This window comes from Amblyomma maculatum, chromosome 3 (genome assembly GCF_055883805.1).
Source record: "Amblyomma maculatum isolate TAMU_Amacu chromosome 3, ASM5588380v1, whole genome shotgun sequence".
Lineage (NCBI taxonomy): Eukaryota > Metazoa > Arthropoda > Arachnida > Ixodida > Ixodidae > Amblyomma > Amblyomma maculatum.
In genome coordinates, this window is record NC_139346.1 from 28,179,594 (window position 1) to 28,467,951 (window position 288,358).

Below are 288,358 nucleotides of genomic sequence, written 5' to 3' on the forward strand. Positions count from 1 at the left end.
ATCTAACTCATTAGGTGCCCATTGAAGTCGCCTATTACTAACAGCTGCTTTCCTTCTGCCCAAGTGCGTGCATCTTGGCAGATGCATTCCACAAGCCTCACATTTGCATCACAGTTGTGGTAAACTGAAAGGTAAACCATACATATTGCAGTAGGCATGCCCAATAAGTCTCCTGACATCGTTACAAGCACTACAGTCCCATGCCTGCCAGCTCAAACACTGCTTCCAGAGGACACTAACTCCCCCAGCTTTGCGCATATTGTCCGTTCTATTCTTTCCCGCCCACATTCGTGATGGATGGGGGGCTCATCCCGCCCAGGTGGGTCTCGATCGACACATGCGAAAATCGACGCGTCATCAATTATCATCAACTGTCCTCATTATGCCATCTGCCATCTACCGCCTGCCAGAGCCATGCTAGTGATTTTTGCAGCGTCAGGTTTTTTTTTATGGCAAACAGGGCCTTTAACACTGTTGCAAACGTACAGGTCCTGCACTTTTCCTGATGCAACTTTTTCAGTTTCGGATTCAGTTGTATTAGCTCTATACAGTTTTGTGCCTAACCACTGGGACACCTAGCGGATAGAAATAGCAGAGAAGCAGGCCTAGAAGCAAGTGGAATTTCTCGGTTTCTCGCATATTTGCGCTGAAAGCCATCGTCTCGTGGCCAGCGAGTCTTCGTTGCTGGCCCATCTGCTCGATGCATGAATTCGTTGCTCGAATAAAATGGTTTCTTTACAAATGCGTTGTAGATAACTCGTATGTCGACAACGCGGCGTTTGTCGTCCATGTTTTCCTCACTAGCTGTGTACGCGCTGCTGGTGGTCAGAGGAAGGCGTTGCCTAATGCTCGATTTCTTTCATCCATCGGCAGTGTTTACATAGCAGTGCGAGATCGCATAACATGCATCATGACTATTAAAGTCTTCTTGGATGCGACTCCTCTCGTGGTGGATTTGGAATTTCCGGAGGGCATTGAGCCAGGTACGTTGTAAAGATTAGGCTTAGACGTTCACACTGTTGGAGCCATTGGCAAGTTGGAGCAAGACAAAACTTTTAAATTAATTTTACTTGCAGATTGTGCTGTAAGAACATATTTATATGCTTGAAATTGTTGTATCTGTTATGTATAATATGATCTGAGCAAAATTCATTACTTCAAGAATTGGCTAAACACTGTAACGCAGGGCTGAACGTGGCGCCATAAAATGTCGCTCTTATTTTGTAATGTTCGCCGGCCTTATTGCTGAAAAAGTTGCTGCATCTGCTGCTACCGTGTCTGGCGCTAATTAAGAACGTGGTGAAATGGGCTGTCGTGTTCCTGTGGTCACAAATAATTGGTGCGAAGCAGCAGATAGTTGTACGGCCAACGTCTACTAAATGAAATGCGGTGGCACATCGTGTTAAATCAGCATAGGTCAAATTGCCGTTAGATCGGTTAGATCGTAGGGCGGGTTGTTTCAAACGCGAAAGTTTGATGCATAATCACAATCGTTTTTGCATCGGATCTGGCCTGTAAGTGCTCGGAAAGCAACTTGTGGTCGCGTTGGTCCAGAACTTTCTCGTATATATTCGAAACTTTTTTTCTTTGCCCAGGTGGATATCTTACTATCATCCTGACTGCACCGGGACAGGTAACGGCAGCCTCTTCAGCAGTCCCAGTTCGTGTGAACGAATCGAGAGTGGTGGTGACGTGTGTCGTTCTGCTTTGCTCGTTTATTAACAGAAACTGGTCGGCGAGGAGAAGTCGGGAGTTCAATTCAGCCACGTGAATAGTAAGCACCGCAGTCGTTCATAGTGTTCTAGTAAATGATGGTAATGAAAAAGATGCCATTCCCACTGGTCTCACTTTTGTGCCACTTGCTCCGCGAGCAGTTGATGTTACCTGTTGAAGCCTCATAATGCACTCACCACTTTACATTTTCAACCTATGATCAGCATCTGAAGCCCACTTCTATGCGGGTTCGAATTTCGACCGCGGCGGCTACTTTTCGATGGAGGCGAAAAACAAGGCGTTAAAGAAACCCAGATGGTCGAATTTCTGCAGCCCTCCACTCCGGCGTCTCTCATTGCCTCAGTCGCTTTTGGGATGATGGAAAAATACAGCGCAGAGAAGGACGAGGACAAAATGAAGACACATAGGACACACGAGCGCTGACTTGCAACAGTTTATTTCGAGCCTCAGAGCCTTATTATACAGATGAAACCCCCAACATCATACATGCGCAGTAGGCGATACATTCATATCTTGTCTTAAGTATATCAACTCCTTACGAGTAAGAGCGATAGAAGGCTTGGCTACGCAAGACCCACCCAACCGATCTATCATTTCAGCTTCTATAATCTCACGAGTCAGTTGACATCGGTTTTTTTGCGATAACATGGCATTGTTGGTAGTCAGGATGGCACACGGACATTTCATCTGGATCGTGTTGGTTTACATTTTCGTCATTACAGTTTAGTTTACATTTCCTGCAGTGTACATCCAAAAACCCTCCTCGCTTTTCAGACACATTGTTACAATGTTCCCGGAGGCGGTCGTTCAAGCACCTACCGCTTTGCCCTACATAGCTTTTCCCACATTTCAAAGGGATGCTGTAGACCACTGAACACGAACATTCTACAAACTTTGTACGGTGGTTCTTCTTGCAATTAGGGTTTCTTGAACCACCGGGCCTTGTCAATCTGCACAACTTCTGCAGCTTATCGGGGGCAGAAAAGACAACTTTCACATTCCCCCGTTCACCTATCTTTTTCAGGCGATGAGACAGGCCATGAATGTACGGGATCACAGCAATCCGCTTGTTAGTAGGCGGCAGTGATTTACTACTTTCTTTTGAGAACAAGCGCTTAAGTAGGGTTTCGGCGACACTGATAATGACATGTGTGGGATATCCCGCAGCTCGGAGACGAAGGATCTGTTCATTGAAGCTGGCAGCCATAAGTTCAGGACAAGATTTACACAGGGAATTTCTTAAGCACAGTCCCGCAATACCCCTCTTTACAAGTTTGGAATGTGCAGACCCAAATGGGAGCAGTGGCTTATTGGAGCGAGGTTCATACTTCCAGTAAATCTGTTCGTTACGGAATAAAAGCCTGATATCCAGAAATCTAATGCTGTCGTCAGAAGGCATCTCATGTGTTAATTCTAGAGGCGAAAAACCTGCGCGTAAAAAGGTTAATGTGTTAGCAGCTAGTTCTTCAAATGAGTCCGAACTGCAGTCAAGGAAAATTAAGAAATCGTCAACATACCTAAGAATCTTGGTTATGTTAAAATTTGGTAGACGGCTACAAAGGGCTCTGTCAAGATCAGCTAAAAATAAATCACTAAGAACTGGGGCTATACAGGAACCAATGCAAATTCCTTCCTTCTGCAGATAAGGTTGCCCCTCCCATTGGATAAAAGTTGACCGGAGATAAAAACTAAGGAGTTCCAAGAAGCCACTGCTGGACATCCCGGTCTCATTCATAAAAGCTACATTTCCAAATGTGTCAATGCAGTCCTGGACACAAGAGAGCAAACTTGACTGAGGCAACGAGTAGAACAGATCCTTAATGTCTACTGAGAACGCTCTGAGATTTTTATGCGGAAAACACTCTAGATAATTCAAAACGGCGTCGGAATTCTTAACTAGGAAAGGGTCGTCAATGCGCAAAAGGTTGAGCTTTTTCTGAAGAAAAAGGGCAATGCATTTTTTCCAAGTGCCATCTTCTGAGACAATTGTCCTGAAGGGAGTGTCAGCCTTGTGCGTTTTGACGCTAAAAAAGACATCTAGATAATCTCGGTGACAAGCTTCTATGCTCTTAACAACGTTTTCTAGCTTCAGCCTTGTACAGAGCTTCTTTGCTTGAGTTTTTACCCTTGACATGCTTATGTTCTTGCGAGGAGTAAAAGAATTTGAAACAGCCTCTAAGGCTTTGACATTAAAAAACCCGTGAGTCAGCACAGCGAAGCCCCCCTCCTTGTCGGCAGGTAGAACGCAAAGAGCGCGATCTTTCAAAAAGGACAAAACGCGCTTAACAGGTACCTTCGGTACAGGCTGCTTGCAGTGATGCAACGCATCTATGCCGTCCGACACACAGCGCAGGGAATCCTCAGCGGAGGCACGCCGAGACACTTGCCGAACAAGGGTGACGAGCTCTGGGGCTGTCCTTCTCTCTTCGACTGCGAACTTCGGTCCCAGTGCGAGCACCTTCTGTACATCTTGAGGCAAGCTGAGTTGTTCAGGGACATGGACAGAACCATGTGACACTGAGCGCTTCTCAGGGAGCGCTCGACGAAGCTGCCTGAGTTCAAGCTGCCAAATGTGCTCAGTGGCTTGGTCGATCAGGACAGAAAACTCACGAAGCTGCCTCCCAGTGGTGGACGGGTCCCCCGCGGTGCTGAGTTGCACGACAAGAAGTCTCCTGTGGAGACTTCCAACACGCCAACACGCCCAGACTGCTACAGTATTGCGCTTTTGGGATGTTAAACCCCATAAACCAAACCAAACCAACCTCTGCACCATATATATGCACATAGTTCAAGCTATCAAGTTGACTGTCATTGTTGTGTATCTAGGAACTTGTTCACTGCTTATAGCAGTAAGCTCGGTAGGTCTTCACTACTCGGCTAGTAGCCAGAGACATACACAACGACACTGACATGCCAAAGTAGCTTGCTCGACTCTAATGATTAAAGCTAGCATTTTTTGCTCTTTTGTGTTCATTGTCATGAAGCATGTTTTACAAGATGCTTCAAGATTGCAACATATCCTGAGCATAGTCCTCTAGTCTTTTGAAAATATGTGGTTGAATGAGATTTTGTAGGGATTTACCTAGTCAGGATGCCATTGAGTAGAAAATAATTATTTCTCAAAGCCTAGTTTATGGCTCCAGAGAAGCTATGGTGGTATTTCTTTCCACTGTCCATCTGTTGAGGTTGAGTAGGCCAACTAGGAAGCTTTGGTGGCAAACTTGTGAATTTCAAGCTGTTTAGAGAAATTAAAAACATGCTGTTAAAACAGTGCGTGCTTATTTTTCTTGCACATCAGTACAGTTGTCCGTGCTGTGCTTATATAAGGGAATTTCACAAAGAGGAATAGGTTTTAAACTGGGCAAACATCATCAGTAACATTCTCCTGAAAACTTCCTAATGGCCAGTACTGCAAGCTGTGCTGCCTTTTCATAATATTCACATTAAAATAAAGTTCTTCGTGGTCTGAGGTGCCAACTTGTGGCCTGGGTGTCTTTCTCCTGTTTCAGTCTTTTTTTTTTTTTTTTTTCACCAAGTTTTGTTGGTTGCTTGCAAATTTCTGTAAGCACTGCTATATAAATGGGCTTGGTTAAGGACAAATCTTTCTGTCAGCAACAAGCCAAATATCTCGTAAGCATTGTTGGGTCAAGCTTACGAGGCAGGTAACTGAGCGAATCGAATTGGATACGATCGTCATGAAGAAACAAGAACTTTCAAGCAAGGACACTGAAGAGGACAATATCAAGTGCTACCCCATCATTGCTTGACCATGTTTTGCACACATCTCATATAAATGTAGAAATACTGTGGGTACAGATGGTAATGTTCACTGGTAGACACTAATAGAACGTATTGTGGTTGGGTAGATAGTTTCAAGAAGCAGCATTCGAAAGGCAGGTACAAACGAGAAGGTGGAAGCACTAGTCTATTTCTCTCAGTTGTGCTTATTTGTGTCTGTTCTCTTCTTCCTGAAGCTATGAATCACCTAGCTTATCTGCAAGTTCCGGTAACTACTTACTTATAATATTTCTCGTGTAGCTTTCACATGTGGATGTAGAAAATCAACTGGGGAATAAAGTGTGTGTGCAGTAGTGACATTGGTGCTCACTGCATGATTCTTTTATTGCTCAGAATAACCCATATTATACAATATTTTCTGACAAGCTCCGATTTGTGCCTAATTTTCAAGGGGCAACTTAAATACTCCGCCTAAAATTTGAAAGCTGAAAATAGTGGACCGCAATTATAAGCCTCTTAAGTTCTCAGGCCATGCAAGTATTGGATGAATGTTCTGACTTTGAGGCCTTTAGCTGCTCATGGTTCCAGTTGGTTATAGCACTGAAGTGAATTTGAAAACTTCAGTGCAAGATTAAAATCTCTGCGTAGAAATGCACCCATATAATCTGGCATATGTTATATCACTATCAATTGGAAATGTGAAGGGGCTCGTTGATTTCACATGTTGAAAATGTGCACTGAAGGGTCATTCCTTGCAGTGAGAGGTACTTGGCTGTGTAAGCATCCGTTCCAAGGTCATTAATACTTGATAGTTCAATATTTAGCCCACTTCACATAAGAGAGTGGCGCTACGGGTAGAACATCCGCCTCGCATGCAAGAGGACCGAGGCTCGAATCCCGGTGCCGCGCAATTCTCCACCGGATTAAAAAAAAGAAATCTCCGTGTCGATGGAATAGCATAAACAGGTTTGGGGCGCGACCTGATGCCGGTGAACACCTATGGTAACGCACTCCCTCACCAGAACAGGAGTTGGCTACCCTGGTGCAGTAATTGGCCGCAACTTCTCATGATTAGCTCTATAAAACCCTGGCCCTCAGTCACCAGTGGCTGCGGAACAACCGACCACAGCGGCGGTCAGACCTGTGACGCAGCAGGGGGTGCTAAGAATTTCTGGCTCTGCTGGACAGGCTGCCATTGGAAACTTACCCTGGCAACGTTTAATGCTAGAAGCCTAGCTAGTGAAGCTAGTTTAGCAGTGCTGTTAGAGGAACTAGAGGGTATGAAATGGGATATCATAGGGCTTAGTGAGGTTAGGAGGCCGAATGAGGCATATACTGTACTGAAAGATGGGCATGTACTGTGTTATCGAGGCTTACCAGAGAGGCGACAACTAGGAGTAGGTTTCCTTGTCAATAAGTATATAGCGGGTAATATTGATGAATTCTATAGTATTAATGAGAAGGTGGCAGGCATCGTTATTAGGCTTAATAAGCGGTATAAACTGAAGGTTGTACAGGCCTATGCACCTACATGTAGTTATGATGACCACACAGTTGAAAGCTTCTACAAGGATGTAGAATTGGCAATGCGAAAAGTAAAGACGCAGTATACTTTACTAACATGGAGAAAATTGAGCATGCTGTAAAGAACGGGGGAAGCCTTAAAGCGGTAAAGAAGAAATTGGGCATAGGCAAAAACCAGATGTATGCGATAAGGGACAAGGCGGGCAACGTCATCACTAATATGGACAAGATAGTCAAAGTAGCCGAGGAGTTCTATACAGATCTCTACAGTAGCCAAAGTAGTCAGGACCGTAATGAGATTGGCGGTAGGGAAAAACAGTCAGACGTTCCACCAGTGACGAAGGACGAGGTCAAGAAAGCACTAGAAACTATGAAAAGGGGGAAATCAGCTGGAGAGGATCAGATAACTACAGATTTGCTGAAGGACGGGGGGGATATCGTGCTAGAAAAACTGGCCACCCTGTATACGCAGTGCCTGGTGTCATCGACGGTACCGGAAGCATGGAAGAATGCAAACATTATCCTCATTCACAAGAAAGGGGACTCTAAGGACCTTAAAAATTACAGACCAATCAGCTTACTGTCTGTTACGTATAAGGTATTTACTAAGGTAATCGCTAATAGAATCAGGACAACCTTAGACTGCAATCAAGCAAAGGATCAAGCAGGGTTTCGGAAACGGTACTCTACTATCGATCACATCCATACCATCAATCAGGTGATAGAAAAATGCTCGGAATATAACCAGCCCTTATACATAGCATTCATTGATTACGAAAAAGCATTTGACTCAGTTGAAACCTCGGCGGTGATGCAGGCATTGCGAAATCGGGGGGTAGACGAGCCGTACGTGAAAGTGCTGGAAGATATATATAGTGGCTGCACAGCAACCATAGTTCTACATAAAGAAAGCAACAAAATTCCCATAAAGAAAGGTGTTAGGCAAGGAGACACAATCTCCCCAGTACTATTCACAGCTTGTTTAGAGGAAGTATTCAGAGACTTGGAATGGGAGCAGTTAGGGATTAGGGTAGATGGAGAATACCTCAGTAATCTGCGATTTGCTGATGACATTGCCTTGCTAAGCAACTCGGGAGATGAACTGCAAATAATGATTGATGACCTAGACAGGAAAAGTAGAAAGGTAGGCTTGAAAATCAATATGCAGAAGACTAAGGTAATGTTCAACAGCCTCGGGAAGGAACAGGAGTTTACATTAGCTAGCGAAATACTGGAAGTAGTAGGCGAATATATCTACTTAGGGCAGGTAGTAACCTCAGATCCGGATCATGAAAAGGAAATAACAAGAAGAATAAGATTGGGATGGAGCGCATTTGGCAAGCACTCGCAGATTATGACTAGCAGCTTACCGGTATCGCTCAAGAGGAAAGTATACAACAGTTGCATCTTGCCTGTACTCACCTATGGGGCTGAAACGTGGAGGCTAACCAAGAGAGTTCTACTTAAGTTGAGGACAACCCAGAGGGCTATGGAACGAAAAATGGTAGGGGTAACATTAAGAGATAGAAAGCGTGCAGAGTGGGTCAGAGAAATAACTCAAGTTAACGACATTCTAGTGGAAATTAAGAAGAAGAAATGGGCATGGGCAGGACATGTAGTGCGAAGAGAGGATAACCGATGGTCGCTGAGGGTAACAAACTGGATTCCAAGGGAAGGAAAGCGTAGCAGGGGGCGGCAGAAAGTTAGGTGGGCGGATGAGATTAAGAAGTTCGCAGGGGTCAAGTGGATGCAGCTAGCACAGAACCGGGTTCAGTGGAGAGATATGGGAGAGGCCTTCGCCCTGCAGTGGGTATAATCAGGCTGATGATGATGATGATGATACTGTACTAATGGGCAACTTCAATGCCAAGGTAGGGAAAAAGCAGGCAGGAGACCAGGCAGTAGGTGACTATGGCATTGGTTCTAGGAATAGCAGGGGGGAGTTACTAGTTGAGTTTGCAGAGCGTAATAACTTAAGAATCATGAATACCTTCTTCAGCAAACAGAAGAACCGGAAATGGACATGGAAAAACCCTAACGGGGCGACTAAAAATGAAATTGACTTCATACTGTTTTTCAACCCCCGCCATTATGCAAGATGTAGAGGTAATTGGGAAAGTGCGATACAGTGACCACAGGATGGTGAGCTCCCGAATGAGCCTAAATGTGAAGGAGGAACGCAAGAGATTAGTAAGAAAGAAACCCATCGATGAATTAGCTGTGCGGGGGAGGGCAGAAGAGTTTAGGATCTCGCTAAATAGATATTCAGCTCTAATCGAGAATGGTGACATTACCCTAGGAGCAATAAATAATAATTTTCGAGATATCATTACTGAGTGTGCTGTAGAAGTAAGCAGTAGAATAGTTAAAGAGGATACTGGTAAGCTGTCTAAGGAGACGAAAGATTTGATTAAGAAACGCCAGAGTATGAAAGCTTCCTATCCAACAGACCAGATAGAATTGGCTGAGATATCAAAGCTAATCATTAAGCGCGAAGTGGCCGATATAAGTAAGTATAACATCGAGAAAATTGAGCATGCTGTAAAAAACGGGGGAAGCCTTAAAGCGGTGAAGAAGAAATTGGGCATAGGCAAAAACCAAATTTATGCACTAAGGGACAAGGTGGGCAACGTCATCATGAATATGGGCAAGATAGTCAAAGTAGCCGAGGAGTTCTATAGTGATCTCTACAGTAGCCGAAGTAGTCAGGACCGTAATGAGATTGGCGGTAGGGAAAAACAGTCGGACGTTCCACCAGTGATGAAGGATGAGGTAAAGAAAGCAATAGAAACTATGAAAAGGGTGAAAGCAACTGGAGAGGATCAAATAACTGCAGATTTGTTGAAGGACGAGGGGGATATTGTGCTAGAAAAACTGGCCACCCTGTATACACAGTGTTTGGTGTCATCGACAGTACCGGAACCATGGAAGAATGCGAACATATCCTCATTCATAAGAAAGGGGACGCTAAGGATCTTAAAAATTACAGACCAATCAGCTTACTGTCTGTTACGTTTAAGGTATATACTAAGGTAATCGCTAATAGAATCAGGACAACCTTAGACTGCAATCAAGCAAAGGATCAAGCAGGTTTTCGGAAACGGTACTCTACTATCGATCATATCCATACCATCAACCAGGTGATAGAAAAATGCTCAGAATATAACCAGCCCTTATGTATAGCATTGATTGATTACGAAAAAGCATCTGACTCAGTAGAAATCTCAACGGTGATGCAAGCATTGCGAAATCGGGGTAGACGAGCCGTACGTGAAAGTGCTGGAAGATATATATAGAGAGTACACAGCAACCATAGTTCTGCATAAAGAAAGTAACAAAATTTCCCTAAAGAAAGGTGTTAGGCAAGGAGACACAATCTCCACAGTACTATTCACAGCTTGCTTAGAGGAAGTATTCAGAGACTTGGAATGGGAGCAGTTAGGGATAAGGGTAGATGGAGAATACCTCAGTAATCTGGGATTTGCTGATGACATTGCCTTGCTAAGTAACTCGAGGGATGAACTGCAAATAATGATTGATGACCTAGACAGGAAAAGTAGAAAGGGATGCTTGAAAATTAATATGCAGAAGACTAAGGTAATGTTCAACAGCTTCGGGAAGGAACAGCAGTTTACGTTGGGTAGCGAAGCACTGGAAGTAGTAGGCAAATATGTCTACTTAGGACAGGTAGTAACCACAGCTCCGGACCATGAAAAGGAAATAAGAAGAAGATTCGGATGGAGCACATTTTGCAAGCACTCGCAGATTATGACTAGCAGCTTACCGGTATCGCTCAAGGGGAAAATATACAACAGTTGCATCTTACCTGTACTCACCTATGGCGCTGAAATGTGGAGGCTAACCAAGGGAGTTCTACTTAAGTTGAGGACAACCCAGAGGGCTATGGAACGAAAAATGGTAGGGGTAACATTAGGAGATAGGAAGCGTGCAGAGTGAGTCAGAGAAATAACTCAAGTTATCGACATTCTAGCAGAAATTAGGAAGAAGAAATGGGCATGGGCAGGACATGTAGTGCGAAGAGAGGATAACCGATGGTTGCTGAGGGTAACAAACTGGATTCCAAGGGAAGGAAAGCGTAGCAAGGGGAGGCAGAAGGTTAGGTGGGCGGATGAGGTTAAGAAGTTCGCAGGGGTGAAGTGGATGCTGCTAGCACAGAACCGGGTTAATTGGAGAAATATAGGAGAGGCCTTCGCCCTGCAGTGGATATAGTCAGGGTGGTGATGATGACAGGAAACTTGGCATTTGCTGTTTGAGCTGCTTATGTAAGCTTGTGTCCTTGCTGATATTTTGACCGAGACGTGTGCTGCCTGTCAATAATACTGGGTTGCACGTAGAATGGTTGCACCGAACGGATGTACACAAAAGAGAACACAGCAGCACAGACGTGTCTTAGCCCTTTCCTGTTACACCTGTTTTATATAACCCACCTACACATAACCGATATCAACCAATTGGCAGTGATAGGGTTGATAGCATGAATCTCCTGCACTTAGTGCAGTTTTGGTCTCGCATTTACTGCGGGTCTTGTTTTAGTTGGATTTGAAAAAAATTGTCTGACATTAGGAGAGTTTTGTTGTTGCTGATCATGGATATTTTTGCATTGTGGTGGTTGTTCATGGCCAGCTTTAATTTTATAGTAACCATTTCTACTGCATGTTCTTCTAGCTAGCTTTCTTGCAGTGACCACATTCTGAGTTTGAAATGAGATATGTGCTTATAGGTAGTCCCTTTCTGTTCATTAAATGATAGAAAGTGGCTAATGAAAATTTATCGGTGCAAGCTGTCCCTTCCTAAAAGGAAGTGCATAGTTCTGACTTGAAAAATGGTGCAATGTATGGTATAATCCTCACAAACAAAATGAGTTGTGAAAAGATCAAACAGTCTACAGTGATATAAGAAATCGAGAAACTAATACAAATGGATCCTTTAAAATATGGCCGCACGTTTATAGTGGGAGCAGGACAACACATTCTGTGTCTGTTAGCACTCTGGAATTTCTGACAGCAGCTTTTTTTCTTATATTTTCAGGGCACCAGCATTTTACAGATATATGTCTACAGGACATGCATCTAACACATGTAGAAGAGTTAAAAAGTTTAATTTGTTTTCTTGTTATTTCAGTTTAATTTGTTTCTTTTGTATTTGCTCTTAATTTCTGTAATGTGGTTCAGCTTAGTTAGTTGAGTATTTAACATTTGGATAATCTAATTAAGACCTTGAGAGGTGCTGAGGAAACTCCAACTGCTTTGGAGTTCTGAAATTTTGAGGTTCTGAATCTTAAAAAAGAAATTGTCATGAATTCTGAGGGGGAAGTTAAATAGCCCAGTGTGCACCTTTATGGGGCTTCAACAAGGCAAGGTAGTAAAAAATGCCAGGCATAAGCTGCTCTGCAAAGCACCCACAATCATAGCAGGCCAGTAGATTTAACCAAGTACACCGCATCATGGTTCTCGATTCTCTTGCCAGTGCTGTACACCTCACACGTGGGTTTACGTTTTTCATTCATATAACATTGGCTATAGTATGTAGTGGTGTCCATCTTTGAATGGTAATGCCAATATTACCATGATGGTGCAGGGCAAAATCATCATGTCTTTTTAATCTCTCAAGAGTATGATTGCTGTCTTCTCCTTCCCTCGGCTGAGATTAGGTCCCTGTATGGGAGAGGCCTATCTGAGCTGACATAAGGGCGTCATTACAGGCCATGAATAGTAGGGTATTATTTGGGTTATTAGATTTATTACTTGCACTTGACAGAAAAAAAAGTTGACTTGCCTTCTCAAGAAATGCTTCGCAGATGATGGTAGTTTCATTAAAGGGCTCCTGACACAGTACTTACGCTAATATCTAATGCAAGATGTCCATAGAGGTGGTTTTTGTGAGCATTCGAGTCAAATTCAAAGGTTTTGCATGGCGTGTATAATTTTCAAAAAGTACTCCTGGCGACCACTGGCCAGCTATTAGGGTGACACCTTCCCACATGCTGCCTCCTTGATGATGTATTGGGGCTTGCTGGATGCATCCACTCATTAGACACTCCACAGTGACGGGGCGTGGTGAAGTGCCGTCGCGACTTGTTTTAATGTTTTCTTGCATGCTGGCATGAGCCGAGTTGAGGGGGGAGTGGAGAAGCATTATTATTGATCATCCAAAATGTTTAGTGCTAATGAAGCTAGGTTAAAATATTGCATTGCAGAGAAGATTGATGAAAGATCTATTCCTCGTGTGCATTTTCTAGTTTTAATAAATAGCTTTTCATGGGCTGTTTAAAGAACGGTAAAGGACTCAATGGATTTGGTAGCACTTGTGTGCAAATTATTACACTAAACTCGCTCAGTTAAATATCTCAGTTTTGCTAAACTAGAATAGCAAATGTTTTTTCTTTTCTTTTTTTTTGTTAATATGAAATAAGGGGCTGTAGGAAAGACAATGAATTAATAAATGAGCAGAAAGATAGACGTTGAAGTCTACAGTGCAGCATTATTGACAGTGCTTCCTTGGAATTTTCATTCAACGTTAATGGTGGCCCTTGCTGTCATAGCCTTACACTTAGGTGTGACTAGGATATTGCCAAGTATTTCATATTATTATGTTGCATTTGCATTGTCATCATATACTGTTGTAATGTATGTTGCTTAATCAGAAGTCTATGTAAATTAATTATGAGGCTGAGCACTGTGTTGTTATCTTTTAGATGAGGTCATCCCAATCATCCGTACGGTCACCATTGAAGATGACCTTGCCGTAAGTCCCACCTCTGTGCTGCCTTGTGTCGGAGAGACAAAGCGAACCACCAGTTTACTCTGTGCATGCACAAATTGGCCAGAACTTTTAAGACAAGTGTTTTCTACTGTGTGTCAGAAGCAATTGGGTTGGTCTTGCAAAGGCTGGTGTGTGGAAATTTTTATTCTATTGTTGGTGGACATTTAAAATGTTCGTCCTCACTCACCTCACTGGGCTTCCAGGGTTCTAGCTTGCATTTATTGTTGCAGTTCTTACACAGGCAAGCGTGTTTAGATGCACAAACTTAATCAGTCAGTCTTGTTGCTTCTTGAGAAAGCTGTGCTAGCTGGCTTCTGGTTATGCCTAACCATTAAGACATCTGACGAAGACTAACAAATGTAGCTGTGTATTGCTGTGAGCAATAATTGAGTGTTTCTTAATGCACTTGTTCAACAGTAGTAAACTACATTGCCTGAATAGAGAAATTTAGACAGAAGGGGTGCAAAAAAATTAGCAAGGTTTCAACTAAGGTTCGATCTAGTCAGACATGTGAAAGCACGGTTTAATTAAGTTTAGCAGTTGCTTGGTAATTTTTTTTTACTATAATTTTTTATTTGGTTATGCTCTAGGCATCGTCTCCTCTAGAAAGATGCCTGCGGCATCGCTCGCTTACCCATTGGAGCCGCTGTGCCTTCAGTTGCAGGCGGTCGTCAAGAGATGGCGCCAGATAGCCCCCTATCTCCGCAAATAGGGTGGGGTGGTGTGGTTTTGAAGCAGCAGCGGTAGTCCTGAACGCGCATGCGCAAATGCATGTTGCAGGTGGGCGCCGTAAGGATCGCGAGCTACCACCACAGGTGGAAAGGAGGAAATAGGGAAAGGTAAGGGCAGCGGGTTTTCGGCGCATGCAGCGTGCATCTTTCTAGAGGAGGCGATGCTCTAGGTTATACACACATTAGGCAACATGTTCACGTTTATGGCGTCTTCTCTCCCGTTCCAACTCAGCCCGCCGAACATGGTGTGCTTCTTCGGCCGAGACAGTAGAAGGACTCACTCGCCTAGTGTGGTCTGACATGACATAGCATGGCAGGCAGCAAGATGTTATTTATATATATTTGTTGATATGTTTAGTTATTATTTTATTCTTTTATCCCACTAATTATTATGGGTTATTGTTTTATTAGTATTTGTTATTACCCTTATTACTATTTATTGTTTTTACATACCTTACTAACACTGTCATTGGTAATTGGTTTACGGGAAAGGAAAGGCGCTGTATCTGTCAGGCTGTTTGTGGACACCTGAATAATATAATAATTGATTTACAGGAAATGAAAGGCGCAGTATCTGTGGGGCTGTCTGTGGACCTTCGCACAATCCTTGGGCCTCTCCCGTCGTTCTTGTCACCAAAAAAGACGGCTCCATCCACTTTTGCGTTGACTATCGGCGCTTGAACAAAATCACCCGTAAGGACGTCTATCCTTTGCCGCGTATCGACGACGCTCTTGACTGTTTACAAGGCGCAGAATTTTTCTCATCTTTGGACCTTCGTTCTGGATACTTGCAAGTCCCGCTTGCCGATACAGACCGTGCCAAGACAGCTTTCGTGACGCCAGACGGACTGTATGAATTCGTCTTGCCGTTCGGACTGTGTAATTCACCTGCCACGTTCGAGCGCATGATGGACAGCATATTGCGCGGCCTCAAGTGGAAGACCTGCTTGTGCTATTTGGATGACATTGTTGTTCTCTCGCCAGATTTCCCGACGCACCTTGCTCTATTGAAACGTTTTGGAATGCATTACTGCAGCTGGCCTCCAACTAAATTTATAGAAATGTCACTTTGCCGCACGGCAATTGACAATTTTGGGCCATGTTGTTTCTAAGGACGGTGTGCTCCCCGATTCAGCTAAACTTCATGTTGTCACTGCATTCCCAAAACCATCCACGATGAAGGAACTCTGAAGTTTCATAGGCCTCTGCTCTTATTTCTGACGGTTCATCCGCAATTTTGCTTCCATCATCGCGCCATTGGCAACCCTCCTTCTTGGAAGCAACGACCTCTCCGGTTGATGTTCTGCCTGTGACGAGGCGTTTAGTACGCTGCTCTGATTGCTTATCTCGCCACCCAATTTGCCGCATTTTGACCCTCATGCTCCTACTGAGATTCACACTGATGCAAGCGGCACAGGTATCGGTGCTATTCTAGCGCAACGAAAACCGGGTGTGCCGACTATGTTGTTGCCTACGCGAGTCGCACCTTGACGAAGCCGGAGCTAAACTACTCAGTTATGGAGAAGGAGTGCCTAGCCATAGTTTGGGCAATAGGAAAATTTCGCCCTTATGTGTACGGCCGACCCTTCAAAGTCGTTACGAACCATCATTTTCTGTGTTGGCTGTTCTCCCGTAAGGATCCAACTGGCTGCCTCGCTTGCTGGGCATTACGGCTTCAAGAATATGATATTCGTGTTGTGTATCGATCTGAAGGAAGCATAACGCCGACGCACTGTCTCGCTCTCCGCTACCCCCTGAAAGTGTTTCCGATTTCCCCATTGACTGCAGTTCCTTGTCTTTGACCAACATGGCCGTTGAGCAACCCAAAAATTTATGGATCGCCTTCCTTCTCGCTTTCCTTTCTACCTCTTCGCCCACTTCGACGCCTCGTGCAATTCGCCGCCAAGCTGTTCATTTTAAAATTCGCGATGGCCTGTTACGCCGGAATTATCTATCTTCCGGCCGCAAATGGCTGCTCGTCATTCCTTGACACTTGCGTTCCGAAATCTCACTTCATTTCACACTGACTTGCAAGCCGCTCAAGCTAGCACATTCAAGACTTATACTCGGCTTAACTTGCGTTTCTACTGGCACGGGATGTACACTTATGTCTGCAAGTTCGTTCGCTCCTGCCTTGATTGCCAACGCTGGAAGGTCGCCTATCGCCATTCCACCGGCCCCATGAAGCCTCTTACTTGCCTATCAAGACCTTTCGATCGAGTAGGCATTGACCTCTACGGCCCGCTTCCCTACACTGCAACCGAAAACTGCTGGGTCATTGTAGCGGTAGATCATCTCACCCGTTATGCTGAAACCACCACTCTACCTGCTGCTACAGCACGCGAAGTTGCCACCTTCACCTTACACCACTTCATCCTTCGTCACGGAGCGCCACGGGAACTGTTGAGCGACCGTGGTCGTGTATTCGTATCTGAAGTGGTTTCGTCCCTCCTGCAGCAATGTAATATCACCTATCGCAATACCTAGGGCCTACCACCCGCAGACTAATGGTCTGACTGAAAGATTCAACCAAACTCTAGGCGACATGTTGTCGATGTACGTAGCTGCCGACCATTCCAACTGGGACACATTGCTACCCTTCGGCACGTATGCATATAACACCGCTACACAGACCACTACGGGATTGTCGCCATTTTTCCTATTATATGAACATGAGCCATCTTCGCCACTCGACACTATACTTCTTTACCGGCTCGATTCTTCTGAAGCCACCACTGTGTCCGAAGCCTCGAGATAAGCTGAGAAGTGCAGGAAGCTCGCCCGTTCACTCACGTCTTCCGATCAGGGCCGACAGAAAAATCGTTTTTGACTTAGCCCACGCCGCCGATAGCTTTCTTCCGCAAGCCCATGTTTGGCTATGTGTGCCTTGTGCGTCACCTAGCCTCTCCTTCAAGCTACTGCTGAGATACCAAGGACCCTACCGCGTCCTTGAGCTCACCTCACCCGTAAATTACATTGTGGAGCCCATCACGCCTTTGCTAGGCCTTCGACGACGTGGGCGTGAGACCGTCCATGTTTCTCGGTTCAAACCGTGCTATGACCCAGACGTGTTGTTGTCCCCTTAAGTCGCCAGGATGGCTCCCTATTCTCCTGGGGGGGGGGGGGGGGGTTGATTGTAAAGAAGACCTGGCGCCAGCGCGCCGGCACGAGACGCGAGCACCAGTCGTTCGAGCCAGCGCCTACTTGCCAGCGCCTACCTGGAAGCCTCGACCTAACCCTAGCAAACGAGCTCGCCCTGCAATAAAGCTCGTTACAACCTGAATAATATAATAATAATTGATTTACAGGAAATGAAAGGTGCTGTATCTGTGGGGCTGCCTGTGGACACCTGCATATTATAGTAATAATTGGTTTACAGGAAAGGGAAGGCGCAGTATCTGTGGCGCACATTCTGAAGACCTGGGTAGACCTCATGAAATAGTGCATTCACACTAAAAGCTTTTCTGAACAGCTTGGAAAAGCTGCAGTCCATCAATATATATATATTTTAAGAGAGATGCATGACCTGTGGAAAGGAGAAAGAAGAGGAAATCAGAGACGTCGCGTGCCGAAGACGATAAAGAAGTGAAGACGACAAAGCGGATGAAGCTCAAGCTGTCGCTGTGAACGCTGGCCTTCGTAGCTGCTGCATAGGATAAATATATTGCTATGTGAACCATCTGAACCACTTCATTACAGCACATATATATATATATATATATATATATATATATATATATATATATATATATATATATATAAATATATCACTATACAATATTGTATAACTACTCGTGTAGGAAATAAATTCCACACTTAGCACATTGTTTGTGTCGGCGTGGCTGCCATGGACGTCACGTGGCCCGCCAAACGGCGGCTTGCAGGAATAAACAGACAGCTATACTCCACGACAGCCAAACGCAGACCCAACAAAAACGTTTCACAGCAGCGTTGTATATGGCCACGAGAAGAGAAATGATAGCCTAAATTGTTGCTTGTTCTTGTGCCTTGGTTAAGGTTCATGAGCATCTTGCTTTCGTGCTTCAATTTAACCCTATCTTAACACAAAGAAAAATTGTTTACAACAGATTTGTCTTGATCTGTCACTAGATCAACCCATTCTAGTCATGAAGGCATTGCTAACGAGAAATATGTTTCCTTTTAAGGTCTTTTTTTTTTTTTTACATCTACAGATATTTTATATTAGCGCTGAAAAATATCAAGATGAGGAAGGTGCAGATGGAAGATACCGGTGTCGTGTAGAAACTATCGTAGCGATTGCACCATGACCTCTTGTTCTGTGAAGTTGATGGGAAATATTCTGGATGGGGAAAATTTGAACATTTTGGTTGTTGAGACGTCTTTGCAGACCTGTTCATAATGTGACACAGCTATTTCAAGATTAATTTTCTTTCTCAGCTTTTGATTGTTGATAGCCAGATTCGTTGGGAAGGGTACAGGACCCAAGGTCGCATTTTTTATTGTAGAACTTCAGAGCAGGTCAACAGTAAACAGTTGATTATTCTCTTTCAGGCTTGCATCCAAACACTACAGAAGGTTAGAATTGAGGCACCACCTTCGGCCAGCGGTGAGACTGAACTTCCCACTACATGTGTATTTTGATGCTGTATTTGGGAGTGGAAGTAGTTAGGCTTGGTTTGGTTGTAGTTTTAATGTTGTGCATGTTGAGTGCTGCTTTGAGGAAGACGAGCTGTGCTGCAGCTCATTTCTTTCATTCAGTTATCACGACACCGAAGGGCAGATGAATGCTGCACAGAGGTATAGTAGATGACCACTGAAATGTGTTGTCTTGAAGAAATAACTTGGCGGCGCTCATGCCTCCCACAGCGAGGTAGCCAAAATGCATGCGAGCAGTGAAAATACCTGAAAAAATCCACTAACTTGTGTCACATATTTGAGCCGTTGGTTTGAAATTGACATGCGAATTTATGAGACACTTGTGGGTTGTGCCAAGTTGGGATATCATTTTCTGCACATTCCACCCCATGGTGTTAGAAAAGTTGGGTGTATGAACGAGCCTCTCCTGTGCAGCATACCGCTGATCGTAGTGTGCCCAGCCTCCGAAATATGGCGCAACTTTGTTATGGGCCGTCGACACCAGAGCGCAGCACTTGTAAACACGCGGGTAGACTCGCAGGGATTCGGGAAGAAACTCTACACTGTTAGAAGTTCGCTGAAAAAGAATATATTAGTTTAGGCCTTTTACAGTCTCCAAACACACCAAGAAATGGGTCGGCTATATTGCATTTTGCTTCTGCTTAAAAGCGACCAGTTTGGCCATGCTTTCAATCCATGAAATCACATTCACTTGAGAGGACATCTTGCGAGGAGGCTTTTAATACCTAGACACTGTGGGCAGCAAAATATAACTCATTGAAATCTTGAGGAAATGCAAAGTAGCCAATGCACGCGCATGCAGTCTTCACGTCATGCCAAGACTGCCGTTCGTTGAGCGAAGGTATCACTTCTGTTAGAGAAAGAGAAAGCAAATATTCTTTTCGAATCAATGTATCTGAACTGGAGGCGACGATGGTAAAAGAAAGACAAGAAGCTCAGACGGCGTGCTCGCCCTGTGGTGCGTGAGAGGCGCTGTTATATCATAGCTCACAAGAGCGCTGCCGCCAGGGCCGGCACGTGTTCTGGCTCTTCGCTGATTCTGCATGTAATTCGACGCTGCTGCGCCAGCAAGATGCAGTCTTTAGAATACGATGTATGTTTCTTGCGCAAGTCATATGCACTGTTCTGGTGGCTGAGGCGGCAGGCAGAGTTTTGAAAATCAATCCTGGAAAAGACGGCGGCTTGGCAAGCGTTCGAACGTTCGCCCGCCCTTTTCTGTGGTTTGTTTGAGGTTTCCAGTTCCTGCAGTCTCCAGCGGTAATACAAAACTGACCATATGTGGAAGCGCCTTATTGCAAACTAGATGGTTTGTGTTCGCTGATAGCTGAAACAGCTTCATCTGGCGCTACTCTGTAGTTTAATAGGCTAATGCACATGTGAAAAATGGGTCACGTGTGGGGCGTTATTCCACGCAGCACCACACTAGCACAGCCCGCATATGGCGTATTGCGCTTTAAAACACTCGAGAGGGATGTCTGACTGGTACTCTTCAGTCACCAAGAGGAGCAATTTAACATATTCGTTTGTATCATTCAACGTGGCCGGCACGTTGAATGCTTTACAGTGCTGATCGAGTTGTTCAAAAGCACAGATATGGCCCGCCCCCACGAGCCATCTGGGGCCGGGACATGAGCATTTTGGCGGGTCCTGGGTTGAGCTTAAAGTTGCGGGACAGGGCTGGATTCAAGTTGGGCTGATGTGCAGTTTTTATTCACTTTGCATTGTGAATTACACACCTGCAGTTTTGCAGCAGCAAAGCGGAAGAAATATTCAATTGTATGCGCTAAGAAAAAAAGTGAGGTCTTATTGACCTATTTATTCACTTATTACCGAACTGCAGTGGCTTAGTCATTAAGGCTCTCGATACTGATATGGGATACCCTAGTTTGATCCCAGCGACAGCATTTTGGTGGAGGCGGACAGCATGGAAGACATCTATTTAGTGATGTCAGTGCTCGGTGAAGAACACCAGGTAGTCGAAATGATCCTTGGCCATCTGCTAAGGCGTCCTCACAGCATGAGCCGCCTTGGGACCTTAAGGTTTGATGATCTTCGGTTTTTTCGGTTCCGAGGGCTGCCTTTCGGCGTGTCGCTTTTTATTTTTCGAAGCCTTCAAAGAGTAGACAGGGCAGGCAGGGAATATCGTGGGAACCGCATCCTTTGCTAGCAACGCGCGGCACGCTTTGCAGCACACGACCACTGTACTCCACCTCCCATGTTTTGGACACAAACCTGGGCTCCAAATTCCTCTCACAAACATAGTAGAGCTTGTAGAGATTGTAGAGCTCGGTCCTTCCCTGGTATTGCCCGCTGCCACAACTCAAGCCGCTCATCGTCTTTCGGTGTTGAAAAAAGCAAAAATTTTTCCTTGCAGGATTAGTAGCCCATATTGCATCGGGAAACAAACCACTTTTTTCCCCATCACCTGAACACAAAATATACCATGATCGAAGAACGGAATGGAATGTGGGTGTCAGCTTCATGCACCGTGTAATGAGCGAGGCAAACGAAACCCGCGGGCGATGCAAGTTGGGAACTGACTGCTATTTCTTGCGGCAAGCAGCGGACCCTCAGCCCCCAACAGTCAACGCCACCTCTCGGTAGCCTGCAGAAATTTGGGCGTCGGCGTTGCTACTTGCTCTTCGCTGCGGAGCAGCCCGTTCATACACCTCCTCTATTCTAATGCCGTGTTCTGCCCTTTGTCGGTGTTCTTACCGAACCAATGGTCAAGAAGGACTCCTTCCCTACTTCATCCCGTATTTGTTTCATTCTCCTGCCGATTTTCTCTAGGCTGTTTCGTCTTGCCTGTACTCTATCAAGGCATATAAATGCTGCCATTGGCTGGTCTCATTATGTAAGGGTAGAGGCGAGTCCTCTACAAGCGTGTTGTCAAGAAAAAGGTAATAAATGAAGGAGGCTGGTGGCTTCGAACACCAGTACTCAGACATCAGAAACATCGCATGTGTAGCAGTGGTCACTGCTTTAGCATATTAAACGGTGTGTAGGACCACACCATGCAGCAGGCTGAAAATGGGGAGAGAAGAAGCTTGAGAGGCAACAGATGGCCACTCTCTGAGGAGCTTGTTTTTGTGGCCCCCTTGCATTTACATCAGCTGTCTTTGTGAACTGACCACACTTAGTGACCACTAAGTTGTCACTGACCACAGTGTTCTCTCTCTCCTGCAGGCAAACTGCCCTGCATTGTCAGGCTGGCGCCCAAGGTTTATGCAGAAAAAGAGGTGGGACTCCCCTCCATTCACTGTTTCTATTGTATTCTTCTCTCAGTGTTTGCTTTCCTTATTGATACTGCCACATCTCAGGGAGTCTTCAGTGTAGAACCCCGCTATAGTAAACTCTAGTATAGTGAAAGCTCTGACTGATATAGTAAAGTGAAACTGAAGTCCCTGTTCACCTTCCATAGACTACTTTATATTTCCCCTGCTTTATAGTAAAAACATTTTTGATAAAAATTGAGTATAGTAAAGTGCGTCTGGCCGCGGCGACGCCTTCCCATGAAATGCCATCACCGCGCGCGTGCTACCTAGAATCATGAAATAATTAAAAAAAAGAAAAAAAGAAGCAACACAGAGTGGTCTTTTAAATGGCTTTACCACTCGTCTTAGTAGTAGTACTACTCAGCAGGAGAAGCCAACTTTACCTACGCCTTGGAGCTATGAGGGAAAGCATACAGCGCATAGGAAAAAAAGAAAAGTAAAGCTGTCTGCAAGCATGGAAAGAAGGCGGCACAATCCGTTAAGAAAGTAAAGGAGAGTAAAAGCGCAGCGAGAAATAGGGAAGGGAAGAAACAACCGAACATTCACAGCACTGTGCAGCACGAGGCAGCAGTAACAAGAACTGGAGGCGTGGCATATGCGTTTTTGCAGCACTTGACTGCAGTGCGCATCTATCATCTATTGCCTCCGCACCAACAGAAACAGCAGAAGATGACGCCACGCTTATTCAATGCTTTGGCTTTCACATGAAATCAAACTAAGTTGTATTCTTTACCACGTTGCCCTCTTCCACAAGATGTAAACAAGAAATCTTATAACTGAAACAAATGGGATGAAGAGACGATAAGAGAGAGAGATGGAAGGTATCTGAAAGTGCTTTCTTCATTAAGCAACAAGACGTGTTCAGTAAGTAGCCATTTATTTACCGAACGGCAACTTGAGGACCATGTTATCACCAACCACTGATGTAGTAAAGGCCCTGGTATAGTAAGGGTTTTTGCCGTCCTCGGTGACTTTGCTATAAAGGGGTTCTACTGGATATTGTGGTGGCATACTGGATGTGTTGAGCTTAAATGTGATGATAGTTTGATGTATTCGTAATTTACTATATAGAAAATGACAATGGGTAAAGTTATCTGTCATCTAGAAGCAAGAACGTACTGCACATACAAACGTGCGCCAGCAGAGCAGCCCTGGATAGGCATTGCTATGCCAAATAACAGCTTGAGGGGCTAGTTGTGGTGCTGCATAATACCCAGAAATGTGGCGCAACAAACATAAACACATGTGACTATGTGACTGTGTGGTGGACTTTGTGACTGTCCAGCGTGGTATTAGCTGCTGGGCAAAGCAGAGGTGTGGAGATGCACGTGAGTGTAGAATTGGTGACTGCCATGCTTGGACGATGTTTATGTTCTGCACGGAAGAGAGTGCCACTATCTCCTTGGCAAAGAAGAGGATGATGAGAAGATGTACTTGAGTGTAGAAGAAGAGGAGTGTTGAAGAGGAAGTGTGTTCAGATCCATATTACAGTTGGTAGTGTGCACGTGTGTTGTGCCTCTTCGCTTGTGCTTGTTGCGCCACATTTCTGGGCATTGCTATGTCTCAGCCGCTTTGTATTGAAGCTGCAGCATTATGACTCTTTGCAGTTAGCTGCGACATGCTTGAGATGTCTAATCTTGTTAGCTCTATGATAGAATAATCACCCATTAAAATTAAAGTGCACGTAACAGGTGTTCACAAGACATTCGGCAGTAAGCCATGTCAGGCAATGGCATTAGCTAGACTGGCTGCACCACGTGACAGCAGTGTGACACAGAAATTGGCCGAGAGAAATCAGAGGCCACCTTCAAGCACACCCCTGCTTCACTGGGCTAGAGCCATGTTTGAATAATAAGTTCAGTGGCTGGCATTAACGGGCAACCTGTGGCATGGGTCCACAAGAAAATGAACCAAAGGCAGTAACTACTTGGGCTGCACTAAGCACAAGTAACTTGCCAGCATGTTGCTGTTAATTCCTTGTGAAGGAATTTGGCAGTTGCTGTTTCAGCAGAGGAACTATAGAACTGCTATGGTTACTGGGGCCAAGAACCTTACTTAATAATATTTTTTTCTGTTGTCCAAGCAACACTGTTTTTACTGTTGACTGTATTTGGATACAACTCAAGAATGAAATGGCAAATGTCCCTCGAAGGAGGCTGTCCAGGCAGTGGGTTAACCAATTGCAGTGACGCTGTAGGTAATCCATGTTTAATCTTCTGCTGCAAGAAATTAACCACAAACTACCAAGAAAATTGTGACAGTCAGACAGTGCCAGTGACTGGAGGTTTGATATGATGGCTGTATTAAAACATGTACTTCAGTAATGGCAACCTTTTCCACCCCAGAACCCTTGTGGGGGTTTTCCTCCTTAAGGTCAACGCTGAGCCTTAAAATTAACCACATGCCTGCAGGTCAGCACGGACCAGGACCTCTCGTTCCCACCCATTGGCAAGGTTCTGGACTGCCTTCCCAGCAGCCCCACCATGTTCCCATCTGGTAGGTGTTGCCGGGCCGTGCAGGCATCTTACTGAATTCAACTCAGAAAAGTAGAATTGCTGCCTTGTGATGACACTTGATGGGTAAAGGGGGGTTGTGGAGTGTCATTCTGGATCACGGTCTAAATTAACTTTAGAAGTCATTGTAATGAAAGTTTCATGGTTAGCATAATTAAAAAAAATAAGAACACCTAGCTGCAGCGGTTGTTTCACATGTCATTTTCTGTACACCACGCTAGAAAAGGAAGCCTGCATTTGTTTAGTCAAAATGATGTGTGTGCCTGGCCATATTCATGTTTACCTAAGGGAAGATGCGAAAAAGATCCGGTATATAACATGTGATGTTTTTACAAACATTTTTTTTTTCATTCACTTTATCAATCGCTACACTTTTCAAACATGCATTGCTTAGCGGATCCATAGCCGAATGCTAGGGTCGGATGTATGCTCATAAATATGTTCATAAATATGAGTTAGGCGGTGGGCTGCACTCACAGATGCAAAAAAGAAAAAAATTATTGCACACTTCATGACATTATCACACTTACACAATAATAAATTGCTAAACTTTATATCATAGAAACATTGCATTCTTTGCATTTTTATGGAAAAGCAGTAGAGAAAGGAATATGATGAGTCATACAAATCCACTTTTAGCAACGTCAAGCGGAAGAAGAAGTCTACATCACACGTCTCGATTGACCTATAAGAATGGCACATAACACGTTACTGTGCATCGTGCCAATAATGTATTACATTTCAATACATATGCATGCACATATATACACATTGCTATATATAATTTACAACTTGCATGAAAGAATGAAAATTACAAATCTTTTGTCCAAAAATATTTTTTTGATGGTATTGTGTTTGGGGTGTAAAATGTAGGATATCTTGCGGAAGTGAGTTCCATGCTTTCACACCTGTACATATCAGGTGCTGCTGGCCATAGTCGTGAAAAATCAGCACTAAAAATTTTCCCTCGGAAGCAGTGCGTTATCTAATGCGGGAAGAAGTAAACATGGTTGAAGGAAAGGGTTTGAAGTTTGAAGTTTATTTTTATTTCAAGAAGAAATGAGGGACCCGAGACAAAAAGTGAACGTTAATTCACTTGACGGCGCTCGGGCCCCAATACATGGCAACAGCGAGGGGTTAGTAATTACAATATCGGTGCATCCAAAATTCAGATTGTGGTTTCAAACAAGAGTTACAAACATCTTCCTTTTCCACATAATTCAGTCTGCGGAAAAGCTTAATATAACTGCACAACATGAAATATCAACAGGGCCAGTGAATACCATCAAAATGAATGCAGCATGAAATCCAGAAAATACAAAAGAATGAAAGCAAACAGCAAAGCATATTTACATCTGTGACATAAAAAATAAATGTATTGTTCTCTTATTAACCTTTTCAATATCAACTTTATTTTGGAGAAGATAATTTAAGAGAGAGGGCGGCAGAAGATATGCGAGCATTTGCTGGCCAAATGTTCTCGCAAAAGGCACAATCCATGTATCTGTAGAACGTGAAGGGTATGTTCGTGTAAGTGCTCTTAAATTGGCTATGGAAAGTACTGTAGATTCAGAGGTAGCAATGTGCTGTTTGTAGCGAACGGCTAAGTTGTATGAATAGAGATGGGCCACTGGCATTATTCTAAAATTCTTGAAAAGCGGCATGATATGAGTGTAGTAGTCTGCTCCAGTTATATGGCGGACCGCCTTTTTCTGAAGTACATATAATCGATTTAAATTTGTGTAGTTTTACCCCATACAAGGAAACAGTAGTTTAGTTGAGACAAGAACAATGAATTGTATATATATGAAGCTTAATTTTGGCTGGTAGAAAGAAATGGAATTTTGCTAATATACCCACTACTTTTGACAGGCGTGAAATTGTTTCATTTACGTGCCTATCCCAGGAAATATTTTTTTGAAAATAAACACCGAGTGTTTCTACTTCATCAACGATTTCAATAGGAGCATGGCCAAAAATTATACTATTATTTAGAGACATTATTGGCAACGATGACTGTCTTACGGAAAATAACATTGCTTTTGTTTTGGTTACATTTATTTCTAATGAATTAAGTTCGCTCCATGTGCTCAAATGATTCAACGATTCATTTATGTTGTTTACAAGCTCGTTGTAGTCATTGTAATCACGCAAAGTAGGTAAAGTCATTATTTTCGATTCTGTGAACAGAGGTCATGACGGTGTGCCAGATGCTGCTAAGTTAATACATCGCAAAGCTCTCTTTTGTAATATTGTGAAGTTTTTTACATTGATGACTCCAGCTTAGCCTGGTGCGTTCACTGAACGTTGCCGAGCTTCCTCTTCCTCGTCTTTTCTTCTGCGAGCCCCTTTTTCACACTTCGTTGTTCTCGCCTCTGTGCTGCCTGACATTTCTCCCTTCGCAGACGAAGACCCTTGGGCTGTCAGTTAAAATGCCGAGGGTGGCAACGCTTCGTTCTGGTGACATGGACAACTTGTGTTTTCCTAGAGGGATGGCCTTGGAAACATTGGCGAGACACCACATAATTCAAGTCATTGATGCGTGTGAGCACAATAAAATGGGCCTGTATAGTGCGACAACAGCTTCTGGGACAAACCACGCTTGCGGAGAGGTGTCCAGAGCCACACTAAATCTCCGGGAATGTAGCAGACATTCTGATGTCGACAATCGTAGCGCTGCTTAGAACGATCCTGCAAGGCCAGAGTGCATAACCAGGCGAGCCAACGAGCCTTTTCAGCGCGGGAAAGGGTGCTTGAAACAGAAGGCTCGGTGTTGAGAGAGAATGGCGTCATGAGAATGTCGAAGCGGACGAGCATGCAGAAGGAAAAATGGACTATAAGCAGTTGTTTCGTGCTTTGAGGTGTTATAGGCGTATGTAATGAAGGGAAGCACGTCATCCCAATTCTTGTTCTGAGAGTCGACATGCATCGCTAGCATGTTCGTCAGTGTCCGGTTTTTACGTTCAACAAGGCCATTTGTCTGGGGGTAGTGTGGTGTAGAGTGATGCAGTTGGTAAGTACAAAAGTGCAGAAGCTGTTCCACAACATCTGCCGTAAACTGGCGGCCACGGTCACTAATATGACACGAGGAGGCCCATGACGGAGGACGGCAGCGTGAAGAAGAAAGGAGATGTCAGCGGCGGTGGCGGAAGGGATGGCAGCAGTTTCACAGTAACGCGTGAGATGGTCAACGCTTATGGTGACCTATAAATGATGATGATGATGTAGTGGATATTATAATGTGGTGGCAGGTGCTAGAACGATCACCAGGACCCTGCTCGACCTCGTTGGAGCTGATGACTTGGTGGACTTCCACCTTTGCCCTTAAGCATGCTACAGGAAGGTGACGCGCGGCTGCAAGGCGCAGCGGCAGCACTACCATGAGCCCCGGCCCTTTTCTGGCAAGGCTGGTAAAGCTGTGGATGAGTGGCTCACCAATTATCAGCGGGTGAGCAAATACAATCTCTGGGACGCCACAGTCAAGCTGGCAAACACTATTTTCTTCTTGGACGCCGCAGCCCTGACATGGTTTAAGAACCATGAAGCATCCGTAATGAGCTGGGATCACTTTGAAGAGGAGATTCTGAATTGTTTTGGGGATACCGCGGCAAAACGGAAATGTGCTGAGCAGACTTTTCTCCAATGAGCACAAGTGCTTGGTGGAATGTGCACAACGTACATTGAAGAGGTACTGAAACTCTGCAATGTGGTAATTGCCCGAATGTCTGAAGAAGGCAGAGTTGGCCACCTCTTAAAGGACATCGCGGAGGATATCTACAACTTTTTAATCATAAAACAAAACTTGGATTCTGCCATAGCCGTTATCAAACACTTTCGCACGTTCGAAGCTCTTTAGCTGCGAAAGATTACCCCGAAATTTAGTTGCTTGCCTAATGTCTCCACTGTCGCAAGTGTCGATTTTTATGACCCTCCGAATTTACCCGACATGATTCGACAGATTGTTCGTGATGAACTTGCTCAGAATCAACATATTGCGAGCCGCACTGCACTTCCCTGTGACAGCTGCTCCCTGCAGGCAGCGCCGATCCAGCACTCTTATTCTTGGGGCACTACCTCTCAATTATCCTGCCCGTGAGCACCGGAACAACTCCTACGATCCTGCTCCATTCATCATTATCATTAGCCTGACTATACCCACTGCAGGGCGAAGGCTTCTCCCATATTTCTCCAATTAACCCGGTTTTGTACTAGCTTCATCCACTTGACCCCTGCGAACTTCTTAACCTCATCTGCCCAACTAACTTTCTCCGCCCCCTGCTACGCTTTCCTTCCCTTGGAATCCAGATGTCCAGGCACGCGAAGCAAGTTATTGCAAACGTGTATGCTTGGAATAGAGCCCGTTTCCGCAGAAACCACGCGGCCACGAAACGAGCGCGTAGTGATATGTCTCTTTTTTTCTTGCAGACTACTTGTGTGGTTTTTGTTGCGTTGCACCTGATGCATTAGGCACTTCACTGGCTTGTCATTGTTGCTTTCAATTTCGCTGAAAATGGGTTTGTCACTGCCTCCTGGCTTGCGACGACAGCCACGTGTAGAGCGATACCAGTCCAGAGGTTCCTTTAGGGGCTAGCCTGAAATGTGCCAGCAGATATAAGTTGGTGTCGATCAGTGCGTACTTGGAATGTCCCCAGGCAGCTTTTAGGCACTTCACTGAATCGTCATTGTTGCTTTCGGTTTCGCTGAAAGTAGGCTTGTCACTGCCTCCTGGCTTGCGACGACAGCCACATGTTGAGCGACCAGTCCAAAGGTTCCTTTCGGGGGTAGCCTGAAATGTGCCAGTAGACATAAGTTGGTATCGATCCGTGCGTGCTTGGAATGTCCCCAGGCAGCTTTTAGGCACTTCACTGGCTCGTCATTGTTGCTTTTAGTTTCGCTGAAAATAGGTTTGTCACTGCCTTCTGGCTTGCGGTGACAGCCACGTGTTAAGCGACACCAGTCCAGAGGTTCCTTTCGGAGTAGCCTGAAATGTGCCAGCAGATATAAGTTGGTGTCAATCCGTGTGTGCTTGGAATGTCCCCAGGCAACTTTTGGTCACTGCACTGGCTTGTCATTGTTGCTTTCGGTTTCGCTGAATATAGGTTTGTCACTGCTTCCTGGCTTGCGATGACAGCCACGTGTTAAGCGACACCAGTCCAGAGGTTCCTTCCGGAGTAGCCTGAAATGTGCCAGCAGATATAAGTTGGTGTCGATCCCTGTGTGCCTGGAATGTCCCCAGGCAGCTTTTAGTCACTTCACTGGCTCGTCATTGTTGCTTTCGGTTTCGCTGAAGATAGGTTTGTCACTGCCTCCTGGCTTGCGACGACAGCCACGTGTTGAGTGACACCAGTCCAGAGGATCCTTTCGGGGGTAGCCTGAAATGTGCCAGCAGATATAAGTTGGTGTCGATCCGTGCGTGCCTGGAATGTATCCAGGCAGCTTTTAGGCACTTCACTGGCTCGTCATTGTTGTTTTCGGTTTCGCTGAAGATAGGTTTGTCACTGCCTCCTGGCTTGCGCCGACAACCACGTCTTAAGCGACACCAGTCCTGAGTATCCTTTCGGGGTAGTCTGAAATGTGCGAGCAGATATAAGTTGGGGTCGTTATGTGTGTGCCTGGACCGTCTTCAGCAATGCTGGTGCATCTCATATGCATACATTTTTTTTTTGTAGAACATTCCAAGGTGAAATCTATCATGAAACTCAAGTTGTAACGACTTACATGGCTGCAAAGCTTATGGCCGTTTTACAGGTCTCAAGCCTGTGAAGCCCAGGAAAATGCCTTCTTGCGCTATGATATGTTACAAGATGGTGACTTTTGTGCTTCCCACCTACCCACACTGCCAAGACAAGCCAGGACAAGCAGATTCACTTTTCTCGTTGCCATTTGCAACTGTGTTTGGTAGCTACTGCATGCGCTCTCCCCTTGCTGCACATACTGCGCCTGGAACCCGTGGGCCTGAGAACGATGACGATCAGAGCAGCAAGTCTGAGTGCAAAGAGCTTTGCTGTACTACTGTTAGAACTTTGCAAACTTTTCAGCAGCCTTGAGTCATCACTGTGATACCAAAGTTTTGTTTTTTCATCTTTGCCATTGGAAGATTTTGTCGCATTTTGATCCGTCCAGCTTGTTGGTAATGGGACATTCCGTAGAAGCTTTTGAGTCTCACATCCTCTGGGATTAGTCTCCATGATACAGTGACCCACCTGGACAACACTGTGGATACTCAATCAGTGGCATGGCATAATTGGGAAGCCGACCCTCCAGTCTGCACAGAATCTTGAACCCAAACTTTTTTTGTAACATTTTGTATGGGTAAAGTACAGATAAATATGGTGCCTGGCAACCTAATGTGGTAACCAGGAGTTCACGTCCCTCAGCGAGGTCACCAAGAACGCCGAGCCGGGCACTCATGAGAATGCCTTCCATCTGATCTGTGCGGCCATGGTTTTTAAAGTCAACCCTGAAATGACGATTCTCAGAAGTGGAAAGTTGGGGGTGCAGTTTCTGCTTTCAGTCTCACTTTTTCACCTTAGAGAAGGACACATTGAATGGGCTTTAAGCAAGCAAGGGTGGCCATAATATAATTTTATTAGTCTTTTATCATCATGACTGTTACAGAGGCTTGGTAGTGACGTTGTCAGCATAGCCGTTATTGCGATTGTGAGTGAAAGTGGTGTCAGATGAACCTTTCATGATTTCCAGTACTAGAGCTAAAGAAATGGAGGGGGATGCGTCAAGTCATTCCTATGACATGCACCTACCAAATTCCATGCCAACGTTCTACACCTGCAGGGTCCCCAGATGTGTCTGGAGCCAGCTGTGGTGAAGAAGAAGAAGATGATGATGATGGTTGTGGTGACCCAGGCATTCAGGTGAGCTTGTTTCACGCAGGAACTGCCAGAATAAGTAGTATGGACATTTCCGAACTGAAATGAAATATGAGGTGCCTTTTGATATCGCGTTGGTAGCCATACAAAATCCAGTTTTATTGATAGGGCTTATATCATTTCTAAAGGCTGGTTCACACTGGCGACTCGCGGAGGTTGCGCGGCTCGATTCGTCACGGAGGGGGAGACCGGCGACAATCGTCGATCAACAGGGAGTGTTCACACCGGAATGCAACTCGCTTCACGACAAACCCCTCTCCGAACGAGATTTGAACGAAGGCCCGGCTTTCGCGCCTTTACGGCTTCTGCTACCGCGCTCGGGGTAGATCAATTCGGACTCATTTCGGTTATGAATATGTGAAATTATCAGCGAAGAACTGGATCTTATGGTTATTCCGCCAACGCGCTATTGTTCGACGAAGACTGAAGCGGTGGTGTGTGCGCTGTTGTTAGCGTTCTCGCGAAATAGCAGATCACAAAATCGCCTCATGCCCGAGCGTCAAGCACATGACCAATGATACGATTGCAAACGTGAATTAGTACGCTTCACTCTCGCAGTGCTCCTTAACATGTGTGCCCAACAATTGCGGGCGCAGTAAGTCGATCATGCACACGCGCGCATGCACTCTTGAATTTTCCCGCCTTGGAAGGAGGCAGAAGCGCTGCGGATTGGCTCAGTAGCTTTGCGACTTCAAGTCGCGTCGCAAGAAATCGGTCAGCGAGCGACTCCATGGTGACTCCCTCAAACGGGTCGCTGGCGACTCGTTCGGGTCGCCCCCTCTGTGGCTAATCGCCCCCTCCGTGACGAATCGTGTCGCGCGACCTCTGCGAGTCGCCAATGTGAACCAGCCTTAAGATGGCATATAGATAGTAGGTGCAGAATGGGCCATAGATCTATGGCACCAAGCATTAAGGTACAAATTGTAATTGCAACTTGAATCCTTCTGTAATATGTAGCTTTTATTGTCAATAGTTCTGCACTGTGGGATAAGATACCATGGTTCCATAACTAGAAGGGCTCGAAACCTTTTTGTTTTCTTTTCGCAGGAAGATTTTTTAAGATGCAATTTTAATATCTCGCTAAGTGATGGTCATGCAATTATTAGTTTGTTAGTTCTTTTTGGTTGGACTGCCCTGTTGGCCCTGTGTGGCCGATATATAATAATGATACTCTAAAAATATCATGCATGCATAATATTGGCTATAGAGACCGGGCGCCCGTTGTATGGCGCCACCGTCGCCTCGGCGGAACAGCGCCGCCCGCAGTGGATTGCCGAAGCACCGGAGTGCCGAGGCAGCTGAGCGGCCCAGTCGTTTCCATTCTGTGAGGCATTTTTGAGCATGTCCCTACCCGTCGTTTTGCGGTGTGGCTTTGAGAGCTTTGAGCTGCTTTGAGTGATCGCAAGGAGTATTTTTTGACCAGGAAATTAGAAAAGGAAAAGGGCCGCCCTCAGCAGGGCGTGCATGTTTTTTTTTTTTTTTTTTGAAACCGCCCGGCGCATGGTATTTCTGTTATATACTCGAAAATGCCGCGCGCGTGATTTCACCATGCGCTAGGAACACCTTCGTTAGGCACTTGTTAAGACTACTTCGAAGACTGGAATTGCGCCTGCACTGTGCGTCCATCTTATATTAGGTCTAGTGGAAACCTGCCTGAAGATCAAATGCTGCCGAGCCGTATAGTCGTGGCGCCGTAGTAGTGGTAGTTGTAATGGTCAGCGTTCATGTAAAATGAAAAAGATACTGCACCTGTCTTTTTTGGTAATAACTAGGCTCAAATTATTCAGAGTAGAATAATGGCAAATGGCATTCCAATTTCAACCTTGCAACAAGAGCTGTAAAAGGAGAAAAATAAACAAGCAAGACAAAAGTAGGATCCTATTTATGGTTGGAAAAGCTAACACACATATACCTCCAAGACTTCCTGCACAATTACGCTACAGTAGCTCACTGAACCCAGCCTTGAGACAATCAAACTTAATCATAATACAAGCCAAATAAGTAATACTACCTCAGCATCATTTTTACATATACGACAATGCGCTTGTTGAACACGTCGGAGCTGCTACATATAATTGACTTAGAAAATGTTATACTATACATACCTTTCTCTCGACATGCTGCGAAGGTTGTGAAAAGAAAAAAATTAAATTTCCTGCTATCGGTGGCCCTATTTTTTCAGACGCCTGTTATGATAGAGAGATCTTGGTAGTATTTGGCTTTTGCTTATTTAGGCGTTCTCTCAGCGCAGGAAGTTCAATGCGATTGACCGCAGCTGCCTTGAACATCTGGAGGCAATAGTCCAATACTGTCAAACTTAAATACAATCGAAAAAAAAACACACACACAGTGTGATGTGTTGTTAGATAAGCCACCGACAACTGTGAGAGCGTTCTATTGTTAAATGAATCATTCTGGTGGCTCGTTCGCTAAGGTGTTCTACTTTCTCAGCATACCACGAACTTACAGGGCCGATACCTAGCTGACCTCGATACCTGATGAGTGTGAGGGGACATGACCATGTAGGTAGTTTTCTATCTGCACGTAAAGGAATTCAGATAACTGAAAGCCATTCCCTTTACAACTTTGTCACAGCAGCTTGCCGGACGGCTGCTAAATCTGTTTACATTGGCCATAGAAGCAATTTCTGAGAGAGGTAAAACGGTCTTGCCTTATTACGCCACAATCAGGAAATCTCACGTTCACTAAAACGCCGATGAGAAACACATGTATTTAGGCGGGCCAGGAAATGGGCGCTGCTAAGAAAATACGTAAAGCCGTGTCAGGTGCAACGCGAATGCGAAAAAAAAAAAATTCCTACACGGCCTTCGAAATTAAAAAAAAAAATGCTACGTTTATGCTCGTTTCCACAAATTAAATTGTATTCCTTGTCTTGTTCGACTTTTATATGAAGCCGATAGCAGGTTTTGTGACCATGCGGTATTGATTGAGCTGTGAAATGAGTGATTTTATTAGGCGAAATGGGCATGCCACAAACAAATGTTAACAAATTCTAAGAGTATCAACGCAGAGCTCTCGGCACATTTTCATTGGTTGACAAACGAAAAGAGGAAAAATGACATGATCATGGTAATAAAAATTGTTCATGGCTCCTATCTGCTCTTTCTGTTAAGAGAAAAAAGTAAATTATCTTTGACTATGTCAGCGAAAGTAGCTGCACAAACATTGTCTCTGCCCATCACTGAAGATCGTAACGCAGCCCAAACGACGATGGTGGAGCTGCCTTTTCATTTTCCGTGCTGTGGTTTTCTTGTACACAGGTCGGGAAATGCTAGCGTTGTAACTTACGCTGTTGGGTTACTTCGATTTCCAATTGTCAATAAAGTGACTACAGATGAAGGAGTGCAGCTTCGACTCCTAGACTCTCGTGCCGTCACTCCTGGGGAACAGAAGGCACAGAGCATCTGGTAGCAAGCGGAATTTTAAAAATTCGGCACTTTCCATGACCACACAGTTACCAAATACATAGATTCGTGCTTTTGCCTTTCAAAGAACCATGCTTAGGTCACCCGCCACTCATGCTTCTGTGGAAACCCGTAGAAATGAATCGACTTAAAAGCGTCCGACGAGTTTGCGTAGCTGCCAGTGGAGCCAACAACGCACCACGTTTTGCCAGCCTTGTTTGGCCATACTTCATTTCACTGGACATATTCACAAAACTAGCCCAACTTTCCATTCTCTTGAGGATATATTCATGCACAACGTTATCTAAACCTTAGGATTTCCAATTTCCACACAAACCAATGACAAACAGCATGCTCCAAATGCGCTGGCAATGCGCCGGCTGGAGACGGTGCATTCCAGCGATTGAGCGATGCGCCGAGAGGCGGCGCCACCCGTTCAGCTGTCCGGTCCCTATAGTTTTTGCCTAATGCCTCCTGTACTACATGCCTGCGACGTGAACCAATAATTGCGAGGGACTTCAGTGACTAAAGTAGTGAAAGGCGCAAGCCTGAGAAGTCTCAGTCTAACAATTCTGCCATCTACAATCCCACACTTGAATGCGTGCCAAGGAACGCCACGCGACAGGAGCGATGGCGTACCATCCAAGCGCACACTTGTCGGAGAAAGTGTGACAGATACTGCGCCTTTCCTCCAGAAGTCTCATCTTGTCTAGCGTTTATGCCATCTGCAATCCCACACTTGAATGCGCGCCAAGGAACCCCACGCGACAGGAGCGATGGCGTACCATCCAAGCGCACACTTGTCAGAGAAAGTGTGACATATACAGTGCCTTTCCTCCAGAAGTCTCATCTGGTCTAGCGTTTATGCCATCTGCAATCCCACACTTGAATGCGCGCCAAGGAACCCCACGCGACAGGAGCGGTGGCGTACCATCCAAGCGCACACTTGTCAGAGAAAGTGTGACAGATACAGTGCCTTTCTTCCAGAAGTCTCATCTTGTCTAGCGTTTATGCCATCTGCAATATCACACTTGAATGCGCGCCAAGGAACCCCACGCGACAGGAGCGATGGCGTACCATCCAAGCGCACACTTGTCAGAGAAAGTGGGACAGATACAGCGCCTTTCCTCCAGAAGTCTCATCTTGTCTAGCGTTTATGCCATCTGCAATCCAACACTTGAATTGGCGAGCGATGGCTTACCATCCAAGCGCATGAATGCGCGCCAAGGAACCCCACGCGACAGGAGCGATGGCGTACCATCCAAGCGCACACTTGTCAGAGAAAGTCTGACATATACAGTGCATTTGCTCCAGAAGTCTCATCTGGTCTAGCGTTTATGCCATCTGCAATCCCACACTTGAATGCGCGCCAAGGAACCCCACGCGACAGGAGCGGTGGCGTACCATCCAAGCGCACACTTGTCAGAGAAAGTGTGACAGATACAGCGCCTTTCTTCCAGAAGTCTCATCTTGTCTAGCGTTTATGCCATCTGCAATATCACACTTGAATGCGCGCCAAGGAACCCCACGCGACAGGAGCGATGGCGTACCATCCAAGCGCACACTTGTCAGAGAAAGTGGGACAGATACAGCGCCTTTCCTCCAGAAGTCTCATCTTGTCTAGCGTTTATGCCATCTGCAATCCAACACTTGAATTGGCGAGCGATGGCTTACCATCCAAGCGCATGAATGCGCGCCAAGGAACCCCACGCGACAGGAGCGATGGCGTACCATCCAAGCGCACACTTGTCAGAGAAAGTGTGACATATACAGTGCCTTTCCTCCAGAAGTCTCATCTGGTCTAGCGTTTATGCCATCTGCAATCCCACACTTGAATGCGCGCCAAGGAACCCCACGCGACAGGAGCGGTGGCGTACCATCCAAGCGCACACTTGTCAGAGAAAGTGTGACAGATACAGCGCCTTTCTTCCAGAAGTCTCATCTTGTCTAGCGTTTATGCCATCTGCAATATCACACTTGAATGCGCGCCAAGGAACCCCACGCGACAGGAGCGGTGGCGTACCATCCAAGCGCACACTTGTCAGAGAAAGTGTGACAGATACAGCGCCTTTCTTCCAGAAGTCTCATCTTGTCTAGCGTTTATGCCATCTGGAATCCCACACTTGAATGCGCGCCAAGGAACCCCACGCGACAGGAGCGATGGCGTACCATCCAAGCGCACACTTGTCAGAGAAAGTGTGACAGATACAGCGCCTTTCCTCCAGTTGTCTCATCTTGTCTAGCGTTTATGCCATCTGCAATCCCACACTTGAATGCGCGCCAAGGAACCCCACACGACAGGAGCGATGGCACACCATCCAAGCGCACACTTGTCAGAGAAAGTGTGACAGATACAGCACCTTTCCTCCAGAAGTCTCATCTTGTCTAGCGTTTATGGCTTCTGCAATCCCACACTTGAATGCGCGCCAAGGAACCCCACACGACAGGAGCGATGGCGTACCATCCAAGCACACACTTGTCAGAGAAAGTGTGACAGATACAGCGCCTTTCCTCCAGAAGTCTCATCTTGTCTAGCGTTTATGCCATCTGCAATCCCACACTTGAATGCGTGCCAAGGAACTTCACACGACAGGAGCGATGGCGTACCATCCAAGCACACACTTGTCAGAGAAAGTGTGACAGATACAGCGCCTTTCCTCCAGAAGTCTCATCTTGTCTAGCGTTTATGCCATCTGCAATATCACACTTGAATGTGCGCCAAGGAACCCCACGCGACAAGAGCGATGGCGTACCATCCAAGCGCACACTTGTCAGAGAAAGTGTGACAGATACAGCGCCTTTCCTCCAGAAGTCTCATTTTGTCTAGCGTTTATGCCATCTGCAATCCCACACTTGAATGCGCGCCAAGGAACCCCACACGACAGGAGCGATGGCGTACCATCCAAGCGCACACTTGTCAGAGAAAGTGGGACAGATACAGCGCCTTTCCTCCAGAAGTCTCATCTTGTCTAGCGTTTATGCCATCTGCAATCCCACACTTGAATGCGCGCCAAGGAATCCCACACGACAGGAGCGATGGCGTACCATCCAAGCGCACACTTGTCAGAGAAAGTGTGACAGATACTGCGCCTTTCCTCCAGAACTCTAATCTTGTCTAGCTTTTATGCCATCTGCAATCCCACACTTGAATGTGCGCCAGTGAACCCCGAGCGACAGGAGCAGTGGCGTACCCATCCAAGCACACACTTGTCAGAGAAATTGTGACAGATACAGCGCTTTTCCTCCAGAACTCTAATCTTGTCTAGCATTTATGCCATCTGCAATCCCACACTTGAATGCGCGCCAAGGAACCCCACGCGACAGGAGCGGTGGCGTACCATCCAAGCGCACACTTGTCAGAGAAAGTGTGACAGATACAGCGCCTTTCTTCCAGAAGTCTCATCTTGTCTAGCGTTTATGCCATCTGCAATATCACACTTGAATGCGCGCCAAGGAACCCCACGCGACAGGAGCGATGGCGTACCATCCAAGCGCACACTTGTCAGAGAAAGTGGGACAGATACAGCGCCTTTCCTCCAGAAGTCTCATCTTGTCTAGCGTTTATGCCATCTGCAATCCAACACTTGAATTGGCGAGCGATGGCTTACCATCCAAGCGCATGAATGCGCGCCAAGGAACCCCACGCGACAGGAGCGATGGCGTACCATCCAAGCGCACACTTGTCAGAGAAAGTGTGACATATACAGTGCCTTTCCTCCAGAAGTCTCATCTGGTCTAGCGTTTATGCCATCTGCAATCCCACACTTGAATGCGCGCCAAGGAACCCCACGCGACAGGAGCGGTGGCGTACGATCCAAGCGCACACTTGTCAGAGAAAGTGTGACAGATACAGCGCCTTTCTTCCAGAAGTCTCATCTTGTCTAGCGTTTATGCCATCTGCAATATCACACTTGAATGCGCGCCAAGGAACCCCACGCGACAGGAGCGATGGCGTACCATCCAAGCGCACACTTGTCAGAGAAAGTGGGACAGATACAGCGCCTTTCCTCCAGAAGTCTCATCTTGTCTAGCGTTTATGCCATCTGCAATCCAACACTTGAATTGGCGAGCGATGGCTTACCATCCAAGCGCATGAATGCGCGCCAAGGAACCCCACGCGACAGGAGCGATGGCGTACCATCCAAGCGCACACTTGTCAGAGAAAGTGTGACATATACAGTGCCTTTCCTCCAGAAGTCTCATCTGGTCTAGCGTTTATGCCATCTGCAATCCCACACTTGAATGCGCGCCAAGGAACCCCACGCGACAGGAGCGGTGGCGTACCATCCAAGCGCACACTTGTCAGAGAAAGTGGGACAGATACAGCGCCTTTCTTCCAGAAGTCTCATCTTGTCTAGCGTTTATGCCATCTGCAATATCACACTTGAATGCGCGCCAAGGAACCCCACGCGACAGGAGCGATGGCGTACCATCCAAGCGCACACTTGTCAGAGAAAGTGGGACAGATACAGCGCCTTTCCTCCAGAAGTCTCATCTTGTCTAGCGTTTATGCCATCTGCAATCCAACACTTGAATTGGCGAGCGATGGCTTACCATCCAAGCGCATGAATGCGCGCCAAGGAACCCCACGCGACAGGAGCGATGGCGTACCATCCAAGCGCACACTTGTCAGAGAAAGTGTGACATATACAGTGCCTTTCCTCCAGAAGTCTCATCTGGTCTAGCGTTTATGCCATCTGCAATCCCACACTTGAATGCGCGCCAAGGAACCCCACGCGACAGGAGCGGTGGCGTACCATCCAAGCGCACACTTGTCAGAGAAAGTGGGACAGATACAGCGCCTTTCCTCCAGAAGTCTCATCTTGTCTAGCGTTTATGCCATCTGCAATCCAACACTTGAATTGGCGAGCGATGGCTTACCATCCAAGCGCATGAATGCGCGCCAAGGAACCCCACGCGACAGGAGCGATGGCGTACCATCCAAGCGCACACTTGTCAGAGAAAGTGTGACATATACAGTGCCTTTCCTCCAGAAGTCTCATCTGGTCTAGCGTTTATGCCATCTGCAATCCCACACTTGAATGCGCGCCAAGGAACCCCACGCGACAGGAGCGGTGGCGTACCATCCAAGCGCACACTTGTCAGAGAAAGTGTGACAGATACAGCGCCTTTCTTCCAGAAGTCTCATCATGTCTAGCGTTTATGCCATCTGCAATATCACACTTGAATGCGCGCCAAGGAACCCCACGCGACAGGAGCGATGGCGTACCATCCAAGCGCACACTTGTCAGAGAAAGTGGGACAGATACAGCGCCTTTCCTCCAGAAGTCTCATCTTGTCTAGCGTTTATGCCATCTGCAATCCAACACTTGAATTGGCGAGCGATGGCTTACCATCCAAGCGCATGAATGCGTGCCAAGGAACCCCACGCGACAGGAGCGATGGCGTACCATCCAAGCGCACACTTGTCAGAGAAAGTGTGACATATACAGTGCCTTTCCTCCAGAAGTCTCATCTGGTCTAGCGTTTATGCCATCTGCAATCCCACACTTGAATGCGCGCCAAGGAACCCCACGCGACAGGAGCGGTGGCGTACCATCCAAGCGCACACTTGTCAGAGAAAGTGTGACAGATACAGCGCCTTTCTTCCAGAAGTCTCATCTTGTCTAGCGTTTATGCCATCTGCAATATCACACTTGAATGCGCGCCAAGGAACCCCACGCGACAGGAGCGGTGGCGTACCATCCAAGCGCACACTTGTCAGAGAAAGTGTGACAGATACAGCGCCTTTCTTCCAGAAGTCTCATGTTGTCTAGCGTTTATGCCATCTGCAATCCCACACTTGAATGCGCGCCAAGGAACCCCACGCGACAGGAGCGATGGCGTACCATCCAAGCGCACACTTGTCAGAGAAAGTGTGACAGATACAGCGCCTTTCCTCCAGTTGTCTCATCTTGTCTAGCGTTTATGCCATCTGCAATCCCACACTTGAATGCGCGCCAAGGAACCCCACACGACAGGAGCGATGGCATACCATCCAAGCGCACACTTGTCAGAGAAAGTGTGACAGATACAGCACCTTTCCTCCAGAAGTCTCATCTTGTCTAGCGTTTATGGCATCTGCAATCCCACACTTGAATGCGCGCCAAGGAACCCCACACGACAGGAGCGATGGCGTACCATCCAAGCACACACTTGTCAGAGAAAGTGTGACAGATACAGCGCCTTTCCTCCAGAAGTCTCATCTTGTCTAGCGTTTATGCCATCTGCAATATCACACTTGAATGTGCGCCAAGGAACCCCACGCGACAAGAGCGATGGCGTACCATCCAAGCGCACACTTGTCAGAGAAAGTGTGACAGATACAGCGCCTTTCCTCCAGAAGTCTCATTTTGTCTAGCGTTTATGCCATCTGCAATCCCACACTTGAATGCGCGCCAAGGAACCCCACACGACAGGAGCGATGGCGTACCATCCAAGCGCACACTTGTCAGAGAAAGTGGGACAGATACAGCGCCTTTCCTGCAGAAGTCTCATCTTGTCTAGCGTTTATGCCATCTGCAATCCCACACTTGAATGCGCGCCAAGGAATCCCACACGACAGGAGCGATGGCGTACCATCCAAGCGCACACTTGTCAGAGAAAGTGTGACAGATACTGCGCCTTTCCTCCAGAACTCTAATCTTGTCTAGCTTTTATGCCATCTGCAATCCCACACTTGAATGTGCGCCAGTGAACCCCGAGCGACAGGAGCAGTGGCGTACCCATCCAAGCACACACTTGTCAGAGAAATTGTGACAGATACAGCGCTTTTCCTCCAGAACTCTAATCTTGTCTAGCATTTATGCCATCTGCAATCCCACACTTGAATGCGCGCCAAGGAACCCCACGCGACAGGAGCAGTGGCGTACCAAGCGCACACTTGTCGGAGAATGTTTGACAGATACTATGTCTTTCCTTCAGAAGTCTCATCTTGTCTAGCGTTTCTGCCATCTGCAATCCAACACTTGAATTGGCGAGCGATGGCTTACCATCCAAGCGCATGAATGCGCGCCAAGGAACCCCACGCGACAGGAGCGGTGGCGTACCATCCAAGCGCACACTTGTCAGAGAAAGTGTGACAGATACAGCGCCTTTCTTCCAGAAGTCTCATCTTGTCTAGCGTTTATGCCATCTGCAATATCACACTTGAATGCGCGCCAAGGAACCCCACGCGACAGGAGCGATGGCGTACCATCCAAGCGCACACTTGTCAGAGAAAGTGGGACAGATACAGCGCCTTTCCTCCAGAAGTCTCATCTTGTCTAGCGTTTATGCCATCTGCAATCCAACACTTGAATTGGCGAGCGATGGCTTACCATCCAAGCGCATGAATGCGCGCCAAGGAACCCCACGCGACAGGAGCGATGGCGTACCATCCAAGCGCACACTTGTCAGAGAAAGTGTGACATATACAGTGCCTTTCCTCCAGAAGTCTCATCTGGTCTAGCGTTTATGCCATCTGCAATCCCACACTTGAATGCGCGCCAAGGAACCCCACGCGACAGGAGCGGTGGCGTACGATCCAAGCGCACACTTGTCAGTGAAAGTGTGACAGATACAGCGCCTTTCTTCCAGAAGTCTCATCTTGTCTAGCGTTTATGCCATCTGCAATATCACACTTGAATGCGCGCCAAGGAACCCCACGCGACAGGAGCGATGGCGTACCATCCAAGCGCACACTTGTCAGAGAAAGTGGGACAGATACAGCGCCTTTCCTCCAGAAGTCTCATCTTGTCTAGCGTTTATGCCATCTGCAATCCAACACTTGAATTGGCGAGCGATGGCTTACCATCCAAGCGCATGAATGCGCGCCAAGGAACCCCACGCGACAGGAGCGATGGCGTACCATCCAAGCGCACACTTGTCAGAGAAAGTGTGACATATACAGTGCCTTTCCTCCAGAAGTCTCATCTGGTCTAGCGTTTATGCCATCTGCAATCCCACACTTGAATGCGCGCCAAGGAACCCCACGCGACAGGAGCGGTGGCGTACCATCCAAGCGCACACTTGTCAGAGAAAGTGGGACAGATACAGCGCCTTTCCTCCAGAAGTCTCATCTTGTCTAGCGTTTATGCCATCTGCAATCCAACACTTGAATTGGCGAGCGATGGCTTACCATCCAAGCGCATGAATGCGCGCCAAGGAACCCCACGCGACAGGAGCGATGGCGTACCATCCAAGCGCACACTTGTCAGAGAAAGTGTGACATATACAGTGCCTTTCCTCCAGAAGTCTCATCTGGTCTAGCGTTTATGCCATCTGCAATCCCACACTTGAATGCGCGCCAAGGAACCCCACGCGACAGGAGCGGTGGCGTACCATCCAAGCGCACACTTGTCAGAGAAAGTGTGACAGATACAGCGCCTTTCTTCCAGAAGTCTCATCTTGTCTAGCGTTTATGCCATCTGCAATATCACACTTGAATGCGCGCCAAGGAACCCCACGCGACAGGAGCGATGGCGTACCATCCAAGCGCACACTTGTCAGAGAAAGTGGGACAGATACAGCGCCTTTCCTCCAGAAGTCTCATCTTGTCTAGCGTTTATGCCATCTGCAATCCAACACTTGAATTGGCGAGCGATGGCTTACCATCCAAGCGCATGAATGCGTGCCAAGGAACCCCACGCGACAGGAGCGATGGCGTACCATCCAAGCGCACACTTGTCAGAGAAAGTGTGACATATACAGTGCCTTTCCTCCAGAAGTCTCATCTGGTCTAGCGTTTATGCCATCTGCAATCCCACACTTGAATGCGCGCCAAGGAACCCCACGCGACAGGAGCGGTGGCGTACCATCCAAGCGCACACTTGTCAGAGAAAGTGTGACAGATACAGCGCCTTTCTTCCAGAAGTCTCATCTTGTCTAGCGTTTATGCCATCTGCAATATCACACTTGAATGCGCGCCAAGGAACCCCACGCGACAGGAGCGGTGGCGTACCATCCAAGCGCACACTTGTCAGAGAAAGTGTGACAGATACAGCGCCTTTCTTCCAGAAGTCTCATGTTGTCTAGCGTTTATGCCATCTGCAATCCCACACTTGAATGCGCGCCAAGGAACCCCACGCGACAGGAGCGATGGCGTACCATCCAAGCGCACACTTGTCAGAGAAAGTGTGACAGATACAGCGCCTTTCCTCCAGTTGTCTCATCTTGTCTAGCGTTTATGCCATCTGCAATCCCACACTTGAATGCGCGCCAAGGAACCCCACACGACAGGAGCGATGGCATACCATCCAAGCGCACACTTGTCAGAGAAAGTGTGACAGATACAGCACCTTTCCTCCAGAAGTCTCATCTTGTCTAGCGTTTATGGCATCTGCAATCCCACACTTGAATGCGCGCCAAGGAACCCCACACGACAGGAGCGATGGCGTACCATCCAAGCACGCACTTGTCAGAGAAAGTGTGACAGATACAGCGCCTTTCCTCCAGAAGTCTCATCTTGTCTAGCGTTTATGCCATCTGCAATATCACACTTGAATGTGCGCCAAGGAACCCCACGCGACAAGAGCGATGGCGTACCATCCAAGCGCACACTTGTCAGAGAAAGTGTGACAGATACAGCGCCTTTCCTCCAGAAGTCTCATTTTGTCTAGCGTTTATGCCATCTGCAATCCCACACTTGAATGCGCGCCAAGGAACCCCACACGACAGGAGCGATGGCGTACCATCCAAGCGCACACTTGTCAGAGAAAGTGGGACAGATACAGCGCCTTTCCTCCAGAAGTCTCATCTTGTCTAGCGTTTATGCCATCTGCAATCCCACACTTGAATGCGCGCCAAGGAATCCCACACGACAGGAGCGATGGCGTACCATCCAAGCGCACACTTGTCAGAGAAAGTGTGACAGATACTGCGCCTTTCCTCCAGAACTCTAATCTTGTCTAGCTTTTATGCCATCTGCAATCCCACACTTGAATGTGCGCCAGTGAACCCCGAGCGACAGGAGCAGTGGCGTACCCATCCAAGCACACACTTGTCAGAGAAATTGTGACAGATACAGCGCTTTTCCTCCAGAACTCTAATCTTGTCTAGCATTTATGCCATCTGCAATCCCACACTTGAATGCGCGCCAAGGAACCCCACGCGACAGGAGCAGTGGCGTACCAAGCGCACACTTGTCGGAGAATGTTTGACAGATACTATGTCTTTCCTTCAGAAGTCTCATCTTGTCTAGCGTTTCTGCCATCTGCAATCCCACACTTGAATTGGCGAGCGATGGCTTACCATCCAAGCGCACACTTGTCGGATAAAGTGTGACAGCTACTGCGCCTTTCCTCTAGAAGTCTCATCTTGTCTAGCTTTCCTGCCATCTGCAATCACGCACTTGAACGCAAGACACACTTTGTCCACGACAGTATGAGGGACTAAAGGCTTTCGCCTTAAATACTTCCTGCCAACCCCTATCGGTGGTTGCGAGTGGCATCTTGTTATAAATGATCGAACCTTAAAGCGGCGTCACAAGGCCTCATAATGCTGCTTTGAGGTTCGATCGTTTACTAGAAGTATTTTGCGCCTTTCTTTCCCCAAAACCTGATTTAAACGGAGAGGCAGCCCTGTGTTGTGTGATGGCATCGCTCATTAAAGACCTCCTGGTGGCCGAAATTACTCTCTAACCCTCCACATTGGGACCTCTCTGACTCTTTCGGCTTTCACTCCCACCTTCGTCCCTTCCTTAATGTCTGAAAGGTACTGTCTTTATGTTTTCTTATAAACTAATGTATAATATACAAGAAAAAAATATGAAAGCATGCCTTTGACCTGGTTAGGTGTAGGTGTTCATCATTCCGTAGTGTCCACCCAAAAGTATAATGCACCTTCCTTTCGCCAAAACCTAACTAAAGCCGCCGATTGAAAAGGCAGTGTTACAGAGACTGCCGCTGCAACACACACAGCTTTCGCTCTATTGCTAGGTTGAAGCGGCGCTTAAACTTTAACCCTACAGTTTTTATTTTTTTCTGTCCTTCGTTGTGGGTGCTGCATGCGGTTTGTGCACCGAACATGCATTACGCTGCTCTTGCCAGTCCTTTATATTTTACTGCATGTGTTATTATGTGAGAAAGTAGCTCGGGGCCTGAAGGCCTCTCCCTTTTCTCTAATTGCCAGGTTCCAGGTGGACTTGGCAGAATCAGCCGACAGCAAGGTGAGTGCCCTGCGCATGTTGTGAAACAACTTCAGGGAAGACAACATTAGTGGGAAAAATAATCAATTAATTTCATCGCTGTCTTTCCATGCATCCCGAAACATAGATGCATATGCAAACCACACACTCGTATTAGAGGTGCACTTAAAGGGTGCCCACCGAAACGCCCTTAAAGGATGCTCACCAATTGTAGGGAAAGCTGATGACACTGATATCAAATTTCCTATCATCCATCTCCAAAAATTTTCAATCTAGCATGTGTAGCAGCACAGATATTGGCAATTAAATAGTAGCCCCTCGTTTTAAGAAAAACATAATGAGAACAGACTGACACCACACTATTAATCATTTAAACAGCGCAAACAAGAAGACACAGGACAAGATAAAAGGAAGCCACAGTACAAGTGCTGTTTAAATTAATAATTGATGTTTATCAACTTGCCCAACAAAGTATCTTGGTGACACCACCCTCTTCTTCTGTCCGCTATGCCAGTACGATAAGTACGGGTGCAGTGGATAAAGAACTCAAGCTGCTTTCATCTGCAATCAGGTCCAACTGAGGCGCAATAAAGTTTGCAAGCTCAGAGGTTAACAAAAAGGGTTGAACTCAAATAATGGAGAAAGATGTGGAAAGAAAATTAGTAGGTGTAACATAAAGTGACAGAAAGACAGCAGAGCCAATCAAGGAATTTGCACGAGCTAGAGATCTTAATGAAAATCATGAAAAAATGGGCATGGGCAGGAAATGTAATGTAAAGGCAAGATAGGTAACCAATGGTCACCAAGGCTAACAAGTTGGAATTCAAAAGCAGGCAAGCGTAGCAGGGAGTGGCAGAATTTTAGGTGGGTGGATGAGGTTAGAAAGTGTGCGGGGATCAATTGATGTAGCTGGCATAGGACTGGGTTAACTAGGGGAGTATGGGAGAGATCTTTGCTTTGCAGTCGACTTAACTAGTGTAGTATTGATGAGCGTATGCTGCATGTCCATATGGCAGGGCTTTCCTTGTCCCTATTTACATCATAAACAATAAGAGGAGTTCAATGAGTCAGATTTTTTTTTTTTTTTCAGATCTTCCAGACCTCCCAGTTGTGCTGGTGAGTAGTGGCATCATTTGGGTGCTTGCTTTTTCCAAATCGAATGTGAGGAGGTAGTGTGTGAAGTAAGGGGACTCTTGGGCTTGGCAAGGCAGCTTAGGGGGTATTTGCATGGTCTCGCTTCGGTTAAATGTGGCCTGGAAAAGAAAGTAAGCTGGTCCACTCATGGTCTGAGCTCTGTGGCTACCTCGGGAAGCGAAGCTGACGCCTCAGCTGTGGGCTGTTCAGGAAGAACAGCTCACAGCTGAGGCGTCTTCTGTTCTGTGCTGATACAATATTGTCTGTACGGTTTCAAAAATGTCTCGTTAAGTGTTGAAGATCAGCAGCTCCGTGCGAGCTGTACAGGGACATTGTCATGAAGAATAAGAACAGTGCAGCCTGAATAAAATTGAATAGTAAGTACTACTTCCAAACTATTCGAAGCTTTGTGCTGCTAGCAACTTTGTTGGTCCAACCAACTTCACCAAAGCATACTCCCCTCTCATTTTTTTTTCTTTTTTATCCTTCCCACTGAAAAATTCTATTGGCTCTTCCAAGCCAGCATTTTTTTCTTTTTATATTCCTTCCTTTTTCTGGAGGAGAGATTTCATGACCTCTTGGATGGCTCACTTGAAGACTGCATATCTTTGATTTCTTTGTAGATGTATCTTTTCACTTTGATAAAAGAAAAAAATAACACTGTGAATAATTCGCCTGAATTCACCAATGGCTTTTGCACTACTCGCGTCAGTGTGGCAGCCACTGCTCTAGGTTTTAGAAAAATGTCAATTTGGGCTAGATGGCACATGCTGTTTGAGAGTGAAAAATAATAGCGCTAAGAAGTGACAAACACAAGAGAGAACGATGCAGGACTAGCACAAGAGAGAACGATGCAGGACTAGCACTCGTCCTGCCTTGTTCTCTCCTGTGTTTGTCACTTCTTAGTGCTATTATTTCCGATCTCGAGCACTGTTCTTGCACTACTGTTTATTTGCAGTTGCATTCTGTGTCTGCTTGCTTTTTTCACATCAACGGGCAACTCAACTTCTGCATAGATTTACTTTTTGTCTGGCTTGTTACCTATGCACAAAATGTTTTCCTTGCGTTCTTGCCATTATTGAATTGTGTAAAGGTGTTTGCAGACATGCACAAATCAGACCTGGACCAGCAAAAGTAAATAGTTTCCTCATGTAACCGCATTTGTGTCCACTCTGGCAGAACTAGCTAAGAGTTTCTGCGATTAATGTGCAGCCACTCTTTGAATAAACACTTCATGCAAACAAATGGGATCAGGCCTAACAGTTTCAGTAAAGCTGAATCACGGCCGCTCGATGGAAGCGCACTGGGTGCGGCCTGCTGCGTCGCGCCGCCGTCAATGGGCAAGCGCGTCCTTGGGGAGTTTACAGTTGCGCCCACTATTTCTGCTGAGGGCGCCACTGTTCGGGGACACGTCGCCGCCAGGGTCGCCGGCTCTGAGTGCGCGGTTTGCTTCCTTTCTGGACGCGTTCGCCTCGTGTCTGCGTGGTAAACGCGAACTTTTTTTGTGTGCGTGTGTGCAAGCACGTTAACGTTGAGATGGGATGCGTTTGTTTTTTAAGGTGAAAGCTGTTCTAGGCTCATGGAGCGAAAATCTGTGCGCAGAAGCTGTGGCTGTAATCTGTGCGTCGCATCTATGCACTGTTGTGCCAGTCGCAAAAGCGGGCTTGCAAGGACGGAGATTAAGAATGAAAATGATTGATGGTGATAGGTAATCAATAAAAATTATAAATAGACATTGATAGATGTAATGACTAATAATGGTTAATAATGACTAAAATGATTTGTAATGACCAGTCTATCAAACTATGACATGTAATGACCGCAATTGATTAGAAATGAGTACAAGTGCTTAGCGATGTGTGGTAATGACTGTAATAGCTAGGCATGACGCATCATTACTGCTAATGACTATGAAATGACCAATATGTGAAAGGATGACATGTAATGACCACTGCTGATTCTAAATGAATAACCTGCTTACTTATGAGTGGTAAGCGCTACAATGACTACGCAGGCAGACTCATCATGACTGGGAAACGACCAATATATCAAACGACGACTTGAAATGACGAACTGTGGCAAACGATGAGAGGCAAATGATAGGACAAGGGTACGCTTTCGCCGTCCTCCGTTTAAGAGACATCTAAGAGACCCTCAAATTTTATCTGCTGAGCTCGCTTCAGACAAAGGCAGTAGCGAGGAGTGGAAATGCACTCGCTTCCTCTGAAATGAAAGCGGCGCTGAGGTTAAAAAGTCCAGATGCTGAAGCATAATGCCCTATGAGCTGGCGTTGAATTTGCTACAAGGGACAGTAGATTGGACTTGTTAGTGATTAATTACAGGTTAACAGTGCAAACAACGTGATGGGAACACAGAGAAGAGGACGGCACAACCGCGTTAGTTGTGTCGTCGTCTTTTCCTGTATTCCCGTCACGTTGTTTAGCCTATTTAGTTACCAAGGAGCTGGCCAGTGAACTACGATTTTTAACGATGTGTTGTGAAGCAGATGAACATGATGAGGTAGCACCAGAAGCTTTTCTCGCAGGTTATGCTGCTAGGACATATCATAAAACAGTACGAACCGTTTTTTTTTTTTTTATACAAGCATACAATTTGTTCTAAATTTTGCCGCGCTAGTCTGAGTGGCCTTGTAAGCAAAGGAGCCTGTGCATACAACATTTGTTTATACTCTTGAGACTGTTTGAGCCGATTCGATAAACTGAAAAGCCACGTTCCACAGAAAATCGGGCGCCCACTCTGTCGGCGGAAAGTCGGAAAAATACCTCTCTGGTAAGAGGCACGTTCGTTGGTGATATGGCCAGACACCTTTGGCGCAATGAGAACACATGACATGCTCAATGTGGCAGGAGCTGCCAAATCAGAGAGAGTCAATAAGATGTAAGGGTGAAATGGGAATTATTGAAAGTGAGACCCTGAGATCCCAAGTCAGGCACACTATACTCCTATAGGGCACGTTTGTACGGCTTTGGTAAAGAGGGGCTTTATATAGCTATGTGTAGGGTGCTATTTCATATAATGCGGTGGCTTAAGGCTGTATTCTAATGATATGCGACAGAGGCAGCAATTACGGGGTACGGTGAATAAGCAAATAGCAAAAAGCAGGTACTCTAACGAGACTCTGCAAGGAGATTTAAGAACCCCAAGTTTTGTTTATCACTACCGAGTTGTTGCTTAATTTATGCGATATTTGGTAATGGTTTTGAGGCGACATGTCAGTCGTGCAAAAGCCTGTTGCAGGAAATATGAGTCAACTGGACCAGTTACAGGTTGATGAAAACCAAGGACAATGGAGGCTTGATGTACCCCGCAAAGGAAGTAATCAAGCTTTGTTAGCTTACGAGCACCTTCATTAGCAGGATGATGAAGTCTGAAGAAGTCCGGCGAAGTAGCAAGCTGTGGAAACGTTTGGTTTCAGCATTGTTTTCTCACTGTACACAGTACTTCAGCTAATCTATGAAAACAATGATCGTACTCATGCTAAGGCGCTATGCAAGATATCGTTAAGTTGCAGCACCCACTGATAGCGAGCTGGGCTGGAAATGTCAACTGAACAGTGGAGCGACATTTATGGCTATGGCATAAACCTCTCTCATGAAAGGTTTTCGATCTGCAATTGGTAATTTTCTTCCTTTTTTTGTGTGGCCATTTAATAAGCGTACTCGGCTGCTCGCTGAATCTCTGCTGCAGTTGCACTCCGAAGCGTGAACATTGTTGTGATCGCAGCTAAGAGTTTCACAACAGGAACACTTGATGCGCGCTCTTCGATTGAAAATTGCAAACCAGCAAAAATTGTACGGGTTTGCGAGCAGCCAATAAAAATAGTACTAAAAACTTTTGGCGCATATACGTAGCACCTTGAGGCCGACCGGCTCTATATGAAGCGCGCTTAGTTCCGGTCATGCAAAATGCGGGAAGCCATGACGGGTAGCCTTCTGGCGCAAAAAGTTTAAAGGTCTCCAACTGAGTCGAAAAACCCAGGTTATCGTGTAGATTTAACCTAATAAACATCTTCATATTGCCAACGTAACATTTGTCATAATGAGATAGAAAGGTTGGTTACATGTCGCATTTTCACAGAGGTTGCTCACAGTAAGACAATACTGGTATATTTTTATTGGATAGCGCTATCAGCTTAGAACAGGTTAACATCAATTTGTGTATAAAATCTGCATGCAGGAATGAGTAAATGGTATGAAAATGACACACGGAATTCGCGACATAGATAAGTGGTTATGTATTAGGCTACCATGGCAGCTGAACAGCTTCGAATTGTTCGCAGCCGGGTGACATTTTCGTGTAACAAACAACTTGATCCGAATGCAGCATCACAGTAATGCGAGCTCTCCAATTGAGTGGCCATGACCCACCGTCACATTAAGTTTTTCGGGGTACACTCCAGTATACATCGCTGCTGAGCAAGCGCTAAGTGCTGACATGGTCACACTAGACATGACAGTATATACTAATTCGTGTTGGCAAATTGTGTGAAGCGGAGCTCTTATATCCTTAAAATAAAAGGCTTCTACCACGCCGACGCCTCCCTGAAAGCGCAGCCAGGCGCAGCTCTCCGCGCGCGGCTGTCCCCGAACGGTGGCGTCGCGGCGGTGGCGACGGGAAGTAGGCGCCTCCCGCCGGTTTCGGGCGACGTAGCAGGCCGCACCTAGTGCGCTTCCATCTAGCGGCCGTGGCTGAATCATATTGTATCTGCTTGCTAAAATACAATCTGAAAAATGTTTTTACATGCTGCGGTAACATCTGTTCATTTTTTCCTTCTTTTTTCAGGACGACTCAGACAATGTGGACGACATCACTGCTGCAGGTACCCTTCCCTATATCGCCATCCTGATTCCCAGAGTGTAGGGCATTGCACAAGCTAGTACAGTCGAACCCGGATATATCGAACTCGAAGGGGATCGCGAAATAGTTCGATATATCGATAATTCGATATACAAAAATCGGCTTGTGACGGCCCTTACGATGCGAAAAAACGATACCGTATTTGTCACGTAATCAACCCATTCGCATAATGAACCCACCCTCCACTTTTGCACCCGAGAATTTGAAAAAAAAAAAAAAAAAAAGCGTTAAGGCCAGCTCGCTCACATGCAAGCGATTGAGCGATCTCAGCGATGAGCGGCAGCGACAGAGCGAAAAATTCAAACTTGTTGGAACTGCGTCCCTCCCGCCGCTCGAGCCACCGCAGCAGCTCAAAACAAGGTTTGTCGCCGTGGCAGAAATCGCGAGCGTTTTCACTTGTACGTCGATGGCGCGCGTCACTCCGTTTCGGTCGTCTCATCCACAGCTCATTGGCAGCGTGCCAAGATGCTGTGCAGCGATAACGTCGGGGCGCGTTTACCTTTTGATAGCTCCTGCGGTGGCGGGGAGTGAACTTGGCAGAGTGCCCGTGAAGGCTTGATTGCACAAGCCTCGTTCGATTTATCACGCCTCATGATCGCAGCAGCTGACGCGTGCTTTCGTTGATTCATACATGCAAGGATAAACAACTCCCGAAAAAAAAAACACCTGCCGCTTTTTAACGTCCGAACAGCACAACGATAAGAAAGAATGACTCGCGAAAAAAGAAAACAGAGCGAGAGCTGTCGCTTTTTAACGTCCGCAGGCGCCATAGCCACGTCAGCCGCCGCTCGCAGAGGGTTCGCAACAAACGCTGCAGAAAACATCCGACGCCTGTCTTAAAACGGGCTGAGCTGGCTTGGCGCGTGCGTAGCGCGTGCTGAAGGAGAGAGATAGCTCAGCAAAAGGATGGGCACACCCACGCACATGGCTTGCAAACGTCATGTGTTGATGCGCGGGAAATGATAATTGCAGATGCGCGCCTTTGGCGAATGGGCGCGGCGCTGCCCAGACCAGCCGTCGCCGAACTGTCCCCTCTCATTCCTTCTGTGCGTGGCTTAAAAACGTCACGGGGCAAACGGCCAAAAGTGATGCGATCGTCTTTGGGGAAGGCACATTTTCCAGTGCGTGGTGCGGAGTTCGATATATCGAACGACCGGTGAAATTAAGTTCGATATATGATACGGCTTTCCTATACTTTTACATGGGATTTTCAAGGGAATATTCCGTGAGTTCGATATAACCAAAATTTGATATATCCGGGTTCGACTGTACATGGCTTGTGCGAGACAGTATGGGTTGTTGGGGAGGCAGCATTCTTGTTCTGATGAAAACTAGCCTTTCTTCTACTCGAGTTGATATTAATTGCTACAGCGAAATATTGTGTATTAAATTTTGTTTCACCTCTTGCACCAACTTTCTAATTGCATGCTATCGAGCCCCCGACACGGATGCTTCTTTCCTTAGTGACCTTCACTCTGTTCTAGAGGACTTGCAGTCTCGTTTCTCTCATGCCAGCTTCATACTCTGCGGCGACTTCAATTTTCCCGACATCGATTGGGATAAATTGACTGCATCATCTCGTCCATCAAAATACTTTTTAGAACTGCTGCTTACCTTTAACCTTACTCAAGCAGTGTGTGGCCCAACTCGAGGCTCAAACATGCTAGACCTCATTCTTGTATCCAATCCAGAATTAGTCCAATCGCTTTCGTGTACTAGTGGTCAAAGTGATCACTGTATCATAACTTTCAACCTGTCAATTGAAATTCCTATATGCCAACCGTCTGTTAAATACATTCGTAATTATTCCAAGGCCGATTTCACAAGCATTAACTCCCACCTTGAATTTTTTTATAGTACTTTTCGAATTTCTATAGATGCCAGATCCGTGAATCACAACTGGTGTCTGTTTAAAGAGACAATTTTATCACTTATAGAAGGTCACGTCCCGCTTATCTGCATTCAAGGGGATGCCAATAAACCTTGGTACTCAAATGCGCTGAGGAAGCTGTCGCGAAAGAAAAAAACGCCTATTTCGTAATGCCAAGAAGTCAGGATGCGCTGCAAAAGGGGACAAATACATTGCAAGCCTGCATGAATACACGCAGTTATTACGATCTTCAAAACGAAAATTCTACTGTCACGATCTTATAGAGATATTGCGGGTAGACCCTAAGAAATTTTGGAACTTACTCACGCCCAATAAAAACAGTTCGCACAATATTTCCTTGAAAACACAAGACGGCTCCGACGTTCCAATATCCGAGCGCTCCGATGTAATGAACTCCTATTTCACCTCCGTGTTCACCCACGAAGCAACAGTAAGCACTTTTTCCGTGCCAAGTCTAAATTATGCACCTATGCCACCTATCACAATCTCAACAGAGGGAATTTCAAACCTCATTGATAATCTAAAGACATCCACTTCCCCTGGACCAGACAACATCCCTGCTAAGGTTTTCAAAGCGACTAAATATTTCACGAGCCAAATCTTGCAACTCATCTTCACCCAGTCTCTTAATACTAGTCAGATTCCAGACGACTGGAAATTGAGCAAGGTTACACCAGTCTTCAAAGCTGGAGATCGCTCCGACCCCTCAAATTATCGACCAATTTCACTGACATGTATCTCTTGTAAACTTTTCGAACATATAATATACCTGCATATCTCATCTCACCTTGACTACAATTATTTTTTCTTTCCCAATCAGCATGGTTTCAGGACAGGCTTTTCTTGCGAAACTCAACTATTTGAACTTACAACTGATCTTCACTTAAATCTAGATGCTTCTTTCCAAACCGATATCATTTACTTAGACTTCGCCAAGGCATTCGATTGCGTTCCTCACCAGCGTCTCTTTTCCAAACTCTCAGGTCTGTCACTTGACCCTCTTGTCTTATCCTGGATCCACTGTTTCTTAACTAACCGTTCGCAATTCATCGTCATCGCCAATCACGCATTCGAAACTACTAGAGTAATCTCCGGGGTCCCTCAAGGATCGGTTCTTGCTCCGTTACTCTTCTTAATTTTCATTAACAATTAGCCATCTGGTATTTTATCATCTGTCCGTCTCTTTGCGGGCGACTGCGTCATTTATCGCCTCATCATCAATAGCAGAGATCAGGAAATATTACAGGATGACCTAACCCGAATTCAGAAGTGGTGTTTCGACTGGGTAATGCTGCTCAATGTCTCGAAATGTAAATTCATGCACATCTTTTGTAAACGTTCCATTCTTCATTTCTCATACTCTCTGAGCTCCATAGCGCTCTCTCAAACAAATTCATACAGGTACCTCGGCATCGAAATAACAACCAACCTAACTGGGCTGACCACATCACCAAACTATGTGCTAGTGCTTCCAAATCACTCGGATTCATCAGGAGATCACTTTCCATGTCCACCGCAGCCACCAGACAACTTGCATATGAAACATACATTCGGACTAAACTAGAATACGCCTCAACAATATGGAATCCTCACCTGACCTACTTGATAGATTCACTCAAAGCCATTCAGAATCGGGCAGCACGCTTCATCACCTCATAGTATAAATCGCAGTTCAGCATCACAGTCTTGAAATCATCTCTCGGTCTCAAATCATTAGCTTTCCGCAGGAAAATTTCTATTCTTTGTCTTTTTCAGAAACTGTACTTTAACTTTCCAGCACTTCGAGAAAACCTTCTACGAGCTCCGGTACGATCATCTCGCCATTTATTTAACTCATTAAGCATACAGCGTTTGCACGGCTCCACCAATTCTTTCAATAAATCCTTCCTTCCCAGTGCGATAGAAAGCTGGAATAACCTCCCCGAATACATTGTCATTGAGGCTAATCCTTCTAGATTCAGGCAGCTCCTAATCGACTATCTCAATGAAAAATATTCTTCCTGTACCTTATGTCAGCTACCAAGCCCTGCAAACTGACCAGCCGGTTTTACTTCCATAGCTGTTATTTGAATTTGTTTTATATTTTTGCCACTCTGCCATGACTTATCTGAATTTGTTACTCTTGTCTTTTTTCACCTTGTTTTACCTGCTGTTTCGATTTTGTGTTTTTATCTTATCTTGTTATTTTCTATATATATATATATATTTTTTTTTTCGATACTTCTATATTACTTTTATATTGTTACGGGGATGCACTTAATGTAACAGCACTGCGATGGGCTGAACTCGGCGCTGAGACTTCAGTAGCCGTGCAGTGTCCACTCTGTGAGCGTCGTCCTCTTTCTCAACGCTTTGTCGTCGTCGTCTTCGTCAGTGAGCACATCACTTTGGTACCGCGTTTCCAGGTAACACTACCCCCCTCGGCAAAAAGCAACGTCCCGGTGCGTATTAGGCGCGCGATGTGGAGGGGGAGTAATATGGCTTTAGGCGGGCGACATGTACGATTTCGGAAGTGGGTGTAGCAGTCGGTGATTTTGGGTGGAGCGGTGAAATCTCATAGGTAACGTCGGTCACTGGGCGTAGTACACGGTAAGGACCTGTGTAGTGGGGCAGAAGTTTTTGACACAACCCCACACGACGGCACGGAAGCCAGAGCAACACCAGAGATCCGGGAGGGTAGTGCACATCGCGGTGGTGAGCGTCGTAGCGGCGTTTTTGAGTTTCTTGAGAGATGGTGAGATTCTGACGAGCAATCTGGCGAGCAGCGTCGGCTCGGGCGATGGTATCGCGGGCATAGGTTGTGACGGGGCTAGCGGCGGAGAGCAAAGTGTCGAAGGGCAGTAAGGGGTCTCTTCCAAAGAGAAGATAGAATGGAGAGTACCCAGCAGTGTCATGACGCGAAGAGTTATATGCAAAGGTGACAAATGGCAGACTAATATCCCAGTCGCGATGACTGTCGGATACGTACATTGCGAGCATGTCGGTGAGTGTGCGGTTAAGACGCTCCGTAAGGCCGTTCGTCTGAGGGTGATACGCAGTGGTGAACTTGTGCCGAACGGAGCAAGAACGAAGTATTTCCTCAACAACTCAGGAAAGGAAACAGCGGCCACGGTCGGTAAGGAGTTGACGGGGAGCACCATGGTGTAGTATGACGTCGTACAAAAGGAAGTCAGCAACGTCTGTGGCGCAGCTGGTTGGAATGGCGCGAGTGATCACGTACCGCGTGGCATAATCGGTGGCCACAGCGATCCATTTGTTTCCCGACAAGGACTCGGGGAAGGGCCCTAGGAGGTCAAGGCCAACACGAGAATATGGCTCAGTCGGGATAGCAATCGGCTGCAGGTGTCCAGGTGGTAGCACAGGGGGTTTCTTCCGGCGTTGACAGAGGTCGCAAGCGGCTACATAACGTTGGACAGAGCGGTAGAGTCCAGGCCAGAAGAAACGCCGGCGCACGCGGTCGTATGTGCGTGAGAGGCCAAGATGACCAGCTGTAGGAGCGTCGTGCATTTGTTCGAGAATGGCAGAGTGTAGGTGTTGGGGAACGACCAGCAAGTGCTCAGCACCATCAGGTCGCATGTTGCGGCGGTATAGCGTATTCCCATGAAGGAAGAACAGGGCGAGGGAAGAGTCACGGCTGTGTGTGCGGAGGCGGTCGATAAGAGAACTGAGGGTTGGGTCCTACCGCTGTTCGTCGGCTATGTGGGAAAAGTCCGATATAGAGAAGACCCAGGGGTCTGACTCATGGTCAGTAGAGGAAGGGGGATCGACGGGATAACGGGACAGATAGTCTGCATCCTGGTGAAGCCGACCGGATTTGTATACAACGGAAAAGGTATACTCCTGCAAGCGCAGTGCCCAGCGGCCGAGGCGGCCAGCAGGATCCTTCAGGGAAGAGAGCCAACATAAGGCGTGGTGATCGGTAATTACAGTGAAGGGTCGGCCAAACAAATAGGGTCTGAATTTTCCAACGGCCCAAACGAGAGCCAGGCACTCCCGTTCCGTAATAGAATAGTTCTGTTCTGCTGATGACAGGAGACGACTGGCGTAGGCAATAACGCAATGTTGGCCGCGTTGTCGCTGTGCAAGAATGGCACCAATCCCGTGGCCACTGGCGTCGGTGCGAAGTTCCGTCGGGGCAGACGGGTTGAAATGGGCCAACACAGGAGGATTGGTGAGAATAGCGATGAGGGTGGAGAATGCGTTAGCCTGTTCTGGTCCCCATGAGAAAGGAACGCCTTTCTTCAGCAGATTGGTGAGAGGACGAGCAACAGCGGCAAAGTTTGGGACGAACCGGCGAAAATAAGAACACAGTCCTATAAAGCTGCGGACATCACGGGGTGAACGGGGACATGGAAACGCACTGACAGCGCGAACTTTGTCGGGATCGGGTTGCACGCCGATGGCATTCACCAAATGGCCAAGCACTTTAAGTTCGCGGGGACCAAAACTGCACTTCTTTGAGTTCAGTTGAAGTCCGGCACGGCGGAAAAGTGCCAAGATGGAAGAAAGGCGACTAAGATGGCTTTCGAACGAGGGCGAGAAGACAATCACGTCATCCAAGTAACATAGACAAGTCGTCCATTTGAAGCCGCGGAGTAAGGAGTCCATCATGCGTTCAAACGTAGCAGGGGCGTTGCAAAGTCCAAAAGGCATAACCTTAAATTGGTAAAGTCCATCAGGTGTGACAAAAGCTGTCTTCTCGCGGTCTTGTTCGTCAACAGAGATCTGCCAGTAGCCGCTACAAAGGTCGATGGAGGAAAAGTAGCGGGCTCCATGTAAACAGTCCAAGGCATCGTCTATTCGCGGCAGCAGGTAAACATCTTTCCTTGTAATCTTGTTCAGATGTCGATAGTCGACACAAAAGCGCCAACTGTCGTCCTTCTTTCTAACGAGCACGACAGGAGATGCCCAGGGGCTGTTCGAAGGTTCGATGATATTGTTGCCCAACATCTTGTCGACCTCCTGCTGGATGACTTGGCGCTCAGAAAGGGACACACGATAAGGCCTCCGATGTACAGGCTTTGCATCGCCGGTGTCAATGCGGTGAGTCACAACTGATGTTTGGCCCAGAGAACCGGCAGCAAAGTCAAAAATGTCGGAGAAGGATAACAAAAGGTTGCGCAGGTCCTGAGCGTGTTCGGGGCTGAGGTCAGAGGCAATCATTGCGGAAATAGGGTCGGTAATTGTGGTGGAGAGTACGGGTGTTGGAAGGACGCTTGAATGTGGGCCAGGAGTGAGTGCCCAAATGGTGCAGTCTGTGAGAGGGGACAAGGTAGCAAGGGATATTCCTTCGGGAAGAACTTGGGGTGACAGACTGAAGTTCAGGATAGGAAGGTAGGTGCTGTTCTGTGTAACGCGTACGATGAGATGAGGAAGAACGACGTTGCGGTCAAGAAAGACCTCGGTGATAGGGCAAGCAAGATAGTCACCGTCAGGCACAGGCGGAAAAGGTGACAGAGGTAGGTAAACAGCAGAGTCAGGGGGCAGGCGAGCGAACTCAGTGGAGCGAAGGCGGGGTGCAGATGGAGGATGTTCTGAGCAGACAGGTAGGTCCAAACGAAGAAGGCCGCTGGAGCAGTCGATAAGGGCAGAGTGGGCCGTTAAAAAGTCAAGGCCGAGGATCACATTGTGAGGGCACTGGTTGAGGACACTGAACAAAACAGGGATGTGATGACCGGCAAGGGTGACTCGGGCAGTGCACTGCCCAGTGACGGCAGCAGTACTGCCATCGGCAACACGAACGGTGGGCGAAGCGGCGGGGGTCTGTACTTTCTTGAGGCGGCGGCAAAACGATGAGCTCATGATCGAGACTTGGGCACCAGTGTCAATGAGGGCAGAGACGGGAACACCATCCACGAACAGAGACAGGAGGTTACAGGGCGAAGAAATGGGCAGTAGAGGATTTCCAGGTCGGGGTACCAATGCAGCGTCACCTCCGGGAGCTGCATTGGCTAGTTTCCCGTGAAGCGGCCGGCAGAGGACGGCGAGGAACTGCGGCCAGGAAGAGGTGAACGGGAACGGCGGGCTGGCGGGGAAGGAGACCAACTGGACACAGGAGGAGGCGGAGTAGTATCGGTGCGGGGCGGCTCATAACGAGGCGTGAAACGGGGGTGACCGTAATTGGAGTAGCGGTCAACGTAAGGAAAACGTCGAGGTGGTGATGTCCAGCGGCTGCGGCAGTGGCGAGCGATGTGGCGAATACGCGAGCACGTGAAACAGATAGGCCTGTCGTCAGGGGTGCGCCACTCATCAGGATTGCGGTATCGGTAGCGTGGCGCGTAGGTGTTGCGGGGTGTAGCGGTGGCGACCATGGGAGGGACGGAGCTCGAACTGTGTTGTTCTACGGTGTGGCTACAGGGGACGCCCAAGTTGGCAACCTCTTGACGAACGACGGCTTGAATGAGGGATATCGTCGCTAGGTTGCTGTCCGAGGAGGGCGGGTTGGATGCAGCAGGGGCGAGCGCTTCTAGTTCACGACGCACAATGCGTGTCACATTTTCAGTGTTGGAAGGTTGCCTTAGGGTCGGCGGATCCTCGCACGTGGAGGTAGGGGCAGTGTTGGGGAGCCGATCGAAGCGATGTGCAATGCGTCTGTGTTTGGCCTGCTCGAAATGTCGACAAACCTGCAAAACGGAGTCAACCGTAGTACAGTCCTGACAGAGTAGAAGATTGAAGGCATCGTCGGCTATGCCTTTCAGGATGTGCCCCACCTTATCAGGTTCTGGCATGTCTTTATCAACTTTTCGGCAGAGGGCCAGAACGTCTTGTATATACGTAATATAAGGCTCGGTAGATGTCTGGGCACGTTTGGCGAGGTCCCTCTTAGCGGCGAGTTGACGGCCAACCGGTTTTCCGAACAGGTCACGGAGTTTTTGTTTGCAAATATCCCAGGAGGGTATTTCTGCTTCATGCGTTTCGAACCAAACGCGTGCCGTGCCAGTAAGGTAGAAGATGACATTGGCCAGCATTAGCGTGGCGTCCCACCTGTTGTGCTGGCTAACACGCTCATAAAGCGAAAGCCAGTCCTCGACGTCGACCTCATCTGTACCGCAGAATGAGCCAGGGTCACGGGGGTGGGCTACGACGACAGTTGGGGTTGCGGAGGTAGATGGAGCCGCGTCGGTTGTCATCGTGACGGTTCCGAGGTGACGGCCACTGCGGAGATCCAGCGTCAGATTGTGTCGAACCCGCGACCTCCACCAAGATGTTACGGGGATGCACTTAATGTAACAGCACTGCGATGGGCTGAACTCGGCGCTGAGACTTCAGTAGCCATGTATGATCATGTATGACTGCTGAACAACCCTGTACCCCCCCCCCCCGCCCCCCCCCCCCCCTTATGTAATGTCCCGAACGGGACCGGGACCTTTAAGGGTTAATAAATGATGATGATGATGATGATAGAGTGGTTTGCAGATAAGCTTTCGTTCTCGTCGCCCATTATGATGAGGCGTCCGTAAGTTTTGCCTTGTTGGTGCTCGTGATAGCAGTAGTGACAGTGAAGCCAGTGACTGCAGTTAAATGCCAGCTGTGCTCCCTACTAGACGCTTGTGGCTGACACTTGAGTCATGAGTCATCTTTGTGTTGCATAGATTACTTGTCATGGCAGCAACTAGATGACTGTGGTGCACTGTCAGACTGTACATGACACTGAGGCAAGCGCACATTTCCATCTTTGCAGCTTTCTTTACATTGTTTCACATCATAGTTTACTTGAAAGCTGGGATCTTAAGTGATGGACTTGTTGGGGCACTTTGACTGCTTTGCTCAGTGCTCGAGAGCAACTTTGGCACACACGTGCCCTCTGTAGTGGGAATGTAGCTTTTAACTTTATCAAAACACGAAATTCTGTTGTACTGCATTTTTTGAGGACTCTGAGCGCGACAGGGACAGGATAAAGAGAGACAAAGGGATCACAGACACTGCTGGCAACAAGAATACATTGTTTGTTTATGCCTGAAGCATGCACATCCTTGTCACACAACCATGTCATTGTTGCAGGGAAACTCTGTGAAATGGAAGTTTAACGGAGGTGACTGCTTTTTCACGTGGGAAATTTTTAGCAAGATCCTCGCCTTTTAGCAACCATATTTTATAGCAAGATTTTTAGCAAGATCGTATTATTGGCACTTGTACTGAAAATCTCTGTTGCATCGAATCATGCTCTGTGCAGGCTAGTGCTAGCACCAGTGTTCACTACAGGGTGGTGCATAATTATGCAGATTGTTTTTCCATTCGTTTTTAGCGATTACTACTCTTGTGGGCAGTTCTTTATGCAGCCTCCCATTCAATTCTGCATAGAACTTGTTGCAAGTGTGTGGAATACTGTAACCTACTTCTGCGGGAAAGCTAATGAAGGCGGTCTCATGCTTCTTTTTCGCAGCCCTGCTTGCAATTGCCTGAAGTGAGGGGAGAATTTTGAGAAGGTTTGCCATGGGCCAGAAAAAAAAAAAAAGAATTGGGCTCAGAAGAAAAATGGCTCATATTTTACCACCTTCTGATTTCAAGAGAAACTTGGCCTAACTAAGGCAGTGCTTGTGGCCTCATTATTGTGAGATCAGAAAAGATGCGTCCCCCATGCTTTGCCCTTGGGTTTTTTTTTTTCCAGGAGGGTTTTGGTGACTGCTTCTGTGATCACACTAGGGAAGGCAGTTGCTAAATGTAGGGGGACGGGATCTTGTCGAAGCTTTCCTCTAGTTTATGCGTGCATTACTTTCGAAGTGCACTTCTTTCAATAACTTGACCACAGAGCTATCCTGACTAGAATAGAGAGACTCAGCCAAACCAGTTTTTGAAGTACAACTCTGTGTAAAGAGATGTACTGCTTTCTTCCTTACCACCTTGTACTGTGCTGAATTGTAATTAATAATTCTTTGTTGGCATGAGGATCATAGATTCAACAGATCTGGCCCTTGCTGAACATCAAGTTCAGGTATAAAAACCACACTTCTTGATTGCCTGGAAGCTCAGAGTAAAAAAACCTAGGCATGATCAGAAGTATAAAAACTTGTCTAACAGACTGGTCATAGAAAAGGGTATGTATAGCCACACCTTAAAACTGATTGAAGAATTAATTAGCAGTGTGCCAATAATTGAAATATGAATCAAATGTTTCTTATTCGATTTGTATTCAAAGACTGATATTCAGAATTCTGCGAATATTCGAAAGTTGCTGAACACACTGATAATTTTCGAATTCACCGCAGTGCACGCTTCGCTGTAGTGCTTGACCACGCAGACATTGCAGTGAAGCATCTTTAAAATGCGACAGGTCCTTTTTGTGATGAGGTGTACGAAACCAGGGAAAAGCGTCCTCACTTGGATTTTATCTCAGATGCAGACAAACTTCATGCAGGTGTCGAAATAAGATTACTGTGGGGCAGGTGGTTGCTGGCCCATTCGATAATTCGAGCTTTCTGTTAATTCAATAATTTCTTCTGATCCTCTAAAGGCCAAATTAAGAAGCGTTTACTGTATTCATCAGCGATATAACTGCATGTGGAGTTGCACGAAGGTCCTTTCTGTACGAACAAAAACAGTGTACTGTGTAGAATTTAATATATGTGCAGGATTTTTCAGAAGGGTATACACTTCTGTGCAGTTCGTTTAATTTTGTGTGCAAATATCATGTCAATTCTGAAATAAACAAGATGAGCTATGTTTGCTATTTTTCGTTTTTCTTTTCACTGATCAGGTATTCGATCTGTATTCAGAAATATCAATCATTGCACATCCTAAAAAATATGCATTCTATTAAAATCCTTGCAACTTGACTACAGTTAAAAGACTGTGCCATTGTAGCACTGGCCATTTCAGAACATGTCCATCGTTCTTCTCTTGTTTCCAGATCCTTCCGCCAGTCCCAGTGTCCGAACGTGCACTGTGTGCGACTACGTGACTGAATCTGCGTGAGCAAGCTTCCCATTGAGCCTCTGCTTTACTTCAAGTCACTTGCTGAGTGATGGTCTGCATGCTGTGGCTGTGTCACATGGCTGTGACCTTAACATTATTAATGTTGCCTGTACAAGGTGCAATTTTCGTGAATATTGATGTCGTAAAATGAGCTGGAGCCTCAAACATTTTGCAATAATACAGTCTAGCCCGGTTATAGCAAAGCCACTTATAGCGAAATAGTGATTATAATGAAGGAAGTTCAATTTCCCATTCCAATTTTTGCATTTTCAATACAATTTGGGTCCAGTTTTATCGAAGTAAATAAGCGCACTTCAGTGGATGTGGCGAAGTGATTTTGTACCAAATGAAAAATAATGTATCAGTCAGGAGATTTTTACGCCTTCAGGCAAATTTTTGGGCTAAAATAAGGACAAAGTTTGGCTGACGGCCGCATTCACTGTGTCGTCTGCACTCCCGCGAAGCGAAAGGTTGCTTAAAACTGCATCACCTCGCTTGCCTTCATGATGCGGCGTTCCGTCGAGCTGATTGCGCGGGAGATAAAAAATAGTAAGAAAATAAAAGTCAATTTTTGATGACGCCATGAAGCAGCGTCGACTTAGCCAATCGCGGTTCTTGAATTTCTCTCCACTTGGTACTGGGTCTGGAAGAGAGAGAGAGAGAGGGGGAAATCGTGGCGGGAGTGAGAGAGGGCGAGCAAAGCGGGAGCGTTTCTGCCACTTTCGTGGATCTTTGTATGCACTTCTCTTGCTGACGCCAATACTTCTTCCTGCCTTGTTCCATTTCTTACCTCTGATATCTCGTGACCCTTGACTTCGTCAAGACAATTTTTAGACAACAGGCCTACTCAGTTATCCCCTTTCTTGAACCCAACCCTTCGATATCTCGGCAATGTCGAGTCTCGCGAGCCCCAGCTCCTCAACGGGCAAGAGTGTGTTGTCATTTAGGGGGTTCACGTGAGCTTGACAAAGTCGGGTCGGGTGGGCCTTCGGGCTCATGTATACGCTAGGGGGTCGAGCTACACGACCATTCTGTTGAGTCCCGCCAGCCCGACTGCAAGAGGTGGGTTGGCTCAACCCTACACGCTGGGCGGGGAGCATGTATAGACAAGCGTTAGCCCGTGATGTCAGTGGAGATGCGGCGGTGCTGCCGACAGCAGTGACTTTCGTGTTGTAGGTAAAAGCTCGGGTCGTCTGCATTGGATGTGCAGCGCTTGCTGTGTTTTCGGGCATAATTCCCAATACTCCTGCATGCTGGAGTGTGGTTGGCGGTGCCACGAAGCACAAAAGGAAAATAGCACCTGTTTTCACGTGTCTTGCGGTCGGACAAGTATAAGAGCGATGGGCAGCAGCGTTGAGCGAAACAAATAGACCTTTCGGCGTCGGATTGCCTTCGCGGCTAACGTGCGTTGCACGTGTGCACTGAAATTTGGTCAGTTTGTTTTCAACTGTTAATTGTCATGACTGGTTTTCGGTCTCACGATGAATAGCACAATAACAAATGCTTGCAGCTCGTGCACGTTTTGATGTATATAATATATAAAGTTAAGAAGCCGCACTGTGAGTTACATTCACTTGTACTCGTGCATATGCTCGTACAGAAAAGGTCACAAAAGTTGCTCGGAAGGCAACTGCTGTTAGTTTAAGCGCTCACTCCAGCGCGATATTGCCGAAACAGGTCTTGTGAAGTAGTTTTCCCTAATATCACTTTCGCTAGTTTCAACGAGTGACTCTTCATCACCGACCCTATAGAAAGCAAGTAAATATTGTTAGGATCTGGGCAAATTCACGCAGCGTCATTTCTCAACACTTTCTTTTTGAAGGTCATCAAGATTTTGACGAACAAATTAAATATCCACATACAACGTAGCTCTGATTAAGCAGGATATATTTAAGCATGCTATATATGGTACATGGAATTTAATGTCTCAAAGTGTAATCGGCTATGAGGGGTGCAAAATAAGCAGATAAGATGACGAACTTTTGAACAAACAGTTTCAGAGTATATTAAAAAAAATCTTAACAGATCATGCAAATTTTGCTGCAAGCGATCGTGGAGAATGTTGCATTTCCGTTCGTGCTCCTTTCCTAAAGACAAAAAAAACAAACAAATCAAAATGAGAACATTCTTACGGGCCTTCATGTACATTAACCTGTGAATGACCTTGGCTACATCTGTATGATAAAACAGACGTCAAGCGTCTTTTTATCGAGCAGGATAAAACATATTGGCAGCGCACATTATAGGCAAATATGCTACAAAGAATTAAAAGATTGCGTTCTTATTCAGTGAAATTCTGACTTAAGTTCATGTACACTGATCTAGAAATATGATTTCTAGTTCACGATAGTTGTCGGCAATATATTGTTTTTTAGTGTGTGGTGCTTGGAGTATCAGAAAGCCCAATAAGAGTTGTCATATGAAAAACACACTCATTCATTCGTCGTTGTCCTTGCATGCGCTACCAGTAGGCATGGAAGTTGAACAATGTTGGCTGTTAGTTTTTCATATACATTGCGCTTTCTAATTTACATTTAACTCAGTCACTACAGTCGCCCACCGTAGCCGCTCGCTGCTGAGGCCATGGAGAAGGAAGCCAATTCAGCGCTCTTTACCAGGTAATTTCAGAAGTAATCGGCTGATAAAGTGCTGAACTACTCTCCAGGCATAAACAAAAAATTTCTACGCACAAGCAAAGCTTACGCTTCAGAATATTCGCCGCGCGAACTGGTTTCGAAGGCAGCGTCGCTTGGCGCTGTGTAGGCCCGCTGCGTTTTTGCCTACACCCCATGTCGCTGTCTATCACAGCACCACCTTTGTTTACAAACATGACGCTTGCCTATACGCTGGCGCCTCTTGCCTACTTGCTGGTTGGGGACGGGACCGTCAGCTGTTGTCAGCGTCTGGTTCACTTGCTCGATTCAAGGTGTAGCAGCGATTGTTGCCCAACAGAAACGAGTTCACGTAAACCCAGACGGATCAGGCTGTACTCGACCCACTGGCGACGGGCTCGTGTACGAGGCTATTGAAGACAAAGCGCGCCATTCTGGACAAAGTGTGCAGAAACGTGAAGAGTGATATCGCACAGAAGTATGAAATCGCACTGTCCACACTCTCAACGATACTTAAGAACGGTAGTAAGATTGACGCCTTTGATGACGACGACGGCAGCGGGGACCGGAAGAGGATCCTTCGTGTCTTCTGATCGATGCTCGCTCTGCTGACAACGTAGCCAAGATGAAGGCCCCTTTGATAACGGCCACCTATTTTGCAAGCGGGGCCTGGAGTGAATCACTTGACTATCGCTCACTGCTTTACGAAAGCTGGTTTCTCCTGCTGAGGACGAAGCTGCCGCGGTTGACATTGCTGCAACGGCTGATGGTGCCGCCACGACAGCCTGCTTGGAGCAGCTATGGGAGTCTGCTAATGAGTTGGACCTTGTGCCTCCAGGTGTGTCCCACATGGACTTGCGTTTCCACCGACGACGGACTTGTTGATACAGAGGACTTCACGATGGATGAAGTTGCCGGCAACGTCACGGGACAGACACAGCGCCTCTGAGAGTGACTGCGACGATGCTGGTTGCGACCCCAAGCTGGTGACCTTTGCAGCGGCCATCACAGCTGTTGACACGCTACAGATGTGCCTTGGGAGTTCAGAGCAGAACTTCGGTTCGCATTTGGACGATATGGAGGCCGTGATCCCGATGACCGCACTTGCAAAACGTGTGCTGGGAACGCTGGACCACTTTGTCCAAATGATAAAAAAATTTACGCAAATTTGTCTCTTTTTTTTTGTAGTCCAGTTACAACGAAATAGTGGATATAGCAAGGCGATTTCCAATTCCCGCCGACTACATTATAACCGGATTAGACTGTACTAAGATATGGATTCAGGCATGCAAAATAAGCACATCATTATTTTAACAATTAACTGCACTTTAGGCCGAGAGATTCAATTTTTGCTTTTTTATTCTGTGAGCATAAATGGTTTGAAAAGCCTAAAGTATTTTTTCATATGGGAAGCATAACTCAGACTGACAATTATGTTCAGTCATGATGGGTGTATCTGATTCCCTGATGAAATTTAATCGTCAGGAAAGGTTGCAACATTTTTCTGTGTGATCCTGGATTGTTGCATGAAGTGTTAGAAATCATATGAGAATTTTCCTTCTATTGTATCTTTGTTCACTCCTTGCATTTCAGCCTTTGTGCCCAGTAAGCTGTCTTCGAGAGAGGGTGTAGCAGTTAATGCTATTTTTTCTATTTTTACATTAAATTTAGTAATTAAAACTGGTGTGCATTAGTGATCAGTTGTGGTGATATCAGGAAAAAAAATTCGTTTTCAGGTATTTTTTTATCTTTCCAGTTTGTTACAAGTACCACTTTATGTCTACTTAGGACAGGTAGTAACTGCAGATCTGGACCATAAAAGGGAGATAACTAGGAGATTAAGATTGGGATGGAGTGTGTTTGGCAAGTATTCGCAGATTATGACTAGCAGCTTACTAGTATCGCTCAAGAGGAAAGTATGTAACAGCTGCACCTTACTGTGCTCGCTTATGGGGCTGAAACGAGGAGGCTAACGAAAAGGGTTCTAATCAAGTTTAGGACAATGCAGAGGGCTAAAGTAACAAAAAATGGTAGGTGTAACGTTAAGAGATAGGAAGCATTTAGAGTGGGTCAGAGAAGTAACTCAAGGTTATCACATTCTAGTGGAAATCAAGAAGAAATGGGCATGAGCAGGGCATGTAGCACGAAGAGAGGATAACTGATAGTTGTTTAGGGCAACAAATTGGATTCGAAGGGAAGGAAAGCATAGCAGCGGAAGGCAGAAAGTCAGGTGGGCGAACGTGGTTAAGGTCGCAGGGGTCAAGCGGACACAGCTAGCACAGGACTGGGCTAATTAGAGGAATATGGGAGAGGCCTTCGCTCTGATCTGAGTATAGTCTGGCTGCTGCTGCTGCTGCTGCTGCTGATGATGATGATGATGATGAATTTATGCCAGACCTAGTTCAAACATAAATAGATAATAATTGAACTACATTCACAAATCTCTGCTCTGTACAGTAAAACTATTATATTTGTGCCTTCAACACCTATTCAAAAATTTTCTCTGGGTGCATTCGTGTCTGCAAAGACATAGGTTATAAAAATAACTGCTGCAGTTCAGATAAAATTGGAGAGGTTCATCATTGCACTTCCAAACTTCTCTATAGCAATTTGTAAGGGATTATAGTATTTTGTTAATACTTTGTTCTGTGATACCAAAAGGTTAAGTGACGCTGACTGCTTAAAACCCGAGTTCTTAGAAAAAGGGATGCTTCTTTGCTGTTGGCAGTGCTTGGTACACACTATGGCATGCATCAGCCAGACACATACTTCTAGTCCTTCAGTGTGGTACTGTGTTTATCATGACTTAAGTGGCAGACAGCAACGGCTGTTAGGCACCCACTGTAACATTCATTGCCTGGTTAGTGCTGGTCGTGTGCATTCTCACCTTTCAAATTTCCACATTCCACCTTAGAGGAAAATATGATGAGAACACCCACAAAGACCGTACCTATAATCTTGCCCTGTGATAGCATTTAGGTGCTGTTAGTAAACACAGAAGGAGGGAGGCATAAATTAAGAGGGGTTTGCAAGACAACTTCTATTTCATGTACTGAAAGGAGAAACGGAATTTTTTTTGGATAGGGTGCATGAAATTGATATTCGGCTGTTCTGTCCTTGGCTTGTCTTTGTACGGATCCTGTTGCAGGGACAACCTACGCTATCACATACGGTTGCACGCGGTGCAAGGGGAGCTGTGCTGCAAGCTATGCCAGCAGCAGTTCCACACCCTGGCAGAGTTCAAGGAGCACTGTGACAGCCATGCCCCTAAGCCACAACCATTCCCGCCTCCTCCCCGTCCCACGCAGGCCCGGAGGCCCGCTCTGCTCTCGTGTGGCACGTGTGGCAAGCTCTTCCGCTCACAGGTAACCCGTTCATCGTAGGAGTGCACTGCAGATAGGTTTGCCACATTAGAACCAGTGACGGTCATGTTACATTGAAATCTGAGACACATCTTACCACCAGGTCGGGAGGAGGCCAAAGGTTGTTGGGATTTCTGCAGAAGATGAATCTTGTAGCTTGAAACCTAGGTGGCCTCCTAATTATCCCTCCTATAGACACAGAGTGGATAAAGCTTGCGCTACTTGAAAAAGGGAGCAGACTCAGTGTGGTCTGGAAAGAGTTACAGACGGAGGATGCAGCAAATGCTGTATACGTTGTGTCACCCTGTTGGAACTTCACGGGCTGACACTCGGTCAGAGTTACTCTTGTACCGCTGCTAGCAGCCAAGCTTTTAATGCCTGATTGTGGTTGAGGGACTGAGCGAATCTGTGATGCTCCGAGACGGTTAGCAGTGGATCAAAGGTTTGCAGCTTTGGTGGAATAGCGTGGACCTTGAAGAGCTCCTAACATCAGTTTATTGCAAGCATGCATTACTGATATCACTGTGTGCCCACATCGTGACCATGTTACGTTCATGGCTAGGGTAGTAATAAGTACCTTTGATGGCAGCAAAATTGAGCCATGTCTGGATATTAGTGTACTAGTATATATCAGCAACTGGCTGTGTTAGTCTAAAATGCAAATTCAGCTGTGGTAACCCCAACTACAAGTTGAGCTGCTAGCATAGGGGTCTTCCAGCAGAATGCCTGAGCTGTCGCTTCAACCACTACTGTAAGATGCGTCTCCTCAGTGAGGAGCTTTTTGCTTTTTTTAAATCCTTAGCAGTCTTTCATGAATTTATAGTGTAAGCTGGTTCTTTTGACAACACTAGCAGGGCATGGGTAGGTCCAATACAAAAAGGGACATGATGGCTGAGTTGCGTTCCTTCTTGCCAAGCTTGCATGCTCAATGCTTTCGGAACTCACATTAGCTGTGGAGGGGTTAGCCAACCAATTGCTCTCATCATTTTGGTAGCACACGTGGGTAAAGGCAAGGATTAGTGAAAAGAAAGCTTCTCCCATTAAAAAAACTTGCCGTGTCACTGGCTGATGGAGTCATCTGCTTCCTGTTATCCCTCTTTTGTGCACACTTCTTTTTTTCTGTGGGGAGACCCTTTCTTGATTGTTATGTAGTGCCAGCAGCGCACGCTCATGCTTGTAAAGGCCTTTTGGTATTTATTTATTTTATTTATTAGATACTGCAGACCTTGCTCAGGTCCAAGCAGGGTGGTAAAGTACAACAATATTACAAGTGAACAATACATCAATCAATGGAAACAGGCAACAGCGAGTCATTCCAATCTGCAATTGTTCGGGGGAAAAACGAAAATTTGAAGACATCTGTCCTTGCAAAATAAGGTGTTAGTGAATTCGGATGATGGTGTCGAGTAAACCTAGATGTTGTAAGAGACAGATAAGATGAAGAGCCAAATGCTAAATTTCCTTTACAAAGCATGGAAAGTAACCGCAATCGTAAATCTTTCCTTCTGTGTTCAAGAAGTTCAATACCATTATCACGCATTATTTCTGAGGGAGAGTTGTATCGAGAGAATTTGAAATAGATAAATCGTACTGCTTTTCTCTGTACCCTTTCGAGACATTTAATATTTTGTTTTGTAAACGGGTCCCAAACTACACACGCATATTCAAGTTTAGGTCTAATTAAGGAATAATAGGCAAGCAATTTTACGTCAGGTGGAGCACTTTTAAGCTTGCGCTGCAAGAAATATAATTTACGCAGGGCCGAAGAACAGATATTATCAATGTGTAAATTCCATGATAAATTGTTAGCAATTGTGACACCTAAGTACTTATAATTGGTTTGTTCCTGCAAAGGCAACGAATCTAACGTGTTAGTAAAGGATAATGGAGCTTTTTGACGAGAGAAGCGAAGAAAGACAGTTTTTTCAGTGTTAAGCCTCATTCCCCAGAATTTGCACCAATCAGAAATGCCAGCAAGAGAAGCATTTAAATCAATTTGATCGTTTGGTGATATGATTTCGCAAAAGAGCACACAATCGTCCACAAACAAACCGATTTTCACAGTGGAATTGATTGCAGTGGTTATGTCATTTATGTAAATTAAAAAAAGCAATGGGCCTAGGACACTTCCTTGAGGGACTCCTGATTGCATGTTCCTGAGTGATGGTGGTCTGGATTTCATTGGCCATCAGACCCAATAGTATTACCTTTTCCAGAGCTCTGAAAAATTGTAATGGCCAGCTTTCCTTCCTGCCACTGCTCTGTTTTTATTCATTTTTTGTGGTTACCCATGTGAGTAGCTTAGCAGTATATTTGACCAAAGCTACACCAGGCGTGAAAAAATTTTTAGTAGTTGGTGGATGGTCTGCTATGGGGCCGTGGCAAGTGGACGCGTGTCACGTCTGTTCTGCCTTCCTGCAGTAATTTCTAGCAGCAAATGTTATTGGATCGACCAGAGCTGGATAAAATTGTAAATCAGAAGTTGAGAGGACTCTGCGGACATCATCATTTTGTCCATAAATGGATTTTTCGCCATTTTAGAACCAAGTCTGCCAGCCGCGGTGCCAACGCGTTAACTCGAACGCCGGCCGCAATACCTAACGAAGGCTAAGGCTTACCGAGGCCCCCGGTGCCGCCATGTCAGCCGTGCAGCAACCAACAGGAGGTATGAATATCACTATGCAAGGTCACAACACTAAAGAGGGCGAGATCGACGCCTAGGATTGTATCACAGTACTCAACAAATGCAACCTCGAGGAGAAATGGGCATGGAAAGCCAAGCTCGTCTCAGAAGAGGTGAAAGTGATAGACACCCCACCACCATCACCGAAGCGCGATTGAAACAGCAATCGGAGAAGCCGATCGCCTCGAATCAAGTGAAACTTCCCGAAATTGGCTGGAGAATCATTTTTCACCCCAAGAGAGGCATGGTAGTCAAACAGTACGATGGACCGACCCTGACCGAATCCATACATGTAACTACAAAAATTGAATGGAACAAAGCCTGCCAGCTCGTCAAGAACAAAAAGAAAGGAATTTTGTCTTCTTCACCCCCAGCACATAGGCAAGAGACAAGCTCCTACGCCACACACACCTGGACATTGAAGGGAAACATACGACATGACCGTTCACCTAGCAGTGCCCGACGATTTCTTTTTATTTATTTATTTATTTAGCAAATACTGCCAGCCTGTGTCACATTAGGCAGGAGTGGGTTATAAACATCCTGGTAAAAACAAGATGAACATTACAAGAGAAGCAGGAAACAATCAGAATCAAAACCAGAGCATGCCACACAAAACCGAGTGCAGAGGCAGATAGTTGACAAACGATGTCCAAGTTGACAACGAACAAAGGCATTCAACTTGGCCCAAAACGGGGAAACATAAGAGCCCTATGCTTCATTAAGAGCTTGTAAAAATAGAGTCACTGATTCGCAATTGACAATGTCTGCGGTTAAACCATTCCATTTAGTGATGGTATGGGGAAAGAAGGAGTATTTAAAAACATTTGTTTTACACGAAAACGTGGCGACTCTTTTAGAATGGTAGGAGCGTGCAGGGCGGCGAGATGTGTGCTCAACTAAAATTCCTGCCTCTATTTTTATTTTACTGTGATAAAATAAGTAGAACAACTTTAATTTTTCGCGATGACGACGCAAGGCCAGTTCTTCAAGGCCTGCGGTTTTCAGTAGGGCTGTTGGAGAAACTTTCCAACTGTAACAATTAAATATTGCCACCTGGTGTCTCCATGTTCTTGCTACACCTGGAAGAAGAGGACACTGAAATTGACTCGCGTGCTGTGCGCCGAACGTTTTGCCTGCTGGTACAGCTTCGTCTTGTCGTCTGTTACGTCTAGCCCTGTTGTCCGTGACATATTTTGGTGTCGGCGCAGGGTATCGATCCCAGTATATGTCCCGCACTCCTCCGCATACCCAGGATTCAGGTCCTGTGCCAATTGACACGCCTATTCACCGCGCTAGCCGGAGGAACCTAGGCCTACCACCTGAGCACGGGCCGTTGGAATTCACCACCGCAGCTGCCCCTCGACCCGTCATGCAAACGCCAACGTATTACACTTTCCAGAACCCACGACTGCCTAAGGTTTTCCACGGCTGTCAGACGGAAGACGTCGAAGACTGGCTCACCCAGTTTGAACGCGTCGTCGCATTTAATCAGTGGGACGACGCCGCAAAGCTCAGGAACGTCTTCTTCAGCCTGGAAGATGGCGCTCGTACATGGTACGAGAATCGCGAAGGCGCCCTAACATCGTGGCGCGAGTTCTGTCGCTGCATCCTGGACACCTACACCAGCCCGGATCGCCGAGAACGAGCGGAAAGGGCTTTACGCTCTCGCATACAGATGCCGAACAAGACCATAACCATGTACGTGGAGGACATGACTAGGCTGTTCCGACGATCTGACCCGGCCATGCCCGAAGAGAAAAAGGTACGCCATCTCATGCACGGCGTTAAGGAACAACTGTTCGCTGGGCTCGTGCGCAATCCGCCGAGCACAGTTGCAGAGTTTCTTTCGGAGGCAGTCACGATGGAAAGGATGCTCCAGCAGCGGTCTACGACCTACGACAGGCCGGTACTCGCCGCTTCGCTCACGGAGCCACATTCGGCCTTCGGGGCTAGTCCGGATCTTCTTCGCGACATCATCCGCTCCATTTTGCGTGAAGAGCTCCAGACGCTCTTCGGTGCTCCCCAGCCGACGATCGGCTCTGTCGCTAGTATTGTCCGAGAAGAGCTCCAACAAGCATTTCGGCCTTCGGTACCATCCGCTAATCCGCCATCCTTCTCCACCGAGCCCTGTCGGCCAACCTATGCGGACATCTTGCGACGTTCCCCAACCGATTCCACACAATTACCGCCACCCGACCAAGGCTCGCTGTATTCAGCCCACCCCGAGCCGTACATCAACAACCGCCGACCACCCCACCGAAAGGCAGACCTGTGGCGTGCCCCAAATCGGCAGCGCCTGTGCTTCCACTGCGGAGAACCTGGCCACCTGTATCGACAGTGCCCATATCGACAACTGGGACTGAAGGGTTCCCCCATCGACATGCGTAGCCCTCCTTTAGGCCAACGACCCCGGGATATTGAGGACTACGTATCCCAGCAGCGCATGGCGCCAACTTCTAGACGACAGTCACGATCTCCGTCTCCACGCCGACTATCCTCGCAGGCCAGCTCCTCCTGGATGGCGCAGCGACGGCCGTCTAGTCCGAACCGGGAAAACTAAAGACAGCGACCTCAGGGGGCGAGGCCGCTTCAAATCGACGTGACGAAGACCCCCCGACAACGCCACCTGTGAGCGACCGCGACTTGATGGCCCCGACGACAGTTCGCACACGTGAAGATAGACTCTCGCTGGATATACCCGTGGTCCTCGACGGCTATAAGGTTAGCGCATTGGTAGACACTGGTGCTGATTTTTCCATTTTAAGCGGGAAGCTAGCGGCGCTTCTAAAAAAAGTGATGACGCCATGGTCTGGCACGCAGATTCGAACCGCTGGCGGGCATGTCGTAACTCCGAGCGGTCAGTGCACGGCGAGACTCCAAATTCGCAACTCCACGTCTGTTGTAAGTTGCCTTGTAATACCTGACTGCTCCCGTGACTGTATCCTTGGTGTCGATTTTCTTCGGGAGTATGGGGCCATTATCGATCTCCGGAAGCGTACCGTGACCTTTTCAACTGAGAAAGCGAATGATACTGACACCGCAGACCGCCAAGGCCACGCCCCTCTTCGAATTACCGCCGAGAGCGTTTCTATTCCGCCACGGCCGTCTAGTCCGAACCGGGAAAACTAAAGACAGCGACCTCAGGGGGCGAGGCCGCTTCAAATCGACGTGACGAAGACCCCCCGACAACGCCACCTGTGAGCGACCGCGACTTGATGGCCCCGACGACAGTTCGCACACGTGAAGATAGACTCTCGCTGGATATACCCGTGGTCCTCGACGGCTATAAGGTTAGCGCATTGGTAGACACTGGTGCTGATTTTTCCATTTTAAGCGGTAAAAATGGGTACAAGCGTCCCCCGGCCTGGTGCTCGGCTTTTACAGGGGTGTGCGTTTGGGAGAAGCTCCGTAAACCCCGCTGCGCGCCCCTCCTCCGCAGTGGGCCCAAACCCAGTTTCGAACCTCGCAGCCTGCAAAGGTGGTTCTGTTTGTCTTGCAAAGGTACTTCCTTTGACCCTCACCTGAAGTGCTCCCTTAGAGCCTCAGCTGCAGCAGTCCTAAAAAAGGGCCACATAATGGGCTGTTGCCGCGCAAGGCGGACTTATTGTTGTCCGATGGCGGAACGAATCACTGCCACATCGGCGCAACTATTTGGGCCGTGACCCCTTTTCCCAAGCATTTCACCCCAGAAGAGCCGAGCACCAGGCCGGGGGAAAGCTTGTACCCATTTAAAAACCGGTGGGTACCCGGCGGCACCAGGGATCGAACCCGGTACCTCCCGATTGCGAGGCGGATGCTCTACCACAAGGCCACCGCTTTTTGTGACCGTTAACTGCGATGAACTGCGTGACGGAACAGCGGTCGCTGAGGGCAACCAGTCCCTTTTGCTCACCCACGGCATCACCTCGGCGCGGAGTCTCATCCATCTCCGTAACGGCCAATCTGAGCTCCTGGTGACTAACTTCACGAACGAGCCCCGCCATCTTTTCCGCGCTACCGCTATCGCATTCGCCGACGCCTTAGCGGACGTTTCTGAATGTTTTACGTTCGGAGAAGTTGAAAATGTGCCCCCATCCCTTGATCGTCTGGATATTAGTGCAGATCTCTCGGAAACACAGCAGCACGACCTACGTTCTCTCCTTTTAAAATACAGTGCTTGTTTCGCGACATCATCGAAAATTCGGCAGACGCCTCTTATGAAGCACCGTATAATTACTCCCGACGATGCCCGCCCTATACGCCAGCAGCCGTACCGCATCTCAACGACGGAACGTGAAGCGATTCACACACAGGTTCAGGAGATGCTTCGTGATGGTGTCATCCAGCCCTCCAACAGTCCGTGGTCGTCCCCTGTCGTGCTTGTGAAAAAAAAGGATGGCACCCTTCGCTTCTGTGTTGACTATCGAAAGTTGAACGACATCACTAAAAAAGACGTCTACCCGCTGCCCCGTATCGACGATTTGCTCGACAAGCTTCGTCGCGCCCAGTACTTCTCCTCCATTGACTTGAAGAGCGGGTACTGGCAGATTGAGGTTGATGAGCGGGACCGCGAAAAAACAGCTTTTGTTACCCCAGACGGACTGTATGAGTTTAAAGTGCTGCCATTCGGCCTATGTTCAGCGCCGGCTACTTTTCAGCGCATGATGGACACCGTTCTCGCTGGCCTCAAATGGCAAATCTGTTTAGTTTATCTCGACGACGTTGTCGTGTTCTCTGAAACCTTTGGAGAACACCTTGAACGCCTTCGAGCAGTATTAGATGCCCTCCGGTCAGCTGACTTGACGCTCAAGCCCGAAAAGTGCCACTTTGGCTACAAAGAGTTGAAGTTTCTTGGTCATCTTGTGAGTGCCGCAGGCGTTAGGCCAGACCCCGACAAAACTGCCGCTGTCGCAAAATTTCCCGTTCCTACCACGAAGAAGAGTTTAAAACGTTTCCTGGGTTTGTGTGCGTACTACCGCCGCTTCATCGCCGACTTTTCCAAGGTAGCCGCACCCCTGACCCGCCTCACACGGGATGATACACAGTTCGTGTGGGCCGCCGAGCAACAGGAGGCTTTTGCGGAGCTACGCAGACGACTGCAAACTACTCCTGTTCTTGCGCACTTTGATGAAGACGCTACCACCGAAATCCACACCGACGCCAGCAACATCGGCCTTGGCGCTGTACTCGTACAACACCAAACTGGCGTGGAAAGGGTCATTGCGTATGCCAGCCGCACGCTCTCCCGCGCTGAAACAAATTATTCCACTACTGAAAAGGAATGCCTCGCAGTTGTGTGGGCAACTATGAAATTTAGGCCTTACCTCTATGGACGCGCGTTTAAAGTCGTTACTGACCACCATTCTCTGTGCTGGCTGGCCAATCTCTGTGATCCATCAGGGCGCCTAGCACGATGGAGCCTTCGCCTTCAAGAATTTGATTACTCCATTGTGTACAAATCTGGTCAGAAGCACGAAGATGCTGACGCGCTGTCGCGGGCACCCGTTGGATTTGTCGATAACGCCACGGATGACAGAAGTTTTCTTGGACTACTGAATGCCTCAGATATAATGACCCGACAGCGAGCTGACCCAGACCTTCGACCTGTCATTGACCATCTGGAGGGTCGCGCTGCTGACGTCCCCCGCCAGTTTGGAAGGCACCTTTCTGCATTCTGTCTTCAGAATGGCGTTTTATTCAAGAAAAACTCCAGCACTGTTGATCGAGCGCACCTCCTTGTCGTGCCGGCCGACCTTCGCGACGACATCCTTTTTGCTTGCCACGATGAGCCCACCTCCGGCCACTTAGGCTTTGCACGCACACTCGCTCGAGTTCGTCAAGCCTATTATTGGCCTAAACTTTCTGACGCCGTCCATCGCTACGTCAGAGGCTGCCGCGAGTGTCAACGTCGTAAGGTACCACCTCTCAAACCCGCGGGTTTGCTCCAACCTATTATTCCACCTCGGACGCCGTTTGACCAAGTCGGCATCGACCTACTGGGCCCATTTCCGCTGTCATCGACGGGTAACAAATGGATTATAGTCGCGACCGACTATCTCATACGTTATACGGAAACCAAGGCAGTGCAGCGGGGCACATCAATTGAGATCGCTCAATTCTTCATGCAGCAAATCGTGTTGCGTCATGGCGCACCGTCCCTAGTCGTAACCGATCGAGGCACCGCCTTTACGGCACAGCTCATGCACGACGTGCTCGAGCTTAGTCATACCAGCCACCGAAAAACTACTGCATATCACCCGCAGACGAATGGCCTCACGGAGAGACTCAACAAAACCATCGCCGACATGATCGCAATGTACATAGACTCGCAGCACAAAAACTGGGATGAAATTCTCCCTTACATCACTTATGCCTACAACACGGCCACCCAAGAGACGACGCGTTTTACACCATTTCGCCTAGTCTACGGACGTGACGTTCAGACGATGTTGGATGCTATGCTTCCGAGCTGCACAGATGATCATCCACTCATGCCAGACGCCGAACAGTTTGCTCAGCGCGCTGAGGAAGCACGTCAACTTGCCCGAATTCACATTCAGCAACAGCAGGGCACGGATGCACGCCGCTACAACCTCCGTCATCGACACGTCGCCTACCATCCCGGAGAGAAAGTTTGGGTATGGACCCCGGTGCGTCGGCCCGGATTGTGTGATAAACTGATTTCCCGTTACTTCGGACCTTACGAAGTTCTGCGCCGAGTCACGGAAGTAACATACGAAGTTCTCCCAGTGGGTACTGTGCAGCCCTCGCGTCGGCAACCACGCTCCGAGGTCGTGCACGTCGTCCGCATGAAGCCCTATTTCACGCGGTAGTGCGCTATGCACTTGTTTCGTTGTCGCGTAGGACACCTTACCTCGCACTCCGTCCCTTATTTCTCTTTTTTTAAGAGGGGGAGTAATGCCACCTGGTGTCTCCATGTTCTTGCTACACCTGGAAGAAGAGGACACTGAAGTTGACTCGCGTGCTGTGCGCCGAACGTTTTGCCTGCTGGTACAGCTTCGTCTTGTCGTCTGTTACGTCTAGCCCTGTTGTCCGTGACAATATAAACCTGGCTGCTTTGCGTTGGACATTTTCTAATTTAAGTTTGTTAGTTTCGGTCCAAGGGTCCCACACTGCTGCAGCATATTCCAATATTGGCCTAACAAATGTTTTATAAGCTAAAAGCTTTATTTCTTGTGTGGATTGTGCCAGCATTCTTCTCAGATAGTGTAGTTGTCTTAAAGCTTTGTTTTCTATATACGATATGTGCTCGTTCAATCGAAGATCAGAGGTTATGTGGATTCCTAAGTACTTAAAAGTGCTTACAACTAAGAGGGGTTCATTGGCTATGCACCATGTAAAACTTAAAGGATTTTTTTTACGTGTCACAGTCATTGCTACAGTCTTCTTGGAATTGGAGTCATTTGCCACGTGGAGCACCATTTTTCTATTGCAGATAAAGAATCGTTTAAGAGGAGTTGGTCGTCAGGGCTACTAATTTCTTGATAAATTATGCAATCATCTGCGAATAGTCGTATTTTAACATGCACGTTTTGAACTATGTTATTAATAAATACTAAAAAGAAAAAGGGCCCCAAGACTGAGCCCTGCGGAATACCGGATTCTACTGGAACAGCATCGGAAAGGATACCATCAATAACCACACTTTGACGTCTCTGCGAAAGATAGGCTGCAATCCATGAGAGAAGACAATCGTGTTTGAGTATAGGTTTTAACTTCTGCAGTAATTTCTGATGAGACACACGGTCAAATGCCTTCTCGAAATCAAGAAAAACAATATCAACTTGATTATGCCTATCTAGTGCTGCCGCTAAATCGTGAACTGTTGCAATAAGCTGTGTTATTGTGGAGAGACCGCGGCGGAACCCGTGCTGATTATTATGAAGGACGTGGTTCTCCTCGAGAAAGTTATTCAAGTGCTTGCTGATATGTTCAAGCAGTTTTACAGAAGTGCACAAAAGGGAAATCGGCCGGAAGGAAGGAGGTTCTGATTTATTTTGTTCTTTAGGAATCGGAGTGAGTTTTGCAAGTTTCCAATCACACGGCAATTCAGAGCGTTCTAGTGATTTTCTAAACCATTCCGCTTATCGTACTGGAAAGGTGTTGGGTATTTCGTCAATCCCTGGCGACCTCTTTACGTCTAAGTTAAGCAAGAGAACTAGCACACCTTCCTCTGTTATACAAATGTCACTGATTGGAGACAAATCGTCAAAAGAAGAACATTGTGGGATGCAGCCGTCATCGTGCGTGAATACGGAGTGAATCTGCGTGAATCTGCGTGCGTGAATCTTTTGTCATCCATGGATTGCTACTGCGCAAAATTTTTCGTTTTCTTGGTACAAACTCGCGTATACATTGGTGAACTAAGTTTTTGAAGAAACACCACATGCGCTCAACTGAGGTGCCCTGTAGTCCGTACAAGCGGGAAAAAGAAGAGAATGAGCTGTCTAGTAGATCTAAGATATCGACATCGCTTCCACGTGAGAATATCGGGATAATTACTTCTCTCTGCAGAAGCTTTGATGTAGCGTGTAGTTCCAAAGTTAGATGTAGCATTTTGTGGTCTGATATCCCCTCAAAGACAGTCACACTAGGCGTTCGGCGTAGCAGGTTGCCAGAAACAAGAAAAAGATCCAGAATTGACTGTAAGTCATCTTGTACATGGGTAGGCTCGGTGACTAGCTGAGTCAAGTTATGAAAAAACACTACGTCGAGAAACAGTTGGGAGGCACCAGTAAGAGCCACTGGAGTATCAGGCAACCAATTTATTGATGGAAAGTTGAAATCACCTGTCAACAGCAAATTGGCTGAGCGGATTTCGTTCCGGCATAAGAAACCATTAAGCTTTTCTGGGAATATGTTATGAGAATTCGGGAGGCGGTAGAATCCCGCAATAATTAAATGAAATTTCTCAAGAAATACTTTGAGTATAATATTTTCTAGCCCGTCAATGTTTGGCAACCTTGACAACCGCAGTGACTCTTTGTACATAATGGCGACGCCACCACCGCGGCCATTTCTGTCGCTCCGGAAATTATTATAACCACATGGTGTTATTTCACAGTCGGCAATATTGGGGTGCAGCCACGTTTCCGTCACGACCACAATGTGGGGATTATGCGCAAGGACCATGCTTAGTTACTTTATTATTATTACTATCAGTTACTTTATTCAGTATGCTTCGTGCATTGACGTTGATACAACGGAACGTCTTTTTAGAGCAGTCATCTATTCATTGTGACTTTTTTGGACTGCGGCGTTCTTCAGTTACAGGAACCCTCTTCTTCAGAGTACTGTCCCACTGAAAGACATCGTCATTTATTTTAACCTTATCATATAGAAGTTTTACTTTCTTGCCTTCCTTTCCTGAGCTGTACTATCCCAAAGGTGCTTTCGAATAGTTCTTGTAGCAGTGGAGAAGTCTTCAGATACAGAGATGCTCTCTCCTTTGAATTTGTGGCAATTCTTAAATACAGTTGAATCCCGCTATAACGAAATTCACGGTGCACGAAAAAAAATTCGTTCTCGCGGAACTTCGTTACCGCAAAAATTTGACGTGAAACGCAGAAAGAATTGCCCAAGCAGCAGCAAAGGCGTTTAATGCCAAAAATCTGTAAGCTTGGTTTGCTTACGCTTCACGGCGAGCAACGCCGTCACGCGATTTTCGCACTCGGTCAGCAAACCCATTGCAACATCGTCGTCTCGGACAGCAACGAAATTCCTGATGACATCAAAAGCGTCCATCACCTGTACGGCGGTTGCCGCAGCCGGCGCTTCCTGTACGTCGTCGTCTTCTTCATCGGAAGAGTCCTTATCATTTCGGGCAGCTTTTATGATCTGCTCATCACTCACATCTTCGTGAACAACAACACAAGCGTCAGCGCCGATGTATTCGTCGAGCTCGAGATTAGGCGGCAAGGTTCCTATTTCTCCCAGCGTTTTCCAGGCGGCCGCGATCCCCGGAGCCGGTGACGCCTCTTCGTCGTCGTCTGTAACGCCTGGTGTTAGGCCAGCAGAGTGTACGGGTCGACCTTCGGCAAATCCGGCGTGCCTGAAACAGTTCACAATTACTGAGCGCCCCAGTGTGCTCCAGGCAGCAGACATAATCTGCAGTGCCACGTACTGTCACGATCACAATATTGCGGGACGGGGGAGAGCGTGGCAAAACTGCGTTCTGCGCCTTCTAACGGCACCCGTCCGCTCCAGTTACCCTCGCAGGCTTCTCTGTACCCTTACTCCTACCTTGCGCTCAGCAGACGCAGATCGAAACCGGCGCCAGGTGACGCTTTGATATCTAGCAATGAGTGAAGCGATATCTGCTTCACTCATCACAGCGGCTGGGGCACATGCTATCGCTAGATATCAAAGCGTCACCTGGCGCCGGTTTCGATCTGCGTCTGCTGAGCGCAAGGTAGGAGTAAGGGTACAGAGAAGCCTGCGAGGGTAACTGGAGCGGACGGGCGCCGTTAGAAGGCGCAGAACGCAGTTTTGCCGTGTGTGTGGCGTTGTCGAGCCGCACCGTTGCGCTAGCGGCGGTAGGTGCGCGTCTCGGGATATCGTGGTATGTGATGTGTTGTGAGGTGGGTTGTGCACATGCGTGAAGTGGCGATGTATTCGTGTGCGTGTGGATCCGTGGGCCTGTGCGCTGTGTGTGCTCTTGGCCGACAGTGAGCGTGCTTGGGGCTCATGCGGAGCACGTGCGCCCACGTGCGCTTCACTCTCGACGCAGCTAGCGCATGTCGTGTCTGACAACGGGTGTCGGCGACGCCGCATTTGGGTGTGCATTTCTGTGAAGCGTGTGCCGCCGCAAAAATCCCGAATGGTGCTCGTATACAGTGAATGAACGCTGAACCCGACATCGGCAGCGTGCAGGCCTACCTACGCTGGACGTGTGCCGCCACCTGGGTTCAAGGCGCCTAGATACAGGCTTCGTCTGGGAGACACTGGGTGGCGCTAGCTGCCAAAAGGTGCAAGCGTTGTGACAGTGTCGTTGACGGCTGCCAAAAGGTGCCGCTTCTAGTCGCCAGAAGTCAGCATGGCACGCAAAATGTTGACTCGTCGGAAGAGAGCCGAACATCCCGAGGTACAGTGCGACAAATGCGACAGATGGGTCTTCGTGGACGAAACGCCTTTCCCGGACGTCTCCACAGCAACGAAAGGAGGACCCTTCACGTGCAAAATATGCGAAAAACTGGCTGCTTTTAGCGCGCGACTACGTGTACTTGAGGGCCAACAAAATGATGCGCTAAGTAAACGAACGGAAAAGCTGGAAGTACTGGTCCAAGAGCTCACCACGAAACTCCACCAACAATGCCGTGCTGAAGGTGGCGCCGAACAGAACCGTGACGGGGAGCCAAGGACGCAGCCGTCCACGGAGGCAAGCCCGATAACAGAGGTGGCTGTTGAACAGACGGAGAACACGAACGAAGCACCCGCGCACGCGGATAGCCAGGAAAACCGGGACGAGCCACGGACAGCGCCACTCTCCGCAACACCTCCCATGGACAGTGCGACAGACACTGCAAGGCAGAGTGAAATGCCGTTGCATCTCACCGAGAACTCGGGCGAGCTGCAGGGATCCACGCCGAAACGTCAGAAGACTATGGGAAAAGAGCAGAGCACAGCTCATAGCAGAGGACAGGAAGACCCCAAGGGCTCGAGAGGGCGAGGCACGGGCAAGTGCAAGAAACAGGCTCCTGGCCGGAAACAAGACACCCCCGAACAACCAGCCAACAATGGCAACACCTGGGTCAGGCCTGGTCCCAAAGTCGCCAGAGAGTTAATCCTAGTCGGCGACAATAACGTCGGAAAGATCGCTGACGCGGTGAGGGCAGCAGCTCCCAACCCCAAAACCATAGGCTGTCTTTATAGCAAGAAAGCAAATGCAGCAAAGGCAGTGGCATATGTGACCAGCTACGAGAAGCAAGCCCGGTCAGTACAGCGCCGGTATGTAATTCACGTCGGACTAGCTGATGCACTCCGACACGACCCTAACGCTATCGTGAGGGCATTGAACAACGCTGGGGTGGACAGACCGACAAGGCTGACCGTGTGCTCGATCCCGGAGGTCACTAGCCGAGGCGGAGAGGTCCGTGCAGCCATAATCACTGCCAACGCGCAACTAAAGCGGTGGTGCAGAAAGAACAAGCACCGATTCATTGACCTGGCAAAGGGATGGAACCCGGAGATGTTGGAAAGTGACGGGCTGCAATATAGTCCAGAGGGTGTTCGCTTCGTGACAGAAAAGTTGAACATGTGCATACACGCTTTTTTAGGCCAGCAGGCTCGGCGGGAGGAGCCCAGAGGACCAAAGAGGGAACAGACGTCTCAACAGCATCCATATCAAGGTCAGCCGAGAGGTCAACACCAGTGCAAGGACGGTGTGATGCAAACAAGCAGTGGCAACATCGAACAGATACCCGAACCAATACCCATGCCAGGGCAACACCAACAGTGGTTCCTACCGGACTCCCGGCCAGCTGTCCACGCAACAGCACCATGGGGAATGACACCGGTCTTCCCATGGGGCCCACACCTAGCCCTCCCCAATATCTACAACCCAGTGGGGGAAATGATGCGCCAACACATCCTGCTGAACAATCGCACTCCGCAGTAGTGAGTAGGCGCAGGAGAAGACACCGACATCGCTACATACGCACAGCGACCATCATCAATGTGGGGTTTCTTAACCTACACGGAGCGAGAAAAGCATCCAAGTGGGCGGAACTGTTTACAGTGCTGAACAGCGAGGATATCAGTCTGTACGCTGTTGCGGAGACCCATCTACGTGACCTAGAAGAACCTCCGATTCATCCGGAATGGAACTGGGCAGGACGCAACCGCTCTGGTGCAAACCGCAAAGGTGGTGGTGTGGGTGTGCTGTGGCGAAAAAACTCCACATGGGTGCAAATGGCGGGGGTCTGTGATGAACATATCTGGGTATCCGGAAGCATTGTCGGCATCCCTGTGCTTGTAGGCGTCGTGTACCTTACGGTTGCGCATGGGCGACACGAAGCTAATGACCGTGTCCTGGAGTGCATTATCGAAGATGTCAAGCGATGGGCCCCACAACATGAAGTACTCTTGCTGGGAGACTTCAACGGACATATACAGCCCACCGACGGATACCAGGACCGGAATGGTGAGCTACTGATGGGATGTGCGCGGGAGCTGGGCCTGGAAATAGCCAACCTTAGAGCTGACTGTGAAGGTGAATTCACCTGGTGCGCTCGCAACAGCCACACCACAATAGACTATGCTCTAATGTCCCCGAAACTGGCAGCGCACGTAACGCAGGTCCATATCGACGAAGACGGACACTTCAGCCTAGGGAGCGACCACAACCGTATCCGTCTATCATTCTCATCCTCCTCTTGGCACAGAAGACGTACAGAACACCGCGACCCAGCCCGTCGATACCTGCCCACAACATCATACGAAGCTGTGGCCAAACAATTCGAACTGAGTGAGATGCGCACACAAGCCACAACGTACGATGCGTATGTCGCCGAGCTGAAACGCATCATGAGGTGCGCACCAGCTCGAGGGGCGGCACGCAAAGGAAGCCGTGGTGGGACCAAGAGGTGAAACAGGCACTGGGAGCGAGGCGATCCGCGAACAGGGCACACCGTAAGCAGCTCAAACTCTACCCAGCCGAAGATTGCCGCCCAGCATGGGAAGAATATCTCCGCTGCAAGCACTATATGCAAGAAGTTGTGCAAAGAAAAATCTCACAGTGCAACCATCAACAACTGCAAGCAATCACGAATGCGGGTCACGACAGTAGCCGGCGGTTTTGGAAGTATGTGCAAACGCTTGACCGCAAGCCACCACAGTATGACATCAGGGATGAGGCTACAGGATTGCCAGCTACGGACCTTTCCCAACTGCTGACGCGCCACCTGGAAAGGGTCTACGACCAGCCGACATATGAGCCATGCGATAACTGCACAGCGAAGAGCCCTGAACCCGTCAGTGCCTCGATGGAAGTGTCATGGCAGGTGACACCACAAGCCTTGACACGGGCTATTGCTCATATTGGGACACACACGGCACAAGGCCTCGACCACATTCCCGCGGGCTTGGTCAAATGTCTGGAAACACAGGCACGAGACCAACTCGCCAGAATCTATACTGGCATTATCGCAGGTGACGCCATACCCGCCGATTGGCTTCAAGGGCGAGTGTCACTCGTGCCAAAGAAGGGAGGCGACCGAGGCCTTCTGCGAGACCACAGGCCGATCACAGTGACAAGTGTGCTGTACCGCATCTTCGCCCACGTCCTGAAGAAATGGATGGTCGGCTGGGCTGAAACACAGGGTCACCTCACTGAACTACAGTCCGGATTTCGACACGGCCGACGACTGGACGACAATCTATTCACCCTGACCCAGTGCATCGAAATCGCACGGCAGGAATCACGGGGACTTGTTGGATGCTTCCTAGACGTGGCAAAGGCATACGACAGTGTCCCCCATGAACCTTTGCTACGCCGAATGAAGGAGTTGGGTATGCCGCAGGAGTGGACTAACCTGCTGGCACGCCTATACACAGACAACACAGTGGTGGCCAGCCTTCATGGCAGCACATCGCAACCAGTCGCCGTCCGACGGGGCCTAAAGCAGGGATGCCCCCTATCCCCACTCATGTACATGCTGTACACGTCCGAAGTAGAACTATTGCTACTCGATTGTGGTATAGGCTTCGCACTCCCCTTTCTGTGGGCAGGTCTCCCGGAAATGTGGACGTTGCCAGCACTGGCATTTGCGGACGATATTGTGTTGTTGGCTGAAACCGAGGCGCAGCTGCAGCGGCTGTTAACAGTGTGTGCAGAACATCTAGCTACACTAGGACTGTCCTTCAACCCCACCAAATCAGCTGTGCTCCGGTTCTCGGGCCCATCCGACGCCAACCCTGCAATACTACTGCCCAACGGAGACAACATACCGCAAGCAACCCAATATCGGTACCTGGTAGTACAGCTGTGCACGGAAGGTGACATATACATAGCACATGAAAAACACCTAAAGCTGAAATCCACCCGTGCAACTAGCATCCTACGCCGACAATGCCTGTGGGGCTGCAACCGATATGTGTTGGTGCGTGACCTGTGGAAGGGGGTGCATGTGCCGGGCCTGACCTTTGCCAACGCCATCGTGTGCCTCTCTGCCCCCACAGGAGATTGGCTCGAGCGCGGACAGCGCGAAGTGGGCCGGATAGCGCTTGGCTGTCACGGTCGAGTTGCTGTTGAGGCGATCCAAGGCGACATGGGATGGTCGACCTTTGAAGCCCGCGAAGCTCACAGCAAAATCTCATATGAGGCGCGCCTACGCACCATGAAGGACATCCGCTGGGCACGGAAGGTGTTCCGCTATGTACACCTAAAGGGCATCCGCACGCGATGGTGTACCCGTGTACAGTCCCTGCGCCGGAAATACGGCTTCTGGTCGAACGGTACAGCGGAGGCCGCTGAGTACAAAACTGCCGTACGGACGCAAGTACGCCAAGCGGAGACCACCATGTGGAATGCCTCAGCACAGAAGAAGACGACACTAACGCTGTACCTAGAGCACAAAGCAGCAATATCAACGGAGCCACTCTACGACAACAGCGTCGGTAGCACGCTCCTGTTCGAGGCACGGGCGGGGGCACTCCGCACTTTGACCTACCGCCGTCACTTTGACACCTCCCCAGAAGCGCAGGCGGCGATTTGCAGGGCATGTGGGAGCGCGGACGAGACGGCGGAGCACATCATTCTCCGTTGCGCGAAACTATTGCCCCAGCCGGCAGAGGACACCACGCTACCGCGCGCACTGGGTTTTGAATCGGCCGAACGCGGACAGCACAGTGGCGCCATCCGGACGACGAAAGCCCGGCTTCGTATGTGGTGGACAATAACTAGACGCTGACGGTGTTCATAGCAGCTTTACCCTATCCCTTCTCATTTCTCTCTCTCTCAGTTTTTCTATTTCACCCGGCTAGGGCACATTACTGAGCCCACCCGATACAAAGGGTGCAGCCACAACGCATCATCATCATCATCACCACGCTCTCCCACGTCCCGCAATATTGTGATCGTGACAGTACAAGTCCACCTTCGTGTCTCGGCCGGTTTCAGTGTTAAAAAGCAGCCGCTGAATTAACCTCCCGCGGTAAGCGCGCTTCAGGCTAAGAATCACGCCCTGATCGAGAGGCTGTAAGACAGACGTGCAATTGGGAGGGAAAAACCTCAGCTCCGTGTTAGTGAGCTTGACTTCGTAGGAGTGATGCGCTGAACAATTGTCCAAAAGCAAGCAAACTTTACGGCCCTGCCGCTTCATGTCGCGGTCGAATGCCATCATCCACTCGGTGAAAATAGCGCGGGTCATCCATGACTTGTTGTTCGCCTTGTACTGCACAGGTAGGCTACGAGTTCCCTTAAAACAGCGCGGCTTGGCACTTTTGCCTATGACTAACGGCGGACGCTTGTCCGAGCCATCCATGTTTGTGCAAAGCAGCACTGTGATGCGTTTTTTGCTGTGTTTGCCGCCGTGACAGCGCTGCCCCTTGAAGTCGAGCGTCCTAGCCGGCAACATCTCGTAGAATAGCCCGGTCTCGTCGGCGTTGTAAATGTCTGCAGGCGCGAAGTTGCTTAAAATTCCGGCCATGTTACTCGCCTTCCAAGCAGCTGCTCCGTCCACGTCTGCTGACATTGACTCGCCGCACAACACTTTTCCAACGATGTTATGGCGGGCCTTGAAACGGTTTAGCCAGCCAATGCTGGCTTTAAAATCATCAATGCCAAGTAGGCATGCATAGTTCAAGGCTTTCTGCTGGACGATGCTTCCGGACAGGGGGACGTTGCTGGCTCGTGCTTCCACAAACCACGCATGCACTGCTTTGTCCAACTCTTCATGGAGGGGCCGCGTCACCTTTTTGTGCTTCGAGGACGTGCCTGAAGCAAGTGCCATTCTCACGCTGTCCTTATTGCCTAGAATCGTTGACAGCGAACTTGCAGGAATTCCGAAGTCTTCAGCAATTGCCGCTTTCTTCCTTCCGCTTTCTGCTTGGGCGATTATTTGAGCTTTTTGCTCAAGGGAAAGGGTTTTGCGTTTTTTCACTTGCGTTGCCATCGTGTCCTGCGGATGAAAACTCGTCGTTGTCGAAGAGAAAGGCAGTATAGTGCCTAGAATATACTGGCTAGTGTGCCGTGCGGAGGGCTCTCTCAATGGGAGGAGGTGTCCGCGCCGGCGATGCCTTCCAACTTTGGCCGCCAGGGGCGCTGCTCATCGTAAAGGTGCCGTCGACGCCGTCGGCCGCCGGCGCGCCCTTGATTTGCCGCAGCTGCGCTGGCCGAGCCATCAGTGGGTTCGAGCGCTTTGGACGCGTCTACGCTGTTCTTTTGTTTTAGTCGTTCTGTTTCTTGCATTCATATGAGATAATTAAATTTGCAACGACTAATGATGCTAAAAATAAAGCATCAGGGCAGGGAAAAGACATGTTTCATGTCGCTTTGTCGGAGTGGGTACCGCTCGAATCAGGACTAGGTTTCTATGTTCGGTGTGCCATCGGACCCTGCGCAGCTTGCGTAGTGGAAGCGGCTGATTAAAAGACAGGACCGCAAGTTGACTTCAACGTGTGTTGTCTGCGAAAAATATTTTGAGGAGAGCTACATCGAGAGAACGTTCAAAGTGACAGTAAACGGCATCGTCAACGAGCTCGCTATAGAGATAGACCACGAATTAATCCTGAAACCGTGCCAATGCTATTCGACCATTATCCGAACTATCTTCTGCCTAAGAAGACATCTAAAAGAAAGTTGAGGAACCTCTGTGACCAACCGGCCGCTAAACGACAAAAAACGCAGTGCCGTAATGCCAGTGGTGCAGACGACAGCCATGCACGCACCGTCAAGGATGTTTGACAATGCTTCCAAGGAGTTGGCAGCAGCTAGAAGAGCCGAGCGAGAACTCATGCCCGCAGCAGCAGACGTGCAGCTTTGAGCATCGGGATCCGTTTGACTCAGTTTACATACCTGCAACTTGGACCAAATTAACCGAAGCACCTGCTGGATCTGTAGCCTACGCGCGTTATCGAGCCTTAAAAAAAAAAAAAAAAAAAGAACTTTGTCACTTTGTACATAGAAAAAGTGATAACTTTTGTAAGCCTGAACGCAGTTCTGTGGACACTACAGTGTATACTCTCGGAAAAGAAAAAAACAAGCGCGTACAATACAACAATATCTAAAGCTGAAGATAGAGCTATATAGGCAGAGTGCACTGGAGGGTCTTTGTTTCGAATGTGGCCTGCAACCAGCTGATTCAGGAAGCACATATCATTCATGGGAATATATTTTGCAGAAAAAGTGTCGCTTGACCGTCAACTCTGAAGGGGTTAGCTGCGCTTAGTGCAAATACCAGCGGAGGCTTACACAAGATGCGCAGAAAGAAGGAAAAAGCATGCAACTAGCCAAATAAATGCTGCAACATTTCTCGCGCTCTGAGAAGAGCTAAGAGAAAACTGGCATGGAGCGCAGAACAAGTGGCTGTATTGAAAGCGCAAAATGAGGGGCTAATAAGTGAGTCTGTGGTTAAAGCTTTTTGTTTTTTTTTTTTTTTTAAATCCCGCGCGTGACCTAGACAATTGTGACCGTACAACAACCGCTCGGCTGCTGAAACCGCGAAGCCGAAACTGGTGAAGAAAGTAAAATTAATTATAAATTACTTAGCGGTGGTAAGCGAGAAACCACGTGGAGAATTACAGGAATATCTAGCGCATCATTAGCAAGTGAAAAAAAAAAAATACCACCAAAAATTGGTATCAGACTACTTTAAAATTATTGCGGTGTCATATGTGCGGCCTTTCTCCAAAACCTTTAGCGGTTCATTTCTATATTTTTACTTGTTTATTGTTGCTGCGACTTTTTGCTCAAATTTTACTATATTGTAGACTTTGTAAAAAAAAAAAAGAATCAGTGATACAATCACCACTTTTGTTTCTTGTCTTTCCTTCTGTTACAAAAAAAAGCGCACCGCATAATAATCATTTATGTATGAAGCAACAATTAAGTGACTTCCTAATAAAACAAATGAATAAAGAGTAAGAACAGATTCAGACTGCTTGTGTTTATTGTCGAATGCGATCTTTGAAAACATAAAAAGCGCCCTTCTTTTCTGTAGCATATATGTGACGCTATAAAACGTCACTAACCTATCACCTATATCACCTTAGCAATAAGCATGACTGAATTGCAGAAACGTCGACGTAAACTATCCGAAAGCATGAGGCCCGTATTGACGTTCGTAGCACTTGACTGCGGCATCGCGATATACCATGGACCATAAGAAAAGACCGAAGAGTAAATAAAATTCAAAGTTGGATTAATGAACAGTGTAAAATATTAAGGGCATTTTCTGATACCTGTGTCACACGGACAATAACAGTCGTCGTCGATCCGTTCCGGGTTAGATCGCGACTGAGAATATAGTTGCCATAATTCGGGACAACCACCTGGATATGAGCTGACTGAGCGCTCACTCAGAAGGAAGATAGATACGATACGCAACATCCGCGATCGCGATGCGTGGATCGCAATCGAGTGGCTCTAGATCAAATAAAATCGTCATCGGAATATTTCATAGCAATATATTGAATCCGGCCCGGACTCGATCGTTTAATCAAAGACTAACAAACTATTGCAACCAACGTGTCAACTTTAGGTGGTTTTCTCAAATTTCTTCTCTCGCTGGATATCAGGAAGTCAATATGTGTTCTGCTTAAGACCTTATCCGGTTCAGCTGAATAAATAAAACAGATATATAGCAGACATGGACCAGACAGTATTTGTTAAACGCTTCCTCGAGCGCTATTTGAGCGTATAATTTTCTCCGCACAGTACTAGGACGGTATGAATGTCTTCCACCAAGACTGTTTTTAGACACAAAGTGCGCTTAAACGGTCGAGAGACAGGTTTCATAGTGAAAAGCGCAGCGCGCTATCCGGACCTATATGCCGCCTATGCTGCCGAGGCCGCGAACGCGGAGCGATAGCACCTTAGCTATTGGTAGCGCCGCCCCGCGGTGGTAGCGGGAAGGCATCACCACGGCGGACACGCCAGCGCGCGCCCTCGGCACACTAGCCAGTATATTCTAGGCACTATAAAGGCAGCGAGTGAACAACGCGACCACGACTATAGTGCCTAGAATATACTGGCTAGTGTGCCGACTGCGGCCTCCTGGGTGGCGCCGCCAGCGATGAATGCCGGCGGCCGCCGCCAGGGGCGCTGCAAACTGGGTGGGTACCTGTCACGACGCCCGCAGCCTACCGCGCTCTCGCAACACCGGCAAGAGGTCTAGGCGCGCGCTGCATTTCTTTGCTTTCGTCAAGTTGGTAACAGACCACAGTTCTACTGGAGGCAGCTGACTATCAGTTTAAAGGTTTGTTTTGAACTTAGACTAGAATTTTGCGGCATATTCAATCATCGCCGCTTCGGTGCAACTTCGAGTTTTGAACATCCCCGGTGCTCACAAAGTAAAAACGGAATATGTACCTGGGCGACGGTAGCACCATAGGCTTTTATTGGTGTAATGTCATTTTGGTAGCTTTTTCCTAACAAAATGTTAGGATCATATGCGTACATGTGTTCTACCTACACTAATTCAATTGAAATAGATTGGTGGTTCTCAATGTGTACTCTATATTTGCTGACAAGCAAATACGTGCAGTTTAGTCATAGCGTGTGCGTGCGTGCGCGCGTGTGTGTGTGAATAATGCAGGAAAGAACAATACAACACTTGTTTTTATTGCTGCAATAACAAGACGCAGACAGTTGCATGCAGAGCATGAAGGGGAGCATTTACTGGCAGCGGCGCTGTTTAAGAAACCTTTGTCGTTGCCTTCGAGCTTCCCTCTCTTTGTTTAGCCCCTTGACAAAAAAACGAAACCTTAAGAGAACATAAAATTTTACAACTGCAGTTAGAATTGCCTTTTCATGCTCTGGACAGCCAAGTTCAGGAAAAGACACCTGCTGTAGCTGGGTCAAGAATTCAACTAAACTTCCTTCATGGAGTTCGTTTTTACTAAAAAACGTTGTAAAGGCATCCTGCATGGCCTTTACAGCAGTTAACAAGCTCTGGCTAGGGTACACCAGGCCCCCATTATCAAAATGAGCAGTAAAGTATGAAGAAGCATCGGCACCAGCTTCTGCTTTGCTGACGCAAAGATAGTCTGCACACCGTGGACAGCAGCTCCTGGCAATCATCTTTCTTGCCACATAGCCTGTAGTATAATAAATTACAGCACTATTGCTCTTTTTTTCTGTGTATGATTCATGGTCACTGCTAGACACGATTACTTCAACAACGTCATGAGCTTCGCTGGGATTTCCGTGGTGAAGTAGGTCATCTATTTTCTCTGAGAGAAAACTGCTCGTTGTTTCACACAGCTCATTTGGGTTTAGCAGTGCTTTGGTCACCTCTGGAGTGCAATTTCCTCCTCTAGGCGGTTTCGCCAGGTTGTAGAACGCTAGTAGATTCACAGTCACGAGAAACTGTGAAACGGTGGGGTGGTCGTTGCATCCCGACGACTGCCTAATTATCCCAAAAAGGTTTTCAATTTTATCCTGGCTTACTCGGGACGTAAGCAGATATTTGAACCCCACAGCCGACGTCAGGAACGACAACAAGTCAAGTGTGCTCTTGACCGTCACTCTTAATCCTGCCAATGTGTTTTCCGTAAGGAAGCCACCGCGAGCTGGTTTCGCATGCTGCTCCCATTCCTGCAGATACTCTAAGAAGCCTTTGATATATTGTTCGTTCGGACTATTAGGCTTGAGTGCCTTCTCGCTTGTTCGCGAAGTCATTATACGAATCAGACGGTTCATATCTTGCACGAAATCTACTGTCGGTTGCACTATCCCATATGAAGACTGAATTTGTTCTTTGTAAATGAAAAGTCCTTTGATGACTTGGTCACCAAACAGCTGAAAAGCGATGTCAACTTTCATTTTTTCAAAGCTGTTCGGCTTGATGTGTGCAAAATTTGTTATGCTTGGCATCACCTTGAGGGTCACATTTTCCCGATCCACTTCGAAAGCTGCTTGTATGATGCCGCAGTGAACATGTCCAGCTGGTGTGAGGTATCCTTTTGCAACAAACCCGTTTCTGACATTCTTAATCAAATGTGGAAAGTCTGAGAAAAAATAGGGTTGAAGTACTGGCTACAACCAAAATTTATTAGGAGCTGACGCGTTTCGAGGCCACCTTCGTCTCTAGGAAGTGAACATATTCGATAGAAGTTTGGTTGAGAAAGCAAGAGTTTAAATCAAGTAAAAATGCGAATCAAGTATACCTTAGGCTGAAAAATCGTCAACCTAAAGAAAACACACCCAAGGCTCGGCGTCGTACCAATTGCTGAATTAAATGAAGAATTTTAAGAAAATAATGAAAAAGCCCAACCCTGTTAGGCTAACGTACCGCAACCGAAGCACGGTGCTAAGCAATAGAAGCACAAAATTGACTTTAATGGAGGTAGTTGTTGAAGTGTAGACTATCGAATCCTCGCAGGAGCTTCAATTGTGTCATATGACACATTCGAGACACGGGGAATGATAATCGCTCTGTGGAACCACTCGCGATTTTCACTTCACACACCCACGCTTTGCGTTCAGTGGCCCGGCGGTTAAATATACTCGCTGCAAATCACCCGAAGTCATATAACCGAATGGCGCGGACAAACAAGCTTTGAGACGTTTTTTTCAAGAAGTTGCTTGGAGGAGCCAGCGGCCTTGGTTCGCCGTTGTTGCAAAGTGACACAGGCCATTCACATATATGCAGAGGGGAGCCTTCTTGAAACTATAAATTGTAGTACACTATAGACCTTTGCATCGGCGGGCGGGAAGGATGACGCCTCTTTACTGGGTCGTTGGAAACCGGTTTTTCAAAAGTCCAGAGAGGAGGCTTTTCGAATCTCCCTCGCCCGATAAAAAGGTCTATACGATAACCTGGAAACACTGCAGATGACATCAGTGGGGAAAAGAAGAACATTTCCTGTTGGCGCCGCATCTGAAGAAACAAAACAACTCGGACGCGAAAACATGGGCTCTTAATTTTGGTTGGTGACAATATTTCAAAGCATTAAACACACCTTACCAGTAAATGGCTGAACCAGCAAAACCATGCCATGGTCTGCCAGCACATTCTTCTGGTCAGCAGGTGTATGATCGCCGAGGTCAACAAAGCCTTCGATGTCGCCTTAATTGAAAAAGAAACCCAGAAGGAACACTGCTTAATGTCCAAACATATTTCAACACAGATCAGAATATATATATATACTTTCTTTTATCACCTTTTTCGCGCCAGAACGAGCTCCAGGAATATTCCAGTGTATTCTTTTATCACTTCTCTAGATCTATGTTGGGGAGTGGCAAAATCGTTCCTACTTTTGTTAGCAGAAATTCAGCCTAGTTTTTGTTCAGTGAACTGACGTTTGTATCGCTCACGCACGCTGACCGCCCCTGAAATGCAGACATAAAAGCCTCCTTTCCGGCTGTTTGTGGGCGCATACCTGTAATCTGTGTAGACATGCTTAGCAAAACTCCTCATTTTCCGTATATGGCACAGAGCATTCCAAGAATCTAATAAAAACTTTACTCACCAACTGACTTCACGCTTAGGTTCTCCGATAGCTTTAATTCGTCAATGATGAGGCCACCATGACGACTGTAAACATCCATGGTCTTCGTCTTTTCGTTTAAGGCATTGAAGACTTTAGCGCTGAGGCCAAAACCACCTTTGAAACGCTTCAGGTACTTTTGAAGGCAAGTTCGCCCTGGTAGGACCATAATGGCTTCTCTTCGGAGGTGCTCATATAACTTCGGACTTCGCATCCTCATCAACATACATTCTAGAATCCATTCGTCGTCGTATCGCATGCCTTTATGCGACTTTCGTCGTGCAGCCAGGAAACAATTTTTTACAGCCAGCTGTTGCTTTGTGGGAAGGGACTTAATTTTGCTGTCAAATGTTTTTTCACAAAGAGCCTCATTTTGTTCTTTCATGTGAGCCACTTGCATCATTGCGCCTGCCAACTTTTTCTTAGTCCTTGATATAATTCGAGATATGTTCTTTGATTCTTTCTTTTCATCAGACTTCCTCGCAATTTCACTTTCCCTTCTCTTTTGTCTGCATGCTTGGTTTTGAGCCAGAATTCTCAGGTACTTGCAGAAAGCACAGGACTCTCCATCGGATTTTATTGATAGCAAACACTTCTCAGAAAAAATCATGCCCCTGCAGGAAATGTACTTTCCAGAAGCAGGCTTTATGCCGCATCCACCACAAAGAGCTGTCACTTCCTCGATCAAGGATTCGGCCTCTTCGCATGTCATGACAATTTGTTCTGACTTCTTTCTTCCCTTCAGGTAAACCGTTGCCACTGATTGTCCATCAGGTGAAGGTCTTTCAAACACTACCATTTTTTCCGTGGAAATGATGGCGAAATTATTTTCTTCGGCTTCACAGTAGGCGTAAGCCAATGATTCTGCGGGAAACGTTGTACTCTCATCCAAGTTATTGGAATAGATATGTTGAGGAATGGGTGCATGCTCTCGCTGGTAATTGGAGGGGGTTGTTCAGCAGCAGCAGCGCTTGCTACTTCAGGACTACAACGTTTGGAGCAATTTTCATTCCTTTCACCTCCATTGGCGGGCCGAGACTCTTCAAGGATCACTGGTTCGGCACTCCCAATGGCTGAACTCAACTCGGAGGTTTCTGGCTCACCACGCCTGCAACGCTTTGCTGGAGGCTCTTTCTCGCACAGATTTCTACTTTTCCTTTTTGCTGGCGATTTGCGCGCAAGATGTTTAGGGTAATCCGGGAATATAGTAGGTATGGCGTCGGGCTTCAGACGTGGTTTATCGCGGGGAAGCTCATTTGTAACGCCGTTCACGGTGACACGGAACACGCGCTCAATATAGTCGCTCTCAAAATGTTTCTCGCACACCACAGCCATTGATGATAACTTTCTGTCTTTTCTTTTGATGCGGCGTTCCCATTCTGCGAGCCGCGTAGCATCAGATGGTGCAGTAAACATTGAAACTCTCTCCTTGTTCGACCGGAGACCGCTTTTGCAGAAAGGCACAAAGCAAGCCTTCTCTTTGAACTGCCGCTTTGGTTTCGACATATTTCCGTGCAGACAAAACTACAATCAAGAACTCATTTTGTTCTTCGTAGATATGATGAAAAAAAAAAAAAAAATACAGCGCCCAAAGGCGCACACAGCGCCCACACAGCGCACGCACACAACGGATTCAGTCACACCGAAATTGCTACAAGAGCACACGGAACGACTTCCATATGCAGTTCCCCACTCACAAAAACAAACGCTGCACTTTCGTGAAAAAAAGAGCACCAGATTCAGCTTGAACCGAGTTGAAAACCCATATGCACGCACAACACCAACAGACTGGCTTCTGAAACGAAAAAACCGCGTCGTCTGCTCCTGTGGTACCCTCCCGACAAGCAGCGCCCTCTGCCGCTATGAACTGGCTTTCATTGCAAATTGCTCCACCCTCGCCCATAGGGAAGCGCTGCCGGACGGCACAGTAGCCAGTATATTCTAGGCACTATACCACGACACAAAGCCAAAATGGCGGAACTGCAATCACGTGATTTCATGCTTAATGTGGCTTTGGATTTGACTTGGACTTCTCGCCAATAAAACTAGTTTCGGTTTCGATTTTGAACGCGAAAATTTCGTTGAAGCGGAAACGCTCTGCAAAAATGGTTCGTTGTGCAGAGAAATTTAGGCCATTAATTCTTATAGGATACTCGCGGGGAATAAAAAATTATTCGTTGTCGCGGAAATTTCGTTGTGGCGGTATTCGTTGTGGCGGGATTCAACTGTATGCTCACTTTTTCTCAGTGGTCAAATAATTTAAGGATTACTGGTCGTAATTTGTTAGCTTGTTTACGCCCTGTTTAGTGAATTCTCTCTATCGAAGAGACCTCCACCCCTAGTTTTTCCTGAAATAAGTTGGTTACAGTCTCCGAGAGTGATTCAGAAGTCTCATCGTCCTTTTCGATCATGCCACATATGGTAACATTGTTGCGGCGACTTCTGTCCTCGAGATCAACCAGTTTCTTTTCTAGGCTTTGAATAGTGCTTTCTAAGTCAGTGATTTTGCTGCCTAATTCCTTTATTGTTGATACAGAGTCTTCTACCTGCTTTAGCTTCGCATCTATGCCATCCAACTGGTTATGGATAGTTTTCTGTCCTTCGAGTAACTGCTGAAGCAGCTCTGTTGTATTACCAGGCTCAGGATTACACTCGACATCACCGCAAAGCATGAGAAGAGCAACAAAAACATTGCGGATGCACGAAAATAATGTACACACACTGTGGGGGCACACCAGCTGGACGAAGCAATGATCACTCGTTCTAATAGAACCATATTTGTTACTGACCTGCATAAAAAGCAGAAAGGGATTCATGGTGATGTTGTCGGACGGCCAGCCGATGTGCCCACTAAAGGAATCCCAGATCGGATCGCTCCTTAAGTAGGGGCAAGACGATTACGTGCGAGGGGGCGGTGTCCAGTCGATGGCGTTGACTCGGCGCGACTTTTTGTGTGCGCAGGCTCCGTTCAGGCAAGTCGATAAGATTTGGTACACTGCTTCATCCGTCGAACTGTCCGTCACTGCAGTTCCAAACGTCAATACCTGCATAAAAAGCAGAAAGGGATTCATGGTGATGTTGTCGGACGGCCAGCCGATGTGCCCACTGTGGAGTCATCCATGGAATTGGACTCAGTACCTCATTGCAAAAGATCAAGCAGGGGATAGCAGAACACGAGGAGAACCCTAAGGTGCTGGAGATCAGACGACTAGAACAGAGCAAGACCATCATGCTTACATTCACCACCAAGAAGGTACCGAGGAAAATCAAATGCCTAGGTGCCATCCTGAACTGTTACTTGTACAAGAAAAAGTATGACATATGCTATCAGTGCGGAGAACTGGGACACTACGACGTACGCAAGAGCAAGGAGGAAAAGTGCAGGGGCTGTAGCATCCCCAGCCCAACCGAGGAACACGATTGCAACCCTACCTGCGAGCTGTGTGGTAAGGCGTACTCCATCAGTGACAAAACCTGCAAGGAGGTCTTCAGAACTCCATACATGGTTAAGAAACGAAAATGGGAAGAGAAGCTCCAGCAAGGGGAGGAGGAGGAGAAGAAACTACCAGAACATCACAGCAGGCGGGACGAGAGCAAGACGCGGGCCACGAGCAGAGAGCGACTGCGGTCCTCATCCTTCTCGAAGCTACCGCAGCTGGCCACCCCCACCCCACCCAAGAAGCAAGGGGCACCACCTTCTAAAAAGGTAGGCTGGGGAGCGATTCCCATTACTCAGACATAGTGAGGGAGCTCAAAGAGCAAATGAAACAACAACACGAAATGATGAAACAGCAACAGGTGCAATGGAAGCTTTACCAGGAGCAAACAAAAGCTCAGATGCAGGAGCTCTGTAATCATGTTATCGAGCTACAAAGGGAGAACAATGAGCTCAAAGCTCAACTCAGACAACCGGAAGAGCACCAGGAGGCCATGGACGATAAGCCGCCCGAAACCGATCTAGAGGCACCTGCACCGGAAAAGAAAAAGTGAGTTAAAAAGACCAAATCAGGCCTTGAGAAGGCCGAGGGCAGGGTAGACAAACTGGAGGTCGACATACAGCAACTCAAAGAAGTAGTACAACAGGCGGCCATTGCTACCCAGCGTAACGCGGAGAGGATAGACCAACTCTCAGCCCAGCTCAGCCAACTAGTCATCCCAATGGGAACTAGAATGGACCAACTGGCAGAACAGCAAAAACAAATCCTTCTGTGGTTGAATCATGGCCAGACTCAACACTAGGGCAAACACTATATGGCTTTGGAACTGTAGGGGCTTCACAAAAAAAAAAAAGAAACGTTCTCCAAGCCTACCTTGTGAAACGCAATGGTCCCGATATCATCGCGCAGCAAGAGTGTGGGAAAAACGCTAAACTGAAATATCACCGTCATGCAGCATGAGCTAGGATGCACGCAGATTGACTACGTGTTAACAGAGTTTATACCGCAGAGGCAGAAAGAATGTAGCCTGCTAGTCCTGAAAGTCTACAGTTCTCCTAAACTAAGGAAAGGTTGTGGCTTCAGGGAGCTTTTTGCCAAAGCGCGAGCACTGACACAAGGGCAGCAGCATCTTGTAATAGTAAGGGACTTTAATGCGTCACACCAAGCATGGGGATACACCCACTCCCAAGTAAAGGAGAGGGAATTATGGGATGCCGTGATATAGTACAATTTAACACTCCTTAACGATCCACTCGCGCCAACCAGGGAGGGGAACAGCGTGTCACACGACACCTCACCCGACCTGGCCATGATCGGAGCGGATGTTGAGGCTACATGACACAAAACGAGAGAGAACCTAGGTAGTGATCACAGAATCATAGAGGTTGTTGTCCAAAACGGGGTCAAAATCAAACGTGAGAAGAAAACCCTCAAATCCATCAATTGGCAGTCCTTCCGCAACAACAGAGGGGGTTGCGGGGAGATCACCGACATAGCTGAACGGACCAATGACCTCAAGCAGACGTGCAAAGAGGCTGAGGAGGAAATAGAATTAGATGAGGAACAAAACTGGGTTGATAGCTACGTGAGACAACTGTGGAAAAAGAAAAAAGGCAGAAACAGAGCTCGCGCAAAAAAGGGGCAACCGCAACCTGAGAAGGAGAATAGCAGCTCTCAACAACGAAATTGAGAGCCATGCCTTAGCACTAAATAGACAACACTGGAACGACACCTGCGATAGACTAGACAAGCAGCCAAGCTCCGTCACCACCTGGAAACTACTGAGACACCTCCTGGACCCAGACAACACCAGAACTGAGACCAGGAGAAAAATGCACAGACTAACACACAATTTCCAAGGATCGGAGGAGAATATGATCAACCAGGTAATAGAGAGGCACATAGGGGAAACAAACACCGAAACATTCCCAGACTATAGTGGCGAAAACAACGAGGAGCTAGACCAACCGATCACCATAAGAGAGGTCCAAGCTTCCTTAAACAAACTCAACGGAAAAACCGTGGCTGGCCCAGATGGGGTCAGCAATATGATGCAAAGAAACCTTGATGGCAACTACCTCCAGCAACTAACAGCATTCATTCAAAAGTGTTGGGAACAAGATACCCGGGGAGTAGAAGAAAGCAAATCTAGTCCTCATCCCTAAACCAGGAAAGAAACTCAAACTATAGAACCTTAGGCCAATATTGTTACCTTCCTGTGTTGGCAAGCTCATGGAGCATGTCATACAGAATCGGCTCAGCGGATACTTGGAAAGTAAGGAACTCTACCCAGACAACATGCTTGGATTCAGACAACTATATACAAACGACGTCATGCTACAAATCAAAGAACAAGTACTGGAAAGGAAGACTAGCGACTCGAGAGCCATAGTGGGACTGGACGTCAGCAAAGCATTTGACAGCGTCAAACACCAAGCGATCCTGTTACACATCAATCGTCTAAATGTAGAAAGCAAGCTATACAACTATATCAAAAGTTTCTTCAGGGACCAGATTGTGAATATAGAAATAGGGGGCACAACAAGAGATAGCATTAAGCTAGGCAGCAAAGGGACACCGTAGGGATCGGCTGTCCCCTACCCTTTTTAACATTGCAGTGATCGGGCTGCCAGAATGACTCAGAAAGATAGAGGGCCTCTGCCACACACTCTACGCTGACGACCTCACCCTTTGGGTCGGCAGAGGGGGGAGCGATGTCCAGATAGAAGACACCCTAAAAAGGGCAATCTTGGAAACGGAAAGCTGTCTGAGACCCATGGGGCTAAAATGCTCACCGGAAAAATCAGAGATGCTAATCATGAGCAAGCAGCAGGTTAATATCCAGCTCCTAGTCAGCAACATCCTGGTCCCAAGGATGGACAAGATCAGGATACTGGGTATGTGGATACAACAAAACGGAAGAAGCACAGAAACAATAAACAAACTAGAAGCGACGACCAACCGAACTTACAGGTTTCTCAAAAGGATAAACAAAAACGCAGGGATGAAGGAGGTGAGCCTACTTAGGCTTGTCCACTCTTTCGTCGTTAGCCGAATTACCTACGCTATGCCATACTTGAAGACAACTAAAGCAGAGATAGACTAGGTAGACATCCTCATCAGGAAAGGTGTCAAAAAAAGCCCTTGGTTTACCAGCGTGCACATCAACCGAGATGATCCTCAACCTAGGAGTGTCTAACCCCCTAGAGGAAAAAGCCAACTGATTCCGCCCGACGTCTAGGGGGAGATAGACGGTTAAAGGGGGAGCTGCATCTTACTCGATCATCCATACTCTCTGACGGGTGCAAATAATGTGTTTTCTCTGTCTTTCTAGTGGTTGGTTTTGCATTCTGGTTGCGTTTGGAACTTTCAGAGAGGAAGAACTGTGAACAAGTTTATTTCTACTACTAATTGATTCCAGATTGGTTTTCAGTTGATTGTATAGTAGTTGTTCTTTTCAAAGTTAGAAATGTATATTCCTTAAGGTGGCATGGCATACGACAATGATATTACAGAACTGGAAGCAGGCAGAACAGCAGTTAGCATGTTTAACTCATTGGGCATAGTAACCAGTGCCACCATGTGCTTACTGACCACTGCATAATACTACTACCAGCCTTTATAATAGTTTTTGCTGTGTATTTATTGTTTACTTGGCATCTTTTTATGACTTACTGGCTACTTTTTTCTGCAGTCCTACCTAGGTTGCGAACTACCAAATTCAAATGCTTGATTTCAAGACCGGAAAGAATTATGTGATGTCTATTTACAAGTGGAGAGTAGTAGTAGCAGTAGTATAGTATTTTTAAGGTCTTGCAAAGGGAGCTTGGACCACAGTGTGTCAGGCATAATGTGAAATGGATTAATTGTGGTTGATAACTAGAGTTTGAGACTTATTGCTTGAAATGTGCTCAGTTGATTTGGCTGTATTTGGAACATAATGACAACTGTGCAACCTATCTTGAGACATCTCTTAGGGAAAAAGGACATGTCATTGTAGTTTGTCTGTGCAAACAATTTGTATGGTACCTGTTATGTTTTATTTTCTTTTTCCTTTTTGTAGCTTTTAGAAACAGTTTTCTAAAAGCTACAAGCTTTTAGAAACAGATCACTGCTTAAACGCCCAGTTATTTTTGGCACAGTGAAAAGCTTCCTGTCTCGAGTGGTCGGTTCCAAAGCAGCTTTGTCAGAAATGCTCGCGAAAAATTTTATGAAGAGTTTTTCGAGCAGTGCATGTGTCCATTTTTATGTATTCTGATACTTGAGACCATGAGTAGCAAAACCAGTGACGATTGTGCGTTGAAAAAAAGTAGCGCCCATTTTAGTTTCTGCACCCAATGCTGTTATGGCACAGGAATGTATGTCTCACTGACGGAAGTTTCAGTAGGTTATGATTACCACTTAATCCAAGGAATTCAACACACTGTGGTGCCATCTAATGACAGATGCTAAAGGCACATCATAGGCAATGTGAAAGGAGGGTGGTTTTTGCAGATGGGCACATCGGAGAGAGTGCAAAATATAATAAAACAAGGCGAGTGCTCTTCAAAAAACAGAGAACGTTGGGCTATTACGGAAAGCAGGGACATTTTCAGAGATGTGGTCATTTGGGTTACTAAAATGATAATTAGTATTTTCATGAGATTTTCAGTGTCAAATTATAATTATTAATCTTCATTTTTTGGAGGCCATAGTGTTTGACCTATACTTTACGAGGCAACATCTTTTCTTTTCCATCGTAATTCTGTTGCATATTTTGGTCAGTGTCCTGTCCACTTAAAGAGGTCATTGATGCTAACCAAGTTGTACAACATGTCCTTCTCTTCTCACCGCTGGTGTGCAGGCTTGGCTCGAACGCCACATAGAGCAGCGCCACGGCGGTGTTGACGATGAGACCGAGTCGAATGACACCGAGGGTTCCACAGTGGGCAGGGGCCCCCCGACCTTGCAGTGCTGTGCCTGCTCGCGCACCTTTTCCTCGGCCTCCGCTCTGCAAGTGCACGAGCGGCTGCACTTTGAGGGGCAGCCACCGAGTGGGGAACATGCGTGCACCCAGTGTGACCGCTCCTTCACCAGCTTCCGAGGTCTGCGCATGCACCAACGCAAGCACACTCGCCAGGCTGGCCAGCAGGTGAGTGCCGGGCCAAGAGCTGAGCCTGCCATCCAGGTGACTCCCCGCACTCTATGGCTCACGGCTGGCTGGTCATGTTTTGTACAGTAACATGCGTGCGCATACTGTTCCCTGCATATTTCTTGCTTTAAAATTAGGGTTGTGCGAATATTAGAAAGTTTCTAATCGTTTCCAGGTAGTATTTTTTGTTTCATTTGATTTGCACCGCACCTTTACTGTTGGAAGTATTCGAACCTCTTAAATACTCGGAAATTATGAAATTCTACTTAAATCACAGCCAGATGTTGCAGTGTATCCAAATGGCACTTACTAGTTGGAGCCAGCATGGGGTAATGGCAAGTCTTGCATAGAACCAGTGCACCAATAGCCACTGACAGCCACTGACAGCCAGCGTGATGTGGTGGCACATAGAGATGGGTCGCTCAGGAGTGAGCCGGATCTTCTGAGCAACTCTTTCAAACGAGCGAGTGTTCCAACGATTCTTTTGGAGAGCAGGCTCTTTCTTGTTCCGTTTCATCGGAGTTCAGGGTCATCTGCTCGATGCAACTTCAGTGCTATCTATTAACGATGCGAGAAAGTAACTGCCCAACCAGCCGTTCCTCACAAGAGTCGCAGCCATCCCCTCGCCTTCAGCTGTCTTTTGAGCCGCCCTTTCAAAAGAGCGAGAGTGAGCCACGGCTCACTGAGCAGCGGTTCTTTTGGAGAGCCGTTGTTCAGTGAGCTGCATGGAGCCGTCAGCGGCGGCTCTTTTGAAGAGCCGTCGTTTATTGAGCCGCGAGAAACCATGAGCAGCAATTCTTTTGACTGCCTCGGCTGCCAATGCAGTCGGCTGCCTCGCCGCCATCGTGTGGCACCGCGCTGGCGACCCATCAGTGCTGTCGGTATGCTTCGGGTGGTCATCACCAGTTCATACCTGCCAACTCTTCCGAATTTTCCGTTAAATGTATGAATTTTGACCAGTCTTACAATTTTACGAGTCTTGCGGGAAATTTTACGGAAAATGTTTTATTTCCGAAAAAAAAAAGTGCGGACATCTATTAACATCATGGCCTCCGAGATAACACCACACGCGCGGAAGGGTAATCTCGGAGGCCATGTTAACACTATTATGGTACCTTTGGCGGCCACGAGAGGGCAACTCATATTTGTGATATCATCATCAGCAGCTGCAAACATAGTGACTTGTATTGTCTACTCGGGGGAACACGAATCCATATCCAAAACTCGATACCATGCTCGATACCTCCCCCGCCGAGAGGGTATTTTTGCAAGGGTGGAAGAACGGGCTAGTTGGTAATTCATCTTGGAAATCAAACTAGCACACTTCAAAACAAAGACACAGGAAGAGAACGACAACACAGCGCTGATTTCAACTGGTTTTTATTACAGAGTGACACAATATATATGTACGAAAAGTGGGCGTGAAAGAATTGATAACTGCTGAGTTTGCACGTGGTGTAAAACACTGAACGCAAAGTTAAAAGGCGCACGATAACAATATAGGTCAAAGCAAGGCAGAACGGCAGGGCTATAAAAAATAAAGAAGCGAAAAACGGGGAGGCATGTAGGTAAAAACAGTTAAAGATGGCACGATCCGAAGATACATAAACTAAAATCGAAAAAAGGCCAAAAGGGACATTAAGAGCGATAAAAGCCAATAGGGGCATTAAGAGCGATAAAAAACACAAAAGGGGCATTAAGAGCGATAAAAGAATCAAAAGGACAATTAAGAGCATTACAAGACCAAAAGGGCATTAAAAACAGAATACCTAAAACAACCAAGGCCAGGCCGCTAGAGGCTGAGGAGTGTACCCGGAATCGAAACATTAAAACTACTGTGCGTCTGCTTCAGATATTCTAACTCGCGTTTAGTCAGGGCTATTGAGGGTGTGCTAACACAATTTTGACCTAGCTTTAGAATGTGAGCGGCTTCAATATTTTCGCGTGTGAACTGATGTGCATTTCTCGCAATGACAGTGCAATTATGAAGGGATGGCTCACAGGGCTGAGAAGGACACTTTAGGCAGTGAACACCTAGGTTTCTTTTCGTAGTATTGTAAACACTGTTTGAGTGTTCCATAAGTCGTTCGTTTAGGCAACGCCCGGTTTGCCCCACGTAGGCCTTGCCACAGCTCAGGGCAATCTTATAGACGACACAAACTTGGCAGGGAACGAAAGGTGCCTGGTGCCTAACAGGACAGGCTGGCTTTCGCACAGCCAGGGCATTGACTCTGCGGCAAAGCTTGGAAAGCTTATCAGGCGCCGAGAACACAACACGGACGCCTGCCTTTTGCCCAATCCGTTTGAGCCTGTGGGAAATAGTATGGAGGTAAGGCACCACAGCAACCTTGTGTTGATGCTCCGGAGTAGCTCTCACTTGACCCCTTTTAAGCTTCTGCAAGAGGGAGCCTGCTACTGAGGTCAGCAAATGCTCAGGGTAGCCAGCATTGATCAGCCGCTGAGTTTGCTCATCGATGCTCCGGCCCATAGAGTGTACACAGGACTTCATTAAGGGGGGACACGGCTCTTTGGCACCGAAAATCGGCCTGAAAATCGGATTTTCAATTTTTTCTTTTTCGTATTCCTCGCACCATTCCGCATCTGCACGCAAATTTTCATCCTTATACCCCGCGTATTTATGAAGTTATAGCGATTAAAAAATGCAGTACCACACCCACTGCCCTTTAAATTGTGGACAAACGACACCCAATTTCGATCGCCCGGCGCATGAGAACTACGCGCTCCACCGCGGCGATTTTGGTCTCGTTCGAAAGCGCGCGCTTTCGGCTTATTTTTTCTTTCGGAAAGCAACCCTGTGCGCTCCGCCTTCCCCATAAAAAACAAACAAAAAGATAGCATGCAGCGCGCGCTACTATTGGCCGGTTAAGGCACGTGATTAAAATGGCGTCGTTTGGTTGGTTCCGGCAAGCTAGCCCTGAAATGCGGACTCCCAGTGACGCCATTTTGTCTTTCTGCCGACCACGCTAGTGTAACGCGAGAGTCATGCCAGGCGCGAAGAAGTACCGCTCTTTGCACAAGTTCGGGCGAAAGCAACCAAAGAAACGCGTTAAGAATGCGACTTCGTTGCATACTGTGCAAGAAGCAAGTGCCAGTGCTGCGGGATTGTGTGACGATCACGTTGCGGGCGGCGACGCTTCTCCGATTCCGCTGGACAACGGCGCCGTTCTTCGTGCCGACTGCAGTCGTGTACGTATTGATACCGCGCCTGTCACTAACAGTGACATAACTCAAGTGAGTGCCCGTGAGCAGGCTACGCTTGATAGACTGGTATCGACGCCGGCGACGGCACGAAAGACCGCGCTGTTCGCCGATGCAAGTGGTGCGTCCGCAGAGTCAGATGCGGACGGAACAGCCTCCTATGCGGTAATTGACCTCAGCATTGTGAATATCCTTCTGGATGCCGTGCGGTGCAAAACGTGTCGTGGATGCGTGCGTTTAATTACCAGCGACCGGAGCTATGGCCTCGCCGTAAAACTGATCGTGCTGTGCGACAACTGCGGTGAGATTGCGGCCGAGTGGAACTCGCGGAGGGTTGACGGCGAGAAAAGGTGCAATCCTTTTGAGCTGAATATTCTGGCTAGTCGAGCAATGCTGTCGACCGGTAACGGCCAGACAGCAATGAACGATATCTTTTCGGCGATGGGGTTGTCGCGGCGCGGGATGCACAACAAGACGTTTCAACGGCATCTGAAGAACACACTGCAACCCGCTGCTACCCGAGCCGCCACGACCGCTATGGCACAAGCCGCGCAGGCAGTGGCGAAGGTCTACGATGACTTGTGTTTTGGGCATAGGGGGAACATTGCCGTGTGCTACGACGGCACATGGATGACGCGCGGACACTCATCACATATAGGCGTCGGTGCCGTGGTGGAACTCTTCACTGGTTACGTGCTTGATTATGTGGTGTTGTCAAACTTTTGTCTGGGCTGCGAAATTGGTCCCAAGCCAAACACTGACGGCTACGAACTTTGGAAATCACGCCACCAGTGCCAAAAAAACACCAACTCCAAGGCTGGTCAAATGGAAGTAGAGGCTGGCAAAATTCTGTTTGAAAGATCTCTGCAGCGCCACAACATGCGCTACACAACCATGCTATGCGATGGGGACAGTCGCACGTTCAGTGCTCTTAAAGATGCTGCAATCTATGGCTACATTGAAATAGTCAAAGAGGACTGCATAAATCACGTGCACAAGCGTATGGGAGCAGCTTTGCGCAACCTCTTGCAGAGACACAAGGGTGCAGGGAAGCAAAGTCTTGGTGGCAGAGGAAGGCTGACAGCTGATCTAGTTGACAAGCTGGCAATATATTATGGCCGAGCGCTTCGATCAAATGTAGGTGATGTGGATGCCATGCAGCGAGCTGTGATGGCGACATATTACCACATCACATCTACTGATGACTGCCCCAAACACAGTTTGTGTCCTACCGGTGAGAAGTCATGGTGCCGCCACAACGCTGCAAAGGCAAAAGAGGAGCCTGCACCAAAGCACAATTACAGTCTGCCAAGAGATGTGGCTGATGCTCTTTTGCCTGTTTATAGTCGTTTATCAGAGAAGAGCCTGCTGCAGAGGTGCATTCGGGGGAAGACCCAGAACTCGAACGAAAGCTTCCACTCGGTCATCTGGACCTTGATCCACAAAGAGCGGCACTCATCACTGTTTGCTGTGGAAGCAGCCACAGCAGAAGCTGTTCTGCGCTTCAATGCCGGCTGCAAGCATACAGCAGCAGCAATTCTGCAAGAATGCAGTACAAATGTGACAGCAACTGGGTCCAGGAGAGCTGAAGAAAAGGACTTGCACCGTAGCGTACGTTCTGCAAAGAAGCGGGCGGCTTCGCTTGGCGTTGCTAAAACAGAAAAAAGAAAACACCGCGACAGCATGCACCCCGACTATGCTCCTGGTGCATTTTAATAGCATGAGGTCTTTGGGGTTGCCCTTCCTGATTAAATGCCGTGAGGCTTGAGTGCTTCCGACAATCCCCCAATTTTGGTAGTGTTGCATTTTTTAAAGATCAATATCTTTGGTCCTGTTCTTGCTATTGCTTTAAAAATTTTTTTTCTAGAAAGGGAATCCTGCGAGTCTCATGAAACCAAGGTAAATGCAGTGACGACAAAAGAAAATTTGCTGAGAAGGTTATGTTGTCTTCGGTACCCAAATGGAATTTTCCTTTCAAGCGTTTCCTATTGCGTAACTTTGGCTCAAATTGGCATAGGCCATTAATTTTCGCTTCAGATCACTTTCCACCTGTTTCTGATCTTGTTGACATATCAATCATTGACATAATTTACACCTACATGCTGTGAAGTGTTTTTCCTCGTTTTCTCAAAACTGCAATTTTGAGGGTGCTGCAATTTTGGAGGAGAGATATCTCTTAGTCTATTTGTGCTATAGCTCTCATTCTTGTCTTGTTAGAAAGAGAAAACCTTCGACAGTGCCGTAGGACAAAAATATGTACAGTTATTATGCGGCAACATTTACCGAATTAATTATCAATCTTAGGTACCAACCTGGGCTTTTATTCATAAAAGTTTGACTTATTGTAACTTTGGTTCAAATTCTTCTACCACGTTAATTCATGACTAGCGGCACTCTATGATCCTTCTAGATCACTCTGGCAGGGCTATTCTCCTCATGCCATAAAGTGTTTAGTAATTAACTCACCTCCAAACGAAGAACATGAATTAGGGATTATTTTGAAAGCTATTTCATCTACAAGAAAACTAATCAGATATTTGAAATCAGCATGCAAAAGTACATTAATGGTGCAAGTTTCAGTCAGATCCACCCATAAATAAGGAAAAAAGTTTTAAGAGGGGTGGGCATTTTTGAAACAAAGGTTCACAATGCCCCTCTTAACAATCTTAGAATGGGCTCAGTGTGACTCTGAAGTTTTAGTAGTAGCAGTTTCGCAATGGCGGGCTCAAAGCCGCGACAGTACTTCCAAGTATTTTTGAAGCCGTATGCGGCAGAATTTCCATGCTTCGTGCCGTCTAAGAAAGGAGAAAAGTTCGGATTTTGCACCACGTGTGCCTGTGATGTTAACATTTCACATGGTGGCAAGTCCGACATAAAGATCCACATCGCTTCGAAAAAGCACCAAGGATACGTGCGAGCCGCGGACAGCCAGCCGAGCCTGACAAGTTTTGTTTGACAGCGACCTCGGTGTGATTCGTGCAGAATGCCATTTCACGGCATTTTTAGTTGAACACAACATACCGCTCAGTGTCAGTGATCACGCTGGACCACTTTTCCGGAAAATGTTCCTCAAGTGCGAGGAAGCCAAACGCTACGCCTGTGGATGGACGAAGACGACGGCAATTGTTCGTGAAATGGCCGCGAACGCAGAGACTCCTTTGCTGGATGCCCTAAAAAAGCAGGTATTTTCGATTGCTGTGGACGGAAGTAACAATAGGGATACGCAGCTTTACCCTATTGTTGTGACATACTTCGTTAAAGCGACCAGTAGAGTTGAAAGCCGCCTCCTTTGCCTTGGTACAATCCAAAGGGAAGCAACGAGCCAGAAAATTGGAAACCGGATTCTGGACGAAATGAAGTCCCGAAGTTTGCCTCTTGAAAACCTGTTGGCATTGCCTTCAGACAAATGCCCATGTCATGATTGGCAAAAAAAACAGCGTTTCGACTGTATTGAGGGAGGCCCAATCAGCTTTGATCGGGGTTGGTTGCCCATGCCACCTCATCAACTTGGCCGCCCAAAAAGGAGCTGCATGTCTTCCTGTAAAGGTTGATGAGGCCTTGGTTGACATTTTTTTTTACTTAGAGAAAAGCTCAAAGCAGAAAGGTCGACTGAAAGACTTTCAAAGGTTGCCGTCAGGAAGAGGCTGAGGCATTCACCGACACGTTGGCTGTCTTTGGGGAAGTGTTTGAAGAGGCTGCTGGACCAGTGGAAACCACTACTTAGTTTTTTCTTGAATGAAGCAAAACAGTGCAATAAGCAGAGCTTGTTTTTGGAGTCTTACCAGATTCCCAAGACTTCTACAAATCGCCAAGAACCCTGCGCCGGCCTCAAATACTGCTGCACACCTTCACAAGGCTGCTGAAGGTGTTAGAAAAAAAAGCACCGACTGTGATGGACCTTCACTAAAAAGAAAAGGAGTTCATTCTGCCCTACAAGCAAAGAAACTAAAACTTCAATGCAAGGCATCTGCAGAAGCTAGCCACGTGACCTGTGAAGAGCGCCTATTTCCGTTTTTGTCATCGGAGCTAAGCAGGAAATGCTGTCTTTTTCTCCAAATGTTATACCTCTTTTTGAGAAGACAAACTGCCTACTTCAGTCACAGGCTCCTCAGATTCATGTGCTCAGGGGCCTCTTGAACCGCCTTCTCGAGGATCTCTTGACTCGATTTGTGCGGCCAGGTGTTCTCAAGGAATGCCATTCATTGCCTGAAGTTGCCTATCGAGCTGTAGAGAATCAAAAAGATGATAAAGACATCGTCATTGGCATGACAACCTCCTCTGTAGTTGAGACGCTGACCTCAAATGAGAAAGAGCAGTTCTTCTCGGCTGAACGTCTCTACTCCACTGCAGCATGTGATTATATTCGTCACAAGTTCCCGCTGGAAGATGTCAGCCTGAAGATGGCTGAAGTTGCCCAAGTGCAGGCTCTAGAAACTGCTTCATTCAGCAGTGTACTTCATTTCATTATGGCGTTTCCTGCTATTCTGCCCCAGCAGAGTGGGCAAACAAGAGAAGAAACAATTGATGCACTCGAAGTGGAGTTTGCCAACATACAAGCTTACCAGATTCCAGCAGACATACTGAATGAGCCAAGGTGCGACATGCAGTGTTCGCAATTGGGAAGCATTTGAGATGTCGGCGGATCGCCCAGGTTCCGCAGAATCTCAATGGTTATTCTGGGCATACTCTCCATTCCCTACAGTAACGCTGAATGTGAGAGAATATTCAGCTCTGTCAACAAAACTCGAACGGAGTTTCGCTCATCTGTTTCCGAGAAAACTTTAGAAAGTCTGCTGATGGTGAAAGGACACCAGAGTGGCACCTGCTTTGAGCAAGCCTACACAGATAAGTTTTTGAAGTAGGCGAAGTCAGCAACTGCAAAAGCGTTGCAAAAATAAATCGTGACACAATGGAGTTTTCGCTCATTACTCTACGGGACACGGATTTTGCTTTTGCTTGTGGGTGAGTGAGCAAGGGGGTCGCTAAAAATAAATTCTTGGAAAGTAAAAATGTAAAAAAGTAAAAAGCAGAATGGGCAAAGCTGTGTCTTGCATTGCTGCGGTTGTTTATTGATTGCAGCTGTCATCCTTCGTAGTTTATAACATAATAGCAATCTGGAAACTGCGTATATTTGGCTACTGCAGACAAAAGGAAGCTTGCGAGAAAAGCAACCTTGAATCCAGTTGGTGTGTTCAGCACAGCCCTCAAGCAGCTCAACTGAATCCACCCGAGTTACGCAGCTCGGTTTTGTTTTCATGCCTTCAGTTTGCGACACAGTTTGGGCACATCCCGAGTTTTCCAATCCAGCGAAAATTGAAGCTCTGGGGGATAAGTCGCATCATCTTGAACACTGCGTTTGGAGTGGTATTGCACACCCAGTGCTTAGTGTTCAGGTGTGCATGGGAGGACGGGAGGGATATCTTTTGTGTCCGTTTCACGAGCCGTGCTGTTGTGTTTTTCCACCAGTGCCCTGCAGCTAGCTTCCCTGATAATAGACTGCTGATGTCTCCGTAAGTGCACCATGACAGATTTAGTGAGATCTTTTGTCTTGTAACCATTGACTGCAAAATTTAAACAGCCAGTGAAATTAGTTCCAAAATGAGGTGTGCAAAGAATGGTCGTGAATGAGGCATAGAGTCAGGTGCACTCAAGGGAATCATAAAAGGTGTTTCAAGGAGCCTTTCTTGGGAACCTAGTGGCTGACTGCACTTCTGCTTTTGTTATGTCCCTGTCTTTTGTCATGCAAGGAGGCACATGGCCATTTACTGCACCAGGGTGGCCAAATCTTTTTCTGGTGGCTGTGTGCATTCACCAGCTGTAAAGACCGGGATCAGGCCTGGTTATGCAATTCCTTTGACGTGATTTTATTTATTTTTTTATCTGGGGGAGAAGTGCATTGGGATGTGAACCATGGTTCTTTTGCACATGAGACAGGTCCTCTGCCTTGATGCCACCTCTGCATAACAGATAATCACCACAGTTTACCTTGAAAGTTGTTCTTTCAGTTTTAAATTGAGCATGGCGGAGACCAGTGGAGATGCTGTTCCTGAACAATTGCCAAGCACACTCATTACAGATTGGTTTGGTTTATGAGGTTTAACGTCTGAAAGCGACTCAGGCTGTGAAAGATGCCGCTGTAAAGGGGTCCGGAAATTTTGACCGCCTGAGGTTTTTTAACGTGCACCGACATTGCACAGTACATAGGCGCTCTGGTGTTCACCTCCATCGAAAAGTGCCCACCGTGGCCGGGGTTCAATCCCGCATCCTTGGGCACAGTCGTCGAACGCCTTAACCACTCAACCGTCGCGGCGGTGTGCACGCTCATTACTATCATCACCACAGAGTTGCTCAGTTTTTTTTGAGTGAAAGTTTTGTTTAAAACCCTTCCACTGTCCGCCTGTTTGTCGGCCGGGTGACAGCATTATCCAGAAACAAGCTGACCAGAAAAAAAATGTGCTACTCTATGGGACATTTTTACCACCCACAGTTTTGAGTGTTAAAACGGAAAACTCACATGAAGGAGGGGTAACTCGTTGAGGTTCTATCATATTTCTTCGATGTTAAGCATTGTTGGCAGTTGGTCACATTTTATCGTGAGGAGCTCCATGGAAAATTTGCATACAGGTTGCCCGCTGTATGGCTGCTGTAACATCCTTCTGTTCCACTTCTTTCCTCATTGTGCCTTTGCAGACAGTGGCATCGGCGACGCCCTTTGTGGCAACTGTGGTGCCCGCCATGCCTGCTCCGACCCTTTTCTCGGATGAGCCCATGGCAGCACTTAAGGATGCGGAGGAAGGTGACGGAAACGCCAGAATGCCAACCGTGGTTGCTATCGCCCCTGAGTCTGGAACAGCGGCTGCAGACAAGGGCAATCTTGAGGGTAAGAGCTGGGCCCACCACGCTAAAGAAAGTTCATTGTGTCAGGGTAGAACAATATAGGGGTGTGCCAGGGCTCATATAGGATGACCACATAGCCGCAGGCCCCCATTTTTTTGCCATAGTTATAATGACTGGGCCTTTTTTTTTTGGCAACAGTGCTAAAAGGTGGGCATGCGGTGTGTGAAGTAAATGCAATCATTAATACCGCATGAAGTAAATGCAATCATTAATATTTGCTGGCCTTTCTATTGCAGTCCTTAGGCTTGACAGAATGGGCTTGAATACAGGATAAAAGGGAATTTTCATAGCACCTTGTTATGTCTCACTCATCCTTTCCCAGGCTTTCATGTGGTAAGAGGTCACACATGTCACATTAAAAAGTTTCCTGCATTAAGGTGTGTAATGTTCTCTGAAAAAAAAAAGAAAGTTCTAGTCTGTGTAATTTGCATGAGTTTCTGCTTTTCTAGACTTGAAAGCAAGAGATTTCTGCCTCAAGCCTCGTGTAAATTCTTTACGGGTTGTTTAATTCGTGAGCAAAAGCTAATGCCCAAAGGTTGTCATTGACCTTTGAAGGTACCAGTTGTGCTAGATTGTCTTATCCCTTCAGTGCTTGCAGCTGGATACTGTAGCTACAGTGAAGCATGCTTATAGCAATATTCAAGTGCCAAGCAAACGTCACTGTCATGACAGGGCGAGTGAAAAAAAATATGAGGCAAAGATTCAAGGATTTTATTCAGGCAGTAACTTGTTGCCTCTGTTTCAGGAAAAAGCCATATTCTGTCAGCTTCACTTGCGTCACTCAAAGCTGACTCACATTTTTCTTGAGAGCTTCTGCAGTGGAACTTTCATTGCCCTGTTCATGTGAGAAGCTACATTCTCATATAGCCTGTGCAGATAATGCATTGAATGTCTGGATTATGCATACTACCTTGAAGAGGCTAAGGGTGTACAAATGTTTATACACAACTCTTTATACGCAACCAGTGAAGATGCGACACAATACTCGGCAAGCTCCGGTAGGTGGCCGACCAGATGAGCCGCATGGTCCGCCGGGTTTCTAACAAGCGCGGTGAATTACGATGCAAGGACGCCTTGCGGCTGGTGAACGCATTCATGACCAGTCGAATCTTGTATTGGACTCCCTACCTCCACCTGCGGAAACAGGAGGAGGATACTCTCTAAGTTATCCTCCGTAAAATCATGAAACGAGCATTGGACCTCTCGGTCTTCACCTCTACGAGCCATCTCATGGCACTGGGTGTGGTGAATACTTTCAAGGAGCTTCGGGAGGCACACCTCACCAATCAGTACACGTGTCTGACAAAGACAGAGTCGGGCCGCCGCCTTCTTGCCCGACTTCCCATCCAACACACCCAACTCACAGAGGAGATATGTCGCATTCCCGGGAAATGGAGACGCACCCTCCACGTGCGGCCTCTCCCCGCCAACATGTATAAAGAAGACCATAATGGTCAGCGCCTAGCGCGGGCGGAAGCCTTGGACTGCCAACATGTATAAAGAAGACCATAATGGTCAGCGCCTAGCGCGGGCGGAAGCCTTGGACTGCCGTTATGGTAGCAAACCAGGAGTTTTCTACGTGGACGTCTCCAGCCCGAAACCTAGGGGGTGCTACACAGCCGCGGTCATCCACAAGGGCATAACAGTAGACGGCCTTACGTTCAAGGCCCAGTAACCAATCCACGCAGAAGAGGTTGCCATCGCCCTCGCAGCCTCGGACTCCTCCTCCAAATACATAATAACCAACTTACGAGGGGCTTGTCGGAACGTTCAGCAAGGGTGGACTGCTCCCCTAGCTTACCGTATCTACTAAAATTGTAGTCTAGATTCGGGTTCCGCGTACCAATCTCTCATTTGGGCTCCAGGTCACCACAGTCCCCAAGGGAATGAGACAGCCGACGCCTTCGCCCGCGCGCTCTCTCTCCGGATACTTTCCATGGGACCCGACGCCGACCAGGATTGTGATTTCAGCCCAGCTTATAAATTTAAAGAAATATGTGAATATTACAGATCCACTCATCAAACTCTTCCCACCCCGTGCAAAGGGCTGGGGAAGGCTGAAGAGCGGGTGCTCCTGCGACTGCTCACCAATACAATGTTTTGCCTGGCTATTCTTAAACATTTTGACCCACAATTTGACGGGCTGTGCTTGCACTGTAGTGAAGTGTCTGACACCTATCACATGGTGTGGGCCTGCCTGAAAAACCCATCCTTGCCCCCTATCCCCAACCCCACCCGAGAGAACTGGGAGGCGACCCTGTCCGGCTGCTGCACCCTCAAGGACCAAAAGGCCTTAACGCAGCGCGCCTGGGCTGCGGGCAAACGCCAATGGAGTGCCTGTCTAGGCATCTCACCTACTGTGTGCACCTCTCAGTAAATATAATAATAAATGTTTTCACCACCTTCACCATCCCTCAACAGTCAGAACATCAACTTGTGAAAAAAATGACAAGGGTTCAGCTCTGCTGAACCGAATATCGAGCGAAAGCATTAGCTTTGGGTGACCGAGCATTCTTCTTCTCTTTTTCTTCTTCCTCAGCCCACATATAAAGCCCCGCTTTACCAACCCATATGAGCGTGCCTTAATGGCCTATAGGGGTAACGTGAATGCCAGGGTCATGGCAGGCTGATTCTGGCATAACCGTCCCATGTGAAACGAGAGACCCAAATTGGCAGCTCCTGCCAGCTTGGGGTTGTCTAGGGGGGTCTTCTAAAGGTCAAAGGTCAATGGTGATCACCGCCGTTCCACGCTGAAGGCTCAAACTGCGAGCAGTATTGCTTTCGCAATAAAAAGAATTCTGGAGCGGTTATCTTCTTGTCTAATTTGATATAGTGCAGGACGATTGGCTGTGTGTGAGGACAGACAAAGTAAAGGTGGGTCTTGTTCATATGCGGTTCAAAAAGTTTTACCCTAAGTATGCTGCCAATCATCTCATAGTTTTGTGAATTAATCCAGCAAGACGAATTGAATGCCGCAGTGTTTCTTCAGAAACTGCAATATTATGTTCTTTATGCTCATTTAAAGTACAGGAAAAAAAAAAGCTTATTACTCCAAACGCTGTCATAATGCCATGCGCTAAATTTTTCGAAATAACGGCGCCTGTGAAAAATAGCATCGTTAACTGAACTGGCACAAAATTAAAGCTTTAACATGCTCAAATAATCAGTAATATATATTTACATTTATACCGATTGTCCACATTTACAGACAGTGCATTTACATTTTGTACATAATTTCCACTTTTAAAACTGAATGAAGCACTTTTGTATATGTCACATACTTTTGCAGCTTTCAGTTTTCAAAATAAATTTATATTTTATGAGATACGGTATGCTGCTCATTTCACCGAGACGCTGCCGCTGCTGTGGACGGTGGCTGTGTAAAATAGCTCCACCTTTGAGTTTCATACTTAAGCTCTACAGCGTTAATGGCTCCTGTAATAAAACGTGGTGCTGGGGGTTTTTCATACTTTGAAGAAGACAGCACACAAAAGGACAACCACAGACACAACACCCTTGCTCTTTTCCTCCTCTTCTCCTGTCCTCTTCTGCAGTCTTCCCTTTTTTTTTTTTTTTTTTTTTGCGTTGCCTTTGTTCTAAGTAATGGCGTTTGTTCTCTGGCTCCCCTTGCAGATCTTTCTTCGCGAACATGCACTTTGCTTTAAAATAGGGTGGACACTTGAGCCGTGCTATCGCGTCCACAAGGTGCCCTATTTTTTTTACATTTCCACAAAGAAAAAGTATTTTAAATATTTGACAGGAATTCAATTAAGGCAAAAGCCTTTCTAAGCTCACGCGCACCAAGTATGGTGGAAAGTGCGATTAGAAAAGGCCGATTCACAGACGGACCGACGGTCTGTCTGTGAATCGGCCTTTTCTAATTGCACTGTCTGTCCACGGACCGCGTATTACATGTTCACACGTCACTACAGTCGAACCCGAATATATCGAACTCGAAGGGGATCACGAAATAGCTCGAGATATCAATAATTCGATATACAAAAATCGGCTTCAGACACCACTTGCAGTCATGGAAAATGATACTGTATTTGTCGCGTAACCAACCCACTTGCATAATGAACCCACCCTCCACTTTTTCCCCTGAGAATTTGAAAAAAAAAAAAAAAAAAGCGTTCGGAGACATGTCCCTTCGTTTCGGCCCTTGCATCCACAGCTCATTTATTGGCAGCACGCGAAGATGCTACGCAGTGATAACGTCATGGTGTGTATCTTTTGACTATACTTTTGATAGATCCTGCGGTGGCAGGGAGCGAACTTGGCAGAGTGCCGGTGATGGCTTGATTGCACAAGCTTGGTTCGATTTATCACGCCATGCTTGGGGTGGGCTTAGTCCACTGCCACAAAATCATTGGAAGCGTGATAGCTGCAAATGTCGTTCGAAGCGGACAATGCTAAAAGTCAGTGTCATGATCGCAGCTGACCGTGTGCTATCGTTGATTCATAGATGTAAGAATGGACGACTCCCACAAAAAAAAAAGTATGTTGGTGATGGCTTAGCTTGGTTAAGCCTGGATATCAGAAATGAGAAGGTTCGGCGATGCCATGGCTTAGCTTGTGGTTCCTTGGCATAGTTGGCCTACTACACGCACTTTCAAATGGATTGTCTGGGAAGCGAGGCTGAAACTCACGAGTAGCATAGCTAAGCTCACTCACCCGAATGTCAATGTCCACTTTCCTTAAATGGTTAACCTCGTCGTCAATCCAGTGTTCTTCTCAGCAGTAAAACGCGCCCGTCTTGCTGCGTCACTTATACGTCTCTTTCCCAACCGCTCGGCACGCTGTTCTTCACTCTCCTCCGCCCGCCACCTCCTCTTGTTTTCAATCCACTGTGCAGCAGTGGCTTCGGCCTGAACAGCAGCACCCAACGCCTCGTCTCCTCTCATTCTTCTTCTTCTTTTTTCCGACATAAGTGTCACGGTGCCACGCCGACTGCTTGAAAACCTAGCGCCGTGCATCATTCCTCTTCTTCTTCTCCTGTGACATCACGTGGTTTGTGCATGCGCAGCTGTGGCTTTTTCTAACGACGGAGCACACGCGAGACTCGGAGTTGACTAGCCTAGTGAAGCATTTTGCTTAAAAAAATAAAGCCTGCCGCTTCTTAACGTCTGCAGCCGCTATGGCTTCCGCCAAGCACGACAAGCAAGAGTGACTCTCGCAAAAGAAAAAAATATAACGGCCAATTTGCATAGTTAATCAAATGCGAAGTAGGTGCGTATCACTACTTAACCGTTGTGCTTAGCACGTCAAGCACGCCGAACCTGCGCCGCAGTGCCGGATGGCCCAGCTTCATCCATTGCGATGCGAAGCAAACGCGCGGCTCAGCTGCGTCCTCAGCTTTTCTTACACCATCTTTAAAAATGAACAAAAACAGGTGCAATGTACCTCTTTACAATGTACTGCTTTGTGGCCGAAAAGTCTGGGGTGGTACATAGGGGGAGAGAAAGAGAGAGGGAAATGCGCTTGAAGGCTAGCGCCAGTTAAGGCGCAAAGGTAATTTACACATGGGGCATGCAACTCTTGCCACAGTCACTAACACCGCACCACGATTGCTAGAAGTGACCTAGATGATGGAGCATGGAAGGAAGTACAGAGTCGGAGGGCTCTCCTCTCTCTTCCTACCAGTGGGTGCAGTTGATTGATCTCAAGGCAGATACCTGTTTGGGCAGGTTTGTTCGTGACAGTGGTTGCAGATAAAAAACATTCATGTGTGAGAACATAGTGGGATGAGCACTCATCTTGTCCTCAGTTGTGAATGCTTTCTTTTTTTTTTTTTATGTGACCTATTTTGAAAAAAGGTGTCATGCAAAGCAAAGCAAAGCAAGCAAGATGTGCAATCTGCCATATAGTCTTGCTTTTTTGCCAGAATCTTGCTCATTTTATTTCTTTTTAAGCTGGCTGATGGTAGCTGTTTTAATCGCTACTACGGATATTGTGGCGATAAAACATGGCATAGCAAACCTCATGGTGCTGTGGTTCTTCATTAAAGCGATATTCTTTTGTATAATCAGTATTGCTATATATTAGCCCATCTGTTGTCCTGGAGTGTTAACTGTACGGCATTGGTAAATGAATTAATAGCTGTCGTAATAGAGCTCATAACACGATGTGTCCCACAAGCCATTGATGGCTGTTACTTCATCTGGACTCTCTGCATTTCCAGAGACGGTGATGGAAACTGCTCCAACGGCCGAGTATGCATGTCCCCTGTGTGGCAAGGTGTTTGAGCACGCCTTGAAGCGGGACCACCACGTGGTGCGCAAGCACACCAAGGCGTATCCGCTGCAATGCACCATGTGTCGCCGAGGGTTCATGTTCCAGAAGAACCTTGATCGGCACTTCCAGGACGCCCATCACAGTGAGTGACAGTGAGCATCGCCATCTGGCCAGCTGGTCAAAAAGCATGTGCGACCATTTTCTTGACTTCAACCATGTAGTGAGTGTAAATTTGAACTGAACTCGATAGGGTGGGCATTGTTTTCTCTTGACCTTGAAACTGTCATCGCAGTGTTCCACATGGGGGAGGGGTACACACAGTTGTGAATTGGAGATGTAGTCAGTTTACTCGCCACGCCTGAACTGTGGGTTGCTGTGCCTACTACAGAAAGGCGAGCGCTTTCAAACGGAGCTGACCTCTGGAGGTGTGGTGTATTTACATGTGGTGCTGTTCAGGATTTTCATAAAATACTTTCATTCTTTTTCAGGTCACTACATGGTCACGACTCCTGCACCAACATCCACGGGTGCACAGCATGAAGCTGTGAGTCCTTTCGATCAGTTCTGTTCAGGAATCAGTATGTGTCAAATAACACTTGTGAATGTAAAGCACACTGAAAACACGGATAAGAGAGGATGTATACAAAAAAAGTGGTATCACTTTCTGTGCCCTCTCTTGTGTGTGTGTTTACTATGTGGTTTCTTTTCAGTACGAATTGCCTACTAAAGGCCCACACTTTGCTGGTAAACACTGGCTTTTGTACTTGTCAGCATGTTTGCCCTGCTCGGTTAAAGTTGACTACAGGTCCTCAATGTGTTTCATCTTGCTTACCACAGCGGTGAACTCAGCACTGAAAAAAACAACCTGAGACTGCCAATGGCTGCCCCGTGAAACTGAACTGCTTGCAACTTTACAGTGGGTGATGAAGTTGCTCATTGCTACATCAGCAGTGATGTGCAGCACTCTTTCCTTCTTTCCTTCTCCAGGTGTAGGGTCTTTGCACTGTTTGTACCTTGTCTTTGTGGGGCACAAAGACACCTTGGTTATGTCGTTCCCTCTCACAGATGGCTTGATAAGAAAGCATTTAGAAGCTGTTGACATGCACGCCTAAATAACTTTCCTGTAAGTGCCATTGTGGGTTTCATATCATGGTTACCAGAAGCAAATCCTTTGTGCAGTGTTTTCATGTGTCTCATTAAACATATGAGATGTTGTCATGTTCTGCCTTCTAAGGTTTTTGCTAATATGGAGTCCATGAACTCAGAGGAACCAGAAAATTTGTTAGTCTGATCAGAAGCTCATCTTAGCAGATTTGTCCCTAAAAAATGTATGTGCGCATGCTAGCTTTTTTAAGATTGTAAGCAGGAACCACCAGGACAAAAAAGAATGATCTCGGTTTCCAAAGACACCTCAAAATATGCTGCAGTGCTTCGAAACAATGACTACAAACTGTGGTGAAGGCACAGTCGGGGTAGTGTTAGGAGGACTATGACTGGTGTGACAATCTTGTTCTGCTGCAGGCACCCAGCCAGCAGCCGCATTTCAAGTGCAACTACTGTGCCTACACCGGGGCTGCCCTGGAGGACATCCAGGGCCACCTTTCCTCTCACCCAGAGATCCGCTTCTATGCCTGCGACCAGTGCGACAAGGAGTTCTCGAGTGAGGTGAGGCCCAGCTTCAGATGTGTGTTTCAGTGTACTGTGAATACCTAAGTGAGCAAATTATTCTTCACTTAGCATGCTAGCAGCTGGAGAATTGGGGCACAAGTGCCACCAAGGTGCCCTCCATTTGTTATGTACCAGTGTTGAGCTTCACAGGCCTTGCCAGTCAGTTCTATCCCAGTCACGGTGGCCACATCTCATTAGAGGCAAAACGCTGGGCGCCTCTATACTATGCGAGGTCAATGCATGTTAAAGACGCCACGTGGCCAGAATTATCTGGAGCCCTCTGCATTAGTGTCCCTCATATCCTGAATTGATTTGGGACATTAAACCATTTTTTGCTGTTTGATGCTTCAGTAGCTTTTAGCGCAAACCGTGTTATAAGGTTTCATTGCAGTTTTACAGCCAGCTCTTCGTAGAACACAGTTGAACCCAGATATATCAAACTTGAAGGGGATCGCGAAATAGTTCGATATATTGATAGTGCGATATACAGAAATCGGCTTAAGATGCCGCTTGCAATCATGAAAATTGTCGCATAATCAACCCACTCGAATAATGAACCCGCAATCCACTTTTGCCACCGAAAATTGAAAAAGAAAAGTGTTAGTCGGTGGCGCGTTCCTCCATTTCATGCCATCACAGACCACAGGTCATTTATTGGCAGTGCGCCGAGGTGCTGCGCAGCGATAAGGTCACGGCGTGTTTATCTTTTGACTATATTTTTGGCGTTACCTCCTGCGGTGGTGGGGAGCAAACTTGGCAGAGTGCCCATGATGGCTTAATTACGCAAGCCTGGTTTGATTTATCACGCTGAGTTTGGGGCGGGCGGCGTCCGCTGCCACAAAATCATTGGAACGCATGATAGCAGCAATGCCACTTGAAGCGAATGATGCTAAAAGCTGGCGTCATGATCGCAGCTGACCGCATGCTTTTCGTTTATTTCGATGTGTGCTTTCGACGATGACGCACATCACCCGCCACCCACAGAGAGTTCAAAATGCACACTGGAGAAAGCGCCCGATGTTCTGTCTGCCACGTGCTGAGCTGGCTTGGCGGCGCATGCGTAGTGCATGCGAACGAAGACTGAAAAAGAGGGAGAAAGGGTAGAGAGAAAGCTAGTAGGTAGAATTTTTCTCTCCTCCATGCTCCCGCACACCTATGGAGGAAGGAAAGAATGGGCACACCCTTGCGCTTTGCTCTGTCGCGTCGTTTCCCCTCTCCCCAACGCCATGCTGCATTGGCTGTGTCTGCTTCATACCGGCCATTGCCAAACCGGTTCCTTCTTGTTCCCTCATGCACATACATGGCTTGCAAACGTCACGTGCTGCCACGTGGCAAACGATCACCGCAGATGTGCGCGCCTTTGGAGAAAGGGCACGACGCTGTTCTAGACCGGCCGTCGCCAAACCGGTTCTCTCTCATTCTTTCCGCACGTGGCTTGAAAACGTCACGCGGAAATCGGCAGAGGGTGATGAGATCATTTTTGCAGAAGGCGCACCTTTCAATGTGTGATGCGGAGTTCGATATATCAAACGACCAGTGGAATTGGAGTTCTATATATGACGCTACTTTCCTATACTTTTACATGGGTTTTTCAAGGGAATATTCCAGGAGTTCGATATGACCAAAATTCAAATTATCCGGGTTCGATATATCCAGATTTGGCTGTACTTCCGAGTCTGTGTGAGAATAACAGTGGTAGACTTTTAGGTCTTTACTTTTAAGTAAACCCTAGTTAACTCTAAGTTGTAAAATCTGGGAAAAATTTCGAGATAAGCGGAGTTTTAAGTTAAGCAAATTGCCGAATATTTCTGGCAACAACCCCTGGCGATTCGTCGCGCGACACCGGCGCCAACGCCTGTCGTTGCCGCTGGTGCACACCGCACAGAGCTACGGGACTCTGCTACAGAGGCACGTTTTCAGCGTTTCTTTGTTACCGCCCTGTCGTTGCTCAGTAAAGGGGAGTACAGTTACGCTATACCCCGTTTCTAACACAGGATCACACCGCACAGAGCTATGGGACTGCGACAGAGGCATGTTTTTAGCGTTGCTTTGTTGCTGCCCCATGGTCGTTCAATAAAGGGGAGTACAGTTACGCTATATCCCGTTTCTAACACAGCTTGAAATACCATAACACTGATTTAAAAAAAAAAAAAAAAAAAAAAGGTCGCAGTGCAGCGGTGTGCTGCTACACAGTGATGCATACTTGCATTGCAAGCAGTGGCTTTCTCCTGCTCCTTTCGAAAATGAACACTATCTAGCCACACTAGCCTTTTTATTTTCCTTTACTAGCTGTTACTGAATCGTCTCGATGCGCCCATATATGCACGGATTAGACAAAGTGAGCGTCTGCAGGTTGTTCACGCAAACCGGACTAGGAAAACAAACTTCGCTCGCAAAAAAAAAAAAAAAAAGGCCAGGACGGAAATTGAGTAGCTCAAAGCCTTCTGCGATTGGCTGTCTCGCGAGCTGCTTCAGGGTGAGACACAAAATTTTCTAAAAACTCAGAACCTGAGTGCTACAGCGGCGAGCAAAAATGCTTTGGCGGCCTTCGGCTTGCCGCGCCCGTCGATGCTCCACTGCACAAGGGGAGCTTTTGTTATAGACGCAAAAGAATTTTCAGGAAAAACTGAATTTTATTATTTTGGAAGACAGAACTGCTGCTTCGCGTTGGCATTCGGCCCGACAAAAGCGTCCTCGAGCTGTTGAACGCATCACATAAGCTGTTGGTCACCGCCGCTGCATTCAACTTTGTTGTGGAGCAAGCGTTGCGGACACCACATATACAACAAAAATCAATCAAAGCTTCATGCACTTAGCCTGACGAAACAGAACCACACAATCACTAAATCGCTCTTGCTGCTATTCACGTGCGAAGGGCAGCTGACCAGACCACGCTGAACTGGATGAACCGACTGCCCAATAAGACAAATCAGCCCCTGCGCGCGAGCGGCGCTCACTTGACTGCTCTCAAGGCGAAAAATGCCTGTGTCCGCGAGAATTTTGTATTCGCTCTTCGAACGTGACCACGTTCGGCACTTAGTATAAGAACAAAGCGCTCGCTCGGAGCCTCTATCACCTTTCGGTGATGACCTTTGCCTTCGGTTCTTTCAGTCAAAATTTCGAGATATCCGCATTACGGCCGAAAAATGCTTCGAGAAAAACGCGAGCTAATACATAGCATCTATGGGAGGTGAAGGCGCGGCGTGGAAACCTTTCGACTTAAATGTTTTTTAAAGATATGCGAGTTCGTATTAATGAGGTTTTACTGTATACATGAATGATCTTGAGCAGACGAAAAAAGGCATTAAAAAAGCAGATGTTAAAGTGCACAGACAAGGAGTCTGCTTGTTTACTGCAATGGTCCTTTAGACCTCCAGTCCCAGCTGGCATGCAACTATATAAGGCCACTCACCTTCTTTGTGTGTTTGGAGCAAGCAGACACATTGTTAAGCAGCCTAGATGCATGCGGCGCACTGCCACTGCAGACATGCGCTGTTAAGAAGATGCAAGTAACTGGAATAAGGTGTACTTTGTAGTCATCATTCCTCTTGCCACTTTGTGCACACACCGAATGCAGCGACTTGGAAGATGCAACCAGCCGCACAGAATGCTGGGCAATCAGCTATAGAAATATCCTTCTTTGGAAGGTGCAGAGTAAATCTCAGCTGTTCACTTGAGCAACAGTGGTCGTGACAAGGTAGCAGAGCGAATGGTGAACGTACACCAGGCGCAGCAGCTCCTTTCAGAACTGACCATGGATGCCCGTACAGGTTGTGATCATGACATTCTGCATTGGGATGCTAGGCCTCCTGAACCATTTCCCCAGAATGCTTGGGAGGACCTTCTTGAAAGATTTTAGCTGGGCTGCTACAGGCATCCTTGCTGCTTGGTGAAACTTGGCACAGAGGAGACTGTAGATGCACTCTTGTGCCAACAGATCCGGTACCAGCGACACGTGGAACGCGGTCGGTGCCAGCAGCGTCCGCAGTGCGACCAGTGTGGCAAGTGTCTGAGCAGTAAAACGGCACTGCGAAACCACCAGCTCTGCCATGGCCAGGACCGCAGCTTCAGCTGCGAACAATGTGGGGAGAGCTTCAAGACCAGCACCACACTCAAGTACCACCAGTGAGTCAACCCCCCCCCCCCCCCCCCCCCTCTTTCTATAGGGAAGAGAGTTCTGGGCCTGCAGATCAGGCTGGCAGTGGAGCCAGTCTGTCAGGGTTCACATCAAGCACTTAGATTATATCCACTTTGAGCACACCGAGATATGTTAGGTACCATGGCTGCTGTGTTGAAGCCGCTGCAGTAAACAATCTCCTCATTTTCTTTCACAGTGAGTAAGATGGTTCTGAAAAGCATTGCTTGTATTTAAAGAGCTTTTGCTTGCTAATGGGAAGTATCTGCTGGGCCATCCATTGCAGTTCTTAATCTTGGAGTGATAGCAACAGTGCTGCGAAGGCTTTTGTTGTTTTCAGCAGCTGCTGGCTTTATCACTGTGATTGCAGTGCACAAAATGATCTTGTGATCTTTGTTTATGCGCAGTGTGGGATGTAGCGTGAGATGTGCCGAGATTAGTCTGGAATGGTTGCAGGCAGGCATGTTCACTGCTATCGCCACTGCCGAGTTGCTTGGTTCTTTTGTGGTGCGAGTCAGCATAGTAAAGAGCTGATTTTAAGTGCTTAATGGTATCGTTCAGGAGGAAAGTATACAATACCTGCATCTTACCTGTACTCACCTATGGGGCTGAAACATGGAGGCTAATGAAAAGGGTTCCACTTAAGTTGAGGAAAACGCAGAGGGCTATGGAACGAAAAATGGTAGAAGTAACGTTAAGAGATAGGAACCTGCAGAGTGGGTCAGAGAAATAACTCAAGTTACTGACATTCTAGTGGAAATCAAGAAGAAATGGGCATAGGCAGGGGATGTAGTGCATAGAGAGGAAAATCGATGATTGCTTAGGGTAACAAATTGGATTCCAAGGGAAGGAAAGCGTGGCAGGGGGAAGCAGAACGTTAGGTGGGCGGATGAGGTTAAGAATTCCCGCAGAGGTCATGTGGATGCAGCTAGTACAGGACTGGGCTAATTGGAGGAATATGAGAGAGGCATTCGCCCTGAACTGGGTATAGTCTGGCTGATGTTGATGACGGTGTTACCACTCCTGTTTGCTCTTTTGTGCCTACGGCCTTGTCACTACCGCGCGACAATAGCTTTCACCGCTGCAACCAGCAATGAACCTGCACCACGGCAAGATGGAGATCCTGGCAACACATCAATGCTGTGCTGCCTTTGAAATAAGCTTGATGGGGGAATTCGAGACACTTAGCTTAAACAACATTGAGACGATCGCTGCTCATAGGATGAGCAGCCACCGAACAAGGTACTAGCTGTTCAGGCGAGTTGATCGGTTCATGACAAAACTTGTAGCGCTTGACTCACAAGGGTGGAATAAAGAGGACAACACATGTGCGTGTGCTTTGTACCCTTTGTTCCTTCCTGGTGCGTCAAGTGCTACAAGCTTCAGCATGAGCCAACCAAAGCTGAATGCTTTATGGTCTCGTAATGTTTTTTTTTTCTTTTTCAAAATGTCATGGGGAAGTAGGCTTTCTTTTTTACGTGTACATTGTAGTGTTGGAAAGAGTGGTATTGCTTTGACGTGCAGTGGCTACTCACGTTGCATTTTTATGCAAGAAATGGCTTTCTCCTTGACGACAGCTCCAGCAGAGCCAGTGTCTGTACTATGCAGAGATGGAAGCTCTGTCAGAGTATGAAATGGGTCCTGGTGTGTACTAGTGGTCCCTTTGATCCCTTGTGCAGGCAGGCCAAGCATGGCACCAGTCGGGCATTCAAGTGCGAGCACTGCTCCAAGGGCTTCAACTTCCTGGCTCAGAAAAAGCGCCATGTGAGCCGCGTCCACCTGCGCCAGACCAACCATGTGTGCTCCCTGTGCCCTATGCGCTTCATGACACGCCGAGAGCTCATGCTGCACCTGCTCTGTGGACACAAGTGTGCGTCATGTAGCACATCTGATCACCACCCGGGCTGGCGCCATGTTTTCGTGCTGTGCAAAATCCTCGTCCTCCCCAAACACGAAGGGGCATAGTTTTTAAAATATTCCTGGTTTTTCAAACAGTTTGGGTGTAATTATGTTCTGCAGAAAGCATGGCCAGTAACTGAAGGGTATGGGATAAGCGAAGGAGTTCTTTTTTTGTGGAAAAAAAAAAAAAAAGAGAATGCTGTGTGATGCTTTCAAATGGAACAGCTTTATGATTGACAACTGCGGAAAATGTGATTGCCATTTGTACATAGGTACAACAAGGTACCTTCTAAATGCTTCATTTTTTTTGCTGGCAAGCAAAGTGCTGTAGTACCTAGTAATGCTTGCAGTACAGTTCAAATGGTCACTCCTATGGAGAATGTCCAACCCTGTTTTTCTTATTTTGAAAGCTGTGATGAACTGTCACTTGTGATGTATCTTGGCATAAAAATCAGCTAGGTTCGCTTTGTTGCTTAGCCACATTACGATGAAGTGCCCCCTGTTAGAGAGATGAAGTGCTTCACCTTTCCTGTTTTTCTTTTTAGTCAGGATGCAACTAAGATATGTGCAGATTTGTGTAAACGTTTTGGTACAGTTGACTGATAATATGATTGTATCTTTCGTGTGCAGTCCAGCCAGAAACGTCGGAGAAAGGGGGTGCCCTGATGCCTGATGGAACGGTCAGTCTTCCTTCTGCTTCCTTCTGGTGTCTTAAGCTAGTGTTCCTCTGTTTTTACAACTTCAACTAACTGGGGTTTACTATAAATAATTTGCAAATGTGACTTTTAAAAGTCATAGTGGTATAACAAATGACAGGGACAAACAATGAGAGGACACACACACAGTGCTAAAAGGTCAGAACCAACAAGCCCATGTTTCCACATTATTTTGCTGAATGAGTTCACTTGTGTTGATGTTGTAATTTGATTTCGTTCCCACATTATCATTGCAAGCTTCCGTGTGAAAACTGCGTGTAATGAAAAATTGTGGACTTCTCTCAATTTCACGTTCAGGTTTACTCGTGAACTTTCTCTTTTCCTCTTTGTCCATTATTTTGCACAGTGTCTTTGCCTTAGTCCATTCTCCTGTGAAGCCATGCATGCCTCTCTCCCTTCATTTGTGCAGAGTGCACCCAACCTGAAGCTGTTCCGGTGCGAGCACTGCACATACGTGTCGTACAGCCGCAAGGGCTACCTGCGCCACCTAGTGGACCACACGGGCGTGTGGCCCTTTGCATGTGACCTCTGCAGCAAAGGGTTCATCGAGCGCAACCAGGCCGAACGCCACATCCGCACGGCACACACCAGCGAAAGCTACCCGTGCCCCCACTGCCCCCGTGTGTTCGTGCTGCCCTCCAGCTTCCAGGAACACCTGCAAGCCCACGAGGAGCAGCGGGGAAGCGCCTGTGCTCAGTGCGCTAAGTACTTTGAGACACAGGGCCTGTACGACCTGCATCTGCAGGTACTGCATGCACAAACCTCTCCTCCCGGCTCTCTGATGCTATGTAATGGGCTAAGCACAGTGATAGCTGCTAGCTGTGTGTTGTGGTGTAAAATGTCCATCTGGTCCTCGTCTTTGCCGTGTGCTGTTTTGAAGCTATATTGGTTGTTGAGCGTTGTGTGGTTCTCATCCTTTTTTGACCCCCCTAGCGGCTTCTCCGCACGATGTACTCTGCTGTCTAGCGTCCGTAGTGCTTCATTCTAACCCCACTGGTTCCCTTCTACAGCAGCTGCACCAAAGGCTCTGTGCACCTCCCCCCCTTTCTCTCTCATCGCTGTAGCTTCCACGGTGCTGGAGGACGTGAATGCTGGTTTTGAGGGATTTCATACTGGTGGCTGCTGTCGCTCTATAATAAAGGAACCAATCACGTGATCAAGCAAAGCAAATTGATTTACGCAGGATCGAGTGGAGGTGTAGATGCATTGATAGCCTGCCATTACACATTCAGTTTCATTTGGGCCTTGGGTTATGCATGGAAGGGGACAGCACTCTGCAAGGCCTCTGGAGCAATGAGGGTCACAACGTCCGGTTATTGGTCTCTGTGAAAATTCATCTTCTAGCTCTCTCGTTATGTTGGCATTGGCTTGGCAGCAGCAAACACATTGATAGGGGTGAAAATTGGCTCTAAATACTCTGGTTGATTCAAACTTGTGTCAGAAAGGACAGATGAACAGTTTAGCACAAGGTGAGTGCATCAGAAAGCATCTCGCAATCCTATTACCACCTCCCCCCTCCCCACGGATTTTTGCTTGGCTCTTCTGGGGTGAAATGCTTGGAAAAAGGGGCCATAGACCAAGAATGTTGGTTAAAAGAATTAAAAAAAAGTAAAGAGCTACATAATGGACTTTTGCTGTGCAAGGCGGACTTGTCCGATGGCGGAGCGGAACACTGTCCCATCGACGCAACTGTTTGGGACCTATGACCCCTTGCCGAAGCATTTCGCCGCAAAGAGCCGAGCACCAGGTCGGGGGAAAGCTTGTACCCATTGAAAAACCTGTGGGTACCCGGCAGCACTAGGGATCGAACCTGGTATCTCTTGAATGTGAGGCAGACGCTCTACCACAAGGCACTTGTCTGTTTGTCTGCACTTGACTTGCACTTACCCATTCGAAAGGTGGGTGCACTTGTTAACTGAAGCAATAAAATGTTTAGAGTTTTGAATTCAGATCAACTAATAATACTGTGGGTGTAGTGCTTAAGTTGCGAGGTGCTTGTGCCAGCTGCATATCGAGTCCAAGGGTCACAGTTTATATGCCTGGCTAGAGAATGCTCTTTATTTTTACACTTTTGTGCTACCTTTGCTTTGTGGTAGCTTTGCTGCGTTGTTTGCTTGCAACCAACCTGAGTGGTCTGTGCAGGCGCACTCGCGAGAGCTGCACTACCGGTGCCACACGTGTGGCCAGGGCTTCAACAAGATTGCCTCGCTCAACTTCCATGCCATCGTGCACAAGCATGAAAAGGCCGGCCCCAGCACGTGGAGCCACACGTGCGAGGTGTGCAAGAAGCGCTTCAAGTACCCGGGCAGCCTGGCAGCCCACCGCTACCGACACTCGCAGGACACCGTCTTCAAGTGCGACCTCTGCCAGGTCACCCTCCACTCGGAGGTATTTGGTGGTTTTCAGCATTCTGTCTCTGCAAGGATGTTTTCTAACCAGAACCTCTGGTTCACTTTGTGCTCTCCCCTTTTTGTGCTATGAGTATGCAAGGAATAAGGCGAAAGAGGTATTGGTAAGGGGAAGGCACCATTGTCACCTTTCAACAATTCTCCTTTACAGACAATCTCGATAGCTGATGGCAACTGTGCAGAGTTGAGGTTTACGTAGATTAAAGTCAGTCCCGGTTACATTGGTGGGCAATGAGTTCACCTCCCATTGCAGCGATTCCTTTTGTCAGCAAAGGAGGAAGTGAAAATGGGGTCTTCCAATTATGGTTTTCATTTGGAAAATATCTGCTGTAAATCAGCTTACATGAGCACAGTAGATGCCTCCTTTGATATTGCGGTGGATATTCTTTACGAAGCTAGCACATTCTGTGTTCTATGCTGGCCAGCCATGCTCTGCACAATGGCAGGTAACTCGTGTTTATTGCTGCTGAAGGCAGAACAATGGCTTTATTGGCACTAGAAGAGCTAAGAGTACCAATGCAAATAAGCTAGCTGTGACTATGCTGTATGTTATAAAAATATTACGAGAATGATTACAATACTCCTTAATGCAAAATTTGAGCTTAGCTATACAAGCATTTTTGCGAAATATTGAGGCAAAGAACTTGAGTGGTGCTTGTATGCTGTATGTCAAGTCATAAAGTACTCTATTTTTTCTATAAGCCACAGATGATTTCTCAGCAGAAGAGTCACGAGCATGTGGTACAGAGCTCGTGGCTTTTCTTTTGCTTCTTTTGAGAAAATCTCTTTGGTGTTGGCTCAGTTACACCAGCAATGGCACCAACGGCAATGCAGCTCAACCATCGAATGTGCACGTAAGAGCTATGCACTAAAATAGATCTGTAGGTAATATGCATGCAACTGGCACAACCTCATTGGCATAGAAGGGATGACCGAGCTTGCCTTGGATGCTGGACGGGGCGTGGTTGGGCTTCACAATCAAGTCCCTTTCTGTCTTCTCTCTATGTCGCAGGGTGTGTTCGAGGCTCACATGCGTCGCCACCGCGGCGAGAAGCCCTTCCGCTGCCCTTACTGTGACAAGGCATTCACGCTGGCCATGTCACGGCGACACCACATCACGCGCTTCCACACTGGTGACTACCACATCTTCTGCCCACTGTGCCACAAGGGTGTCGTCTCCAACAAGATGCTGCGCCGACATCTGTTTCACGTGCACAGTACCGTGTTGGGCAGCACGGGCAAGCGCGCCAAGGCAGCCGCTGCACTGCTGCTTGACGCTGCATCAGCGGGAGGAGGGGGCGACGCGGTGCTGGCTGACGAAGATGACGTGGTCGAGCTGCAACACCACCAGGTCATTGCGGGCACTGAGGCGGAAGATACACTGAGCGTAGCCGATGACGGCACACTCACCGTCACACTGACGGCCGAGGCACTCTCAGCTGATGCGTTGCTGCTGGGTGCCGTTGAGTCTGTGCAAGGTGTTGAGACTGTCGTCGAGACGGTCCAGTTCCAGTGATGCTCGATGTCTGAAGTTGGATAGGTGTCACTCAACATAGTTGTTGAGCCAGTATTTCGAACCATCGTTCAGCACAGGAGACGTCATCACAGGCATCCACAGAACTGTGCCGTGCATTGCCTCGTGCAACCTGAGCGCTTAGCTTCATGCGACAGTACAGAACCACTAGTGGTTGCTAGCACAGATTTTATGTACACCATGCATTTCCTACATTTTGTGTAATTGTACATTTTACCTGGAGAAAATGTATCTGCCTGCCTTGCATACCTGAGGGACATTATTTCAGTGTAGTAGTAGTTTGGGTGCATGCTGTAAATCAGCGGAAGAAAAGATACAGACTTGTCACATGCTCAGAAGAGATAGCGTGCATTGCAGGGTTACTCATATGAAACACATACCAGTTCTTTATTATTTAAGGACAATTTGCAGCACTTGAGAATACTTAAGCTGTTAATAGCTTTGGCCTTAGTCATAAAGTTTATAAACATTGCATATAGAAACTCTATGGCCTTAGTAGTCTAGGCATATCTGTGGACAGGTCAGGGATGCTGTCAAGGATATTTTTAAAGCTTTGATCTCCTTTGCTACATCTTATCTACAAATTCCCTTTCATGTGTTTATAATTTGAAATTTCTACCAGTGTGTAACCGTATCGAGTCCACTTGACACAGACTTTTGGAGGAGTACACGTGTCAACCTGTGAAGCTGCTTGCGTCGTTTCATAAGCATGCCAACAAAATCCAGCACAGCTATGTCAACAGTTGTGTGAGAAATGTTCAGATCCTTTACCAATGCTGGGAGTATCAGCACATGCATGTAGTCTGCAGTTACTAAGCACTTTGTTGCCAGTGTTTGACCAACTGCAGTAAGACTTTTTTGTTTTGGTTGTAACTGTGACCAGGTTAAATATATGCTTGGTCTGTTCATATCGCTGGCCTATCCCATGTTATTAATCGGTTATTTCTGACTACAACTGTGATGGTAATTGCCTGGACTTGTTTTAACAAAGACCTTCCAAGGTATGCCAGGTGAAGTTAGCAGTGAACACTGCAGCGTTAATAAGGTTTCATGAACAATTTCCTTAGTGCTTGTTAAAAGAGGCACCCATGCATGCGCATTTTCATCCAGAGACTGTTATGTGCGATTTGCTCACGACGAAACGCCAGATGACAGCTGCGCAAAGCCTATTTGCAGCTGGAAATAACGACAGAGGATAGTCTTCTAGCGATGTCCACCGTGCACCACTCAACAGGCCTTCAGTGTTGTACAAAGCATCAGTAAGATCACTAAGGCTATAGGTTGTTTTTACCTGCTTTTTCTGAACATTTTGAGGATCGCAGGCATTTTTATTTGCATTGTTACTTGACTGTGTGTACCAGCTCTGCTATTGTGCTGTGGTACCTTCTTTGCTTGTTCATGCAAAAAATACCGAGGAGATCTTCTAACATAAATTGCATGGCTTGTAAATCTGTTCTGCATAAAGGGGAAATTCACGAATACTGAACCAGGGTACTAGACTTTGAATTGAAACACAAGGTGCCCGTGTGCTGTGCGATATCAGTGCACATTATAGATTCCCAGGTGGCCAAAGTCATCCAGTGCCTTCCACTGCTGCTTCCCACATAGCCAGAGTCAGTTTAGGATGTTGAACCCCATAAAACCATACACTGAATGAGAAGATGGACTAGGCTGAAGGGATTGCCCATCAGGAACACTATAAACATATTTTCTCTGCACAATGGCTGCATTTCAGAAAATTGCAAATGGAGTTCCTGTTTTAATTCCCATGTTACACTCCGATGAAGTGCCAGTGGTGTTACATCATTGCTCCCATGATTGCTCCCATGGAAATGAAGAGGTACCCCTTATCATCGGTAAACATCCCTGCTAGAAAAGCACTTCACCCACTGTGTTTCCTACTGGGTGATGTGCAGTGCTGGTCACTTAGATTTGCACGTGGCTTGGAACTCTGGACATTAGCACATGGATGATTATGTAGACACAAAGAAGGATGCAAAGGGAGCACAAGTGCAGGCTTGCATTCTCTCTTCACATCCTTCTTTGAGCTTGCCCAGCTACCTACGTGATCATGAAAGACTGGCTGCTGCCTGTTGGTCGATATGCACCAGCCCATCAACCAGAAAGCGATAACTGTCCCAGCATAGTACTATTCAATGAGGCATAATTTTACGCATCTTTTCTATACTTTCAATTTATAAAGTTACAAGTAAACACCATAATGGTCTTTTTTAGTGTCCCCCTAGCACCACCCATGAGAACATGCAAACACCACTGAAGAATTGGGAGAGAGTTGACAATTTTGCAAGGAAACCTCTCTCGAAGAGTCGAATTGGTAGCTTTAAAATTTCCAAACAGCTAGCAAGCAACCATTCAACTGAAGTGGGTAGCAAAGAATCACTACTTTGCAGCATGGAAACATATCTGCCTGACTTCCATTAAATTGCAGTCTCAACAGTGATGCTCTGGGGAAAAAAAAAAAAACCCTTGGTCATGTAATTACAATAGCAGTTCAGAATTTTATGGCATTAAAGTCTGTAGTCAGCTCTGGCTGGAGCCGCTGATGCTCCGTCTTCAGCCACACACTTCTATACTAGCCCTGCCTGCTCACGGGGATTTTCCACTGTGGTAGACATAAGTGGCATTGATTCCGGCTCCATTTCAACCCAACACACAATCAAGGCCGCCTAGACAAGTCTGCACGAATGCCTAACAGCTGCCAACTGACTCAAAGCTCACCAACGACCTTATCACATGTTATTACGATGTTGTATACACTATTGGCGAATCAGTGATTTTTATGATGTACAACACAGGACGTTTCATGTTTTTCTCTGATGGTGGTTTTAATGTGATGGCAATGAAAATCTGGTGAGGACATTCAGCGTTTTACATAATTTCACATGCAAGGCCCTGCAGTCCACAGCTGCAAGGCAGAAAGAATGTCTGTGCACAGAGGTGCTGATTATCTCTGGTTAATTAATCTCTTCTGAGCTGCTGCACACTACTCAGAGTGGCCACCCTATGGGGTCGCACTAGCCATGGGGGCTCATATTTGGTGGATTTGTCCAGTAGGAAGTTAAGCCAAGCAGATATTTTACAAAATGCACCCTAATGAAATTCATGTTAAGGAGAGTTCACTGTTGACTGCACATAGGACCACAGATGAGTCAGCAGGTGCCATCATTTCTGCAAATGTTGCAGATGTGCTTTGTGACAAAAGGCAAAACTTCTTTGCTGCGTGGCTTGTGTGTCAAGTGTCTGCCTTGGAGTCAGTTGCACGCCTGGTCATCAATATTTTTGTGCATTCCATGCTTCTACCATTGCTTTTAAAAGGCACCTACCTGGCAGAAGGCCTTCTGCATATCAGCAAAAAAGCAGGCCCCATAGTATATTTATGCTGTTGACACCACAGGTACAAACCAGACCTAACACTTTCCGAGGAAATAGCGCTTCAAACGGCAATATGATACCGCATGTTGTGAAATGTGCTGCTATACTCACAGCAGTAATTGCAGACGGAAGAGTAGGCATGGGTTATGCAGGCTGACCTAGGAAATGTTTTTTAATGTTCGAACCGGTCTAGCCCGAGCATTCCTCTCAAGCGACTAGCCACATCATTGTTGCGGCCTAGTGTGGAGGCAATACCTTATACATTCACCTCAAGATGGCACTATGAGGAAGACTAAGGATTTTCACTCTAATTACCTCTTCGTAGAAACACCCCAAGATATTTTGGAGTGCTTACATCTAATTAGAGAACAAGCCTTCCTTCTTTGTCCAATATGAGAGGGCCTATATCGTACAGTCATAAAACATGCACCATAAATTGGTACATCATATGGAAGCAAATGCAGGACACCGTTTTTGATCTCATAATCTTGCAGCAGCCTGAAGGCTCATGGCCAAAGATGACAGTACCATATTTCAGATATTGCACTCGACCAAGGTACAAAACAAAACTTTGAAATTGAAATTCCTAAATTTCTTCTGCAAACTCTCACTACTCAACATTTTAGCATGATGTTCTGCACAATATGCTGCTCTATACAATATTCTTGAAATTCTGAACTGAACTACTGAGGCAACACCACTTCCATATTTCTTAAATAGATGAAATGTGGTACAAAGAACATGGTTGCCAATCTCACTGCATACTAGTTGAGCATTTCTCTAGCAGTAGGATGTCTTGTTCGCAACATGCATGGCAACACATCCAAACTGCAGCTAACATGGCTACTATGCAATCCCTTAGTCTGCCTCGGGTTTTCTTGGTAGGGAAATGGAAGCCATGAAGCCGAAATGTTCTCCCTTCTATGCTGTGGAGCATTGCACCTGCTAGCAGTTAGTTTTTACTTGAAAAGCATATATTGTCAACATTCATTACTGAAGGTGTACTTCTAACCCGACTGAACACTATGTTCAAGAACAAATCAGAAACTTTTCTCGATTTAATTTGCTAGGCGCGTCTAGTTACAACAAGCTTCTAAAGGTGGCATCAGCTTCTCCAGTGATGGCATGAATGTACTGCAGACAGCAATGCACTGGACATCCATTTGGGCAAACTGTATGGCAGAATGACGCTGTAGTGGACAAACTGCCCCGTAACCCTTCCAACTGATCGATAGGCAAACATTTTCAATACTACTTTAGGTTTCGAGCTTTCAGCATAGCATGGCGGTAGCCACGTATGTCTTACCCACGTGACGCTGTGACATCACACCCCACGTGACACTAGGGCGATAGCTGGGCTACCAACTCAAGCGGTCGGCAGGAGCTGCCAACTCAGGTCTCTCGTTTCACATGGGACGCTTGTGTCAGAATCAGCCTGCTAGGACCCTGGCATTCACGTTACCCCCATAGGCCACCAAGGCACATTCGTACGGCTTGGTTAAAGCGGGGATTCATATGTGGGCTGAGGAAGAGAAAGAGAAGAAGAACGCTTGGTCGCCCGCAGCTAATGCTTTCGCTCAATATTTGGCTCAGCAGCATTAAACCCTTGTAATTTTTTATGGAGCTTTTTTTGCATTTATAGGCAAAGAAATATCTGTACCACCTTCACTCAAATTTAAGTTTTGCACAAATTTCTGACTTGTGTAACTTGCAAGCGCATTTAATAAGCTTCATTTTTGCGTTCGTGAAATTTAAATCTGTTTTTGCATTTAAAAAAGAAAATCCAAAAAAGTTCAGTTTCTCCCAAGGTAGGGAAAGAAATCCTAAACTCACTGCAGAGGCACAAGCACGCAGTGTATATATAGTACGGCATTTCAGTGCAAGCCTTCAAGAGTCGAGCAGACACTAATGGCTGCCTGAAAGTTTGTGCCAGCACACACAACCAGCATACACAAAAGTTCCATGCAATGCTGTCACACAGCATTTTAGCATCAAGGGAATGAGTGACAGATTAGTGATGATAACCAGCCAGAGGAAAACGACAAGACAAGGTAGACAGATATTTTTAATTAAAGAGCACTTATGAAGAGCACTTAAATGGCGGTGCATTGGATTCCTTGGGAGCCAGATAAGAAACCACCATCCACATGTTAAAATTTAGTGCCGGGAACAACATTAATACCAAAGGGAATAAAATCTCTACAGCACAGCATCACTGCAATAATAAGTGGGAAAACTTGAAACTCAAGAAGGCACTTCGTGATAAAAGTATGTGTGTGGTCCGCAGAGCTGACTTGACTGCATTAACCACACCTTCCGCCAAAGCACCACTGTTTTTCATGTGTACAGTTTGACTAAAAATACTATCCCGCAAGAAAGATCTATGTACACGGTATAAAACTTTAAAACCGTAGCTGTCCCAAGTGACACTACGATTCATTGATATGCACACTGACTTTATAAACACAAGCACTCTTCCAATGCACACTGACTTGATAAACACAAGCACTCTTCCAAATACTCGATTAATTCCTAGTGTGTCATGTCTTGGCAATAAGGAAAAAAAAAAAAAACTAGAGCAACCTATATACAGCTCTCGGGCAGATTCGCATGACTTGGAACAGTGCACGACAGCTCTGCTTGCCTGGCACTCTCGGAGGCCTGGAATGCAATGAGCCAAACTGCACTGTACATATGCAGCGGAACGAGGAGTGCAAAATGTACAAAAAAAGAAAAAACTTTTCTCAACCATTTGGCAGGGAGCTCAGAATGCAACAGCTAAAAGATGAGAGTTCCTACTCCCACGGATTTGGATAATGAGAGAATACCAGATTCTCCAATGTGACATGGAATTGTAGTCATGGGGAGATTAGTGTACAGGTACTTCAAATAAAAATGGGAAAAAGTCGCAAAACAACACTAGTGGCTGAGTGGACTGGACAGTCTATTTTAGGATTTTCTTGACTGAACATCAGATAATTAAATTTGGGGTTACCTTTGACAGCAGGAAAGTGCAGCGTGGCAAATGCTCTCACAGAACAGATCCTGCTCTTGGCTAGCAAGCGAAGAAAACAGAGGAACTGGAGACTGAACAAGAACAGCCCTGCTGCTGCCCGAGTAAGTTTGCATCTATGGGTGAGGAATAAAACCCACTGTGGCAGAAGCATACCTATAACACTGCATACAAGTGAGCACTGCACACATTTGACAGAACTTACTATCGCACAGTGGCGTCTGCCACACAACATCAACCTTGAGAACCATCCACCTCCAAACTTAACACTAGCAGGCACTGGGTGCTTCCATGAGCGCTCATAACAGTCACGGAGGAACTCTTCCATGGGCATCCTTTCTAAAGTGAGGAGGAACATGGCAATGCACCGAAGGTCTCGCTGGCACAACACTCAGTCTTTGTGATAAACGAGACAGAGGGATAGCCACCAGGAATTGACCAGGCCTTGGAAGTGCGTTACTTTGAGACACTAATGTCTCGCGCATTACTAGCAAGTGAACAGGTAAGCCGATGCTAAGCATCAAGCACCGGCAAACAATTGCGCCTGACCTCTCAGTACGGAAAAAGCTCTTGCAGCTCAGACGAGCACCTAAGCTTTCTAAATTTGAACGGTAATTTGGCCTCTGAGCAGTTCCCAATTCAGTGTGCCTTCAGAAGGCCAAACGGTGATCTCCACACGAGTTGCAGTGATTTGGTGCCCGGAGCACTAGAGTAGGTCCGCTGCTGCATGTCCCCAGCCAAAAGGTGCCATCCTCTGCGCACACCTCAGGGGCCCGGTACATCCGCGGTAGAAGATGGCTGTGACGGTCCGCGCTCTTCTTGCACCAGCCCGCTGAGGTCGTCCTGCGGTTGGCTCTCCTTAAGGCAGCCCTTGCGCAGCAGGAATGGCCGCACGATGACGTCATTGTAGAGGAACATGCCCAGGATGAGCACCAGGAAGCCAACAATCTGAGTCCAGTTGAAGCTCTGCCAGCTGACGGCCAGCGAGAAGAGCCAGATGACCAGCGTACGCACGCTGTCCAGGACCATGCGCGTGGTGGCACTCAGCTCCTTGGTCACACTGATGCCGGCAAAGTTGAAGAAGGATATGCTCAGCACCGTACCTGCACATGCACAGAGGACAGGGAAAGAAAATGGTGCCTGCAACTGCTGCTGGTGGGCATAAGAACGAGATGGCATGCAAGAGGTCTAAAAGATTCTTAGAATACTGCAACTGCTCTACCAACAACAAACATTACCTTTTAACGCCCCCTGTATACACATAAAAAAGGTATGGTAAGCCCAAGCCCAGGGAAATCAACTGAGAGCTCTTCAGGGTTGCCTAACCTAAACTGCAGTTTTAATAACAAGTAAACAAGTAACAAGTAATTTTAATAACAAGTAAAGGCTAATTAGCTAACTTTATAATTATTGGCCTGAGGAACTAAGTATCAATGTTAAAAGATAGCATCTCAAAAAATGGCAAGCTACACTGTGTCCATCAAGCTTGCCTTTATGTGAAGTATTAGTATTCATTAGTATTCTTTTTTTACCAGGCGTGCACAGTGAATAGTGCCCAAGTTTTCTCTCTTTGGCACAGAGCGATACCAAAGTGATTGCTGCAGCCCTCTCCTGAGGAGGCCCACTGCCAAATCTATTCTGCATTTGGAATGGCCTGCTTTTTAATGGTGAAAGTACAAATCCGGATCACACAGTCAATGCTCATGTGTGGCACTAGGTGCTACAAATGTGCTAGGCTCACAATTAACAACTGCTACCCTCACTGTGAGCTGTGGAAAATCTGAAACGCCCAACTGCCAACTTCTCATTGCCCTTATTGTAAAAGCACAAGCAGCCTGCTGGCAGAAAGGCCACTGGTATGAATTCACCAGTGAGTACGAACACATAAATAGGGGCCTCTCTCATGAGAAAAAAAAATGCCTGCACTAAGAACAAACTCAGATGCACGTAGCATCAATCCCAAACAATGAAATTCTAATTCCCAGCCAGAGCTACGTACCCTCAATCAGTAGCAGATATATGACTGGCCCAAAGCACCTGGCCAGGAAAATCCCTCCTGGGAAAAGAACCAGTGGACTCACCGATAACGCCAGCGCAGACTTGCCAGCTGTTGCCGATCTGGATGAAGCCATCGATGGCATCCTCCAACTGACCGCCGGGGTTCTGGAAGATGGTGTTGCCGGCCGGGATGAAGTACATGGGCACCAGCAGAACACCCAGCACCACAAAACCAAAGAAGCCTGCACGGAGAGAGAGGCCCATGAAATGGTGCATGTCAAAACTATGCATCCGCGAGAAAACAAGGCTCGCACTACGAAGCAGCAAAATTGTGCTCAGGAAAGGAGTCTGCCGTCACTGACTGGCTTCACTAAGGCGGCCGAGAGAGAAATGGCCAAGCGAAATAAGAGGGGCTCATATGCAAGAGAAACAGCTCTCTGTGCTGGCCGCCTGTGGCAGTTTTAAAGTTTTCCCAACTGTTAGCCTAATAAAAAGAATTCGGCTGCACAAAGCTCACTTCAAAGGGAAACCAATGTATGGCTGTCGGCAAAATTTTATGGAACATGCACTGGTGTTTGGGCGCCCTATACGGTGCAGTGCAAATATGCATTGTGATTTTGCACCTGCTGCCAAGCTCAGATTTGTGCACCTTGGAACATGTCCTTCCATCTAGGGTGCAGTTTGGCATTTAAACATTTGGCTTCAGCCTACACCGGTGGCAACTGAGCGAGCAAAACATGGTGTACAAACAAATTGGCAACAATCGCGCAATTCAGCCGCTTCAACTGCGCAATTTTGTTTTTATGCTATCAGCAGCAAAGACTCAGAAGGCTGCTTTGGGGGCTCCAATTTCAGCTTGGTCAGTGATACAGGCGCACACCGATCCAGACCATCGACTACTGGCCAATATTATGTCAAGCAAGCTCGCACTCCACCACCCTTTGCAAAACATTGCGCCACAAAGAGAAAGAAGAAGAAGAAGAACACAAACACTGCAAGCTGTGCAGCAACAGAAGAAAATCCGGGTCCAAACTTGTGTTTGTAACAAGTGTTTCAATGCTTCCAAGAACTGCTGCCACGAGTGGCACAAGCACTGGGCCCAGACCTGAGCAATGTGTACTGGTGGGATAGAGCACAAAAAGAGCAAGTATGAAAGAGCACTGAATAAGGGAGCCTCAGTTCACAGGTCGAGTCACCATTTCAACACATGGACTTGTCTGGGCAGCACAATTATCACTGGCAAAAAGAGCAAGTTAGATAAGCCGGACGATTTTTTTTGTGTGTGGAAGTTAGAAAGAATTTGGCATATTTTTTTACATTCTGGGATATTTAATGCTATATTCAAGCACTTCTTAACATACTTTTTTAATCAATTTTTTAAAAATAAAATTACATATCCGAGACAACTTTAAAGCTGGGCATTTCAATTTCTGCCCTTTAAAGGCCAATCAGCTGTACTTCGATATAGTTCAGAGCCATGATGAACTAAAAAAAATATATTTTCTTACACGTCCAAAATTGCTTCTTTCCATGTTCCAGAAAGAGCTTTGACACCAGAGAAAGGAACTTGCGAGTTGTGCTTGCCCAGTCCTGTCTTCCCTTGTGACTTTTTTGTGCACTACCTCCCCATCCTGATGAACAAACTTGCCCAACAACATATCCCGCTGAGGTACCAATTTTCACAACTAGGCGAAGAGGCACTGCAGAATATATTGCATGCGCTGATATATTTTCCTTTATTTTGTCATATACATGCCCTTTACAATCTTCTCTGTTATATTTTTTCCACTAAGTTCACACAGCGATTTATTTTTTCTTTGCATGTAATGCACAAAGTTCAAGTAGAATAACATCTACGGGACATAACAACAACAATTACATAAGGGACAAGGCGGGCAACGTCATCACTAATATGGACAAGATAGTCAAAGTAGCCGAGGAGTTCTATACAGATCTCTACAGTAGCCAAAGTAGTCAGGACCGTAATGAGATTAGCGGTAGGGAAAAACAGTCAGACGTTCCACCAGTGACGAAGGACGAGGTCAAGAAAGCACTAGAAACTATGAAAAGGGGGAAATCAGTTGGAGGATCAGATAACTACAGATTTGCTGAAGGACGGGGGGGATATCGTGCTAGAAAAACTGGCCACCCTGTATACGCAGTGCCTGGTGTCATCGACGGTACCGGAGAGAAAAAAAGATACATTTTGGCAAATGTTATAGGGAGATACCACAAATATTTCATTTAATCAAATGTTTTTCTAACACTCGAAAGTATAGCCTTCTTTTTTTTTCAATGGAAGCAAACGGGTTACACTTTCTCATGCACCCTGGAGCAGTTAACGAAAATTCTACATCAACCGTAGTCTCATTTTTGCTGAAACCGTGCGCGAAGCTAGCGTATTTGTGTCCTCTTCGTCTCATGCCAAGTCTGACAACAATACTATGTGAAACCAGAATTGTCTGCAATGGGATCAAGGGATCAAAAACTGCCCCCATTCAAAGTGCCCGGGCATTTTCCTCTAGGCAGAAACTTGACGGCGTTGGCGGTTTTCAGTCCCTCAGTGTCGTCGCAGATAGTTCTGGCTTTGCATCATGCGTGGCCGACCCATGCAATTGTTGGATTTGGTACTATACTTGACAGAGGACAAGCTTTGTTCATAGTTTCAATGCAAACTAATAATTGGTTGGCATGGAGTAATGTTTCAAAATTCAGGTGACAAAATAGAGTTCAATCATGTAAAAAGTTTACCTCCCCCATCAAATGCTCCCAGGCTGCAGGGTCTGCCCATAAACCATAATGTGGGGCATCTAAGACAGGCGAAAGCATCTGCTGGTATGAGAGAAAAGCTGTGCTCACCGCAAAACAGGGACACCCAAGGCAACTACTAAGGCAACATTGAGTCAATGCGTTAAGTAGCGAGATGCTTAAACTACTATGTGATTTGAATGAACGCTCACGCATTAATGCCCCTGACCCAAGATGGACCACAACACATATACATACCTGCCAACCTAGCAACATGAAAATTCGGGAGACCGCCGTGGCAGTGGTGGTGGTGGTGGTGGGTGGGGGGGGGGGGGGGGGCACTTTTTTTTTCTTTAGTGTAGCAATTTCGAAATTATTGAGGCTGACAACATTGACAAGAGGTGAGAGTGGCAGCCCACTAGTTTATTTTGAACTGATCTCTCTGTTGTTGCATCGGCAGAAACTCTTCCAAGTACCATATTTACACGGTTGTAAGCCAACCCCTTTTTTAGAATTCGAAGATCAGAAATGTGGGGGGAAAGGGGGGGAAGGGGACTTAAGATCGAAAACAAAGCATTGCATCCTTAATAAAAGCAAGATAAAAACTGATACGCGGTCCAGAATCAGTGATAAGCCTGTATGCCGGCGACTGTTAAAAAACAACAAATACAGTTTTGAAGGTTTCGCGGCAATATCAGCAAAGATACGGCGAATTTATTTGCTCTATGGCTTCAAGTGCAAAATTATGTTAACGTGCATGCTTCTCGGGGAGAATTTTTCTTTTCAAACTTTTATTGCGCAGCACAAACTGCACCTTTGGGAGTGTCGACTGTTTATGCAAGAGCCACTTTTAAAATAGCGGCGACGCTCGCTTTTTGCACGTCAGTCGAGTCGGGTCACGTGACACGGCGGCACTTCCAGGGAGTATTGATGGTTGATGGAAGAGCAGACACCGATCGTTCATTGAGTTTGTGCGTGGTTCACATGTTCGCACTTTTGACTTTATGACCAGGCACATGCTTTGTCATAAGCTCTTCAGTCAAAAAGCATTCGGTGCTAGTTCCGTGCAGCGTTCAAGGAGGCAGCTATCATTTATATCGAAGAAAGATCTGTGTTGTGGGCAGCAAGTTCGAAGGTTCTAACCAGGTTATGCGGGAATGGTGGTGAGAGTTGTGGGGATTCACAATCCCCTTCCTCCATTGTAACGCCCGCGCGTAATTAACACGCGTGATTACGCGCGCTGGCAGAGAGGTTGGCGGAGGAGAGGGCATGCTGGCCACCCCCCGCCGCCTCCCGGGCCCTGCGGCGACGCTGCCGCGGGCTTCCCTCTTTCCTGCCGGCGTAACCGGGAGACCTCCTCTCCCGTTCAGAGTTGAGGAGCGCGACTGTAGCAACTCGCTCGGGGGGTCTTCGGCGAATGGGCACGCACGCGCGCGGTTCATGATTTCCGCCGAGGAGACCACCGCCGTCACCGAGAATCGCCCGCTGACCGTAGGCTCTTACCGCAACGGGATGTGAGCGAGAAGCTGTGTCAGGTGAGCAGACACTTCCTCTCACCTACTTGACGCGCTTCCCTATTAGGTGGTTGTTATTTCACCCCCGTACGCGGCGTTCGCTCGCTACACGGTGGTTGTTATTAATTGCTATTCCTTTGCCGTGTACTCGAGCAGTGCAATAAACTCTGTTCGAGTACGTAACTCTGTGTTTGTCCCCTCTGGCCCGAACCCGCCGCAGTGGCGATTTCTCGCACCGCGGGTTGGGGGTCACAGCTCTGTCTGCTAGGGCTGGCACGTCGGGGCTAGAAGGTGACTGTAGCGTCTAGCCCCCCCCGTGGCGCATTCTCTCTTACGAGAATTAACCCCCATAGAGTGAGACAAATTTTCAACGCCAAGTGAAGAGGCTTCCTAGGGATACGGTTGGTATACCATCCAGAACTTGAGGCTAAGCATGCCGCCTACATCGCCGAAATACGTACGAGATTTGAAGTGGAGACGAATAGTATAGACAGGCATTATTTTCTCCGAAGTGGCTAGGTTGGGCTAGTTGGTTGAACATTATGTTAAAACAGCGCTAGAACATGCGATACAAAGAAAAAAAATTGTGTGTGTTGCTATCTGTCCATGTTTCAGTGGTTTCCGGAACATGCGATTTGGGGGGCCGACTTACATTCCAGTCGACTTAGTTGTGTAAATGTGGTATATAGGCTCGTGAAAGCGTTAAACTCCTCGTGCTGGTCCATGGCAGCACACGTCAGTTGCTCGTGTTCGTGATGGTGCCGTCTATTCAAGCTGCATACTGCTGACTCCTGCACTGCTTTCCGGCATGGTTATATTATAGCACGTTATGGGATTACAGCTATAGCACAGGTAAAAACGAATTGAAAAAAAATTAGAAAAAAACTGCCAGGTTGTGGCAGTCTCTTTTCGGGAGATTTGAAGTCGCGTCCATACAATTAGGATGTAATCAAAATTTGGGAGACTCCCAGACAATTCGGGAGAGTTGCCAGGTATGCTTACAAAATGAGTGATGATTTAGTGTGGTTAGGCCAAATGAAAATTAGGTGCACTCTGGGCGTCACTTTATTTTCAGTTTTGGTTCGCGGATCAATTTTCAAGGTCAATCAAGCTTCAGACAAAAATCTAAAATCAGTGAGCAATGGTCTTAGTGGTAGCAACTTTAAAAATTTCAGGCCACTTAATGCACCTCAAGCAGGCAGCATGATAGTTTTGCGTTCTAGATCTATTGCACATCAGATGAAAGTTGATGAAGACAATGACATGCCAAGCACCGCGCAAGGACTGGCATTTTAAAACTAAGAATGTTCGGCAGCAGCGATTTGATGAAGGCAATGACATGCGAAGCAAAGCGAGAGAGACTGGCATTTTAAAGCTAAGAATGTTAAGCAGCAGCGATTGCGTAGTGGTCTAACCCAGTGGCCAGTGAAGCCAATCTTTTCAGACAGGGTTCGAAAGCTACTTGCAACCAGAAAGAGTTTATTTTAGCCTGAAGCAATTGCTTCACCAACTACCACCTGCAAGGACTGGATAAAAATCTGCGTAATCAATGAATGTGGGCTCCAGAGGTAGCGCACGAAAAAGGCACAGTTCACAAGTGGCCCGCACCCAAACTTTCAGACTGACTGGGGACAGCAGAAGCATGGGACTGCTTGCCGGCAACAGTGAAAAAACAAGCCCCAAAAGCAGAATTCTGAGCCGATCCCAGTCACAACAAACCCATCTTGGAAAAAAAGAACTGGGATCTGTTATGACAGCGATACATGAGAAAATGCTCTTGGAGTTGGAAGTTTTGCGGAAGTTTGTCAGATTGCGTTGCTGCTCTGCATGTAAAAAAGAAGGTGCAGAGTCAGCAGTGGCAGCACTTGCCTTCCCAGCCAACTGCCTGCAGGGGTGCCACCTTGTACTTGGTGACAAACTTCTCCTCTATGACCATCTGCGAAGAGGTGATCACCTGGGCCAGGACAATCAGCAGATCACCTGGCAGAGAGAAGTCACCCGGTCTAAAGGTCAGGGCAGCACGTCAAGGTGGGCCACAGTCACTAAATGTCAGCTGTCTGCTTTCTGTGTATAATATTACTCTGCGCTGACCACCATATGGCCACTGGAATTGAGCTGAAAATGCATGAGAAGAAATGCAAGCATAAATTATTTACTGAGCGTATGGCTAATTCCCGTGACGACCCATGAATGCTCATGCATTACACAATACAAAAATCTCGTTGATAGGATACCCCATTGAATAAGTCTTTTGGCATAATACCTTTTTTTTTGTTACCAAGCGACAACCTAAAGAGGGAATGCATTTTTGTAAACCTAATACGATCGCATTTCCATGTGGGTTTGGACAATATGATCTCGAAGATGTATGCGTAGTTTTGAATGTTCACTTCAAGAGGCAGCGAAGTCCTAGCGGGGCAGTAGTAGCCTCAGTAACTATAGTGCTCAAGGCGGACGTTTTAGTATTTGCTCACATTAACAACTTTACTACATAACCTGTATTTATTAAAAAAAGACTTCATAAAAACAAAAGAAAAATCTACAGTCACTTATGGAGGACGAATAGGTACGTCAGTTTCACTTTACTATATCTCAGTTCACAATAGCGGAGTTCTACCGTATTTGTCAAAGTGCACCCTAACGCATCATGTCACATGTCAAACTGACTCAGGCTGCTGTCCAGTAGTCTGGAATCCAGACAACAAATTTATATACATCGCCTGGATATAGCAGCTAACACTCATGGGCATGTCTACATTGCAGTGGCGCAGGAACTTAAAATTAGGGCTAACATAAGTTGCACCTTCGAGGGTGCCAGAGTTGGCAGCTCCAGACACAGTCATGTCATGTGGTCATGACGCACACGATTCGCTCACTGATCAATGCACAGCTATACTGCCTGGCATGGTCGAGGCATGCTCGCAATTTTTCGCTATCAACGCCAGCACTGGACTTTTTAAAAATAAGACCTTAATACTCTCGCAATAAAAACAAAGCAAGAACACTAATGCACCTGTAAAGAGGAGCCGCATAGTAAACCTAGGTGATATGCCACAACTAGTACCCACCAGTGATGATGCTGTTGGGTCCCTTGGTGGCATGGCTGTCGGGAAAGAGGATGTCCGACATGCCAACCACCACCAGGCCAATCATGACTGTGAAGATGCCAAGCCATTCATATGTGCGCAGGCGTCGACCAAGGAACGCCACTGACAGCAGGCCCGTGAAGATGATCACCGCACCTGTGGGGGTGGGGCGAGATTTGTGCAGTGTGCATGAAGTACTTCTGGCAGTTATGGCTCGGAGCAGTAATTAGTACAGTGTTGCCTTCAAAAAAAAAAAGGGGCTTTCTGGGGGTACCACCAGCACATTTTTCCAGCTTGAACGAGTTGTCATCTTGCATTACAAATTACATTTATAAATCATTGAATCTAAGGAACAGATCAGCCTGGAGTAATAAATATTGGTAAATTTCACAACCAGAATGGCAAACTACATTTGCTAATGGGTATCGATTTACAGGAAGTGGTTAGGGAGGGCATCTGTCAAATACAAAAGGTGAACAGTAGCTGACTGACATCTAAAACAAAGGTGCAACCACCTTGCAGGCTAATGATAAATCTTGGAAGCACAGTGTAGCAAACCATCAAAGACTAAGCTATAAACACAACATTCTCAGAGAAAAAGTTCCATGCATTTGTGGACCCAGCTAAGCATGCTAGGAAAAGCCCTCACCAACAACAGGTCTGTCAAAATGAGCCCCCCTCCAGTTTACAAGGCAGCCAAGAAAGATGCCTTGCAAAACATATGAAGAATGACAGCTTCAAACACAATGCAAGATACATAGAAGGACCCGAGTGATATTTCCTCATGACAGTTAAAAACTGCGTGCAAGAACATATTCCGCCGCCATCTGTCTGAAGCACTTGCATGACAATGGAAAGGCAATCAACCTGTGTCGCTCTGCTGCTACAAAATGCACCTCGGGCAGTGCATGTTTTGCACTTATGGCTTTATGGTCTTGCCTAACATTCTTCCGAGTCATTAAATACTCATTTAGGCACAAAGCACTCGAGTGAAAAGACTTTTGTAGAACAGCGCAAAAAAACAACAGGGACGAAGGAAGACAACAAGACGAGCGCTAACTTTCAACTGACAAGTTTACTGCATGCCTGCATCCATATATATATATACGAACACGATTACACAATAAAGGAAACAAGAACAAATAAACAATACACCAGAAAACGTAAGATATGCAAGAGAAACATGTGCCATACAGGATTTCACACCGCATCATTTTCCCGTGTTCATAATTCTTACTTCATGTTCAGATAATGCTATGGACGGGCTGCAGATACAAGTGCCCTTTATCCTGTTGATTTCTTTAGCTTCTAAAATTTCCCGAACTGTCTGGTCATTATGCCTATTGATTATTTTTGCTTCTTCTAGAAAGGGCTGGCAAGTGTCGCTTTTACAGTCCCTGCAGTGTATCCCCATAGCTTCTTTTACTGTACCAAAAACATTATTGTGATGCTCCATTAGTCTTTCGTTAATACAACGTCCCGTCTGTCTGACATAGGTAATGTTTTCCCACAAGACAGTGGAACAGAGTACACCACCCCTCCTGGCAAACCACATAAGGGTCTTTGTGTTTTATGGTACAGCCCTGACCAATGCCTCTCGTACCATTCACGTTTTTGCACATTTTTCCTTATTTATCGGGAGCCGAAAGCACAACTTTCACACCTGCCCAATTTTTTATATGTTTTAGCCTATGCGAGAGGTGATGAATGTACGGAATGACCGCTATCTTTTATTTTGTCCGCTGGTTAATGGATGAGCTCTCCATGCTCGCCTGAGAAGACTTCATACCTGACAAAATAGTCCCCGCTACCGATACCAGCAGCTGCTTGGGATATAAAAGACTGAGAAAGAAAGAGTGAAAAGAAAATGGAGAGTTTTATCGGTCGCTAGAACAAGGAAGCAACAATCATTCTGCAGCTATCATTTGGTGTATATTATGTTGCTGCTGTTATGAACAACATGAAGCAGCTATGCCAACGGTCTGGGGTGAGTGGTCACTGGGCCACTAAATCCTACCCACCCCCCCAAAATTGCAGAGGTTTAAAGTGGCTAAACCTGGTACTACAACATGCAAAAGCATTAGACTGGCATAGTTTATGCTGGAAACTACAGATGACTGCCACTGTCTTTCCTACTAGGTGTTCAACAGCTCTAATTGGTCAGTTCCCCTTACAGATCATCGTTCACATACATGCACATCCTTACTAAATCTTTCAATTTCTGCCTCTATTATACCACACATTGTGATTAGCATACAGTCGCATTGCGAAAGACCACCTGACGTAGTTATAAACCCCACTTTAACCAAACCATACGAATATGCCTGCATGGCCCAGAGGCGCCATGTCTAACTGTGGATCCAAAGGGACACTGCAATCTGATGTCACCCTGCCATCTCAATGAAGCTTGAGCTGGTGGCACCTGCCAAAACAACAGGCCCTCAAAGGTCAAAGATTGAGGCTTCGCACATACTACCTCCAGTTTTTCGTAGTGACTTTCGCAGCTATGCAGAATGCCAAGTTGTGCCAATGCAATATCAAATGTGCATCAGTTATGTTCAGCTTGTGCTGGAGGATTCGGCGCCATTGGACTGCTTTGTTGAACTATTCCAAAGTAGGCAAGTGCGGCAGCAGAAACAATACCAGATCTTGGACAATACAGCAACTTTGAAAGCAGTTTGCTGACAACTCCAAGACAGTGATTTCGCTGCCTGAAATACTCACTGCGCGTACAACAGTGTCCATTCTCAACATAAATAACCGCGATTCTGGCAGCTTCCCACAAATGGATCCAGATCAAGGCTTACACAGATCTGTCACATATGCTCGACATTGCGGCACTGATGAACCGCCTGGAGAAAAGCACAAATAATGTGCTGCTATTGTCACGACGATCACATTACCACGACCTTAATGTGGACAGCGGGAACTCTATGGCTGGGAAATAGTTAACAGAATATGTGACTTATTTAACTTGCATAAATCCTTTCCAGCATCCTCTGCTCAGGCAGCAAGAGAAGTCATGTGATTGCATTTGTGGAGCATCATAAAAGCTGGCACCATTCGCTAGTGGTGAAAGATACCTAACAAGACGCTTAATTGCAAGCTGCTGAACTGCATATTACCCACTGCACAGTATGAATCTCAAAGTGCTCTCTTGAAGTTTGCAGCATGCTTGGCCCCAGGCGTCAATTTTCCTGCACTGTAAGCCCCATGATGATAAAGTTGCTACCACCTCGCTGCAATTCACAACTAAGTGGCATTTTCTTCTCTACTCATGCCTGCTTTGCAGCACTATCTTTTGCTCTACTACTTCACCCATGCTTGACGAGCAAGGTGTCTAATAGAGGAGATGCAGTGACAGAAATGTCTTTTACATAGTAAATCTACATCATTGAAGGCTTGCTTCAGTCGCTAGGCAAGGCTGTTTCAATGTCTGGTTATCTGTGATGGTTATGATGAACTATTATTACTTTAGCCATCCAATTCATGGGCATCAGAGGTCACAATGTCAGTTGCAATGAGTGCTTCTGAATTGTGAACTGCCACTATGTTTGGAAAAAGCCAGCAACAGTAATCAAGAGGGAAACACTGAAATGTGCTCAGATTTTTTTCTCCTACAGTACCAAAGACAATGACCGCATTCCAGGCCCTGTGTCGACCCTGCCTATCTTACGACAGTGGCCTCTTTCTGATAAGGGTCACAGCGTGACCCACTCAGTCTGCACAGCCACGTGACAACGGTCTTGCTGAAGACATCACCGCTGCAACACCTGCTGATAGGGGACTACTCTAGGGCTCAAACAATGCTGGGAGAAAACCAGCTCGCCCTAGAATGCTTTCCAGCGAGAATGCCCTAGCCCCTGTTTTCTGCCTGCTCTATCACTTTTACAGACGTTGCCTTTGTGTCAGTATGTGAGGCCACTTTACCTTTGTCTGGACGCAGTGTAGTTAAAGGGCAAAAAAGACACCACTGATCTTTCTGCTCAGGCACTGAATGAACAGCAGACGGATTATGTGGCCTGCAGTTCAACTAAAGAAAGCACTGCTCAGCCACCAAAGGCAGAAACAGACTGCTAAAACAGTGTACTGTTGTTGTTACTCTTTCCAAACTATCATTATGGTAACATAAACCACCTTTTATTTAAATAGAAGTATAAGCAGCAATTGACAAAAATGCTGGAGTTGTCTGTGCGAAACCTGAATTAGTGAAACCTCCATCTCTAGAGAAGTGCCGCCAGCGTCAACTACACCCGACCGAACCTACCTACCTCCAAAATGCCTGCACCGGCTAGGACACATTTTGGCAATGATTAAGCTCTGCCTCCAAGGGTATGAAGAGACTGTATTAATGGCTCCTATCTGCGACTCTGCTTGTGGACCCTTTTGAACATATTACTGGGGACAAACGCTTCCAGGACACGAGAAAAGCAAATCTGACATACTTGCGCCACATTATTTGGCAATCTCTTGATTTCACCAGGTGGTGTGACAACATGAGAGTCAGACTTTCAGACAATTAAGCCTGGTCTCCATACACCGGCTAACAACTGCGCCATTGGCTACGGTTTCTGATGATGCATCCTGGAAACTTTCTCTCAGATATGTGCACTTTTCAACTCGCTTAATCAATAAACCTCAATTTTTGCTTCTATTATCCTGCGTACATTGATTAGTTACAGTCGTAAATGACCACATTATGCGATAGACCTCCCTATAAAATATGAACTCACGCTTTAACTGCCCAAGCCTAAGGGTAGAATGATTCGGGATCCCCGGGTTCAATTCCCATCTCGTCCTTTGTGAACAGCTCCCGTCAGCTCGGCCACGTCATGTGGTCTTGTGACGTTATACAGCCCGCCAATCAGTCAGTGCCTGGCCACGTGACCTGCCAACTAACACCTGCCAGATGCATGTTTGATTCCCTGCTCAAAATGCCAACACCGGATTTTTTCATAATGGGACCTATGAAAATGTCTCGCTAAAAAGTGGCGGCACAATGAAATTCAAGAAATCAGTTCAAAAGGCAATCTCTTCAGAGGCACCAGCGCCACTCCAGTCCACAGATGGAAGGCTGTTCGCCTACCTACCATCATCTGATTCCCCTCACATCTTCAGCTTTAGATAGAAACCTGCCACAAAATATGTAACACCTCGGCTTAGAGTAAAAGCATCAACACAGACTTTGAGGGTAAGTCTTACTGCAGACCGAAGATTTCTCACGTCAAGCTTGGTAACTGTCCTGTCCTTGTTTCTTTTGGAATATTAAATCGTGCTTGCGTCGTGTGTTGCATTAAAGAAAAAGATAAAAGGCTGAAAGAATGTGGCGAAGCAGCGCATGAACCAGGAATTGCTATGGGACAAGCCGAAGCCTACAACACAATGAAAGCATTTCACTATGCCACAGATGAGAGAGCAGCAAGAGACAGGCTGAGATCCCGCAACCTTGTGCCCTATGGAATATAGCCACTGAGGCACAAGAGTCAATAAGGAAAAGTTGACAATAAATTGTTTATCATTGGTGAACTTCTCTATTTGAAAAAACAGCTGCGATTCCCAAACAACAATGTGCGAAACTAAGCCATAAATGATTTACACACGTAAAATAAAGTAACAAGTGAATCAAACAAGGTGCGCTAAAACAGCTGCAATCACAGGCAGGAGCTGGCACTCGTTCCAGCTCAATGCTAAGAGCACAAAGCATAAGCCGGATGTCAGATCATGACTCACCCCTCAGCATCTGGAAGCTGGAGGCATAGGTGAGGTTGAGGCCGACGTACATGATGGAGGTGCCGACCAGATCGCACATGGCGGGGGGTAGGAAGATCAATGGGTTGAAGTCTCGACTGCCGCTGGCACTGGGCGGCAGCTCAACCGGCTCCCCTGCCTTGGCCTTGCGCGAGTAGTACCAGAAGACTAACCGGAAGGCTAGCAGGCACGACAGCTCACCCAGGAACATGCCCACCGCCTGTGGTAGCCAAAGCCATAATGCAGTCCACGCTAAAAAGGCGATCAGAGTGCATCTTCCACCAGAGGCTGCCAAGGAATGGCAGTGGCGACAATGTCAAGGCCACATCCTCAGTGCAAATCAGAAAAAAGGAAATCCGACCATGCACCCATGGAGAATGTTCTCCAGTAAAAGCCCCTACTTCCGTACAAATACTGTACTGAAGCTCCAGCCACTATACCCACTCCAGAAGTTTTGGATGCATCTAATTTAAACAATGGCCTAATATTTGATGTTCTTGAAAATGTTCAAGCTATTATTACCTCAAGCAACACGGGTTAGCACAGATTTGTCAACTGCCCATAAGTATAACATGTGGTGTTTTGTCCCATCGCCTGCATTAGACAATGCTGACGCATACACAATGCATATAATATGCAGGTACGGCATCAGTGAAACTTTCCTTTTGTTTTTCTCATACTACCGCCGACATAGCAAAGAGCAAGTCTGGAACCCCTAGAACGTCAAAGTTCACCCCTTTGAACTTCTAATTATGGGATATTGCCAAATTATGTCAGATAAAGAAAAAAGGCAGCGCACGATTAATTCAGTGAACTAGTCCAGCATTTTTGCACGTTGCCTCAACAGGCTGGCCTTCGAGCCTGCCTCCTTGGCCTCAGCACCTGGATGCTACAACCATCGCAGCTTGTCAGAACGTGCGAACTGAACAGACCAAAAATTGCAGAAGAGTGCAAGGTTGGGCACCCTGAAAGATTCACAATGTTCCAGAATGGATGCTGAGCGGCGAGGTCCACAAGCTTAGACTGCACTGTAGTTCTTTCCCTTTTCATTCATGACACCAAGTTACACTGAATGTAAGAGGATATCAGTGCAGTTGCCAAACGCAAGCTACAGGCCGAAAAATGATGGGAAGACAAGTGTCCCAGCAATGAAGACTGGTGAATGATTCACTCTACGCATCTCGTTCTCACGTTTGAAACCTGTTGATGTGTTGTCATTAAACACAGGAAGCAACGAGGGCTTGATACAAGATTCCAGGTGCTGATATAAATGTGGTAAGAAATAGGGGTTGATACAAGAAACCTGTTCCAACACCCTTTGCATGCTTTTGTCTACTCCCAATTTTTTCCACTGTGAAAGCAAATAAAACGTCCCAATAGTGCCATATAAGTGCCTGTTGCAAGGCAATTGCAATCATAAAGAGGTAAATGCTGTTTGATAAACAGATTCTCACAGGCAAAAGCTTCAAAATGGCTATGAGAGATGTGCACTGGATGAATTTCAACAACCTATGGTCCTCCTATGTGCATACTCATGGCACAGCACTGTCAATTTTGCACGTTGCCTCCACTGAGACAGAGCTGGCCTGCATCCTTAGCCTCTGAATGCTACGGCCACCACAGCTTGTCAGAATAGATTAACTGAACAGACTAAAAATTGCATACGAGTGCAATACTGGGCAATATGGAAGAGTTGCAATGTTCTACAAGCTGGCAAAGAGCCTGCTTTGCTTTCTTGATGCCCTGAAAGTAGCGCGACTAGAAGGACTAAGAAAAGAAAACTGAAACGAAGCACTTGTATTTTGTACATTCTTCCTTCTGTTCCTGTAGTCGCACAGCTCTTGCCATGTTTAGTAGTGCAAAGGTGATAAGCTAAAACTCGCTTGCTTTGAAGGCAAACCTATCAGTAGAAAAGCATTCGCCTTATCTCCTGTGTGTGCACTGCTACAATGTGGAGAGATAAATGCAAGCAAACATGAAGTGCACCTTGTAAGCAAAAACTGATAAAAAGTGAGGACTTGAATGCAACAATGAATGCCACATTGCTCTGCAATCTGCAAGCAGATTCTCTGTTAGACGCAAAAGGTCTCTCAAATCATTACCAGGATAATGCAGCATCCAAAATAAAGAAAGCATAGTCTAAACATAGTCTAAACACGCCTAGTGTGCACAACATCAAGACTGGTTCAGTGCACATCTTTTCTTGTAGTTTTGAAGCACTGGTGATGTTTTCATACAACATCGCACATATAATACTGAAGACTAGAGAGAAAGATGTATGCACAGCTTTGTCTACCTTAAGCTGCAACCAACACTCCAAATAATACTGCCATGTAAAGAGATAGAGAAGCCATATTTTGTGCAGGCTGTTCTGGCTGAGGAATAATCTATAAGACATTCAAAAACATGTATCATAGTGTGGAGCAATGGTTGCAAAATTTCAAGCAACAAATTAATATTTCATTCCTTCTCTGGTAGTTTGAGTAGCTGAAGAGTGCTTGCAATGCCACAAGTAGACATGACATGCAAAGCATGCCAAAGCAGAAATATAATCAACATTTTGTTGCTTTAATTTGCTGGGGTTAAACTGCCACAGAAGCCAGAATGACACTGGGAGAACAAAGAGCTCCCATACTGTGTTTTTTGTGTTCTGGACAAAAACTGCACGCATGAAGAAATTCTATAGAATACTTATTTAGCAAAGCTGAATTCTGACCATTGATCCTTGTTTAAAATGTCTCGTGCATCATTTGACACCAAAAATGCACGAAAAATTTGATGTCTCCTCCTTTTAAAGCTACAAAAAGATTGATGCTCGTTGGGCTAGTTGGTTAATCATGACTTCAATAACAGCGCAGGTAGAAACAAGGGACGAGAATGCACAAGTTATAAAAAGATTGCCAGTGTGAATGCATGATAAGGCAGCTTGAGGGAAGCCATAGAAACCAAGGCGAAGGACACACACGCATGCCCAAGAGAAGGCTAAGTGCAACATTTTGTGCTCGGTCATGCCGCAGAAACATGCTCACTTTATGGTGTGCTGCCTCATGCAAGCATGTCATCATCTCAAGCGATAGCGTGCTGCCTATCGCCCGCTGCGTCACTACGAGAGCCTATAAATGATGGTCGTGAAATAAAGATTGATCATTTTCTTTGCGTTACTGAGATGGTTCAATCCAAACACAACAGTGTGGACTGGCCACAGTTCGCGTGTTGGAAGGTAACCGCGTTGGTGGCCCAATGAAACTGGGTTCTGTGGAAACCTTCAGTTCCTTGGAGTACTTATTATTCAAGTGCTGATGTTAAAGGTCCCATTATTTAGAAAATCCGGTATCAGCAACGGTGTGGGCAAAAAACTATGGGCATGGTGCTGGCAGGCAGCAGACATGGCTGGACACTGATTCTTTGATGGTTTGTGCAACTTAATGAGATTCCATGATATCAAAGTTGGAAGGAACTGCCAACTCATAAGAATCCAATGCTCTTGGGTGTTCAGTAAGACAACCTACTCCTAAGCCACGCAGGCACGTTCATAAGAATTGGTTAAAGCGGGGCTTTATATGTCAAGTGGTAGCCCACACTATCGAGTCATACCCTCAATGGCAGAGCGTGTGTCCCCTATAATTTTTGGTTTAAGTTCAGGTTCCTTTGAACACTTAAATCCACGGACGATTCATCCATTGCCTTTTCCTTTGCCAGCTTCATTATGGCACTACCCATACTGAAACTGCTGGCAACTGGGGTTTCGACTAAGTGATTTTTGTTTTGAAAATTTAGCACACCTTTATTTTTCGGTGTTTGTTTAGCAATGCAGCGCTAAAATTTTTGTAAGCAAATATTATTAGCTTCATTAAAATAGACATGCTTTAGTTATGCAATACAGTACCGCTATACAGTGAAGTCAGTTGAATTTGTTTTAACCTTTCTGTAAGTGCAAGCAATGGATTTACCATAAAATAATGTACAAATGGTTGTAATTAGAGGTGAGCTTGTCAAAGGAAGAGTTCACAAGATTTAAACCATATGTATGTTAATAGTGACTGAGCCAACAGAAAAACACAAGAGGAAGCATACTTCTAAAATATCTGATACCATGCTACCACCAAGTTGTTGCACTAGGCTCAATGACATGATACATGTCACAGCATACATGCCACACATGGCATGTATGCTAATGGCTGCAAAAGCAACTGCTGCTGAAGTGTTGTGGCAGGTACAACACGGCACTTTTTCAGGACAATAATGTGTATTTCTCGTCGCAACAATCAAGTAATCTGACGAAAAAAGTGGCAAAGCAATGAAGAAATGGTGATTGTCTACTGGACTCTGCAAGTTTATGGACCTTTTCCATTATGACCTAAAATGTTCCGCCTTGACTGTTTCATTAAGCAGAGTTGTTTGAATTTTTGCTTATTTTGAGGTGTCATGCGTGCATACGCAGAATCTGCTTTTATTTAAACGTATGGCAGACCAGAAGGAATGGAAGCGAAAACATGCAGACTCTCCAGCACTTCCTGCAAGCTATTAGAGTTCCCAAGAGTCAAAAAGGCTACGACAACCTGGCTTGTTTTTGTCATCCATCCCACATGCGGGAGGGTACAAAAACCTCTAGCAACACCTGCCAGACCTCTAAAGGCTTCTTTACTGGACTCTGCTTCTCTTGAGTGAAGAGATTGGGAAACTGGCATATGAGCTAAACTTGAGCAGACCAATTAAGTCAGACATGACACTCTTGGCCAGGCTAACCTCGTGCCATTAAAATTTAACTGTCATCGAGCGACGCCTACGCCAAGAACAAGGAACGTTGGGACAAAGTTTTAAAAAGTGCTTCCCTGCACGATCAGCTTCGGGCTGTCCAGGAGGCCCGCGCGGCGGCGGAGAGCTTCGGGCTCTCTGTGCCGACGTGGGAGCTGCCCTCTACACCTGGCGCCTAGCCGAGTGTCCTCCAGGACCCCTACTGTGGGAAATAGTTTTACCAAACCAAACCTTATCAATGAGAGCAACAGTACAAGAAAACTGAGCGGATATCTTGGACACTTGGTGTTGCACCCCTATAAAGTCTTCCACTGATAAGCTGTGTGATTTCAGTTTTAAAAATCTTCCCTTTGGTGTCACCGCAGTTTGACAGGATGTGCGATACAGCAGTAATTGTGCAATGACATAACAAATCAAGCCCCTATTGTACAAGGAAGGTCAGCACACTCTCACTGAGTGGCTCTACGAGAACAAAAGGGCTTATCACATTCCACGAGACTACTGTGACGGATGTATCAGCACAGACACCAATGGGATTTGCTCACTGACACTGCGAATGCTCTGATGTAATTAACAAAGAAAAGAACTGTCAGTTCATGTCTGTTTGGTTTGTAGCGTTTAATACGGCAAAGTGACACTGGCTGATGGTGCCATCAGGCTCCAGACATTTCGACCGACCTGGAGTTTTTTAACAAGCACCGACATCACACAGTACACCAGCACCTTGCATTTTGCCTCCACCAAAATGCTGCCACTGTGGTTGAAATCAAACCTATGTCCTTGAAATCGACAGTTGAGCGTTCTAGCTAATCAGGACAAGTTCCCGCCCTGGCTAAGAGCATATGTCTGTTTTGATCTGCGGGGAATGGTTGCAGCTCGTAACGCAGCTGAGATTACCTTAGTTAAAACTGTACTTGCCACCGCATCAGTGACTGCAGAGAACTTGTGCCATGAACATTCACAATAGTTACCAGGGCATTTGAAAGCATGAACGGGTAACTGTGCTTGATTTGAAGGCAATGGAAGCTTCTAGGCAACTAATGAGATGACATCATTAATTTATGCCACTTTCTGTACAGAATGCCTATCAGTGGACGTTTCCAATTATGCAGAGCAGATACCTAAACAGAGAATGCTCTTTTTGTGTTGTCTGTAAGCTGCACATTACCCGAGGCATTCAGCAGAATGCAGCAACAAATGCTGCAGCTGCAACCTGTATGCATCTAATGTGACAGAAGACTTTTCTGGCAGTGAAGTCATGTCCATAAAGACTGCCTTCCCTTTAGGAGTACCTACCCAACGGCTTCACAGATTGTTTCATTGCCTCCAGGACTATTTTCTGATCAACCATCAAACTCAATATGCCTTTTAAGACCAAAGTTAGCTAAATTAAGTCATATGCAATGGCTAGAAAATGACTTCCTTTAGTCGCACCGAGACAGGTGCAAACTGGCTGCTCCTCCAAGCTGGCCACACAATGAAAATTCATCAATATTAGTCTGTGGTCACCTTGTATTAAGACACCCAAATTGAGGCTTATGAAGTTCAGAGCATGGTACCTACCCAAGTTCAGTTCAGTGCAAAATGCAAAGCGAAATTTCAAGAAAACGCGCAACTACAGACTGCACGCTGTTAAAGACCCTAGCCAGTGCGGGTGCCCATTCGTGGACCTTGTCCCAATTAGATGCATTCAAGCCCTCCTTGGGCATAACTTGCGGCACCAGTTCTCGATGAGGAGGTGCTAAAAACGTAGATGCACTAATTGCTGGCTAAGCACTTTGTGACACAGGTGGCCACAATCAAGATTTATGACTCAGGCTGCGTTTCACGCTGCGTGCGCCCAGCTGCTACAGAGACTAAACACTATTCAGGAAAATCAAAGCATGCAGTTGACCCGGTAGGAAGTTGAGCCTTTACTAACATAAAACTCTCCAACCTTTATCAATGTTATCTGCTGCTAGATAGAACTAATTAACCTGCAGAAAATTAACATTCCTGTCTGGCGTTCTTAGGAAATAACTCCTGTGACTGCATGCAGACTGAGCAAAACTGCACACACCCAGATGCCTGTTCTGTTCAGAAATCTGCCTCCAAGCATTTCCAGTGAATATAATGTAAAACCGCAGACTCACTGCACAGTACTCTTACAAACAATAAGAGGAAATAATGCATGTGAATACGGGCAAAGGGACCAACGACATTTATATGCTACGTATGTGAACATTCTGCTAAGCAGCTTGTTTTTGCAGTAGGCATGTATGACCCGCAAGACTTTTCATAACCACTGTGACGATAAAGAATCTTTTGGTCTTGGTCCTAAAAAAAAAAAAAAAAAATTAAAAAATTAAAAAAAAATAAAATTTGGTAACGGTGGTTATGATGAAGGGCAATAAAAGTGCGTCACAAGAGCCCGCCGGCACACCGTCAATCGCCGATATGGTCCTTTAAAAAATTTACCTTATTTAGCAAACGATAACAAGTTCTTTCTTCTAGAGCCAAACCAGTCATGGCACGCACGCCCCCCACACGGCGCATGTCAACTCGGCGAATGGTGATTCACACGCGTTTGTGTTCGAATACACCGCAAGTTGCGCAAGTATGGAAGAAGCTGCACAGCTCGCGGAAGAAAAGGGCCTATCATTCATCAAGTGCATTATGACTCAAAGAGGCACTGAGTTAGGTCACGAACGCACGTGACTGTCGAGTCAACCGCATCGCCACACGTCAGCGGCAGGCGAGAACGCTGAAGATGCGCTTCGCGTTGTGGTTACAAAGCGAAAACAAGGCAAACGATGTGCGACGTGACCGCGCGCTCTCGACCCAGTAGCAATCACAGGTTCAAAAGCCAGCACGGCTGATACAATCAAGTGCGCCAATACAATCATACGCACAAACTATGTATTGTACTCACTTTTCGAAAGCAAAACAACTGACCTGCAAGAAAGGATGGTCGAAAAGCCTCAGCTTGCCGTCCCGACCGATGGAATAGGAGTTGTCCGCCCATCTGAAATCAAACACAAATGAAATTGGGTTCTCTCAAGCCAGGAATGTCTTTCACGCCATGTGTGCCAACTGTTTACCATACAAAATGAACAGCTCCGTACAGCTGAAGAGCGAAAGTTTAGGTCAGCTCCAACTTACTTTGTCGCCAGCGTGTTGATGGAGCCCGTGAAAACGAGCATGAGGGCGAGGAACACTTGGTATTTGGTCCAAGCCATCGTAGAGCAGTACTAGCGGCAGTGCAAAGCAGGCCGTGGTCGATAGGCAAGTCCAGTCAGCGGCAAAAGGGAATGTGGCGTGCTCGGTCCGCGCGGTAGATCTGACAGCGGCGCGAATCCGCCCCCCGTCACGAGGCCGGCGACCCTATCAGTCTCTCGGCGATTGCGAACCTTATCGCCTGCCGAAAAAGAAAGGGCCGCGAGGAAAACGCACAGAGATTATCAACACCGTTTCTCACTGAGGCCCGACAGCGCACAGGACGAGCCACTTTCCAGTGGCGCAAGGGTGTCAGCGCACCACTCACGCAAGGCAGTGCAACAACGTGGAGGAAGGTGGACAAGGTGGCTAGTGTCTTGCCACTGGCTCAATAAGCGGAGGGATGGAGGAGGGTTATGCTACGAGCACGAAACCTACAGTTCACTACACCGAGAAATCCAAGAAGCGTGCAATGCAGCTGATACAGCTGCGAGCATGGGTGGCTGCGAGCACCAAAATTTATTATTCGATGGCAGCGTCATCTGGAGCGCAGAAATGAACACGCGCATATTATAGTGCTTTTTTAAAGCAACAGATAGCGCGAGCTAACAGCGTCGAGCAAAAAGCGCGACGTTTAATTTCTCTATTCCGGAACGACAGAAATTACAGCTAATCCAATCCTCATTTTGCCGCTCTTTGGCCTTAGTCGCCCTTGCGCCGTTAAACTGCCAACTAGTAATAATAAAATAATAACTCAATTCAAGAAAGAGCGGAAAATCTTACCAGAGGCCAGTTAGATCTTCGAGTAAAGCACAAGTCAGCTGCAGATCGTTCCTAGAGGAGTGCAGCCCGTGATTAGGTAGTTCACCCAATTAATTGTAAGAATATCCTGCAATGAATAAATCAATCAATCACGCAGTGCGTACTCTCATGAATCTATTTATGCTTTACAACAGGCTGACGTACAGGAGAGCAAAAACAAAATTAAAAACATGAATATATGCTCTTCGAATCATATATGTATGGCTGTGGCTAAAGGTACGTCCGACGGACCCGATCAATGGTCTTAAAGGTACGTCCGACGGACCCGGTGCGTTTTTCTTCGGGATCCGTCCGACGGATCCGGGAAATATTTTTCAGAGGTACGGCGGACGGACCCGATCGGTAAGGATCTTCCGACGGACCCAACGCATTTTTCTCCGATATGGGCCTTGGGATCCGTCGGGAAAGCCGGACGGATCCGAGATCCCCAGATGTGGTTGTAGCAACAACATGGTAGCCATATGTAGCCAAATCGGAGTTGGTATGAGGTGTGTACGTGCGAGGTGCAAGAAGTATGTACTACATACTGCATGCGTGAAATGTGAAATTACAAAGAATAGTACAGTGGCAAGAATAGTGCCTAGAATGGGTGATATACTACGTGATGGCATGATGATAGGTTTACGTGAGTTGGACCGCGGCAGGGTGGCAAGCACGACCAGAGCGCAAGCGCATGTAATCGCGGTGTTGACGGCCAGCCCGCGGCCCGCACGCCCGCTCATTTGGTCCTCGTTATTATGTGGATTAACGTCTTCGACGGTCGTTAAGTAATTATGTAGTTTTGATTCTTCAAAGTTTCCTCACTTCCATCTGTGATGAGATGCGTCACGTAACGCATCGCTTTCTGCTCGCATTGAGGTTTGGTGCTGCAAGTTCTACGTAGTACAAGCGGCGCTGAAAAAGCTGGGCACCGCCGGCGTGTCTCTAGCCCAAGCATCGCGTCATTCGTGTTTGTTGTACAACTGGAGGTGTGGTTTGTGCTTACCGTGAGATGCTGTGATTACGGATTACGTCCTACTAGACTGCTGTGTGAGACTACGATGAGTGCTGTGATGAGTGCGCCGATGTCCGGACGGACATCAGTGTGTCCGTTTATGATCGGCGATGTTGCACGTGCATGTCAGTGTTTATTAGGTGCAGTGGTAATTTATTTACACGCGCTGTGCAACAATCAGACGAAAATAAGTCATCGACAATTTGTTAGCCTGTACTACAGAGCTCAAAACTCGGAAAATGGGAATGCACATGATGCAGTTTTCGCATGTTGGAGTGGACCGAAAAATAAGTCCCAGCCCACACCGCCGGGATGCGCATTACTACAGGTGAAATGGTTCAGGTTTCTGTAAAATAGCTGCCTGGCACAGCACCTTTCTAAATGTTCAGGCTTTGTACTATTGTTGAAGGCCACTTTATCATTAATAAAGGAACGAATATGCTTTATGTGTTAATGACTAGTGCTTTTTCAACATATTATGTTCATTTTCTTTTTCGTTTTTCCTTAGTTTCCTTTGTTTTTCATGCTAGACAAACACAAATAGTACACTTTTAAACTTGTCAGTCCAAAGCTGAACATGAATATCTGCCATGCATGTGACAGCTTTAATGCTAGAAAGGTTGACGTGTATAGCATGCACGTAGACGCTGCGACATCTTAGTGGCACGTTCCGCTACTTGCCCCAAGGTCGTGATGTTTAATACCAGTGATGGCAGTCGCACTTTGGTGCAGGTGAAATGCAAATGCTTCTTGTTGGTTTCACCGCGCTAACACATTGAACGACAGAAAAGACAAACACCACGGAGCGCGACTGGTCTTTTCTGTCGTTCAATGTGTTAGCGCGGTGAAACCAACATGAATAACCAACTAGGCCCAATTCTCGCCATTTTAGCAAATGCTTCTGTTTTCTGCAACATGTCAATGCAAAGTACAAAGCCCGGGCAGTCAAATTAGTCTGGAGCTCTCCACTACGGTATTCTTCATAGCTACATATGTCACTTTAGGATGTGAAACCCTACATGCCACAGGTAGGCTGCATTGTTTTTTAGATTTTGTAACCTCTCATCTATGTTTTGCAACATTTGGCTAATTTTAGTTCCCAAACAGTTGCTAAAGATGAAACCGAAGCAGTTCTTGGCATGGTTTGCTGCTTAGATTAATTTGCTAATTGCAGTTCTTTGAAACTTGCATCAATGCTGGACAGTTCAGATAGCAAGTAGTTGAATTACAGAAATGATGTGGATCATGCATTTCAGTTCTGACAAGTGGAAAGTAACGGTCCCCTCCTTGCATGCATAGGTGCCTTTAGACAAATACATACTCGGGTGTGTGATTGTGACGCATATCATGGGTCAACAGAAGGCCATGTGGAGCCAGTGTGATATTCTTCATGAAGGCTAAAGTAAAATTGTACAACAGCTGCTGTACCATGCAGAAAAAAATTGATCATTTAGTGTATGATTAACTGACCATGAATAGCATCTTACTCAGAGTATGATGTGATATATATCTGGTTTAGCATACCAAAATAACTACGGCTATGAGGAACACAATAGTTGAGGGCTCCGGTATAATTTCGACCATCCGGGGTCCTTTTACATGCACTGACACCTCACGGTGCATGACGGCCTATTGTTTCGCCTCTATTGAAATGCCCCTGCTGTGGCTGGAACCGAATCTGCATCTTTGGGTTTAGCAGCCAAGCACTGTAACTACTGAGCCAGCACAACGGGGCCAAGTATCAAAATTTATGCCATTACATTTCTTTCTAGCCTGTGGTTTTCTTCACAGAACTAATGTATACAAGGAAAAGTAAACAGCAAGAAAACACTAGTTTTATTGCACATTATATTCACATTTCAGCAAACATTCTCTAGGAAAAAATTTCTCATAATGTTTTCATGGAAACCATGAACAAAACAAAACAATGCACTTACTTCACTCGAATTATTAATGGGCAAGGTTGTATCTATGCTACTACACTGCACTTATCACAAAACCACAAGCCCCATCTGCTTTGGCCAATCACTTGATGAAACTAACGGAGACAGATGTCGCACACCACAGACTGGTCGTCTCGCAACATATCTCTGCATATGTTGCATTTCAATTTCATGCCTTTCCACTTAGTTTCAACTGTTGCCAGCATTACTAGTCACCCATCTTTTCTGAAATTCCTTTTTACGCTGTTGGGATCAGCATCCTTGTTAACGATGGTCTCTGGCATTTTGGATGCTATCATTTTCACATCTTCCTCATCTGGAAGAACGAAGGAAATGACAAGCTTTGAGCAGACAAAAAATTAGGGAGACGCCTAATCTCCACCTGTAAGGGTATGGTGTGCCAGCGTTAATGGTTCTTGTCTGCAGATCCTACTGTGGATTCTCGTTAATTTACATGCCCTTTGCTACAAACATTATTACTAATTCCTTAATTCATGTCTCTGTTATCTCAGATATACTCATTAGCATACGGTCGTAGGCTGCCCTGTTAGGTGATAGACAACCTGGCATAGACCTCTGTAAGCCTCAACCTTTCTTAATTGGAGCTGAAACGTTGAAGCTGAAATATTTCAAATATAACTTTGTAAGCTTGGCTTAACAGCTCCTGCCATGTCGTGTGGCCTCGTGACATTTGGCTCGTGGCACTTTTGGCTTGTGCACAGGGGTCATCTGTTAAATACTGGTTAACATGCATGAAAAATACATTTTCGCACAAACTGGTGGCAAATGGTCAAGTGGTGCACTGCAGATTCTGAAATGTATACCTATATTCATGCAAGGATCGCATCATCACATAACATGGTCAAGAGTTCTATCAGTACCTGTAGTTACATAGCATTTCAATGCCCATTAAAGGACCACCTCAGACAATGGTTGTTGTTATCTGAAGACCTGTTCTAACAGCATACTGACGCCATTCCACTGAGCGATGGACATGTATATGCATACCCTAGATAGCTCATGATTGTGGATCTCATTTATTTCTATGACTTCCAAGGAGTTCCTGTCGTCAGAAACTTTATGAAATCGGGACAGTAGTCTTGAAAGGTGATGAAAAGAAATAACCAGGTTACCTTGACGCAATGCTAAATTACAGAGGGTGAATATGCTGCATGAAGATACCAAGAAGCTTGTACAAAGAAAAGTGAGAGTGAAATGGCAGGATTTTTGAAACATTGAAATAAACTACAAACTATACTTGTCAAACCTGTCATTAAGGAATGGAAATCATGCAGTAATCAAAAACACAATATGGAGGACATTTTAGGTCATCTTCACAAAACACATACCCAAACCTCACACACAGCTTCATACTTATGAAAGAGGACAAACCAATATGCAAGGAGTGTGGAGATGAACTAACAATAAACCATATCTTACACGTGCGCCAGAGTCGAGAAAAGAGGAAACATTTTGTACAATTTGCAACAGATCCCTTTCCATCCCAGCATGATCCTAGGAGAGACGTGCAAATTTCCTGCATTTTTGGTTTCCTAAAATGTTCCTAAACAAGCTACATCCTAAAGAACATATGTCATTACACACAAAATAAATACATTAAACCTGTAAGGTATACCTTGGTTAGCTATGTTATATGAGACAAGCTTTCGGCCTGGTGTGGTCCTTATTCACGTGACAGCGCTGTCATGAGGGTCTATGTCGTAGCGATCGGAAAGTGACCTATTCCAATAATTTTACAAACTGAAGGTGATTGTACAGATTTCTAAAGACTGGAGTGCTCAACTGTTTTATCAACGTCCGCCTGCTTTGACAGCCTGGAGTGAAACTGTTGAAGAGAATACATTTTTGAACATTTAACGCGTTTCTGAAGGCGTTGCTTTCAATTACGGGGCCAACAAAAAGCAGGTGAATGTCAAACGCCGCCTAGGTAGGCTTTCTGGCAAGACAGCGGTGTAGCGTGGAAAATCGCTCCGCCGATCCATCGCTGGCGCCGCTGACTTGAAAGGCGAACTGTTCAAACTTATATAGCTACTGACCACACCTGAAACACTGAATTGCGCATGATCAAGGCAGAATTTATCTAACACTGAGCACTGGTAGCTATCGATTTCACGCCCAATATTGTGAAAATCTGTCCTCTCTTCGATCATTGATACGCCCACGGTTGAACATTTATGCGCCTCGGGGTAGGCCAGCCGTGGGAACATGGATGCGTGGTTGTAGCAACGATCACTTGCATGGCACACTCTGCAAAATTCCAAGAGTCAGCTTCTTCAACGAAATGTGCAGCGCACATTTTCTACCGCGTACCTAAGTCCGGCGATGCATGCATATCCATCCCGATCGTTTCAAAGCTGCGCGGCCGTTCAGTCGGGTCACGCTAACCTCGAGCATGCGGGGGTTTAAACTACATGTACGCAAACTTCAACGACAAGAAAAAGATGCAGCCTAAGCACTTTAGTCTAGTCTTCCCCAATATACCAAAGAACATTGCTGTTCACATGGAATTCGGATCATTCACGCTTCCGGCTTTCCGGTTGTGCACTCTTGCGGTGCGGTGCAGTAGGTCTTCGCCTCGACGAGTCGATGTGCAGGCCTCTAGTAGATTCGGCATGTCTTCTGTCACGGCTCTGAGGTAGAATTTAAACGAAGAATTTAGCTAAAAACATCCTGTTTCCTCGGTCTGCATGTGAGGAACGAGCATAATGCCATTTCACATACATACCTACATACTTTGGACTGCCGAATGTTCAGTTGCACGGCGAGGCGTGTGTGTGTTGTGCCGGCGCTAGATCTTCGGAGGTCGATGCAGGACCTAAGACAGCGTAAATGCTAGGAATAGCTCGCTCGCATTACGGGCAGATCGAGGTGATAGTTTAGTGCGAAGCGAAAGCTGCTCGTGAATGTGCGTATCTCGATGCCAGCTGGTGGAGCTGGTGCAGTACGTAGCATATCGCCTGCGGCTATGTGCTTGACAGCGATGTTTGCCGTACACAACCCTAAGTGAAGACCGTGATCTATGTTAGAACGGATGCACTCTTCGTAGCACCTCATCGAGAGTCGCGGCTAGCTGATATCATAGAGGATGAGATCCATTCACGCGTAGCAAGCGGAATGTGGCCGCGTTCGACGTGCATATAGCCATGAGCCTGTATATCGACGTCCGCCGTATCTTTACGAGAATCGAATGGATACGTCGGACGTACCTTTAGACACTTCGTATATGTATACGTTCCCTGTGCAGTAGAAATATTACATCAATGGTACGTTTCTATAAATTTAACCCAATTTGCTCGCCGGCGTCGCAAAAAAAAAAAAAGAAAACAACAACAACAAAAAAAAAAAACCGTCTGGTTGACGACAGCAACCGCAAGAATATGCGACGCAAGTGATGCGGTTGTGGTGCACGTATACGTATGAGAAATATACGTATCACCCGTAACGGTCCATATACATGATCGTATGCGCAGAAAAGGAAACAAAAACATTTACACAACCCAAAAATATAACACGCATGCATGAACGAACACAATCTACAGTGCCCATTCTAGCCACTGTACACAAACTGCGAGAGGTAGCTCGGACTTCGGCTAGTTGGTGCAAAGTATAGTGTACTACTAGTGCAAAGTACACCATATGGCTAATATGGCAAAACAGATCGACTTGTCTTCTTCGTTGGGTACAGGAATCCGGCTCGTTTCGATGTATGCAAAACACGTTCATGTGCTGTGCGGTGTCAGCACAATTATTGAAGAAAGCTCACTATTTATATGCTACGTTTCGTGGTTGACTATAATTTGGAGCCCGTCACTGCATGAGGCACTTCACAAGTCGACCATTCTCATATATGTGTCGCAAATTTAGGAGTCTACACTTTCTTTTTCCTTTATATATATATATATATATATATATATATATATATATATATATATATATATATATATATATATATATATATATATATATATATATATTACGTACATCGAGCGATGGTTTCGTGACTCAAACATATTTTGTCCTATATATACGTAGGACCAATTATCAGCTGGTTCCTGGAAAAACTTTCAGAGCTAATTAAGTACCTGTCCAAAAAATAAAAAGAAAGATGCAAGTGAATTATATATGGCACTTTGTTATATATGTTATAGTTGAATATATTCTTCGCACGATAAATAAATATGCAGCTTTTATTCTTGCTTGTGCGGCGCGCGCTCAGTCATGCCTTTTACTGGAGCCTCGCGTTCTCTCGCTCTCTCCATTATGATGATTTTTTTTTTTTTTTTGAACCAATATAACCTTGCTGGAGAACCCGATAGTTGCGAATCAGCAAAAGTTTTTCCCAGTTTTGTTTTTTATGTAGACGTCGACGACGGCCAAAAAGAAGCTCCGCGGGCTAATTGGCCGCAACCCCCGCCACTGTCACGGCCACGCCCATATTTTTTTTTTTTTTTTTTTTTAACGCGCTTACTGATCGCTATTTGCTAGCGTAATCAGAGTTTGGCGATGGTTCTTTTCCAGAACTGCAGGCGACGGTGTGCGCGCCTCGCGAAGGTGTCACATCGCGGAGGCACCGTGGCGCTGGGAGGGAGGGGGAGTCGATCTGCACCCAGGATTCGCACAGGACAGGGTGCGTGGGGCATTTCGCTTCCTCACTGAGGAGATGCCGTTGCGTTAGGAGCATTGAGGGCATCGCGGCATTTAGCCGAGGGTAACCACCTTTAGCAGGCTGCGACATTCGAAACTGGGGTTGTGGCCCGCGAGGACACAGCGGGGTTTACGGAGCTTCCCCCAAGCGCAGTCCCCCAGAGGAGCCGGGCGCCAGGCCGGGGAACGCTTGTACCCGATTTTAACCGGTGGGTGTCCGGCGGTGGGTTTCGAACTAACCACCTCCCGCAGCCGAGACCGGCGCCCTAACCACTAGGCCACGGCTGCGGTGAGGGCACTAATGCCCGCAATCGCATTATAAGTGCACAGGCGTGATTTACTGGTTGTAATTTCAGCCGGTAAATCATTGGTTTCATTCTAGATGGGTACAGCCCGATATAAATGCATTTAGCAGCCAAGTTGTCCCAAATATAACCGGCTACCGTGAAGGGCGTCTGGTGGCACGCAACGGCTTGTTCAGCATGATTGCGGTTGCTTCGAAGTTGTTACAATGCTCAGTTCTTACTATTGTGAGACGCGATGGTTAGCTGGCGTATTATTTTGCATTATGTGTCACACTATTTTATCTCACTGCTAGCTTGATGCACCAATAGTGGAAATAGCTGTTTCTGCTATTTCACCCTACTGTTTGCGAGACTTCGGCGCGTAATAATTCTGGAGTGGGTCGAGGGAAGGCGGCGGGCTGAAGCTGTTTGCGCCGACGCCGACAGATGGCGCTGCCGCTCCCTTCACCTGGCAAGCAAGCGTTCGCTCGCAGCAGCTCGGCGAGTACCTGGTGATCAGGCAGGTACTCTCCTGAAGTTATTCGGGCTCTAAGAGGTTTAATCTTACATCAAACATTTATGGAAGAAAGGCAGATAGTCCTCTCTTGTAAAGTCATAAACGTTCCGTGTGACGTATGGCTGGCGTGCGTTCACTGCATGTAGCTCCCATTAGACATGTGAAAAGTCTGATTGCGTTGGAAATATATACAAAATGGCTTTATTTGCAATAATAAGCAAAATATTTCCGAGAAAATGCAAAGCAGCATTGGTGGAACTGACTGCCGCGAATTTTACACACTCTTGCTCAGCTTAGCAAGTTTAGCTCTTTTTCGCTTTGCGCTATTTTCGCTGTTCAGTCCTTTGACGAGAAAGTGCAAGCGAGTAAGGACATAGAAAGAGACCACCTTCATGCTAATCTCTTCCTTGTGTACACTGCACCCAACAGCATTAGAATGAATGAATGTTTGCCTCACAAGCGATATCACGTCGGAGATGCTGTTGGCGTGCAATTCTCCAGTGCTGAAGCATTCTGTAAATAAATTTTCCAATTCAGCGACGAAGCAGTACAAATCTTTTGAGGGGTATAAAAGTCCACCCCAGTCACAATGTTTTGTATACTCGGATGGGAGATGGTGCACTGCTGCCTCATTTGGTTCCACGAGAAGAATGTCTTTGCAAGACGCACAGTTAAGTTTCAAGACACATTTTCTGGCCACGTACCCTGCCATATAATAAATAAGTCTTGAGTCACTCTTTTCTACCACTAATGGCAAGTGTTGGTCATTTGCAGGTGGCACCTTAACGAGAGAAGTCTCAGCCTGGTCTAGTTTACCTTGAGCAAGAAGCTCATCGACTGTCTTTGGGGTTTTAGTTTGCTCCTTGTCATTTACGTTCAGGAGGGCACTTATCGCTTCTGGAGTGGTGTTGGCCCCGTCAACGCTTCGAGCAAGGTTATAAAATGATAGGCAGTTCACTGTGATGAGGAACTGCTCTGGAGAAGGATGGGAATTGCATCCACTGGACTGCCGGATTATTCCAAACAAGTGCTCCACAGGGTCTGTACTCAAACGCGAAATCATTAGGTACTTAAATCGAAGCGCCTCTGTCAAGTACTGCAGCAATGATAGCGTGCTAGCAAGGGTAACTCTAAGTCCAGTCGCTGTGGAATCGCTTAGAAAGCCTCATTTTCCAGAGGTGCCAGCTTCCCACTTGTCAAGATAGTCCAGAAAGTCCACAAGAATGGCAGCTGTTGGAGATGCTGGCCTGAGTGCTTCGGCAGGAAACCTTGACGTCATGGCCGTTATCAGTTTGTTTATCTTCCTGAAAAGAAGACAAAAATAAACACAAATCAAACGTTGTATGCAAGGCTAATGCCGACTGACAAATCAGTAATTCATGGGTATCCCAAGCATCCTTGGCCGACCATTTACGTTGGCCGACGTTCGGAAAATGGTCGGCAGCCTACTTAGTCGGCTAGTAAACCACGGCAAGCGGTCGGCCCGGAGGTAGCCGCTAGCCATTTCGGCAAGTAGTTCGCAGCGGGCTTTGGCCCGACTTTTTGGGTGGACTAAATGCCGGGCACGGCGCCAGGTTAATGGCAAGAGTGCGGCAATGCGTCGGCCCGACTGTTGAGGCGGTACATTGAAAAAAAGTTATGAAGAGCACGACTGCTACTTTTTTTTAAATTTGCCTGTTACTTGGCTTTGGTTTTTCGCGATGTTATGTAATTTGCGCTTAGTATGGAACAAAATGATACATGCTATTTAGTGTAAATGTTTTGTTACATTAATTAATGCTATTGTTTGTTTAACTTGTCGCTCACATTTTTAGTGAACCTTATAGCTGTTAGTAAAATTATTTACCGAGTTCTGATAAACAGCAAGCCACAAGGTGACCGCGATTTCATGTGTAGATCATGTCATTATACATTATACTCTTTGCTTATTACGAAGCGCAGCTGTAGGTGATGTAACATCAGTTATATTTTTGGCGCACAAGCTCCCGTACACCCCATTTAGCCCGTATCACTCACTGAAATTCGTCCGCTATATGGCAGCTGGGCACTTGAGTAGACGCAACTTCGCATTGGGAGGAGAAGGCTATTGTGTAAAATAAAGAGCGGACAGAAGAGAAAAAGCACACGGGGGCAGAAATTATGCGTAGGACACTGGCAAGCCTTGGCCGCGGCGAACGCTCCAGCAGGCAAGCAAAGAGACAAATTCTAAAAACACTACTTCGCAGCAGGAGAAGAGAAATGCGTACACGGAGGGAGACCCGGACTACCCGGACGAAACAAACCGACCTCGTGCTCGGACGTTTCCAAGGAAGGGCGGAAAGGGCGGGAAGGGCGGGGCAACTGTGTCACCCCCGCAGCTCGAAAGTTGGTGGCGAGCGTTCCTGACTGGGCGAGAGAAGAGGTGTGTACACGCCGACTTTGAAGAGAGCATGCAGTTTTGTGGTATTTGTATACTATTTTTGAAGGAGCTCTTTTCGAACAAAGTAATTGTCTTACGATCAAATACATGAAGAAAAAAAAACGAAGGAACATGATTATTGTGCAGGTTATTAATCGCATACTTTTTTTCTCAAAACAGTCTGGTAAAGCTAAGAGCCGCGAGAAAACGGGCCAGCGTCCTTGTCATTTGGTTTTGTTTCTTTGCGTGTGGCCCATTCATCCTCTTTTACGACCTGCCGGGGTGGGACGGGCGGCTCTTTTCATTTTTTTTTTTTCGGAAGTCGGAGGGGCGCATTTTCGCAGCGAGCGGTCCGATTCTGCAATGGACCGGAAACTACCCCCCTCTCCTCCCCCGCTTCTTGTCAACAGTTCTTGGAAGACTCGGCAGCTTGTGCTCGTGGGTGCGTGCGTGCTTTCAAGTTCATTGCAGAAGTGTAGAGCGCGACCAAGAGACGATCTTGAGCGCGCGAGGACGCTGTACGTGCGAACGAAATGTTGGAAATGTAAGCGCGTTTTCCAAAGTTGTGCTTATTAGTTAAAATTACAAGACAGTCAACTTTGTTACCTTCAATAACTAGACGCTGGACAACCAGACCTCTTTTTCATTCGCATTTATATATTGTCAGGACAAGTGACTGTAATAGTTTTCAACCGCTGTATCCTTTCAGTACCTCCGCCAAGCCATCCTGAAGTAACGCGCTCCTCCGGCGCGTTTGGACACAAAAAATCGAAGATGCTCCGCTTTTTCTGTTTTTCTGTTTTTTTTTTCTTTTTTTCTTTTTGCTCAAATAATGGGAGTGTGGTTTCATAGGAACGATACAGTTGATTTTTATTTATTTTATTAGTATTTCGCTTTTGTTTTACAGATTGTTTTGAATTATGGCTTCTATATTTTCTTGCTTGTTACTGTCCACTCCTGATCCGCGAGAGACATATTTTCTCAACGCATCCTGCATATCAATATGAGTTTGAGACCCCTATGTTATACAGAGTGATTGAAAATTAATAATATTTATTGAGAACTACACGAGGTACGCGCAATAAAAGAAGCTAATTGAAAAGAATTCTTTCCTGAAGCAGCTGCCGCAATTTCGGGTTTTTGTTGTGGCTTCAGACTAATAATATGGAGAACTTTTAGTTTTAAGGCGTGAACATGTATCGAAAGGGATTAAAGCGAATTATCTGTCGTACGTACTAAGCCGAAAGGTCGCTTGTAGAATAGCCCTGCATATGGAAGGAATGCTGCATAGGTCCAGAAACTTAGGACTTCTGCTTGAAAAGTACCGGGATAAGAGAGTAGAAACGATCATGACGTCATAGGCGTGAACTTCAACCATTTACATAGCAGGGAACCAAAGAAATCTTATTGATAAACATGGAAATAGCAAAGCACACTGGGACAATAAGTAATGTTTCAGTAAAACAGCAAACAGTACCGAACATATAAGATAGCGGCAAGAAATATATAATGCAGTGAGTTTCTGGTCACACGTTGTATATCGATAATGCGCAGCTGCAACAGGACTCCCTCGGGAGCTCTGACCACCTAACAAATTTCCAGACAGTCGATTGCTCGATCCTTTGTGCTCACACATATACGCGTGAGCCGCAGGCTTGCGTCTTTCAAGACAAGAACCGAGTTCAAATCACTTCGATGTACAAGTGACCTTCCTGAGTTGGATGTGCCGCGTCAACAACCTCCGGATAAAGCTTTGCTCTCCAAGAACTAACAGCTGGCTATATCTAGGTGAGACGCACTAGCATGGGGAACAGTAGACAACGGGGTCACCGAAAGAATACGATCGACCGCGTTCCTATTCTGCCAAATGATCAATCCCATGGACTTCGCTACAGGTTGTTCGAACGCTTCGCGCGGCCTTCCACTGTGCGACGAAAACGCTCACGGCGCTAGGCAGCGGAATGTCCAAGCTGCGAAGCAGTGCTTAAGGACACGTGTGTGAGACTCGACCTGACCAAAGTTGATACAGTTCAGATCAATATGCCAGCTGTAAAGCCTGTTTAATTTGGTGGGGATCGAATACGCCACACTCAGTGCGCCACCGAAAGTCTCTTACAGCATGCGGGAGATTGGGTGCAACAGGCGTCTCCCACTTCGCATACCTTTGGCACATATGTCTAGGGGCGCAGAATAGCAGAGCGCTTCGCAGAGATTAGATACTGCTATGGCTATCCATGCTCCGTCTACGAACAGCTCCTCTAACTATGCGAACACGTGCGCCTGTTTCCCCTGACCATACACTACAAACATATGCCTTCTACTTCCAAGCCAGTATAAAAGTTAAGGCCGCCCAACGTAATCTATGTGATCCACTAACTCGGATACCCAATAGCGCACAACAAAGGGCATAATGAAGACAAGGCGGAACCCAAATAGGCGCCACCACCTAGCTATAGTGAAAATATAATCAAAGTAGATTGACTTTGCAAGAGGAATACACAAGAAAACACGTGCTAAGCCATGCAGGGTCGTATCATTGGGAGGCTGGATCAATAAACAATCAAGGAACACAGATGTGGGAAAGTTGGCACCTGTGTGCCAACTTTATGAGAAGTATCGCGCATACGTTAATTAGCTATAACTTTAGGATGAACAAGATGTCCGAGATTATTGAGTTAATAGTCTATCCCTAGTGTGACTATTGTGACGCATGCACGTACGCACGCACGCACTTACGCACGTCTGCAGTCGCACAGAGTAAATTGTTCCACGACCTTACACAGTGGTACGATGGAATAGTTAATAATAATTGAAAGAAGGAAATAAAAATTAGGGGACGCTCAAGCTTCCCCTTAACATTTGACGGGATACAACGCCTTCTCATTCTTCTCTCTATCTCTCTATTTCGGTGGACAACCGCAGTTAATTGCAAATTGGTTATGGAAAGTAAAGGCTCAGCATCTGTCACAGATCCCGGTGGGAACCTGGACCGCATCTGCATATTTACCACCACATTCCGAATATTTCAGACAAAACTCGACGATACTCAAGCGAAAACCAGGTTAGCGAGGTGGCTTTTGGACCAAATGAGCTGTAGCGCTTCGCATATATACATATATGCTGCACTCTCGATAGACGAAACTCGAGTATATTGCCGACATGAGGATAAATGGAACAGCTTGGGACAAATATTTGCCCGCCTCAGTTAAAACACGGGGATTAGGAAAGCTTTATTCCTTATATATCAATATGCCGAGGCCGACTGTCTTTATCCAGAACACAAATGTGGTCCTGATAGTTTTCAAATAAAAATGAAAGGGACGCAAAGAGCCGATCGCCCGGACGATTCGCCTGTCGAACGTAACTTCCTGCGAACACAAGCATTGTGCAAGAAGTAACCTTTGGTTCTTTTGAGAAAATTCAAAGGGATTGCGTTTTGAGAATCCCGCGCAACATGACGAGGATCGATCGGCTCCTGCACCAGTGGCGGTCTACATTGTGTTAAATTCTTCAACGTCAGCCTCACACGCAGAAATATGGTATGAAATGCCAGAATATATATAAAGTTCCTTGAATCCCCTTTTCCCCAGCCGCGTATTCACTGCTGCTATAATATATCATTAAATAACATTGTGCATATCAAAGTAAAGTATCCTGCAATACCGCAGGTTTCCCCTCTACGTTCCATGAGGCAGTCGGCTTAGCAGGAGAAAAGTGGAAAATTCGTATCATTGAAACAGCTATTTTTATGCAACATTGAGTTATACCGCGTGAATGATATATATTGACACTATATCATTTGAGCCTGCTGATAGAATTATACATTGCGCAACAGAAGGTGAAATTAACTGTTATTTATACATATTTTGAAATAACGCTTTAACCGCGCGCTAATTGAGCCGCGGCGGGTATGGTACACTCTGTAGTTGATCGCGAGTTGTCATGAACTTATGCTTGAATTTGTGAACTGGTAGGCGCTGATTGTCTGTTTGAAGCATACTTAGTATTAAGTGCCTAAGATTTGCGCGGTAACTGCTATGAACCTACGAATGTAATTGTCCATTTTTTTATGGTTAAATGGTAACCTCTGAATTTAAACAATGTCATCATAAAGTTAACCTATAACATAACCCTAAGCAAACCCACGGTAAACCGAAGAGATCACGTGCCTTTAAGATGTTAACCGTCAATTACTTTTGCCAGTGCCCTCGAAACCTATCAATCCTAAACGCCCTTAAATTAGTTTCGCAGCCTCCGTGAGTTTACATTTCGTACGGGGTCAAGAAAAGAGGCGGTGAGCTTTTATGAGCTTTCATCCGGATCCGGTGCACTTTGCCCTGCGACCTTCTACTGATTTTCATGCATCCCTAGAACAAATGGACAAAATATATTTTTGTCAGAAACTTGCAGCAGTTACTATGTGGTTCAATCGGTATTTACCAGCTTGAGCTCGAAGTCACGGGCTTTAGTCGAGCTGCAGAAGCCGCATTATGATGGAAACCAAACGCGAAAACGGAAATGTGGTTTGCGATTAGTATGACAGCCCGAGGGGCTCTAAATAACCCACGTACTGCTTTGGGAAGTATAAATCCGCATGGAGTATGTAATCTCTGCAAAAGCACTCATAATATACAGTGTTCTGCAACTTAACTGTCTTGGAAAAAGACGGTTCCGATAAAGTTGCAGAACACTATATACGTAGCTAGGTCTTGCTATTTTGGCTAAATGAAGCTGCAGGTGTTCTACTGCCCCACACTTGGTTTATGTGGAAGATATTCGGTTAAAAGAACATTACATACATTCACTCCAAGCCATATTTTTTTCATGCAAAGAACTACAGCTGCTGGTATCAAGACGAGGGCTCTACAGAAGCCGCAGAAAAAAGAAAAGAAAAGAAAAGAAAAGAAAAGAAACTACCTCGACGCTTCTTGAACGACGAGGGAGGGGGGGGGGGGCGAGGGGGAGGGAGCGTACGTGAAAAAGAAAGAAAACTGCTTCTCGCTGCTCGGGACCCGCTGCCCCCCATCGGTCCATCTCTTTTCCCTGCGGCAAAGCGGAAAGAACCACGGGGAGGCGAAAGGCATCGAAGCACCCTACCGCGGGGGGCGACAGGAATGCCGAAGCAGAGAGAGAGAGCGGCGAAAAAAAAAAAAAAAAGAATTGCATGCACCGCACACAGGGAGATTCTCGCTGCTTTTTGCAGCTTCTCTCCCCCCCCCCCCCCTCCTCCCTTATTGAGGTCACGTGTCCAAATGGCGGGAAAACACATCCCGCGCGAGCTAAGATGCGCGGCGTCACTCAGTCGACGGCCAGCCTCCGTGTGGGCGCGAAGCGTACTGCCTAATCTTATCGTCCGCTTTTATTTCGCGCAAATTCAATCTGTCTCAACCTCCTGGTGCAGTCAGCGTTTGAAAAGAACAGCCCATATATGCAGCTGATGATTGCAGCCGCTCTGTACAGATTCTTCGTGCCGAAGTTCACCAAAACATGCGTAAGTACATGATCTTTCGGTCTTGATCAGAGGAGCTTTTTGCTAGATTCGATATTATACTGAACATAATAATGTATTGTCTTGGAGCATATGTTCGTCTTGTTATATACTCCTTGCATCTTTCTTCATATATATATATATATAATTGGCTGATCGCGCAGGAAGACTTGCTGAGCCGTTTGGAAACAAGGCTGCGGCTGGCTGCGGTGGCAGAATTGGCTCATTTTGCAGTCTGGGTCCTTCGGTATCTCCTGCCCCAAAATGCTCGCCTTTTAACATGGAGGGACACTCACTATACCGATCAGGTAAGTCCAATTATCACATATTTTGTTCGATACGACAATATACTGCCACTGTTTCTGGAGCGCGTATATATATGCGCATCTTGTTACTGCGTGCATTTTTTTTTATATATATATAATCGATGTGTGCGCATTTCGCTCTGATTGCGCAGGAAAACGTGCTGAGCCGACTTGGAAACGATGCTGTGGCGGTGGAATTAGCTCTTTTCGCTGCAGTCCGAGGTCCGATCTCCTCTGCCCAAAAACGCCCGTCTTTCACTTCTTCATATCGAAGTGCATGCACTGACATGTATACCCATCAGGTAAGTCAAATTAGCGCTGATTTTCTTCTATACGATAATGAACTGCAACTAATTATGTATTGTTTTGAGACTTATGCGCATCTTGTTACTCTAAATGCATATTTTGTAATTGGTGTGCGCGCCTTGCGCTGATCGTGCAGGGAGGCGATATCAGCTGATCTGGAAACTGGCTGCGACAGTGGAAGCTCGTTTCGCCGAAGCCCGAAGTCCTTGGTCTCCTCTACACTAAAACGCTGGCCTTTCACTTCTTTATGGCGGTGCACTTGCCGGACAGGTATTAGCGCTGATTTTGTTCGGAAAATTCGATTATCCGACTCACATCGATGGGACGCATGCAACCCAGTTAAATGTCAAATGCTATCACTGATATAAATATTGCAGCACCCCTCGCCATAGGAGCGATCAGAAGCTGTACAAGCATCATCGCTGCTGCCAAGCAAGCTCGTGCCAGGACTGAGTACAAGGTTTATGCCGTGTTTATTATTATTATTATTATTATTTTGCTGCTGTAATGATGTCTATACGTGAAAATTGATGATTGAGTGATGCGGTATGCTGGCAAGGTAAGTGAGCCAGTGCGTTCGTATTGTGGATTTTGGAATCATATGTGATGCACACAGATCTGAGCTGTTTCACATTGATTTTGCTCTGTGCGCCTGCTTTCTGGGCAAGCAGTTGTATTTTCATCGTGCGGATTATTTCCTGGTGCTTACATGCTCATGAGGTGTTCAGCTAACCTGTTTCAAGCTTTAAAAATTTACAACGGGTTTTATAAGCTTCTAGGAGTTGGGCTGTCTAAATAGCCGTCTTGGCTGATGAGAAAATTTTTAAAATAATGCTCGGTTGTTAAATAACGAAAATAAATAAGATGACTTATCGTTAAATATCCGGTCGCTTTTGCTGTAAAAGTTCCATCTAGTTTGAGAAAATTAAGCTGTATTCTACGGAATAAACTTATTGTAGGTTTCATGTAAATATCGCGGAAACTGTTTGCTCAGCCGCGTTGGAATCCCTCATACGCGCTCTATGACAAGCGCGGACACTTGGTTTTGCTAGAATTATTAAATTGCAGCATTAGCATTCAAGAACGCGCTTCGGGAGGATAAGGTTTGACTGCGCTACGGTTTCAAATTGCAACATCATGACTCCAGCAAAACGAAGTGATCGCGCCTTTCTCGCGGATTCACGGATCCTGATTACGTATTGCGGCTTTGCGCTAATGCGTTTTCAGTAGGGTCGCATGAAGTCAAGCGCATAAAATATATTGATGTGATAGTGCAGTTGGTGGCAGTGAGCAGACATTATGTTTTCTACCTTTCACCCTATATTTGCCTGCAATGTAAAAGTCTAGGCGAAAAGGAAATATTTAATTAAAACACTTGTCTTCGTACAGCTGACCAAGATGGAACCTGCCGCAGATCCGACCAGTCGCAGACATCAAGTGATCGACAGGCTGCCAAAAGAAGGAGACCAAGCCTCAAGCCCATCTTCCATATGTGGCACACGCGCAGTCATATATCCACGCTTATTAAAAAGCAAATCGCGAGCTTTTTCTGAACGCTGTTGACAAATAAATTTTTCACCAAATACTGCAGCTTTTGTTTCTTCATGGCATCAGAAAAGCTACTGCTTTTCTTGATGCATTTGTATGTGCTACCCCGTTATATATGCATGGCCCACGATATATTAAATGCATGGCATGATACCTGCACGAGGGGCGATGCCGGCCACTAACCGGCGTCGGGAAGCAACCGGCCGACGTACGGTCTTTCGTCAGCAAAATGCTAGGGCAGACGAGCGGCCGACCATTCAGTAACGCTGGCAGACGGCAGGCCCACGTGCGGCAGGTGGTCGGTCACGTCGGGCCAAAAGGTCGGGCCGTAGTCGATTGCCTAAAATCGGCCAACGTTAGGTCAGTGTCAATCCCCGACGCCGGCCCTCATTCGGGTGCCGAAGGTCGGCCGGCCACTTTTTGGTCGGCGAGAAAGGTCGGCCCTGTCTTTTGCCACACACTTTTTTTTGCTTGGGATAGTATATCTCACGTGAAGAATTCTTGCGTAGCTTCGATGGAGCCGCATTTCCTTTCAATATCTTTCTTGTAAAATGCCATTCCTCTCAGGACGTTTGTCCCGAAAAGTTGGAAGGCGTACGAAACCCTCATTTTCTCAAAACAGTTGGGATCTGTATGCGCTTCAGTGAGTCCAGGCATGACTTTCAGTGTCCGCACGCTGCAGTCGCGTCGGAATGCTTCTCGAACAGGCCACATTGAAACCTAGAGAAATGCAAAAACAACATTGCAGTTTTCCTCAATTACAAACAGCGATACGTAGTTTCAAGTGTGCCGAATTACCTTTCCTTCAGGGGCGATAAAGTCAGCCCTCTGGAGTCCATTTCGTAAGCACTTAATCAGATGAGGGAAGTCCGAAACGAAATGCAACTTCCTCTCTCTGTCAACGGGATGATCCACTTTGCACGTAACACTCTTTGCTGATGCACCAACCCCTGCAAGCCTCCACATTTTTCGGTTCCAGGCCGCCCCATCGCACGTTATGTAATCTACGAAAAGTCCGGCGTTCTCAACAATAATAACAGCTTCGATCAACATCTTCAATAAAATATCGCCCTTTACATTTCCTTTTGTCGCGAAGACACCGACAATTTGGCTCCATTTTCCTACAAGGGGCACAAACATACTTACCATACCATGATCGCACGGTTGGTGTTTATCCTGTGGTTTTGTAAAAGTACCAAGGTCGACGAAGCCTTGAACTTCTCCTGACGAGGTCACGCTGAAGTGCTCAGACAGCTTGATCTCGTCGACTAGTAGACCCCCATGCCTTTGGAAATTTGACATGCTCGATGTCTTCTTCTTTAGAATATTCATTGTCGTCGCACTAAAGCCCAACGATGACCGGTATGACCTCATATATTTTTTTATAGCAGTCTTGCTTGGTAGCACAAGGATATCATGCTTTCGTATGTGTTCGTACAAACGGGGACTTTTGAGCTTCATCAGAATGCACTCTAGGATCCATTCCTGGTTGTAGCGCATACCCCTCCTGCTTGACGTTTTTGTTGCTTGAAAACATTGCCGCACACTAGCCTGCTGTTTTCGTGGAAGGCAACTGATGCTTTTCTCAAGCACATCTTCTTCGATCACTGCATTCTTGGCCCTCATTTCCTCCAGGCGTGCTGTTAGACCTTGAAGCTTGGTTGAAATGCGGCGATTTTTCTGGCTCAGAAGTCGAAATTTTGTGGTCTTTGTGGCAGCTGTGCACTTTTGTACCCTCCGCTTCAAATGGCTTTTTCGTGTCAATAGGGCCTTCCGCAGGTACTTGCATGGAATGCATGTTGAGCCTGTAGATAGATTCAAGAGAAAAATATATTTCTACGCGTTGCTTGGCAACACCGGCCGCTATCAATTGCTTTTTTTAAGTTGATCCTTCTATTGTATTTTAATGGCATGCAGCTGCAATAGTGCGATATGCCGCACATGCAATAAGATCATATCAATGAACTGTAAAGGCTACTTCAGCGAAGGTGAACCAGAATTTTCAAAAATAGGCTTTTCTAGATACAGCGATAACTGCTTGACATTGTGACACCTGCGTTTGTTTATATCAACAAACAGATAAACCATATTGACTTTAAACCTCATTAACTAATTTTTTAACATATGCATCAGTTAAACTCTGTTGCTCATTAAGAATTTGGCTAGACCAGTAAAAAATGTGCATTGACGCAAGGGCTCACCCAAGCAAAAAAAAGTGTGTGGCAAAAGGTACGGCCGACCTTTCTCGCCGACCAAAAAGTGGCCGGCCGACCTTCGGCACCCGAATGAGGGCCGGCGTCGGGGATTGACACTGACCTAACGTCGGCCGATTTTCGGCAATCGCCTACGGCCCGACCTTTTGGCCCGACGTGACCGACCACCTGCCGCACGTGGGCCTGCCGTCTGCCAGCGTTACTGAATGGTCGGCCGCTCGTCTGCCCTAGCATTTTGCTGACGAAAGACCGTACGTCGGCCGGTTGCTTCCCGACGCCGGTTAGTGGCCGGCATCACCCCTCGTGCAGGTATCATGCCATGCAATTAATATATCGTGGCCCATGCATATTTAACGGGGTAGCATATACAAATGCATCAAGAAAAGCAGTAGCTTTTCTGATGCCATGAAGAAATAAAAGCTACAGTATATGGTGAAAAATTTATTTGTCAACAGCGTTCAGAAAAAGCTCGCGATTTGCTTTTTAATAAGCGTGGATATACGCGTGTGCCACATGTGGAAGATGTGCTTGAGGCTTGGTCTCCTTCTTTTGGCAGCCTGTCGATCACTTGATGTCTGCGACTGGTCGGATCTGCGGCAGGTTCCATCTTGGTCAGCTGTACGAAGACAAGTGTTTTAATTAAATATTTCCTTTTCGCCTAGACTCTTACATTGCAGGCAAATAGAGGGTGGAAAGGTAGAAAAAATAATGTCTGCTCAATGCCACCAACTGCACTATCACATCAATATATTTTATGCGCTTGACTTCATGCGACCCTACTGAAAACGCATTAGCACAAAGCCGCAATAGGTAATCAGGATCCGTGAATCCGCGAGAAAGGCGCGATCACTTCGTTTTGCTGGAGTCATGACGTAGCAATTTGCAACCGTAACGCACTCAAACCTTATCCTCCCGAAGCGCGTTCTTGCATGTTAATGCTGCAATTTAATAATTCTAGCAAAACCAAGTGTCCGCACTTGTCATAGAGCGCGTATGAGGGATTCCAACACGGCAGAACAAACACTTGCCGCGATATTTACATGAAACCTACAATACGTTTATTCCGTAGAATACAGCTTAATTTTCTCAAACTAGATGGAACTTTTACAGCAAAAGCGACCGGATATTTAACGATACGTCATCTGATTTATTTTCGTTATTTAACAACGGAGCATTATTTTAAAAATTGTCTCATCAGCAAAGACGGCTATTTAGACAGCCCAACTCTTAGAAGCTTATAGAACCCTTGTAAATTTTTAAAGCTTGAAACAAGTGAGCTGAACACCTCATGAGCATGTAAGCATCAGGAAATAATCCGCACGATGAAAATACAACTGCTTGCCCAGAGAGCAAGCGCACAGAGCAAAATCCATGTGAAACGGCTCAGATCTGTGTGCATCACATATATAATTCCAAAATCCACAAAATGAACGCACTGGCTCACTTACCTTGCCAGCATACCGCATCACTCAATTTTCACGTATAGACATCATTACAGCAGCAAATAATAATAATAATAATAATAATAATAATAATAATAATAATAATAATAATAATAAACACGGCATAAATCTTGTACTCAGTCCTGGCACGAGCTTGCTTGGCAGCAGAGATGGTGCTTGTACAGCTTCTGATCGCTCCTATGGCGAGGGGTGCTGCAATGTTTATATCAGTGATAGCATTTGACATTTAACTGGGTTGCATGCGTCCCATCGATGTGAGTCGAATAATCGAATTTTCCGAACAAAATCAGCGCTAATACCTGTCCGGCAAGTGCACCGCCATAAAGAAGTGAAAGGCCAGCGTTTTAGTGTAGAGGAGACCAAGGACTTCGGGCTTCGGCGAAACGAGCTTCCACTGTCGAAGCCAGTTTTCAGATCAGCTGATATCGCCTCCCTGTACGATCAGCGCAAGGCGCGCATACCAATTACAAAATATGCATTTACAGTAACAAGATGCGCATAAGTCTCAAGACAATATATAATTAGTTGCAGTACATTATCGTATAGAGGAAAATCAACGCTAATTTGACTTACCTGATCGGTATATATGTCAGTGCATGCACTTCGATATGAAGAAGTGAAAGACGGGCGTTTTGGGGCAGAGGAGATCGGACCTCGGACTGCAGCGAAAAGAGCTAATTCCACCGCCGCAGCATCGTTTCCAAGTCGGCTCAGCACGTCCTCCTGCGCAATCAGAGCGAAATGCGCACACATCGATTATTAAAAAAAAAAAAAAAATACGTAGTAACAAGATGCGCATATATATACGCGCTCCAGAAACAGTTGCAGTATATTGTCGTATCGAACAAAATATGTGCTAATTGGACTTACCTGATCGGTATAGTGAGTGTCCCTCCATATTAAAAGGCGAGCATTTTGGAGCAGGAGATGCCCAAGGACCCAGACTGCAGCAAAATGAGTAAAATTTGTCGGGCTAGTTGGTTCATAGTTCAATGCAATAAAAAGCTGCGCTAATCAGACACGGACGAAGGAAAGGTAGGACGCACACAAACGCGTTTGTGTGCGTCCTACCTTTCCTTCGTCCGTGTCTGATTAGCGCAGCTTTTTATTGCATTGAGCAAAATGAGCCAATCCTGCCACCGCAGCCAGCCGCAGCCTTGTTTCCAAACGGCTCAGCAAGTCTTCCTGCGCGATCAGCGCCCACACCAATTATATATATATATATATATATATATATATATATATATATATATATATATATGTGAAGAAAGATGCAAGGAGTATATAACAAGACGAACATATGCTCCAAAACAATGCATTATTATGTTCAGTATAATATCGAATCTAGCAAAAAGCTCCTCTGATCAAGACCAAAAGATCATGTACTTACGCATGTTTTGGTGAACTTCGGCACGAAGAATCTGTACAGAGCGGCTGCAATCATCAGCTGCATATATGGGCTGTTCTTTTCAAACGCTGACTGCTGCAGGAGGTTGAGACAGATTGAATTTGCGCGAAATAAAAGCGGACGATAAAATTAGGCAGTAGGCATCGCGCCCACACGGAGGCTGGCCGTCGACTGAGTGGCGCCGCGCATCTTAGCTCGCGCGGGATGTGTTTTCCCGCCATTTGGCCACGTGACCTCACGAAGGGAGGAGGCGGGGGCGGAGAGAATCTGCAAAAGCAGCTAGAATCTCCCTGTGTGCGGTGCATGCAATTCTTTTTTTTTTTTTTTTTTTCGCCGCTATTTCTCTCTGCTTCGGCATTCCTGTCGCCCCCCGCGGTAGGATGCCTCGATGCCTTTCGCCTCCCCGTGGTTCTTTCCGCTTTGCCGCAGGGAGAAGAGATGGACCGATGGCGGGCAGGGGGTCCCGCGCAGCGAGAAGCAGTTTTCTTTCTTCTTCACGCCCCCCCCCCCCCCCCCTCCCTCGTCGTTCAAGAAGCGTCGAGATAGCTTCTTTTCTTTTCTTTTTTCTGCGGCTTCTGTAGAGCCCTCGTCTTGATACCAGCAGCTGTAGTTCTTTGCATGAAAAAAATATGGCTTGGAGTGAATGTATGTAATGTTCTTTTAACCGAATATCTTCCACATAAACCAAGTGTGGGGCAGTAGAACACCTGCAGCTTCATTTAGCCAAAATAGCAAGACCTAGCTACGTATATAGTGTTCAGCAACTTTATCGGAACCGTCTTGGAAAATTTTCCAAGATAAGTTGCAGAACACTGCATATTATGAGTGCTTTTGCAGAGATTACATAGTCCATGCGGATTTATACTTCCCGAAGCAGTACGTGGGTTATTTAGAGCCCCTCGAGCTGTCATATTAATCGCAAACCACATTTCCGTTTTCGCGTTTAGTTTCCATCATAATGCGGCTTCTGCAGCTCGACTAAAGCCCGTGACCTCGAGCTCAAGCTGGTAAATACCGATTGAACCACATAGTAACTGCTGCAAGTTTCTGACAAAAATATATTTTGTCCATTTGTTTTAGGGATGCATGAAAATCAGTAGAAGGTCGCAGGGCAAAGTGCACCGGATCCGGATGAAAGCTCATAAAAGCTCACCGCCTCTTTTCTTGACCCCGTACGAAATGTAAACTCACGGAGGCTGCGAAACAAATTTAAGGGCGTTCAGGATTGATAGGTTTCGAGGGCACTGGCAAAAGTAATTGACGGTTAACATATAAACCTTAAAGGCACGTAATCTCTTCGGTTTACCGTGGGTTTGCTTAGGGTTATGTTATAGGTTAACTTTATGATGAGGTTGTTTAAATTCAGAGGTTACCATTTAACCATAAAAAAAGGGCAATTACATTCGTAGGTTCATTGCAGTTACCGCGCAAATCTTAGGCACTTAATACTAAGTATGCTTCAAACAGACAATCAGCGCCTACCTGTTCACAAATTCAAGCATAAGTTCATGACAACTCGCGATCAACTACAGAGTGTACCATACCCGCCGCGGCTCAATTAGCGCGCGGTTAAAGCTTTATTTCAAAATATGTACAAATAACAGTTAATTTCACCTTCTGTTGCGCAACGTATAATTCTATCAGCAGGCTCAAATGATATAGTGTCAATATATATCATGCACGCGGTATAACTCAATGTTGCATAAAAATAGCTGTTTCAATGATACGAATTTTCCACTTTTCTCCTGCTAAGCCGACTGCCTCATGGAACGTAGAGGGGAAACCTGCGGTATTGCAGGATACTTTACTTTGATATGCACAATGTTATTTAATGATATATTATAGCAGCAGTGAATACGCGGGTGGGGAAAAGGGGATTCGAGGAACTTTATATATATTCTGGCATTTCATACCATATTTCTGCGTGTGAGGCTGACGTTGAAGAATTTAACACAATGTAGACCGCCACCGGTGCAGGAGCCGATCGATCCTCGTCATGTTGCGCGGGATTCTCAAAACGCAATTCCTTTGAATTTTCTCAAGAGAATCAAAGGTTACTTCTTGCACAATGCTTGTGTTCGCAGGAAGTTACGTTCGACAGGCGAATCGTCCGGGCGATCGGCTCTTTGCGTGCCTTTCATTTTTATTTGAAAGCTATCAGGACCACATTTGTGTTCTGGATAAAGACAGTCGGTCTCGGCATATTGATATATCAGGAATAAAGCTTTCCTAATCCCCGTGTTTTAACTGAGGCGGGCAAATATTTGTCCCAAGCTGTTCCATTTATCATCATGTCGGCAATATACCCGAGTTTCGTCTATCGAGAGTGCAGCATATATGTATATATGCGAAGCGTTACAGCTCATTTGGTCCAAAAGCCACCTCGCTAACCCGGTTTTCGCTTGAGTATCGTCGAGTTTTGTCTGAAATGTTCGGAATGTGGTAGTAAATATGGAGATGCGGTCCAAGTTCCCACCGGGATCTGTGACAGATGCTGCGCCTTTACTTTCCTATAACCAATTTACAATTAACTGCGGTTGTCCACCGAAATAGAGAGATAGAGAGAAGGATGAGAAGGCGTTGTATCCCGTCGAATGTTAAGGGGAAGCTTGAGCGTCCCCCTAATTTTTATTTCCTTCTTTCAATTATTATTAACTATTCCATCGTACCAATGTGTAAGGTCGTGGAACAATATACTCTGTGCGACTGCAGACGTGCGTAAGTGCGTGCGTGCGTACGTGCATGCGTCACACACGGCTTCGTGCCGATGTCGGGATAGACTATTAACTCCATAATCTCGGACATCTTGTTCATCCTAAAGTTATAGCTAATTAACGTATGCGCGAAACTTCTGATAAAGCCTAGTGCACACAGGGGCCAACTTTCCCACATCTGTGTTCTTGATTGTTTATTGATCCAGCCTCCCAATGATACGACCCTGCATGGCTTAGCACGTGTTTTCTTGTGGCTCTTGCAAAGTCAATCTACTTTGATTATATTTTCACTATAGCTAGGTGGTGGCGCCTATCTGGGTTCCGCCTTGTCTTCATTAAGCCCTTTGTTGTGCGCTATTGGGCATCCGAGTTAGTGGATCACATAGGTTACGTTGGGCGGCCTTAACTTTTATACTGGCTTTGAAGTAGAAGGCAGATGTTTGTAGTGCATGGTCAGGGGAAACAGGCGCACGTGTTCGCATAGTTAGAGATGTTTGTAGACGGAGCATGGATAGCCATAGCAGTATCTAATCTCTGCGAAGCGCTCTGCTATTATGCGCCCCTATACATATGTGTCAAAGGTATGCGAAGTGGGAGACGCCTGTTGCACGCAATCTCCCGCATGCTGTAAGATACTTTCGGTGGCGCACTGAGAGTGGCGTATTGGATCCCCACCAAATTAAGACAGGCTTTACAGATGGCATATTGATCCGCACTGTATCAACTTTGGTCAGGTCGAGTCTCACACATGTGTCCTTAAGGACTGCGTCGCAGCTTGGACATTCCGTTGCCTAGCGCCGTGAGCTTTTTCGTCGCACAGTGGAAGGCCGCGCGAAGCGTTCGAACAACGTGTAGTGAAGTCCGTGGGATTGATCATTTGGCAGAACAGGAACGCGGTCGATCGTATTCTTTCGGTGACCCCGTTGTCTACTGTTCCCCATGCTAGTGCGTCTCACCTAGATATAGCCAGCTGTTAGCTCTTGGAGAGCAAAGCTTTATCCGGTGGTTGTTGACGCGGCACATCCACCTCAGGAAGGTCACTTGTACATCGAAGTGATTTGAGCTCGGTTCTTGTCTTGAAAGACGCAAGCCTGCGGCTCACGCGTATATGTGTGAGCACAAATATCGAGCAATCGACTGTCTGGAAATTTGTTAGGAGGTCAGAGCTCCCGAGGGATTCCTGTTGCAGCTGCGCATTATTGATATACAACGTGTGACCAGAAACCCGCTGCATTATATATTTCTTGCCGCTACCTTATATGTTCGGTAGTCTTTGCTGTTTTACTGAAACATTATTTATTGTCCCAGTGTGCTTTGCTATTTCCATTTTTATCAATAAGATTTCTTTGGTTCCCTGCTATGCAAATGGTTGAAGTTCACGCCTATGACGTCATGATCGTTTCTACTTTCTTATCCCGGTACTTTTCAAGCAGAAGTCTTCTGGACCTATGCAGCATTCCTTCCATATGCAGGGCTATTCTACAAGTGATCTCTCGGCTTAGTACGTACGACAGATAATTCGCTTTAATCACTTCCGATACATGTTCACGCCTTAAAACTAAAAGTTCTCCATATTATTAGTCTGCAAGCCACAACAAAAACCCGAAATTGCGGCAGCTGCTTCAGGAAAGAATTCTTTTCAATTAGCTCCTTTTATTGCGCGTACCTCGTCTAGCTCTCAATAAATATTCTTAATTTTCAATCACTCTGTATAACATAGGGGTCTCAAACTCATATTGATATGCAGGATGCGTTGAGAAAATATGTCTCTCGCGGACCAGGAGTGGACAGTAACAAGCAAGAAAATATAGAAGCCATACTAATTCAAAACAATCATAAAACAAAAGCGAAATACTAATAAAATAAATAAAAAACAACTGTTTCGTTCTTATGAAACCACACTCCCATTATTTGAGCAAAAAGAAAAAAGAAAAAAAAAAACAGGAAAAGCAGAGCATCTTCGATTTTTTGTGTCCAAACGCGCCGGAGGAGCGCGTTACTTCAGGATGGCTTGGCGGAGTTACTGAAAGGATACAGCGGTGAAAAATACTACAATAACTTGTCCTGACAATATATAAATGCGAATGAAAAAGTGGTCTGGTTGTCCAGCGCCTAGTTATTGAAGGTAACAAAGTTGACTGTCTTGTAATTTTGCTAATAACGCGCAACTTTGGAAAACGCGCTTACATTTCCAACATTTCGTTCGCACGTACAGCGTCCTCGCGGGCTCTTCTGCAACGAACTTGAAAGCACGCACCCACGGGCACAAGCTGCCGAGTCTTCCAAGAACTGTTGACAAGAAGCGGGGGAGGAGAGGGGGTTAGTTTCCGGTCCATTGTAGAATCGGACCGCTCGCTGCGAAAATGCTCCCCTCCGACTTCCGAAAAAAAAAAAAAATGAAAAGAGCCGCCCGTCCCACCCCGGCAGGTCGTAAAAGAGGATGAATGGGCCACACGCAAAGAAACAAAACCAAATGACAAGGACGCTGGCCCGTTTTCTCGCGGCTCTTAGCTTTACCAGACTCTTTTGAGAAAAAAAGTATGCGATTAATAACCTGGACAATAATCATTTTTCTTCGTTTTTTTTCTTCATGTATTTGATCGTAAGACAACTTGTTCGAAAAGAGCTTCAAAAATAGTATACAAATACCACAAAACTGCATGCTCTCTTCAAAGTCTGCGTGTACACATATCTTCTCTCGCCCAGTCAGGAACGCTCGCTACCAACTTTCGAGCTGCGGGGGTGGCACAATTGCCCCGCCCTTCCCACAATTTCCCCCCTCTTTTCCGCCCTTCCTTCGAAACGTCCGAGCGTGAGGTCGGTGTGTTTCGTCCGGGTCTCCCTCCGTGTACGCATTTCGCTTCTCCTGCTGCGAAGTAGTGTTTTTAGAATTTGTATGGAGTTTTAGAATAGGGGGACCCAAGGCTTGGGGCCCCCAAGAAAATAGCGTGCGGCGGCGCAACGTGCCAGTCGAGCGGCGAGTTTTAGAATAGGGGTTTTCCCGACGCAGCGGAGCCGGGCTTGCGTTCGTCGATTGCAGCGCCACGACGGTAAACCAAGAAAAAGCATTTAAATATATAAGAGCCAACAACGCTATTTTGTTCATCAGAAAGTGCTACTATTGCACAAAAATATATTGAAACTACCAGTTATATAAACTGTTTTTGTCATACAAGACGAAATCGGCCAATTGTCAATCCAGGCCGAGGCCGGGAAAACTCATTTGAACCTTCCGCGCTTTCCGCCGTCTGGTCCCCATGGCAACCAAACGAGGCGAACTCGCTAGGCCTAGCAGCTCGGTAAATCCGGAAGCAATCAGAAAATATAGGGCGTTTTATCGCTAAAATTTGGTTGTGCGGGCATCATGAGACATAGCATAAGCTTCGTTGGCCTTTCGTTTGCCATGAACGCGTGACACCATTGAGCGGTGACGACGAATGTGTGCCGAAGCGAGCGGCCGCCGCTTGGCCGAGCGCCGCCATGTTGCCGTAACCCAAGCGACCCAACGGCGGCTTGGGGCGAACGCTATTTTGGAAAAATAGGGGCCGCCCCAAGCGTTAACCCAAGACCCCAAGCGCGCCTTACGTTCTGCGCATGCGCATTTCGACGCCCCAAGCTCCTTGGGGGCCCCAAAGCTTGGGGCCCCCTATTCTAAAACTCTCTAATCTCTTTGCTTGCCTGCCGGAGCGTTCGCCGCGGCCAAGGCTTGCCAGTGCCCTACGCATAATTTCTGCCCCCGTGTGCTTTTTCTCTTCTGTCCGCTTCTTTTATTTTGCACAATAGCCTTCTCCTCCCTTACAATGCGAAGTTGCGTCTACTCAAGTGCCCTGCCATATAGCGGACGAATTTCAATGAGTGATACGGGCTAAATGGGGTGTACGGGAGCTTGTGCGCCAAAATATAACTGATGTTACATCACCTACAGCTGCGCTTCGTAATAAGCAAACAGTATAATGACATGATCTACACATGAAATCGCGGTCACCTTGTGGCTTGCTGTTTATCAGAACTCGGTAAATAATTTTACTAACAGCTATAAGGTTCACTAAAAATGTGAGCGACAAGTTAAACAAACAATAGCATTAATTAATGTAACAAAACATTTCCACTAAATAGCATGTATCATTTTGTTCCATACTAAGCGCAAATTACATAACATCGCGAAAAACCAAAGCCAAGTAACAGGCAAATATAAAAAAAGTAGCAGTCGTGCTCTTCATAACGTTTTTTCAATGTACTGCCTCAACAGTCGGGCCGACGCATTGCCGCACTCTTGCCATTAACCTGGCGCCGTGCCCGGTATTTAGTCCGCCCAAAAAGTCGGGCCAAAGCCCGCTGCGAACTACTTGCCGAAATGGCTGGCGGCTACCTCCGGGCCGACCGCTTGCCGTGGTTTACTAGCCGACTAAGTAGGCTGCCGACCATTTTCCGAACGTCGGCCACACGTAAATGGTCGGCCAAGGATGCTTGGGTACCTTTGTCATGTACAGTTCCGTTGCATTTGGTGCTCACAAGAAGGCCATCTACATCCCATATCTGCTGCTTGAGTCTTTCTGTGAGCGGCACACCGACCAACTCTTCTGATCTACCCACGCCTTTACAAATTTGCAAATAATCTGCTTCTTGTAGCACTTGCTCCCCTTCGCTCAGTGAGCTTAAAACCTTTTCGGAAATCATTGTCTTGCGAACAAACGTGCGGCAAAGCACTGTACTTGGGCTGTCTCCATAGTTCATGAACACAGGTTTCTCTATGCTGATAGCGTGTGTTTCACAGTTGAGGGAGCCGTGGACGAAAGCAACACCATCGTAGTTCCAAAGCTTGTGCAGTGCCCAGAGCTCAGATGGTTTAGGGACTTCGCTTAGCTGAAACGCATAACTCTCGCGAGGCTCACATAACTCCGCTGTTTCGTCATTCTGGGACGTAGTAATCGGTGATATATCCCCTTGTGTGCATTGCCTCTTGGCCGACAGGTCGCTAGGCACTTGCGAAGACGTTCTTTTTCTTGTTGGCCTCTCGCGCGAAGGCTTTTTGGAGAGATACGCGGGAAGGTTGGGCAGAATTGTTGGTTCTGCATCTGGTGAAAGAGATGGCTTGCCACGTGGTATGCGCACCTCTTTGCCGTTGATGATATGCACATAGTCTCTTAATATATACTTCTCTTCAAAATGCAGCTCACACACGGCATCCGTCATTTCCAGGGGCTTGTCCGCACGGTGCAAGTTGCGCTGCCATGTGCGGCGCCTTGCTTCGTCTTCAGGAACCCCGAATAATGATAACTTCGGAGTATCCTTCACTCCACTGTAGCCGGTCCTACATCCAGGAGCAAAACAATAGTTTCTCCGCCGAGGTTTGCTCATCTCGTAATTTCATGGGCTGCTCAGCGCAGCAGAGATGAAATCAAGACGCATATGAATTAACGTACGGAAAAAGGCTTGCCCACAACGATCTTGTTGAAACCAGCGCGCGTACCCTACGCAGATGCGTGCACGTGCTAAGATTGCCGCACAAAGTGTTCCGTTTCTCGTACGGTCAGTGGATGGCCTCTACCTGTTTCCTGGAGAAAGTCACGGGGTACACTGAATTGTCTTCTGACAATGGGATTTGGGGAATTACGCCTATGTTAAACAGCATAACAGGGGACGACACACTGAAAAAGCACGCCAAGGCAGAGCGCACTCCCCGTGTAACAAGCCGCCGCCTATCGCAGCGAGCTCCGGAGTATGAGGAGGCTGCCAAGTGAAAGGCGCAGCAGCGCCGCCGCGCGGTGGCCCGAGATTTCCGCGCCGCCTGCTTCACGCGCTCCGCTGGCGCGGCGCTTCCCTCGCCCCACTACACCTATTCTAGTTCACTATAATTCTGGCTGGAAATGGATCGCAACGGTGGCCGTCGCGAGAACTAGCGGCGCTGCCGTCAGCTCTTGCTCCGGGCGCGTCGTCTGCTACACGCGGCGCGGAAGCGTGGAGCGGTCGGCACACATGTGGCTTTTGCGTGTTGCCGTTGCACTGTACAAGGCTACAGTATAATTATAGCTACATTATGACAATTTGGCTTCGAAGCCACGCATTACCTCGGAGAACGCGTTCGTGTTATGCGAAATTCACTGGTTAACGTTGAGAAACAAGTGTGGCAGCGCCGTCGTCTTGCTCACAACCGCCCCTGACCTGTTATCTAGTGAAGCAGCGTAACGGCACAAGGCCAAGGTAAGAAAGGGACAAAAGAGCGCTGAACTGATAAAAAATGTTTATTCCAGATGCTATAAGCACATATTGTAGGGGTGTGTTTATTCGGTAAACCCAGATGGATCCAGCCGCTCAGGAGGAACTCGCAGCGGAGCGTCAGGCGTGGCGAATGAGCAAGGCAGCGACCAGCGATCATCCTTGAAAGCGGCAGCACGCGACGCATGTCGCACTACAGTTCCCCTCCCGGGCAGAGATGGAGCCATCCTGGCGACTCATGGAGCCGAAAGGACAGACGGATCGTAGTAGGGCTTGATTCGGTCCACATGAACTATTTCGCGTCCACGGCGACGCAAGTCCGCAGAGGGCGTAACGGGCTCAGCTACGTAGTTGACAGGAGATGTTTTCTGAAGGGCTCGGTATGGACCGTGATACCGAGCAAGAAGCTTCTTAGGCCGGCGGTTGTGGCAGGAACCCAGAGCCACACCAGAGAGTTGGGTGCATATGAAAGCGCCTTGCCAGTGTCACGATGGTGTTTTTGTTGCCACGGTTTTCCTTTGTAAGCGAACGAGCGAGCTGACGGCATTCTTCTGCGTACATGGGCGGCGTTCGAGAGTGGCGTCGATTCAGAAACATCAGGGCGGTAGGGAAAAAGCGCGTCCATTGTGCAGGTTGGCTCGCGCCCGTAAAGAAGAAAGAAGGGAGAGAATCCAGTGGTGATCTGTATCGCAGTGTTGTACGCGTAGGTTACGAAGGGAAGAACGTGGTCCCAGTTGGAATGAGCGTCGTTGACGTACAGGCGCCCAAATCTTTAACTGGCGTGCGCGAGCGGCGACTTTTCTGTGCGTCAGCGCCATATGACGGAGCGAAGTTGGAAACAGGATGAGGCTAAGCGCATGCTCACAAAGCACTCTCAGCTGGACGGAACAACCTGGCAGACGACGCGTCCAGCTGAGCGTGCTTTGTGAGCATGCGCTTAGCCTCATCCTGTTTCCAACTTCGCTCCGTCATAGGGCGCTGACGCACAGAAAAGTCGCCGCTCGCGCACGCCAGTTAAAGATTTGGGCGCCTGTACATGGCCAGCATGTCACTCAGAGTACGGTTGAAGCGTTCTGTCAGGCCATTCGTCTGAGGGTGGTAAGAAGTAGCGGTGCGATGAATGATGCGGCATTCTTTCAGTAGGGCCTCGAGAGTGTCGGACAAGAAAACGCGTCCGCGGTCACTGAGCAGTTCCTTCGGAGTCCCGTGGCGAAGAATCAAGTTGTTGAGAATGAACAAAGCGATGTCTCTTGCGGAGGCAGATGGTAACGGTGATGTTTCAGTGTAGCGAGAGAGAGAGAGAGAGAACTTTTAATGAGCATAATAATCAGTAAGAATTCACAGGAGCTGGGTGCTCGGTGCCCCTAGTCCAGGGCTCCGCTGGCAGCAGCTGACTTGCGGACTAGCTGGATAATCCAGGCTTGCTGGTCCAGGTTGTCGCTGGTCAGGGCCGCCTCCCACTGCTCGTGTGTCGGGCATGGCACTAGTAACGTTGGGTAGGTTTGTCCTGGCATTCCCAAGAGATGTGATAGAGTGTGGGGCTTGCACCGCACCAAGGACAGTAACTCGTGTATTTTGTTGGGCTTATCTTATTTAAAATGTGAAGATTAGGGAATGTGTTTGTTTGTATTTTTCTCCAGTCTATAGCGTCCGAGGAAGGAAGTTGTTCGTGTGGTGGTGAGAAAATTCTTCTTTCTAACCGTAGGTGTTCCAGCCTGTCGCCGTAGGGTCCTAGGAGAGGGGTGGGGTAGGGATGGGGATCCGCCCGGTTTGTGAGAGCTCGGGCTAGATAATTCGCTACCTCATTTCCTTCTAGGCCTTCGTGTCCAGGTGTCCATGTAATTGTGTGCGTCTGGAAGATGGAACGTAATATTGCACACGCTCTTCTGTGAGGTTTTCCGGCCAGGTAGTCCCTGCAGGCTGGTTGGGAGTCCGTCACTACGTGTGATGACCTCTTTTGGTGGTCTTGTGTTTTTATGGTGACGGATATTGCCAGTGAATCCGCTTCCGCAGGATCCTTGGCATAGATCGAAGCCTGAATAATTGGCCTCTTCTTGTGGTCAACTGCAGCTATTGTGAACTTGCAAGGCTCGCCATAAGCCCCTATGTCCACGTAGACAACTTCCGCGTCTTTAGACAGTTGTTTTTCCAATGATTTGACTCTGGCTTTCCTTCGACCCTTCTGTAACTCATGGTGCATGTGCTTGGGTATCGGGTTCACATAGATGTTTCTTGTGGATGTCGGAATTTGTGATTTGATCTCGGAAGTTCTTAGTGCCTGCCATAGCCCTAGTTTTGACAGGATTTCACTACCCGCCTGCGTTGTTGTTAGGCGTTGTTTCTGACTCTCTAGAACCGCCTCCTTGAGCTCCTCGAAGTTGTTGTGCACTCCGAGTGCCCAAAGACGTTCCGTTGATGTTGTCGGCGGGAGGTTTAGGGCCGTTTTATAGGCTCCTCTTATGATAGTGTCAATGGCCCTTTTATCAGTGATTCTAATTTCGTGATATGGAAGCCCGTAGGTAATCCTGCTAACGACTAGGGCTTGTTTAAGGCGGAGGGTGTCCTCCTCCCTCATCCCTTTCCGGTGCCAGGTCACCCTTCTAACCATTCTGGAAATTTGGTTGACTGTGGTTTTGAGTGTTTTGATTGTATAATCCACTCTCAAATTGCTTTGCAACCACAGCCCCAAAACTCTGATCTTGTCCTTCTCTTGAATTGTCTGGTATCCTAGAGAGAGCTGAATGTCTCCTGGGGACTTGTAATTTCTTCTGTGTAGCCTGATAAGTTCGGATTTTTGTGGGGAGCATTGAAGACCGCTCTCTCCGGCAAATTCCTCGACTAGGTCTATAGCGGCTTGCAGAGCTTCTTCTTTTTGCGCCAAGGATCCCTGAGTAGCCCAGATGGTGATGTCGTCCGCGTATAAAGTGAAGCCGATATCATTGCGGGTCAACAGTTTTTTTTTGCTAAATTTATCATTGCTATGTTAAATAGCATTGGAGAGATTATAGAACCCTGCGGTGTACCTTTGTTCGGCATGGGTACTTTTGGTGATCGGATCTCTCCAATTTCTATGGTGGCTGTGCGATCTGAGAGGAAAGCCTTCACGTATTTGAAGATTTTCTCCCCGCAGTTGATATTGTTTAATTCGTGCAATATGGTTTGGTGGCCAATGTTGTCGAATGTTCCTTTGAGATCTAGTGCCAGAATGAAATTTTCGCCTTTTCGGGGTATGGTGTTGATGACTTCTTCCCTTATCCGGAGGAAAGCATCTTGCGTGCAGAGTCTCTTGCGGAAGCCCAGCATGCAGGAAGGAAAGATGTTGTTTTCGTCGATGTAATTTTGGAGCCTGAGGTGGACTACTTTTTCATAGAGTTTTCCGAGGCAAGAAGTGAGGGAGATAGGACGGAGACTCTCCACAGCCGGTGGCTTTCCAGCCTTTGTTATGGTGATGATATCCGCGTGTCTCCAAGCTGATGGGACCTGTCCCTAATTCTCCCACAGTTCTTCGTTGATGTACTTCGTTAGTTCTTGCAGATGTTCGGTGATTAAGTTCCTAATCATGGCGTAGGTGACTTTGTCTCCTCCAGGGCCAGTGTTTCTTGTAAATGTATGGGCGGCTGAGTAGACCTCCGCCAGTGTTATGGGGGAGTCAAGGGAGGGGTTTGGTTGACCCGCATATGAAGTTTGGCAAGCCGGAGTAGGGTCTCCTATGTATTTCTTGTGCATGGCGGTTATCAACTCTGCATCTGTGCCCGGGTATTTATGGGCTATGGTGTGGAGGGTTCTTCTTCTGGCCGTTTTGGTTTTTGAGGGGTCTATCATTCTTCTTAATATTGACCATGCTTTAGCCGTGCTTAGGGTACCTTTCAGCGAATTGCAGAAATCTGCCCAGGTTTGCTTGGCAAGCTTTATAGCATACTCTTGTGCTTCAGCCGTAACCTGTGCTATCTTCATTTTAAGTTTTCTATTTAATTTTTGCATATCGCACGACCTTCCCTTCAGTGTAGCGAGTAAGATGGTCTACTGCCACAATAATCCACCGGTTTCCAGCAGGAATAGTAGGAAGCGGGCCATAGAGATCTATGCCAACGCGGTCAAACGGACGAGCAGGGCAGGGTAACGGATGCAACGAAACAGGGGACTTCTGAGGAGTTTTTCGACGTTGACAAGATTCGCAAGCGCGCACGAAATGTCGTACGAAGCGGTACATTCCACGCCAGTAAACTCGCAGACGTAGGCGCGTGTAGGTTTTCAATCCGCCACCGTGAGCACATTGTGGGTCACCATGGTACGCAGCACAAATGTAGGCACGGAGATGACGCGGGATGACTAGAAGCCACTACCGTCCATCAAGCAAATAATTGCGGCGATATAGAAGACCGTCACGAATGGAGAAGTGGCGGGCTTGGCGGACGAGCGCTTTGGATGAATGACTGGGAGTATGACTTGAGAGAAAATCCAGAAGTGCATTGATCCAGGGGTCATTCCGCTGCTCGGTAACCATGTCGATAGTGGCAAGAGTCGACAAATCGTAGGCACAGACGTGGTCAGACGATGTATCTCTAGGCAATGGCGAGCGGGAAAGAGCATCCGCGTCCGTATGCTTCAGGCCTGATCGATAAATGACATGAATGTCAAACTCCTGAAGACGAAGAGCCCAGCGAGCAAGGCGACCGGATGGGTCTTTCAGAGAGGCAAGCCAGCACAAAGCGTGGTGATCGGTCACAACGTAAAACGGTCGGCCATACACATAGGGACGAAATTTTCCAATGGCCCAAATAAAGGCCGAACATTCCCTTTCTGTGACTGAATAATTAGATTCTGCTCTCGTCAATGTTCGGCTGGTTTATGCCACAACATACTCGCTGTAATCAGGCTTACGTTGGGTAAGGACGGCACCAAGCCCAATATCGATGGCATCAGTGTGGATCTCCGTAGGCGCAGTCGGATCAAAGTGGCGTAGAATGGGAGGCGAAACCAAAAGGCGGCGTAAAGTGTCGAAGGCTTTATCGCAGGCTTGAATCCAGGCGGAAAGGTCGGAGCTGCCGGCAAGGAGCTGGGTCAGAGGAGCGATGATAGAAGCGAAGTTCAAGATGAAACGTCGAAAGTAGGAGTAGAGGCCGATAAAGCTCCGGAGCTGCTTCAGGGAGGTTGGCTTCGGAAACTCTGCAACTGCGCGAAGCTTGGTGGGGTCGGGAAGAATGCCATCCTTAGAGACTGTGTCCTAAAATTGTGAGTCTTCGAGCTGCAAAGTGCCACGTCATCAAATTCAACTGAAGCCCAGCATCGGCGAGACATGTGAGGACTTGCTTTAGGCGGAGAAGGTGAGAAGAGAAGTCGGTAGAAAAAACTACGATGTCATCAAGGTAACAAAGACAGGTCTGCCACTTGAGTCCTAGAAGAACAGTGTCCATCAGGCGCTCGAAAGTAGCTGGGGCATTGCAGAGGCCAAAGAGCATAACGTTGAACTCGTATAAGCCGTCCGGTGTTATAAAGGCAGTTTTCGAGCGGTCATCATCAGCGCGGTACCTGCCAGCAGCCAGAGCGCAAATCCAAAGAGGAGAAATACCCGGCTCCCTGTAAACAGTCCAAGGCGTCGTCGATTTACAGCAGAGGATAGACATCTATGCGCGTGATTTTGTTAAGCCTACGGTAATCAACGCAAAACCGGATGTAACCGTCTTTCTTGGTGACCAAAACAACCGGAGAAGCCCATGGACTGTTAGATGGCTGTATGACGCCCCGGCGAAGCATGTCGTTCACGTTGTCAGCAATGACTTGGCGCTCAGAGGCCGACACGCGATAAGAACGCTGTCGTAAAGGTGCGTTTGTACCAGTGTCGATTGTGTGCGTAACGACAGACGTGCGACCCAGAGCAGTGTGAGGAATGTCGAAGGCAGAAGTGAAGTTCTGTAGAAGAACAGCGAGTTGATCGCGTTGTGCGGGTGGAATATCTGCGTCAATAGCTTGTTGAAGAACATCTGGTGGTGTCGAAGTGGTCGCTATATCGCAAGAGCTGAGCACATTAACGTCTAATGAAGTAGGCGTGGCAGGAAGAGGATTTACAAGCGCGGGATTAAGTTCTTCAATACGACAAAGACACTCTCCGCGTAGCAGGACGGGCGGGCACGAAAATGAATTTGAGACGTAAGTTGCTCTAAGGCCATCTTCGAACTTGAGAACAGCAAATGGAAGCAGGAGGCAGGGATGGCGTGAAGCGGTGTCGGAAGGTGTGAAGAAGACAGTCGAATCAGTAGCGCTTGCACAGGAGAGTGGAACGAGGGCAGCAGGAAAGGGAGAAATGTTTGTGTCATTGGCCACAAGGAGTTTTTGCACACCGGGTAGGGACGTCACACAAGACGGTATCACAGAGAGGTAAAAAGGAAACTTCCGCGCGGGCACAGTCAATAACGGCACGATGAGTGGAAAGGAAATCGTAGCCCAGGATGATGTGTGTGAGCAGTGAGATAGTACAATAAACTCGATGGTGTATACGACGTCTTCGATGAGAACACGGGCCTTGCACGCCGCTGAGGGATGAATGCGCTGTGATGAGGTGGTGCGAAGCGAAAAGTCGAAAAGCGCGGTGGTCACCTTACGAAGACGACGGCAAAGAGTTTCACTGATGACGGATACGGCAGCGCCCGTGTCGACAAGAGCGAGAACTGCGATGCCGTCGACAAATACTTGTATTACGTTAACGGGAGAACACGGAGGACTTGAAGAGTTCGAACTAAGCGTAATTGTTGCCCCGGGAACTGCGACTGTTAGTTTCCCTCAACAGCGCCGGTAGAACGTCGGGGAAGCGGGGACGGGGAACGGCGACGAGGGGACGATGATTGGCGAGTTGTATACGTTTGATTGTCACGAAAGCCTGAACCGGGCGGAGTTCTCGGCGAGGGCTGGTCTGTATTGTAGGAGTAGTTCCAGAAGTCAGGTCAAGAAGGTGGAAGGCGTTGGCGGCAAAGGCGTGCGACATGGCCTGGCAGCCCGCAAGAGTAGCAGATTGGCCGGTTGTCCGCGGTAGGCCAAGGGCGTTGGCGTACCCTTGGAATAGGGACATGGAATGCAGACCCAGGCAAAGGCGAAGGAAGGTTGGAAGGAGCGGCCTGGTAGGAAAGGGATGCTGATGGCATGAGCGGCCTGGCCGCAACTTTGGCGTAAGTCAGTGGTGCCGTTACTTGCGCCGGCACGGGGCTGGGCGGAAGGACATCAGCGATGTGATCTTGCACGGCACGCCGTATGGTAGGGGCCAAAGACGGAGCCATGTCAGGAGCAAGGCGGCCAGTATCCTGTAACTGAGGGACCAGCGATAGCTGGTGGGCGACCTCTTCTCGAACGAAGGCTTTGATTTGTTGAAGTAAAGGGCTGTCCTCTGATGGGGTAGAACCACCCAGCGCTAGTGTAGAGATGGCGTCGTCTCTAACACCGGACCGCCGGGTTCGCTTCTTACGAAGCACGTCGTAGCTCTGGCAAAGCTTGATCACGTCACTGACCGTGGCAGGATTTTTCACCCAGAGCATCTGGCACGCGTCGTCAGAGATGCCTTTCATGATGTTTTCGATCTTATCTTTTTTTTGTACGCAAGCTTGCCATAAGGCATATTATATAAACTCATGTAAATGGTTTTCCGTGAGGAACCGGAGCAGGCTCCCGCTCTTAGTGTTGTCGGTGAGCCATTTAGAAAAGTCCTCTTCCTTTGTTGTGGTTAGTCCCACTTCGCGCAGAACCTGTGCAGAACACGTTTGCATAGGTCCACGATGTCTTCGATATAACTAGTGAACGACTCTTCGACTTGCTGAGTGCGCTCACGCAAGCGTTGTTCTTCCCGGAGCTTGTGAACTGCAGGGCGGCCGAACACTTCCGCAAAATTCTTTTTAAATGCAGACCAAGATGTCAGGTCTGCCTCATGGTTGCGAAACCAGAGGTTCGCCACGTCAGTCAAATAAAAGATTACGTTACTTAGCTTGATAACGTCGTCCAATCTGCAGTTGTAGCTACTGACGCGCTCATATGCCGACAACCAATCGTCGTCGTCTTGGTCGGCTGTGCCACTGAAGAGGCACGGATCACGCTGCCGTAGAGCTCCAGAACACAGCACGGTGGTTGGGAGGGGCGACGATGTCGAGGCAGTGTCGTCCGGCATGCTGGAAGCAGGGGGTAATGTGCGGCTTCTTAGTTCCAGGGTGGACGGGAACGTACCCAGCACCTCCACCAATTGTAGGGGTGTGTTTATTCGGTAAACCCAGACGAATCCAGCCGCTCAGGAAGAACTCGCAGCGGAGCGTCAGGCGTGGCGAATGAGCAAGGCAGCGACCAACTTCTTCGTCCTTGAGAGCGGCAGCACGCGACGCATGTCAGTGGCTATAACGATGAAGATTACCACACTACAATATATACTTTAGCACCTTAGAAAACAACAACAACAGAAACAGAGAGGAGCGGAAAGTTTCAAACCCAGTCACTATGCGTATGCAGCTGTATCGCGTGTACATATCAGATGTGCTCTTTCAACGAGATGGTTACGGAAGGGGTGCTGATATAATTCGCACCCAGCGTCATGATTTCAGATGCTTCGATAATTTCTCGTGTAAGTTTATTCTTGCGTTTGGTAAATACTGTTTTTGAATACTGGAAACCAAGCAATCACGACAGTGAATACCTGTGTGGCGGGCCACGTTCTTAACGTTGTTTCCATGCTCCCCAAGTCTTTCAGTTATACAAAGGCCAGTTTCGCCATGTATATGATCCACCACACGTCACCGGGACTGAATAAACCAGGTTATATCTTGGCATGGCAGATACTTCATCTTTTCTTGGTTTTTCTTGCATTCATGACCGGAATTCGATACTTTATGCGAGACATTTACTATCGCGCACAAGCCCCTCACTCAGATCATAAGTGCAGAGAAAACATAAGCATCCAGCGCTTTTACCTATTCTCTTGAAATTGTGGGACACAACATGAACATATAGGGTATTACTGCACGATTTCTTTGTTTGGAATGAGGGACAGCGTTGCCGCGCCCCATTCAGCTTTTTCAAAATCCCTTCTACTACTTACGCCAGAATATGAAGGGGGCATTTTGCATCTCTTAGTCTAGCAATTTGATTGGAGAAGCTATAATCAATCTTGTGTGCACAGGATTTTTTCATAGCATTTTGAAAGCATGAATTAATCCACAATGCCTCTTTTCACTAGCTTCGAATGGGCTGAGCTATGCGGAAGTAAGAGCTTTTTACTCCTAGGTTGAAATGCCCAGCATACATGGAAATCACTAAAATATAAGGTCAGATCAAGGAACTTAATGCGATCGTTCCCAGTCACTTCATGCGTAATTTCCAGCGGCGAAAGCACTTCAGAGAATATAGCGCACAGGACAAACACTTCCGAAGCGAAACTAGCTGGGTCACACTCTAGTAAGATAAGGTAATAATCTATATATCGGAACACTCTTGCAACTGTAGAGCTTATGAGCAATTATTCGAGTACCCTGTCAAGCTTACCAAGAAAGATGTCACTCAGCAATGGAGCGATGCAAGATCCTATGCAGATCCCATTCTTTTGAATAAAGCTATGGTTAATCCTGGATATCTCGAAGCGAAAAGCTTCGGTGATGCTTATGGTTTAGCTTATGCTATGCTTTATGATTTAGCCTATGGATATCCTTACGGTTTAGCTTATGGTTATGTTTTATGATTTAGGCTATAGATATGCTTACGGTTTAACTTATAGATATGCTTACGGTTTAGCTTATGGTTATGCTTTAGACGTTTCAGACTCGGCTTTGCTGCTTCGTTTAGCGAGACGTTCTTCTCGTTGTTCGGGGTTCTCGGGCGTTCGTTGAGCTTTCAGCCTTTAATTTCTTCGCTCCTTTTCAGCCAACTCCCGTGGTAGCCCTTCTGTATCGGTAGTATCAGTCTCTTCTCCTTCCATGTTGAATGCGCACGCCTCTTCTCTGGCAAGCGGTCGGCTCCCAAAGCATCGCTGGGCGGCGCTGCGGCTCCTGATGGGCAACGACATCTGTGGCAGAAAAACACACACTGGGGCGCCGCCGGCCACGCGCCACGTGCGCCGCGCGCTTTCTCTCGAACGAGCACGCGATGCCCCCGCAGGCGCATCACGACATGCCGCCTGCATTCCGTCTTGATGATTGGACAACCTTCCGTGTATTTTCATGGCGGAAACGTAATTATAGGCGAGAAAATTTTTATTCACGTCTGCACTGTAGAGCAGATGACAGACGGCGATGAGTAAATATTGATTGTGAATGCGTTTCCCACGTTAGAGAAAACGTAGGAAGTTTATCTCGAGGTAAGTCAGCTATGTAACTATATTGTCGTATATCATAATAATAATAATAATAATAATAATAATAATAATAATAATAATAATAATAATAATAATAATAATAATAATAATAATAATAATAATAATAATAATAATAATAATAATAATAATAATAATAATCATCAGCCTGATTATACCCACTGCAGGGCGAAGGCCTCTCCCATATTTCTCCACTTAACCCGGTTCTGTGCTAGCTGCATCCACTTGACCCCTGCGAATTTCTTAATCTCATCCGCCCACCTAACTTTCTGCCGCCCCCTGCTACGCTTTCCTTCCCTTGGAATCCAGTTTTTTACCCTCAGCGACCATCGGTTATCCTCTCTTCGCACTACATGTCCTGCCCATGTCCATTTCTTCTTCTTAATTTCTACTAGAATGTCGGTAACTTGAGTTATTTCTCTGACCCACTCTGCACGCTTTCTATCTCTTAATGTTACCCCTACCATTTTTCGTTCCATAGCCCTCTGGGTTGTCCTCAACTTAAGTAGGACTCTCTTGGTTAGCCTCCACGTTTCAGCCCCATAGGTGAGTACAGGCAAGATGCAACTGTTGTATACTTTCCTCTTGAGCGATACCGGTAAGCTGCTAGTCATAATCTGCGAGTGCTTGCCAAATGCGCTCCATCCCAATCGTATTCTTCTTGTTATTTCCTTTTCGTGGTCCGGATCTGCGGTTACTACCTGTCCTAAGTAGACATATTTGCCTACTACTTCCAGTATTTCGCTACCTAATGCAAACTGCTCTTCCTTCCCGAGGCTGTTGAACATTACCTTAGTCTTCTGCATATTGATTTTCAAGCCTACCTTTCTACTTTTTCTGTCTAGGTCATCAATCATTATTTGCAGTTCATACCCCGAGTTGCTTAGCAAGGCAATGTCATCAGCAAATCGCAGATTACTGAGGTATTCTCCATCTACCCTTATACCTAACTGCTCCCATTCCAAGTCTCTGAATACTTCCTCTAAACAAGCTGTGAATAGTACTGGGGAGATTGTGTCTCCTTGCCTAACACCTTTCTTTATGGGAATTTTGTTAGTTTCTTTATGCAGAACTATGGTTGCTGTACAGCCACTATATATATCTTCCAGCACTTTCACGTACGGCTCGTCTACCCCCTGATTTCGCAATGCCTGCATCACCGCCGAGGTTTCAACTGAGTCAAATGCTTTTTCGTAATCAATGAATGCTATGTATAAGGGCTGGTTATATTCCGCGCAATTTTTTATCACGTGATTGATGGTATGGATATGATCGATAGTAGAGTACCGTTTCCGATACCCTGCTTGATCCTTTGTTTGATTGCAGTCTAAGGTTGTCCTGATTCTATTAGCAATTACCTTAGTAAATACCTTATACGTAACAGACAGTAAGCTGATTGGTCTGTAATTTTTAAGGTCCTTAGAGTCCCCTTTCTTGTGAATGAGGGTAATGTTTGCATTCTTCCATGGTTCCGGTACCGCCGATGACACCAGGCACTGCGTATACAGGGTGGCCAGTTTTTCTAGCACGATATCCCCCCCGTCCTTCAGCAAATCTGTAGTTATCTGATCCTCTCCAGCTGATTTCCCCCTTTTCATAGTTTCAAGTGCTTTCTTGACCTCGTCCTTCGTCACTGGTGGAACGTCTGACTGCTTTTCCCTACCGCCAATCTCATTACGGTCCTGACTACTTTGGCTACTGTAGAGATCTGTATAGAACTCCTCGGCTACTTTCACTATTTTTTCCATATTAGTGATGACGTTGCCCGCCTTGTCCCTTATTGCATACATCTGGTTTTTGCCTATGCCCAATTTCTTCTTTACCGCTTTAAGGCTTCCCCCGTTCTTTACAGCATGCTCAGTTTTCTCCATGTTATACTTCCTTATATCGGCCACCTGGCGCTTATTGATTAGCTTTGATATCTCGGCCAATTCGATCTGGTCTGTTGGATTGGAAGCTTTCATACTCTGGCGTTTCTTAATCAAATCTTTCGTCTCCTTAGACAGCTTGCCGGTATCCTCTCTAACTATCCTACCGCCTACTTCTACCGCGCACTCAGTAATGATATCTCTGAAATTATTGTTCCTTGCCTCTAGGGTAATGTCGCCATCCTCAGTTAGAGCTGAAAACCTATTCTGTAGCGAGATCCTGAACTCTTCTGCCCTCCCCCTCACCGCTAATTCATTGATGGGTTTCTTTCTTACTAATCTGTTGCGTCCCTTCTTCAGATTTAGGCTAATTCGGGACCTCACCATCCTGTGGTCACTGCATCGCACTTTCCCGATTACCTCTACATCTTGCATAATGGCGGGGGTTGAACACATTATGAAGTCGATTTCATTTTTAGTCTCTCCGTTAGGACTTTTCCATGTCCATTTCCGGTTCTTCTGTTTGCTGAAGAAGGTATTCATGATTCGTAAGTTATTGCGCTCTGCAAACTCAACTAGTAACTCCCCCCTGCTATTCCTGGAACCAATGCCATAGTCACCTACTGCCTTGTCTCCTGCCTGTTTTTTCCCTACCTTGGCATTGAAATCGCCCATTAGTACAGTATACTGCGTCTTTACTTTTCGCATTGCCGATTTTACATCTTCATAGAAGTTTTCAACTGCCTGGTCATCATAACTACATGTAGGTGCATAGGCCTGTACAACCTTCAGTTTATACCGCTTATTAAGCCTAATTACGATGCCTGCAACCCTCTCATTAATACTATGGAATTCATCTATATTACCCGCTATATACTTATTGACAAGGAAACCTACTCCTAGTTGTCGCCTCTCTGGTAAGCCTCGATAACACAGTACATGCCCATCTTTCAGTACAGTATATGCCTCATTCGGCCTCCTAACCTCACTAAGCCCTATGACATCCCATTTCATGCCCTCTTTCGTATATAATATGTTTAAAAACTACGGAGGTATTATCAGTACGCTGAAATAAAGCTGCTCGCTTGTTGATCATCGTTTTGGCCTGTAGCATGGGATCTATATACGGTTTTGTTTTTATTATTAGGACGTTACTAAAGCAAATCTTGCAGTAGAAGAATAAGCTATAGTCCGGTGGTGGTGGTAACAACTTTTATTGCCACGAAATGAAAGGAATTATTTCGGGCTGGGGCGAGTCTAGGGTGGCCTCCAGTCGGGAGCGACCTCTTGAGCTCGCGTGACGAGGGCCAGTTGCGTAGTTTTCCTTGGGCTGGCCAACAGCTTGTCCCATTCCTCCGCTGAGGGAGCTGGCAAGAGTGTCTTTGGAGGGGGATTGCTGGCGCATTCCCACAGTATATGGTCTTGAGTCCGAAGGAGATGTTTCTTCAAAGGCACGAGCGCTAGCAGTCTTAAAAGCACATACGTGCTCCGCGCGCTGCACGCGACATAACCGGCTCGCTGGCTCAGAACCAAGGTGAAATCCAAGCTTGTACTACAATCGCGTTTTATTACGGTTCTTATTAAATGGTTGTGCTTCATGTATATTTGGTTTGCATTGACGAAACCTGTGACGCGAATAGGGTGCTCCGTGCGAGTAGTGTCAATCGAGCCACAACTAGGATCGCTTTTGTATTCCACTTCCAACACATTTTTGTTATGAATAATAATAATGTTGGTTCATTTATTGGCCAATTTGCGGAAATCAATAAAAACGGCTCAGCCAAGCATGTTTCCCCCCTCCCCCCCCCCAAAAAAAAAATGCCTCGTTCCTAGATATTTTCTTGGTCGTAGGGCACATTCACACATCATTGTCGTTCGCGGACGTCGCACTCTGGATATTTGTTGATTTGGTTGCTACTCGCAAAGCAGGGAGAGAGCACAGGAAATCGGCAAAGCAAGACACGCGTGGAGCGAAGAGCAGGGTAGTCCTCCACCCCCTTCACTTCGTATACATGATGTTAAACCATTGTACTCTTTAGATGCCTCTCTAAGACGTCTTTGTCAACTGTCGAACATTTCTGAGTTTATGGAGAAGGGGAAAATTGGCCCTTTTCGTTTCCAAAAAGAACGCGAGACTTCTCAGAATGCTGTCATGCGGTTGGAAAAGAAGTCTTGTGGAAACGCTTCCAATGAAATCTGCAAAGCTCCACACGTGAGCCTCGTCTTTTGGCGCTTCGCCTACTACTGTGGCTACCCATGACACAATGCTACTTAGTACCTCCGTTTCGCATCAGTGGAAGCGTTTCTGTATGGCCAAATAACCGCCAGGCGCAACTTGATCGCCGCACGTGCACAGGAAGCTAGCGGAGCGTCTGCTCCGGCGACGTCCCATCGGTTCACATTTCGCCACCATACCAGGAATGCGGCGCTGCCATCGCGCGGCTAAACTTGAGCCGGTCTCCGCGATAAACACGCGCTTGCAGCGTGGTAAGAATGCTAGACAAAAACTAATCACACTACTGTGCCGGAATACCCGGGTTCGAACACGACCGCGGCGGCTGCGTTTCGATGGAGGCGAAACTAAGAGGCGTCCGTGTGCTGTGAGATGTCAGCGCACGTTGATCCCCAGGGAGTCGAAATTACTCCTCAGCCCTCCACTACGGCTCCTCTTTCTCTCTTTCTACTTTCACTCCCACCTTCCTCCCTTACCTTACGGCGCGGTTCAGGTGTCCACAGAAACAAGTGTGACAGACACGACCTACAGTAGGTCGTGGTGACAGAAACTGCGCCTTTCCCTTCCTGTTCCTGTTGGTTGGTTGGTTGCACATTGGATTGGTAAAATGTTTATTCGGGGCCTGCAGTAGAACGCGCGCTCGCGCGCGCGCGCTCCGGACGGGGCCTACGTCGTCCTCCAGGCACCCGGCCGCGCGGCCTGGGACCCGCTCGCCGTGGCCGGCTCGCTGGTTCCCAGCCGGGCCAGCGCCTTGATGACCTGCTGGACGGCCCAGAGTTGTTGCTCTTGATTCTCGCTCCCTGCGGCTGCTTCCAGTCGCGGCGGGATCCTCCCAGACTTAGCTTCTTCCTGGTACTTGGTACAAGTCCACAGCATGTGTGCGAAGCCGGCCGTCTCCGTTCGGCAGACTCTGCATTTGTCTGTCGGGTGCGTCTCGGGATACATTTTATGCATCAGCGACGGGCTGGGGAGTGAGCCCGTCTGTAGCTGTCTGAATAAAACGGCTTGCTCTCGACTGAGCCCCGAGAAAGGGGGTGGAAGAGTTCTGCGAGCTAGGCGGAACACCTTGGTTATTTTGTTGTAGTCAGTCATTCGGTCTTTGGTGCTGAACCACAGCGGCCAGTCGACCGAGGCGCGGTCAGTTAGCGCGCGCACCTCGGCGTGTGCCGTCTCGTTGTGGTTGGCGTTGCGGTCTGACGCCTCGCCCGCGTGCGCCGGGAACCACTTGATTCTCACTTGTATGCTGCCGTCGTCATTTTTGGTTGCCTGCAGTATGCGCACAGCTTCTTTCGCTGTCCTGCCTTTGGCATAATTCTGACCGCCTGCCTCGAGTCGCGGCAGTCGAGTGTGGCAGTCGCGGTTGGCGAGGGCCAGGGCGATGGCCACCTCCTCCGCTTGCTCTGCCTTGGTGCATCTCGTGCTGGCGGTCGTGCGAACGGTGCCGGTCGCGTCGACGACGACCGTCGTGAACCCGTGTATCTTGGCATACTCAGCCGCGTCAACGTGCGTGTGTGTCGGCCGCGTGCTGGTCTATCAGCGCCTTGGCTCTCGCTGCTCTCCTCCCTTTGTTATACTCCGGGTGCATGTTCTTCGGTACCGAGTCCACTCTGATGTTGCGCCTGATCTCACCGGGGACGGGGATCTGCGTCTGCTCCCTGCCTTGATATCGAATTTCCAGGTTGTCCAGGATTTTCCGGCCGGCCTCGGTCGTAGACAGTCTTTCGAGCTGTGCGGCCCGTTGGGCCTCCGCTATCTCCTCCAGTGTGTTGTGCACCCCTAGCTGCAAGAGGCGTTTGGTGCTCGTTGTTTTGAACAGTCCCAGTGCCGTCTTGTAGGCTCTGCGGATGAACATATCTATCTTGTTTCTCTCGCTCTTCTTCCACTTGTGGTAGGCCGCCACGTACGCTACGTGACATATGACGAACGAGTGGATCCGTCTGATCAGGCTCGCTTCCCTCATTCCACTTTTCTTGTTCGTGACTCGTTTGAGTAGTCTCGTGGCGTTCGCCGCTTTCGCAATGATCCGGGTGACGGCCTCGCCGTTTCTGCCGTGCGTCTCGATCGTCATCCCCAACACTCTGATCTTGTTGACTCTTGGGATCGCGTTTCCCTCTCTGGTCTTGACTTTGATTGCCTCGTACTCTCTCGAGCTGCTCTTGGGTTTGCGGTGCTTGACGGGCGGGTAGACGAGGAGCTCCGACTTGCTCGTCGAGCATCTGAGCCCCGTTCCATCGAGTTGGTCTTCGATCGCATCAACGGCCGCCTGTAGGGTGGATTCGATGTAGGCATCGCTGCCCCCTTCCACCCACAGCGTTATGCCGTCCGCGTTTATCGTATGTCGGACTTCCTTGATGTTCCTGAGCCTTTCGGCCACTCCTATATCACGAGATTGAAACGCACCGGCGAGATGACCGATCCCTGAGGTGTGCCTGTGCTTCCCAGCTTCTTCTCCTGTGCTTGGAGGTCCCCCGCTCTGAGCTCGGCTGTTCTGTCCGTGAGGAAGTCTTTGATGTAATTGTATGATCTCTCTCCCATGTTGAGTTTCGAGACTTGGGATAGGATCGCTGAGTGCTTCACCTTGTAGAAGGCGCTCTGCAGGTCGAGTCCCAGTACTGCTTTGTTATCGCCAGTGTTGCCGTCGATGATCTGGTGCTTGAGTTGTATCATGGCGTCTTGGGTACCTAGATGCTGCCTGAAGCCAATGATCGTTTCCGGGTAGAGATCTCCTTTCTCGAGATATTCTTGCCACCTGTTGAGCAGGACGTGCTCCAACACCTTGCCCACGCAAGATGTGAGCGATATGGGTCGGAGGTTATCCGTGTCGGATGGCTTGCCCGGCTTGGGGATCAGGATGATCTTGGCCTTCTTCCACTGCGTCGGCAGCGTTCCCGTTTTCCAGCATTTGTTGTAATAGCTCGTGAGGCTTTCTATGGATTTGTCGTCGAGGTTCTTAAGCGCCTTGTTGGTGATGCGGTCCAGCCCGGCCGCCGACCTGCTGTTGAGGTCCTGCAGAGCCGTGCGAACTTCTTCTACGTCTATATCTCTGTCGAGACGGGCGTTGGGCAGCCCCCCGTACGGCCCATGGCACTCCGTGGGCGAAGTCGGCAGGTATCTGTCGCTGATGCGTTTCTTCACCTTATCGGCGCCGTGTTTAGTGACTTCTCGATGGATGAGTTTCGCCAGTCTATCCATTCTGTTCGTTTCGAGGTCTGTTACTATGTCCATGGTTGAGTTTCGAACATCTTGGAGGATCTTGTTGGCCCATGCGTCGATGTCGGCGATTTCGGTCTCTTCCGCTTCCTGATTTCTGTTATCTCTGAAAGCGGACCAATCGATCCACGTATGTTTCCTGACTTTAGTACTGCTCTGCTCCGGTATGACGATTTCTAGTATCATGTGGTCGCTACCGAGGTCCACCCCCGTGTTCCTCCACGTGATCGTGATCGGTTCGTTGTTCTTGACGAACGTGAGGTCGGGGCTGGTATCTCGGGATACAGAGTTGCCAATTCTCGTTGGGTAAGCCGGGTCGGTTATGAGGGTATAGTCGAGTTCCGCCGCGTCTTGGGATAGGTTTCTACCTTTCGCATTGCTCTTGACGTAGCCCCACGCCGGATCCATCGCATTAAAGTCGCCGCATGCGATCAGCGTGCTCTGGCCGGCCGTCGTGCTTGCCTTGTTAAGAATGGCTTTGAACCTCTGGAGTCTCCGCGATGTGTTACTGTAGATGTTCAAAATGAAGATGCTGTTTTTTCTTTGCTTGGTCGGTATGAGTTCGGTGAGCATGTGTTCAATCCTGACATTGCTTAGCCGGTGTTCGACGAAGGTGAGTCCCTTCTTGACCAGGGTGCACAAGCCTCTGCTGTCGGGCGGGCCCGCGTGCACCCTGTAGCTGGGGAGGGACGGCTTGCCCGTTAGTGTTTCTTGGAGGAGGAGCACGTCGGGCTTGCGAGCCGTGTGCTCGATGTACTGCTGGACGACTGCCCTCTTCTTGACGAAGCCGCGGCAGTACCACTGCCACACTGTTATGCCTGTGGAGTTGGAGGCCATGATTGGTTGCACAACTTTTATTTCCATCGGAAATGGGCGTTCCCTTCCGCGCCCCAGGCACGCGTGCCGGGGTATACGGGGAGTCGTACGCCCGCGGATTAGAGGCTGACAGGTAGCCCTTGGCTTATTGCGGCCTCTTCCGCCAGATGGATGGTGCGGTGCTGGATCGCAGGGTCCGCGCTTCACAGTAGGGTATCCCAGGCTACTCTACTTGTAATATTTTGTCCTGGAGATTGTGGGCACTCCCAAATTATGTGGTCGAGAGTCCCTCTCGCCCCACAGCATTTGCACAGATCATTGTCCCTAAGGGCTGGTAGCGCGTGAAACGCCCAGACCGGGTTCATGAACGTATTAGTTTGTAGCCGCTTCCACGTGACAGCTTCTCTATTATTTAGGCTAACATCTGGCGGGGGTACCAGTCTACGTTCCAATTTATAATGGTGGATGATTTCCCCGTAATTTTGCAGACGCTCGTCGTATGCCCAGTGTTCGGGGGGCTCGACGGCTACCCGGAAGTAGAGAGCTCGGGCTAGCCCGTGAGCCACCTCATTACCAGGGACGCAGCGTCAGCGGGTGTCCAAATTAATAGAGTCGAACGTTGAGCTAGTTGGTCACACATCTCTTGGAAGAAGGCCGCAGAGCAGGTAACAACACAAAGCATAAATAAGAAGCACACACAAAGAAACACAAGGAAAATGCTGCACTGCTAACTATATTGACAAGAACCTGCACATCTTGTTGTTGTTGTTGTTCTCTAATTTGGTGGTCTCCCGTCACTTCAGGCTTGCAGCCAACTTCTTCCTTGTCTTTAACATCCTGCCGGTTTGCGCAGAAATTCTAATTCAGAAGGGTAGATACTTGGGCTTGTTGGTACATGATTCCTTCTAATTCCTTCTTCAATAAAACCAGAGAAGGCATACTGACACATTGGTCTCCCTAGTCACAGATTGCATAAGCTTCATAAATTTTCCTTGCTAATTAACTTATCCTTCGTTCTTTTCATAACCTTAACATTGTGAAGGTCAGCTGGACATTTTTGGTCTCTACAACCAACGCAGTCTTTGCAGTGCTCCGCGAGATTAGTGCCAGACTTGTCCGATATTGCCATGGCGTGCTCTCTAATCCTGTCATTGAGACATCGTCCTGTCTGTCCAATATACTTCTTTCCACAATGTAAGGAAATCTGATAAACAACCCCCTGAATACACTTAGAGTACCTAGTCCGGTGCGAAGTTTTGCATCCAGAGTTGAAGTCCTGGTTATTAACCCGCACACACATCCCTTTAGCTCTGTTTGGTGCCGTTGGGAAAACCCGGATGCCATGTCTTTGACCAATCTTCATTAAATTATGGGTGAAGCCATGCATATATGGTACTGCTGACCACTTATTTCTTTGAGTAGACAGACAGACAGGAATATGTCTCAATGACAGGATTAGAGAGCACGCCATGGCAATATCGGACAAGTCTGGCACTAATCTTGCGGTGCGCTGCAAAGACTGCGTTGGTTGTAGAGACCAAAAATGTCCAGCTGACCTTCACAATGTTAAGGTTATGAAAAGAATGAAGGATAAGTTAATTAGCAAGGGAAATTTATGAAGCGTATGCAATCTGTGACTCGGGAGACCAATGTGTCAGTATGCCTTCTGTGGTTTTATTGAAGAAGGAATTAGAATTTCTGCGCAAACCGGCAGGATGTTAAAGACAAGGAAGAAGTTAGCTGCAGGCGTGAAGTGAAGGGAGATGATGTGCGGGTTCTTGTCAATATAGTTGTCGGTGCAGCGTTGTCCTTGTGTTTCTTTGTGTGCGCTTCTTATGCTTTGCGTTGTTACCTGCTCTGCTGCCTTCTTCCAAGAGGTGTCCAAACTAATTGAATTTCCTATTCAGCGTTCTTCGGGTGAGGATTTTGGCCGCCTCCGGCGATATCCTTCCCTATCCAAAATTTTGAATGGTAGTTTTGCTGTCGCTAATTATGAACTTGGCTTCCGTTCCTATGCAAGCTATAGCTATCGCAACTTCCTCCGCAGTCTCTATGTTGCGGCCTCATATAGCTGCCGCGGATACCGGCGCCCCTCGAAAATCGACTACCGAAACTACCGCCGCACATGTTCTGCCACTTGCCGCATCAACATAGACTACTTCCTTCGCTCCCATGTTCTTGAACCGTCGCTCTAGAGCTTCGGTTCGTTTGACTCTTCTTTCGGCAATAAATTCTGGATGCATGTTTCAGGGAAGGGGGGAGGGGATACCAACGCGTTCCTGCTCCTCCGTCTGGGTTGAGGCCTACATTTGCAAGGATTACCTTGCCCGTCTAGGTCGTGCTAGTCTCTCTAATTGGGAGACTCGCACTGCCTCCGCCAATTCTGCCCACGTGTTATGCACCCCGAGTTCGAGCAGTCGTTCGCTCGAGGTACCCATGGGCAGTCCTAGCGTCTTCTTAACGCATCTTTGGATCAGGCAGTCTAATTTCTCTTTTTCGCCGGCCTTGATGCCCTCATGCGTAGGGAAGTTGCTAGAGCACGTAATCCAGACGAGATTAATGTGCTTCATAGAGCAGTACGACTTGTGGCCGCACGAAATGGTCGGTTTCCGACCACACTTGTGCACGCAGGACGTAATTCTCCGACTAAAGCATGATATCATAGACTCGCGATCGAGAGACGCCAAAGGGATCCTGAGCCTAGACCTCACCAAGGCCTTCGACAATGTCAGGCACGAGGCTATCCTCGAAGGGCTCGAAGTGCTCGGAGTAGCGGAGAGAACGTACAACTACTTAAAAAACTTCTTATCGGGCAGAAAAGCCTGCATGATATTTCAAAATTTAGAATCTCCTACGATAGAGTTAGGAAGCAGAGGCACGACGCAGGGCTCAATGCTATCGCCTTTCCTATTCAACGTGGCGATGAGAGGCCTCCCGGGTAAACTTAACCAAATCAAGGTGCTAAATTTTAGCATGTATGCGGACGATATCAACCACTGGATTAACCAGGGGAGCGATGCGAGTACGGAGGAACGCCTGCAGGCAGCGACCGACATCATTGTCGATTACGCGGCTGAAAGGGGACTTTCGTGTTCCCCGCAAAAATCTGAGTTGTTTGTATATAACCCAAAGTACCTCCGCTGCAAGAATAGCGGGGAATTTCATATTCAGGTAGAGGGCAAACCGGTGCCAAAAGTAGATAAGATCAGGATTCTGGGGATGGTCACCCAATCTCACGGCCATAATGTTTCGAGAAATCATGAGAAATTAAAAAAGTTACGAAATGCAAACCCTCTGGCTCTTGAGGACGGTCGCCGCTAAAAGAAGAGGCCTCAAGGAGAGAAATTTACTAAAAATAATCCAGGTGTACGTAATAAGCAGAATCGGTTAGGTACGCCACGCCCTTCCTGCTCCTGTGCTCCGTGCGTGACGTCACTCGTGCTCCGACAAATGCCGGCTCACGCGAAGCGCGGTGTTGACTAGCGTAGTGAAGCTTTTCGCTTCAAAACAGTGCCTTTCCGTTCTGCATAGGTTGGCTGAAGGCACACTAGCAGCAGGTCTAAAAAGCTTTCTACAGAAATGCCACGAGCATTCTGAAATGCAACCACTCCGTAGCCGTCAATTGCATTACTAATGCACTTTTAAAGCTTGTCATGACGGATGTAATAATATAGGTCTTTTAGGTCAATAGAAACTGCGCGAAGTGGCTTGGCTTGATCAGATTTTAGAAATCAATCACTTTGTCCGACGTCTTTACCTGATAAGGGTCGTCAATAGCTAGGTGAGCTACGTTTTCGATATTTTACCGGCGCTGCGACAGGGGACGAGGAACAAAAGGAGACGACAAGACAATCCTTGATAAAGCTAAGATTATTTTCAGGAATCAAAACAAATTGACCAGGGTACTCAGTGAAGCTTATCGAATCCATAAAAATAGTAACACGTGCGTTAGCACACCCTCAGTGATCATCAATGATTGTGAACTGTCATATTTGGATTCATAGCTGTATGTTTGTTGTTGTTGTTGTTGTTGGGAAGGGATAGAGCATGCGCTTCTGGTTGTCATGGAAGAATATTATTCATTTGAAATGTGGATTTAATAGTTGGTTGGAACGTCTAGCGCTGTCAGTAATTCGGGCACAGCAGGATCGAATTACCAGCCGCAGGGCACAGCTTCAGCGCGAGAGAGATGGGCGCCGGAGACCAGCGATGGTGATGGCGATGCCGCAGCGTTGTTTGTTTTTGTCTTCTTTGAAGTCGCCATCCTGGCGACTCACTGAGAAGAGACGACCAGAGAGTTGTAATACGGCTTGAGGCGGCTAACATGGACAACCTCACGGCCGCGGCGGCGGTGGTCGGAAGAAGGGGTGACTGGCTCGATGACGTAGTTTACAGGGGATGCGCGTTCAAAGACGCGATAAGGCCCATGGTATTTCGTTTCTAGTTTGCTGGTGGCAGGAACGCATAGCCAAACGAAGCTGTCGGCCAGGAACGTCGGAACAGGGATATCGCTATCATGCTGATCTTTGCGATAGCCTAGAGTGTTGGAGGTAAACGTGCGAGCTAGCTGACGGCATTCCTCGGTCTTCTGTACATCATCATCATTATCATCATCATTATCATCATCATCAGCCTGACTATATCCACTGCAGGGCGGAGGCCTCTCCCATATTTCTCCACTTAACCCGGTTCTGTGCTAGTTGCATCCACTTGACCACTGCGAACTTCTTAATCTCATCCGCCCACCTAACTTTCTGCCGCCCCCTGCTACGCTTTCCTTCTCTTGGAATCCAGTTTGTTACCCTCAGCGACCATCGGTTATCCTCTCTTCGCACTACATGTCCTGCCCATGCCCATTTCTTAATTTCCACTAGAATGTCGGTAACTTGAGTAATTTCTCTGACCCACTCTGCACGCTTCCTATCTTTTAATGTTACCCCTACCATTTTTCGTTCCATAGCCCTCTGGGTCGTCCTCAACTTAAGTAGAACTCTCTTGGTTAGCCTCCACGTTTCAGCCCCATTGGTGAGTACAGGCAAGATGCAACTGTTGTATACTTTCCTCTTGAGCGATACCGGTAAGCTGCTAGTCATAATCTGTGAGTGTTTGCCAAATGCGCTCCATCCCAATTTATTCTTCTTGTTATTTCCTTTTCATGGTCCGGATCTGCGGTTACTACCTGTCCTAAGTAGACATATTCGCCTACTACTTCCAGTACTTCGCTACCTAATGTAAACTGCTGTTCCTTCCTGAGGCTGTTGAACATTACCTTAGTCTTCTTCAAATTGATTTTCAAGCCTACCTTTCTACTTTTCCTGTCTAGGTCATCAATCATTATTTGCAATTCATCCCCCGAGTTGCTTAGCAAGGCAATGTCATCAGCAAATCGCAGATTACTGAGGTATTCTCCGTCTACCCTCATCCCTAACTGCTCCCATTCCAAGTCTCTGAATACTTCCTCTAAGCAAGCTGTGAATAGTACTGGGGAGATTGTGTCTCCTTGCCTAACACCTTTCTTTATGGGAATTTTGTTACTTTCTTTATGCAGAACTATGGTTCCTGTGCAGCCACTACATATATCTTCCAGCACTTTCACGTACGGCTCGTCTACCCCCTGATTTCGCAATGCCTGCATCACCGCCGAGGCTTCAACTGAGTCAAATGCTTTTTCATAATCAATGAATGCTATGTATAAGGGCTGGTTATATTCCGAGCATTTTTCTATCACCTGATTGATGGTATGGATAAGATCGATAGTAGAGTATCGTTCCCGAAACTCTGCTTGATCCTTTGCTTGATTGCAGTTTAAGGTTGTCCTGATTCTATTAGCGATTACCTTAGTGATAGATTATACGTAACAGACAGTAAGCTGATTGGTTTGTAATTTTTAAGGTCCTTAGAGTCCCCTTTCTTATGAATGAGGATAATGTTTGCATTCTTCCATGGTCTGGTACCGTCGATGACACCAGGCACTGCGTATACAGGGTGGCCAGTTTTTCTAGCACGATATCCCCCCCGTCCTTCAGCAAATCTGTAGTTATCTGATCCTCTCCAGCTGATTTCCCCCTTTTCATAGTTTCTAGTGCTTTCTTGACCTCGTCCTTCGTCACTGGTGGAACGTCTGACTGTTTTTCCTTACCGCCTATCTCATTACGGTCCTGACTACTTTGGCTACTGTAGAGATCTGTATAGAACTCCTCGGCTACCTTTACTATCTTCTCCATATTCGTGATGAATTTGCCCGCCTTGTCCCTTATCGCATACATCTGGTTTTTGCCTATGCCCAATTTCTTCTTTACCGCTTTAAGGCTTCCCCCGTTCTTTACAGCATGCTCAATTTTCTCCATGTTATACTTCCTTATATCGGCCACCTTGCGCTTATTGATTAGCTTTGATATCTCGGCCAATTCAATCTGGTCTGTTGGATTGGAAGCTTTCATATTCTGGCGTTTCTTAATCAAATCTTTCGTCTTTTTAGACAGCTTAATGGTATCCTCTCTAACTATCCTACCGCCTACTTCTACCGAGCACTCAGTAATGATATCTCTGAAATTATTGTTCCTTGCTTCTAGGGTCCTGAACTCTTCTGCCCTCCCCTCACCGCTAATTCGTTGATGGGTTTCTTTCTTACTAATCTGTTGCGTTCCTTCTTCAGATTTAGGCTAATTGGGGATCTCACCATCCTGTGGTCACTGCATCGCACCTTCCCGATTACCTCTACATCTTGCATAATGGCGGGGGTTGAACACATTATGAAGTCGATTTCATTTTTATTCTCCCCGTTCATTCATTGCATGTTCATTTCCGGTTCTTCCGTTTGCTGAAGAAGGTATTCATGATTCGTAAGTTACTGCGCTCTGCAAACTCAAATAGTAACTTCCCCCTGCTATTTCTAGAACCAATGTCAAAGTCACCGACTGCCTTGTCTCCTTCCTGCTTTTTCCCTACCTTGGCATTGAAGTCGCCCATTAGTACAGTATACTGCGTCTTTACTTTTCGCATTGCCGATTCTACATCTCCGTAGAAGCTTTCAACTGCCTGGTCATCATAACTATATGTAGGTGCATAGGCCTGTACAACCTTCAGTTTATACCGCTTATTAAGCCCAATTACGATGCCTGCAACCCTCTCATTAATACTATAGAATTCATCTATATTACCCGCTATATACTTATGACAAGGAAACCTACTCCTAGTTGTCGCCTCTGGTAAACCTCGTACATGCCCATACTTCAGTACAGTATATGCCTCATTTGGCCTCCTAACCTCACTAACCCCTATGACATCCCATTTCATGCCCTCTAGTTCCTCTAACAGCACTGCTAAACTAGCTTCACTAGCTAGGGTTCTAGCATTAAACGTTGCCAGGGTCAGTTTCCAATGGCGGCCTGTCCAGCGGAGCCAGGAATTCTTAGCACTCCTGCTGCGTCACAGGTCTGACCGCCGCCGTGGTCAGTTGTTCCGCAACCGCTGGTGACTGAGGGCCGGGGTTTTGTACAATACCCTGGCCCTTCTGTACAATATCGGACAAAGCACTGTACTCAGAGGCATCTGGATGGTATGGCAAAATTGTGTCTAGAGTACAGGATGTTTCACGGCCGTATAAGAGAAAGAAGGGCGAAAAACCAGTTGTTGCTTGGGTGGCAGTGTTGTATGCGAAAGTTACGAATGGCAGTAACTGGTCCCAGTTGGAGCTCCCAGATTCAGATGTAACATACATTGCGAGCATGTCCCCAAGCGTACGGTTGAAACGCTCCGTGAGGCCGTTGGTTTGAGGGTGGTATGCTGTTGTAGCCCGATGTATTGATTTGCAAGACGACAGGAGCTCTTGGACTACTTCGGAAAGAAAGACACGACCTCTTTCACTGAGTAGCTCGCGAGGTGCGCCGTGTCGAAGAATGAAGTGGTGCAGAAGAAAATGGGCTACCTCTCGGGCTGTCGCCGCGGGAAGTGCAGCAGTCTCCGCGTAACGGGTCAGGTGGTCGACGGCGACGATGACTCATCAATTACCGGCGGCACTGCATGGTAGCGGACCATAAAGGTCGATTCCCACGCGATCAAACAGGCGAGCTGGACATGGTAAAGGCTGGAGAGGGCCAGCGGGGTTTCGAGAAATCTTGCGTTGTTGACAGGCGGTACAAGAGCGAATGTAACGACGTATGAAATTGTACATTCCCCGCCAGTAATACCTCTGACGAATTCGATCATAGGTTTTCAGGAAGCCGGCATGAGCGCTTTGCGGGTCAATGGGATGGTGGGCACAAACCTTGGAGCGGAGGTGGCGCGGAATGACAAGAAGCCATTTTCTGCCGTCTGAGTTGTAGTTCCTTCGGTAGAGGCCGTCCCGAATGGTAAAATGGGAGGCCTGTTGGCGGAGTGCCCGAGGATGCATAGCCGCGGAAGTAGTACCAAGGATATCTAGCAGGTTAGAAACCCAAGGATCTTGTCGTTGCTCGAAAGGCATATCCTCAATGGTGAGTGCTGACAAGGATGCTTGAGGAGGGGATGATGAGGTAGGCGAACGCACCGGTGACCGAGAAAGAGCGTCGGCGTCAAAGTGCTTGCAGCCAGAGCGGTACACTACACGGATGTCGTATTCCTGAAGCCTGAGAGCCGAGCGCCCGAGACGGCCAGACGGATCCTGGAGAGACGCGAGCCAGCAGAGAGCGTGATGATCTGTAACTACCTCGAAGGAGTGGCCATATAAGTAAGGGCGGAACTTTGCTATAGCCCACACGATTGCTAAACACTCCTTTTCGGTAACGGAGTAGTTGGACTCGGCTTTGGTAAGAGCACGGCTTGCGTAGGCGACAACGCATTCAGAGAAGCCACGTTTGCGCTGGGCGAGGACTGGCGCCGAGGCCGACACCACTGGCATCGGTGTGAAGTTCTGTAGGTGCAGTAGGGTCGTAATGACGAAGGATTGGCGGTGACGTCAGAACATTGCACCGCGTCGCGAATGCATCCTCGCAGGCTGGCGACCAAGAGGAGAGGTTAGGGGCGCCTTTCAAGAGCTGTGTAAGGGGGGCTATGATGGTTGCGAAATTCTGAACAAAACGACGAAAGTACGAGCAGAGGCCCACGAAGCTTCGCAGTTGTTTCAAAGTGGTTGGTTTCGGAAAGTCAGCAACGGCGCGCAGCTTCACAGGATCAGGCAGAACTCTATCTTTGCATACAACATGTCCGAGTATTGTGAGCTGGCGGGCACCGAAGCGACACTTTTTGAGGTTCAGTTGAAGACCGGTGCGGGTTAGGCAGGTGAATACCTGGCGAAGTCGAGTCAGGTGGGTCGGGAAGTCGGTTGAAAATACGACGATATCATCGAGGTAGCATAAACAGATGTTCCATTTCAGGCCACGCAGTACAGTGTCCATCATTCTTTCAAATGTGGCTGGGGCGTTACAGAGTCCGAATGGCATAACATTAAATTCGTATAGTCCGTCTGGAGTAATAAAGGCGGTCTTAGCGCGATGCTCCTCTGCCATGGGCACCTGCCAATACCCAGAGCGCAAATCGAGTGAGGAAAAGAATTCTGCGCATTGCAAGCAGTCTAGGGCATCTTAGATTCGTGGGAGGAGGTACGCATCACGACGAGTAATTTTGTTGAGGCGGCGATAATCAATACAAAATCGTATGGAGCCATCCTTCTTAACTAGGACCACAGGAGACGACCATGGACTACAGGATTCTCTAATTACTCCGCGTTGCAGCATGCCATCGACTTGTTGGGAAATAACACGGCGCTCAGTCGGGGACACCCGATACGGTCGCTGATGGATAGATGGGTGAGCGCCAGTGTCGATGAGGTGGGAAACGGTCGTCGTGCGGCCCAAGGAAGATTGCGGTATGTAGAAGGTCAAGAAGTTGCTCGCGGTGGCGCGGCTCTAAAGCGCTGTCCACAGAATGGCCAAAAAGGTCCCGCTGTAGCGGATCTGAAGCCACACGAGTTGGAGTCAAGGCGTCAACTTGGCAAACAGGGAATGACACATCATAAAAGGCGAACAGAAGGTCCACAGGCTCGATGCGGCCGAGGCACTCCCCTTCGATCAACATAGTGGGAGACGCAAGAGGATTATCTACTAGAAGTGTGCAAGCGCCGTTGTTCATGTCAAGGACGGCAAACGGCAGCGGTAAGTGGTGGCGGCGGCAGACAACGTTAGAGGGCACAAAGAGGACTGTCGCGGCGGTGGTAAAAGGGGCAGTGAGGGGAACCAGAACAGCGCTAACGGGTGGTATGGTTGTGTCATGAGCTACGAGGAGTTTGGCCGCAAAACGAGGACATGACTCGTGGAGCAGGGTATCAGACGGTGAATCACTTAGTTCAATGAGCTCTGCTTGAGGATTGGCGCAGTCAATGATAGCATGATGCTGGGACAGGAAATCCCAGCCGAGATTGACGTCATGAGAACATGTGGGGAGAACGACGAATTCGATGATGTACAAGGCTGCAGCAATGACGACGCGAGCAGGGCAGACAGCTGTCGGCTGTATACTGTGAGCGGATGCGGTACGAAGCGATAGTCCCTCGAGAGGCGTAGTCACCTTTCGGATAGAGCGGCAGAGTTTTTGGCTGATAACTGATACAGCGGCACCGGTGTCGACGAGCGCAAGAGTATAAACACCTTCAACGATGACAGCACTAACATTCGCGGGTTAAGACGAGGACTTTGAAATTCTGTCGAATACGCAGTTCGTGCCTCGCGAACAGCGGCGGTTAGTTTTTCGGTTTTCCAGCGAGTGATGCATGAGGCTGCAGCGAGTGATGCATCAAAACACGCTCCTTCCGGAGCTCGTCTTAGCTTTAACAGAGGTCGTAGATTTCCTTGACCGTAGTGGGGCCTTTCGCGATGAGCGTGTTGAAAGCGCGGTCATCAATTCCTCTGAGGACATGACGTATCTTAACTGCCTCGGTCAGGATCGGGTCAACGCGGCGACACAAATCAACAACGTCCTCAATGTAACTGGTGAACGTTTCATCGGGCAGCTGTAGTCGTGATCGAAGACGCTGTTCCGCGCGGAGTTTTCGGACGGCGGGGCGGCCAAAGACATCAGAAAATTTTATCTTGAAATTCGCCCAGGTGATAAAGTCCGACTCGTGGTTTCAAACCACACATTAGCGACGTCGCTCAAGTAACAGATGGCATTATTGAGCTTACGATAGTCGTCCCAGTTATTGTGACGGCTGACCCGTTCGTAAGTGGAGAACCAATCGTCGACGTCGTCATCGCTGCTTCCACTGAAGGTAGCGGGATCCCGTTGACGAAGGGCACCTGTGCAGGTGACTGGCGGAGGTAGGTGCAATGAAGCAGTCTCCGTCATTGGGGTAGTCAACGTTCTGCTGCGAAGTTCCAGGGCGAGATGGGAACAGGGAACCTCCGATTGACCTCCACCAAGTGAAATGTGGATTTAATAGTTCGTTGGAACGTCTAGCGCTGGCAGTAATTCGGGCACAGCAGGATCGAATTACCAGCCGCAGGGTACTGCTTTAGCGCGAGAGAGATGGGCGCCGGAGACAAGCGATGGCGATGCCGCAGCGTTGTTTGTTCTTTGTCTTCTTTACACATTGTATGTTTCATTAAACCTTGAGTTGTTAATCCGAGCGCTTGTCTTGTCGTCTCTTCTTGTTCCTTGTCCCCTGTCGCAGCGCCGGTTAAATATCGAAGATGAACCAACTAGCTCAAATTTCTGTGTTACTGTGAGCTAGGTTATTTTGTAAGAACTTCCCCAGGCTCTTCTGCCACGTGCCCTTCTCAGAAACAATCACACGTAACGGCACGTCTATACTTCGTGCGTTTTCGCGTTAAAAACATGTTGAGGCTGCATTTTTCCCACTTGTCAATACAGCATAAAAGCGCCTCTAAATGTAGCTGTTTGTATAAATGTTTTGCCTTTAAACTGGCTTTTGCGAGGCAGGCTCTTCTGCATTCTTTGAAGAGTGAACAGATCGCATCAATTGCTTTTTTCTGGAAGCTATCCTTGGAAAGTACAGCAAAACCCCCTTCTTTGTCTGCGGTATGGGGTCAAAACTACGAACAGCCGGCGGGGTAGGCAGGTCCCGTGCCAACTGCAAGCACGCGTTACTAGTACGCGACAGTTCAGTCAGTTCAGTCGTGTCCGACTCTTCGTGACCCTATGAACCATGTCACGCCACGCTTTCCGGTCTCTGACTATCTTCCTAACATCACATAACTTCATCTGCAGTGCCTCGAGGATGCCATCTAACCATCGCGTTCGCTGCCTACCCCTTCTCCGGCCACCCTCATCCTTTCCCAACATCAAATCTTTCTCCAGCGATTCCTGTCTTCTCATCAGATCACCAAAGTAGCTGAGCTTTACTTTAGAACTTGACCCTCCAATGAGCAGTCAGGGTTGATGGTCGACAATATCGACTGATTTGATCTTCCGGCAGTCCAAGGAACTCTCAAGAGTCTTCGCCAGCACCACAATTCAAGCGCGTCAATTCTACGGCGGTCAGACTTTTTCACAGTTCAACTCTCGCATCCATACATCACAACTGAAAAGACCATAGCACGAGTTATACGGATCTTGGTTGCCAGACTAATGTCTCTGCTCTTTACTAGGCAGTCAAGGCTAACCATTGCTCTCTTTCCCAGAAGCTGGCGTCTCCTAATTTCATGGCTGCAGTCTCCTTCTGAGGTAATCTTGGAGCCCAAGAAGAGAAAGTCTGTCACAGCTTCCACTTCTTGCCCCTTGATGCTCCAGGACTTGATAGGGCAAGACGCCATGATCTTTGTCTTTTTAATGTTCAGTTTAAGCCCAAACTTCTCACTCTCTTCTTGTACGCGCATCAGAAGTCTCTTGAGTTCCACTTCACTTTCTGCCATTAAAGTGGTATCATCCGCATATCTAAGGTTGTTGATGCGTTTTCCAGCAATCTTCACTCCAGCTGAAGACTCGTCCAGACCGGCCTTCCTCATGATGCACTCTGCATATAGGTTAAATAGGCAGGGCGACAGTATGCAGCCTTGCCTCACTCCTTTCTAAATCGGAAACCAACCAGTAATACCATGCTCAGTTCTAACTGTGGCCTCTTGCCCTTCATACAGGTTCCTGAGGAGACAGATGAGGTTTATTGGAACTCCCATCTCTTGGAGAGCTTGCCACAATCTGCTGTGATCTACGCAGTCAAACGCTTTCGCATAATCAATAAAGCAGAAGTAGATGAGTTTCTGGAACTCTCTTGCTTTTTCCATGATCCAACGAAGGTTGGCAATTTGGTCTCTAGTTCCTTTGCCCTTGCGAAACCCAGTTTGCACGTCTGGAAGCTCCCGATCCACATACTGCTGCAGCCTACCTTGCAGGATTTTCAACATCACCTTGCTAGCATGCGAAATAAGCGCGATCGTGCGGTAGTTGGAACAATCTTTGGCACTGCCTTTCTTTGGAATGGGGATGTAAACTGACCTCCTCCAATCCTGTGGCCACTGCAGGGTTGGCCACATGTTCTGACATAATGTATGCAGAATGTTAACAGCGTCATGGCTGAGGTTTTGAAGCAACTCAGCTGGAATGCCATCAATTCCGCTAGCTTTGTTCTTAGCAAGGCTGGCTAAGGCCCATTCAACTTCACTCTTCAGGATGGCCGGCTCGAGATCAGTAATCACAACCGTCTTATGTTGGGTTTGCACATTCGGGTCCTTCTTGTACAGTTCTTCTGTGTATTCCTGCCACCTCTTCTTTATCTCTGAGGCTTCAGTGAGGTCCTTGCCTCGTTTGTCCTTTATCACGCCCAACTTAGCACAGAAGCTTCCTTTGATATCTTTGATTGTCTTATACAGAGCTCGTGTTCCTTAATTGGCGGTTGTCCTCAACTGCTTGGCACTGTATGTTCAGGAAGGCATTCTTATCTCTTCTTGCTATTTTCTGAAAATCCGCATTGAGAACTTTGTATCTTTCTCTTTCCCCCATAACTTTTGCCATCCTCCTTTCCTCAGCTATTTGCAAAGCCTCTTCAGAAAACCAGTTTGCTTTCTTGCATTTCTTTTGCTTTGGAACTACCTTAGTAGCAACTTCTTGTATTATATCACGAACATCAGTCCACATCTCTTCGGGCTCTTTGTTTTCTAGATCTAATTCTTGAAATCGATTCCTCACTTCCACAGCATATTCTAATGGAATTTGAACCATCTCATACCTGAAAGGCCTTCTAGTTTTCTGTGTTTTCCTCAATTGAAACTTAACTTTGGCAACTAGAAGCTGATGATCGCTGCCACAATCGGCCCCAGGCCTTGTTTTTACTGCTTGTATAACGCTTCTCCATCTCTGCCGGCAAAGAATATAATCGATCTGATTCCTGTACAGACCGTCGGGTGAAGTCCATGTGTACAGGCGCCTCTTGTGCTGTTGAAAATGAGTATTCGCTATGGTCAGGTTGTTTTCTTGACAAAACTCTACTAGCCTCTGCCCAGCTTCATTTGGCTCACCAAGACCGAACTTGCCTGTAATTCCGGTTATTTCTTCACTCCCGACCTTAGCATTCCAGTCTCCTATGAGAAAAACGACGCCTGATGATGAGGTGCGGTCTAAAAGGTATTGTAGGTCCGCATAAAATCTCTCAACGTCAGCTTCTTCAGCAGTAGTGGTCGGTGCATAGACTTGGATAAGTGTTGTTGAAAGGGTGACCTTGGATACGAAGTGAAATCATTCGGTCGTTTATGGGGTTGTGCTCTAGCACTGCTTTGCCCATTCTTCTGTTTACTATGAGAGCGACCCGATTCCTTCTCTTGGATTCGTGCCCACAATAAAAGATATAATGGTCGCCGGAGTTAAATTCTCCCATTCCGTTCCTCTAGAGCTCGCTGATACCCAAGATATCAATGTTCAATCTGTTCATTTCTCGCTTGACGACATCCAGTCTACCTTGCGGCATAGATCTTACATTCCATGTTGCTATGTGATATATCTCCTTGCAACATCGGACTTTCCGGTCGCTTCCCGACACATCCACAACTGAGCGTCCTTTTGGCTTTAGCCCAGCCGCTTCATATTCGTCCTGGAGCTACTAGGAATCGCCCTTTGTTCATCCCCGGTAACATGTGGGACGCCTTCCAACCCGGGGGGCTCATCTTCCGGCGCCATATCATTAATGGCATTGTGACTGGCCATAGGGTTTTCTTGGCAGGAAATACTGGAGTGGGTTGCCATTACCTTCTCCAGTGAATCACATTTTGTCAGAGCTCTCTGCCGTGACCTGTCTATCTTGGGAGGCCCTACACAGCAGAGCTCACGACTTCATCGAGTTTCGCAAGCCCCTCCGCCATGATAAGGCAGTGATCCATGAAGGGGAAGAATAGTTTAGCTCGCCAAAAAGTTCCCCTCGGGCTTACATGGGATCGCTCAGGCCGAGCCCCTTCCCAAGAGCTAAGTCCCACAAAATGGCGGACACCCACGCCGGGGACCGCTCTTGTCCACACGTGTCGACAACCCGTGGCGCAGAGTCGCAGCCACGGCAGGTCCGGAAGAACTAGGCAATGACTGAGCACGCTAGGTAATCATTTATTAATCCTAATATAAGGCAACAACACACACTACGGAAGAATGTTCTATCCGATAACATAAGAGTTCGGATGGCTCACCGGGTCGTCGCAGTCGTCGGACGGCAGGGAAGGTCTCGGTCTCCGGGTGCAGGCGAGGCAAGAAAAGCCCTTACGTGTACCGCGGTTTTATCCCTCTCGGTATCGGTTGCTTCTCGGGACCAGATGACGAGAAGCAAATAGTTCCTCCTTGCGTTTGGAATATAGCCTTCCCTAAGTTACCAGCGCGATGCTATGGTGTAGCAGCATTGTATGTGAGTGAGGGAAACGTTAAGTGCCTCCTCCCTCACCCTCTCCTGGCGAGCGCGCGTTGTCCTGTGACTCGGCCGTGCTCGTCGCTGGTTAGGAAGGAACCTGTAAACGATGGGAAGGATAGTGGGATATATGTGTATCCCCACATCCACCCTCCTTAAGAAGCCTCCCGAACGTAGAAGCGGGAACAACGGGTATTGATCTTCTCCAGCCATTCAGGGATCGAATTGCGGGGTCCTCCGGTTTTTGTAGGTGCCTCCGTTGACGTCTGCTCCACGCCCCCGCCGGTCTGCTGCTCCAGGCTTGGCTTCCCTCCGGATGATGATAGGTGAGGGGTCTTGGCCCGGGATCAGCCTCCACAACAAACGCGGCTGCGCCTTTCTGGTGAACTTGAACGCCCGGTTACGTATCTGTTGCAGCTGTCTTGGGGCCAGGTACGCGGCCGCGCCTTTTCGTGGTGCTGGGTCAGCTGGCTTCAGGGCCGAGGTCATGGGCGGCGGCATCGCCTCCATGACGGTACTTGGTTTTCCGGCCAGGCCCCAGGGTTGCAGTGGTAATGGGGCCGCCGCTGCGCTGTCGGCTTGATGTGGTTTGTGGCTGCGGCGCAGTTCGTGAAATCAGCCGGATGTGCTCACACGGGCAGCGGCGTCGCCCGGTCAGCGGGTGGGAATCTCCGATGCGGTGTGGCTTGCAGATAAGCCGGCCAGGTATCTCGATGTGGCGGCCGGTTCCCTTCGGCGGGGTGTGGAGTTGGGTGGCAGCTTCTGGACGATGTTGTGCGGTGGAACGACGTCGTTCGAATGCGACCTGCTTCTTTTCCATCTGCGTTGAAAAAGGTCAACACAGATATAAATAAGCAACTTCCACAGCGCGTGCTGCGTAGCGGCTCAACCCTCACGACTGCCATGAGGGTTAACGCAAGTCAGTCTTATGTTGGCGAATAACATTAACGGGTTCCGCTCATGCAACAAGCGAGGCTGCCCGTCGGCTCACGCCCTCACTCTAGGCTGCGCCGGCAGATTCTATTTCTGCCTACAGCGCAAGTTATAGCGGGACGCAGTGTTCGTTGGTTGACCGCAAAGCTTTTTTTTCGACTGTGGCGTGGGTCGGGCTGCGTCTTCTACCCGCTCCTCTCTTTGAACGTAACGCTTCAGGTTGCATACGTGCACGGGTGCGCCTGTAGGTTTCGACCACAAGTCTTCGAGCCTGTAAACGAGTGAAGAAATCATTTCTCGCCCGCGAAACGACCCGTTCCATTTCGGGGCCAACGAGGCCGCAAACTGTTTGCTAGCATCGCTGAGAACGTGTTAGCGCCGAAGCACCAGGTCGCCCACTTCGTAGTGAACTTCCCGATGCAAGTGGTCGTACTGTGCTTTCTGCTGCGCCCTAGCGGGGTTCAGGTTGCGGCGAGCCTTGCGTAAGGCCTCCGTCATCTAAGCGCGTAGCTGCCTCGAGTAATCAGCTAGTGCCGATGAAGCGACTGGCGTCTTCCTACTGTCCGTTAGAACCCGGTCCATCGGATTTAGCAGCTCTCTACCCAGATTGAGAGAAGATGGCGCATACCCAGTCGATCGGTTAACAGTCGACCGCAAAGCGAACGCGATCTCCGGCAGATAGGATCGAGTCCCAATCTGGGCTTTTCAGAGAATGAGACAAGCATGTGCTTGATGTTGCAGAATTGACTCTTTCCGTGGATTTCGACTGAGCATGATAGGTGGTCGTTTTCTTATGCTTAATGACAAGTGCATCACGTGAATCTATAAACACCTTCGCAGTGAAATAGGATGCGTTGTCCGTGATCAGCTGTTCTGGGAAACTAAACCTGGTGAATATCTTCATCAGCTTCTCAATGATCACTCGTGCTGTCAGCTTTCTAAGGGGGAAAAGTTCCACCCTCTTGCTGAAGTGAACCGCGACCACCAGCAGAAACTTGTTCCAACTCGGGGCCATGTAATACGGTCCCATGATGTCGCATGCCGCGATTTGCCAGGGAGTCTGGCTGTTAATCGGCTGCATGGGGCCGAGCGGCCATCCGCCTCGTGGCTTCACGCTTTGCCACCTATGACATGATCGGGCATAATGTGTTACATGCCTTTCCTGCTAGGCCAGGTAGCAAAGCGACACAACTTAGTGTAAGTCTTGGGGCCACTTGCATGCCCAGCGATGCACGAGTCATGAAAGTAGCGCATACGTGCCGCTCTTAACACTCGTGGTGTGGGGTGGTGACAAACATTTATTTATTCTTTTTGCGCACGGAGGTGTTTGGACTGAGGCCCTATTGGCCCAGGTCCTCAAAGATCTAGGTGGCGCTCCTATTCTGGAGCCCCAATGGCATCTAACGCCGCTCGCGCCCTGGCGACCAAGGTCCGCTGGGACTGTATGTAGGTCATGGCAGCTGAGCAGCGCCGCCTCCCAGGCCTCCTTAGAAGGGTGGGTAATGAAGTCACAAAGCGAGCATTGGATCGCCCGGTTGCCACCTCTAACGCGAGGTTATCAGCACTGGGGTGCATATCTCCTACCAGGAACTACAGGAGGCCATCTTGTAAACCAATGCACGCGACTCTTGCAGACGGCAGCCGGGCTCCGCCTGCTAGACCGCTTACACATACAACACGAATGCACACCTGAGGAGACATTTCGGATCCCGGAGTGGTGGCGTCACAAGGTCTGGGTCCAGCCACTCCCTCGAAACATGGATAAGCAAACACATGAAGGTAGACGAGCAGGACGGGCTCGGGCACTCGAACATCAACACGGGACAGGCACAGGGGTCTACTACGTGGACGTGGCAGGGCCGTCGCCCTCCGGATTCTATACGGCAGCTGTAGTCTACCAGGACCTCGACCTCAACGTGAACGGCCTCTCCTATCGAGCTCTAAATTCTGTGCAGGCAGAGGAGGTTGCCATTGCGTTGGCCGCCGCGGACCCGAAATAGAGAACAGTAATAACAGACTCACGACGAGCATTATGTGGCAGGCGAGGTGTCACCATTAGCCTGCCACCTTCTTAGACAGGCTCTGAGGGAATCGGATCCCTCTTCCAAACGCATCATTTGGATTCCGGGCCACCAGTGTCTACGAGGTAACGAAGCCGCTGACGCGGCTGCCCGAGCGCTTACTTACCGGGCTCCTCACACAGATTCCTCCGGCTTCGAGCATAGTGTTAGGTTTGGGCTGCGTGCGCCGGGGTAGCGTACCGCTGCCACCAGTTATTACGTGCGTGGCTCGCGTGCTCAGCCCACCGCTGACGCCAGTTGTTACATTCGGCGCGCGGCCCCTCGGTAGCGTTGGCCTTGCGGCTCCGTGGACGGCGGACGGCATCAACGGTGCCAGCAAAGACGAGGCGTCTTCTAACGAAATAACCTTTACTACAACATCGTGAAAGAACGGGCAGAGAAGCTGCCCCGGAGAGAATACAGACACGTTCACACAGCTTGTGTCTAGCGTCGTCTCAACGGCGCGTCAAAGTAGTCTATCTCAGCGGAGTCGGCCGCTGCTTTTTATAGGTTTTCCAGTTCACAGGAAAAGGGTAAATCCTCACAGGAAAGGGAGAGCCAAACACGTTTGTACACGACGGGATGACTCAATCGCAGGTGGTCCGACCTCATCTCCTCCACCTCCTGCAGACGGGCGAGGGCGACGCACTCTCTCACGAGCTCCAGGCTTGGCCGGCATTTGCACACACACGCACGCACACACATTTGGCGCGTGGCAGGATCACGCCGAGACTTGCCCGCGGGAGGAAGCGTTGCGCGGCCGATGAACGGCGTCGAAATGGCCGATCCGCTCGCGGTTCTGCCGGTTGCTATGCGGTGGCCGCGTCAGCTGTTCCACTTGTCGGTAGAGAAACGTACCAATAGGCAACCGCTCCTGCGGTTTCCCGAAATTATAATTGACTATTGCGAGCAACGTGAGCTTTACTCGGCTCCTGCAAAAGGGTTGAGTAGGGAGGACGAACGAACCCTGATGCGCCTGTAGACCAACACTTTGTTGTGTTCTGCTATAGCAAAACATTTCGATTGCAAGATAGATGGGCGGTGCCCATACTGTGGGGAGACTTCCGATGTCTACCATATGGTGTGGGAATGTCAAAAAAAGAATCCTACCCTTTCCCCTACTCCTTTCCCCACCCGAGAGGCATGGGAGGCGGCCCTTCTCAGCTGCTCATCGCTGTAGTCCCAACGGGCTCTGGCGAAACGGGCGAGGACGGCGGCTTTGTCCAGCGGGGTTCCGGACTAAGGACTCCATTCATGTAAAGGGTCCTTTTTGGTCCCGCACACTCTCATTTTCTAAATAAATGTTTTTCACCACCACCACCACCACCACCGCGCCGCCCGGCTGCCGGAGCCCGTCGAATACCTTTCGACAAAACGAATCTTTCTGCTGAGCTTCGAGTAGCTTCCTTCTGCTGAACACATGGAGGAAGGAAACAACTTAGGAGAGGCCCTTGCCATTTCCAATGCATTGAAGGAAGTGTGACGGAAGTGACGTCAAAATTTAGGGTTAGCCAAGTCGGGCCATTAGCAACGACGACGCTGTTGCTATGAGAACTCGGGCCACTAGCAACAGCGTTGCTAAGGGCCCTAGGTACGTGAGGGTCGTGGAGAAACAGAATGCGGAGGGTAAAGGAGGAGGAGAGACGGTGCACCGTCCGGTCGCGGCGCGGCCGCGCCAGCTTCAAGAAAATGACGTTAGGGTCTCTCCTAAGTTCTTTCCTTCCTCCATGGCTGAACACGATTCCCACGGAACTCGCGTAGTCCACGTAGTTCACGCACTCGCCCGGGATCAACGGTTGGTCCGTGTTCCTTGCGTGGGCTACGGCTCGGGTCTATCCCTCACTCTCGCTCGCTGTTGGATGGTCAGTCGCGTGACCTTCCTCTTTCCGAACTGGCGCTCGCGAGAGAGTGCATCGGCCACGGCGTTGGATTCCCTTTCCTATAGCGCGCGGTGAAGTCGTAACTGGAGCTAGTAGGGCACCGGTGTCGTCTGAGTGGTCAAAGTGCAGTGCCGCGTCTGCATCGCGGCCAGCGGCGCATGACCCACTTTCAGTCAAGTCCGAACAACAACGGCTGACGTCAGTCGCGTCAGTCCCCCGTCTAGGCATTTGCTCTGGCGGCTCGCCACTCGCCACTAACCGGCGCACGATCAAGCTCCTTCGACAGCTGGGGCGCTTCGGTTGCGTGAGGGCCATGTGTGCCACGTCCGCGTTCGCACTGGGGTTGCGTTTCTCGTGAATACAACCTAGCGTGGTATTGGGGCACGAACGATTCTGACTCTGCTCGGGTCGTTCGCTGTCGCCTTCGCAAATCTCGCTCTCTAAGTGGACGCGCACTCCTCGTCGGTCTGCCCTGGCTGATAACAACTCGCGGGCTGCGCAGTTTCCATGATCGGCACTTTGTTTTTCTGCGTGCCCTGCTATACGACGAAAGTGATTTCGGAAACCGAAAATTTGTCATCCCCTAGCTGGTTTTCATCTCCGCCACGTTTTCCACAAGCTTCTGCTTTTCACTCGAGAGGCGGTTCAGTTACTACCAGTTCCCCACTCTCATTTGATGGAACTGTATTTCCTACTGCTACTTCGGTCGGCGTGCCGTTCACCTCGCTGGACAGCTTCCCTGCGGATTTCTCGCCGTTGGAGCCGGCGCTAACCTTCTCAGCTATTGGCTCGACCAAGGTAACACGATGCTCTTCTGTTCGAGGCTCGGTCATCTCACTACTGCGGTCACGTTGCTCGACCGCTTCCCCAAGCTGTGTCTCACCGTCCGGTGCAAGTTCGATTTGCTCCGAAACTTCCGCACTGTCCAGCCATTCGCTTACAGCGGCTTTCAACTGATACGCCAAATCAAAGTATGACATGTCACAATATTTCTCGCTCTCATACCACTTCCGAAGATCATGAGGCGTTATCTGATGTCGTATCAGCAATGACTCTTTTAGTTCATCGTAATTTTTCAAGCGGTCGCCAAACAAGCGCTTGATTTCTTCCGACGCTTCAGCGGAGAGAAGAGCTACCAACTTCTGCACCCAACCATCTCGCTCGAAGCGTTTACTTCTACAGACATTCTCAAAGTCTGCCAGATACTCTGCCATATCCTCGGCGATGAAGAACGGTGGTGGACCGTCTCGCGGTATTGAACCGTTACACTAAATGGCATTGAAAGCTTTAATCTTTTCCACGCTCATTCCATGTGCTGAAATCTCCAGCTGCATCAGTTTCCTTGCGCGGGCGTCCTCTTTCTCGTGACGTTTCTTACGTTCACGTTCATCTTTCTCGTGACGTTCTCTACATTCACGTTCACGTTCCTCTTTCGCTAACCTTTCCTCACGTTCACGTTCCTCTTTCTCTAGCCATTCCTCTTTACGTTCACGTTCCTCTGTCTCGTGGCGTTCGTCAATGATCTCAAAGCATTCCGAAAGCTCGTCATCTTCAGCTTTCAACGCAAGAATAGCCTTTAACACTTCTGCTTTTCTGAGTTTGTCAGACAAATTCAGACCCAACTCCTTCGCAAGCTCCAGCAATTTCAGTTTGCGCAACGACTTCAAATCCAAATCCATGTCCGTTCCGAGTGCTGCCTTCTCTACTGCCCACTATTGCCTTGCTGCAATTAACCCAGCAACAACGACAACACAATTACCAGCTCTGTTCTCTACTTAACAAAAGCCTGGCAAAACTCAGAAGAAAATCCCGCACTTACCAAACCTCGCAGCCAAGAATCCAACGCAGTCGTTCCGCTACAGGCAACCAGTCATCACACAGGGCTCGTTGCACTGCTCCCGGCTTTCCGCTGAGCTGCTTGTTGCGCTGGTCACGCCTGGGACATCTCCGCTCTTCCCCCCAGATGTTGCACCTCGGTCAGGCCTGGCTCATTTCACCGACCACGGTCACGGCCTGGTCGTCCTCGTCACTCCACTGTTCACCAGTTGTTGGACGACGGTATCGCCTGGCTCGTCTGACTCGTACCACCTACCACGATTACGGCTTGGTCGTCGTCGTTCCACCGACCACGGTTACGGCTTGGTTGTCCTACCGCTGCCTACCCTTGTTAGATTCGGGCTTGCGCCTGAGTATCGCACCGCTGCCACCAGTTATTACATGCGGCTCGCGGCCCCTCGGTAGCGTTGGCCTGGTGGCTCCGTGGCTCGGCGGACGGCATCAACGGTCCCAGCAAAGACGAGGCGTATTCTAAAGAAACGACCTTTATTACAACATCATGAAGGAACGGGCAAAAAAGCTGACTCGGAGAGAACACAGACACTCTCACACAGCTGGTGTCTAGCGTCGTCTATACGGCGCGTAAATGTAGTCTCTGTCGCAGCGGAGTCTGCCGCTGCTTTTTATAGGCTTGCCAGTTCACAGGGAAAGGGAGAGCCCAACATGTTTGGGCAAGACGAGATGACTCAATCGCAGGTGGCGCGATCGCATCTCCTCCACCTCCTGCTGACGGGCGAGGGCGACGCACTCTCCCACGAGCGCTGGGCTTGGCCAGCGTTTGCACACACACGCACGCACACACATTTGGCGCGTGGCAAGAACACACCGAAACTTGCCCGCGGGAGGAAGCGTTGGGCGGCCGAATGGACGGCGCCGAAATGACCGAACCGCTCGCTGTTCTGCCTGTTGCTATGCGGTGGCCGTGTCAGCTGTCACACTTGTCGGTGGCGAAACGTAACACTGGATAAGTTTAGCCGACAGATATGGCGTGACTCTTGTTCTACGCTGGATGTGCGCCCACCGGTAGCCCAAATTTGGCGAGTTTGCCGTATGCGCTCGCCCCTCCAACAGCTTCATCTTTTGACAGCACTATCCCTGCATGAACGAAAATCCATTAAAGAAGTCTCTGAAGAATACTGCAGACTACTATCAACGCGGTGAGGGCCTTCCGCACACTCCACAGATGGTCTGTCAGACATCTCCCAGGCGGCAGTGCCAGCGATGGACATACCTTTCACATATGAAGAGCTATCCTCAGCTATCGCGGAATTAAACAGACGGATGTCTCCTAGTCATGATGACGTGACCTATGACGCAATCGCAAAGCTACCTTGAAATTCCCGCCTTCGACTTCTGGAATATTACAATTCTTCCTGGATATCTGGTGAGGTCGCCATGGAATGGAAGTTGGCGAAAATTGTGCCTGTTTTGAAATCTTTAAACAGCCAACAAGTTACGCATCCTTCCAACCCGTCGCCATACTGAGCTGCGTAGGTAAGCTTATGGAGCGAATGATCTGCAAACGTGTCACCTGGTTTCTCGAGAGCCGAAAAGAGTATCCTAAAGAAATGAATGGGTTTCGTCACAATAGATCTGCGACTGATATAGTCATCGTACTTATCTCATCACTTGAAGAATACCTTCACGCTGAGTACATCCCGATAGCCGTTTTCCTTGACATCAAGGCTGCTTTTGACTCTGTGTTTCATCATGCTATTCTCACAGCCTTGGCCAGCCTTGGCCTCGGTGGAAAGCTTTGCAACTGGATTGCACATTACTTACAAGAGCGGCACATTTTTATGACCACTCCACATGATCTCACTCTTTTTCTCGCAGTGAAGAGGGGCGTACCTCAGGGAGCTGTGCTCAGCTCTCTCCTATTCAAGACCTTCCACGAGGAGTACGCATAACAATTTTTGCAGATTATATTTGCATCTGGAGTGCGTCACGTTCGCATTTTACTACGTAACTACGAATTCAGAGAGCGTTACTGCGCATCTCAATGTACCTGGCTTTCCGTATACTTCGTCTCTCATCAGAAAAGACAGTGGCTATGGCTTTCACAAGAAAAAGAATGACTCGATATCCGCTCCATTTGGGTGGATGGTTACTATCGTATGTACAATCACACCGATTCCTAGGTGCCATGATTGACAGTAACCTCTCTTGGACACCTCAGATTAAAAAACTCCGCGACAGAATTACTGCAGCAAAACAGGTTTTCTGATTCATGGCGGGAACACGACGGGGAAGCAACTGCCGGTCGATGGTACTGCTTGAAAAGGCCTACGTTGAAGGAGCGTTGCGCTACTATTTACCGATGCTTCAAAGATTACGTCCAACAAGCCACAAGATTCTTGAAGTCACGCGGGGAAACTGCTTGTGAATACGCTTCGGCCTCCCAAAGGGATCCTCTACATCAGGAACACCTGCAGAAGCAGGATGTCTCCCGCTAGATTTGATTGCCGCCCAAGAAACTATGCGCACCCGTCTCCGACATGTCCTTCAAGGAAAGAAGCACTTCTTAAACCGTGTCCACATAACTCAATGTAACTCTGGCTTTGGCCAAGCTGTAGAGCTTCTGCCCCTCCCTACTATTACTCAACCGCGAAATCTGCTGCCGCCCTCCTTTCCAACATGAACATTATCGTCTCTAAAGGTGAAGATGTATGTTCCTGGCGTGGATGCGAAGAGCCGCATGCCACAGGCAGCACTTCTGCAAGCCACTCTCGCCTTCTTAGCCAAAAAAAAATACACAAAGTAGAAGAAAAAACAAGTGCCGATGGTGGGAACCGAACCCACGACTTCCGAATATCGCTTCCGGTGCTCTTCCTACTGAGTTACATCGGCCGTTGTCCCCCTGCTACTAGCTTTGGTACTTATATTGTCTGTATACGAACCTTGAGAGTATTCACCAGCGTCATCCTCAACCATAGCGGCGGACGTGGAACGTCCTTTGTTACCGCCAGCGTCACGTAGAACGGGGTGGCGCTGGTGACTACATGTGCGTCGACTGCATGGTGACGACTACATATGCGTTGTTGCGAGGATGGCGAGGGTTTCGAGAACGGGACGAAAGTACCCGAGGTGAGAAGGAAAGCAACAGAAGGACGGTGGGGCAGAGAGGAACTGAAGACGCTCTAGAGCGCGTCAACCCAGCCTCGTCTCCCTAGGAACGACTGCCTGAAGATACGAAGACGACTGGCCTGTCCTGGCGGCGCGTCTATTGAGCTCGCCGTGTGAGCTATATGGCCATCATCTCCCACCTTATGCACCGAATCATCGCAGTGGCGTCCAGACGCAAGCGGGGGCATTCAGCTCTGATTAAATCTGTTAGTGGCCCTATTTCGTGTGTGATTCCTGCTCCCCACCCCGAAAAGAGCCCTACAACCGGGACATCACAATGGTGGCAGCGGTATTTCCGGGTCTGGCATTGCTCTTAAACGGATCCCTTTGCCACGGAGAGTAGGAAGGATACACGGAATCCGGCCGACTGGCTAGATTGGCATTGAAATGAACGCGAAAGCTGAAGATCCGGTCATGGCGCATGGGTCGAGTGTACTAGCGTTTAGCCATTTGATCCCTATGTTTTATGGTACCGAACCTGTTCGCGAATTTCTGAATACCGTAGAGCAAGTTGTCTGCATCGCTTCTTGCGCCGATAGTCATGTGCTGTGTCTCTTTAAGTGTAAGATGGCAGGCGCTGCCAAAGAGTTTGGGTGGTATAATGCAGCGGCCAGGGAGGCGACATTTTCCATGTTCAAAAAGATTATGATCGCAAGGTTGGCAAAGAGCCGTTGAGATTGCGCATGCAGCGGTTTATGGGTGCCCGACAGGTGCCTAGCGAAGACGTACGCTCCTTCTCAACGCGAGTACAGAAGCTAGCGCAGGCAACAATGGCCGATGAACTTCAAACAAATGACGAGAAAAGCAAAATCAAGAAAGAATTGCTGGAGGATCAAGTGAGATCGAAGTTTTTGAATGGGCTGAGGGACAGTGTGCGGCGAATTTGTCATGTCACGCGATCCGTCGATATTTGACGATGCGGTCGCCTGCGCTGTCAACGAGGAAGCGAACGAACTCCTCAGTGGCGGAATGTCTGAGATACGAGTCGGCGACAGGAAAGAAAGCTCGTCTCGCAAAGAGATAAAGGAAATGAAACAACGATTAGAGAACATTGAGACTTTGCTCACTGCATCACAGACATCGAGTGCTCCATATGGGCAGCATTATTCACGTAGGGCATGCTTCGTGTGCGGCCGAACTAGTCACTTTGCTCGTAACTGCGCTGAGCGTGTACACTCCGAGAAATAGTCCATTCCAAAAAACGAGTAGGTCACCCCTCTGACTGCGGGTCTGAAGGGGCTAAAGAAAAGCAACGGGGGGTTTCGGTGAGTAGATCCGCTCTAGACGGGAAGATAGAGAGTGTTCAAAACAAGGGTACAGCGATCTCTGGAGATCTTCTTACAGTAGTACGATATTCGAAGGAAACTTGTCCGGTGGTACAGTGCCGCATAAACGGGAGTGAAGCTGAAATGTTAGTTGACACGGGCTCTCACATTTCGCTCATTTCTGAACGGCCTTTCAAGAGGTTGCAAGAGCGATGTCCCGGCAAAATTACTAGCGCGGTAGGCTCGCATGGGCGCTTTGTGGGCATCACTGGGAGTAAGATCTACATCCACGGCTGTTTTATTTGCGAATTTTCTTAGGAAACAGAACTTTTTTTCATGACTGTTTTGTAATTGCGGATGACCTGCAATCCCAGTAGACGGAATAATCGGAAAGGACATCATAGCGGCCCAGAAAATTAGTATTTTAACAACTGAAGGGGTCTTGGATCTACAAGTGTCGAATTCCTAATAAAAACATGGCGAGCTGAATTCATGAGAGCGGTCACACAAGCGCTAGCTGTCCTAGATGATGCGCCCGAACGCATAGTCTTGAGGCTGACGTGCCCTTGCACTGTACTGGCCTTGTCGCAAATTGTTTGCTGGGCAAAGCTGGCGAAACCCTTGCCTGTAGGGCAGGTTGGCGTCGTCGAGGTTGATGCTGTTTTGGCACATGGATTTGATAAGGTCCGCGACTCTAGTGAAGCTAGACGAAAGATGCCGTGTTTCCGTCCGCCTTGCGAACTGCCCTAAAGAGGAAATAATTTTGCCCCGAAATAAGAATATTGCTACATATCTGTGCGCTTTGGAAGAACCAAAGGACGAAAAAATGCTTGCGGTCACAGATCATTGCCAGGCATTGACAGATGATGAGATCACGTCTCTTTTTGATGTGTCTCACATACCTGAGGAGGTCTTGACCCAACTGAGGAAGGTAATTAAGGCATACACTGAAGTGTTTTCTCGAGGTAACTTTGACTTCGGGCATTGTGGGGCAATCAAACACCCCATAGACACACGGGGCGTATCTCCTGTGTATCAGAGGGCTTACCGCATTCCGTATGCGCAGTGCGAGGAGATCGTCAAGCAAGTGCAGGATACGCTGAAAGCAGGAATCAGAACATTCCAAGTCCCCGTGGGGTTCACCTGCACTATTGGTTGAAAAGCCAAAGGGTCATTCCGTTTTGTAGTTGACTACTCGAAGTTAAGTGTCACCAGAGTGGACCTGTATCCGCTGCCAGATATCCAAGAGACCTTGTCACAGTTAGGATAGGCCAAGTACTTCTCGGTTGTGGTCTTGGCCTCTGGCTTCTGGCAAATCGAGATGGATCCTTGTGACAAGGAAAAAAACGGCGCTTAACACGACCAGTCGTCATAATCAATGGACGAGAGTGGACGAACCGCCGACGTTGTGCTCGAGGGGTTGACTGGCCACACATGTCACGTGCACATGGATGATATAATCATCTATAGCTCTATGATCGAGCTGCACATAATAGATATTGAGACAGTGCTGAGAAGTCTGAAAGGCGCCGAGAAAGTGCGAATTTTTGAAAGCGGAAGTAAAGTACTTCGGTCATGTAGTGTCTGTCAACGGCGTGCAATCAGATGAGGAGACAGTTGAGGCGGTTCTTCGTTTTCCCAACCCAAGCGATGCCGGACAGGTGCGAGAGTTTCTAGGCTTATTAGAGTATTATCGACGTCACATCGCGAACTTTGCGCAAATGGCTAAGCCACTGACATTGCTACCATCAAAGCACACACATTTCGAATGGACGGCCGAGACACAAGCTGCTTTTTAGAATCTGAAAAGAAAGCTCGTTGAAGCGCCAATAATCAAGTACCCTGAAGGAGTTTATCCTTCAAACCGATGCGTCACAGAGCACGGTTGAAGCAGTCCTGTCGCAAAGGTTAGAACAAAATGAACATCCGGTGGCTTTAGCAAGTCGTCAGCTAAACAAGGCGAAACAAAAGTATAGCGCAACAGAAAAAGAATGCTTGGCTTTTCTATGGGCGGTCCGCCACTTTCGCTGTTACCTGTATGGTAGCAAGTTTAAAATAGTGACAGACTGCCAACCGCTTAAGTGGTTTATGAACATCAGGGATCCTAGCTCGCGACTGGAACGCTGGAACGTTCAGCTTCAAGGCTATGACTTTGAAATAGAGCGGGAAAAGTGCACGCAAATGCGGATACCTTGAGTCGGGTGCGCTCGGAACTAGTCTCTGAAGTAAGGACCACAACTTTTATTCCAGTTATTGATGAAAAAAAGCTGAAACAGGAGCAGCAGAAGGACGCGAAACTTCAAAAATTGAGGGATAAACTAGCTGACGACCCGGAGTATTCAAAGGGATACGCATTGAGCGCATCTGGCTTGCTCCTAAATGTGTGCCCGCACCTGATGCAAAGGCCAGGCGCGGCTACCAGAGAAAGATACATTGTACCGTTCAGCCTGGTTAGAGATGTGTTACGTGCATATCATGACGCACCATACTCCGGTCATTTCGTGGCCAAGAAAGTGACACAGGTAATTTAATTGAAGTATTTCTGGCCAGAAATGAGAAATTCGATTGCCGAGTACTACGCTCAGTGCAAATCCTGCCAGTTACGAAAAACACCGAAAAACAGGAAGCGCTCTCAGCTTCAGGAGTTTGGAGAGTTGAGCGCAACTTTTGAGAGAACGGCCATGGATGTTATCAGACCCTTGCCGACCAGTAATGGGAACAAGTACGTGCTAGTATTCTCCGATCATCTGTGAAAACTCGCGGAAGCCATTTCAATGATTGACCAAAAGGCGCCAACAGTGGCGAGGAGCTTTGTTGAGAGAGTGGTTTTGCGCCACGGTTTGCCCAAACAGCTGCTGACTGACCAAGGGAGAAATTTCGCTTCCAAGGTTATAAAGGCGAAAAAGCTGAAAACAACAACATACCACCCAGAATTTAATGGGGCGGTAGAACGGCTGAACCAGGCTCTTAAGCAGCTGCACTCCCATGTGGCACGCGACCAGAGAGATTGGAATTTGTGGATCCCGTATGTAATTTTCGCATACAAAACCGCCGTCCACGAGAGTACTCATGAGACGCTGTTTTCCCTAATGTATGGCCGAGACCCAGATATGCCGCAAGAGGCATTTGAGGAGTGTGGGGATCCCAAGTACTCCGTCATGGACGATTATCGGGCAGTACTGGCGTTGCGACTGCAGCTATCTCACGAGGTGGCAAAGAAAGCTTTGGCTTCCGCCTCTACGGTTCGGAAAGCGAGATATGACATAAAAGCCGCGGAAGCAGAGTGTATGGCAGGAGATCTGGTCTTGCTCAAACTTGAGTACAGTGAAAGGGGGCTGTCACATAAAGTGGCGCCAAAATGAAAAGGCCCTTACCGCATCGTGGAAAAACTAGGCTCCGTAACATTTCGTGTTCGGAGCTGTGAAGGGAGGCACCCAACTTTCGCTGTGCATGCTAACAGACTGAAGCGCTACCAAGAAAGGGCCGATCACAGTGATTCACAACAGCACATAATCGAAGCTTGCACACGGAGTGCACCGGCTGAGTCGCGATACTGAATCCCACCTGCGACAACGATCCCCATAGATCCCGAAATCATTCACGGCAATCTGACACATGCTCAACATTTACCGCCACAAAATGCTGAAGACGGCGGTATTCAACCCAGCAGCACTGCCGAGGGTGAAGGGGATGATTCACAGGCCGCAGGGTCGCAGGCACTGGAAGAGAACAGTGACTAAAATTCTGAACTGCCAACAGAGCCAGACCATGAGCTGATTTTGCATCCAAATGTGTGGGATATGTACTATCCTGAGTAAAATTCTAGAATTACAGTCACTGACCAAGTCAGTATGAAAAAAGACGTTTCGGAATACCTACGGGTTCCTTGATCACTGTGAGGCGGACAAGGCGAGGGAATGGAAATTCAAAGGCGAAGCTGGTGATGTTATGATTGTGAATAGATTAATGGCATGTTTCCTGTTGTGCGATTCATGACTCTGGTTGTCGTATGGATGAAGACGACTCAAGCAGCAGCCGCTTTGTCAGATTCTTTTCTTTAGCTAAGATTGTAGCATCGTCCCAGGCAATTTGGTGCCCCGTCTTGTGCACGTGCTTTCGGACGTGTTTCGGACGTCACGCTGGTGTTCTTTCAATCTTCGTGTGAATTTTCCAGTTTCATCAATGTAAACGTCACTGCAATCGCCCCTGGATATCTTATAGACAACTCCAGGGAATTGAACAGAAAACAGGCGTCCTTAACATTAATAAGCATATTGCGAAGCTTGCAGGCCGGCACGTGTCGTCCAATGAGCAAGTCATATTTTGAAAATACGCGTGAAAGAGCTTCGCTAACAAACGCATATAAGGTATCCTTGCGCTGGCCGAAAAAGTCTTGGGAGTGGTTATCCTAGGTTGCGAAACAGTTTTCTCAATCCTAGACATAAAATGCGTAGAATATCTATTCTTGCAACGCTCGTGCCGTACCTTCTTAAGCTCGGACTCCATGTTTTGGTCGTTGCAGATCGTTCTGGCACAAGTTTCAAGTGAAGAAACGACCGACTTCTTGTGAGCCATTGAATGGTTCGAGTTAAAATCCAGATGACTTCCAGTGTGTGTGGGCTTGCGGTACACGGTGAACGAAATGTCATGTTTTTTTCGGTTCACAAGCACGTCGAGAAATGGTAGGCAGTTTTGCTTTTCGAATTCGACAGTGAACTGGAGATTCGGTTCCACTTAATTTAGAGCATGTAAAAATCGAGAGGTGTCTTCTCTTCGCAAGATGCAAAAACAGTGATCCACATTACGGTAGAATACTTTTGGGGCTGGCGTAAAACTGGTGAAAACTTTTTCTTCCAGAGCCTCCATAAGAAGTTTAGCGGTGGTGACAGATATTGAAGCACCCATTTCCGTACCCACTGTCTGCTTGTAGAACTTCGAGTGGTAGGTAAAACAAGTGTTGCTTAGGCAGAATCGCAACAATGTACACAGGTCGACGACATCAAAGGGTGTGTGCTCAGTAAGAGCCCTGTCCCTTCGGGGCACTTCTTCGCACGTGCTGTCGGCTAGAGCGATAGGCGCACTGGTGAACAGGAAAACTACGTCAGGAACACTACCGCAAGCTCACACACGCTGGACGCTATCTGGATTTTAACTCAAACCATTCAATGGCTCACAAGAAGTCGGTCGTTTCTTCACTTATAACTCGTGCCAGAGCGATCTGCCATGACCAAAACAGGGAGACCGAGCTTAAGAAGGTACGGCACGAGCTTTGCAAAAAATAAATATCCCACGCATTTTATTTCCAGGATTGAGAAAACTGTTTCGCAACCTAGGATAACCACTCCCAAGACTTTTTCGGCCAGCGCAAGGATCCCTTATAAGCGTGGTGTTAGCGAAGCTCTTTCCCGCGTATTTTCAAAATGTGACTTGCACAATAGACACGTACCGGACGTGCAAGCTTCGCAATATGCTTGTTAATGTTAAGGACCCCCTGCCTTCTGTTCAGTTCCCTGGAGTGGTCTATAAGATACCCTGTGGCGATTGCAGTGAAGTTTATATCGATGAAACTGGGAAATTCACACGAAGATTGAAAGAGCACCAGCGTGACGTCCGAAACAATAAGATTGCTGCAAGTGCACTGGCAGAGCACGCGCACAAGACGGGGCACCAAATTGCCTGGGGCGATGCTACAATCTTAGCTTAAGAAAAGAATTTGAGAACGCGGCTGCTTCTTGAGTCGTCTTTCATCCAAACGACAACCAGAGTCATGAATCGCACAACAGGAAACATGCCATTAATCTATTCACAATCATTACGTAACCAGCTTCGCCTTTAAATTTCCATTCCCTCGCCTTGTCCGCCTCACTGTAATCAAGGAACCCGTAGGGGTTCCGAAACGTCTTCTTTTTTCATGTTGACTTGGTCAGTGACTGTAAGTCGTTTTACTCAACTACCATTCCTGACCAGACGATTGAAAACGTTGTGAGCCTGCTAGTAAATTTCACCCATGTACAAAATATAGTAAGACTTTCATACATAGGATAATCTTTTCCGAACACTGTTCAGTTGTCTATGCTTTATTCTTGTACTCTTGTGTTTAGTTTTACTTGTATGAATTGTATGTATTCAGTTTAATGATGTGTATATCAACCGGTATGATACTATTTTCAGACCTCTTTTAGAATGTGTATCCTTTGCAATGCTTTGCAAAAAGGAAGAAAGCGTACACGCATTTTTGTTCATTGTAAACTAGTCGCCAGTCGAGCCAGTTGATTCTCAACAGATGTTAGGGAGCTGGATGGCCTCGCTGTTGTGTGTTAAATGCGGACTTCTTGTATGGACGGTGATGCGGTTGAACTCATCTGTGATGCGCTTTCTGGATAGCCTCGCTATTGTGTGTGAAATGAGGACTTCTTGTGTCGACAGTGATGCGGTTGAACTCATCTGTGATGTGCCTTCGTGGCAGTGCTCATACAGTTCAGGGTCAACAACGTATGAACACAAGAATTGATGTGACGGTGCACAAACTTCGATATGGTGAGCGAATTTGATTGTTAAATAGTCTCTGCCGGAACTTGGGACAGGGGTTGCGCGGGGTTCCGCGAACCAGCGACCCCTCCACAATTTTACCTGCTCTCGTGTCACCTTTTGTACGAAAACCGGATACGAGAAGCGTCGCTGAACGACACGCTGGAATGCGGGGACGACACGATAATGACGGATACACGTGCGTCGTTGCGAGGATGGCGAGGGTTCCGGGAATGGGAAGAAAGCACCTGAAGTGGCAAGGAAAGCAACAGAAGGACAGTGGGGCAGAGAGGATCGAGAGAGGCTCATAGAGCCGGTCAACCCAGCCTCGTCTCCCGAAGGACGACTGCCTCAAGATACGAAGAAGGCTCGCTAGGCCTGGCGGAGTGTCTATGAGCTCACCGTGTACACCGTCATCATCAGTGCTTCCTGCAGCTATGGCCATCATCTCCCACCCAAGCACTGGATCATCGCAGTGGCGCCCAGATGCAACCTCAAGACCATCGGGTGAGCGGGGGAATCCAGCTCCGATTAAATCTGTTACTGGCCCTATTTCCTGTGTTATTCCTGCTCTCCACCCCGAAAAGAGCCCTATGACCCGCACATCACAACATTTTAGGTGTTCTTGTGTATTCCTCTGTACAGTCTCTTGCTGTGTACACAGTTCTTTTGTTACTTCTGACTCCGACCCTTACTCTGACTTAAACCCGCGAAAGCTGGGTACCAAACGGCCACCCCTTTCTGTCACAACAAGATAGTTGAATTCCGGCTGAGCTTGCCACCAAGTCCAGGGCATCTCGTTTGAAACCGAAACAGCTACCCCCCTCATTCTAAGGGTGTCTGGGAGTGTGCACACAATTATGGGCGCATCATTAATAATCCTCTAATTATTAACGGGTGACAGCGGCGCTGCCTCTACGGACTCCAAGTTTTCGACTGGTCTCCGACCTGCAGACACTGAAGCCTACGTGACATGCCAGACACCCTGCGGAAATCTTGACGCTACCGTCGACGCACCGCGGAAGTCTGCGGGGACGTCAGTGCTAGCTCTGCTGGAGGTCCGGTCTCAAGTGCAAGCTCATGAAGACACCTCTGTAGCGTGTACTTGGAGGCGCATGGATCAATTTAAGGTGGACGAGATGTGGGGAACGACCTCCCATCGTCCCCTTTAAATTCGGCTTTCCCCGGGGTTAATTACTCTAGCTACCGCGAAATGGTGTCAGCATTGGTGGTTAACATAAACTATAGAGGGATGGCGCTAGTGTCGTGACAGGTGGGGAGCCAAGGGAAGCCTTCCCCCCTGCGCACGCCGGAAAGCGTGTTCTCTTCAACACGTGCTGACAACAAACCGCCATTTATTGTTTGCAACAACAACTATAGGCCAGCTAGAAATAAAACACGCCTATGAATCTAGGTCGTCCGACTCACCAGCAGGGCTACATGACAATGTAAGCCCACCCTAGGGCAGGGGATAAACTCCGAGACCGGGCAGGGCGACAAGGCGGGAAAAGTCCCGCGAGGCCTCCGCCTCACCGGCGACTTCGCGCGAGGATGCGTCCGCTCGCATCGAGTTCCCCAGCCGAATAATATTAATAATTGGTTCACAGGAAGGGAAATGCTCAGTATCTGTCACACTTATTTCTGTGAACGCCTGAAACGCGTCGTAAGGGAAGGTGGGAGTGAAAGAAAGAAAGAGGAGCCGTAGTGGAGGGCTCCGAGTAATTTCGACCACCTGGGGGTCTTTAATGTGCGCCTACATCTCACATCTCAGGAACGTCTCTTCGTTCCTCCTCCATTGAAACGCAGCCGCAGCGGTCGTGATCGTCTGCGTTCGATAGAGGAGAAACGAACAGGCGTCCGTGTGTTGTGCGATGTAGGCGCTCGTTAAAGTTCGCCAGGTGGTCCAAATTACTCCGTAACCCTCGACTACGGCTTCTCTTTCCACTTTCACTCCCACCATCCGTATAAGACAATCATATATATCAAAGGAAGCTTCTGTCCTAAGCTGGGCGTGATAAAGGACAAACGAGGCAGGGACCTCACCGAAGCCTCAGAGATAAAGAAGAGGTGGCAGGAATACACAGAACTGTACAAGAAGTACCCGGATGTGCAAGCCCAACATAGGGCGGTTGTGATTACTGATCTCGAGCCGGACATCTTGAAGAGTGAAGTTGAATGGGCCTTAGCCGACCTTGCTAAGAACAAAGCTAGCGGTATTGATGGCATTCCAGCTAGTTGCTTCAAAACCTCAACCATGACGCTGTTAACGTTCTGTACCATTATGTCAGAAAATTTGGACAACCCTGCAGTGGCCACAGGATTGGAGGAGGTCAGTTTACATCCCCATTCCAAAGAAAGGCAGTGCCAAAGATTGTTCCAACTACCGCACGATCCCGCTTATTTCGCATGCTAGCAAGGTGATGTTGAACATCCTCCAAGGTAGGCTGCAGCAGTATGTGGATCGGGAGCTTCCTGACGTGCAAGCTGGGTTTCGCAAGGGCAGGGGAACTAGAGACCAGATTGCCAATCTACGCTGGATCATGGAAAAAGCAAGAGAGTTCCAGAAACCCATCTACTTCTGCTTTATTGATTATGCGAAAGAGTTTGACTGCGTAGATCACAGCAGATTGTGGCAAACTCTTCAAGAGATGGGAGTTCCGATTCACCTCATCTGTCTCCTCAAGAACTCGTATGAAGGGTAAGAGGCCACAGTCAGAACTGGGCATAATCTTACTGATTGGTTTCCGATTGAGAAAGGAGTGAGACAAGGCTGCATACTGTCGCCCTGCCTATTTAACCTATATGCCGAGTGCATCACGAGGAAGGCCGGTCTGGACGAGTCTTCAGCTGGAGTGAAGATTGCTGGAAAACGTATCAACAGCCTTATATATGCGGATGATACCACTTTAAGGGCAGAAAGTGGAGTGGAACTCAAGAAACTTCTGATGCGCGTACAAGAAGAGCGTGAGAAGTTTGGGCTTAAACAGAACATTGAAATGACAAATACCATGGCGTCTTGTCCTGTCAGGTCCTGGAGCATCAAGGGACAAGAAGTGGAAGCTGTGACAGATTTTCTCTTCTTGGGCTCCAAGATTATCCCGGAAGGAGACTGCAGCCATGAAATTAGGGGACGCCTGCTTCTGGGAAAGAGAGCCATTGCTAGCCTTGACCGCCTAGTAAAGAGTAGAGACAATAGACTGCCAAACAACATCCGCATAACTCGTGCTATGGTCTTTCCTGTTGTGATGTATGGATGCGAAAGGTGGACTGTGAAGAAGGCTGACCGGCGAATAATATTGACGTGTTTGAATTGTGGTGCTTGCGGAGACTCTTGAGAGTTCCTTGGACTGCCAGAAGATCAAATCAGTCGATATTGTCGACCATAAACCCTGGCTGCTCATTGGAGGGTCAAGTTGTAAAGTTAAAGCTCAGCTACTCTGGTCATCTGATGAGAAGAGAGGACTCGTTGGAGAAAGATTTGATGTTGGAAAAGGTTGAGGGTCCCCGGAGAAGGGGTAGGCAGCGAACGCGGTGGTTAGTTAACTAACCACCGCGTTCTCTGCCTCATCCTCGAGACGCTGCAGATGAAGTTATGTGATGTTAGGCAGATAGCGAAAGACCTGAAAGCCTGGCGTGATATGGTCCACAGGGTCACGAAGAGTCGGACACGATTAACCACCAGCGCACAGTTGAGGAGAACTGGTTAATCTTCAAACGCACAATTAGTGATATAACGAGCAGATATAATCCAAAGTGCACAATAAAATCTGATCCCCGAAATTCTTGGTTCAACAAACCACTCAAAAGACTAAAATAAATGAACAAACAGCGGCTGTACCGTTCAGCGAAACGTAAATCCATGCGTGGGAGAAATACTACAATTCAGAAGCTGCGTACTTGTCAGCATTGAGAAGCGCGAAATATTTCTTTCTTCACAACGACTTACCCAAATGATAACAAGCAAGCCGAAAAAAGTTTGGAACATGATAAATCCCCAGCAATCACACGACATCACCCTTACTGATGATAACGGCGACACTGTTAGTGATGCTCAGTTAGCCGATATATTTAATACTGCCTTTTCATCAGTATTCACGATAGAACCTGCAGAACCATTCCCTTCGCTACCCCCCCATTACTGAACTGGCAATTCCAGCCATCATTTTCCACCCAAATGGCATTTTCGTTCGCAATTGACAAATTGAAAATTTCATCATCAGCCGGGATCGACGAAACTACACAAAGTTTCTCAAAAGAACTAAGGACATTTCTTCCAAGTTTTTGTGCTTGTTATTTTCTCAGTCACTCGCCGCAGGTATCATCCCAGAAAACTGGAAGATGTGGAAGGTCGTCCCTGTTTTCAAATCAGGCAACAGAGACTCTCCATTCAACTATCGCCCTATTTCCTTTACTTGCATCCCTTGTAAACTCATGGAACATGTCATCTACTCTCAGATAATGCAGCATCTAAACTCTATAAAACTTTTCACTCCATCCCAACATGGATTTAGAAAAGGCCTATCATGCGAAACGCCGCTTGCCATGCATTATGGTGTCGCAGCGCTGGTAGACAAGGACAAAAAGACTAGGGACACACACAACTGTGTGAAGTTGTGTGTGTCCCTAGTCCTTTTGTCCTTGTCTGCCAGCGCTGCGACACCATAATGCTTGTCTACTCTTAAAACTTTCCAGACTAAACTTGGATCGAGAAATTATTGTATGGATAAAAGAATTCCTCATATATTGTTCACAGTCCGTTACTATTAACAACTACTCCTCTAACCGTCTACCGGTAACATCGGGCGTCCTTAAGGACACTGCCCTTGGTCCCCTCGTATTCCTAATTTATATTAATGATCTACCACAAAATTTATCATGTCATGTCCGTCTCTTCGCCAACGATTGCGTTATTTATGTCCCAGTTTCTAATACCGATGATCAAGAATCCCTCCAGGACACTTTTAACCACATTCAATCATGGTGCAATCACTGGTTGATGATACTTAATCCCAATACGTACAAGCTCATGTCTTTTCATCGTCATCGCAAGCCGTATTTCTTTGCTTATAAGATTTCTGGCTGTCCTACCAAACTTGTCTCACCCTATACTTACCTCGGCATTATTATTAGCAATGATTTATCATGGCGTGAGCACGTGTCAAAGTTAATATCATCTGCAAAAAAACAACAACAACTAGGCTTTATTAAACGTCATCTTCACGACGCCCCTAAAATGTAAAGCTACTCGCTTATAAATCATTGATCAGACAAAAACTTGAGTATGCATCCGCAATTTGAAATCCACAGCAAGCATACCTAATTGATTCATTAGAAGCTGTGCAAAACAGAGCCACCCGTTTCATTCATCGTTCATACTCATCCTGGTAGTGTTTCACCTCTCAAGCTACAGTCCCATTTATACAGTCGTTCCCTCCGTCGCCGCATTTCTAGCCCGTACCTATTTCACAAATTTTATTACTCCCAGCTCAAATAGCAGCCATACAACTGCGCACCGCCACCACGCACTGCTCACCGCATTACTCATCCGCTGAAAGTTACAAGCCAGCGTGCCCGTACGACGACATTTCCAAGTCATTTTTCCTCAAGCAGCAAGCGACTGGTACAACCTTCCTCATGAAATCGCAGCCATAACCTGTCCAACAACCTTCCTGCATAAAGTTACATCCCAACTGTGATCATGAAAAAAAAAGTTTGCTTTCTCATGTTAACCGCACTCCTTATGTTAAACAGCCAATAAAGAAATAAGAAAATAAAAATGAAATGAAAGGCATATCGTTAGGCCTAGCTCGACTCCGAAGCCTTGCTAGGCGCTAAGCGTAATCCGAAGAGGCTGGGCGCGGCTCCAGAACATTGCGACTTGAGAAAAGAGCAAGATGATGGAAACCGCGGAGGGAAGAGACGCTTCCGCCAGCGATACTTTGAACGGACAATGGTTTATCAGAACGAGAAACCGAAACGTAGCCAACGCCCAAGCCGACCACGTTGAAACGCTGAGCCTACCCCCATCAAGGCAGGAAGCTAGCCGAAAAATCGACTGATCGACAGCAAGAGCGAATTCCCAGCACCGCTAACAAGATCATCGTTCGCCCCAGAGGCGGAATTAACAATATTGTTACGTGGTGGCATGACAGGCGATGGAACATGGCGACACAACAGAAACAGAATGACGTGATGACATGACGATAAAATATGCTTTAATGGCCAGCGGACCTGGCGCGGGCGCTCCGCCCCGCGTCACTGCCCGCTTCGTCATCTTCGTAGCACTACCCGGGGCCACCGAGCGATCGTCCCAATCGATTGCTAGAAATCCATTGCATGAAGTGACGATGAACACAGACACAGGATTAAGACATGAAACGCCGGACATCACAATGAATGCGAAGATGGGATGAATGCTTGCCCCGGAGCATCAGGTCTAATCTTCATTGTTTGCCAAAGGCCAAGGCTCATGGACACGCCGAACGGCTTGGGCGGGGGTGCTGTCATCGTTCGAGTGGTCGTGAGGTCGCATCGTCACAGGGTCGGTCGGGTCGGCTTTGGGCTCTTCCTGGTCGTCATGTGTTGTGGTCAAGGCTGGGGACGGGGCTAGGGAGAGCAGCTGGTCGGGTCTGAGCGCAAAGGGCTGGGGTAAAGCTGGGCGGCGTTCTCCACGGGCTGTCGGCCGATGGACCCGGCGTACGGTTGGCTTCGACGGGGCAAGGCGAGGATGGGGATGAACCGCACCTCCAACCAAATGTTACGTGGTGGCATGACAGGCAATGGAACACGGCGACACAACAGAAACAGAATGACGTGATGACATGACGATGAAATATGCTTTAATGACCAACGGACCTGGCGCGGGCGCTCCGCCCCGCGCCACTGCCCGCTTCGTCATCTTCGTAGCAATATTATCAATATCGTAGGAAGACTGAACATGTCTCGAGTCATCATCCAAGCCACCCCTTATAAAAATTTTGTATGTGTCTAATGAGAGTATGTTGCTCTTTCACAATAGAGACACCAGAGGCTCTTGTGAGTTTCAAATGAATTTTTTTTTTAGTTCTTACTGTGTGTCTAAAACAAATTGGACACCATGTTTCTGGTTGGTACTTAATGTATGCATTTCTTGTGCGTTCTTCATGATTGTTGACCAATGAGCGTCCGATGGCTTTCACTTTTGGATAAAAAGTAAAAGCTAAAAAGAAACGAAGCACCTCAACTACATTAAAAAAAGCTAAAAAATAAAAAGCAAATTAAAACGGCGAAAAAAACAACTGCATCACTAGTGCGATTCAAATTCAGTACCTCTTACTCCGCAGCTTTCTACGCTAACCAATCGGCGATTCGGGGAACTGGAAACGCTGGAAATATTTTTGCCTCTTATGTCATGATTGCATTCATAAGGTTGGGAATTTATGTTTCGAAGCATGTTTCGAAGTGTACAGGCCCATTGCGGCCGCTCTAACAATTACAACGTCTAAACCATTAGAGCTTGCTGCCGGCTCCCATGACTTGCATCTAATGTTCTGGATGCCTATGCGCACTATTTTGTCCACTGGAATCATTTTAACATGTCGAGTTTGGCATCGCTGGCAAATTTACCAGCGCTGGCTCTTCGGTGGTTGCTACAGTGGGCGTAATTTTCGCTGAACACAGAGCTGTAGCACTGATGTCATATTTTTAGATTTCGCTAAAGCTTTTGATAAAGTACCTCATAAACGCCTACTGATAAAACTTTCCTGATTAAATTTACACCCTGATATATTGAAGTGGATTGAAGAGTTCTTAACTAATCGTTCTCAGTTTGTCTCCGTTAACAATGTGAACTCTAACTCACTCTTAGTAACGTCAGGCGTCCCCCAGGAGTCTGTGCTTGGCCCACTACTCTTTCTAATATACATTAATGATCTGCCCTCAAACGTAACATCTAACATACGTATGTTTGCTGACGACTGTGTACTGTATCGTGCTATTCTCACCACCGCTGACCAATCTTCTCTTCAAAACGATCTTAATGCTGTTCAAGACTGGTGTAACGAGTGGCTAATGGAACTTAACCCACGTAAGTGTAATCTTTTGTCTATTAACCGTCGCCGTAACCCTCTTGTTTTTCCTTACGTAATCTCTGAAGTTCCCGTACAGCTAGTTCTATCATATAAGTATTTAGGCGTAACAATTTGTAGCGATCTTTCTTGGAGTATGCATGTTACTAACATAATATCGTCATTAATATACATTAATGATCTGCCCTCAAACGTAACATCTAACATACGTATGTTTGCTGACGACTGTGTACTGTATCGTGCTATTCTCACCACCGCTGACCAATCTTCTCTTCAAAACGATCTTAATGCTGTTCAAGACTGGTGTAACGAGTGGCTAATGGAACTTAACCCACGTAAGTGTAATCTTTTGTCTATTAACCGTCGCCGTAACCCTCTTGTTTTTCCTTACGTAATCTCTGAAGTTCCCGTACAGCTAGTTCCATCATATAAGTATTTAGGCGTAACAATTTGTAGCGATCTTTCTTGGAGTATGCATGTTACTAACATAATATCGTCAGCTAACAGGACGTTAGGTTTCTTAAAGCGCCATCTTCATCATGCTCCCGAACACGTAAAGTTATTAGCCTACAAATCATTCGTCAGGTCCAAACTAGAATTGGCATCGCCCATTTGGAATCCTCATCAAGCTTACCTCATTAGTGCCCTCGAATCTGTTCAAAATCGCGCCGCTCGTTTTATTTTCATCGTATTCTTATGAAATCAGCGTTTCCTCCTTAAAAACAGCATCCGGATTATCCCCCTTATCGCTCCGTCGTCGCATTGCCAGCCTATCTTTATTTCACAAACTTTTCCACAGTCCTATGCGCATCGCACCTTATATTCTTCCCCCCACACGAATATCTCATCGCACCAGCCATCAGCTACAAGTTGCCCGTCCACGTTCACGTACCGTCACGTTTTCAAATTCCTTTTTTCCTCGAACAGCTGCAGACTGGAACGGCCTTCCGGACAACATTGCTCTCATCACTTGCTCACCACAGTTCATCGATAGTGTCAAAACTTTCCTGTTATTGTGATTATGTATTTTTGCTCTTGCCACCCATTATGTAACACCCCTTTTTAGGGCCTTTAAGGTAATAAAATGAGATAAAATGAAATGAAACCTTCAAGGAAAAATGTGCGACCAAGCTTCAATACCGGCAAGCGCAGCAGCGACAACACTATTTTGCTGGTAACTAAATTTTATTTGTATGTAAACATTTCGGGAAGCGATGACTTAGGGCTCGGCTAATCTATACGCAGAGCAAGAAGGAGCTGAAAAGCTTAAGAAACACGCAAAATATCATGCATTACAACGCTGTATGTTGTTTTCGTTTCTCTCATGGGCCCGTCGCTCAGTAAACTACTCTCTTCCTGGTCTTCTTTTGAGTGATTACTTTGTAAACATAGCATGCGTGAAAGAAAATTAAACGCACATTCCTGTCAAATGATCAATTTAATGCTTCGTTTTCAGTTCAATCATTTCAGGCCACCTTCCTGTCTTGTAGTAATGCAAGGGCATGCAGCATTCATTAAACTGTTTTAAAAATATGTTGTTCCTCCTTAATTATGTGTACGTCCTCCAAAATCATCAAGCAGTAATAGTAACGCGCATGTAGGGATGGTTGATCATAATTTCTTTTTATACCGAACATTTCAGATTGCACTTTGTTTCAAGTTGAAACACACCGTGTCCTCTCAATGAGTGGTCGCAATGACCGATAAAATACACATCCTACTTCCCGTTGACTTTTCACATTCTGTGCTTACGCATTAGCAGTTCACAAAAAAAAACCTTTGATTTTCAAAACAAGACAACATATTGTGAATGTCGGCTGAAAATCTGGTTTAAGGCTGTTGCTAAAACACAGAAGGTTTTGAATGTCTGTTGAGTTCCTTTGTACTTATTAAGAAAACATTAAGACCAAACCAGAAACTCAAACACCATTTTCTTAAGGGACAGGCTTGGACCTGACAACCAGGAGGGATGACATCATCTCCGCAAACTCTACTCAGCAATCAATACTGGTCGATACCATGGATACCGAGAGAACTTACAAGTATGCAGCAATTCAAGCTCTAAAGATTGGACCCAACATAATTGAAGCCAAGTCATACATCACCATGCCGAAAGACGGAGGCAAAGGCGTCGTTCACGACGTACCGCTCGAATATTCAGCGGAGGAACTTAAAGAAATGGTAGAATGGAGTGGGAGCAATCCGCAAATCTTCGGTATCAGAAGGACCCAAGACAATTCTGATACTTTTTGAAAACTGGTTTGTGCCGAAATGGCTCAATTTTCAGGGAATCAACATGAGGGGCTACTTACTTACATAAGAAGTACGAAGTCTGCACAACATGCAGCAGGCTTGGACACAGAGCCGATGTATGCCCAGACCCGACCAACGTGAAGTGTCGCGGCTGTGGCTTGGAACATCCAGGCGCTGGACACACATGTGAACCTAAATGTCAACTCTGCGGCAAAGCCCACGTCTTAGGAGACAACAAATTCCGCTAGATATACAGGATGGCCTACCTCTCAAAGAAGAAAATGTGGGAAAAAAAGCATGGAACAACAACTGCTATCAACTTCAGGAAACAAGGACCCACCCTCTGCTCTTCGGAACAAGAGCCCCGGGGACGAGAATCCTAAGGAAGGAAGCGGGTAAACACGAACCCACGGTCGGGGACCCAATCGAGATCAAGATCAAGCTCGAGAACCAGAGCGAGTTCGAAATCCCGGGTCACGAGCCAGGGACAAGGACCTGGCCTGCCTCCCAAGAATCCATGGGGCCACCCCAAGTCAGCAGAGAACAAGACGGTAAGCTTCGGTAGCGAAACTTCTCAGGCTGAAAATGAGATGAAAAAACTCAGAAAGGAAAACGCACAATTTAGAGAGATGATCAAAGAAATGAGTAGCAAGATTGAGGACTTAAATCCAAATTCAACGAAAAGCCCACTGCTAAGAGCCCACCGGCAAATGTATCAAATGAGGTACCAAAAACCACAAATTCAATTAATACTAATCCTGCAAGGTAGGCTGCAGCAGTATGTGGATCGGGAGCTTCCGGACGTGCAAGCTGGGTTTCGCAAGGGCAGAGGAACTAGAGACCAAATTGCCAACCAAAAACGCAGAAAACTAGAAGGCCTTTCAGGTATGATCTGGATCAGATTCCATTAGAATATGCTGTGGAAGTGAGGAATCGATTTCAAGAATTAGATCTAGAAGACAAAGAGCCCGAAGAGATGTGGACTGATGTTCGTGATATAATACAAGAAGTTGCTACTAAGGTAGTTCCAAAGCAAAAGAAATGCAAAAAAGCAAACTGGTTATCTGAAGAGGCTTTGCAAATAGCTGAGGAAAGGAGGATGGCAAAAGGTATGGGGGAAAGAGAAAGATACAAGGTTCTCAATGCGGATTTTCAGAAAATAGCAAGGAGGGATAAGAATGCCTTCCTGAACATACAGTGTCAAGCAGTTGAGGACAACAGCCAATTAAGGAACACAAGAGCTCTGTATAAGACAATCAAAGATATCAAAGGAAGCTTCTGTGCTAAGCTGGGCGTGATAAAGGACAAACAAGGCAAGGACCTCACTGAAGCCTCAGAGATAAAGAAGAGATGGCAGGAATACACAGAAGAACTGTACAAGAAGGACCCGGATGTGCAAACCCAACATAGGACGGTTGTGATTACTGATCTCGAGCCGGGCATCCTGAAGAGTGAAGTTGAATGGGCCTTAGCCAGCCTTGCTAAGAACAAAGCTAGCGGAATTGATGGTATTCCAGCTGAGTTGCTTCAAAACCTCAACCATGACGCTGTTAACACACTGCATACATTATGTCAAAAGATTTGGACAACCCTGCAGTGGCCACAGGATTGGAGGAGGTCAGTTTACATCCCCATTCCAAAGAAAGGCAGTGCCAAAGATTGTTCCAACTACCGCACGATCGCGCTTATTTCGCATGCTAGCAAGGTGATGTTAAAAATCCTGCAAGGTAGGCTGCAGCAGTATGTGGATCGGGAGCTTCCGGACGTGCAAGCTGGGTTTCGCAAGGGCAGAGGAACTAGAGACCAAATTGCCAACCTTCGCTGGATCATGGAAAAAGCAAGAGAGTTCCAGAAACCCATTTACTTCTGCTTTATTGATTATGCAAAAGCGTTTGACTGCGTAGATCACAGCAGATTGTGGCAAGCTCTCCAAGAGATGGGAGTTCCAATTCACCTCATCTGTCTCCTCAGGAACCTTTATGAAGGGCAAGAGGCCACAGTCAGAACTGGGCATGGTCTTACTGATTGGTTTCCGATTGAGAAAGGGGTGAGGCAAGGCTGCATACTGTCGCCCTGCCTATTTAACCTATATGCAGAGTGCATCATGAGGAAGGCTGGTCTGGACGAGTCATCAGCTGGAGTGAAGATTGCTGGAAAACGTATCAACAACCTTAGATATGCGGATGATACCACTTTAATGGCAGAAAGTGAAGTGGAACTCAAGAGACTTCTGATGCGCGTACAAGAAGAGAGTGAGAAGTTTGGGCTTAAACTGAACATTAAAAAGACGAAGATCATGGCGTCTTGCCCTATCAAGTCCTGGAGCATCAATGGACAAGAAGTGGAAGCTGTGACAGATTTTCTGTTCTTGGGAGCCAAGATTACCTCGGAAGGAGACTGCAGCCATGAAATTAGGAGACGCCTGCTTCTGGGAAAGAGAGCAATGGTTAGCCTTGACCGCCTAGTAAAGAGCAGAGACATTAGTCTGCCAACCAAGATCCGTATAACCCGTGCTATGGTCTTTCCAGTTGTGATGTATGGATGCGAGAGTTGGACTGTGAAAAAGGCTGACCGCCGAAGAATTGACGCGTTTGAATTGTGGTGCTGGCGAAGACTCTTAAGAGTTCCTTGGACTGCCAGAAGATCAAATCAGTCGATATTGTCGACCATAAACCCTGACTGCTCATTGGAGGGTCAAATTCTAAAGTTAAAGCTCAGCTACTTTGGTCATCTGATGAGAAGAGAGGAGTCGCTGGAGAAAGATTTGATGTTGGGAAAGGTTGAGGGTCGCCGGAGAAGGGGTAGGCAGCGAACGCGATGGTTAGATGGCATTCTCGAGGCATTGCAGATGAAGCTATGTGATGTTAAGAAGATAGTGAGAGACCGGAAAGCGTGGCGTGACATGGTCCATAGGGTCACGAAGAGTCGGACACGACTGAACGCCTGAACTGAACTGAATTCTAATTCAGATGAATCAAGCGGTATGAACTGGGAATTCACCCGGCCGCCACCCAAGAAGCGTAAAGGAGAAGGGAACGATCCGTTTATAACACTAAATACACACTTTGAACAACGTAACGACAAATTTGATAAGCAACTCGAGAAGATTAACACGCTAATCCAGCAACTTCTAGGGGCTCAGGGACAGATGCAAGTGCAGATTCAAAATATCGGTAAACAAATGCAAGAAGCATCACTGGCCTTCTCTGAATCCAGTAACAGAATAGCAAAACTGGAAGAAACAATTGGTAAAAATCATGGGCAAAAGCCATAATCAGAAAGATAACTCCACAATCTGACAGTGGAACTGCCGAGGGTACCGGAGAAAGCGAGCGCTATTGCAACAATACATAAAACAAACTGCCGACAAACCCATATCGCTATCATGATACAGGAGACTTGGAAGAACCCAACCAAATTTTTTAGATATCAAAGCCACAGCAGCGATAGGCGCGAAAAATTTAATGTCAAGACTTTTATCCAGAGAAATATAGCCGCTACTAAACACGAGATCACATCTCGGGATATAGAAGCAGTTTTAACCGAAATCATCACAGGGAGAAAATACCAAAACAGTATCTTTCTCTTGAACATACACAGCACTCAGAAGTAAAGGAAAGTTAGGTTTCAAGCCCTAATCCGAAAAGCCCTAAAGATCGCAGAAAATAACCCGTTGATCATAGCGGGTGACTTCAGTGCAGCCCATCAGGAATGAGGGTACCATGGACAGGATCCTAAGGGCAGACAATTATGGGAACGCATGCAAACACTAAGACTGACCCTACACATGGGTCCAAATGTACCCACACGCACGGGTAATAGCGTTAGCAGGGACACCACCCCCGACCTGACCATAAAAAAGAATGCAACTAGAGCGGACTGGAAAAACGCCGAGCAAAACCTAGGTAGTGACCACTTCATTATCACACTCACACTAGGAAAAGGAATCAAAATTAGAAGACCCAAACAATCTAAAATCACGGAATGGGAATGATTTAGGAAAATACAAGAGACCGAGGGAATTGAGAAAATCGACGATATCGACAAGTGGTCAGAAACGTTAAAGAAACACGCGTAGAAAGCAACAGTCGCACTAGTAGACAAAGATGCACCGCCCAGTATCAGTAGCAAACTCCTAAACATGTTGAACAAGAAACAGGACCTAGAAAAAAGCCTAAAAGCACAAAGATGGAACCATAATATAAGGAGAGCACTAGCTCGACGTAATAAAGAGATGGAGACGTACGCTATCAAACTAAATGAACAGAACTAGTGTAGCAGATGCGATGAAATGTCCAAAACATGGAACATTCTACGACACATGCTCGATCCGGAAAAATCTAAAGCACAAGCCAACGTAAATCAAACTAAAGTTAAGCATGCCTTCGAAGGCTCGGACGAACAACTGATGAGTAAATTAATCGAAATCTATATAAGACAAACGGAAACCGAAACGCTACCAGCATATGAGGGGAAACCTAACCTAAACTTAGACGCCCCCATCTGAAGTCTGAGCTGAGATTATTGGATTAAAGATAAGATCGGCCCCAGGACCTGACGGAATCACGAACCCGATTATCAGAAATCATAGACGACGAGTCAATCACAGCCCTGACAGAATACATGAATAAGGTATGGGAGACTGGACAGCTACCGCAGGCATGGAAAATGCCCGTGTGGTCTTCATACCCAAGCCGAGGAAGCCGCCAAAACTAGAAAACCTACGACCCATATCACTGACTTCGTGCGTAGGAAAGCTAATGGAACGCGTTATTCAGACGAGACTTACCAAATACATGGAGCAAGAGAACCTCTGGCCATAAATGGTGGGCTTCAGGCCGCGGCTAAGCACGCAGACTCAGACTTAGATACGATATCATAACACATGAATCTTCGGATACAAAGAGTATACTCAGACTGGACCTGTCAATGTCAAGCGTAAGGCAGTGCTCGAAGGTCTCCAAGAGATTAGGGTTGGAATCAGAACCTATAACTACATCAAAGACGTCTTCACAAACAGAGAAGTCACCATGAACTTTCAAAGCGCCAAATCACCCACAGTCACCTTGGGTAGCAAGGGAACGCTACAAGACTCTGTTTTGTCTCCCTTTCTATTTAACATTGCTATGAGGGGGCTACTACCACCACTAAAGCAAATACCGGGCTTAAAATTTAGCATGTACATAGATGACATAAATCTCTGGATAAATAAAGGTAGCGACGCAGAGATAGAGAACCAACTCCAGACTGCCGCAATTAAGGTGCTTGAGTACGCTGCGGAACACGGTCCATCCTTCTCACCGCAAAAGTCAGAACTATTCATCTACAACAACACAATTAAGAAAAATAAAGCAGACTTAAATATAAATGTCGAAAACTACCCGGTCCCACAAGAGATGAAATTAGAATCTTAGGAATGGTCCTCCAACCAAGAGGGCAGAGCACAAACACCATCAAAAAGTTGGAGGACTACGCAGCCCAAAATACGGGTATATTCAGAAGAGTAGCGCTAAGAGGACGCGGTTTCAAGGAGCGCAGTCTACTCAAAATGACACAGACCTACATAATCAGCCGCATATGTTATGCCACACCTTTTCTCAGTCTCAAACTCAAAAAGAAAGAACGTGAAAGAATCGACGTCATAATTCGAAAATGCGCCAAACGCGCACTAGGTCTCGCTATCTTCACGTCAAAATAGAAGCTGGAGAAACTGGGAATTCATAATACATGGCAAGAGCTCTCTGAAGCAGTCAGAAGCTCTAAACTGGAAAGGACGGAGACAGGCAGAACCATCCTAGACTGGGTCGGACTCCAATCAGACAGAAGCCCACAGACGAAAACATATTCCACCCAACATAAGGCAACACATACTGGTACCACCTTTACCTCGAAACATGCACCCAGACTACAACAAAGAACGCAGAGAACACAGAGCCAAAGCCATCGATAAAAAACGTAAAGCAGTTGAGGAAGTTGCCTATGTAGACGCATCATGCGGACAACACGGAGCACCCATCTCGGCAGCAGTAAATGGAGAAGGTGCATCTACAATTGAGGCCTCAACACGCACCCTAGACATTAGCACAGCTGAAGAGGTCGCAATAGCGCTCGCATGCACTGGCACACAGGCCAAAACTATAATCAGCGACAGCAAAACGGCTGTCTGGAATTTTGCAAAAGTACGGATCTCAGAGGAGGCCAAAAAGATTATTCTCACAAATCTTATTTCTAGAACCATATCCATCATATGGATACCAGCACACGAGTCTGTCCCTCGAAACGAAGCTGCGCACCTGCTGGCCTGCAATCTCTACCACCGGGCAGCGGTAGAACAGCCCGAATGCGAGGGAATTAAAGATCGCGCTATCACATAGAATGAGATCACTGAATCTTACCAACTTGATCGAAAAGTATACCCTCCCCCAGATCGGTCTCTCAGTAACAATGAAGCACGCATCTGGAGGCAATTACAAGCCGATAATTACATCTGCCCTGTCTGGGTTTTCTTAAGACAGACCGGGGAGGAAGAAGATTCTAAATGTAAAAATTGCGGCCAAAAAGGCACACTAGATCATATAATATGGGAATGTGCCGACTCCCCAGGCGCCGGCATGAACATCGACAGTAGAGAAGCCTAGGAGGTTTGGCTGTGGAGCGGAGATCCCACTGTTTAGCGGCAAGCGACCCGCCTGGCGACTGAGGCCATGAAGAGTGCTTGTAACCTCACCTGACCTCAGCCTGCGGGGCCCTCCTGACCAGCTCTCCGGCCTGCGTGCCGGGGGAGAGCGATGAAGGGCTCCTTTTCGGTGGAAATAAAGGTTGAATTCATTCATTTTAACTATTTTAGTCCTTGGTACTTTTAAATTTGCGCGCCAATCGAAGTATCAGTGACTACATCGGAATTACAAGTTAATTTCTCCAGTCTTCTGCGCCGTTCGCTAGCAGCTAAATTCTCCTTGGTTTCCATGTCGAGCGCGTCTAAGTTCACCGGCGTTCTATAATTCGTTTACAGGAAAGGAAAGGCGCAGCATCTGTCACTCGCGGATAGGGTGCCTCGATACCAGCGCCGCCGGCGCGCTACATCGAGGCACCCTACTCGCGGAAAGCAAGAAGCGCCGCCTGGCGGCGTTGAAGCGCACTCGTTCCCGCTTGGTCCTCGTAGCCCCTCGCTTTGATTTGACCGCAGCCAATAATAAGACACTTAATTGGCTCACTTTATAACTCTGCCTTGAGGGTTATAACTGGTCTACCCGTACACACGAGCATCACGGAGCTTCACAGATTCGCTCAACTCCCACCAATGGATGCACTTATTGCCACGCATCGAGCCAATCATGAAACTCGCCTGCGATACACACCCAACGGGCAGCGCCTCCTTACTCGAATCTTTGACGAAGGAAACCTTCACTTGTCCAAATTGGACCACCTTACAGCACCATGGACAGAAACATTGGTAACGGATCCAAAATCCCTTCCAATTAACCCCACCAGAGGTGCCAGAGGTCTAGGAAGAGGTCACCGACAACGCCACATACTTGATACATAAGACCAGCACATTCAGTTCAGGCGTTCAGTCGTGTCCGACTCTTCATGACCCTATGGACCATGTCACGCCACGCTTTCCGGTCTCTCACTATCTTCTTAACATCACATAGCTTCATCTGCAATGCCTCGAGAATGCCATCTAACCATCGCGTTCGCTGCCTACCCCTTCTCCGGCGACACTCAACCTTTCCCAACATCAAATCTTTCTCCAGCGACTCCTCTCTTCTCATCAGATGACCAAAGTAGCTGAGCTTTAACTTTAGAATTTGACCCTCCAATGAGCAGTCAGGGTTTATGGTCGACAATATCGACTGATTTGATCTTCTGGCAGTCCAAGGAACTCTTAAGAGTCTTCGCCAGCACCACAATTCAAACGCGTCAATTCTTCGGCGGTCAGCCTTTTTCACAGTCCAACTCTTGCATCCATACATCACAACTGGAAAGACCATAGCACGGGTTATACGGATCTTGGTTGGCAGACTAATGTCTCTGCTCTTTACTAGGCGGTCAAGGCTAACCATTGCCCTCTTTCCCAGAAGCAGGCGTCTCCTAATTTCATGGCTGCAGTCTCCCTCCGAGGTAATCTTGGCGCCCAAGAACAGAAAACCTGTCACAGCTTCCACTTCTTGTCCATTGATGCTCCAGGACTTGATAGGGCAAGACGCCATGATCTTCGTCTTTTTAATGTTCAGTTTAAGCCCAAACTTCTCACTCTCTTCTTGTACGCGCATCAGAAGTCTCTTGAGATCCAATTCACTTTCTGCCATTAAAGTGGTATCATCCGCATATCTAAGGTTGTTGATGCATTTTCCAGCGATCTTCACTCCAGCTGAAGACTCGTCCAGACCGGCCTTCCTCATGATGCACTCTGTATATAGGTTAAATAGGCCGGGCGACAGTATGCAGCCTTGCCTCACCCTTTTCTCAATCGGAAACCAATCAGTAAGACCATGCCCAGTTCTGACTGGGGCCTCTTGCCCTTCATAAAGGTTCCTGAGGAGACAGATGAGGTGAATTGGAACTCCCATCTCTTGGAGAGCTTGCCACAATCTGCTGTGATCTACGCAGTCAAACGCTTTCGCATAATCAATAAAGCAGAAGTAAATGGGTTTCTGGAACTCTCTTGCTTTTTCCATGATCCAGCGAAGGTTGGCAATTTGGTCTCTAGTTCCTCTGCCCTTGCGAAACCCAGCTTGCACATCCGGAAGCTCCCGATCCACATACTGCTGCAGCCTACCTTGCAGGATTTTAACATCACCTTGCTAGCATGCGAAATAAGCGCGATCGTGCGGTAGTTGGAACAAACTTTGGCACTGCCTTTCTTTGGAATGGGGATGTAAACTGACCTCCTCCAATCCTGTGGCCACTGCAGGGTTGTCCAAATCTTTTGACATAATGTATGCAGTGTGTTAACAGCGTCGTGGTTGAGGTTTTGAAGCAACTCAAGGACCGACTCAACACCATAGAAGGCATACTATGTCCTGAATGCAGATGAGATCACTATTTGGGCAACAAGAGGTAACGCAGGACAGATCGAGGATGCACTCCAGGAAGCCGCCAACGCCGTGCAGAACTACGTCACCGACCGCGCGCTGCTCTACCAAGTTTGAACCTTTAGTAATGGTCCCTCGTGGCAGCAGCGAACTAATCCAAATTAAGATACACTATACGCCCATTCCGAAGCATACGCCATTCGCATCCCCTGCCTTTTCATTATCAACAAAGGGTTGAACGCGACAGCTATCGCTAAGCTCCGGACGATGTGTTAGCAAATCAGCAGAATGATCTCACGTATTACGACCAACAAGAATGGTATGAGAGAGAACGACACGCTGCGACTTATCCAGGCCTTTATCGTCAGCCGCATAACCAAAATAACCCCGTACCTCAAGCTAAGTAACAACGACCTCAAGTAATTACACACCATTCTTTGCATGGCCTACAAGCGGTAGCTAGGGCTACCCCTCCCCGCATCTACCGACCGGCTCCTTAAACTTGGCGTCCACAACACCAACACGAACTCATAGAGGCTCACACCATAACGCAAACTTAGTCTCTCTGTCGGCAAGTACTTAAACAGCTCGGCACTAGCATTTCTAGCACCATGCAGCAGAGACACGACCTACCACATGAAGGGAGGTGCAAACTCCCACCATGCCCTTACCACGCAATATGCATCCTGAATATCACGAGCCACGACGCAAAGGAAGGGCCAGAATGATAGATAAGAACTACTTCAAGGACAAATGAGCCTCCTTTGCGGATGTTGTCGGTCACATCGAAGGCATCACAACAGAAGCCGTCATTTTAGACACACGGTAGCGGGGCAGGCGCCTAGAAATTCAGACGTCCTACAAATGGAGGAGGCAGCGATCGCATTAACTGCAACAACACATATCGATTCCATATACATCGTCACCGACTCCCAAATAGCACAGAGAAACTAAATCCGAGGCCAGGTTTCTCCCTGAATCTCTAAAATATTATCCCAAGCCATACACCAGGAACCAGACAAAGAAGTATTATGGCTACCTGTTCATTAAGGCGTAGGCGGAAACGAGTGTGCACACGCCACAGCCCGAGCATTCCTCTCCCTAAAGCCGTCATCCCTCCCACCACCCCTAGTCTCTGACTATAGATATCGCGAGATACTGCAACACGTCCGCTTAGTGAGACAAACATTCCCAGCACCTGCTAAAGGACTCGATAAATCAGATGAGTGTCAACTCTGGCGTTTGCAAACATTGTTTTATAACAGCCCAGCTAGACTGCACTAAATTAGTCCCGGTACTTTTTCAACTGGATGCACAATTTGCGGCCAGAAAACAGACCTTTACCACATGGTATGGGCTTTCCAAAAAAAGAAAAAAAAAAAAGAATCAAGCATACCTCATTAAGAAAGCCCAGGGTAGGTGAATCGGGAGGTGGTCCCGTCCAGCTCCGACCTTGCGGCTTAAAGGACCTTGCCTGAGAGAGCTCGGGCAGCGGCATCTGCCAACGGAGTCCTGGGTTGAGGACAAAACCAGCCCTGCCCTTAACCCATTACCCATTTTCCCGAATAAATGTTTTATACTACTACCGCTACTATTGTACTACTACTACTACTACTACTACTACTACTACTACTACTACTACTACTACTACTACTACTACTACTACTACTACTACTACAATTACTACAACTGCTACAACTACAACAATAACTACTACAGCAACTACTGCGACTACAACTACTAGTGCAACTACTGCAACTAACTACCGCTATCGTGCACCGTTTTGGGCACTGCTTCATGTGTGCAAATCTGGTGATTGTTGAAAATTCACAAATTTTAGCGGATGAAAATGGTCACCGAGGATAGTTTTGGCAACAGTGAACTGAAAACGACAATCGCCTACATCTCAGGACGCGCGTACAATCACCACGAAGCGCCGGTGTGACCCTGTGCGCCGAGCAATGATACAAGCGGGCCGGAGGAGCCGTCGGCACTAATTATGGAGGGCAAATTAAGCCTTTTGAAGAGAGTCGCCATACGCACTTTTATCGAGCCTAATTTATTACGAGGTTACTGACAGAAGACGAACCTTTATTGCAGCGTTGAGTCGCTGACCCACTCCGAAGTGCCGGCAAAACAGAAAAGGCTTAGCGACGAGTAGGGCATGCAAGCAAAGAGCAGCTAGCGCATTTCGTCGCTTGGCGCGCCCGCGGGAGTCGCCGTTGCCGAAGGCTCTGCACTTGTGCAGGCACGCTACTGTTGCTCGAGTATATCAGTAGTCCTGATAACTTTTGTATTTTCTGGTACAAAGCCAAGGTGTGCTACACTGCCTCACTGCTGCGCCGGCGGCCACTCCGGACTCGTCTACGGCGACCGACAACAACGCCATCCGCTGACCATTTCCGCGCTGTCAGTGGCAGACCTTGCAAATTTTAGTGAATAAATATTGCCATCATGCATAACTTTGGCTACAGTGAGCTGTCGCGCTGTTCGTGCGTTAAAACTGTTAGAACGCTGCCACGCAATTGCATATCGTACGGGTAACAGCCGAAACGAGCTGACCAGCAGCATCGTCTCTTATGTCAGAAAACTCTGCAATGACGACACAAATACTTGATTATGATTTTTGGAGTGAACCTAAGTTACAGTCAATGCGCTAGCGATGGGTCTGGAAAGAGAGAGCGAGCATTTCCACAATCTTTAAGAAAGAAGTAAAATAATTTCTACTCCTCCCTTGAGTCTATACTGGACTGTGATGGTTTTCAAACACAAAGGAAGCGCATGACAAGCTTTGCACAACCTTGCAATTTAGCGTCTCTATCCCTTTAATATTGGCGACTGCGTACACACGTCGGAGGGATTGCAGCGCATGTAATTACCCTGCTGTCTCGCTGACCTCCGACTTGCAACCACACCCTCGCACTCCTTTTTTTTCCCTCTGCGAATAAAAGGTGCAGCAGCGAGTAACGTTGAAAAAGAGGACTACACGGTCTTTCATAAATGGATGTATCCCACTGTAATTTAGAGTAAATGCTACCATTACGGGATAATTGTTCTGCCGGCACAAGTAAGCAATCTGCTTACACGCGGTCCTGCACAGAGGATGCAGCTCAAATGTGTTATGATCGCTTGTGACTTCATGAATCTTTCATTCCCACGAACTTAATGGACACTTACGTAAACAGCATTCACGTCGCGGGCGTCCTTTGTTCATACAACAATGGCAAAACGACGGCTTCTAGAAAGACTGATGCGAACATACGCACATAATGCAGCCATTTCCCGCGTGGTGCGAAGACAATGGAAGACTTGCATTTTGTCCGAGCCGTAGTGCCCCTGAATTTCCTTTTTTAGTTATCAGCAATACAGGGCACAGAATAAAGCACGCCGAATTGCCTGTACATTTTTGAATAAGCATAAGGAAAACGATGTAAAGTCGGCAACATTTTTAAGAGCACGAGGGTCGAGCATCTGATTCTCAAGAAGCTGTGGCTAACTAGCTTTTGTCCGCTACGTAAAGTGCGAGCGGTATATTTAAAAAAGCACACATTTGCGATAAACTTCCTAGTTACAACTATTGCAAAAAAAAAAAAAATGCGTTGAAGACACTCTATATCGGAGGATTAACTTAGCGTCTCAGATCAACGTTGTGAGACAATTCCAGTTCGCTCGTAAAGTATCTGCTGGCCGGTCGTTTCGTTTGCTTCAGCAATGCGTCGAATTTTGAAGCAGTTCTTTTTTTACTTCGATGGTGTTCGTAGTAATCGTGAAATACTTGTTGGGGTGTTTGCACTTGACGACTTCAAGTGTGTTGTATACACGCCATTCTGCTTTGCGGTAACAGAAAGGATGCCCCTGGCTATCATTCTTTCGAACCGTCTTGCGATGAGAGACAGTTTAAGATGTGGGAGGAGATGCTACGTCGCAAAAAAAGACGGCTGTGTCGCGCGTCGAAGGTCTAGGAGCGTCATTTTCAAGATTACGATATTATCAAGGAATTTAACCATGTAGTGAATTGGCAAGAGGTCCGAATATCTCACATGAACTGGATTTTTGTGCCCGGTGCCGTGCCTCGACTCTTTGGGCGTCTTCTGGAGCTATTCGCGAAGCCAGAAAACGTGCAGTGCAAGCGAATACCGTCAGAAGCCGGGTTAAGGAAAATTCTTGCGTTGGAAATACGTCCAGTTAGATCGAGCAGAGTCCAAATGGGATCGTGCCACCTCCCGGCTCGGCTGAGAGATAACCATTCGCCTGCGATAACGCTCGGTGACCTGGTGATACGGACCTGCGCAGGATGAAATCACAGGAAAGATGCGTCGAGTTTTCTGTTCCAGTATAATCTAGCAGGAGGCCGGCTAACAATCCCCAGTAAAACCGAGAGCTGAGCTCTGAAGTGAAGAGAAGACTGGCGATGATATTCAACTGAAGGTTTATTAGAAGGAAAGGTAGAAGAAGGAAGGCAGGGACCAGGACGCCTCTGACAATCTTTATCTGAGGCTCTCCACACAGCCATCGAAATGCAAACATGGCACTGAGTCTCTATCGCGCGCCTCCATTTTCAGAACCTCGTCTTCCTTCTCCGCGATCTTTTCAGATCCCTGCGCGAATCTGCAATTGGAAACATGCAAAATACACTCTTTTCACAACCAGGAGCGCATGTGTAATTCCACACTGATAACTCAACCTTTGGAGTCAAGATGCGTTAGTTCACAGTTATGAACTGTTACAAAAGGGGTGCTTACGCACGATTCATGTTTCTTGTGAATGTGAAACGCTTCCCTGATTTCTCTTGTTAGTTTATCCTTGTGTTTGTACAGAATTCAAGTTTCATTAAATGAAACTTCCTATGAGGAAGTTTCAATTCCTCATCAATTCCTATGAGGACATGACGTATCTTAACGGCCTCGGTCATGGTCGGGTCAACGCGACGACACATATCAACAATGTCCTCAATGTAACTGGTGAACGTTTCACCGGGTAGCTGCAGTCGCGACCGAAGACGCTGTTCCGCGCGGAGTTTTCGGACGGCGGGGCGGCCAAAGACATCAGAAAATTTCGTCTTGAAACTCGCCCAGGTAGTAAAGTCAGACTCGTGGTTTCTAAACCACAGATTAGCGACGTCGCTCAAGTAAAAGATGACATTGGTGAGCTTACGGTTGTCGTCCCAGTTATTGTGACGGCTGACCCGTTCGTAAGTGGTCAGCCAATCGTCGACGTCGTCATCGCTGCTTCCACTGAAGGTAGCGGGGTCCCGTTGACGAATCGCACCTGTGCAGGTGACGGGCGGAGGTAGGTGCAATGAAGTCGGCTCCGTCATTGGTGTAGTCAACGTTCTGCTGCGAAGTTCCAGGGCGAGATGAGTACAGGGAACCTCAGATTGACCTCCGCCAAGTGCGATGTGGATTTAATAGTTCGTTTGAACGTCTAGCGCTGCCAGTAATTCGGGCAGAGCAGGGTCGAATTGCCAGCCGCAGGGCACAGCTTCAGCACGAGAGATGGGCGCCGGAGCCAAGCGATGGTGATGGCGATGCCGCAGCATTTTCCGTTCTTTGTCTTCTTTACAAGAGGAACACATGATTTTTCAGTACAATTACGTGTTTATTTTTCGGACAGTTCATGTAATGCAGAGCAAGATTTGAGGACGGAACCCTTTTGAAGAAAGTTTTGTAGTCAGGTAAGTGGGGTTTCAAGCACCTTTCCATTGGACCTATGCAGACCTTCCCGCACGTAAAAGGCAGTTCATGCACAACTCCTTCAGCACAAAGGACTAACCTGAAATTATGCTTTACCTGGCACCCTTTTCTTTTCGTTTTCTCTTGCTTTTCTATTATCCATGGTCATAGTTTTCCCAGCTTATTTGGTAAGCATTGTTGGTTACATGGTGTACGTGCATCCTCCAGGAAATCCCTGAAGAATAAAATACGAATAGAAATTTGTAACAGGGAACAGATTCGAGGTTACTAGCGTTAAGGGAATATGAAGGCAATGTTGTATTGCGATGAAAACATGCATTAAATGCATTTATTAGTGCTTAATTCCATGTTCCACACGTTAACCCAGTCAAGAACATTTTAATATTGAACGGAAGATGATTTACGTCAGAGTAACTGTTAATTTCACTCTATAATAAGTTAATTGAGGGACATTCGCGGTTGGGTAAGCACCTGATATAGGTGAAAAAAAGCAAAGATCCCCGCTTTGCGGTACGCCTGAGGGGAAGAAAGAAGTATTATTATTTGCGACAAATTGTGAACGGTCTATCAGCAAAGAATACCGCAATGCAAGAAATTAGCATTGATGTTCAGTTTACTTAGATTCAAAAAAAGAAAACGTACAGGTGATCAGAAACCTTATCCAATACTTTGGTAAAATATAGGAATATACAGTCAACAATGGAATCCCTGTCAAGAATGAAATCTAGATCATTTGTAAACAACAAAAAGTACATTTTCACAGAAAAAATGTTTGGAAAATCCATGCTGATGATCAGAAAAAAACGCGTTTGTCTGTGGGAAATGTTCAAGTTGAGAATAAACGACACATTCAAATGTCTTACATGGAATGCTTATAAGAGAAATGGGTCTATAATTATGACGCAGATGTTTGTCCCTGACATATGGAGTGGATTCACACTCCCGACCTTCCCGTCGCCCGGAATGCAGGCTGTCAGAAGTGATTGCTTGAATTGATTAGTAAGTATTGCAGCAATGTACACTTTAGTCCTGAGCACGAACTTGGAATTTCTGTTATCAATGCCACATGGCAATAAATATTTAGTTTTTCTATTATTTTTTCTAGGCCAGCAATATCAAAGTCAGTAGGGTCCATTGGTAAAAAGCAGTACCGGGATAGAGAGAGGTTACAAGGCGCACATTTTTAGAAACAAATAATAACAAATACATTGTTCAGAACACATGCGCACTCAACAGGTTTTCTTAGTTGGTCGCTTGAGTCTTAAAAAAGGGGTCATGACATCTAACATAAGGGCATGAACTAATCATTGCATTTTATTCCACATATGTTAAGCTATAAATCCTCGAAATATGACTTCATTCGGTGCCGCAGATAGATTTAAAATCAATTTTTAATATTAATATTGAAAGCAGCTTTTTGGTCAGGCAACCCTTGGCCGCTGACGTTACAACGAGATATCATCCCCACGTCGTCTGCTATTCGCGGTGTCGGCTGCACTCTTGCATGCACGCTATGGATGGTGCATGGTCACTGAGGGCTTTTTTCCTGAATCGGCACTCTGTATCAGTTCGCATAAGCCCACATCTCCTAGCTGATCTTCTTAATTCCGGACAATACGTACCCGCATATGCAAAAGTCGAGTACCGGATTGCCCACACTGAGAAGGCAAGAGCCGCGAAAGAATGAAACTCACCTCGAACCTGCATGAACAAACTTTTCACTTGGACCGCGCATTTGCCGAAAATATCCGAAAGCACTGCCGCAATGGAAACTTATTCGCGCACAATGTACACTGACGTCCTTGAGTATATATAATTTGCAACAGCGCACCAAAGTGTTGTTTTTAACATAAGCATCAACAACTTGAGTAGTCTGATTGAAAGCACACAGCAACACAAACTGATGGGCTTCCCCAGCCGTTCCTGCCGTTCGCTGTTCTTTTTCTTTTGTGTGTGTGTGTGTGGGGGGGGGGGGGGGTGATTAAACTGAAGGAAGACCTTTTGGAGGGAGAGAGCGGGAAATGATTGAACGGTGGTGGACGCGTGTGTACCCTTCTGAGAGCACGTTGTCACATGCACCCATGTCTCCACCCGCCGCCTCAGGGAGATCTGATAAGACCAGCCACAGCCGCTGCTTGAGCCCGGCCGCGGACCAGCGTGCGTGGTCTGCCCGTCCCGCAGAAGAGTTTTTTTTTCAAACAGCTTTCCTATTGACAGCTGCCTTCGCTGTGGAGGGAGTATAGTCTGTCGTCGGCGCATTACCACAGGGGGCAAAGCCCGACGCACACTCGCTTGCTTTGTGCTTTATCTGTTGCCTCCCAGCAGCGCCGAGTCAGTCTTCAAACGAAGCGCCGCCACGCAAAGCTCTCGTGTGCGCAGGCTCAGGTGCGCCCCGGCTAACAACGTTCCGGCTACAGCCTTCTAGAACACTGTAGCCTACGACTGGCACGCTGACATGTGTGGGATATTTAAACTCCTCAAGTTATCGGATAAGGCGACCGAGGCCTCAATTACTAACACAAGTGGAGAATTCCATCTTAATGCAGTATGCTTCGTATACTTTTCTGCTGAGTTTAGACGCGAACTTCTTCAAGATTGTCGTTTCACGGAATCGAGTCGTAGCCTCGGTTCTGATGCAGTGGCGGCAACAGACCTTCAGTTGCACCCCCTCCCCTCTTTCTTTTCCTCCCGCCAGTGCCCCTACTCGTGCGTGCAGCTCCTGAAGTGTGCCGTTTTTGCAACATCCAATTTGTTCTATGCAGCTTTTAGCATATGGCAGCCGTGTACGGTAAACGAACGCACTCTTCCTCGGGACAAACCTGCCTACGCGCTCGATGCTACATCCCTGCTCGTGCTTTCCCTGCATCATATTGCACACACCAGCCAATATTTTTGGTGCAGTGATGACTACAAGGACGTCACCTTTCTGAGCCACGTTTTTTAAACGGTGAGAGATTTGATAGTAATATGGAATAGCAACGGGTCTTGTACTTTGCGCATCTTCAGCTCAGCCGTGCTCCTCTACATCCCTAGAATCATTAGCAAGGTCCCTAAAAACAGGGTAACCACCTCACAGGGAAATCCTGCAATGATCAGTGTTTGCAGCCAAACAGCTATGCTATGTGTGATTTCATGTAGGCACGATATGTCAAGAGCGGCATGCAGGTAGTTTTTTAGCAATACCCTTGGAAACTTAAAATGAGCTGACTGGTGGTTTAAAATACCATCTCTTTTAGCGAGGCTCGTACCATCAGCACGCTTTGATTTTGCGAACAGCAACAAATGTATCTAAGAACTGCAAGCACCTTTGCGCTGGCACCTCATAGCTGAAGCCAACCTGGAAGCGCATTCGGCAAAGATTCATAGAACCCGGTTCGGCATTGTCATACCCTGTAATGCGTGAGTCGGTCATGACACAATTCCTTATGATCGTCGGGTATTTCGATGCATTAAATTTATTCTCACTACAGAACGGACGTTAAAATCAAATAAAGGATACGAGAACCTTACTCCGGTACAGGACTTCAACAGGTTAACACGAAATGCGAACACACTCTTTGGATACTGGGAATGAAACAACTCTTTCGTGAAATTGTGCTCAGTTCTCACAGGCTATTACTTCACTAACGATATTAAAACCCATCTGAAGAAAACTATCTTAAAAACATAGATAAACTAAAATCTACTGTTATAGAAATTACTGAAAACAATGCATTGTAATTGCGTGCGGGGCATATTAATGCACGATATGATGATTTTGCTAATTCACAACAAAGCAAAAATAATAAAAGAAGTAAGAAAATTCTGCTTGTTTCTGCAAACAATTGACAAAGATTGCATCGGATATTGAACTGCGGTTTATTTTATTGGAGCTCTTATCAGCATAAATTCACTGTTGTTTATTTTCCGTTGGTTTTGTTGCGAATTGTAATTTACACTTTTTCTGAAAGTTTTATGTAAAATCTTGCTAACTAGAAAGTCACTAAACACTGTCAAGAAATACTTCTCATACGTCGACTACTCATGCAAGCCAATCTGAAGAAGGAAAAAAAACAAAAGACGTATAACAGGGTTGCAGCAGATAAGATCACCCCACCTCGGTCTTTTGTGTTCAATGTTTCTACTGCGCGTCCCAGCTCTTTTGGACGCGCTTTTTATTTCTCTGGACCTGCTTTTGCCTGTATGGCAAAGAAACGTTAGCAGTTAGAAAAGGCTGTCCTGTGTATTTCCCTGGCCCCGTCGTGTCCCATGAGACTGGAAACAGCGACATCGCTTTCGGTGACTCCCAGCAGCTCTCTAGTGTCGTATTTAGACTTTTCTTCACCACGAGCACCGGGGCAACTTTGTGGCTTTTGTTCTTGCTTCTTTTTGCTGCAGCGCCTGTGCCCCGTTCCATCTGTTTTCTATACAACACAACCTTTGTGGAGGAGAAAATGTGTGGTCACTCGTGCCTTTCGTGTTACCGCGTGCTTTTTCTTACTATACAGAAACTACGTCTTTCGTGGAATGTTTGCCGTCTCCCCTCGAACTCTGTATCTTTCCACCCTCACCCGCACCTCACCGCCTCTGCCCTCCCTCACCCTCGTCCTCACGAATTTTTCAGCGCCGATCCTCCCTCGCCCTCAACTCACTGAATCAAATCCTCACGAGGTGAGGGTGAGGAAGCCCTCATAAGGGTTCACCCTCGTGAGGATGCCCATGTCTGCCGTTAACGTCCTGCAAAAAGACCGTGACTATCTGGAAATTTTGGGATGAGCCGCTCAACCCGTCTGAACTGAGGGAATGATATGCTCAGGTTGGGACCCAAGACGCCGTGCTCAGAGGCCGTTTCAGAGACAAACAGCAGTAAGAAGCGGCGTCGCGGACGTAAGGAATAACAAAACATATTCAGGCCAAGTTGAGTAGCAGAGAAAAACACGTAAGACGAAATGTAAAACGTCACTTACATGCGCAGCTGAAATTTGGCTCTAAGGATCTGTTGGAACACCACCACCGCGACGACCAGCCATCCGCCGTTTCATTCCGAAGTTCACATTTTCACAAAGTCTTTTCAGAGTGAGGCATCATTGAGCGCACTTAATAAAGTAATCGCTGAGCGCAACCGAACTTTTTTGAAAACGCAGATGAGTACCAACGACAAAGAGCACGAACGCTGACTCGCGCGGAAATCACTGTCGTCGTCTTCTCGCAGGCAGGCTCAAGCAACTACGAACACGTGATGTTGTGTTGAGAATAACAACAAAACGAAAATGCAGCTGCTTCGCTTCTCGCCTCACCACCGCTCTCTCATCACCTCCCCTTTCTCTGTTTTACAACGTACACGCTTTTCGGCGTTGCTACCTCCACGCTCAAGCTGGCGTATGAGGTTAGGAGTGGAAAGACGGGACGACCAAGGGAAATGAGGCTATGCCAAGGAGTGTCAGTGTGTGTGTGTGGGAGAGGGGGGAGGTCCCGCTTTTTGTATGAAGATAAGATGCTCCAAACGTTTTGCGGTCTCCCACCTCCTCCTGAGAAAAACGGGGGGTCCTTTTGTGGTAGCTCTTGAAAGGACATCGGACGGAAAGAAGAAACATAGCCGCACTCAGCTTGGAATCGGTTACCACCATGGCAAACGTTTTTCTTTGCTTGTGCTGCAGGGACAAAATAGTGTAACGTCATGCGAAAGAGACTAACGTCTTCCGTGCGGGTGATAGCGGAGGGTATATTTAAGCCATGCGGTTTCAGATAGCATAAATCCCGAACTTACTCTCCTTTTGCACTCTTTTTTTAGAGTGCATACAACACCTTTCGGAAAGCAAAATTACCCGACTGGATCAAAATTACCCGACTGGACACGGCAGCACTGCCGCGATGATGTCACCTCAAGTACCTTTGTTTGTGCAGGTTAGTGCAAAAAGATAGAGTTTTCGTAGCGATCACCTCTGTCTAGTTGTGCTGCCGTGTCCACAAGTACTGCTTGATTGTGTCAACGACTGTCTTTGCTGCTGAAGCTTTCAGGGGATGTAGAGGAAAACCCTGGGCCTGTGTCAGAAGCTATCCTAAATGAAATTCTCAAAACTCAAAAAGAAATATTGGCCACAGTTACTATTATTCAAGAAAAACAAACATCGTCTGAGGCAGGTATACTGAAAATGCAAGCAAGACTCGATTCCATCGAAGCGAAGCTCGTGGTCCTAGAGGAATCCCAAATAAGGCTATCTAATATTGAGACTACTGTGAGGCGGAAATCGCTGCACTAGCTAAACAACTTGATGGCTTGGAAAATCAGTCCCGGCGGAACAACCTGATTGTAAGAGGTATACTGGAAGAAGAAAATGAAAACGAAGAAACATTGCTGAGAAAAGTAAACGACGAAGCTTTTGAGGTAAAACTCGGAGAGAAGCTAAGTACCATTGAGAGAATACACCGTCTTGGTAAGTTGTCTCCGGGAAAGCATCGCCCAGTTATCCTTAGGATTGGTGATTTTAGGGAAAAAAAAACTAAGATTATGAATAATTGCTACAAGCTTAAAGGAGGGCAAATAAGCATTTCAGAGGACTATTCTAAAAGAGTGCATGATATACGGAAGAACCTCTGGAATTCCACTTTAGACGAAAGGAAAAATGGGGCCAAGGTTAAGATGGTATCCGATAAGATGAAGGTGAACAAAATCCTTTACGCCTGGGACGAAACTACGAAACAAAGGTACAAATGTCATACCTCTTCTGAGAGTAGTGATTGACGCCGGAATACAGGATCAAAGCCGTTCAAAGTGCTTCCCTACATGATCAGCTTCGGGCTGTCCAGGAGGCCCGCGCGGCGGCGGAGAGCTTCGGGCTCTCTGTGCCGACGTGGGAGCTGCCCTCTACACCTGGCGCCTAGCCGAGTGTCCTCCAGGGCCCCTACTGTGGGAAATAAAGTTCTACCAAACCAAAATAAATGTTAATGCCAGAAGCATACTAAATAAAATTGTCCAATTAGAAAGCATAATCATAGAATATGAACCAGACATAGTAGTATTCACCGAAACATGGCTGCATAGAAATATACTCGACATTGAAGTTACTACTCCTAGCTATAAAATAGTGAGAAAGGACCGAGAAGACAGAGGTGGGGGAGTTGCATTAATTATCAAGGACAACAAAGCATGCTCTGCCCTTCCAGATGTAAATGGCGTAGAAGCGCTATGGGTCAAAATAAAACTAGATAAACAAACAGTCTTCATCGGGGGTGTTTACAGGGCCCCAAATGCCCCGGTAGACGTTTTGGTAAATCTGCGAACATTTATGGACTCCTACCTGCCTCACGATAGTAGTATGCTATTATTGGGAGATTTCAACTTACCCGGCATTGACTGGTGTTCGAAATTACCTGGAACAGGAGAAGTGCGTAGTTGTGAGCAGTTACTTGGTCTGGCTTTTTGTCATAATTTATTTCAAGTTGTATCTGATTACACAAAAATATGTACTGCAACATCATATATACTGGATTTGATTTTTGTTTCTGAACGTATAAAAACCTCTCTCTGTGAATGTGAGATCTTGGATGGCTTGTCCGATCATAGGATGGTTTTGTTATCCTTAAAGGCATCACCAGATTCTACAGGTACTTTGTCCAAAAAACATTTCTTTAATTTTCATTACGTTGATGATGCTGCTGTGATTGACTGACCAGATTCTACAGGTACTTTGTCCAAAAAACATTTCTTTAATTTTCATTACGTTGATGATGCTGCTGTGATTGACTGCCTCGATTATTCATATGAAGATTTTGTGCAGCGGTATGACTCTGATGCTAGTACTGACTAACTATGGGAATTCTTTTCGGAATTAGCAGAGCGGTGCCTTAATCAGGTTGTTCCTAAGAAATTTAAGAGCACCAATAAAACGAGTCCCTGGATAACTAGAGACATTCTTCATCTCAAACGAAGAATTAAACGTAAACGCAAGGCTTCCTCAGACAACCCAAACCCCGAAAATAAACTTTGTATTCGCCGCATGAGCCAGGATTTAAAGAGACTTCTTAAGGAATGAAAAGACAGATTCTCTAATGTGACGCTCACGAAATGTCTTCGCGAGTCACCTGGTAAATTTTGGCGCTATATAAATCCGTCAATGGTTCTGCACCATGCTGAGACCGAGGAGAACGCTCATAAACGTGCCGAAGATTTTAATTTATATTTTTCATCTGTTTACATACGTGGTAATGGTGTACTGCCTCCTTTTAATGCTGAAACTGAAAGGCCTCCTATTACTGACTTACAAATTGATGAGCAAGGTGTTCTAAATCTGCTATTACACATTGACATCAAGAAAAGCCAAGGTCAAGATCGTATCCCTAACGAGTTTTTATATAGGTACGCTGAATGGGTATCTAAATACTTGACCAAAATATTTCAGTCTTCTTTTACTAGCGGATGCTTCCCAACTGACTGGAAGCGAGCAAAAGTTATACCAGTCCATAAAAGCGGAAATAATTCTGTTAGCAATTATCACCCAATCTCGCTCACTAGTACAGTTTCGAAGTTGCTTGAACATATCATATCTAAACACCTGCTCAACTACCTCGACCAGCATGATATCCTGTATTATCGCCAGCATGGCTTCCAAAAGGGACTGTCCACAACTACCCAACTGATAGAAATAGTTCATGACCTCGCAGAAGCAATAAATTCACGTGCTCAAACAGACATTATATACCTTGACTTTGCGAAAGCATTTGATAAAGTTTCACACCAAAAATTGCTATATAAGGTTAATGCGGTCTTTAAAAATCAAACACTCACACAGTGGTTTTCCGCGTATATATCCTCTCGTGAACAGTATGTATTTGTTAGAGGTTGTGAATCTAGCATTCTTCCTGTTGCTTCTGGTGTGCCGCAGAGTACCGTTTTAGGCCCACTCCTCTTTCTCATCTTCATTAATGATTTGCAAAGTAGCATTGATGTTCCAATAAGACTGTTTGCTGACGACTGCGTGATGTACAGTAGCGTAAATACGATTGATGATCAGATTAAATTAAATTTAAACCTACAAAGAATAGTAAATTGGTGTAACGACTGGCAGATGGAGTTAAACTTAAAAAAGTCTGTTTTCATGTCAGTAACTAGGAAAAAGAATGTTCTTAATTTCAATTATCAAATAAATGGATACATGCTCGAAAGAGTTGATCAGTATAAATACCTAGGCTTAACTTTTACATCAGACCTACGATGGAATACCCACATTGAAAATGTCATCTCCAAAGCTTTTAAAACACTATGGTACCTGCGGTGCACAATGCACAGTGCTACCCCGGATGTAAAGTGCCTGGCTTACAAAACCCTAGTCAGACCAATTATGGGATCCTCACACAGCAACTAACATTCACAAGCTAGATAGGATTCAGCGGCTCGCTGCAAGGTTTATATATAATAAATACCGTCGTAACCATTCTTCAACAGACCTCTGCCAACAAGCTCAACTACCAATGTTAGAAAGCAGAACCAGGTATGAAAGACTAAAAACTCTTTACCTCATTATCAATAATTATCTAAAAATTAATAAATCAGACTAGTTTGAGACAAAACTAATGAGACATCAAGGCATCGTCATAGTAGGTTCATTCCATTGCCGGCTATAAAAAATAATTGCTTCATGTTTAGCTATTTTCCGCGAACTTGTAAGGACTGGAACTCTCTTCCAGATTCTGCTATTCGATCATCATCATTATCTGAATTTGTACGCCATTTAGAAAATTTCATCGATGGCACTACCACAGGGTGATAAGGTTCTATTGCTGTTGTGTGGGATGGCTGTTGTTCCGATTTCTGTGTAATTCATTTTTTGTTTTGTTTGTGTGTGCATTCAGAGACAATTTTTGATTGACTATTGATTTTCATCGTGTTCTATATTGCTCATTTTTTCGTTTTGTATTTTCCACTCCTGTTACAGCCCCTTATGGTGGCTGACAGTATTAATAAATGAAATGAAATGAAAAATTTCGATAAAAAGGCACCCATTCGACCCCCATTCAGAAGCAAGGGTACCACGCCTGGTACCAACTATTGAGCTCCACTCTTCCCTTCACAGAAACCCGAATTCAACTCTCAGAGGCGACCCGGGAGGTGGACACCACCTCATTCACCTCTAGGAGGCCCACAAAGCCTCGTCCGCCGATGATGCCGGAAATACATAATCGGAATCTCGGAATTTGCATCGCCGATCTCACCAAACGAGCGGCAGGGTATGCGGCGCTACTCGCCGACTCTAACTAGTTGGATCGATGCAACACGGCGACACGACAAATGCAAAGACGGAGTACGTGGCGCCTATTTCACATCCTAATTGGCCCCACCCAAACTCGAGCAGAAAAGCAAAATCATCTAAAACGAGCCATTCACAACTTCGATGGAGACACCTCAAGATTGGCCGGCAAGCCACAAGATCAATTGCTCTGTAAGCAGTTGATCAAGCTCTACGTTCTCGGAACCTGCATACGAGTACGCGGACCCCCGAGGGCCCGCGTACTCATATGCAGGTTCCGAAAACGTGGAGCTGGCTCAGCTGTTCTAGATACATGACCTGAAGGCGGCCCTAGCAAAAATTAAGTGAGGAACAGCTTGGAAGTACTTACCAATTTACCCGATTCAGCATACTCCACACTTCCCACTTACATGAACTCCATCTGGATTCGGGAATCACGTTTCCAAATTGCTTAGAAGACGACGCAGGACACCCTCATTCCCAAAGCTGATAAAGCCATTAATACATACAACCTATGTTCCCCTCCCTTACTTCTTGGGAGAGAAAATTAACGGAGACGACGGTGCGCGACAATCTGTCGGAGCTTCTGGACAGCAAAAATGTTTTCTAAGGCACCATGTTCAGGTCCCCCTCCCCACCTATCGCACGGGATGTCCTGCTTTAACTAGACGAGGAAATTGTCAACCCGATTGAATATCCCCTCAATGATAAGGTAGTACTGACTTTGGATTTGAAGGCACCTTCGACAACGTCACACACGAAATTATTCTAACACATTTTCTCAGACAGATTGCGGCCAGTATACCTTAACTACATTGGGCAATTCCTAACTGACCAACAATCATACATCCTGATTCAGGATACCGAACATAGCCCATACGAACCAGGCGCGCGAGGGACCCCGCAAGGGGCGGTCCTCTCATTACTCCTATTCAATCTAGCTATGACAAGACTTCCCGCTCAGCTGGCGAGGGTCGACTGTACCCGGCATGCACTGGTTCGGTAGGAGAAATGGAAGCCAACCTGCAGCAAGCGGTAGCAATTGTAGACAACTACGCCCGTCGTTGCGGCCTTCACGGCTCCACGTCCTAATCGGAATTTGTGCACATGCGCACCTCACCGAAGTGCACCACCAAAATCGACCTCCCCCTTAACAGTGGACCCATACCCGAACACGACGAGATTCGAGTACTGGCACAAAATTCGCAGAGCTGACACAACACTGGCTAAATGGCGTAACGTGGGGGACCAGGTGGGCCGCATGGCTCACAGGGTTTCCAACAAGCGCAGGGGGCTTGATGCAAAGATGCCTTGTGGCTACCGCATGCATTTGTAACCAGTCGCGTCCTAACTCGGCTCCGTACCTCCACCTGCGCAAATTTGACGAGAATGCACTAGAAGTAAAGCATGCCCTCTACAAGCGCGCCCTCGGCCTCCCGGTCAACCCATCCAACCAGTGCCTACTCGACCTGGGGATGGTGAACACCGTTAAGGAACTGCAAGAGTCACATTTTATGAAACAATACAGTAGACTTTAAAACGCTGTCCGGTCGCCACCTCCTTGCCCGACTACACATCCACCCCTCAAATACATTCAGAAGGGAGCGTACATATCTCAAAACAGTGAAGATATGCCTTGCACGTAAGCCCTCCTCCGGCCAACATGACACGCGAGGACCATAGTGGCAGACGTATTGCGCGGGTGGAAGCCTTGCTTCGCATACGGTCACAGACATGAAGTCTTCTACGTGGACGTCTCCGGCCCGCACCGTGGGGGTTGGTACACGGCCGCAGTCATCCACCAAAACAATGTAATAAACGGACTCACTTTCCATGCACACAATACACACGCGGAAGAGGTTGCCATCGCGCTAGCCGCCGCAGATCAGGACTCACGGGTCATCATGACCGACTCGAGGGGTGCCTGTGGCAATATCGAGTAGAAGTACATATTGTACTTCGTCACCAAATTTCACAAAACAGCGACTATCTGCGTGCCCCGCTCATCGAAGGATTATCTGGACTCCGGCTCACACTGGCCTCGAGGGAAACGAAACGGCTGATGCCGCAGCTCGCACGCTCACTTTCTGGGCACCCACCGATCCGGACTCCGAACCAAATGCCGCCTACACTTTGAAAGGAATAATTAAAATTTATCAATCCCAGCATTCAATCTATTCCTAAGGCCTGCGAGGGCCTCGCATAGGGGGAGGAGCGCATTTTCCTTCGCCTTTACCCTGAAACTTTACTGCGTCCGGCAGTAACAAAGTACTTCGACATCGCTTGCACGGGGAAATGCCAGTACTATGAGGAAAAGTCCTGGGACATTTTCCACATGGTGTGGGTATGTAAAACAAAAAAACCCAGTCTACGCCCCATATCGAACCCTTCCCGGGAGGACTGGGAGGCGGCCGTGCTCGGCCGGTTGCTGTGACCTGACAGAGCAACGAGCCTTGGTTGAGCAGGGCCCGTGCTTCGGCCGACGCCTATGTTAGTAAGAGGAAGCACACCGAGTAATTGTAAGGGACGATCTCTTTAGGACCACAGCTGTACCCTCCCTGTTTAAGAAAATAAATGTTTTCATCATCATCATCCATCCTGTAATACAGTTGACATCCCTTAAACAGTAAACAATCTTTCTAGTAGACAATTGCTCAATGAATGTGATACTTTTTGTATTGTGAAAATTTAATTTGCATATTTTGTCTAATGGATAAAGCTTTTGTGATACATTAAGTACCAAATAAAAATCTAGGGGCCACCTTGATCCATTAAACTGCTATGAGCCGAAAGCCGCTATTGTGTGGTGGTCCGGGGCCCTCCACCGCGGCACCTCTTTCTCTCTTTTTTTATCTCCCACCTTCCTTCTTTTCGTTACGGCTGGGTTAAGGTGTCCGCGAATTATGACAAATACTACGCCTTCTATTTTCTATAAGCCAATTTGAAACGCCGCTGATGCCTGCTGTACTAGTGGGCTAATGCCTTCTTCCTTTACTCTTACGGAGACCGCTGCATATCCCATTTCTGACCCTGACCTCCATCTCATCAGGCTATGGAAGCGTCGCTAAAAGCTCCAATGGCAGACCTTCTTTTCAAAGTTGCGAGACGATATCGTGGCATATTGTGCTATGCTTGAGGGTTCTCGGTGGAATACCCTATGCAACAATATTGACACGGTGCTCCATAAAAAATCAACCTGGAGTCTTTTTCGAACACTTCTTCGTGCTACCCCTGCCTCTGCCCGACTCTCACTAAAGCCCTGGCCACAAAGTCTCCCTATGAGGTTTTCGCAAGCCTTGCAGATTTTATCTCCCACCCCCTATGTTTTCTTTTTACCCTGAATATGCAGGCTGTGCAGGCAATTCAGGGTAATTCAGACCTCGATATCCCTTTTACACTGCGCGAGCTTGAAGCTGCACTTTTTGGTAACGCCGCTCGGTCGGCTCCCGGTGAAGATGGAATGACTGCGCTCTCTTCAATCTTCCCGGTAACGCAAAAGAGCACCTTCTCAATCTCTATAACACCACCTGAGAAGAAGGCTCTCTGCCATCGTACTGGACTTCCTCACTTGTTTCTCTCATTCCTAAACAAAGTAAGCCTCCGGCTCTTTCCAATCTCCAGCCCATTTCTCTGACCTCCTGTGTCGGCAAAACGATAGAAAGAATGGCGCTCACTAGGCTTAGTAGGCATTGGGAGGCTTCGAACTCGCTCCTTCATATATACCTTCATAGGATTCGTCCCCACGTGTCTGCATATGACCTTTTCTTCATACTTTAGCATATTTTTTTTACCTGTGGCAGCTCTCAGCTTCACAGCCTGGTCACAGTCGAGGTCCGCAAGACATTGGATTGCGTCTCCCATGACCATATTCTTACCTGCCTTTGCAGTACCGACTGCGGCTCCCACATGTATAACCACTTTCGAGTGTTTCTTTCTAAACGCGAGGCCCGTTTTCAAGCCTCGGACTTTATTTCTGCACCCCGCCGTCTCACCCGTGAATCCCCGCAGGGTGCTGTTCTCCCCCCCCCCCCCCCTTTTTATATCACCATCGCTCCTTTCGCGGTTCCGTTATCGTCTACTCCCGATTTTCAGCACTTTTTGTACGCCGACGATATCACACTGTGGTGCTCGCGCGGATCACCTGGTCATGTTCAAAACACTATTCAGCAGGAATTGGATATTTCTTCCTTTCTTGATAATGCAGGCCAGTCTCCCGCGCCCCAGAAGTCAGAGTTAGTACTTTTGACTCACTCTGCCTATCAGCAAAATCACAATTGACTGTTTTTTATTACCTTGGGCGGTTCCCCAATCTTTTGGGGAGCCCTGACGTTTTTGGCGGCATGCAGAGGCATGCCGCCAAAAATGTCAGGGCTCTCCACGCGACTGCTTCTACCTCTCAGTCTGTTACCCATTTACTTCGCCGAGTTGTAAGACTGTCCTCCGGCCTGATGAAAGCTCCCGCCTATCACCTGGCTCACACGCTAGCTCTTAACAAATTAATTTACTGCATATCATATCTTTAGTTCACCCAGTGCCAGCTAGACACACTTGCAACAGCTCTTCACGGCCTTTATAAAGCTGCTCTTTGTCTTCCTATAACCACTTTCAGCGATAAGCTTTATGCCACCGGGCTCTTTCACCCTCTTCACAGTCTCCTTTCTCTTCACCACGACCGACAGGTAG

The 288,358-nt window shown here is 47.2% G+C and overlaps 3 protein-coding genes, 1 long non-coding RNA gene and 1 pseudogene across 6 annotated transcripts; 3 read left to right on the plus strand and 2 right to left on the minus strand.

Annotated features, from left to right (window-relative positions):
- Positions 1-625: 625 nt before the first annotated feature.
- Positions 626-137,223, plus strand: LOC146194406 (uncharacterized). Of its 3 annotated transcripts, XM_084597399.1 has the most exons (24): positions 626-983; positions 1,596-1,633; positions 1,726-1,774; positions 13,712-13,761; positions 19,044-19,098; positions 22,335-22,387; positions 24,835-24,919; positions 31,729-31,808; positions 46,358-46,394; positions 47,464-47,489; positions 52,311-52,347; positions 64,124-64,184; positions 69,949-70,165; positions 104,778-105,065; positions 114,975-115,164; positions 121,363-121,557; positions 121,904-121,959; positions 122,937-123,080; positions 127,021-127,208; positions 128,898-129,088; positions 129,748-129,797; positions 130,243-130,578; positions 131,976-132,221; positions 133,254-137,220. In XM_084597399.1, exons 1-24 carry the CDS (start codon positions 701-703, stop codon positions 133,755-133,757), a joined length of 3,459 nt encoding a protein of 1,152 aa, XP_084453525.1. In that variant the 5' UTR covers positions 626-700; the 3' UTR covers positions 133,758-137,220. The 3 variants fall into 3 exon arrangements, with proteins under 3 accessions (XP_084453525.1, XP_084453526.1, XP_084453527.1); XM_084597400.1 differs by lacking the exons at positions 13,712-13,761; positions 19,044-19,098 and having other exon boundaries at positions 133,254-137,221; XM_084597401.1 differs by lacking the exons at positions 626-983; positions 1,596-1,633; positions 1,726-1,774; ... (8 more) ...; positions 64,124-64,184; positions 69,949-70,165 and adding an exon at positions 99,462-100,203 and having other exon boundaries at positions 133,254-137,223.
- A 1,992-nt stretch (positions 137,224-139,215) lies between these two features.
- On the minus strand, positions 139,216-163,745 carry Tango9 (transport and golgi organization 9). The gene is made up of 7 exons (XM_084597402.1): positions 163,172-163,745; positions 162,965-163,034; positions 155,258-155,495; positions 149,510-149,683; positions 148,311-148,421; positions 142,263-142,421; positions 139,216-141,284 (listed from the first exon to the last, which is right to left on the minus strand). The coding sequence occupies exons 1-7, from the start codon at positions 163,246-163,248 to the stop codon at positions 140,947-140,949; spliced, it is 1,167 nt and encodes a 388-aa protein (XP_084453528.1). The 5' UTR covers positions 163,249-163,745; the 3' UTR covers positions 139,216-140,946.
- Positions 163,746-180,886: 17,141 nt separating this feature from the next.
- LOC146194408 (uncharacterized) lies at positions 180,887-182,530 on the plus strand. The gene is made up of 3 exons (XR_014705877.1): positions 180,887-180,943; positions 181,084-181,217; positions 182,337-182,530. It is a non-coding gene; the product is annotated as an uncharacterized LOC146194408 (long non-coding RNA).
- Positions 182,531-182,981: 451 nt separating this feature from the next.
- Positions 182,982-195,486, minus strand: LOC146194409 (uncharacterized). The gene is made up of 3 exons (XM_084596551.1): positions 194,769-195,486; positions 183,294-184,300; positions 182,982-183,215 (listed from the first exon to the last, which is right to left on the minus strand). The coding sequence occupies exons 1-3, from the start codon at positions 195,484-195,486 to the stop codon at positions 182,982-182,984; spliced, it is 1,959 nt and encodes a 652-aa protein (XP_084452677.1).
- Positions 195,487-275,533: 80,047 nt separating this feature from the next.
- Positions 275,534-280,173, plus strand: LOC146194410 (uncharacterized; annotated as a pseudogene).
- Positions 280,174-288,358: the final 8,185 nt, after the last annotated feature.

Excerpts from the sequence above, each read along its gene's own strand:
- Tango9 (XM_084597402.1), bottom strand. The coding sequence starts at position 163,248 with ATGGCTTGGACCAAATACCAAGTGTTCCTCGCCCTCATGCTCGTTTTC. Across the intron at positions 149,684-155,257 it reads CAGCTTCCAGATGCTGAGGG|GTGCGGTGATCATCTTCACG; the intron begins GTGAGTCATGAT and ends CCACCCCCACAG. Across the intron at positions 142,422-148,310 it reads GCAGGCAGTTGGCTGGGAAG|GCTTCTTTGGTTTTGTGGTG; the intron begins GCAAGTGCTGCC and ends CTCTCCGTGCAG.
- LOC146194409 (XM_084596551.1), bottom strand. The coding sequence starts at position 195,486 with ATGACGGATGCCGTGTGTGAGCTGCATTTTGAAGAGAAGTATATATTA. Across the intron at positions 184,301-194,768 it reads CGGAACTGTACATGACAAAG|GCTCAACATGCATTCCATGC; the intron begins GTACCCAAGCAT and ends ATCTATCTACAG. Across the intron at positions 183,216-183,293 it reads TTATCGCCCCTGAAGGAAAG|GTTTCAATGTGGCCTGTTCG; the intron begins GTAATTCGGCAC and ends GCATTTCTCTAG.
- LOC146194406 (XM_084597399.1), top strand. The coding sequence starts at position 701 with ATGCATGAATTCGTTGCTCGAATAAAATGGTTTCTTTACAAATGCGTT. Across the intron at positions 24,920-31,728 it reads CCCCACCATGTTCCCATCTG|GGTCCCCAGATGTGTCTGGA; the intron begins GTAGGTGTTGCC and ends CTACACCTGCAG. Across the intron at positions 52,348-64,123 it reads GGACGACATCACTGCTGCAG|ATCCTTCCGCCAGTCCCAGT; the intron begins GTACCCTTCCCT and ends TCTTGTTTCCAG.